Here is a 281,858-nt window from a genome sequence, read left to right on the forward strand (position 1 = left end):
GTTCAAATGAACTGCACTAACAGAGCAATCGCACCAGAGTTCGTTTTAATCGAACCAAACCTGCCAAGTGTGAACACACCCTTAGTTTTAATTTATAAAGTATTTAGTTCATTGACTGCATTTTCCAAAAATAGGCATTACAATATTGTAAGTAATTTAATATATTAACCTATTTTTTTTCATTTTCCAGAACAAATTACTATTTCGTGATGTAAATCAGTGTTTCCCATTAATTACCTAGGCTGCGGCGGCCAGCCAGTCTAATTTGTCCCGCCACAGTTTCATAATGAACCAAAAATATTTTTACACTTCTCATAATAACATAAAAGATCTCTAACGTTGTGTTTTGCGCTGTTGTTTCGGCAAAGCATCTCTCACTCCCAGTCAGTCAGCTCATATTCATATTCTTCTGTTGAAAGTAATCAAGAGCACGTAATTTTATAATTCACTAGCGATCTAGTAACAGCTTCGCCCTGTTTGACTGACAGGCGGCGTATGTGTGTGTGCTGAACATGCTCGTGCTAACGCATGCCTGAACGGTCAAATACATTTCAAAATTCCGCCAAAATGCCCATCTTGGTGAGGTATTCATGTAAACACAGAGAGTGATGTCTAAAGTGAATGTAAACAGCAGATAAAAAAGCGGATTTGTATTAAAATGTCAGACTTGTAAGTATAAATGTAAGCTAATAGACCTGCTGCTGTCTAGTGTGTCATTATAATAATCAAACAACCATAACAAGAAAATGAGAAAACACTCGCTGCTCTTGACTGGGTAACTTTAGTATCTTTAAAAAGTATTAATGTATTATAATCTTACAGTGAAGACCAGTAGTAATTTTATGTTGCATTTCATTCTGAATGTTTCCTTGAATACATGATAGCATAAAGCTGTTAAAAAAAGCACCAAATTTTCTTAATTTGTATTTTTTTGTTCTATAATTTTTCATCTATTTCCATTCATTGCTGTTTTTTTATTGTTATTTTGTTACTGTTTGTTTAATAGTCTTGAATAATTAAGAACTTGAAACCATTCTTTCATAATTAACATATTATTTAGTGTTATTATTTGTTGTAGTTTTGAAGCTGGTATTGAGGATCATCAAATTTCACTACCGACTACTGAAATTTTGGTATTGTGATAATGTATAGCCTTTATTGTTCATGGTAGATCTTGCTGCAATAACAATGAAAAAGTAGAGCTCATTCCATAGAACTATGAGCATTCCTGCAGTAAATGATGGCGATGGAGGCTTATCTTTATTTGACTACCATGCGTAACATAAAATAATTATCATATGACAAAAGCTTCCTCCCCTATCCAGTGCAGTTTACATGTCTGTCGCAAAGAATTGAGTTGATTGCATAGGTACACTATTAGGTTGGGCATTGGTCATAATTTTAGACATGTTACTTTAGCATGTAACTTAAATGTCCTTTTTTTCTCTCCAGACAAGTAACTTTTTTTTACACGTTAATGACCAATTTACTTGTCCAGAGGACAAGCACATGACAGTGTTTAATGTCGAGCACTGGCTTAAATGTATGCTCTAGTCAATTTTGTGTTTTGACCATTTGTGAACTGTGTTAAACTCTGTCTCGTTTATGCTTTGTGGGTGTGACTTTTTTGACGTGTTATCACCATTCATATCTATATAAGCAATGTGTTTATGATTAAATTATTACTAGAGCACAAATTTGTTCACAAGAGCACAAAGTACTTCACAGATCTTGCTCTCAAAATGCACCAGATTGATGTATTTAACTTTAAAATGTTCACAATTTTCTTCCGAGGGCACATGCCACCAGACCCCCTGGAGGGTCCGAGGTCCACCCACCACAGTCTCGCAAAGTCCTGTGGGAAACACTGTATATCGTTATCATGATATAAAATTACTCATATCTTTATGTAAGATTTTGGTCATTTCACCCACCTCTAGAAACTTGTATTTATGATAATTCTGATAGCACATGAAGGTAGCTTAAAAAGCAGTGCCAGCAAGCATATTTCACTCTGAACCAAACAGCGCAAAAACTGAAGTGAGCAAAGCGATCCATAAAACATCAGCCTATCCTAATGTGGAACCCTTTAGGGCCACCAGCACAGGGAAGAGCACATTCCCTCCAACTATACAGGATGCTCATACCTGGTTGGCATCAGGTGGTTGTAGTTGAACACTTTGACAAAGGACTTGATCTTGGACCTCTTGGCAATCTTCTTCTTGCCCATGGTTGTTGTGACTTTACGAGGATAACGGTCAATGCCTGCAACCAGAGCGTGGCTGTAAGGACGGTCTGCGGTGCCATCGTCAATGTTCTGAAATGAATAGAAGAGTTCAAATATATATGACTATCATGCTGTAAAAGCTAAACAAGATGTTGGAATTCTAAGAAGTGTTTAATCTTACTGTACATACCTTGACAATCACCGCCTTGCGTCCGGCATAACGTCCAGCCAGAACCATCACCACCTTACCAGGTTTCATAAACTTGCCCATCTCTATATAAAAAAACAAAAAAACATACGTTTACATGTTACAATACTGGCTAGAGAACAAAACCAGTTAGTGAGGACACAGAATAAATTACATCAAGAAGCAATACACAAGCAATGTGGCTAGGTAATAGCAAAACAACCATAGTAATCAGCAATGCAATAACGAAACAACTAGCTAAAACTGTAGCAAAAATATTACAGTCTTAAGTGTAACGAGTAACTGGCAGAACTTTGTAAGACTATACGCATTATGCTAACTGGGAAACATACTGCAGTATGCCTGATGAATAATTTCCAACGTCTTAATCATTTCACATTGCAACTTTATTTTATAATATTCACACATTCATTAATATTTCATAGTAATAAATGCATACTGCAGTTAATTCTTAAGCTATCGTGGAGGGAAATGCTATCGTCAGAGACGGAGTGACAAATAACCTTATTGTCTCCTAGTGTTAATAGTTATATTCAGGCAATAAACATCTTATAAAATCAATAGGGACATTCTCTTTGTAGATGATATGCAAAAAGGATCGACAGTGCTTATTTCTTAGTCGATGGACATGGATTCTTTTCTCGTGTATGAAACTTACTGATGGTGCTCTATGGCCGATGATAACAGGAAAGGAAGTGGAAAGGGCGAGCGTGACCCTTGACACCAGTGGAGGATGACGTATTTCCGCCGACATGTTCTATGGCGTGCCCATGCGGGTTTCACTTCGGCGTATCACCCTCTACTGTCGTATCATGAAATATCACCTAAAGTTTCAAAAATACTTTTACGAATTTAATTGAACAAAAACAACAGGTTTTAATTTGCCTGTAAGTTTTATTTGGCTTTTCACATCCATTCAGAAATGTAATATAAATATGTTAAGAGAACAGATACTTGATTGTTGGAAATCATATATTAATTTTAATTAGATTTTCTAGAAAAAATTGACATGAATAGGAAAGAGAAAGGTAATGGAAGTGACTAATGAATGGCATACTACCATACCACTATTTTTGCAGTGAGAAAACTTAACTGCAGCCGATTCAAATAGCAACCAGGACATTTAATACATGTATTTACTGAAAAGTCACTATCATTACATCCAAAAAATTATGCCATATTATAAATGGAATATAACTGACACTGTTTTTTTTGTTTGTTTTTTTCAATCAAATTTGATATAGTGTCTGCCATGGAACTAAGAAATACAGTAAGTCGTATATCTGTCTACATAAAGATACAAAAGAGATACAGTAGGACAATATAACTAAAAGGACAAAAATAGGCCAATCTTCTATCCAAACAAAGAAAAGACCAAATGGGCTAATTGAGACCATTCATTCATCCAAACCATCCATACATATCCTAACGATGTTGGAAAAAAATACATTGAATACTGAATCCATTTACTGGATAAGGTAACAACCAGCTCCCTCTTACTCCATACATTTGGTAAATCAGTATTCAGGGCAGTTTAATAAGGAATGTGGAATCAGGTAGCAGGATACAATTTCAAGGATTGTACATTCAATATTTTTAGAGCAGTAAACAAGGACTGACAACACAGAGAATAGCAGGCATTCAAGTAGCGCCTCTGAATAGTGGCAGAGCATAATACAACATAAATAATTCAGTCACCATCAATGCACAGCAAATAGGTCTCATTTTCATTATGGTTGTCTGATGAACTCTTCTAAACTCATATGCACTCACTAACATAGTATTCTGATAATCTCATCAGTTTTCTACAGTCACGTTCAAGTGAAAACTGGCTGAAATGGGCCAGATAGGGGAATTAAAGCATTTGAGAGAATCCAGTGATTTACCAACACAGATGAGCATTTCTATGTTAATGTTTTGCTCACTTTGTTTTTACTAAATGACCTGAGTGTATTATTTGACCTAGGTGAGGTCTCACCAGCAAGCATGGTCTTCTCAGACAGTGATCAGGACACACAAAGAGCAGCATAGCTGAAATGACCCAAACCTGATATGCACAATTCCAGTGTTTGAAATGTAAAGGCATGCAAACCACTATTAAATAATTTTGTATATATACATATATAAAATTTGTTTAGAGTGAACCACTGTCCCATAATTTCATTTCTTTGATTGTAACCACCTTATTGGAAATAAGTGGACTTGGTCTCATAAGGTTTATAACAAAACAAATAGCATTGAAATAGTCAGTTAAATGAATAGTTCACCTAAAAATGAAAATTCTCTCATCATTTACTCACCCTTATGCCATACCAGATGTGTATGACTTTCCTTCTGCTGCAGAACACAAACGATGATTTTTTAGAAGACTATCTCAGATCTGTATGTCCATACAATGCAAGTGAATGGTGACCAGAACTTTGAAGCTCCATGAAGCATATAAAGGCAGCATAAAAGTAATCCATAAGACTCCAGTGGTTTAATCCATGTCTTCAGAAGCAATGGGATAGGTGTGGGTGAGAAACAGATAAATATTTAAGTCTTATTTTTACTGTTAATATCAACTTTCACATTCTTCTTTTGTTTTTGGCGATTCACATTCTTTGTACATATCGCCACCTACTGGTTAGGGAGGATAATAATAGTAAAAAAGGACTTAAACATTGATCTGTTTCTCACCCACACCTGTCATTTTGCTTCTGAAGATATTGATTTAACAACTGGAGGACAACTTTTATGCTGCTTTTGTGTGCTTTTTGGAGCTTCAAAAGGTCTGGTCACCATTCACTTGCATTGTAAGGACCAACAGAGCTGAGAGATTCTTCAAAAATCTCTGTGTTCAGCAGAAGAAAGTCAAACACATCTGGAATGGCATGAGGGTGAGTAAATGAGAGAATTTTCCTTTTTGGGTGAACTATCTCTTTAATACTTCCCTTTAGATCATGTTTACCTTATGTAGATACAGTAGATGATCTCCAACATACACAACGACCTTCAACATGGTCCTTGAGAAGTGTTCAAGTAATAAATCTACATTCAGTAGTTATTGATTTTGGTAAAAGCTGGACATAACAAATCCGCTCAATGCTTACATGTTTATGCATAAGCATAACAAAGTGTGTCAAAGGTGGAGGCAGTGACATGCTCAGGGTCACTGAACTGAGCAAAAATCCTGAGGTGTGACTAATGCAGCATTTGCCTTCATCATCCTCTTCAGTTATTAAAAATGGGAGACATGTGGGCCAGTATCAACATAGAACCTCAAAAAAAGTGCATGAGTTGCATTATTTCGAAATTACTTCCATATTAATTGTTCTTATTCCAGAGTACTTATTTATCTCAGAGTACCTCTTATTGAACATACTTTGCTGTATACCCTTATTATATTACACAAACTTCCTACATGTCATTTTAGTTTACTTAAAAAGCATCTTTAATATTTTTCAGCTGCCTGACAGCCAAGTCAACAGGAAGGCTGAATTTAAGATGGCTGAGGCAGCCCAGTATGCGCAGGGCACCCTCAAAGCCCGTCTGCGCCATGTAGCTCCATGGCTGGTAATGCGAGTGCATTAGTGTTCCAGACTTGCACAGCAGGTTGAGCCAGGACACAAGCCTCTGCTCATTGAGTGCCATGCACACTAAGGCCTTAAACTCTGAGTCTGCACTACGTTTATATCGTCCATGCTCTTTAAGCACTGTATGAATGGCCCATAACAGAGACTGCTTGGGTGTGACCGTCACAGGACCATCCCCTACAGGCAAACTATAGGATTGTGAGAGTTGGCGGGCGGGGGACTCGACAAAAGCCTGGCCATTTTTGGAGTGGTAGAACTTGACAAAGAGTTCCCATGGATGCAATGTCTGTGGAGAAGCACTGAAGGGCAACAGGCAGGAAATGGGGGCCAGCACCAGGCTCATGCCCTGAGAAGGAGCGTACAGGCCGTGGGCCAGCAGGTCCCGCAGTGCCATTGCCAACTCTTTGCGCACCGAAGCGGTGAGTTCGTCCCGATGTCCTCCCGGTGACAGGCAGGTGTAGTAACTGACCACGTGTTCCTCCTGAGAGGCCGGCTGGTTGCGAGAGGCTTGGAGACGTACACGCTCCACAGCTCCTTCCAGTTTCTGCAACAGAGGGCTGAAATCTTGAGGCTCACCCCCATGAGACCACACATTTTGGGGCACATGGCCCGCAGCACATCCAAACTGGCTCAAAGCAAAGATCTGCAGCACAGCTAAGGCTTTCTGGATCAGCTGAAGACCAGTTTCTCGCATCCTCTGAGCCTGTTCAGGGTCCACTTGAAAGAAAGAATTTAAAGTTACAATTCAATTCTTAGATGCTTTAATGTAAATCTTAGCATTTAAAACCCTTAACTGTCTCTCTTACCTCCCTAGTGTTTATGCTGTCAATGTAAATTCTGTTTATACTGATTGTTGCAGTGGTCATGTAGTGTGGTAATCTTTTATTTTAAAGGAATGTTTCAGGTTCAATTCAAGTTAACCTCAACTGACAGCATTTGTGGCACAATGCATACTGCCACAAATACTGTTGATTGAGCTTAACTTGTTTTAAGCCCAGAATATTCCTTTAAGATGCTGTAAGTGATTTCAGTAATTTTACTGAATTTAACTTTTCTCCTTGTGCTAACTTTAACCACACGCCCTCCAAATACACATCAGTCAATCTGATATCAGCAATCCCAAATGAGCAAAATTATATAATAGGGCTGGGCGATATGGCCCAAAAATCATATCTCGGTATTTTTAGGCTGAATGGTGATACACTATATAAATCTCTGTATTTTCTATGAAGTGGACTAAATGTTCAGTTGTAAGCCAAAGCCACATGTGAGATGGTACATGAAGCTTGAAACGTGCTTTGTTTCAGGGCAGAAGACTTTTCGCGCTGCGAAGGCTTTGCGGCCGGTGTTGCAGCAGCAGTACGAAGTTTAACACATATTGCAGTTTATGGCGCTGTTGTAAATGGTGGAAGAGATTTGAAGTGCTTCCACTTTTGGAAGCAACCTGTTTATGGCATTCTCTACAGAGGACATGCAGGGCTCGACATTAAGCATTGTGATGTGCTTGTCCTTTGGACAAGTAAATTGGTCATTCACTTGTCCAAGTAAAAAAGTTACTTGTCCTGAGAGAAAAAAGTATGCTCAAGTAACATGTCAGAGTTTCTGTTGTATGTTTTCTAAAATTACGACATGGCCAACCTAATAGTACTATACCTATGCAATCAACTAGATTCTCTGGGACAGAAATGTAAACTGCGCTGGGTAGGGGAGGTTATTTTATGTTACATGTATGCACGGTAGTCAAACAAAGGAAAGCATCCATCACCATCATTTCCAGCAGGGTTGCTCACACTTCTGTGGAAAGAGATCTACTTTTCCATCATGTTATTGCATCAAGATCTACCATACACAATAGTAGTCTTTAGTGAAATGTGATGATTTTTGATACCAGCTTCAATACCACAAGTAATAGGCCTAACACTAATTTGTTAATTATAAAAGAATTAAGTTCTCAAGTTATTATTCAAGAGAAGTAAACAGTCAGTAATAAAATAATAAAAGCAATGAATAGAAAGAAATTTAAAAACACTATAGATACAAATTAAGAAAACAGTGCTTAACAGCTTTTTAAAAAATTAACAGTATCAAGAATTCAACTAAACATTCAGAATTAATTTGACATAAAACTACTACTGGTATTCCCTGTATAAATAATACTTTAATACTTGTAAACTAGAGTTATACAAGTAAAGTTATCCAGTCAAGATCAGTGAGTGGTTTTGTCATTCCCTTACGACTCAGTACACTTGACAATGCGTCAGGAAGCTGACGCTATGAGGAGTGTCCTTCTATATGACCTAGTTGAAACCTTTCTACAATAACAGCAATTCTAAAATTGGCTATGGTGTTTAAGCCCCACCCTTTTAGGCGAGAAGCTGTCCGATATAAAAACGGGCATGCAAATACCATTCCTCAGAATTTTCTTCCTTTAAGACAGCAATTCATCTCTTGTCTAGAAGCTTTCAACTACTTCGCTGTCAACATCCACGAGTCAGCAGGCGGGATCTTCACGGCAACGAGAAGACTCTACCGTCCCCTGCAGTGTTCCGGCTAACATTTACTCCGCCTCACCGTTTGACGTTTTGCTGGTGAATGGGCCTCTTCAGCATCCTGATTCCCTGCAGCACTTTGGCAGGAGTTTTGTATCCTTATAAGCAATTGTACATTGTTATTTTGTGTGTAATATATATATATATATATATATATATATAAATAAAGAGTCGCTTACGTGTTCGTGCCTTTTTAAAGATGTCATTCCGTAAGTGTTCCTTGTGTGAGGGACACATCCCGCAGAGTCAGCTCTCATGGAGACAGACTGCCCTCAATGTGAGGGCATGAGTCTCAAGACGCTTCGCTCGTGAATCGCCCTAGTTCTGAGGGATGATTCAGCCTCCCGCGCCCTCCCACCCACCTCTTCTGTGACACACGAGGAGGCACGGTGGGGCCGCAAGGTCGAGCAGGATGAATTTGAGGTGGTCCTCGTGCCGGCACATGCCCTGAGAGCCCCTCAATCTCCATGTAACATATCTATGCCGATACATTACGTGCGTGATGAGCTCCGGCCCTTTGCAGGAGCGCACGGCCTCGTGTCGTTCGGTGGTTCTGATGCTAGTGATGATGACTAAGTCACGTCTCTCACTGCATCAGGCAAGTGGTTAGTGGATGATGCTACCGCCCATTCCCCCAGCGAGGGTGAGGAGCATGTATGCGCCACTGACAAGCGATGCTTTGCGTCCTTTCAGGGGTGCTCGAATAGCTCGATATCGAGTGATCTCCTTCAGAGGAACCTACACAATCTCGCCTTGAAGAATGGTTCCTGCAGTCCGACCGCGTCCCAAAGATCTGCCCCGTTCTTCCCTGAAGTTCATAACGAACTGTCAAAATCCTGACGCACGCCCTATTCAGCTCGCCCGCACAGCGATTACCTCCTCTCTAATGTGGATCATGGGGATGAAAACGGTTATGTGTGGAACTCACGCCCCATTCATCTTTCTAAGCAATGTCGACTAACGTCCGCACCGACTGAAAGAGCATACTCAGCAGTGGGCCAAACTGGTTCAGCACTCCACGCGATGATGGTGCTCCAAGTTTTCCAAGCCCCTCAAACAAATGGACGAGCAAGGCTACGATCCAGAGACATTCAAAGAACTCCGCACATAGAGCTGCGGGCCACGAAAGTCACTGCACAGGCCATTGGCAAATCAATGAGCAACCTGGTGTTTTTGGTTCGTCACATCTGGCTGACCCTCATAGAAATGCGTGATGTGGGAAAAGCTGCTCTATTTGATGCTCCGGTGTCTCCAGCCAGCCTTTTCAGAGGCTCTGTGAATAGAATTACTGAGCAACAATCACAGGCTATGAGACATTTTATGCCAAAACAGAGCAGTACTTCAACACCAAACGAAGGCAGCTGCCTCAGTACAAGTCCCACGCCGACAGGAACCCCCGCAGCAAAGAGCTCCTGACACACAATACTGTTCCCCTCTTCCTCACTGCTGTTTGTTGGGAAAGGAATATTGTTGTTCAAAATGTTGTTTTCTGTGTCTCACATTAATCACATGAAATAAAGTTTGCACATTATGCACTACTGCTTCCCAATGGTGAGCGGCACAATATATCATGTATGAACATAGAAAGGTTGCAAAAAGAGTACAGTGCTTGCACAAGACGCTCACACTTTTTCAATAAAGGACTTTCCCACTTCAAAGCCCACATGAGCGGCGCATTATATCTTGTAATAAATTACAAAGATTGCAAAAAGATTACAGCACTCGTTGCACATGCAAGAGACACTCACAATTTTTCAATAAAGAGCCTTCCCTCTTCAAAGCCTCACATTATGCGCAACTTCTCCCCAACGGTGAGCGGCACATTATATCATGTTATGAACATACCAGATTGCCCTCTGTCCCGATATGTGGACGCGTGACGAGCTCTTACTGGCATTCCGACTGGGTGCCAAAAAACGATCGGACATGATTATACGATACAATTTGCACATCGGCTGCCCCGTTTCAACAGTGTTCGGTCTTCCACGGTTCTGTCCAAAGACGCACTGGTGTTACGAGCCAAAATACACAATCTTCTCGCAAAGATCACGATAGAAGTTGTTTCATATGAATTAATAAGCCTGCTGTCGCGCTGCGTGAATGCGTGGCAAGTCCTCACGGGCGTGTCAGAGCTGGTGTTTACAATGATTGAGCACAATCTGTAGTCCGACCACACGATATGCCGATGTTGCGTGCACAGACTTGCTGCTTTGCCATATGGAAAATCTGGTCTAATGTCAACTGGGTGAAAAGCACACTTTTCCCCAGCCAGTAAATCTCCTTTTAAGGAGTTCATGCATGCGCACCTCATGAACGAGCGCGTACAGATCATTCTTTGGTGTCTGTTTCAGTTCAAACTGAAAAAACATTACCACTGAAGTCATTTCATTTTCATGTGCATCGCAGTAACTCGCCACTGTCTGGCTGCTCTAGCACCATGGACAGCGCCAGCCTTCTTCCAACAGGGTGTTATGCAGGGTCAAGTTTTCAGAAAGAAAGTGCTGACCACAAATGCATCCAACACAGGTTGGGGAACGATATTTAATGGACGCCCGACTTTTGACACCTGGAAACGGGTGAAATGGCTGTGACATGTCAACCGCCTAGAGCTACTGACTTTCTAGCTTTGAGAGCTTTTCATTCCGATATTGTGAATCACCACATTCTGATTCATTCAGACAACACAACAGTAGTGGCGTATATATGTCGCAATGTCGCGCTGGCCCACGTATGTCCAGCGAAACGCAAGTATGCGCTTCCCCCGGTGTGCCTCCTTCATTCTGTCATCAGCAAAGTCCCAGTGGACATGGAAACAGTTCTGTTAATTGCACTGAAATGACCCAATCAGTCCTGGTTTCTGGAGATGGTAGAAATACTGGATGGGCCTCCATGGGAAATACCGCTGAAGAAAGATCTTCTCTCTCTCAAACACAAGGCACAGTTTGGCATCCTCAGCCAGAGCTGCAAAGCCTACATATGTGGCCTTTGAACGGAGAGCGCTAAATGCGCCAGAACTGACATTTCAGTCATGAACACCATTTTACAGGCCAGAGCGCCGTCCACGAGATGCCTCAATGCGCTAAAATGGAACGTGTTCAATGATTGGTGTCTTTCACATGGCAAAGACCCAGTAAACTGCCCCATACATGAAATTCTCATATTTCTTCAAGAGCGATTAGACGTAATACCCCGTCAAAGCTCAAAGTTTATGTGGCGACTATATCTGCGTATCACGCACCTGAAGCCGGCACCACTATAGGCAAACATGATTTAATCATAAAGTTCCTTAGACGATTAAATCCACCTTGGCCGGCTACAGTCCTGACTTGGGACCTAACTTTGCTCCTAAAAGCGCTCGCAAGGCCCCACTTCAAGCCTTTGGACTCTGTGGATTTGCGCACGCTCTCCATTAAGACCGCACTACTGCTGGCTCTGGCCTCAGTAAAACAGGTCAGTGACTTACATACACTATCAATTGCAAGCATATGTTAAGCACCTGCCAGTTCAGGCTGTCTGATCAGCTCTTTGTGTGCTATGGAGAATGCACAAAAGGAATGTCAGTCTCCAAACAAAGACTTTCTCACTGGATCGTTGATGCGATTGCCCTGGCTTATGAGTCGCAGGGTAAGATTTGCCCAATTGGTGTTAAAGCATGCTCAACTAGAGGCATGGCCTCCTCATGGACATGGACGAACGAGGTGTCTTTACAAGACATATGTTTTGCAGAAGGATGGTCTTCTCAAAACACATTTGCAAGGTTTACAACCTAGACATAACATCTCTCTCATAGCAAGTCATCTCTGTTTAGAGCGCTTGCTATTTTGTTTGCCAAACATATACTTATGCCCCTCCCTTTAAGTACGGGCACCCCATCATTTTACACAACCACCTGGATTCAGGCCGTTGAAATTTACCATAAAGTCACAAGCACTTTCATAACAAATAAACTCCCTTCCCGACTGGGTTTGCGAAGGGGTTAATTCATACTATATGACTCTTGTTCAAATATTTATTCTGAATGCTCCCCTCCTGGCCCAACATGAGGGTCACTCACTTGCGGAATACTTATGTCGGTCACCGTCCCGCAGGACTGCAGCATCATGTTTCCTCTCTGGAAGGTTATGTCGTGTATTAGCAACCGCAATGTCAAGTGTACGGAGTCGTAAGGGAACGTCTCGGTTACGTACGTAACGTCGGTTCCCTGAGATGAAGGGAACGAGAAATTGCGAACGCTGGTCGCACTACAAGACTCAGAGTTCTTTTCAGGTGCAAGCGATGCACTCCTTGTCTCTCAGTCAGAAAATTCTGAGGAATGGTGCTTGTGCGCCTACTTTTATAGCGGACAGCTTCGCGCCTAAAAGGGTGAGGCTCAAACACCATAGCCAATATTAGAATATTGGCGTAGAGAGGTTTCAACTAGGTCGTGTGGAAGGACACTCTTCATATGTGTTAACAAATGCAATGTCTCATTCCCTTTGTCTCAGGGAACCGAGGTTATGTACGTAACCAAGACGTTTTCCATGCAAATTTTGGATATTTTATTCGAAATTTTGCAGATTTTATGTGATATGCTAAAATGCACATAAAAAAGCATTGATGGAAACATAACTATTGACGGCTTTTCTTTTGTCTTTTGTTCTTAAAAATATTAGGGATGCACCGAACCGATACCTGGATCGGTATCGGCTCCGATATGACATTTTCAGACAGATCGGGTATCGGTCCGATGAGCCCGATCCAAATCTGATACTTTGTTAGTCATATTCATTACTGTCAAGCTCCAAAATGACATAAAAGAACAAAAAAATAAAAATAAATAACACCATCAAAGTAGTTCTTATGACTCATGCATTTTATTCAAAGCCACTTGAAGACATGCGATAGCTCTGTGAATCGCAAAAGGCTGTGTTTAACAAGTAAATATATAGTTTCCACGTGCAGCGCCAGCGCACTAGTGAATGGTGCTGCTCTGTTGACACACACACACACACACACACACACACAAGCACGACACACAGGCTGGTGAGGCACTCACAGCTATTTTCAGCCTTCAGACGGTGCGCAATATTTGAGTGCTACTCACGAACAACATCTCAGATGTAGATGCTCAATAGTTCGGTTCACTTATAATATGCATTTAGAACGGCACCGGAGTAGCATTTTACAAGAATTTGAATAAGAAGCTAATTAAACTACTGTGAACTTGCCTACAAACAGAGACAGGACTTACTGGAGAGTTTAGAATGTCAGAATAAAAGCCTGAGGGTTTTAAAGTTAAAGGTTGAAATATATTACTGTTGTATTTAAAATTCTAAAAGGCAATAATAATAATATAAATAATAATAATGTATTATTATAAATTATCATTATTATATGTTTACAAATTATAACAATATTTAAGTTGAATGGGTTCCAATAAATAACTGTGTGAATTTAAAGTGAACTGATATCTTACAACTAAATTGAACAAAAATTATTTAAAGTCCAGATACAAGTTGAATATTTGGGGTTTGTGTTTCTTTACATATTAAAGAGTACCCATAATTAGTTCCACACAATAATATAAAGATATTCTAAACTGATTATGCAAAAAACAACACTGGTATCGGATCGGGATCGGCCGATACTGAGATTTCAGATATCAGAAGAGAACAAATGGTATCGGTGCATCCCTAAAGAATATAATAAAGTGTGTTTCTTCAAGCGCATGTCTTTGTGACTAACAGCATTTCTTGTCATGTGTCACTCCGAGACGTATTGCAGCAGGTTGCCCGCCTGTTGCATTTAGATAATTTAGAAAAATTACCCGTGCACTAAATACTTTTGGACAAGGAGCTTGTGAACTGGATTCACCCTTGTCGTATTTTGCAGGTGTCGGGTGCTAGTTTCACACCCTGGCCACTGTTTAATATATTTGCCAACTTCCCAGATCCATGGTTTTGCCATTTCCCAATATTGTCGATCATCGTCTGTTCGCAATCGGCATTGGGATCTTTTGTAAGACACTGTGGATATCCGATTACATTGTCCTATCGCCCAGCCCTAGAGTGAAAACATAATTTTTAAATGTTGGTAACCGGTTATAACCGGTTAATTCGATTCCAATAATTTTTTCATGAAACTAAAAGGCTAAAGGGTTTATCACAGAAATATTTTGGAACTACACCACTACCTGTTGCCCGAAAAAATTAAACATCCAGAAGGAAAACGTTGCATTACACATTTCTTTGCCTAATTGCGCGTTGTGGATGTCCCATTCTGTGAGTGTGTCTGTGGCTCAGCTGTTAGAGCACGGCACTAGCAATGCCAAGATCGTGGGTTCAATTCCCAAGGGAAAAAAAATGATAAAATGTAATGCACTGTATGTCGCTTTGGATAAAAGCGTCTGCACAAATGCATATGTAAATGTAAATGAATGAAGACCTTTTTTAACAACCATGTTTAATTAACACATATACAGTACATACACGGCTAATACAGATAAAAGGAAAAAATTATTTCTCAGTTGTTTCTAAGTCTTCACTGAATTATTTTTAGATATGATGAATTAATACAGATTTGATGCTGCAGGGTTTTGACTGAGAAGCAGATCTGTAATTAAAATTATACTTAAAGGTGGAGTAAGCGATTCCTGAGAAAGACTACTGATATTTGAACTCAACAGCTAAACAAACACTTCAGTGCTCCTTCAGAAGCTCCGCCCCTCAAATTCATGCACACGCAATAGTGTTGTGTGGATCGGTCCGATCCACTTTGTTTATTTTCCTATTTACAGAGCCAGGGCTGTGTACAAACACCAGATTTTTTTTCAGCGCACACACAGATCAGACAGCTAGCAGACCGTGAGGAGATATTCAAGGAATTTGACAAAAAGTGTATTGGATTAAAATTACTTACTCCACCTTTAAATATTAATTACCTATATTTTAATGTTTTCACACAGTAAAAAAATTAAGTGCTTATTTTCACTTAATTTGGTGAGGCAAGTGGCTTATTTCGGGCTTGATTTTCCAGACCAGGTTGCTTGTTTCTTTTGGGAAATCTGGCAACCCTGCAACTGGTATTTCACCCACCCCTTAGCGCAGAGTACTGTCATTTTAAAAAGAACGTTATTTAACATTCCTTTATTTGTTCTAACCAGTTACCATTTAAAAGGGAGGCTGTGGAACTTCTGAACCAGAACAAAAAATACAGTTTTTGCTCAAAAATGAACCGAAATAAAAAACATTTTGTTTTTAGTCCCTGGTTTAGACTAGGGCTGTCACAAGGTATGTTTACATGCACAGTAATATTCAAGCTTCAGTTTTCATCAGTCTCTCAAAGTACACATGACACAATGCATAATGGAATATTTAAAAGAAGGACGTCATTCTTCACACTTTTTGGTAGATGATACATTGCATGTCATTGAAGAGACATGAGTTTATCCCTCACAGCCTCGTTTTCATTCCCATCAAAAATCAAAGATGGCGCTACTGTGAATAAGGTCTATTGTGGTCTGATTAACATGTATACATGCTGGATGAAGCTAAGCTACAATGCCATTATCTGGGTCTGTTAGTCCGACTTCACAAACATCAGACTTTCAGTCAGACTAAAGCATTTACATGACGAATTCTTGTTTTAGTCTGACTGAAATCTAATTTTCAAAGTGCATGTAAACATAATGACAGGCACAGGTGTGATTTCAGTTTTATTCCAGTGATATCTGTCTGGTCGAATGGGTATTTTAAATGTATTCTTCCAGTAAAAACAGACAGCACCTTTAATAAAGTATATGAAACTATAATTACCTCGTTTCATCCCTCTAGTGGCTCCAGTGTTTGGTCCAGCTGCTCGGGGCTGTTGGCTGTTTGCACCATCATTTAAAAGAGGGTTCCCCACCTCATCTGAAAATGGCAAGATCAGGACAGCGAATGTAACCATTTACTTTACGTGGGCACACCAAACTCAAAGGCAACTAATGACAATATATTTTACATAGGCCAGAACTAAATGTACTGGAAACTAGCAGAAATATAAAATATAGTAGCATCGGCAGAACTCCTCACCCTGTATGAAGTTAATGAACATCTCCAAGTCTCTAATCTGGGTCTTGAGCTGCTCAACTAGCTGCTCTTTGACTCTGGCCGGGTTGACTATCTGAGCTATGGCAGCGTCCACTCTCTGTCGAAGCTCCTCTGGAGTAAGGTTCCCAATGTCTTCATTCAGGTTCACGTCCAGCTTCTTAATCAGCTCATCAATGATTACCTATTTAAGATGAGCAAATACTTCATTAACATCATCCACCTTCCCAAACAATGGCTTTGAGGGTGATGTTTTTATTCCAAACAAAATGGGATCCAAAGAAAAACATTGTGAGAGGGTATTATCAGACAATGTGTACCCTCTGTCTCTCCATGACGACAGACTGAGGCAATGAGTCATAGCTGCCCTCCTGGTAGGCGAAGCGTTCCAGATCGTCGAGTTGGGTCTTTAGCTGGAAAATCAGTTCCTTCTGCTTCTGTCTCTGAGCTTCCAAACGCTCCCTCTTCTCCCTTTCACTCTGCATATTATAAAAGCATGAATACACAGTCTTAGCCCAAAGTCAACCTTAAAATAGCCACATTGTTTACATTGTAGCTGATCATATTTGCATATTCTCTGGAGAAAGATAATAGGGTTTTAATTGCTTTGCTTCATATGGTTTGGCATTGCTTATCCAGTCTTGCAATTCATAATCAACCTTGATATATACACAACACATTCACACAAAATGGCCTTCGTATAACCAATCTAATTGTATCTTTGCTAAAATAATATTTGTCTTGTTCATTAATCATGTATGGAGATATTACAATGTAACTGCCAAATATAATAAAGAGTTCATCCTCTCTAATTGAGGGAACTAAACCAAACCAAGTTTGGGCTGCACAAGGTTTAGGTTTATAGTACTCACCAGTTCATCCTGCAAAATGTGTGCAAAGGAGGAAATAAGAGAAATGAAAGCATTTTAATATGTCTCTCTTAGGAGTAACATGATATTCTGGCACATGAGAAATAACAGGAATACAGAGAAAGAGTGCCTTATAAATGTTTCTTCTACAGTATTTTCATAATCAAAGGAACAATCATATACGCTGAAGCAACATAATGACACAGGTGTATCACAGGTGAATATTGTAACAAAAGCTATTGAGAAGCTTTGAAGCAGGCCAATTTGGAACAAAACAAGATTGATGACATTGTAGATTACGGTACACTGAGACCGTTTTATGCCACTCAGCAACAAAGTACTTGTTTTGACCCCTATTTGAGATCTGCTCAAATGTGTTTTCAGCACTGCTGATGTTCACCCTTGCTGGAGAAACAGGTTAAACCAGATGAATAAGGTTTGCTGGTCTTAGCTGGTCTCCCAGCATGACCAGCTAAAAAGTCAGGATGTGCAAAACTACCAAATTTTATAATCGATTAGTCGTTCAGTTGTTTGAACGACTAGTTGACCAGTCGGTGTTAAGGATAATGTATAAATAGGCTCCATTATGGTCACGTGACACTGATCAGACGTGTTTCAGAGGGATATACAGCTGCTAAGCGCAGCACTTCAACATGTTAACGAACGGATATTGAACAAATAAACAGGCTAAATAACTAAAACACCATACTGCACAAAACTATCAAAGAAAGAAAAGTAAGAAACAAGTATGCACATCCTGAACGCAGAATGACGCGCTTCAATGTAACCGAAGTGCTTCAGGGCGATCCTCGCTGCACATTCAAAAGTGCAGAACTGTAAGGTTATATTGTACAAATCTAGTTCATGACATCAAGCCGTTTTAACCTTTTTTTTTCTACAACTATTTATTTAAGAAGTGTCAGGCACAATAAGCACAAGACTTAAATCTCTCCACATCACCTCACAAATATGTCCACCAGTGACCGTCTTGAAATGTATTGTTGATTTGGCACTTTGATTGATGTAACAGCAGCACATAAAAAGACTAAACATAAAACATTACGACAAAATTTCTGGTAGAGGGTTTTACTGTGTGTTTATTATTTACTGTTAAGCACAGCAAGCTATCATCACGCAAAAAGGCTCTCCAAGAAGTTGTGTCTCTTAATTAATTTGAGAAATGTGTCTCCCATTAAAACCACCACCACCACTAAAAATATTAATGCTAATAGTCGACCCCACTAATCGACTAGTCGATTTGTCAACCACCCTGGCATATCCCTACTGAAAAGTGCCCAAAATCCCTCTAAAACAAGCTAACAGACCAGCCTGAACAGGCTGGGAGATCTTATGTTGGTTTCTGCTGGGTTCTTCAGCAGGGACCTGTAAAAACATTGAAGTGAGAATGGATGAGACACAAAAACATTGGGCATCATAAGGGTGTTCTAATGGCCAAAAATGCAGTCAACTCTGCTGGGGGGGAAAAAAACCCAGAGCTAGTTTGCTGGCATTAGTTGGTCCGAGGGCTGGTTTTAGAAGGCTTTTGGGCACTTTTCAGATGGTCAGGTTGGGAGACAAGCTAAAACAGCTGAGCACCAGCATGGCCAGGCCAAAGCAACCCAACTCACAGATTTCTCCAACATCTGGGCGTCCTGTGCCCTGCACCCGATGACATGAGGGCATCCTTTAAATGCGAACTCCTCCAGCTCCAGCAGCATCCTCTCTTTCTCCTCGCTTTGAGCATGGACAATCTGTTTGAGTCGAAACTGCACTTGAGCAAAGTGTGAGGTTAGGGCGAGGAGCGACGAGTTCAGCTGCTCCTGCTCTCCCTCTAGCTTTCGCAGCTTCGCTACCATGTCTGTCTCGCTGGACGACACTGCTCCAGCCTGCGTGTCGCGCTTCCACTGCTCATCCTCCGGACTGGCCACCGCTCCTACGGGCGCCCATCGCACCCCGGCTCCAGCGAAGGCAGCCTCGCTGTCAGAAGTGGACAAATCCTCCGTCGACATGCTACTAAAAAAACGTCGACAAATTTAATTTAATCGCGAGTTTCAATGTTAATCAAAAATATGCGCAACGACTACCTTCTAGCAGGTGCACCACCGTGGTACAGAAAACATTGCAACGTAATCGCTAACACCAAGATCGTGCAATAACATGGAACCACCTTACCAGAGTTCAGAGGGGCTGTTCACACCGAACTTGTTCTTGCATTTAAAAAAAAAAACAACCGCGACGCAGCGCAACGATTATAATAGAACTCATGTGTCTTGAGACGCGTTTTTAAAAGTTGCCGTTCTTTTTAACTTGACAACGGTCAAAGACCATTTAAAAACAAATTAACAAACAAACGTTCGGTGTGAACGGCATCTAACGCAGGAATCAGTCTATCAATATGTTCTATTTATCAATGAATGTGTGGGCAGGATGTTTACGTCCGTGCGTAATGACGTCAGCCAAACGCACAGTTAAATGCTAAACCATGGTAGGCAGCGCATGCGTTTCAGTTTACTTTTGCCATTATATGTCTGTTTATTTTAATGCAACGCCCTAATGTCTGTAGGTGGGACTGCGTGCCACACACAGCCCTTTTACTGTACTGAAACGCACAGATTTTTATTACTGCATGGCAATGGGAGATTGGAAGTTTTTGATACAGTTAGCCATCCTATACGTAGTAGACTATGTTTAAATAGTCAAAAATTTCATGAAACTAAATTCAGTTATATATATTTGAAAAGTTGACATACAAAATAAAACAAAAAGGGTTTTTTAACTCTTGTATGCTTTTCATTTGTGAGTCGCACTCGTGGTGTTCGTGGGTCAATAATGACTCGAACGTATGTTTATTTTTGAAGTTATTAAAAAAAAATAAATAAAGATATGTATATTACTAATTTCACAAAAGTAAAGGCACTAAAATTGTGAATTTTGTGTGTGGTGGTGGTGGTTTAATTTGCACAATTTAGTAATTGTGCAAATTACTAAATTGCACAATTTATTCATATAAATACCATTCATATAAAACAACAAATGTTGTGTTACATTTACTTCTTCAAGTTCATACCTGAAGGAAATATCAAATGTGTCATGCATTGGGGGAAAATTTCTGTCCTCTAGTGGGGGATAAAGAAAAATCACCTCAAATTAAGTTTAACAGTAAATGAATGCAGAGATCCACTTTTTGGTGCCTGGTTGTAGAGAAGAGGATTTCTAGACATAATCACAAGTTATGCATTTGGATATGTTTACACATTATCAAATACTATTTTTTGTGAAAGTTTAGCATTTATTTGTTTGAATTATTGTTCCGAAGTGTCAGTTTTTGCAATGATGCCACATTATGATTACTGTCAAACCTGACTATGGTGTTGCAAAGGAAAGACATAGAGACATAGAGTGCTGTCATCTGTTGCATGAAATGACCAGTAAATGGCTGCATATATCCACTAAATCAAGCCTGGCTGTAATATATGAATTTGTGTGTGTGTTTGTGTGTGTGCATGCATGTGAGCACAAATGTTCTACATTGTGGATGTGCTATAGTCTCACCCCTTCATAACTATGTGTGTGTGTTCTGCATTGTGGCTGATTTATGTATTTTATATGACACATTTAAAAAAAAAAATTGCTCTGTGTTTTAGTCTTTCCCATTCATTTCCTATGATGTGTCAAAAATGACCTGGAACACCACAAGTGTTATTTTTATTTTTTCACATGACCTAAACTCATTGAATCCAGTCCAATATATATATATATATTTTGTGCATAAACATAAACACATAATGGTCATGTTATTTGTCAACCACCCCATATTTATTCTGTAGTTAATTTAAATTATTTTACAATGTAGAACATTTGCGTGCGCACGCATTCACTCACACACACACACACACAAATTCATATATTACAGTATATTCTATATTCCATATCTATATTTTTTTTGATTGTTTAAACAGATTTATTTAAAACAATCAAACATGGGTGAATTCAAAAGTAAAAAGAAAACATGAAAAGGAGATACAAAAGAGAATAAATATAGACAGAGACAATTCTCTTTTATTTTTAATTTCTCTTTCAGAACTGACAAGATTTTGTATGGGCCATATTTTTATTTGAGAATTATATTTCAATCATCTCTCACACAACCCAAACATTGGAACTGTTAAAAACCAGCAAGCATCTAGATCGATAAAGAAGAAAATTACAGAAATCAGTTGTAGGGTTATTTACTTCGATTGTGAAATAGGAATAAGGAAGATTGAGACCTGACCTGCAAATATGGAAGTTACACAGAAAACATGATGCCTTATCTGAAGAGGTTAATTTAAAACATTTCCTTATACAAAGCATCTTAGCCATAATCATAAGATTGCATAATGTCAAGTCTCAAAAATGTAACCTGCAAACCTGGAAACAGATCTAAACCATCTTTTGTTCAGCCCTCATGAAACTTTTCCCTGTAAATAAAAGAATACATTTCTCCCTTTGCAGTAAAATAACTGTCTGATTTTCTCTGATTAGTAATCTGATAAATGTAGCATTAAAAAAATTGACACGGTTAGGAATGTGGGGTGCATCTGAGAGGGACAGACCCAGGTGTTTTCATATAAAAATAGCTTGTTTCTTTTTGGAGAAGAACACCCTCCAGTGTCTCCAGTTGTTCCAGCTGAAGCCTGTGGCTTGGGTACAAACTCCACCTTCACCACATTTGTAGCCGGCAGGGCAGCAGTGTTTCTTATCATCACAGCACACCGCCTAGAGAGAGATAAAAAGGAACGATTAGAGGAAGGCAAAATAGAAGGGTAGGAATAAGAACTGCAGAAAGATAAATATTTCAAAATTTGGCTGCCATTTAAATTTACTAGTCGATAAAGTCAATAAAGCTGAGGTATGACATTGTGCTAATTTCCTCCTTTGATGGTAGAGAACTTCTTTCATTGATTCCCTTCTTTAAAATAAATATATGTCTTCTTAGCACCAGGTGCTAAATGCTAAATAAGAAAACTGGCTTTATTTCTCACTTCTAGGTTTAATTGTTTACCTTGGCAGATGGGCAACAGCCCCAGGATGTTTCAGAGGTTGGACAACATGTCTCACCATCAAGGCAACTATAACTCCCACCACACTGAATGTCCTTTTTTGAGATGGGAGGCTGTGGCTTTGGGCCACCAATGTGGGTGAGTGGGACTGTGTCCATCTGCAGCCAGACGGATTTTACACAGGAGTGACCATGCAAGTCACATTGGTAGCCTTTGGGACAGCAGTGGTCCTGGTCTGGACAACAAATAGCCTATGGCGTACCAGAGGTGTATAATGTATTAGATACAGTATTTGTACAGTTTTGGTCACTAAAAAAATGTCAGAAATTCATTGCAAAGATACAAAATATCAAACCAAGTTGAATCTGCACACAAATGGTGCAAGACATTGTCTTAAAACTAACTTAACTTTTCTGAGCGATTTTTGTAATGACTTTTAACCACCTGGTGTCAAGGTGATTTTTAGTGGATGTATGAATCAGTTCCCCTCAAGTTTACACAGGTTGTCCTAGGGTGTGTCTCAATCAGCTCCCTAGTTCAGTAGTCAGGGCACTAATCAGGGAGTCATTTCTAGGAATGTCCCAATCGCAAAATCGTTCCTGTGCACTGAAACGGGGTTGGACAACAGATCTCCCTAAAAATTCCCAAAATACAATGTAAAAACCAGGAAGCATCATTGCCAACTATGTTCCCTTACCGGAAATGACGTCAGGCCTTCTGAAGTCTCTCAAGTCATTAAAGGTCAAATGCACTTGTAAATATACTATATCAAAAGCTTATTTTCTTTTAAAAAGAGAATGATCTTTCATCCATAATGTTCTTTTAAATATTAGAGTTGTTAGAAAAAGTTTAAAAATATACACTCCTTTTTATATTTATTTATTCATTTGTCATTTATCTGTCATAACAACACGCGTCTTAATATTTACACTGAAAATGCACAATAGTGTAATTTATACAGCAGTGTTGCAGATGAATACCAGTTGCGTTTAAAAGCACAACCTCGTAATCGTGTCGCAGGTCATTGAGTCATTAATGTCCCAGTGTTTAGTGGATCAGTACCCTTGCCAGTGCTCGAATTCGTGTTCGCAATATACTGATTCATGAGATAGGGAGCTGATTGAGACACACTGGTAGCTAGGGTTGGGTACCGGTTCTTGTCCAAAACCAGTTCCATTTAAAAAAAATAACAGAACCATATAATTTCATGATTTTCGGTTCCGTTAACAGTTCCTGTACGTGCAATTTTGCAGCATGAAACACACTGTGCTACCAGTGTTTTTTGATTCCCAAACGAATAACTCTTTTGAGCTGACTCTGTTGAATCTATAAATTGTGAAACATATACATTTACATTTATTCACTTAGCAGATGCTTTATTGCAAAGCGACTTACAAAATGAGGAAGGATACAACATAAGCAATTCATCTTAAGGAGAGCGTAACATGAAAACTGCTGCATTACAAAAGTTAAATTGCATTAGAAAAGTACTAGCCTAGACTGAGATTAAAGTGCAACAAGATTTTTTATTATTATTAATTTGAGTGTATGGTCAAGCGCTCATGAAAAAGTTTAAAACAGAGAGGGAGTCTGCTTCACGGATGGAATTGGAAAGGTCATTCCAAAACATACGGCACTTCTGGTATACTCCGATTCTCAAACTAATGACTCTTATGAGCCAGTTCTTTTTAGTGAATCAAAAACACTTGTGCATCAGTCGGAGTGGTTACTGAATTATTTTTATACTAACGCACAAGTTATGAATATCCAACTCAAAATTAAATAATAAAAGAATAAATGCATGGAATTTTTTATTTAAAATGTAGTTGGGATCAAGTATTGTATTGCATTCATGCCTCTAAAAAGTCTGCAAACACACCTTTAAGAAGAATTGTTTTAAATGTATTTCTGATTTTTAACAGTATTTCAGCTCTGTAGAAACTTAAAATCATCTCATTCCTTGGCATGCAAACTGCAGAGGGCAGTAAATGCAATAAGCATTGCATATTATATTTCCAAAAATTCAATAATTCTTCCTCAAAAGTAGTAAAAGAATCGTTTCTGGAATCGTTTCTGGAACCGTTAAGGAACCGGAATCGTTGAGAGGAATCGGAATTGTTAAATTCCTTATGATTCCCATCCTTAGTCTAAGCAGAGTAACCACTGGAGTAGTTCATCACAGTAACTATTGACACATTTCACTAATGTCTGACAACCAGAAATTGTCAGAATACTTTTGTCTTCCTTTTTTATCTTCTATTTTTATCATTTGGAACCTATCAAACACTTTCTCGAAAAGTGTGCCTATGCTTTCTTTTTTCTCTTCCTTTCTGTTTAAAAGTAATGCAACTTGGTTTGAGATTTTGTTATATAATGCAAAGACATGCATTTTTAAGTGTGGCTTAAGTGTCCAGGGGCCGGCTGCACCAGCTATACGTACGTTACAACTTAGCCTAGTTGTGGTGTAAATGGGCACTAAGTCACAATTTACGCTCTACTAAATATTTGAGCGTTGCACCATTAAATTTAGTTAGAATGTAACCCTACGTATAAACTAAATATTTATGTCAGACTCCGACCAGGAGTAACTGATGGAATGAAAAAGCAGAATGATATTTAATGACATCAATGAGCTCATGTTTTGCCTGACAGGCATCAATCATACATTATGATGTTGACATTTACACTCGTTTACATTTACGAGAAAGAATTTTTTTTTAAGCGGCTCTTCAGCATGAAACCGATCTAACGGGGCAGTTTTCAGAGTGCTTCGCCCGGTGTCAAGTTTCAACACATTCAAAATATATATAGGATATTAAAATTAATAAATGTCTATTTTTCCAGCCTGTTGTATTAGTATTTATTACCCATCATTTATTTTAGATACAGTTCCTATATATTGTTATTTACACAGGGCAAATATACGACTGATCAAATTTACTTTTATTATGTATCGTATTTTAATGTGGATATAATTTATTACAGCTGACAGTTACGTGAGCAAACAAGGTTTGAACATCAACCGTAACAAGATCAAACTGAAGTTCACGGCTTTTTAACACTTCTGTGTACAAATATGAAGACTGCTTATTGGATCAATACAGGTAAACATCATATTATGTGACTACGATTACTTTACGGAGAGCTTACGACCTACTAGTTAAGTCTTACATTAAGAACAGTTGGTGCAGCCAAATTAAGCACTGAATTAGTTACAAACTAACTAGTAGTTACTAAGCCCTTAGTGTGAACTTTATGTCTTAACTTAAGTGAGAACTTACGCACAGCTGGTGCAACCCTACCCAGATATTTTGTGGCCATTTTGTGGTGCATTAAATGTGAATATGCAAATCTTCTGATTAGTAGCCGAAGCTAGTCCACACACGCACATGCAAGCACGCACACACACACACACACACACACATACACTGACAAATACAGTACTCTTACCTCAGGAAGAGGGCAGCAACCCCATTCTCCCGTGGACAGACGGCAACAGGTTGAGCCTGCAAGGCAGCTTGACTGTGCATCACACCTAACAGAACTGAGATCAGAGCTTGGAGCTGGAGTGCTCTGGGCATTAATCTTATTGTACCAAGGAATCACCACTTCTCCCTTTTTGCAGGACACCTGGCTCTCATCACACTCATAGTCAGCTGGACAACAGTGTTCCCCATCCTTGCAACATACAGCCTGAAATGGAGTGAGCAATAGACTTGAATAGATTTGAAGATAGGATATATGGCCAATATGACAATGACAACATGCTCTTTTAACACTGTATTTGTTTAAAAATGGCAACACAACTTGTATATTTAGTGCATATTGTCTAGTCAGTAAGGGCTGTGCTATTCTGTTGCACACACACAAGGAAGTATTTAATCTAGAAATACAGTATATATACACTTATCAAAACAAAGAGCCCACTTAATAGTCAAGCTACAGTTGTGAAACCAGCAAACCCGGCTTGATAAAACTAGTAAAACAGCCGGCAAAATTAGTGTTTACTGTACACTGGTGGATGACAGAGTTAAGGTGATGTTTATCAGGATGAACCATCTTTATTTTCGACATAACTGACAGTCACACTCACTTTAGGCAGTGGGCAGCAGCCCCATTTCTTGGTTTGTGCATTAAGACAGCAAGTAGTATGATCTGGACAGGAAGTATGAGTATCACATGGAACCCTGCCATTGTACTTCCCCTTTTCACCCACTCCATTTTTCACTTCCTTTTGCTGTTCTTGTCTGTGGTCAGGGATTATGTCTGACATAGGCACAGATGTGCTGCTGTTATTACAGTTGATCGTTATAAGGTCACAAGTGGTGCCTTTGGGACAGCAGTGGAATTTATCCTTACAACACACAGCCTGCAGACATAACAATCTGACTGTCAGTTACAGATTGATTTTAATGATGATTTAGCCATACATAGTAAAATGGCTTGATTTTCCAGCCAAATCTATATGCACAGATTAGGTTTTTTATGTTTTTGTAACTAAAAACTTTGACCAGTGATTTCAAACATGGCCCCAAAAATGCAGATCCTTCAGTCTGCCTGTGTATTACTTCAAACAACTGTAAGAAATGTGGTTTACTTTGCTTTTAGAGGGGATTTTTTTTAGTTACTGCAGCTTTCACGCTTTGTTTTCTCTAATCTGAGTATAGTTTAGCCTGGCCAAACCCATCTGTTACAGGACAGAATATAACATTCCAATTCTGCACTATTCTACACCATTTTGCAGTGTATGTTAGTATGTCCACACTGAAAATGCAACAAAAAATAAGTGTATTACGGGTATCCGGATGATGTACTTCTTCAACTGAAATAACGGAATGTGGAATGTCAGACACTTCATGCACTTAGTGCTCACACTTGCCCTACGTAGCTCAAGGAGTGGTTACCTGGCCGCAATGCTGCACTCCAAAAAATATTTTAGCCTATTTTTTAAGATTTACACATTTCAATTTCATAACAAATTTCCATCAAACTTTTATCTTTATATAAAAACAAAAACTTAAAAAATATGTATTTTTTTTATTTTGTTAAATGTTACTCAGTTCAATTTGATGGAAATTAGTTATGAAACTGAAATGCTTAAATGGTAAAAAGTGTGGTCTGACAAAACAATCATAATTAATGGTGAATATGGCAACTACCATAACTTCTGTGAAGACAGCACCTTGCAAATGGGAGTTGAATGTTTTTGCATCATCCCATGCTGTGTGCATACGTACGTTATTTGAGATGTAAAGGCCTATTCACACCAAGACTGAATTTTCTGTGCAAATGTTTGTTCCGGACGAATGCAAATATGCAGTTAAATAAATAATATAGAAGCTATACACACATTCTTTCTTTTTTTAGAATATTTATGTAATGTGCTGATACCTCATATTATATAACATACCTTGTATTTTTTTTCTTAAAGGTGCTGTAAGCGATTTTAGCCATTCTACTTCCAGGAGTTGGATTAGCCACGCCCCCTCTTTCCAAACCCACGGCACTCCAAAGATACCAAAAGTGACGTGCAGAAATGGTTGTTAAAAACAACAGCAGCAAAATAGCACCCTCAACTGACAACTGTTAATAACAACAAGGCTTAAAAATGGCATTAACTCTCAATAATTCGCTGCAACTACACCACTCTAAGAACATGCAAAATGATTGAGAGGTCGAAAGCGTCATTGTCCATGGACACATTTTTGTTTGCTGTTTAAAGAGTCTAGAGCTGTCACAGAGACAGGTGAGATATCTTACAACACTTATGTCAGTAATGTCTCTCAGGGTGTAGGACATTTTTTTGATACCTTTCCATGAAAAAAATGCTTACATCACCTTTAATGTACATTAATGATTATTTATATTACTGTGCCTGTGATATTATCCAGGTATTAAAAATAGCAGTGAGGTTTGGCAACACTCGTAGTTTGGACTAAGCTTGTAGTAAAATATTGCATAAAAAGACTCTTTACATACAATGGCGTAGATTTGGCTTGAATATTTGGGGGGGGGGGGGGTTACAGTGTGAAGGATTTTCATGTTTCCATTGATCATCGTATAAATATGGGGGGGTTGTACTTGCTTGTTTTGATTATTGGGGGGGTTACCTAACACTCCCCCCCCACCCCATCCCACCTGGAATCTATGCCCCTGTTTACATACTACGAGTGTAGACAAACAAATTGCCAAACCTCACTGCTATTTGTATTGCAAGTATAAAATAACATATAAATTATTCCTGTAACGGTGCTCTTTTTCTCACCACGCACAAGAAACTCTGAATTCAATACAAATATGTAATAATCAAATAAAGAAAAAACCATGAGGCAGTGTCTTCTTTTATATTATTTGAAATGTTATGTGTCATATTTTATACTATACCTGTTTTACTTTATGTACATTACTTCACATGTATGTATACAACTGTACTTTGTGTTATATTAGACATGCATTAAAAAAAGAAAAGCTAGGTTTGGGAGTTTGTTTGGAATATACTCGTTGCAAAATACATGCATAAATATAAAGACAAAAGACATTGGACATATGCAACCGTGCTCTTTACTCCTCTCACTCACACAAAAAACAAAAATTCTATATTCCTATAAATGCATCAAAAACATTTATAGTAATAATAAAACATAATAAAACAGTTAAATATATTAATCTCATGCACTGACATCTGAATGCTTAAAGATCAATGCACCAGAATAAATGTCTGTAGAACAGTGTGCCTACTGTACAGGGGTAAAATTGTTTTTCATTGTGTTTGTTTCGGGCATGGTGTGAATAGACCTTTCGTCGGCAGTTCCTCTCACAAAATTTGTCACGAAATTGGTGTGAATAGGCCTTAAGTGTTGGAGGTTGGTTAACGCACTAAAGGTAGCGGTAACACATCGAGTGCATTTGTAATGTCACTTCTGTCAGCTGTAAAACCGTAAATGTTACCATGTAGTAAAAAAAACATTAATATCCAATTTGGGACAATTCTACACATCAAAAATTCATACACTAGATGGCCCAGTTACAACATTTTGCATTGCAGCTATGTGGCTGCCTTTTAGTTGTAAAAACTTGCCTGTGTGCAGAGTAAAAAAACAACAACTTTTTTTTGAGTTTCTATTTAACATTAAAAAAAGAAAGGGTGCTTTCGAGTGTAAATTCCCATTGCCTTTAGGCTGAGCACTTGAAGAACATATTTTTAAATAGTGAAGGAGGGATATCACCATGAGTGACAATAAAATTCAAAATTGAAAACGGAGTGTGTATTTTCTCATTTGGTTACTCGTACACGATTAGATACAGTCATAGGTATACTGTACCTTGGGCATAAGACAGCAGCCCCAATCTTCATCTATGTTCTTACAACAGTTGGATTCAGGACAAAAATGACTAGAGTCACAGTTCACATTCTCAGGTGACCTTTGACCTGCTTTTGAACTAGCAGGCACTTTCTCTGACCAGGGCACAGAGCCTGAATGGTTATCAAATATGCCAGCAGTAAGGTTACATTTCTTACCACGAGGGCAGCATTGGGTGAATAATTAAAAACACAGAGCCGACAGAGAAAATGAACACACATATCATTAGTGTTGCTTTCTAAGACAAGCATCACTTTTATGGCTCATACTTCTGCCAAAAACTTTTGTCCCGCACCCATTGAAAAGCGTATACATATCTAGGAACCAGAATATCATAGAGACTTGATATTCTGGTGAGCACATTCGGCTTGGACCAGTAAGCCAACACCTAGCAACCACACAGAACACCCTAGCAACTTCATATCAATGCACTAGCAATTTACTAGAACACCTCAGCGAGTTTTGCACAGGCAAGTCAAGCACCACTCACATTTTCTTCGGAAAATTGAAAAATGTAGTTAAACTAAATATGCTAATACACTACGGAGGAGGTGATTGCAAGTAGCATATTAGAGCAGAAAGAAGTGCAATTTCCAACTCAAGCTGTTAGATACTGACAACCTCAGTTTCTATTCACTTTCACTGTATGGAAAAAAGAGCAGAATCAACATTCTATAAAACTTCTCCTCCTGTGTTCACAGAATAAAGAAAGTCATAGGGGTTTGGAACGACACAAGGGTGAGTAAATCACAGAATTGTAATTTTTGGGCACCAAAAGCGAGTGTAATGGTGTAATAATCAGACAAGGTTTTTAAGGTGAATGTTAGATGGAGGTTTTAATAAGTAAAACGTACCTCCCTTACCTAAAACTTTAACCTAAACCTAACCAATAGTGTCCTAAAAGCAAATGTGACATGATAAGCACATTTTCTGAAGCAACCACGTCATCTTGTGTCACTTCTATGAAACTCTGGTCTCACGTGTCAGCTTGTGTGCTTGGCTGGGCTTGAGCACTTTATCAGGTGAGCTAGCGTGGAAGCTAATCACTTTAAAATAAGTGTGTAAATGTAGAAGGGTCTGTAATGCAAGTGGTAAAATATATACAGTACTGTGCAAATTTTAGGCACTTGTGAAAAATGTTGCATAGTGAGGATGTCTTCAAAAATAATGCCATAAATAGTTTTATTTATCAATTAACATCATACAAAGTCCAATAAACATAAAAAGCTAAATCAATATTTGGTGTGACCACCTTTGCCTTTAAAACAGCACCAATTCTCCTACGTACACCTGGACACAGTTTTTCTTGGTTGTTGGCAGATAGGATGTTCCAAGATTCTTGGAGAATTCAGCACAGTTCTTCTAACCATTTAGTCTGTCTCAGTTGCTTCTGTCGCTTCATATAATCCCAGACTGACTTGATGTTCAGTGTGGGGCTTTGTGGGGGCAACGCCATCTCTTGTAGAGTGCCCTGTTCTTCTATTATAATCTTTTCTATTTGCAAAAGTAATGTTTGGGAGTCTAAAATGTATTTCTCCTATTGACACACTAAAGCTGAAGATATAAAAAAACATTTTAAGACAAATGTTTTTGTGAAACCTCTTAAGTACCTAAAAAACTTTTGCACAGTATTGTAGTATTGTAAAAATCGTTACACAACAGTGTGTGAGAAATAGAGCAAAGAATAAGTGTTTCTAAAGTCATACTCAGCTGTTGTACTTGTGATTTGTGTGAAAGTTAATAAAACACACAGTTGTTGTAGCGCCTCTAGTGTTAATTTCACCAGGAAACTGCGGCAGAAAACAAGACGCGGTTCGGCGTGTAAAACTCAGTTTGCAAAAATGTAATTATAGTAATGTTCATTCTATGAGACCAGGTAGAAGAGATGTAATGGCTGAGCGAAGTGTCTACTAAAGAGTGAAGTTCCAAGTGAGGAGACATACCTCTGGAAAAGGACAACAGCTCCATTTTCCATCTTTAGTCTTACAGCATGTGGTTTCATCTGGACAGGCCACAATGCCATCACAGGGAACATTAGATTCTGAATCTATAGAAGGTACTGGAAATGATAGAAACAATTAAATAAGTAAAAATTTACTGTTATGTTCTGTGTGTGTGTGTGTGTGTGTGTGTGTGTGTGTGTGTGTGTGTGTGTGTGTGTTTGCGTGTGCGTGTACAGGTTTTACAATCCTTAGTAAAACCTGAGATCACCTACGTTGTGAGGACCAGCCAGCGGTCCTCACAAGGGAAATGGCATATTAAATGTTTTTTTGAAAATGTAAAAATGCAAAAATGTTTCCATGAGGGTTAGGCTCAGGGGTAGAGTTAGGGTTAGGTGATAGAATCTATAGTTTGTACAGTATAAAAATCATTATGTCTATGGGGGGGTCCTCATAAGGATAGCTAAACCAACATGTGTGTGTTTGTGTGTGTAAAAGTAGATTTTTTTGTGTTTGTGCATGCTGGTTTCACCTACCTTGTGTGTCAGCTACTTTCTGACTGCTGATTGGTCGTACTGGCACTTTCTCAAACCAGGGCACAGAGCCTGAAGGGTCGTCACATGTGTCAGCGGTATCGTTACATTTCGTACCATGAGGACAGCAGTGGATGAAATCATCACAACACACAGCCTACAGAAAAAGATAACACACTCATTTACATGATAATGATTGGAGAACACAGCTCTATTGTATATCCTACTGTGAATTAACTAGTGGCCCTGGCAACTCAATTTTAAAATGTATTGCAGTGAACTTCAAGCCAGTGATAGTCAATGTTATGGCACTAAATCTAACCAAATATTGACTTCTAAAGCCACTTTTTGCTGCTCATGCTTTACTCATCTGCCACAATAATGTAATGTGTTGAATTTCTTTATTTGGGGACTTTTCTCAGCAAATACTAATGTATGCAGTCATCATTAATTTGATTGATTAATTAATCAGTGTACCATGAAATGAATTCAATTCAAATTTAGAATCGACTGACATTCCTACTTTATACCAAAACATAACGTTCTACCAGTATTGTTTATCCTTTAAGCGACAATGTCATAGAGAGATGTTATGGCCATGGTACTTAAATGTCATAGAGAGATGTTATGGCCATGGTACTTAACTATGGGGTACAGTGCATTGATCCTGCTGAAGGGTTCATTAGATCCAGGTGTGATAATTTACCTCTGGCAGAGGGCAGCAGGCCCATCCTCCATCTTTAGTCTTACAGCATGTGGCATTATCTGGACAGGCCACAGTGTCATCACAAGGAACATTAGAGTTTGAATCCATAGAAGGCCCTGGAAGTAATCGAATCCATTTAAGAACAACTCAAAGGGTACTAAATTGTTCTGCATGTTTACTTATACAAGTTTACATGTTTGTGCTTGCTGGATTCACCAACCTTGTGTGGCAGCCACTTTCTGACTGCTGATTGGTCTTGCAGACATCTTCTGAAACCAGGGAACAGAGCCCGAGGGGTCCTCACATGTACCAGCAGCAACATTACATTTCTTGCCTTTAGGACAGCAGTGGATGAAATCATCACAACAGACAGCCTATTGAGACAATGAACACACACCTATAACTAAAATCCTTAAACATACTGTATCTGTCCACCGGTAATGTTTATCCTTAAGAGTTCAAACAACAATTTCAATAGCATATTTGCTATTATTTTGCCTTATAACTAAGTTCTCGTAACACAGTGGTTTAAAAGGTGCAAACTTTTTTTATTAGTCAATACAAGTGCTCAAATTAACTTTTTTATTTATATTTTCTTTTTGGATTTTCCCCCTTTTTCCCCCTATTTGGAATGCCCAATTCCCAGTGTGCTTTTTAAGTCCTTGTGGTCGCGTAGTGATTCGCCTCAATCTGGGTGGCGGAGGATGAATCTCAGTTGCCTCCGCTTCTGAGAATGTCAACCTGCGCATCTTATCACATGGCTTGTTGAGCGTGTTGCCTCGGAGACATAGCGCGTGTGGAGGCTTCACGCCATCCACCGCGGCATCCGTGCTCAACTCACCACGCGCCCCACCGAGAACGAACCACATTATAGCGACCATGAGGAGGTTACCCCATGTGACTCTACCCTCCCTAGCAACCGGGCCAATTTGGTTGCTTAGGAGACCAGGCTGGAGTCACTCAGCACACCCTGGGATTCGAACTAGCGAACTCCAGGGGTGGTAGCCAGTGTATTTTACCACTGTGCTACCCAGGCCCCCTTCAAATTAACTTATATTCATTGAGTAATATATTGAATTGGATAACTTTCCTATATCTGCCACTGTCAGTTCCGCAAGAACAAGTAGGTGTACAGGTGTTCCTAATAAAGTGCTCAGTGAGTGTAAGCATGACATTTGGGTTGAGCTATTTTATTCTAGTGGTGGGGACAAAAAAATCAGCCATGGTAAAAGGTGATGGAGACATGTCAACACCCATGTCAGTAACAGAGCCAGTTGTGATGATTTACCTCTGGCATAGGGCAGCAGGCCCATCCTCCATCTTTAGTCTTACAGCATGTGGCATTATCTGGACAGGCCACAGTGTCATCACAAGGAACATTTGAGTTTGAATCCATAGAAGGCACTGGAAATAATCAAATCCATTTTAAGAACAACTCAAAGGGTACTAAATTGGTCTGCATGTTTGTTTATACAAGTTCGTGTGTTTGTGCTTCCTGGATTCACCAACCTTGTGTGGCAGCCACTTTCTGACTGCTGACTGGTCTCGCAGACACCTTCTCAAACCAGGGAACAGAGCCTGAGGGGTCCTCACATGTACTAGCAGCAATGTTACATTTCTTGCCATTAGGACAGCAGTGGATGAAATCATCACAACAGACAGCCTATTGAGACAATGAACACACACCTATAACTAAAAACCTTTAACATATCTGTCCACCAGTAATGTTGATCCTTAAGTGTTCAAACAACAATTTCAAATGCACATTTTTGCTATTTGCTATTCTTTGCATTAAAACTAAGTTCTCATTACACAGTGATTTAAGGGAACAATCTTTTTATATTAATAAATCCAAGTGCTCAAATGAACTTTAAATATATATTTAATTGGATAACTTTCCTATATCTGCCACTGTCAGTCCCAGGATTTAGTAGTTTAGTGTAAAGATGCATGAATCTAAAATCTAAAATATAAGCATGACATATGGGTCAAGCTATTTTATACAAGTGGTGGCGACAAAATCAGCCATGTCAAAAGGTGGTGGAGACATGTCCACACCTATATCAGTAACAGATCCATTTGTGATGATTTACCTCTGGCAGAGGGCAGCAGGCCCATCCTCCATCTTTAGTCTTACAGCATGTGGCATTATCTGGACAGGCCACAGTGTCATCACAAGGAACATTAGAGTTTGAATCCATAGAAGGCACTGGAAATAATCGAATCCATTTTAAGAACAACTCAAAGGGTACTAAATTGTTCTGCATGTTTGTTTATACAAGTTCGTGTGTTTGTGCTTCCTGGATTCACCAACCTTGTGTGGCAGCCACTTTCTGACTGCTGACTGGTCTCGCAGACACCTTCTCAAACCAGGGAACAGAGCCTGAGGGGTCCTCACATGTACCAGCAGCAACGTTACATTTCTTGCCATTAGGACAGCAGTGGATGAAATCATCACAACAGACAGCCTATTGAGACAATGAACACACACCTATAACTAAAAACCTTTAACATATCTGTCCACAAGTAATGTTGATCCTTAAGTGTTCAAACAACAATTTCAAATGCACATTTTTGCTATTTGGTATTCTTTGCATTAAAACTAAGTTCTCATTACACAGTGATTTAAGGGAACAATCTTTTTATATTAATAAATCCAAGTGCTCAAATGAACTTTAAATATATATTTAATTGGATAACTTTCCTATATCTGCCACTGTCAGTCCCAGAATTTAATAGTTTAGTGTAAAGCTGCATGAATCTAAAATCTAAAATATAAGCATGACATATGGGTCAAGCTATTTTATTCAAGTGGTGGGGACAAAATCAGCCATGTCAAAAGGTGGTGGAGACATGTCCACACCTATATCAGTAACAGATCCATTTGTGATGATTTACCTCTAGCAGAGGGCAGCAGGCCCATCCTCCATCTTTAGTCTTACAGCATGTGGTATTATCTGGACAGGCCGCAGTGTCATCACAGGGAACATCAGAGTTGGAATCCATAGAAGGCACTGGAAATGATAGAAACAGTTTAAGTACAAGTCAAAGTAAAAGGGTGCTAATTTGTTCTGCATGTGTTTGTACAAGTTTATGTGTTTGTGCATGCTGGATTCAACATGACCACAGAGAAAATTGACATGCTGCTGCCAAAAGTTAATATACTCTGAAATTGACCCTATTCTACAGAAATACAAAAATAAATAAGTAAATACTTACATTTTTTTAATCAAACTGATTACATGATGTGCTGATGAATTCAATTGAATTTATCACATACAGTATATCAATAATTACTGTAAAAGCTCTCAAATAAATTAAATTTAGCGGCCTCTTTAATAATTAAAAAACATTATATATACAATAATACATTGCATTATTATGGGAGCACAAAAGTAATGCATTGATTAGACAATACAAAAAAGCTTTTTAAAGTCAATTTATTGTTGTTGTTTTTTTTATTTCCATATTTTTGCACATAAGTGTATTATTGGCCTACTCTAGATAGCAATCCATTTTGCAATTTAATTCTTAAATCTCTCACAGGACATGTTCTGTTTGTGCTATTTAAAATGTTTGACTAAATAAAATAAATGCCTTAAGAGCAGTTTAAGATGAAAGTATTTTTAAACTTTGGAAAAACATGTCTTAAGATCCCTGTATTCTGTTGTGCTTTATCCAGCTGCATTTGAATGCAAAAGCATCATCTGTGAAAGGCTGTACTGCCTGCTCTTCAGAGCCACATCTTTGCTGCTGCTCTTGAAGAAGTGCATTGCCAGTCCAGCCCCAGGCTGAGGCTGACTGCCCATTACTGCCCTTGATTTGCCAAAACATCAAGGTGATACTTCAAGCTTGAATTGCTCCAATAGTAGTGGAATTCCTTGATACGGAATATACGCATGGTTAAGTGGCATGATTAAGCTGTATTTTTTTAAAACATTATTTTTTTTACATTATCGCACTAAATTAAGGCGCTAAATCAACAGCCTTATTGCTAATTAATACTACAACTTGCTCTTGGTGCCACCCTGTGGACATTTCTCCCAGAAACTTCCAACACTTCCACCTTCGGTGATTTGGGGGCAGTGTTTCAAATTTTGGGAAGCACAGACCGATTTCAGTAGCAGAACTTTTGACTTACTGTCACAGAATTCACAGTGTTATCAGTCTGGCTGGATTCACCTACCTTGTGTGTCAACCACTTTCTGACTGCTGATTAGTCGCACAGACACCTTCTCAAACCAGGGCACAGAGCCTGAAGGGTCGTCACATGACCCAGCAGCAACATTACATGTCTTACCATGAGGACAGCAGTGGATGAAATCATCACAACAGACAGCCTACAGAGAAAATGAACACACACCTATAACTAAAATCCTTAAAAATACTGTATCTGTCCACCGGTAATGTTTATCCTTAAGAGTTCAAACAACAATTTCAATAGCACATTTTTGTTATTTGCTATTATTTTGCCTTAAAACTAAGTTCTTGTTACATAGTAATTTAAAGGGAGCAGTCTTTTTTTTATTAATTAATACAAGTGCTCAAATGAACTTATTAACTTCATTGATTGAGTAATATATAATTAATTGGATAATATTCCTATATCTGTCACTGTCAGTCCAGGGATTTAGTAGTTCTGTGTAAAAATGCATGAATGAGCATATCAAATATACACTCACTGAGCACTTTATTAGGAACACTATAGTCCTAATAATGTGCCCGATGTGGTCTTCTGCTGTTGTAGCCCATCCACCTCAAGGTTTGACGTGTTGTGCATTCTGAGATGCTCTTCTGCTCTCTGCAATTGTACAGAGTGGTTAGCTGAGTTACTGTAGCCTTGCTGTCAGCTCAAACCAGTTTGGCCATTCTCTGTTGACCTCTCTTGTTTTTGGCACCATTCTGAGTAAACTCTAGAGACTGTTGTGCGTGAAAATCCCAGGAGATCAGCAGTAACAGAAATACTCAAACCAGCCACCAAAAATCATTTCATGGTCGAAATCACTGAAATCACATTTTTTACCCATTCTGATGTTTGATGTGAACATTAACTGAAGCTCCTGATCCGTATCTGTATGATTTTATGCACTGCACTGCTGCCACACGATTGACTGATTAGATAATCGCAAGAATATGTAGGTATACAGGTGTTCCTAATAAAGTGCCCAGTGAGTGTAAGCATGACATTTGGGTCGAGCTATTTTATTCTAGTGGTGGGGACAAAATCAGCCATGGCAAAAGGTGGTGGAGACATGTCCACACCTATGTCAGTAACAGATCCAGATGAGATGATTTACCTCTGGCAGAGGGCAGCAGGCCCATCCTCCATCTTTAGTCTTACAGCATGTGGTATTATCTGGACAGGCCACAGTGTCATCACAAGGAACATTATAGTTTGAATCCATAGAAGGCACTGGAAATTATAGAAACGGTTTAAGAACAAGTGCAAGGACAGTTTTATGTTGTATGTGTATATGTGCATGTGTAAAAAAGTAAAAATGTTTGATTGGATTCTGTTCTTTGTAAATGGTATGTCTGTTGACCTACTCTGTGTGTCAGTCACATTCTGACTGCTGATTGGCCGCACAGGCATCTGCTCCAACCAGGGCACAGAACATGAAGGGTCCTCGCATGTCCCAGCAGCAACATTACATTTCTTACCATTAGGACAGCAGTGGATGAAATCATCGCAACATACAGCCTGCAGAAAAATATTATAACATTTGTGTAATAATCCAAGGTACTTTAAAGAATACATTTGTAACATCTCGATACCATGTCCAAAATTTCTAGAATACCATGGCGTTTTTTGGTACTTTTTTGTTAGTAAACTTTCCCAAAAATAACATAAATTGATTCTGCTGAAGTAATAAATCCAGATGTGATGATTTACCTCTGGCAGAGGACAGCAGGCCCATCCTCCTTCTTTAGTTTTACAGCATGTGGTATTATCTGGACAGGCCGTAGTGTCATTACAGGGAATATCATTGTTGGAATATACAGAAGGCACTGGAAATGATAGAAACAAAAAGTTGTGTTATATTGTGTGGAATTGTAAATACAAGTATTTATGTGTGTGGATTCATGAGTCTTGTGTGCACTTGATGCACTGCTTTGCATATGGAGTATCTGTTTAAATACCTTGTGTGGCAGCTACTTTCTGATTGCTGATTGGTCGCACAGACACTTTCTCAAACCAGGGCACAGAGCCTGAAGGGTCGTCACATGTGTCAGCGGTAATGTTACATTTCGTACCATGAGGACAGCAGTGGATAAAATCATCACAACACACAGCCTATAGAGACAATTAACACACACTTGAACTTAAACTTAAAACCAAAACATAAGGATTAGTTATTTGGGAATCGGGATAATGGTCAGATGGGCTACTTGTTGTCAATGGGGTACAGTGCAATGATCCTGCTTAAGAGATTTACCTCTGGCAGAGGACAGCAGGCCCATCCTCCATCTTTAGTCTTACAGCATGTGGTATTATCTGGACAGGCCACAGTGTCATCACAAGGAACATTAAAGTTTGAATCTATAGAAGCACAGAAGATAATAGAAACTGTTTAAGAACATATGTTGTAGGCCCTATTCAATATTTTATATATTATCTATATTAAAGTACTACACAATGGTACAGCACAGTGAAAGAGCTCAATGCAATTAGGGCCACATTATGGTACCACTTGACTTGCACATTTTTTGTCATGTGTTGCCGTATTTCCTTTTGAAACAGGAAGTTTGGGCAGGACATAAATCAACATGATCATCCCTTTTTTTAAATAGCCAATAGGCTTTAGTTACATTATAGCCATGAATCATAATTTGATACTTGCTAGTTGGTTACAGGTGTTAAAGGAATAGTTCACCCAAAAAGGAAAATTCTCTCATCATTTACTCACCCTCATGCCATCCCTTGTGAGTATGAATTTATTTCTTCTGTAGAACACAAACAAAGATTTTTAGAAGAATATTTCAGCTCTATAGGTCTATACAATGCAAGTCAATGGTGACCAGATCTTGAAAGGTCCAAAAAGCATAAAGGCAATATAAAAGTAATCCATAAGAATCCAGTGGTTTAATCCATATCTTCAGAAGTGATATGATAGGTGTGGATGAGAAACAGATTAATATTTAAAGGTGCTGTAAGCAATTTTTTCATGGAAAGGTATAAAATAAATGTCCTACTCCCTGAAAGATATTACTGAAATAGGTTTCATGCATTATCTCACCATTCTCTGTGACAGCTCTAGACTTTGTAAACAGCAAACAAAAATGTGTCCACGTCCTGTCAATAATTTTGTGTGTTCTCATATTTTTGTAGTTGCAGAAAATTATTGAGGCTTAAAGTCATATTCTGATTTATAATTTATCAGTTGGGGGTGCTATTTCGCTACTGTTGTGTTTGACAAGAATATGCTTTGTGGTGGTCTAAAAAGTATCGCTGCTGTGTTTTGGAAAGAGAGGGCATGGCTAAATCATGGTTTTAGAATGGCCAAAATCACTTACAGCACCTTTAAGTCCTTTTTTACTGTAAATCTCCACTTTCACTGAGTTAAAGTGAAAGTAGAGATTTATAGTAAAAAAGGATTTAAATATTGATCTGTTTCTCATCCAAAGCGACTCCACTGGAGTTGAATGGATTACTTTTGTCTTAATGTGATTTTTGGAGCTTCAAAGTCTAGTCAACATTCACTTGCATTGAAAGGACCTAAAGAGCTGAAATATTTTTCTAAAAATCTTCGTTTGTGTTCAGCTGAAGAAAGAAAGCCATATTCACCTGGGATGGCATGAGGGTGAGCAAATGATGAAAAAATTTTCATTTTTGGTTGAACTATCCCTTTAACAGGGGGAGGGACATTCTCATTTGAATGGACAACATTTTATCTAGTGCAGGAGTCATCCATATTTTGGTCTGTTTTTCCTGGAAGTGAAAGACGGTAAATTTTAAATGCATTATATGCAGGGGTGGATTATGACTAGCAAGGGCCCCGGAGCCAGTTTTCTTTTAGGGCCCCAATGGTCCAATTATCTAGCTGAGATCCACACAAAATCAATTGATTTAATTCCCTTTGAATACCTGTTCTTTCATTTACAATCAGATTTATTCAAACACATCATGGATGTGGTAAAGTTCGCTGAACTGTTCTTAAAGAGACAGTACCATTTTAACGTTTGTTATACATAATGCAAACTCAATGCAAATACTTGTAAATAATACAGATTACAAAAAACAAGAATGTGTATTAAATGTGTACGTGTGCATATATTTAAAGGGGCAATAATACATTATGAAATATTTTAACTTAATAAAACACTTTAAATATTGAAGAATTTAACAAACAGGCACCTATAGTATCTATGCATGGCTTTGGTGAAACATGGCAAAGAGTTCAGGCAATTCTGGCTCGCACTGCCATATCTTTTCTAACTCATCTGAATTATGGTGGGTTCCATTTAGAAGTGATCATCCCTAAACCCTATTTCCTTCAAATACTTTACCCTCCATTGTGAGAGCTTCGAAGTGCTGAAAGGTTTGGGGCTCAAAAATAGTGGACATTTGATCATTTTATTGTAAATTCCTGTTGGAAAGACCTTACAGCTTGGCTACCATTATTATTCTCCTATCAAAAAAGCCCTGTGAAGTCATCATTTAAGCTAAAATCCCCTAGACTACATTACATTGACAGAATGTTCAAATAAGCTAAAAGTCTGTTTTTGAATGTTTGTTATTTAAAACTTCAGCTGTCAAAACTTACACACAAGCCCTTTAATCTGCTGTAAGACTCTTCTTTCTTTCTTTCTTTCGCTTACTGTAACACCTGTAAACATTTCTAACTTGAAGCATTTAAAAGTTTTTGTCAAACCAACATTATAGTCTGTATCAACAAACTGTACGTGTCTAGTTTAATCAGACTTTTGTACCACACAAAATAAAAGAATCAATGTCTACTTTTTCCCCAACCACCTAAGCCAAGTTATTTTTTTTAATAAATGTTTTTGTCCAACAGCACTTTTCAAACAAAGCATAAAGCTGAACCATATAAAGCCTAACATATTAAATAATAGTCAGAATTGTTTTTTTTAAAACCTAATTAGAATGATTTTTCTATAAAATAATGAAACTGTAAGCAAGCAAATATTGCTTTAATTCAATAAATACTAATTTTGAAATATCAATAACAATATAAATGTTATTGTTAATTTTACTTGATCAAAATCAGCTAAATTTTCACATCAAAAAGACGAGTGCATCACAACATGAAGGTTGCCATTTTGGAAATTATATTACAAGGTCTTCTACTTCCAGAAAAGCATGGAAACTTTCACCAGGAGGCCATAGACATCTAGTGCATTGCATACAACCAGGTTTTCTGCAAAGTTTTGATCATGTTGATGGTGTAGCAAAGTCGTGTATCAAATATGATACGCGCTGCATTATAGGTTTAAAGAGGGCTCAAAAATGTAATTAGAAAAAAGAAGGCAAAAGGGTCCTATAAGAGGACTAGGGACCCTCATATTCACAGGGCCCTATTAATGGGGCCTTTTGTAAGCTGTGGGGCTCACATATTCAAGTGAATATAAACATTTGTTTTCAAAGTTGATGGGCCGCAAGACCTTGCAGCTCAGGGCCCCTCCGGGCCCCTGGGATAAACCTATGGTTATATGTTAAAAGAGAGGACCCTTGCACATAGATGACCTTAAAGTTATTAGACATGGACTAAAAGTCACAAAACGACAAAAGTAAGTCACTAACTATTTACAAATATCCACATACTCTCTGAGAATGCATTGGATGGTGTAGTCATTTGGTTGAGGGCAGTAGTGATTTGTCCATTTGTAGTGGGTTCACCTTCAGTGGTCCTTTCTGGAGTAACAGCTACAGCTGATGAGAATGAGAGACAGAGGTTTGATGAGCATATATCTTGGTGGCAGCCATCAGATAATTGATACATTTTTGAAAAAATAGCCTACACTTGTGATCTTCCCATTTAGCCCTAAGGCGAGCAGGGAACTTGGCCCACATTGGCAGCTCCTGATTGGTTGAGGACAAGCATTTGGAGCTTCTGACATCACAGACACTGTTTTCTGGACAACAGTGGACTTTGTCATCACAACATACAGCCTAAATTAAAAAACACACACATATAAGGGAAGCGAATCTGAGTGAAAACATCAATTAATAGTACATAATATATATATATATATATATATATATATATATATATATATATATATATATATATATATATCCCTGTTCACTGTACAACAGGGAAAAAAAATAGAAAAGGATGAGAAGAGGTTTTATAAGGTTTTTGAAGTTCCATGAATGATGGATTTGAGTACTTCAGGAGTAGAACAGTAAAAGATTTAATGTTTTGTGGGTTTATGATCACTACCTCTTGTCATGAAAAACTGTCAAATGACACTGATCTAGGCCTTATTGTCAACATGTCTCTGCAGATTTTATTTTGACCATGTATATACCCTTGGCATGGGGCAGCATGCCCATTGATCATCCACCTCTGTCTTGCAACATGTGCTGTCCATGGGACACTCTGACTTCCCATCTCCGCAAAGAACAGTCTCAACTGGTTCTAAAAGCAATCACAGGACACCACCATTGCAGCAGTACGCAAAAGTGCATTACATTAAATTGTTCATGTTTATTTCATTATTTTATTTTCTCTTTATACTTTGTAGACAACAGCAGAATCATAACAGACATATAATAAATTCAGTGTGCATATGAATAATATATGTTTTTATCATTGTCTTTATATCTCTTTAGTTGGACTTCATTCCTTCACTCTCTTTCATACCTTTGTGTTTGACACAGGAACTGCTGTCTGCACTGCACTCATAGCCTTTAGGACAGCAGTGTTTCCCATCGGTGCACACAATGCCCTGAAACCAGTAAGAACAACCTCAGTACTACAGTCAACAAATATTCAAACCAAATAATAACTCCAACTGGACAGTATATCCAATTATACTAAATTTAATTGACTTGAAAATTTGTATCTATTTGATTGTTCATTTTGGTCTATGGTTTACTAACAGCACCTTATTCTCAAAGACATGTCATTGTAAAGCTGATCTGTTTTGTCCCAAGTTCCAGCAATAATGTACCTGTGCCACTGGACAGCACCCGTATGATGAAGCCAACAGCAGACAGGAGAACTCAGCAGGACAGCAGGAACCATCAGGGCAGATGATGTCATTTTCACTTGCAGGTAACGAGGGGATCATTCTGAACGACTGAGGGACAAGGATTATTAAAACATCAATTCATCCAATAACATCTATGATCACACAAAAAGGTTATTCTTTTTCAATCAGATGAACAAAAGCTTAAACTAATATTTAGGCTCTGTTAAAAGTGTCTTATATACTCAAATATAATTTCTCACTTTGGGAAGGCCTTTCTGTTTAGTAGGTGTCCTCTCTGCCCATGGCAGTGAATGTGAGGCATTCAAACAAGTGGACTCCATAACTTGGCACAACATGCCCTCAGGACAGCAGTGCAGGTGATCCTCACAACACTCTCCCTAGATACACACACACACATACTATTGTAAACGTTCATGAGCTGATGATAGTACATAATGAAAAACCTTTATTGAGCACTACAACACCGAAGCTAGGCTTTGGACTGACAATCTCCTGAATATAGTTTCATTTCTTTGAACTCTTTGAATAACAAAGCAAGTCAATGAGTTACATAGTGAAGCAATTTGCATATTGACTCCATGGAGTACCTTATCATAACTCTCTTATTCTGAGCTGACAGAGTAGATGTGTGTAGTTAGGGGTGCTATTCAAGAATATCTGACTGAGCATATAAAACAAGAACACAGAACACTTTGTCTTCCATATCAACGCAACTGCAGGTGCAATTTAGGAACATACCACCTCTTGTCTGATCTCATTTAAACCCATTTACAACTTTCTTTAGATTACTTTCTGTAGATTCCTAGGAGAGTATTCTACAATAAAACTCTGAAATTCCTACAACATTCTCCCTATAAACTTGGAAGAGAAATGAGGGTGGTACAAATTGTATATATGAACATATACTGTATATAATAGTATATACAGTACTGTGCAAAATACTTAGACACTTGTGCCTAAAAGGCAAATGTTGCATAGTGAGGATGTCCTCAAAAATAATGCCATATATAGTTTTCATCATACTAAGGCCAGTAAACATAAAAAAAGCTAAATCAATATTTGGTGTGACCAACTCTGCCTTCAAAACAGCACCAGTTCTCCTAGGGACACCTGGACACAGTTTTTATTTGTTGTTGGCAGATCGGATGTTCCAAGCTTCTTGGAGAATTCCCCACAGTTCTTCTATCTATTTCTCAATTGCTTCTATCTCTTCATGTAATCCCAGACTGACTCAACGTTCAGTGGGGGGCTCTGTGGGGGCCATGCCATCTGTTGCAGGGCTCCCTGTTCTTCTATTCTAGTCTATTTACTGGGATGTATGGGAGTCTAAAATTTATATTTCCTAATGAGACACTAAATCTGAAGACATAACCATCTTAAGACAAATGTTTTTGTGAAACATCTTATGTGCCTAAGACTTCTGCACAGTACTGTATATATATCTATTACTAGTTCTTTTTCTCACATGATGGAAAGTGCAGCAGCTGAACTCTCCGGTGGGAGCATGGCAGCATGACTGGCCTGCCTCACAGACTTCACTGTTGGGGCACTGCGAGCAAGCAACCAGGGTCACCAGTGCTAAGCCTACTGTCAGTTTCAACATCTTGATGGAAAAGGAGAGAGACAGAGAGAAAATGTTAAAATGATTAAGACTCTATCATAGAATCTGATGGATTTTGAAAACTGAATATTATTAGCTTTTTTATTTTTTTTAATTGTTAAAGTGACCTCTGAGAAATTTGTAACATTAAAAATGTGCTTCATATGGTAACATCTAAATTAGCTGGTTTAATTCAAGTCCAAAATATTATTTAACATGTCTTAATAAACTTAACTACATTAGGTTACAGCAATAAAACTAATTTTAAGGGTTAGATCAAATAGAAATCACTGCTAAAAAGAAAATTCCAGGTTCAGTTCAAGTTACTGTAAGCTCAGTTGACACCATTTGTGGCATAATGTTGAATACCATAAAAACGAAATTTTTATGGGATTTTGGGTATGCTCTCTCAGTTATAACAGTACTTTATTTTCTGTTTTCTCCCATGATCTTTAGCTATGTATTTAGTTTTGTTCCTTATTTATCACTTCCTCTTTCACATTCAGAAAAGTGAACCAGATGGACACAGATAGAACCTACTCTGACCTCAGAAACAATAACTGATAGGCTTCCCAGCGTATAAATGTTTAAGAGGAAATGTTTAAGTTTAAGAGCCAGCATCTTATTGACTGACAATTACTGAGAGAACACCAAGGACAAAAGCCAAATAAATGTTTACAAGTTACCTTTTATTTTTGTCCTAACAAATGGAAATTCCCTCTTTGGTTTGCCAACCCACCTTGTGGCTGATACATTGGTTTCAGCCGATTATTTTGTTATAAACTCTTGAAACATCAGACAAAAACGAGGAACTGGAATTGGGGTTTTTTTTTTTTGTTTTTACATGCACTGATGCACTGATTAATTTTTAGGTGCTATTTCCTCCTAAACACAATGCTCAAAATAATAATACAGTTTATTTCAGAAATCAAGTCATTTAAGTTTATGCTCAATAAAACCCTTCTAAAACTAAATGAAAGAAAAGGGACACTTTCATTCAACTTCCATTTAAAGTAGCCTATACGACAGTTGGTTTGTAAACACGGAACAGCAGAAGGTGAATTGACCAATCCGTGGATCTGCGGACTCCAAATTACCTATCTTGTTAAATGTTGGATGTTAAAGGAGTTACAATAAAAACAAACACAGGACCAGTTGCATTCTTTTTTTTTTTTTTTTTTTTTTTTTTACTCAGTTCATATATTTATATATATTTATTTATAAAATAAAAAATTACTTTCCTCTAAAATAACTCTATGTGATCGTGTTAAGGTGAGCTGTTAATTTATTACTATTGTTAGTGGTCGTGAGTTAATTCACTGTAGATGAAAAAAATCTCGCACAGCAACAATTGACGCATTGTGCTGCATAAACATGTTTAATACAAAACACACTGTTTGAACTTTTTCAATGAAGAATGGAAATGTAACGACAAACATGAGACGAACAAAGAAATACTTGACCTACCGTTCTTCTCGCAACGTTCCTGAGTGCAGGTGAGAAATTAATAACTTTGCGCACGTATTAAATGTACAGTAGTTGTTTAAACTCCGCCTACATTGACAGCGCTTTCAGCGGTAAATGTAGCTGTCAATCAATGGAAGAGGCGTGTCATCTGAGTACTTGGAATTTTAGAGCTCCTGCCAAAGGCGGGTACTCATACACCGTAAAGTAAAATAAATAAATAAATAAAATTAAATAAAAAAAATAAAGCAGCTGAACCACAGTTTCACCGAACTGCTTCAGGGACACGAGCGTTTTGGATTTGTTAGAGCAAGTTGTAAAAATTAAAAATACAAAAATGCCATGATTCGTTAGACACGTACCCTGGAATATATTAAAACGAAGTATGCTAACATGGTATTATCTACTATTTTTTTTTATCGATTTGATCTGCTCTTGAGTGTAAACCTATGCCTAGTCAGAGATTGTTTTATTTATTGTTAACACAACCTCCGCGTTTTTAACCATAGGAGAGAGCGTAACGGTCAACTAGCGTGTTACGGCAGTAAGTCACCATTTGCGGATACCATACAAATGAAAGGGGAGAGCCGCAAACTGATACCTATCTGTCGCAAACTTGCCCGTACCATAGTAGTCAACTCCACACATAGTTAATTCCAGAAGGATTGTTTAGTGTAAAACATGATGAAGATTAGAGAACAGGCGGTCAATTCATTAAGTAATGAGCTGTTTCCTCACAAAATAATTTTATTCAACACACTGAAGCATTCTCTCCATAGACATCCATTCAAAAAATGGCCTTATGTCTCCTCGCCAGTGTACCCCCTAGAATGTCTATGGGACTGCCGCGTTATACTAATTTATACTAAACTTGTGGTATCCTTATGTAGAAGGGCTCTGGTCTAGACCTATGAGCACGGAGTGTGGGCAGTCCGTGGGCGTGGCGTCTTAGGCTGAGACCTAATAATGCATATCATCGAAACGCCCCTCATGCTTTTCTGAGAAAACGAAACCGAATCTGCTATCCAGCTTGTTCGCAGTAAGTGTTCGTTTGATCGTTATTTAATTTATAATTATATACACAATAAATTCTCGTGACACACAATGGCGAGAGATAGAGGATACAACGGTATTAACGAAAAGTCAATCTAATTGTTGTTTTGTCGTGAAAAACAACAGTCGTAATAGACGCAGTATCATAAAGATCACAAGTGAAAGTGTTTAATGTCAACATTTTCTTAATATAAAAAAGTCGAAATGTACTAAACTAAACAAAGAATTTACTATGTGTCAGAACAGAATAAAGTGTTGAAATAATGGCGAAAAATAATGAGTGAAAAAAAACTTTGTTATATTACGCAGTTTTATAATGCTCAGTTTTGCTCTGAAGACAAGTTTCCTGTTTTGAACTTTGCTTCGTGTTCTTATGTTAAACTTAAACAACTTAATTCAGGCATATGTTAAATACATCTACATCAAGATTGAATGAAAACAGTGCTTTCAGGTGTTTACTTGTCATAGATTGTAAATAAATGTTTTTATGCTACCTTAAGCATCTTAACGGTTGTCCCCGTCTCCACCCACGCACACAGGTTATCGTGCTTTCAAAGATGTCTACGGACGAGGTACAGGAAATGAAGTCTACTTGGTAAAGACTTTTGTATTCAGTTCAGTATTCAATAGATTCACTTTATTTGTCAAATATGTCAACTCAGGATTTCTCCCTTATAATTAACGGTGAGCCGTCGGAACGCCTCGAGGACATAATAAAGGAGATCAACAAATGCAAGGTGTGTGAGGTGTAAAGCAGGTATATTCCTGTCAACCTGAATACAGGCACATTTCTGCTGTCCATTAATGAGTATGTCCTCTCATCTGTCCACAGACTCAGCATGAAGCTTTATTGAAGGAACAAAAAATCATCAAAGATGCCATAGATAACAACAAAAACTTTGCTAAGGAATTTAAACAACGCACAATGGAGAGGAAAATGTCTTTTGAGGAAGATAACAAGAGACATACTGAGACACTGAATAAAGAAAAGGTCTGTCCAAGTAAACAGACTTTGATCATATTTGCACATTTAAAGAATATTTTTAAACAGAAAAAATAACTGACAATTCTGTGTTGATGGGCTACCCGGTGTGCAGGTAAAACTGAAAACTGCACAGAAGGAACAAAATAGACTGAGGACGGAGATCTTGAAAATGAAGGAGGAGTTGGGAAGCCTGGAGAGAAAAAACGACTGTCTGAGACAGCAAACTGAGGTTTGCATTTGCCATTCAAAACAATGATCACGTAGATCTTATCAACACTTATCATACTGTAGCTGCATTCACGGGACTGAGTGAGCTCTGTGGCTCAATGACCCTGTTCCACCCAGTATTAAGATGCGTTTTGGGTAAACCAATCACATGCGGTTAGCCCTAAATACAGGTTGAAACGGGGTCTAAAATAGTTTGTGATCGGATCACAAAAATCATATACAAATGTGGTCAAAATCTCATGTGACCACATCGCATTTGTGGTGTAAACACTAATCCGTCCTGTATGCGTCCCGGCAGCAGTGAAGTACCACCCCTCACCTGTCAATCAACCGCTGCGCTAAAACAAGAGTTTAAAGTTTGCCGATAACCTACCACCCCTGGAGTTCACGAGTTTGAATTCAGGGCATGCTGAGTGACTCCAGCCAGGTCTCCTAAGTAGGGATGCACCGATCCGATACCTGGATCGGCATCGGCTACGATACTGACGTTTTTAGATGGATCGGGTATCAGTCCGACGAGCCCAACCCAAATCCGATACTGTGTGTTAGTCATGTTCGTTCCTGTCAAGCTCCAAAAATGACATAAAAGAACCATAAAAACACCACTGAAGTAGTTCATATGACTCGTGCATTTTATTCAAAGCTACATGAAGACGTACGATAGCTCTATGAATCACAAAAGGCTGTGTTTAATAAGTAAATATATAATATGCACGTGCAGCGCCAGTGTGTTATTGAATGGCTCTGCTCTGTTTACACACACACACACACACTGTTTTTAGCCTTCACGTGTTGCGCAACATTTGAGTGCTACTCACGAACAACATCTCAGATGTAGATGCTCAATAGTTCGGTTCACTTATAATATGCATTTAGAATGGCGCCGGAGGTGCATTTTACCAGAATTTGAATAAGAAGTGAATTAAACTACTGTGAACTTGCTTACAAACAGACACATACAGGACTTACTGGAGAGTTTAGAATGTCAAAATAAAAGCCAGAGGGTTTTAAAGTTAAAGGTGCACGATTGAGATATATTACTGTTGTATTTAAAATTCTAAAAGTCAATAATAATAATAATAATGTATTATTTGTTTACAAATTATAACAATATTTAAGTTTAATGGGCTCCAAAAAATAACTGTGAATGAAAAGTGAACTGATATCTTACAACTAAATTGGACAAAAAAAAGAGAACTGAATCCTTTAAAGTCCAGATACAAGTTGAATGTTTTTTGCAATGAACACTTAGACTGGAATTACTGTTAATTTTATCCAGTAGACTAGTTAACAATAAAGTTTTTCTTAATAGCTTGTACATTTATATTGAAATAATGTGTAGTTAAAGGTTTGTGTTTCTTTACATATAATTAGCATCACTCAGTGAGGTATAGATATTCTAAACTGATTATGAAAAAACAACACTGGTATCGGATCGACATCGGCTGATACTGAGATTTCAGATATCGGAATCGGATCGGAAGAGAAAAAGTGGTATCGGTGCATCCCTACTCCTAAGCAACCAAATTGGCCCGGTTGCTAGGGAGGGTAGAGTCACATGGGGTAACCTACTCGTGGTCGCTATAATGAGGTTCGCTCTTGGTGGGGCGCATGGTGAGTTGTGCGTGGATGCCACGGATAATGGCATAAAGCCTCCACACACGATAAGATGCGCGGATTGACGGTCTCAGACGCGGAGGTAACTGAGATTTGTCCTCTGCCACCCGGATTGTGGTGAGCCACTACGCCACCACGAGGACTTAGAATGCATTGGGAATTGGGCATTCCAAATTGGGGAGAAAATAAAAATAAAATGTTGCCAATTGTTGCTTGTCAGACTGTATATGATTCCAGTGAGCTCTTCGGTAAAAGCCATGGCACACTAAGCAACATTCATCAGAATGTTTGATACATATGATAGCCAAGATTTTGGTCCCAATCGTCCCGCAGCAATTGACAGCACTGACTAGGCGAGGGGGAAAAAAATCGACACACAACTTCGCTTTGTCGAATGCTCGCTCCCAGTGTAAAAGGCTCCATAGGAATCGATTGTTATATTGGCTTGACAAAGCCAACATACTGTTATTCAATAGACATGGTTTGTGGTCTTTCCAAAATCCCTAAACCAAGATAAAAATGATCAATTGTAACTCCCGCAGCTTTCACGCTACATCCACCAAACTTGGCACAGACCTTCAGACTGTTCTGATTTAGTTTGCCATGTCTTTTAGAACTGATCTGACTTTATAAGTGGATTTTCCTATAGCAGACGGAAAAAATCCCATTGACTTACTGAGGTGGTGGAAAAGGCAGATAACTGATTAGTCAGCAGATACAACCCCAATTCTGAAAAAGTTGGGACAGTATGAAAAATGCTAATAAAAACAAAAATGAGTGATTTGTAAATTATATTCACCCTTTGCTATATTGAAAGCACTACAACTACACATTATATGATGTTTTATCCTGTGAATAAATTGTTATAATTTTTTTAATGTACAGTCATTTCAAATCAGATGATTGCAACACGCTCCAAATAAGTTGGGACAGTCAAGTGTTTTCCACTGTGAAACATCACCATTTGTTCTAATAACACTTATTAAGCATTTGTGCACTGAAGACACAAGTTTGTTAAGTTTAAAAAGTGGAATTTTTCCCCATCCATCCATTATGTATGTCTTTAACTGCACAATTGTATGGGGTCTTCGTTTCTGTATGGTATGCTTCATAATGCGCAACACATTCTCAGAGACAGGTCAGGACTGCAGGCAGGCCAATCTAGCACCCGCACTCTCTGCTTATTTGGCCAGTATGTGGTTTGAGGTTGTCCTGCTGAAAATACAGGGACATCCCTAGAAAAGACGGTGCTGGATGGTATGGCAGTATATGTTGCTCCAAAATTTGTACATATCTGTCTGCATTCATGGTGTTCCCACAGATGTGCGAGTTACCCATATCATGGGCACTGACATACCCCTGGCCCATACAGACATTGGCTTTTGGACCTGATGCTAATAACAGCTTGAATGGTCCTTTTCCTCTTTGGCCCGGATAACAAGACGGCTGTTTTTCAAAAACTTTTTTAAATATGGACTCTTTGGTCCAAAAAACAGTTCCACTGTGCAACTTTCCATCTAAGATGAGACAGAGACCAGAGAAGTTGGCAGTGCTTCTGGACAGTGTTGATGTAGGACTTCTGCTTTGCATAGTAAAGTCTTAACTTGCATCTATGGATGCAGCAGCGAATGGTGTTGACTAACAAAGGTTTATTAAAGTAATCCCAAGCCCATGTTCATGATTAGGGTTGCAAAGGGGCGGAAAATTTCCGGTAAATTTCCGGAAACATTCCATGGGAAGTTAAGCTGGGGAATTTTGGAAATATTGGAAAAATCTTTGGGCATTCTTAACATAGGTCGTTGCACAGTATTTGCAAATGTACACAACCTTCCCTTCTACGTTGGCTGAGGTGAAATGTATCCACACATCAGATGGAGCATGTGGCATTGTTCTGTAGAATAAGATTAGAGAAAAGCTTGTAAAAAAACCTAATGCAACGCCAAGCACAGATATAAAAATACTTAGCTAAACAATTGGAATATTCTGGAATGGTAAAAATATTTTACAATTGATGCTGGACAAATGAATAGAATTAGGCTGGATGAATAGATGAACACTCCTCTATCAGCATGCTAAATCAAACTATAACCTACGTTCTTGTATGATAACAGAAAACTGGCTAGCAGAAGGCAGAAGAAACAGCATCACAATTGAGCTAGCTAACACCATGATAGCTAGCCTCTTAAATTGTCAATGAAATGATGTTAGCTAGATTACATTTAGCTTATCTGATTTACTGGCTAGCTAGCTACTGTATAAACACATTTTGATTTAGTATTTGCTAGTTAAACTATAATACCATAGATCAAATATATTTACCCTAGTAATATCATCAAAACTTACTTGACTGGATGTAGTCCTTGGGCTCAAATGCAGTAGTCTGGCTTCAGTAGTCCTGCTGTAGTAAGTAGCCTGCAGTAAGTAGTGTACTGTGTGCATGTGAGGAATGCACGGGGTAAAAATTCAACTGAATTTGCATTAAATCTGGTTGTTTTAACCAAGATTATGCTGCAAGATGTATTTTTTTTCAACTACATTTAAATTCCTTGTTATAGGCTAACTTGCAATTTTGCAAATTTCCATTAATTCCCATGGAAAGTTTCCAACTTTGAAAATTCCTGGAATTTTGCAACCCTATTCATGATATCCATTACAGATTATGTTTTGCAAGACAGTGATGTCTGAGGGTTCAGAGATCATGCGCATTCAGAAGTGGTTTTCGTCTTGCCCTTTACGCACCAAGATTTGACCAGATTCCTTGAATCTTTTAACTATATTGTGCACTGTAGAGGGTGAAATGCCCAAAATCCTTCCAATTTGTCTTTGGGGAACATTGTTCTCATAGTGCAGGATTATTTGCTGAAGCATCTCTTGGCAAATTGACAAGTCTTGAATGATCCTTGCTCTTAAAGGACTAGGCTGTTTTTGGAGGCTCCATGTACAGTATACAGTACTATGACACAATTGCCTCACCTGTTTAACATCTCCTGTTTCACATTGTCTTATTTCAATTCATCAAATTGTTATTAGTCTTAAATTGCCCCTGTATCAAGTTTTTTTGGAGCGTGTTGCAATCAACTGATTGGAAATGACTGTACATTTTCAAAAAAACTATGAAATTCACAAGGTAAAACATCATATAATGTGTAGTTGTAGTGTTTTCAATTTAGCAAAGGGTGAATATAATTTACAAATCACTCCTTTTTGTTTTTATTAGCATTTTTCATACTGTCCCAACTTTTTGGGAATTGAGGTTGTAGTTTTTAAAATCAATTTATAGAATGTTCAAATATTTTCGTAGTCTTTTCTTTTTCTTACAATGAAAAAAATGAAGATTTGTTGCATAATGCGCAATTTTCACTGTAAACAAGCCCGATATTCACCGGGGACTCCTATGTTCAAATGGAGATTTGGCTATGTTACAGTGTGCGATATTTAAGTATTTACCATATTAAGCTTATATATTCAATAGATGAAGGAATTTGTATGCATATACTGTATATTTCACTAGATTTATGCATTGAAAATTGGCATTTGATGTGAAATGTCCTTTAGCCTCCGACAAAGTTCTGGCAGTGTCAGAAATGTTGTGTTGCAAGTTGTGCAGTGTGACTGCTCTTACTATGGCCAGATGAGATAAAACTCCCAGTCAGCGCTGTCAGTTGCTGCGGGACGATTGGGACCAAAATCTTGGCTATCATGTGTATCGAACAATCTGATGAATGTTGCACAGTGTGCCGTGGCTTTTCCCAAAGAGCTCACTGGAATCATATACAGTCTGACAAGCAACAATTGGCAAGCTACATTTGCACTGTATTGTTCACTCTTGCACTGTGTATTCTTGTGTTGCACGTATGAATATACAAACTGTTGTCTAATTTATGTTTTTATAGTATGTACCACTGTGGTCCTGTGACACACAAAATATAGTTATCTTTTATGTCTCTATATACTAATGAAATTACAATAAAACTATACCTACAAAAACTGTAGTAATCATACAAACAATTAGTACAGTGTGCACCCGGCTTAAGATCTTCATCTGTGCTCCATAGATCTCTACTGCAGTGCCTGAGAAGAAAGTTGTCTTTCAAGGAGTGACAGCTCAAGGTGCACATGCTCTGAGCTTTGATGTGAATCCACATATAGTTTATCCGATGGAGGGGGGAACAGCACTGATTACATTTGAGGAAGAGGAAGGTATGTTAAGATCAGTAAAACACAACCTCATTACCATGTGATACGGCATGTCAGAGATATAGCACATGTTGGCTTTTTTTCTCTCCTGTAAACTTCTGATTCACCCATCTTACCTTGTTAGTGGCTCAGAAGATCTTGAGCATGAAGGAGCATCGGGTGGAGCTTGGGGAGTGTGCCATTAATGTGGAGGCTAAACCAGTTCAGTTCCTGGTACCCAGATATGTTGAGGTAGTCAAAGTGATCTCCATTTACATGAATTGTACTTTTTGGATTGATATAAAAAATTGCAGGCTGCCTACATCTTTGTCTTTCCATCTCTTAGATGAACACGAAGGTTTGCCAGCGCAGAATCTTAATCTCTAACCTCCCAAATAAAATATCTGAGGATCGACTATTAGACAAGCTGGACATCCATTTCTCTAAGAAAAGGAATGGAGGAGGCGAGGTGGAGGACAAAGACATGCTGCACGACTCTAGCACTGTGGTCATTACCTTCGTAGATGATGATAGTACGTTATCCAGAATTGTTCAGATTGACACATGTTAAGACATGCTTCTTGAGTTTTTTTTAATTCTCTTTCTTTTTCATTCGTCTCCAGTTGCAAAAGGTCTCACAGACAAACAGGATCACGAGGTAGAGATTGAGAAAAACAGGAAGCACAAGGTGAAGGTCACACCATTCCTCAATGGTGAGATTTCGCAGCTCCAGGTAAAGGGAATTGAGAATGTCAAGATTAACTGTCAATACTGTTAATCTTAGTAATAGTGCTATGGCTGTGTCAGAATATGCATACTTCCCTACTACATTGTGTTCCAGAAACATTGTCAACAAAGTAGTGTGTCCAAATCCTTGGCATTCATAAAACAGTAGTTGATAAATACTGGGATAACATATACTATTCGATAAGGGCACATGAGCTGCGGAGATGTCTCACTTAAATAGCTGAATTAAAAAAATTAACAATTAAAAACGCAGGAGAACTGCAAGTTAGGCGCCTCTTTTCAACTGTTAGTGCTATACAGTATATACCAAGAAAGTTGTTCCTTGGGGTTAAATTGTACTTGTTTTACGAAACTAGATTAGATTGTTTTTTGCGTTTGTTGTTGTTAATATGCCATATATTTGGGTCTGTTTGAAGTATATCTGGGAATGTATTCATACTACTCACCTGCACACCTGAAGAACAAAAAATTTTATTGGACGTGAAGTATGTTCTTCACCAAATGCAGGGCATACTCTGACGGTACGGGAATTCGGATGCAGCCTGTGTCTGCTGATTTTTTATTTATAATAAAAATGTATAATGTTATTATTGCTGTAAACTAACTGTTGCTCACTTCCAGACCTGTGACTCAGTGTGCCTGCGCACAGTGCAGCTTACAGGCATCCCTGCCATTATGGACCTAGAGAGCTTGCAGGACCACCTAGAAATCCACTTTCAGAAGACGGCCAATGGTGGTGGAGAGGTGGACAGCATCATCTACAACCCTCTGGGCCACACCACCCTAGCTCTGTTTGAGGAAGACTCTCCTGAAGACGGCCAGAGTGTGTGAGAAAGAATAGCTCGACAGATACCTCCATTTATAAACCCCTAAATATCAGCGATCTAATGCTACCCTTGGACCACAAACAAGATGCGTTATTCATAATGGAATTTATAGTGCTCTTTATAAACTCTTTATTTGGGCTTATATTGCAGAAGAACAATATTATATGGATCATTTCTACTTCATACTTTCATACTTTATTTGCCTTTTACATTTATGTTTATGTATTTGGCAGACACTTTTATCCAAAGCGACCAAAGTGCATTCAAGGTATACATTTTATTAGTTTTTTTAAACATGCTTCATGGATAAAATTAATCTTATGTTGTTTAGTTTAAAAATATTGTAATGTCTTTTCAAGGTAAAGTTTAACGTGGGGCTGTAAGGCTATAAGATTGGTGATTATAAGTTATTATATGATTAAATGAAATATATAAAAAAAAGGACAATTTCTCAAAACCATCATGTTATCTGTGAAATAACAAAATCAGTCTAATAAATAAAGGTGGCAAACTGCCATTGTGGTGTTGGTATGTGTGATAATGTTTTCTTTGAAAGTGAGACATACTAAGGTTAGGGCTAGTTGATATATCGGATATTCATGATATCATCGCGATGCCGACGATATAAACTTAAGCAATATTGGAATCTCGCGATGATTGTACTGTGCTAAAGAGTTCCCTAAAGAGTGCGTCATTAGACTAATTGCATGATCCTTAAGAGCTATGTTAACAGGTGACGCATGCGGGGTTCATAATGCGGTCTCAGGGCCGTTGCGCGCATTGTGAATGCAAAGCGTTGCATGTATACACATTCACGTAATTCCAAACATTTGTTGGCTTACTGCTAAGTTATTATGAAATCCTTAAAAAAGGGGTTAAAAGTATAACATAAAAGAAGGTGACAGCGCTTTACCAGATTTGTAGTGAGCAACATTGCAAATTGTTAAATACACACTGCACTTGCGCGTTCTAAAGTTGACTCCCCATCTCTGGCTAGTCTCTGTAAATACAACAGCACTTTCAGCTTTCCACCAAAATAAAAGCTCCAGGTGACGTACAGCAAAAATATATTACTATTGTACAAAATAAATATCATCTTTATACTAATAACAATAAAAAAATATCAGTATTATATTGTATCATATTACAATTAAACTGGGCTCCAAAAAGTGAGTGAACGTAGCTGAACGTAGAGTGTTTTCATCTGGTTCTTTGAAGCTGAGACGGTATCAGCAGATCGTGTGGATGTTGGAAGCTCATTCCACCACAGTGGAACAGAGAAAGTGAAAGATTGTGAAATAAATAATAATCATGGTTTTAGTTTGATAAAATCTCTGTTCTATATGACTTTAGTGGGATAATATCACTCATGGGGTTTTCCAGCGTCACGTTGTGGCAACAAAGTTGCAATATTGGATAACTTTACACAAAGTTAAGCAATTTTATCACACCCAAATCATGTTAATACGTATAATGTTTACACCTTGTGGCTATACTTTAAAAACAATTTGTATTTTAACATTTATGGACTGGCCAAATTCACTTCTATTGTAAGTGCCTCCGTGTAACCAGGCTTTGTTTGTTGAAATAAATGAGGGACCAGTCAAAAATATAAATTGTGGTAAAAACATTAGGCCACAAATTCTGTCAATTGAGCTCAACTTATATTGGACCAGGAACATTCCTTTAATAGTCCTAAAAATATGCTTCATTTTTCCTTTTGATTTTGGGGTAAAACATGTCCTAGACATGTTCTTGACAGGTTTTGTGAGATTCTCCCAATAATATCCGAGAAGCTGTTCAAAAGTAAATAACTACACAAGGGGGCAAACTAGAACCCCCAAAACAAATGTGAAATAGCCATTATGTAGTAAAACTGTAAGGCCTACATTTATTTGGACGCAAATTGAATTTATTTGTAAAAATACAGAAACAGAAAAAGTAATGACTCCAATAACCTTTTGAAAAAAAAAAAAAATCAATTGTGAATACAACAGCAGCCCCCTCAGTACAATAAAGACAAATGCAAATGGTACTGAACTCAAACAGAAAGTAACAGCCATCTCCATTAGGCACTTAGAAGAGGAGAGATGTGCAGCATACAGATTACAATGTAGGATTAAAATAAGGGGGGGGTAAAGAAATGAGGGGTGTTCACAAGTAAAATAAGAAAAAAAAAAAAAAAAAAGAGAACAGAAAAAAAAAAAAAGAGGAGAACAGAACTCGAACTGTATCACCATAAATCAACACTAGAAATAAGTTAAAACCGAAACATTCCGAATTTTCATCGATTTCATATTTTACACACACATGTACATAACATGTCACATTGTTCTTCCAAATATTGTTATAGATAATGTACAGCCTAGTGCACTAAGATTCTCTCATCCTGACTTCTCTAGTGGTTTCTAGAGCTGCTAAAGTAACTCTGGGCCTCCGTCCAACCTCAGCCCTTCATTTGTGCGTGCATTACCTCAGCTCAAGCTCCATGGTTTTGATCTAAATCTGGTGAAAATACATTGTCCTAGAAAATGCATCCTGCTCCAGAGAGACATATACTGTATAACAATCATTTACACTGTTTACCATTTTTGACTTTTAACAGATTCAGATTAGTCTCACTGCTCCTGTCTTTCGTAAAATAATAATAATAAAAAAAAACAGAGCTGTATAAATTGATGCAACATGTAGACATTTCTGTCCTCTTGGTAGGAAAAGACAATGTGTACTCTCATATTACACAAATGAAAAAGCAACTCAGTGAACATACATTTACATTAAAATGATTATGTGCAGAATTCTGCTTCTTTTCAGCTGTCTGATTTCTTAGCACCATTCCCTCAGTCTAAAAGCTGTAATGTTAATACAGTTATACACTCAGCCACTTTATTAGGTACACCTACATATTCATGTGGTTAGCTAATCATGTGGCAGCAGTGCAATGTATAAAATCTTGCAGATATGGGTCAAGAGCTTCAGTTAATGTTCACATCAAACATCAGAATGGTGAAAAAATTTGATCTCAGTGATTTTGACCATGGCATGATTGCTGGTGCCAGACAGACTGGTTTGAGTATTTCTGTACCTGCTGATATCCTGGGATTTTCAGGCATAATAGTCTCTAGAGCAGTGGTCCTCAACCCTGTCCCTGGTGGTCCCCCAACAATACACATTTTGGATATTTCCCTAATCAAACACACCTGATTCGACTCATCAGCTCAACAGTGGAGACTCCAAGACCTGAATTGGGTGTGTCAGAAAAAGGAGATATAAATAATGTGCAGTGTTGGGGGGCCTACAGGAACAGGTTTGAGAACCACTGCTCTAGAGTATATAGAGAATGGTGCGAAACACAAAATTACATCCAGTGAGCGACAGTTCTGTGGACAGAAATGCCTTGTTGATGAGAGAGGTCAACGGAGAATGGCCTGATTGGTTCGAGCTGACAGAAAGGCTATGGTAACTCAGATAACCACTCTGTACAATTGTAGTGAGCAGAATAGCATCTCAGAATGCCCAACATGTTGAACCTTGAGGCGGATGAGCTACAACAGCAGAAGACCATGTTGGGTTTCACTTCTGTCAGCTAAGAACAGAAAACTTAGGCTGCAGTGGGCCTACCATTTGTGTACATCAGCAGAAATCCAGATTTGTCAGACCAGGCGACGTTTTTCCAATCGTCTACTGTCCAGTTTTGGTGAGCCTGTGCCCACTGCAGCCTCAGTTTCCTGTTCTAAACTGACAGTAGTGGTACCCGGAAGGGTTTTCTGCTGCTGTAGCCCATCCACCTCAATGTTCGACGTGTTGTATGATCAGAAATGCTTTTCTGCATAGCACTGTTGCAATGCGTGTTTATTTGGGGTACTGTGACTTTCCTGTCAACTTGGACCAGTCTGGCCATTCTCCTCTGACCTCTGTCATCAACAAGGCTTTTCCACCCACAGAACTGCCGCTCTCTGGATGTTTTTTTGAACCATTCTCTTTACACTCTAGAGACTGTTGTGTGTGAAATTTCCAGGAGATCAGCTGTTATAGAAATACTCAAACCAGCCCGTCTGGCACCAACAATCATGCCACAGTCGAAATCACTGAGATCACATTTTTTTCCTCCATTCTGATGGTTGATGTGAACATTAACTGAAGCTCCTGACCCGTATCTGGATGATTTTATACATTACACTGCTGTCATACAATTGGCTGATTAGATAATCACATGAATAGGTATGTACCGGTGTACCTAATAAAGTGGCTGGTGAGTATGTTGAAGAAAAATGTTCAGCCGTTTTAGAAGACAATAAGGAAACTGATTCAAACAAAAACCTCCATACTACTAAGATCTATCAACAAGCTCATTCACTACTGCAAGGAGAATATATTTACTTATAGTGCCTTTAAGATTAGTTGCATACACATGGTTTATGATGCTTGTGCTCAAATGGTTTAAGGATAATCTCTAGTACTACAAACTGTGCCATATGGCTCTCTAAGCAAGGAGGATGTAAGGTTGTTTAGACTGCATATTTAATAGGTGAATTTTCATTTAAAAAGTTTGTTACTGTAGAATAACATCTCTCTCTCTAAATCCACAAACAAAAACACACGTAATGAAAGGTTTTAGACATGAGACCTGACAATCTTCCAGACTGATATTATCTAGACAACCAGTGGTGCCCAGTCCCTCTGCTTGATTCCATACTGTGCAGGAGAGATTTAGACAAAGCAAGGACAGACTGTAAGAAAACATGTATTTTTTAGAGCATTTTCAACAGTAATGAGATTGTAGAAGTTCTATACCTGTATGTCAGTGAGTTCCTTATGGAATCTTTTTGCAAGATCTGGACCATTCTGCATTGTAGGAATTTGGTAGGTCTAAAAAAAAATACAAATAAATTAAGAATGGTTTTCAATAAATGTGCAAATATTTGTTATAAACTCAAAGCAGGCAAGAAGTTGAAATGGACATTTGTATAAGACAAATGAAGTGTGCATTTCCACTACTAGTTACCTGTCCTCTGTAGAGTAGACTGCCAACCGGGCACACCACACATGCAGTGCCAGAACCAAAGACTTCCAGAATTCGGCCCTCATTTAAAGCATTTATCAGCTCCTTCATTACTACTTTGCGCTCTGTCACTTTGAAGTCCCCCTGAAAAAGACACACAACCCTCTCAAAAAAAAATAAAAAAATGTGGTAACAGATGGTAATACCCTGGTACTTTGACATATACCATGGTACTGAATGGTTACCAAATTCATATACCGTGGTATTCCATGGTACCTCATACTTTTCCAAAAAACATGGTAGCAGGGTAATACCATATTTTTTTTGGATACACCATTATAATACCATGTCCAATGAAATCATACCATAAAAATGCAGCATAGGAATAAGTCTGTAGTCATTAGCGTTAATATTTTTTTACATACTTCACATTTAGGTTTTGTAAAATCAAGCAAAACTTTTTTTATTTTTTTAGATAATTTACTTCAGAACCCATGAATGCCATACATAATCACTTAAAGGAATAGTTCTCCCAAAAATGAAAATTCTCTCATCATTTACTCACCCTCATGCCATCCCAGATGTATATGACTGTCTTTCTTCAGCAGAACACAAATTAAGATTTTTAGAAGAAAATCTCAGCTCTGTAGGTCCATACAATGCAAGTGAATGGTGGCCAGAACTTTCAAGCTCCAAAAATCACAAAGGAAACATAAAAGTAATCCATAAGATTCCAGTGGTTAAATCCATATATTTAGAAGTGATATGATAGGTGTGGGTGAGAAACAGATCAAAATGTAAATCCTATTTTTTACTCTAAATCTCCACTTTCACTTCTACCTCTGAAAGTCACATTTGGTGCCTGCTTAGTTTCACTTTCAAATCTGAAAGTGAAAGTGGAGATTTATAGTAAAAAAATGACTTAAATATTGATCTGTTTCTCATCCACACCCATCATATCACTTTAGAAGATATGGATTTAAAAATGGAGTCTTATGAATTACTTTTATGCTGCTTTTATATGCTTGTTGGAGCTTGAAAGGTCTGGTCACCATTCACTTGCATTGTATAGACCTATAGAGCTGAAATATTTTTCAAAAAATCTTCACTTGAGTTCAGCAGAAGAAAATAAGTCATACATATCTGGGATGGTGTGAGGGTGAGTAAATTATAAGAGAATTTTCATTTTTGGGTGAACTATCCCTTTATATTATTAAAACTAGTCAATATATCAAATGACACAAAATACAATAACACAATATATGAAGCAAAGAATGCACAGTACTTGCATGAAACTCAACTTTAGTTGACAGCAAAATATTTAACTTAAAAGGGCTGATGAATACATGGCCACATTAATTCCTAATCGATTTTAAGATTATGAACTTCGCTTGAAGAAAACACCACACATCAAATCAAGAATTACCATGCTGCACGGAGACGCACACAAATTCATAGTTCTCACCCATTCTCTGGCAAGGTCCAGCAGAGATTGTCTGGTGACTCCTGGAAGAATGATGCCATCTAGTGGAGGGGTTACAAGCTCTCTCTCTACAGAGACACAAAGACACAGGTATTCAAAGAAGTGCATTCATTTTCAAAACAGTTTGGACCAGGATGGAGGGGCAAATATATCATTAGTCAAGCATAAACATGCATAGAAGAGCACTTTCCAGGGTTCTCACTTTTTGACTAATAAATTTCCATTACTTTTCCAGAACGCACAGAAAAGAGCAATTTGCAGACAAAGCAGACATCACTATGGATTGTGTGCAAGTTTTGCTCTACACAAGAGCAATATGAAGCTCATTACATATTTTACAGCAGAGAAAAAATAGAAAAATATATATGATCACTATATAAATTTACATGATTGTTTCCATGCTTGCAAAACACGATTAAAAACAAATCTGATATTTCAAAGTTTTCTATCACTTTTTCATGCCAGCAATTACGCTCCAGCAGAGGGAGACAAACATCAACAAAGTTGTGAATAAAAAAATTAAAGAAAGGTGGAGGAGAGCTAGGAAGTATTCATAATAGCAGTAAACAATTCTACTCAACCCAGAAGCAATATTTACTGCAGTTTTTTAAAACTCTTCCTTCGATCATTATTTAATTGGACAGCCAAAAGTTAAGATATGTTTTAACCAAAAATTTATTAAAAATGCAAAATAACATTTATTACCGAGATAACATCTGCACGATAAAAAAAATACAACGAGTAATATCCTCTTGCGACCCCACATCAACATGCGTGGATACTGTATTTTGGCTTCACTATACACAATGCATAACTTGAATAAAAATGAACTGAATACTGTTCACAAGACTCCAGACTGTCATTTAAGTTAACTTCTGCCGCACCGAGTCACGTGACACAACAGGATACCGTAGATTTCCTTGAAGCACTCCTACGGACGCAGGGCCAACATAAGTGCCTCTGGTAAGAAATATCTTTATGTTTTTTCATTGAAACTGGTTTGGTTGTAAAGAGTAGAGTCTCTAGTTTCATTTGATATGCCACTTTAAAAAAATCTGTACATTTTTCACACGTCAGCACACCGATAAACATGATGTCTACATATGTGGACACTGGCACCTCATTTCCTCAAAAGTAGAAAAAATTATGATTAAAAAATTATGATGTCAATGTTCACATCAACAATCAGAATGGGGAAAAAATGTGATCTCAGTGATTTAGACCATGGCATGATTGTTGGTGCCAGACGGGCTGGTTTGTGTATTTCTGTAACAGCTGATCTCCTGGGATTTTCACACACAACAGTCTCTAGAGTGTAAAGAGACTGGTGCGAAAAACAAAAAACATCCAGCGAGCAACAGTTCTGTGGGCGGAAACGCCTTGTTGATAAGAGAGGTCAACGGAGAATGGCCAGACTGGTCCAAGCTGGCAGGAAGGTGACAGTAACCCAAATAAACACGCGTTGCAACAGTGCTATGCAGAAAAGCATTTCTGATCATACAACACGTCGAACATTGAGGCGGATTGGCTACAGCAGCAGAAGACCCTTCCGGGTACCACTACTGTCAGTTTAGAACAGGAAACTGAGGCTGCAGTGGGCACAGGCTCACCAAAACTGGACAGTAGACGATTGGAAAAACGTCGCCTGGTCTGACAAATCTGGATTTCTGCTGAGGCACAAAAATGGTAGGCCCACTGCAGCCTCAGATTTCTGATCTTGGCTGACAGAAGTGGTACCCAACGTGGTCTTCTGCTGTTGTAGCTCATCCGCCTCAACATTCAACATGTTGTGCATTCTGAGATGCTATTCTGCTCACTACAATTGTACAGAGTGGTTACCTGAGTTACTGTAGCCTTTCCATCAGCTCCAACCAGACTGGCCATTCTCCGTTGACCTCTCTCATCAACATTGCGTTTCCGTCCACAGAAATGCAACTCACTGGATTTTTTTGGTGTTTCAAACCATTCTCTATATACTCTAGACTAACACATCTGTGGGTCATTTAGCTTCAATTTAATTTACATGTTGTTATGTTTAATTTTGTTATCTCTGTGCAATATGATTCTATTCATTAACATTAGTTAATGCATTCCTATATATTTTACTAAAATTTTGCTTTCAGAGGCTTTATATGGAGTAAGGATTTACATTTGCATTTTGAACTGTTTTGAGACCAGTGCAGACAGACAGCACACTGGTGGTTAAGTCGTTCACTAAAGAGTGAACTAGGGAGCAAGGGAGCATCCTATAGCTTTCTATGCAGCTAAGTGCATTCAATCCTAAAATCCAACCAAAAGTTCAGTTTCAGGCTGCAGATGATGTTTGGACCACTCAGCATGTTTGGCAGATGTGGGACAATGGTAATCAGTACATAGATTCAGAATTTTATAATGCTACATTTAATTTTAACATGGTTGGCAGTGATTGAATGATGATGGACATTACTTTGAATCAGAATTAATTATTCAGCTTTACAGAAAATCAGCTGTAAAGTCTGTAACGTCTCAAAAACATGAATAACCAACACTCCTGGAAACAAACAATTTGATGAAAAAAATACTTTCTATAACTTAGTGTTATTTAAAATTTCACAACGTTGTCCCGCTGTCTACATATGTGGACATTCATTTTTAGGAAAAAAATGTTTTTGCTTGTTTATTAGGTGCTACTAGTTACAAATCAAAAAGGAAATGGAAAATGAACAGTATACATAGTAGTATACTACTGAGCCCCTAAAGTGTCATGGTGGTGTGGAAAAAATTTGTTGGGTGGGGGAGAAAAAAAAAAAAATGCAAATGCTTTCTCTCACAAAACTCTGCTTTCCTCCGAAAAGTTTGAGTGATCTTGCAAATTTTTGCGTTCTCTCGCTAATTATTTTGCATGCTCTTGCAAAATGTGCGTCATAATGAAAGCCTTCTGCTAGCTCTCCTAAGTGTATTCCAGCATTATTCCAGCTTTTGAGTTCAACAAGAGAAAGCCAGTGCAATGAAAGAGTGAAGCCCAAAAGACAATACTTAGGCAATACACAAATCATAATCTTTTTTTGCTTTGTTTTTTTTATCCCCTTTTTCTCCAAATTTGGAATGCCCAATTCCCACTACTTAGTAGGTCCTCGTGGTGGCACGGTTACTCACCTCAATCCGGGTGGTGGAGGACAAGTCTCAGTTGCCTCTGCTTCTGAAACAGTCAATCCACCTCTTATCAAGTGGCTCGTTGTGCATGACACCGCGGAGACTCCCAGCATGTGGAGGCTCATGATACTCCCCGCGATCCAAGCACAACTCAGCACGCGCTCCATTGAGAGCGAGAACCACTAATCGCGACCACGAGGAGGTTACCCCATGTGACTCTACCGTCCCTAGCAACCGGGCCAATTTGGTTGCATAGGAGACCTGGCTGAAGTCACTCAGCACACCCTGGATTCAAACTCGTAACTCCAGGGGTGGTAGTCAGCATAAATACTCGCAGAGCTACCCAGGCCCACAAATCATAATCTTTAATTTATGAATGTGTGAAAATACCTTAGTTAAAATTAAATTAAATATGAGTGATCTAATTTAAATGGAATGCCGTTGCACACATTTGAATCGCATATTATTATTGTTTTTTGTTGTGATGATGTTTCCCTCTCCATTAATAAAGCAATAAAAAATGCTTCATTATGTGTGGTGGCTGAAGGTTTTGGGCTTTAAAATAACTGCAATTCGGAACTTACTTTTAAATCATTCAGATTTGTGTTTGGAACAACCCTTTAGTTTGGCCGCCATGATTGCTCTCCCTTCGGAGTGCCCTGTGGAGGCATCATTTATGCTGTTTGGTATGTGTCAGTGTTGAAAGACTGACTCAGTCACTCATAACACAATTGTCACCATCTGCTGGTGCATGATAAATGGCCACATAAACATAATAGTTGATATTTGAGCATATGATATTCCAATTCCACTAGGCCTGTAGTTTGGGAAAACATGCTACATATATAAAATGGTCGTTCTTGTAACATTTTTAAATATGTTGCATTTCAAATTGCATTAAAATCATATTTTCTGTTTTGTTTTGTTTTGTTTTTTGCATATACCATATTTCAGATTACGTATGATGTAATGATGCAATACAAAAAGGAGTCACTGTATCTTCTCACTCTTTACATGTTTACAAGATACAGTTTTCCACAAAAAGTAGGCACCGGCACCTGTCATCTAGACTTGCAACAGCCTGCAGAGCATTCAGGTGCGGGAATGCATATACGAGCAGGGTTGGGAGGGTTACTTTTGAAATGTATTCCACTAAAGATTACAGATTACATGCTGTAAAATGTAATTTGTAACGTATTCCATTAGATTACTCAAGGTCAGTAACATATTCTAAATACTTTGGATTACTTCTTCAGCACTGGTAGATTTTTCACTTGTTTTGACTATAAAAACTCTGTCAGTACAGTAAGACAAAATACACATGTTAAAAATACATTCTCTGAAAAACCTAAATATCATATGCAGTGTTGTTTCTAAAAAAAGATAAATCAAACTGATCTTGTTTTAAGGATTTTTGATATTTTTACAGGAAAACAATACAAAAATTACTAACAAGAATACGATTTTTGCCCTAATATCAAAGGTCTTACTAGAAAAAAAGAAATTATGATCCAACGTGAATTTACTTGATAAACAAATATGATTGTGCCTGGTAACATGTGCATGTAAAATGACTAGAAATAGCATTTTATCTTAGCGTAAAGCTGAGAATTTACACAAGGTTTATTTCTATTTCTTCTGCTCCAAACTTACTTTCAAACTCTGTCTGCTCGTATGAATGTAACACATCATAAGAAAGTGTTTCACCGCTGTTCAAATGCACTTTGGATCGCATCATTTATATGGATAAATGTTTTCCACCTGAAAGGACTAAATATTAAATGAAAAATGACAATAAAATGCAAAGTAATCTCTTCAGTAATCAAAATACTTTCTGAATGTAACTGTATTCTAATTACCAATTATTTAAATTGTAACTGTAGTGGAATACAGTTAATTATATTTTGTATTTTAGATACGTAATCCCGTTACATGTATTCCATTGCTCCCCAACCCTGTATAAGAGAGCACAAGTTTTGCGAGAGAAAGCAACATCATTTGCAAGAGAATGCATCGTTTCTCGGGGGAACGCAAAGCTTTGTGAGATAACGCAAAAGCATTTGCTTATTTTTTCCCACGCTACTATTTTTCCCACCACCTTGGCCCTTTAGGGGCTCCGTAGTATGCTACCCCGAGCCCTAAGAATGTATCCAATGAAACAAAAGCCACCACTTTTCCATTATATGTGCCTACAAGAGCAGTTAAACAGGCAAACTTTAGGGGCTAAAAACACACTTTCGCTCCAAAAAACACACATCTCAGTTCAGCAAAAGCTAGTATTGCAGCGTTCTATAATTTACAGTTTCTACCAGCTACTCTTCTGTTCCCACACTCCTCACCTCCTTTCTCTGTGGTCCAGTAGATGAAGAGATTCATGGTTCCAACCTCAGTGATCTCCTCATTCTCTCCATACAGCCAGAGAACCTGCTGACAGCCCTTCTTCGCCGCCTCACTCTGAACAGCGATTGTTGGTCCATAATTCCTAGAAAAATAAAGCAATTATTACAGAGGTACATTCAAGCCACAAAACAATGATTTGCTGTTCGCACAGGTTTCTAACAAACAGTGCAAAACAATTGTGAATTCATAATATAACCAGTGTTGAGTAAGTTACTCTAAAAAAAGTAATGAATTATTACCTACTAATTACATCTTCTACAGTGTAATTAGATTACTGTACTAATTACTCTGTCTGAAAAGTAACTGCTTTACTTATTACTAATTACTTTCTAAAAACCTTATCAACCTCGACCAGATGAAAAAGATACAAAGACAGACATGAAATTGTTCTTTTAATTCTTTCAAATAAATCATATAAAATCAAATATATAATTCATGAATTGGCCAAATAATTTAAGGGGGCTGCATTAAATCAGAAAACAAATTTTAACATTAGATGTTAAATTTCGATTTTAAATTCACTCTTGTTTTATACAGAATTGTTCTATAGTCTATACAGTATTTAACACAATTACATCAGAAGTAACTGTAATTAAATTACTAAAAAAACTGAGAGTAATTTTAATTTTTTCCAATGAAAAATTACAGTAATTAATTAGTAATGCATTACACCCAACACTGAATATAACACACCAGCTGTCAAGGCATTATCAGGACAAGCTTTGCTAAAATGGACCTAAGGGAATAATGGGAAAGTAAGATTATGAGCCACAAAACGGCAGCGACAGCACATAAACAGAAGCCAGTGCCACATTAGTGTGAAGGGTCAGCCTGCTGAGGATTTAAAACAAATCTCTACAAATCCAAGTTGCATATGACTAGTATATTGGTGCCTTAGCAAGCAACTGAATTTCTCTGACATAATGTGTGTAGGCTACTCCTAAGAATTGGCATAACAATGGTGCCAATAAAAGACACTAATGTTTGTCTTGAGTCATTCAAATGGCAATGAATGTATGTGCAAACTAACAAGCTCCATCAAAATTGCTATTCTGCCATTAATGATCTCTTAAAACAAACAAACAAACAAACAAACTTTACAGCACTTTAACCACTATCCTGCATCAGGACATTTTGTGTTATGATGAAATATTAGGGTTTGGAATCCACAGCACGAAACACGCACGAGCAGTGAAGATGATTCCCAAATGGATGACTCTTATGATTTGGTTCTTTTGAATCTACAGCACGAAAAATGCATGACCAGTGTAGTCAAATTCCCAAATGAATGACTCACCCTCCCATCTTGTATTCTCCAACACCTCCCCTCCAGGCCCTGACAAAACTAGGATCTGCCAGCAAGGACACTGGACTAAATCCTCCAGTGGCAAAATAAGGTCCAACAGGTCCAACAATGACAAACAGCAAAGCTTGGCCTGCTCGAGACACACCTAGAGAAGGCTGAAATGACAAGAGTGTCAAGAAAGCATGTGCACATCATATAGAAATGTAAAACCAAAACCAGCAGATGCTCCGCTTTTGAAGAAAGGTTTCAGATGCATGATATTACCTCAATTCCTATAAATGTGGGTCTGATATATAGACTGGCATCTGTGGAGTAAGGAACCCATTCTTGGTCAATCTCAACCAGCTTCTTAATACATTTCAGCAGCTCACCCTTTTCAAACAACTAAGACAGAGAAAGGAAGAGAATACACTAAAGGAGATGGGAGAAGATACAGCCCAGAGATTGACTTTGTGGAAATGTGATAATCTCACAGAGCATCGGTCAATAAGCTTAAGTAGGTCTTTAAGCACTCAACGGGGTAAAATTAAGACTAACAGGCAGACAGCTCCTTTCAGAACTGCGGTACATGCGCTCCATATTCAACATGGGCCTGAAGAGACGGATGTGATTATCTACTCCCCGGAATGCCTTCATGCCCTCGAAGAGCTGAAATAAAACAGAAGAGACAAGATCAGACAAAAAAAACAAAAAACTGCCAAGAATACCAACATTTTGGATATTTATCTTTACATCATCACTAAGCACTACAGTTCCAACAGGGCTTATAAATAAACAGATACTGAGCCAAGGTCAAATAACTGTTAAGAGCATCCAGGGCACAGAACTACCAGGAGAACAACAACAGCAGGCTACTAATGTAAAAAAACAAAAAAAAACAAAAAACTGAACTATCAAAACCCCTGAGCTATAAAATAAATACTTCATTACAAGGCTGCACAATTATTCATACATTTATCAATAAACTAATCATGAAAAGTGCCAATTATTGCATTCCATTCCAGGCTACACCTGTTGCATCAAAATGTTGTCTTTGTGCAGCAGTTGTACACTAACTAAATCACAGTCCGTGTGCACATGAAAGCAGTAGTCTGAGGCTTTAGAATCAGTCTATTGGGCTATCACTAACGACAACCGATCGTAATAAGTAGTGGTCGACAGGTATGGGTTTTTCCAATGGTCGATAGCTGGATGGCCGATATTAATGCCAATATACAGTACTGTGCATAAACTTTAGGCAGTTGTGAAAAATGTTGAGGATGTGAGAATATTTTCCAAAAATAATGCCATGAATAATTTTTATCTATCAATTAACAAAGTGCAGTAAACAAAAAACAAACAAAACAAAAACAAAACAAATCTACATTTGGTGTGACCACCCTATGGCTTTAAAGAGCCCATATTATGCTCATTTACAGGTTCATAATTTAATTTTGGGGTCTACTAGAATATTAATATTACACATTATTTTTCTCATACTGTACATTGCTGCAGCACCTCTTTTCACCCTCTTTAGCTCCTGTCTCTTTAAAGCCCCACTTTCCGAAAAGCCCAGTCTGCTCTGATTGGCCAGCTGGCCCAATCTGTTGTGATTGGTCAACCGCTTAACGTCCCTTACCATTACCGAAGTAGCCCTTATGCAAATGTGTTACATAGTGACATAGCTAAGTCACGGAAGTAATGGCTGGACTGCAAACCAGGCGTTTCAGGCAGTTCAGGAGCAGTGTTTTCTGTGGGAGAGAGTAACTCCCTTTGGCATGGACTTTGTGCTTTGTAACTTTGCAGACCTTTTACATAAAAACATAAAACTTCCCAAAAAGCATAATAGGGCGTTTTTAAAACTGAACCAGTTCTCCCTAGTACACTTTAAGGTTGTTGGCAGATAGATTGTTCCAAGACTCTTGAAGAACTTGCCACAGTTCTATGTATTTGGTCTGTCTCAATTGCTTCTGTCTCTTCATGTAATCCCAGACTGACTCTTTGATGTTGAGATCCGGGCTCTATGAGGGCCATACCATCTGTTGCAGGACTCCTTTTTCTACTTCTATTCTATTTGCAAAAGGAATGTTTGGAAATCTAAAATGTATCCTATTGATACACTAAAGCAGAAGATATAAAATAACCATCTTAAGACAAATGCTTTTGTGAAACATCTAATGTGCCAAAGACTTTTGCACAGTACTGCACAAAATACAAAATTAACAACAGCAAATCAGATGTAATCTACCCAATTTCCAAAGTGAAACAAACACTTTTTGAAATTTTCGAAACAAAAATTGCTGAAACTTAAACTTGAAAGAAAAAAACTTGTAAACCATTTCTGTTATCTATCCACTGACAGATCTACTGGCAGATTTTGGAACTGTCAAAATGGAAAGTTAACACTTCTGTTAATCAGCCAAGCCAACATATTTATCATCTGATGGTGGCAAAATGGACAGATATTGGTCTGGGCAATGTATCGGTCTAGTAAAACCAGCACCACACTAGCAGTCAAAACAACTAGATTTTGGCTGAAGGCATCACACCTGCCGATTGTTTTGCTGCGATCTCACTCTCTTCCAGCGGAGGTATGACACACATACCAACTCACAGCAATTATCTCTCTCCCTGATTCCCTGTCATGTGAAGCTTGCCAAAATAACAGGTGTACCGCGTTAGCAAAAACAATTGTAAAAAAGTGTTTTAGAAAGCGATTCATGGAGTTTATCTTGTGAAAATGTGTGATTGTGTATATAATCCTGTAGCAACTCCTAATGTAATAACTGCACATAATGTAATATGCATTACATTATTGATGTAATAAAATGTTCATAATGTAATAATTCTCAAAACGTAATAAAATCTTGAGCTCATAATGTAATAACAGTTTTTACATTGAGAAATGTATTACATTATGAACTCACCAAAAACATTTGAATTAAAATGTAATAATTTTGTCATATTGTAATAATTTCCAAACAAACAATAATAAAAAAAAATGGCATTCCTTTACAGTACATTTTTAAAATCTAAATCTAGTCTTAAACTACCCACGATATGCACCAGATTTAAATATTCATGTAAATATTATTAATATTATTGTTTTGTCGATGTTGTGAATGTTATTAGGGGCCAAGCACCGAAGGTGCTATGGCACCTATTGTATATGTTAGTATTATTATTATTCTGGCTGGGAATCTGCGGCAGCCCTATGAACCGTACTCAGGGAAATGATGAAATCTGGCACACTGACAGGGGTGGTCATGACTAGCCCCATACCAAATTTGGGGTCTCTAGGACGTACTCTATAGCGCCACCACCATGTCAAAAATGCACTTTTCTTTTGTATCTTTTGAACAATTCTTGTTTTGTCTGATTACCCTCCTCCTGATGGACCCAAACTCCGCCCATTACAGTGGCTGCCATCTTGGATTATGTCATTCATCGTTTTTTCACTTCTGCTCCTTCAAACCTTGCCTGATTTGCACACAAAATGGCTCAAAATAATCTCCAGACTGAGCTGCACAGAATGAATACAGAATTTTTATATTTGACTTTGTTGAAAAGTTATGCAAACACATAATTAACTAGATGGCTGTGAAAAAGGATTTGAGGCTGTATTTTGGCAACGCTATGTCCTATCGAAACAAAACTTGGCATGCCTCATGAGGATCATGGTCTGAGGTCACATGCAGAGTTTCATGACAGCGCCACTCATGGGTCAAGAATTGGGGTTGGTGTCTGTGGATTCCTTAGGTCATATGGATTTCAATGATACCAGTTTTTCCCATATCGGCCATACTGCCTCTCCACCATATTGACATTTAATAAAAAATTATATATTTTTGAAATACAGTACTGTGCAAAAGTTTTAGGCACTTGTGAAAAACTTTCAAAGTGAGGATTTCTTAAAAAAAATAATGACATAAATAGTTTTCATTAATCAATTAATGTCCAGTAAACAGAAGAAGAGCTAAATCAAAATTTGTTGTGAACACCTTTGCCTGCAAAACAGCACCAATTCTCCTAGGTACTCCTGGACACAATTTTTCTTGGTTGTTGGTAGATAGGATGTTCCAAGCTTCTTGGTGAATTCACCACAGTTCTTTTATTTATTTAGGCTGTCTCAATTACTTCTGTCTCTTCATGTAATCCCAGACTGACACGATGTTCAGTGGGGGGCTCTGTGAGGGCAATGCCACCTGTTGCAGGGCTCCCTGTTCTTCTATTCTATTCGCAAAAGGAACGTTTGGGAGTATAAAATGTATATTTCCTAATGACACACAAAAGTAGCAGATAGAAATAACCATCTTAAGACAAATGTTTTTGTGAAACATCTTATGTGCCTAAGACTTTTGCACAGTACTGTATATTGTCGGATTTCAAAGAAAATTGGTGTGCATATCGACATCTTGTCCTGATTATAATTGAGCAGTCTGGAGACAGCACCACCTATTGTTCAAAAGATAACCCATACTTGTGTGCTGACTCTAAACTCAGCAAGTCTCTTTGCCACTCAATGAGAATGTCAACTGTGTGTCCAACCTTATTTTCTAATAAAAAGAGCAGCATGGAGCACTAGTGAACCGATAATTTTCTTCACTTTAATACAAGTTATTATAACACGAAACAAAACATGAATGTACATCTGATACAGTACAACTTACATTCACGTATCGTCTCACGTGTATGCGCCTAAAGCTCGCTCTACACTAGTTGATTTTTTCAATGATTTTCAGGTGTTAGCTTCATTAACATAATCACTGGTCAGGGAGAGACAGAGCGGCCATTAGCACCTCTTAGCGGGAGGTGTTAATCACTTGGACGGGAGGTGTTAATCAATCGGGACTCCTTGCTAAGTTAATGGCTGAAGCACTGAAAAAACAAATGTTTTGTTTGAAAAAATCATTCTGTCACTAAGATGAACTGACAAGATGACAAGTTGATCGGAACTCACACTCAGCTGCATATCATCATAAACGCTGATTCTGTCATTCTGCAAAAATAATGCAAAAGCAACTAATGACAGATAAAAAGCAACTAATGAAGGATAAAAATAACCTTGACTGACATTTTACAGTTTTAATGCATTTCAAAATATAACCTTGCGAAAGCCAATCAAATCATGAAGAAAATGCAACATTGTAATTATTTTAGGCTGTGTTTTGGAACAATAAAGCAAGCTACAGGTCGAAAACACCCCAAATCACTATTGCAATTGCAATTTTACTCATGTTGCTAATTTGGCGAGCTCCACGTGACAGGGATCAGAGAGAGATAGTTGCAGTGAGTCGTTATGTGTGTCACCCCTCCACCATTTTTAATCGGCATGTGTGTCATACCTCTGACTGAAGAGAGCGAGATCTCAGCAAATGTTTTGAGTCTGCTAGTGTAGAGCCAGCTTTAGCTGTTTCAACCGCAGGAAGACATCAGTATAACTTGTAACCTAACGTTACCTCGGGAAGATTTAGCCAATAATGTCCTTAGCTCATTAGTTAGCTAGAAAAATGTAAAAAACTTCTCTATATCATAATATTGCTAAAATTATAAATGCATTACACATTTTTGCAGAATATAAACTTAAATATACAGTTTTTATGACAGCCATTTAAATGATTATATCTCAACAATGATCAGAAACGTAAATATTACATAATTAGCATTTGTTTTAATTAATTACATAATTCATTTTTGTAAATCACACCTTAACCAATAGGTGGCAACAAATGGATAAAGCACAGAGTCGTTCACAACCGAAACAATTCTAATGATATTTTATAAAAATCTGCGTAAATACAAATCTACTGATAGCTATCATTTTCTCCTTATTGAACAAGATTTCCAAAGTAACCAAACAACATTCCTCCTCCTCTCCTTCAGTCGGTCAACAGATCCTAATCTTCCCACATTCAGGGGCGTATTCATTTATGTGGGTCAAACAAATTATATGCTCCATCACAGCCCGCACTGGAATGCTATTGGCTCACGCTATAGTCATGTCTTTACAGGCATGAAAAGCCAACAAAGCAGTTTCATGCTTCAAACTAGAGCTCATTGGCTTTGAAGGGGAGAGATGTCAGTAAACAAGAAATATGAGTCAGTGTATGGAGGTAAACATGAACGATTCGTTCACTTAAAAGATTAGTTCGAAAAGACTGATTTGTTCATGAATGAAACAACCATTTTAAATTTCAGCAGCAGCGCTGATAAATTTAGCAGCAACGATGCACTGCTGCTGTATGCATATAGGGGAAACACTGCTACTCATTGCCGTTTTTATTTTTTTATGCTTCAGTGCAGAACGTCAAAATAGCTCAACTTCAACATATTTCCTCATTTTTTAAATACTTGTTCATTGAATTGCCATAAAAGGAGAATAAAGTCCATCTGCTTTTGGCTAAATGAGACAAAGATGTTGCATCCATGTGGATAGCATGCTCCCTCACCTCTATGGAGTAATGCAGGGCTGAGGAAGCAGGGTGAAGAGACAGATTCTGGAAAGGCTTAATCTGAGGTGCCTCCCATCCTCCAGTCGCAGACCAATAGATGGTCAGCATGTGATCCGAAAACTGCTTGCCAAACACAAGGGTAGAAGGATCTGGCTTTGGCTTCGGTACAGAGTTCCTCTCTATGGTAAGATCTGCAGCCTGACACAAATAACAGGGGAAGAGAGAACGGAAAGAGAGAGGGACGGGGAGTACAGCGGGTATGTGGAGAGGTTTTTATTCATTATCATTGATTGCACATGCATTTGAAAAATTAATCTGGATTCATCATGCCAGTCAAGCTCTTTATAAAACTGAATTAAATTAAATTGCGATGAGTAGCAGGGAGATGGGGTTGTTGGAAGAAAGAAGGCAAGCAAGAGAGCAAAGGTACAAACAAAGAAAGAGAAGTCAGAACTCACAATGAACTTCACAAGGAAATCCAACTCAGGATAAGTTATAAAACTTTATAGGTCTGAAAAAGATTTGCTCAAACAGCATTCCATTGCCCCATAAAACATGGCAGTACCATTTCTGAGGCAAAAGTGAAAAAATTACACGAGCTGGGCCACACGCACACAGTCACAAGACCTATCTGAGGCACAGGTTGAATTGTGGTGACATGGAAAAAAGGAATGGTGTAAAGAACTAGCTCTACAAGTTTGCTGAATACCTTGAAGGAGGAACTGGCAAACCGTAATGACCCAAAGGACAGAGGGAGAGGCTGAAGAAAGCGTCCATACAGTGTCTTAAAAGAAAAAACAAATCATATGAAAGAAGCATGTACTAGTTGACAGATATGACAAATACAGTACATAATATAAATAGTGCATGACTTCTACAGTTTCCTTTCATCATTGCCCACGTGAGACAGTATGTTGTTTTTGACAGCTGTTGTTTGGCCCTCACGAGATGTTAAGGTTTTGAAGCATGGCCCATTCCAGCTCTGAGTATGTACCAGCTGTAAATAACTACATTTTGTTTGTTTGGGCACAAGGGGACAACTGAGTCATACACTGACGGTGCTTTTAATAGCTATAAACAATGAGTGAATCAACAAACACCAGTAGCATTTTCCATTAACGAACCCATAAGTAGTTGTTCACACCGAACACGTTTTTGCCTCCCTCTGTGCTGTTTTTCAAATGTTTTGCTACGTAAACAAACACTACTTTGGCTAGATGAACATCTTTGACCATTGCACAGGTTCTTTTAGACACCATTAGAGATCATCTATACCGAGATAACAACCTCGTAAAATACCATAGGAGAGATTTTAATTCTATTTTATAAAAAACTATTTTATAGAATTGTTTTGTTCTATATTTTATAGACTTGTTTAGAATTTTCTGTAAAATACATTTATAATTATTTTAATTCTATTTTTATTGTTACTGTTATTATTATTATTATTATTTATTTCTTGTCATTATCTGTTTTGTGTATTAATGCTTTGGCAATATTGTACGTAAACACAATCAGGCCAATAAATACTTTTTAAATTGAAATTAAAAACTGAGAGCATAACGGAAGAAAATTGTGGAGAGCCGTAAACTGATACCTACCGTGACCTCCACACATAGTTCATCCCAAAAGGATTGTTTCGTGTAAAACATCTTGAAGATTAATGGACAGGTGGTCAATTCATTAAGTGATGAGCCGTTTCCCCACAAAAGCAGTATATTCAGTGTAAAAAAAGCATCTCTTCCATAGACATCAATTCTAAAAGAATGGCCTCTTGTCTCCTTGCCAGTGCACCACCCATAGAATGTCTATGGAACCGCTGTGTTATGCTATTTTATTCTAACCTTGTAGTTTCCCCTTGGAAGAAGGGCTCTGACACTGCATCAGGTTAACCCTGCATGGGAATTTCACCAAACACTCTTACATATTCGGGTTTTTAGAGACCCGGCACTTATATCTATCACAAATGGATCTACAAATAGTAGATCAGCCCAGATAGTGTCAAATTTTCTAATTATTTTCAAGACAATTAGATAATAATAAAATAAAATATACTTTGATGTTTAATTTTTCATGTATCAAAGAGATAATGCAACAAATCAGGACAAATCTAGAACAGGATTAATTACTTTCACACTGAAATTTCCTAAGACGCAACTGTCTGTCAAAAAAATATTGAGCTACACATAACACATTAAACAGACATAGACTACACATAAGTTACACAAGTATTTTCACAGGCACTTATCAAGTCTAAATAGATGCACAACATAATTTCAGTAGTACACACAAATGACAATAGTCGCATCATAATGTTCATGTGTTGAACTTGCTATAGTTTACTTCCATGATGTTTCTTCATCAAATAGCAATGTCAAATGTAAATCAAGTCAATCACCGAAGCAACAGTGTCTTCTTGAGTAAGAAATAACATGTATAATATGCATGTTTATGCATATGGAATACTGATAAATCACCATTGTAGTTAATTCATTGTTGCACAAAAAATCAACATGATATAGTATTTATTTGTATGAATATAGTACTTATTTCTCTTGTAATACAGAAATAGATATCCTGTTATAGTAAACTTATATAGATATGAAATAATCATCAAAATATAATTTATGGAAGTGCAAAAAAAACGAAAAAGTGCTATCCACATGGATATTTTTTTTCTTTTGTTGCAATTTTGTGTTACACAAATGATAAGAGAGAGGTTGAGGAACACTAAAGAGGTGTGGGCACAACTCAAAAAATAACAAAATTATGAGGTACAGGAGGTGGAATGAGGTCCTGGGTCACTAAAGAGCCGAGGTGTGCGTTTAAGGGTTAAAAAGAACGTCAACGTCAACTTCAAAACGCGTCTCGCGACACCCGCGCTCTGTTGTTTTCGGTGTTTGTTAAATCAGCTGCATTTGTAATCGATTTATTAAGTATTTGTTTGCATGATTAATAATATAAAACAATAAAAATAATTAATGTCCTGTAAAACATGACAGAGCTGGAGGGTGACCTTGCTTGTCAAACTTTATGCATATTTTTGGCAAATAAAACGCGTCTACGTTCATGGGTAACTATGCAGAAAGCGCAATGACTTCTCTCATTCACAGCACAAGCGTTTCATTCACACAGTTTACAGGCCATTTTTATTGCAATCAGCAATTCAGACTGAGATTTAACAAATAAATCGCTGATGTTTAATCCAGAGAAACACGTGAAGAATGTGCATCCTCAGGAAGCTTGCTCCGTTGAATGATTGATACCACGTAACACGTCAAGGATCCGCAGTTTAAAGTCCCTGATTGTCGCTCTGTGAAATATACTCTAGATGAGACGAGTGCGTTTAGACAGATCCATTAATTATTAATAGAAGGATTAGGCGATGTGTTGCGAGAGATAAGTGAAATGCTCTTTGAACTCACCATCCTAAGCGCTGCCATTGTTGCAGAGAGATGAATGGAAAACTAGTCCGACTAGAATCAACTGCCCCAGACTGTCTGATCTCTGCGTTCCGGATTGGACGCCTGGGGCGATGGCGGCAATGTTATAGGGATTTTGAATGGGGTAAAGATCGTGCAATGTCCTTTTACTGTTCCTTGGGGCTCATTCAGATCAATTTCTTGGTGATATTTGCATCAGTATAATATTTGCACCAATGGCTTTGAAATATTTTTATTGTCTTTAAAAGTCTTAGTCTGGATCGTCTTAAACCTAAAAACGTTTGATAGGTCATTGGTGTTATTTTTATATGTCTACTGATTGTATAAATTTTTTTAGTATGATCTAAGTCGTAAGAAGAAATTATATAATGAAGACAACTTTATCAAGGATTTTAGAAATATTGCATCAGCTTCACCAACTATATTTATCCACCTAGGGAGGGGTTAATAACAACCCGCAGGTAGGCGTGACAGATCTCTTGCATCTGATTGGATAAAGGAGGCGGGGTCAACTCAACGCAGTCAGGCGGGGTTAAACAAGGTCATGTTAGAAACAGTACGCCATTCATTAGTCAGTATGAGGCGTTGGTCTAATCCAGTTAAATTATTGGTTTGTTTCGAAATTTGGAGAAGTATGATATAACCTGATCAAAATATAATAGGCATATATAAAATATAACATTTCTGTAAAAAAAAAAAAAAAAAAAAAAAGCCACGTGGCTTTAAATAGCATAAAACACTGATGAAGCTAACGTAAGGGGAAAATAAAACATTTTATTTGCCATTTGTTTATTTGATAAAAAAAAAATAAATAAATAAAAATGTAAGGAGAGACATTCATTTCTAATTTCAACTAATACTATATATAAAGAATTTCAGAATTAATGGTAAAATGAAAGCTTGGTTTTTAATTAGTACAAAAGTATTTCGCATAACCGTAATACAGAAATAAATGTGCAAAACACTGGCAAAATACAAGCCTTCAAAAGTCAGTTAAAACTGAAAAATGTACTGCATCACAACAGAGTTAAAATTTTATTATTGTGTAACAAACTGGCCTGCATGTCTGTAGCCATGCAAAAGGGTGTGATTACATGTAAACAACAGAACAGTCATGGCACAGTAATTCACAGTGCAAATTGTTCAGGTCCCTTTTATACTGTAAAATGTCTTAAGTATTATCTCACTTTATCTTCAAAAATGCAAAAGACAGAATTTTAAATCAGATTTCATGGATACCTCACAAACTTCCTATTGACTATCTACTGTAAATCATAGGCAATGTCTTTCACTTCCATTGTCAAAACATTGTAGTCAGCTTTACATTCATCAACCAATACACTATTTAACATGGGTCAGTGTAAAAGTGCTACAAGTAACATAAAAAAAATTAAAAAAAACTTTTTTTAACCTAAATTCTCATACTTTCTTCAGTAAAATTGTAATAATGGATGCCTTGATATAACACAGGTATAAATCAATAGGAATTTGAGGATAGCAAGCTATGTGCTTTTTACTGATTCGTAACTGATTAACTGAGTTTTTGGCCTATGTGTTTGTTTCAAAGTGTGCAACTTTTGATGGACTCGTTTATTTACTCCTGTTTTCTATGATTTGAAATTGTGCAATTATTTAGAAAAAAGTTTGGTTCTACAGACCAGTTAACACTTCTTAATTTGTGCAGAGACTGCAAATATCAGCATTTAATTGCAGCACTGTAAGGTAAGCATTAAAGGAACATTCCAGGTTCACTACAAGTTAAGCTCAATCAACAGCATTAGTCGCATAACACTGATTACCACTTGGCCCTCCTTTCACATTTCTGCCTTTAAACCCTCCAAAAATTGGCCCCATTCACTTTCATTTTAGCTTTTTTTTTTTTTTATAGAAAAGGAGAGACAGGTCAGAATAATTTTTTGTGGTAATCAACATTATGTCACAAATGCTGTCGATTAGCTTGTATTAAACTGGGAATATTCCTTTAAAAAAGCTTAAGAGCAGGAATGAAACCATATTTTATCATTTCAAAAACTTTTTCATCATTGTTCAGTTATTGAATCTGGCTTTTGAAGCCGTAGTTAAGTTCGGCCCCTCCACTCAGAAACAAATCAATCCCTGTACAGAAAGTGGCATCAGCTGCCAGGAAGAGGGCAGCCAATCCACATTCAGCCTCTGTGCCCATTCGACCAATCAGCTGTTGAGTAGAAGAGAGAAACATGTTACTGTAACATATCGATGGACCATAATCGTCCAGTAGTTTTCAAACTCACCCACCTTCTTTTCTGCTCTTTATGAACACTTACCTGTGCATTTTCTCCCTCCTTAATAGTGACAGAAGAGTTTTCAGTTTTGCTAGCAAGCTCTTCCCAAAGAGGTGTCATCACATTGCCTGGAGAGATGCTATAAAAAAAGATTAGAATTAAAAGGATAGTTCACCAAAAAAATGAGAAATATGTCATCTTTCACAATTATTCTCCTGTTATTCATAACTCTTATGGGTTGTTTCTTCTTCCATGGAATGCAAAAGGAGACATTAGGCAGGAAGTTAGCCTCAGTCACCATTTTTATTGCATTTTTTTCAATACAATGAAAGTGAATAGTGATCAAGACTGATGTTCTGCCTAACATCTCCTTTTGTGTTCCACGGAAGAAAGAGAGCCATTCAGATTTGGAATGCATTTAAAGCCTGATAATAAAAAAAGTGAAATATGAATAAAAGTTTATATTAAAAATATGGCACAGTTCAAATGACAGGGCAATTGAGTTTAATGTCACTCACCAGTTGACTCGCACTTGATACCGACTCTCATCCACAGCCATTGCTTTAGTTATGGCAATGATCGCCCCCTTGTGGATATATGCGAGTCTTACAGTTACTTCTAACTCATGAAATAACCATGCTGTAAAGCCTCATCATTGTTCACAATGCTGAAACTCACCTTGGTTGCCACATAGGGAGCAGCATCTTTCTGACCTATAGAAGCGACCAGACTGGACAAATTGATGATGTTTCCTTGCGTTTTGCGCAAGTAGGGTAGGGCATACTGTCCAGAAGTAGAGAAAAGATTAAATGTTTTTCAGTCGTTCCCTTAGTAAACACTTAAACATTTCTAATAATTAGATGACTGTTTTTAAGTGGTTGACAGATGAGAAAAGCTAAAGAATTTAGAGAAGGAGACCAGATTAGGGAACTACATCATTATAGATATTACCTTAGATGCAAGGAAGTAACTTATGAGGTTCAGATTAAGCAGATCTCTGAACTCTTCTGCAGTGGTTTCATCTGTGGACTTGTGAGGGGGGTCTGATGTATCATTTGAGGATTAAAATAGGAAAATAAATCCATAAATGTGATGATCAAATGAATAGTTCACCCAAAAATAAAAATATGCCATTATTTACTTACCCTCGTGTTGCTCCAAACTTGCACAACTTTCTTTCATCCATTGCAAAAGGTGTTGTTTTTAGGCTAAATGTTATCCTAAATCACCATACTTTCATTGTATGGAAAAAAGATGCAATGAAAGTTAATGGCGACTGAGGCTAACATTGACACTAACATCCAATTTTGTGTTTAATGTAAGAAAGAAAGTAAGATTTGGAACAACATAAAGGTGAGTAGCTTAAATCAGTGGTTCTTAACCAGGAAGCCAGTGCCCCCTGTAGGGAGCCTAAGCAAACTTCCAAGGGGGTCTTACAATATCTTAAAGGGGTCATGATATGCCTTTTTTCTTATTTTAATATGTTCCTTGAGTTTGTTGCACAAAAAAAAAAAAAAAAGTCATATGTTTTTAAAACATGGACATTTTCCACCCTAATTCTGACCCTCTGTCAGAAACACTCAGTTTTGGTGCTGCTTCTCCTTTAAGACTTTAGAGGAAACGCCCACTGTTATTATTGGCTCTTGACTGACCTGCACTCTCTACTTGCCATCTCACTGCTCACCACTGCTGGGCGGCTACGGAAGTGATTAAAGGTAAAGTAGGCATTGATGTGTTGTTGTGGAGGTGGACAGATGCAAATGTCTACCATAGTGTGACATCACAATGTGGAGGAAGTAGAGAATGAGTCATTTTCAACAAATTCTCTTTTTACAGTAAGGAGGAAGTTTTGAGTTCTGAAACTTACAGTTTGTTTTTATAGTACAATGACCAATATGTCAAAAGGTCAAGCAAAATTAGATTCCTCATGGCATGACCCCTTTAAAATGACAAGTTAAGAAGCGATAATGTAATAATATAACTTGCTATAATAATTATTTTGCCCAGGCCAAAGAACTATCACAAAAATAAGAAAAGGACTGCATTCCGAAAATGTCTGTGGAAAAAAGTTTAATAGGGCCCTTAAGCCCCTGCTACAGGAGGGCTTTTTATCCCAAAAACCATCCTTTCACTTATTAGACAGTTAATGATTAAAAAAAAAACATAATAATAATAATAATAATATATATCACTTTGTACAAAATGAAAAATGAAAAATAAGTATTTTATTTCAAAATAAATTTCCATGATATTCATTAGCTACATTACTACATTTAAAAAAATGTTAAATATTAGATCAAATTGCCTCAAAATCAACCTTTAGACATTACACGCAATGACCTCATGGAAGAGGAAAATGTTGCAGTTCATAGTGACAAAGAGGTGTTTAGGAAAGTACTGCGGTAGTTTTTGTTGCTATTTAGTGTTCTGGATGAAAATCACATCAAAAGGAGCCTTTTGCCCCATTGTACCCCACCATCATAGGCCTCTGAATATTATCTTGGCCAATGGGGGTCTTGGAGTCAAAAAAAGGTTGAGAAGCACTGGCCTAAATGATGACAGAATTTTCATTTATGGGTAAATTTACCCCTTTACCGTTGAAAATGTAATGCATTTATTTATTTGAAAATAACGTTAACAAATACATTTAAAAGCCCCCAAAAATGACTATCCAAAGAATGTAGAAAATATAACCATAGACCTTTTTCACAGACTGTGATGATGCATTTCGCCTTATTGAGCAGCGTAAATCTAGCAAACTTATATATATACATATATACAGGTGCATCTCAATAAATTAGAATGTCGTGGAAAAGTTCATTTATTTCAGTAATTCAACTCAAATTGTGAAACTCGTGTATTAAATAAATTCAATGCACACAGACTGAAGTAGTTTAAGTCTTTGGTTCTTTTAATTGGCTCACATTTAACAAAAACCCACCAATTCACTATCTAAAAAAATTAGAATATTTTGACATGCCAATCAGCTAATCAACTCAAAACACCTGCAAAGGTTTCCTGAGCCTTCAAAATGGTCTCTCAGTTTGGTTCACTAGGCTACAAAATCATGGGGAAGACTGCTGATCTGACAGTTGTCCAGAAGACAATCACTGACACCCTTCACAAGGAGGGTAAGCCACAAACATTCATTGCCAAAGAAGCTGGCTGTTCACAGAGTGCTGTATCCAAGCATGTTAACAGAAAGTTGAGTGGAAGGAAATAGTGTTGAAGAAAAAGATGCACAACCAACCGAGAGAACCGCAGCCTTATGATTGTCCAGCAAAATCGATTCAAGAATTTGGGTGAACTTCACAAGGAATGGACTGAGGCTGGGGTCAAGGCATCAAGAGCCACCACACACAGACATGTCAAGGAATTTGGCTACAGTTGTCGTATTCCTCTTGTTAAGCCACACCTGAACCACAGACAACGTCAGAGGCGTCTTACCTGGGCTAAGGACAAGAAGAACTGGACTGTTGCCCAGTGGTCCAAAGTCCTCTTTTCAGATGAGAGCAAGTTTTGTATTTAATTTGGAAACCAAGGTCCTAGAGTCTGGAGGAAGGGTGGAGAAGCTCATAGCCCAAGTTGCTTGAAGTCCAGTGTTAAGTTTCCACTGTCTGTGATGATTTGGGGTGCAATGTCATCTGCTGGCGTTGGTCCATGGTTTTCAAAAAACACAAAAGTCACTGCACCCATTTACCAAGAAATTTTGGAGCACTTCATGCTTCCTTCTGCTGACCAGCTTTTCAAAGATGCTGATTTCATTTTCCAGCAGGATTTGGCACCTGCCCACACTGCCAAAAGCACCAAAAGTTGGTTAAATGACCATGGTGTTGGTGTGCTTGACTGGCCAGCAAACTCACCAGACCTGAACCCCATAGAGAATCTATGGGGTATTGTCAAGAGGAAAATGAGAAACAAGAGACCAAAAAATGCAGATGAGATGAAGGCCACTGTCAAAGAAACCTGGGCTTTCATACCACCTCAGCAGTGCCACAAACTGATCACCTCCATGCCACGCCCAATTGAGGCAGTAATTAAAGCAAAAGGAGCCCCTACCAAGTATTGAGTACATATACAGTAAATGAACATACTTTCCAGAAGGCCAACAATTCACTAAAAATGTTTTTTTTATTGGTCTTATGATGTATTCTAATTTTTTGAGATAGTGAATTGGTGGGTTTTTGTTAAATGTGAGCCAAAATCATCACAATTAAAAGAACCAAAGACTTAAACTACTTCAGTCTGTGTGCATTGAATTTATTTAATACACGAGTTTCACAATTTGAGTTGAATTACTGAAATAAATGAACTTTTCCACGACATTCTAATTTATTGAGATGCACCTGTATATTTATTGAGTGTAAGTTTTTAACATTACGTTTTGTGTTATATTACCCTGGAATCAGTTTTAAAAAATTAATTCCCACAGCTGGGGGTGGTTCAATTACAGCTGCTGAGAGATTGACAGTTAATTTGGCCTCTTCTTCCATTTTAATGTCTTAATCCAACGCTCTCTATTTTCTTCTTCTGGAAAGTCATTCAAATGTAATAGTGGGTTATTTATTTTGCTCTTGGAGCAAATGGGTAAGTGAAAATAATATTTGTAGTGATCTCCCATTCACCGCTGTCGGAGTTTACCCTGCAATCGTTTACTGCCGCGTTCCAAAACGAAGAGTGTGAAAAAGGTCTATTTGATATAGAAAAGGTAATAAAAAAATAAAAGAAACATTTAAAAGTCGACTTACGCCACCCAGCGTTGTTCACCAAACAGTCTATTTGTCCAAACCTCTCAACTGTTACATTGATTAATCGCTAATAAGGGAAGACAGACAGATAGAGAGGTGAGACAGGTGAGTGACACAAACGTGTCGTAAAGGTACATGCGAGACTGTGCTTACTCTGATGTCATCATCTTTAGACATGTCACAAGATACAAACAAGCATGATCCCGGCCCTTCCTTATTCAGCGTAGACTCGAGAGACTGACCAGCTTCCGCTTAAAATTGTTGAACAAATGGGGAAATGTTAGCTTCGAAGCACTTTTCTATGAAACAAACGTCAAGTATTTAACATTATATTTGCGTGATACATCAAAACGCAGCTCACATACCACCTCGCGCGCAGAACACAACTTTGGCCCCGTTCTCCACTGCAAAGCGGACATGAAAGGAGTTTTATTTGCTCACTTTATACTTTCATTATCATAATTTCACGAAAAGACAGCCAATAAATCCTTACCAAATACTTTCACGATGCCTCTTCCAATGCCTTTAGAGCCACCAGTGACGATGACAACTTTGTTTAGATAGCGCATAGTACAAGCCATTGTAGTTCTGCTATGCTTTCACGTATAAACATATGTTAATGTCAGTTTGAAATAATTCCCTGTTTCTGCAAAGGACTGAGCGCGTCTGCTCGAGTAAGAGTTTTCTATCAAGATGAAATCACAAGACAGAGAAGTGGCATCGAAAATCACGGGTCTGCCAATAGATACATCACGTGGGTAATGGGCTTGTAGTTTTGGGTTCATCCAGTAAACCTTTATCATTTAATGTGCACGAGTGCGGCCACGCAGTTTGTAAAAAAAATAAATAATAATAATCTTTCTGGAAGTTTGCATACTGCACACCCCTTTCAGGAACATATAGGACCAATAAATAAGTTAATTGCTACTTGTTACCGAGATTACAATCTAACTGTATCATCAATGGGCACTTGAGTGAGGCAGTTAACTGATTGCTCTGGGATGACTGTCAGGCAATTTGTACATTGTAAATTACTTTAATGAAAGAAGCCTGCTAAACAGTCAAAAAACAAAACGTGCACCACTGAGCAAAGTCCAGTCTATACCCTATTCCTCATTCACTTTTAGACATCAGGCAATGTTTTACTGAATGTTTTTGATTAGTAGGCCTATATATAGTAGGATACAATGGGGGCTAAAGGCACTTTAGATTTTATTTTCTCCCAAAAACACTAAACAGCAACAAAAACTACCACAGTACTTTCCTTAACCCTCCTATGACAGTGAAAAAGGGTACCTCCCTTTGGTATTCACAGTCATATTTGACCAGAAGGGTCAGATGTGTAACCCCATTTTTATGATGATAATGATACCATTTCTTCTTCCCTGAAGTAAAAACTATAAATGTATCTTATAAAAAAAAAATAAAAAAAAAATTCAGAACCTTCACTTCTACAAGTTGAAACCTGAAGAAAATATGAGAATGTGAAATAAATCGGAGGCAAATTGCTGCCATCTGGTGAACAAAATATAAATAACATCACTTGAAAAAAATGTCATGCCAGTAACAGACAATAGATGGCTGTAACCACCCAGTGTATAGTCTGATGACTGGCCCTAATTTTATATTTTATCACAAGACATGCATTTGGATATATATTTAGACATGATCAAACTATTATTTGTCAAATTTTAGCATTTCAAATTGACTTGAAGTGTCAGTTTTTGCTGTTAATGTCATTATGCTTGCAATCAAACATGACCATGGCATTACAAAGACAAGACAATAATTTATTTCAAACATAAAAATGTAATAACTCAAATTAAATGCATAATAATGTCAAAGAAAATGAACATCAAGAAACAGAAATGAACAAAATTCTGAAAATTCAATGAAAGTATAAAACAGAAGAATCAGAGTAAATATTTTGCGATTTCAAACTTTCTAAAGTAAAAATGTATTTTGCAAACCAAACATGTTTGTGTGTGTGTGTGTGTGTGTGTGGTGTGTCAGATTGCTGGAAAACAACAGATAACTTGTAATGCGAACAAAAAACAAAAGATCGCTGTAGAGCTCTACTCATTGATGCCCTGGTTCTGTGTGTGTTCTGCATTGTGTGTTATTGTCTCACCTCTTCATTTCTGAGTGTGTTGCATTATGACTGTTTTTTTTTTTTTTTTTTTTTGTACAAATGTAAAAATTGTCTCACCAGTTCATTCTTGTGTGTGTGTAAGTGTGTGTGTGTGTGTGTGTGGGCAGGTTTGGGTGGCTTACGAGGACATTTTTAGAATCTATAGTTTGTACAGTATAAAAATAATTATGTCTATGGAGAGTCCTCATAAGGATAGCCGCACCAACGTGTGTGTGTTTGTGTGTGTATGAGTGGGTGTGTATGTTTTGCACAGTTTTTACAGTCTCACCCTGTAATTTCTGTCTGTTTCTTTTTTTTTTTTTTTTGTTCAGATGGCAAATGGAGGAAAATTCAATAAGTCTTGTACTGTTCAGATAAAGGAATCCATTTTTATTAAATAAGGAACATTTATTTAGGTAAAAAATGACAGAATACCATAGGAGGGTTAACACCTCTTTGTCACTGTGCAACATTTTCTTGATCCATGAGGTCGTTGCGTGCAATGTCTAAAAGTTGATTTTGAGGTAATTTTATCTAATATTATTTATTCATTTTTTAAAATTGTGCAAATGTATGTTGCTAATGAGAATCTCTGAAATAATCACATTTATTTTGAGACAAAATATGTGTAATTTTCAGTTTTGTTCAAGGTGATTCAATCAAAGTTTTTTTTAGTATCTGTCCAATAAGTGAAAAGATAGTATTTGGGGTAAAAAGCCCCCTGTTGCAGGGGCTAATGGTCCATATAAAACACATTGTTTTTCTTAAGTGGGAGGAATAGATTTTATATGAAAAATTTTCAAAGTGGGTTTACATTGACAGATCCAATTACAATGGAGATTAATTTGTTTATACCATCTATCTATCTATCTATCTATCTATCTATCTATCTATCTATCTATCTATCTATCTATCTATCTAACAAACTATCTATATACTATATATATATATATATATATATATATATATATATATATATATATATATTTATTTATTTTATTTTTTTTTAAACAGTCACTCCATAGGACTTGCAAAAATCTGCAAGTTTATTAAAACAGTGACCAGTCACAGCACTTAAATTATACAATTTCTCTTGTAGTAATACATGTAGTACTGCATATATATGTATAAGGGATAGGGGAAAGTGTTCATGTTAACATAAAATCCCATAGGGCATTATTCTTGTGGACCGAATTATTTGAATTTTACTGAATTGAAAATACCTGGCACAAAACTTGAGGTATGACAGAACTGTATTAGTGTTAAAGTGGTGCTGGTGTAAAATGTTTGGGGCAGTGAGCTGGTGAGGGGACGAGGGGGTCTGGATTGAATTTCAACATGACAGCATTACCCAGAACCACAGTGAGCGTGAGAGGAGAGAGTGAAGAGGACAGTGACCTACAAACAGGTTTAAGTATCGTTAACGCACTGTCGGAGTATACGATTCTGGGTACAGGAGAAAGCACCCCCTGTTGGATACATACCCTTTTCATAGGTTAGCCAGATTGGCAGAAGAGGGGACAGCAGATACACAACTCATGGTGTTGTGGAGGTAGTGAAGGAACACGGACAGCGTGGGGTAATTATTCTGGATCTACGATTGTTAGTGGCAAAGGGTAAGTAGATGGACTCAAAACAATATTTCATTGCGTCTGCATCAATTTAGGGGAGATTTTTACAAACAATGTCCTTGATAGAGATAAACCACTGTGTCCTTTACAATATACCTACAGAGTACTATGACACTAAACAATCTTTTCCTGAACTCTAATTAAGGTTTGTTTCATACTTTAAGTCCAAGCTCAAGGTGTATTTTCACTCACTAACATGTAAATTGGCTCAATTAATTGACATTTTTCAGTGAGAGTAGTAAAAAATAAAATGGTTTAATGTGTTATAGTCCAATGTTTTATTTATTTCTAGCTCAGATGATTTTGATATTTTGGTGATGGTGTCAGAATATCATGTAGTCTTATTTTTGAAGTGAGAATCTAAGCTGTAATGGATCTGTCTCCTGGACCCAACATAGGGTGAGCAGAGAGTACATAAAATGTTTATAGTATATGTTTTCATGGGATGGCTTGAGAGGTTCCTGCAGAAGAATTTACGTATTGATAGTACCTTCAGTTATGTAACGGGAACTGGACCGCATACATTTTCAAATGGTGGAGGAGTTTATTTATCTATTACCTTCTAAAACACCACTTGGGTAGATCATTTCCACCGGTAAAGTATGCTTTTTGTCCTTGTCCTCTTCTCCTTCTTATCCATTAAAATTTCTACAAACCTTGGATGGCTGAGTTTATACTAAACTGAAATGATTGTGTTTCTCCCCAATATAACAGAGGGTAAAAGAGCAAGTGAGAGGTCCCACCTGCAGATAAAAATATACAGAGAAAGAAGACGAGATGGACAACCTTGGCAAGGGAGGAGGAGGATCAGATAGTGGATTGGAGGACAAAAAACAAGTAGAGGAAGAGGTCAGCGAGAGTGATAAGAAGCTCAAGGACCAGCGCAACAAAGCTGAAAAGGGCGACAAAGAGAAGGGTGAAACAAAGAGGGAGAATCGAAAATCTGGTTCATTGTGGAGAGAAGGTTGGGCACTTTCTGAACGTTTGGCCATCAATGTGTCAGGCATGCGCTATGAGACTCAGATTCGCACTCTGGCCCAGTTCCCCGATTCTCTGCTTGGAGACCCACAACGTCGGCTACGCTACTTTGACCCCCTCCGCAACGAGATTTTCCTAGACCGCAATCGATTCTGCTTCGATGCCATCCTCTACTTCTACCAGTCTGGAGGTCGGCTACGGCGGCCTGCTAATGTGCCTCTGGATGTCTTCATGGATGAATTGCGTTTTTATGAGCTGGGAGAAGATATCATGACTCGATTCAAAGAGGACGAGGGCTTCCCAAAGGAGGAACCTCGGCCCCTTCCAAAAAATGAGATCCAACGCAAGCTGTGGATTCTCTTTGAACACCCGGAATCCTCTGGAGGTGCCCGTATCATCGCTATCATTAGTGTGATGGTGATTGTGGTCTCCATCCTCATCTTCTGTTTGGAGACACTGCCTGACTTCAGAGCAGAAAAGGAGCTGAGAGAGGTGAGAGAATGAGAACAAGATGAGTAGATTGATCAAATACGTGACTGAACAGTATATGGCTAACAAAGTTTATGAAATTTAGCTTTTCTAGTGAGTGTCACATATAGGATGAGGATGGAGGAAAGACAGATGAAGGCTGAGTGTAGAGTGTAGGACAGAATCGCGGAATCCAGTCATAAAAATGTAATTAACTATAAAACGTTGAAGTCATGCAATTTGACATATTTGAAAAGAAAGTCACATATAAATGCACAATTAATCAAATTAAACTCGTGATATGTCCTAGTGTGATTAAACCACATATGGCTGAAATTTAATGAAACAAAAAGCCTACATGAGCTGTGTGCTTCAAGAGTAAGTGAATGTGAGAGGCCACTGCTTATACGCTAACTGCATCATTAACATCCCGTGAACCCGTGAAAATACTGTGTGTGCATTAATGACAAAAAGCAGATCACTTTATTCACTGTGAAGTGCGTAGCACATGCAGACTATACTGTATATTTATTTAATTAAATCATAGCCTTTTGCAGTTTAATAGGCACATTAGCTCATATAGTGAACTGCTTTTCTGGACGTGAGAAGTGAAGCCCTCAGAAACATCTGGTTTTCCATCAAAACGCCAAAATAAAAGCTCCATTTAACTAGATGTGTGAAACTGAAAAAAATGAGACAGAAATATATTACTGCTGTATAGTAAAATGTAATATTCATTGTAGTAGTAGTAGCAGAAGTAGTAGTAATGATAATAATAATAATATATTGATAATTATTACAATATATTTAAGCAATATCTCAAGCAAGAGTTTCATCACTGCTTTCATTAATACTGTGATGCTCTACTGTGCAGCACTGTATTTGACAATAATAATAATAATAAACAAAAAACTCCCAATTTTGGGTTTTGGATTGTGATGTGAAGATCAGTATAGAAGCTCTTCATTTAATAAAAAATATTGCAATGGTATGTTGAAAAGTTATTGTTCTGATGTTTTCATTTAATTATAATTCTATGAATTAATTTTATAAGACAATTTTTTTTAATGATAAAATGTAATTAAACTTTAAAACCCGGAATTCAGAGAAAATATATCAGAATTTGGGGAAAAAAATAAACTGGAATTTTGAAAAAAATAAAATAAAACAGATTTCATTGGGTCTAATAAATTTTGAAGTCTAGATGTGAGAGCAGAGTGAATAGAAAGGTGAACACATTAGGATGACAGTTGGTCACAGTTGTCTCCCTGTGGAACACTAGCTATTTGATATTACTATTCAAAAACATGACAAACATGCACTGTGGTCTAAATAACAAAATTGTTCTGCATACTGCCACAACATCAGCATATACTGTATTCTGCATGACTTTTTAAATATTATAGTAAACACTTTGCAACTACAATTATTAGACAGTTTAGTGAAGTACATCATTTAAAGGGATGGTTCACCCAACAATGAAAATTCTGTCATCATTTACTCACCCTCATGGTATTCCAAACGTGTATGACTTGATAGAATGTTATGCTGCCTTGACTTGCTATCGGAATTATCCCATTTCTCACGTTTGAATTCGTAATTACGAGCACATCACATTCATTTGCTTTGTTGTCTGAAGTATGGACGATGCCAGATTCATTCTTGCATATGTTTTGGGGAACTCATATTTTGACACCGTAATTCATATGGAATTGTGGTCATGCACAAACATGCACAAAAATATTACTGATATAAATAACATAACATTCATTTTTGCAACAAAACTTCACCAGCGGCAAACAGATATTTAAATGTTTAAAAGTTGATATGTAGGCATGTAGATAGTTCTAGTATAATGAATGTGATAGTATAATTAGTAAAATGTAAGTTTTGGTGAATTTAGCAAACTCACCCAGGTATCACATGTGTGAAATGTGTATGTACACTGCATACTGAATTTCTATCAAATGTAGGCTAAACAGTTTTGAAAACAAAAACATTCTTACTGTCTGTACATTCAAACACACAATAACATTTCAAATCAACCAAACAAATGATAATATAAGAAACTTAACTCCCTGTCTTTCAAGCTCATATACATGTATGGACAAGTGCAAATAGTCAAAAGAGAGCAGGATAAAATGCTCAGAGATAGTTGAAGGCTAGATTTAGCTTAGAGTCTGAGAAGTCACAAAAAAAAAAAAAAAAAAAAAAAAAAAAAGAGTAAGAAAGAAATCACATTTAATTGGTCAGGGAGAAGGAGAGAGTGTTAGAGAGGAGTGGTATTGCTGAAATTATTTTAGACATGTCGTTAAATCTGATACACAGATTGCGAGTAGAGGCTCTGGGGGAGGTGCAACTAAAAAACAGACACGTGAGACGTCTGTGGAGGGATACACCTGACTTACACAGCTAGAAAAAAAATGAAGGGAGATGAGAAATGACAAGATGACAGGTGACAGTATGAAAGAACGTCTGTGCCTGATCAAGTAAGAGAAAAAAGAGAGACACAGGGTGGGTCGGTGGGCATGGAAGGAACATCAGTAAAGAGTATCAAATTCGTTTCCCAGCAGCCGTCCAACTCCATCGTCACAAGCCTGTAACCCCAATACGCTGCCAAAGCAGCCCAGTTATTCTGTATGGATCAGAGCGGGTGAGGCAGAGAGACAGAGAGAAAGAGAGAGATAGGGATGGCCGAAGGGTACACTCTCAAGTTTCACCTTAGAGGTCTAAAGTGTTATTTTTAGAGTAAGGACACCCCCAGAGTACATTAACACAGAAATGGGAGCTTGTATCAATAAACAGAACGACTTAAGTGCTGAAATGGCATGGAAACACACACTTCCACACTTTTTTTGCTGACTTAGGGGCTGTTCACACCGAACACGTCCTTGCACTAAAAAGCTAGACACAGCGCAACAAGTGGATCCGAGCGCAGGTCTCCCAATATGCGTTTTTAAAAGTTGAAGTTATTTTAACTTGACATGCCGTCTTAAAGGGATAGTTCACCCAAAAATGAAAATTCTCTTATCATTTACTCACCCTCATGCCCTGATGTGTATGAAATTCTTTCTTCTGCTGGACACAAACAAAGATTTTTAGAAGAATATCTCAGCTCTGTAGGTCCATTCATTGCAAGTGAAAGGTGACCAGACCTTTCAAGCTCCAAAAAGTAGATAATAGCAGATTAAAAATAATCCATCAGACTCCAGTGGTTAAATCCATGTCTTCAGAAGCGATATAATAGGTGTGACTGAGAAACAGATACATTTTTAAGTACTTTTTTACTATAAATCTCCACTTTTACTTTCACATTCTGAAAGTGAAAGTGGAGATTTATGGTAAAAATTGACTTAAATATTGATCTGTTTCACACCCAAAGTGATTGCATCGCTTCAGAAGAAATATATTAAACCACTGGAGTACTTCTATGCTGCCTTTATGTGATTTTTGGAGCCTCAAAGTTCTGGTCACCATTCACTTGCATTGAAAGGACCTACAGAGTTGAGATTTTCTTCTAAAAATCTTAATTTGTGTTGAGCAGAATAAAGAAAGTCATACACATCTGGGATGGCATGAGGGTGAGTAAATGATGAGATTTTTCATTTCGGGTGAACTATCCCTTTAATTTGCAAAACACTGAGAAAACATCGAGACGTGGCGCAACGGTCAAAGATGTCCATCCAGTGCATGTTCACATAAAAAACAATTAAAAAACAGCACAAACAGACACAAAAACACTGTGTGAACGGCCCTTTATGTAAAATCAGAACAAGCACATACAGCACTTCGATAGGGAACTTTTAACAGCCAGCTAGCCAGAAATATAAGATCACTCACGTGCTTACACACTCACATCTCAAATGTCAATGCTAATCTTCTGTCTTACTCTTCTTAAGTCTGTTTTCCAAGCAAACACAAACGCAGAGTGTTATGCTAAGTTTAGTTTGTGTTATTAGGCTGGAAAAGTTCAAAGTAAGGTTGTACAATTTCATGGATACATACTGTTTTTCAATGTAAAAATGTCGCTACTCTTGTTACATTTATGCTCCCACGTGTGTTATATCATTGTGTTTTACACTTGTTGGAGGTAATTTCTTGAGGAGTGACAATGAGTGATAATGGCCATTGAGTAGAAGCCATGCTCTGTTACTCTGACAACAGAATGGCCCCTTACTTAGAAGAGGCCAAGTGGGTGTCAAATGAGCAACCAAACTGTTTCAGTTGGACACTTGTTAGGCAAAGCATGTTGGGCCTCAACATGGAAATAAATCAACTCAAAAAAATGTGTATGCGTAGGCATTCCCACTGACACTGATACACAGCAAATGAAAGTATTAAAGGGATAGTTCACCCAAAATGACAATTCTCTTGAATTGTCCATCCCAGATGTGTGACTTTCTTTCTTCTATTGAATACAAATGAAGATTTTTAGAAGAATATTTCAGCTCTGTAGGTCCATACAATGCAAGTGAATGGTGGCCAGAAATTTGAAGGTCCAAAAAGCACATAAAGGCAGCATAAAAGTAATCCATATGACTCCAGTGGTTTAATTTATTAGAATTTTCATTATTGGGTGAACTCTCCCTTTAAGTTGTAAACATAAACAAAATGTCTCAAATATAGCAAAAACACACAAAGCTGACAATATATGAACATATTCTTTGAAGTGTTTGGGATTAGTACAATGCCTCTAATTCAGTGGAGGTCTATGGCAAAATATGGAGTACTTTCAGAAAGACATTCACTGTATTCGTATTACAGTCAACATTTTTTAACTAGTCAAAATTATTTTCTGTGGTAATTGACAGCATACCACAGACGATGTCAGTAGAGCTTAACATGCTTGTATTGAACCCGCACTTTAAATTGTATTTTTTTTTTTACAGAAAAAGAGTATACAAATGCTATGTACAGTGAAAAAATATTTTATTTAACAATAAAATACATGTAATTTTACCAAAAAAAAAAAAAATTTGTTTGCAAGAAAAAATTTATGGCCAATTATTATTAAAATTAAGAAGAACAGTAAGTTTATTGAATTATTTTAATGTCACAGGTGCTACCCTGATGGTGTTTTGTGTTTGTGTGAGTGACACTATTCACTGTCAATACATTTTTTGACTGTTGCTTGTGGAATGGCCCCTCTTGATGAACTTCAAGTTATCCTGTAGCCGTTTGCTATACCACCTGTGTTACTATGGTGATTAACAGTACATTTAAATGTGCAAAGCAGATTTGTGTAATTACTTAACGTAAGTTGGTATAGTAACATTATATCATTTAATAATATATATGATAGTGAACTGTAAAATATTACATTTGTACACTGTACTTTTTTACAGTGGATTTCTGGCAATCACAGCTGCCAGTTTTTTTTTTTTTTTTTTTTTTTTACCTTGAATTCAACAGCATGTTTTTTTTAAGTGTTTCTTTAAATTATGTGTAATATTCTATTAGTAAATAAGTCATATAATGTAGTCCAATGCAATGCCCTTTCCCCCAGTCTCATCCCTTGTTCTCTTCTCTCCATTCTTCCCTTGACTTCCTCTCTTCCCCATCTGTCTCTTTCTTTTCCAGCAATATTCATACCAGCCTCATCCCAATATTGCAAACAGCACAATACTCGTCCCACCCCTGTCCTCTCCCTTCCAAGATCCATTCTTCCTAGTAGAGACCGTGTGCATCTGCTGGTTTTCATTTGAACTAATGATGCGTTTCACCTGCTCTCCCAGTAAAATGATTTTCTTTAAGGATGTGATGAACATCATAGACTTCTTTGCCATCATTCCCTACTTTGTCACACTCGGCACCGAGCTGGCCAAGTCTAAGGGAGCCACGCCGAGCATGTCCCTGGCCATCATCAGGGTTATCCGTCTGGTCCGAGTGTTCAGGATCTTCAAGCTGTCCCGCCACTCCAAAGGCCTTCAAATCTTGGGCCAGACACTAAAAGCCAGCTTGAGAGAGCTGGCCCTTCTCATCTTCTTTCTTTTCATTGGAGTCATTCTGTTCTCCAGTGCCGTGTACTTCGCAGAGGTGGACAACCCGGGCACGGCCTTCACCAGTATCCCAGAGGCCTTCTGGTGGGCTGTGGTCTCCATGACAACAGTGGGGTACGGCGACATGTATCCAGAGACGGTGGGCGGAAAGCTGGTGGGCTCTATGTGTGCTATCGCTGGTGTGCTCACCATCTCACTCCCTGTTCCTGTCATCGTTTCTAACTTCAGCTACTTCTACCACCGTGAGATGGAGTGTGAGGATAACCAGGAGTACACTCACGTAAACACCGACCTTTGGGAGGAGGAAGAGGGTGAAGGAGAGGGAGAAGAGGGTGAGGAAGGGCCAGGGGAACATGGAAACTATGTCCCTCTTGAGGGAGGCACAGCCTACAGGGGGATCTGTGCTCCTCTTAATGGAACTCTTCTTGCTGGATTTTGTGCTGGGCAAGCTGGAGAGCAAAGAGGAGGGACCATTTACCTACGGGAGCCACTGGTCACCCAAGTCTGAGACACTGGAGTTCAGAGAGTGACATAAGAGAGAGAGATGGCCCATGTTCACTGGACACTGTCTCGCTGTGAATCTGAATATATGGGGATTGAAAGGAAAGTAGGAATGCAGGAAAGAACGCATGAGAGAGAAACTGATACAGAGGCTTGCACGCAAAAGGTACATTAAAGCCAGAGGAGGACATATTACAGGATAAAGAGTATGCAGTAAAGACGTTACAAAAATCACTGACCAGCAATAAAACAGATTTAACATCCATAAGCCATTTTCCTAATGCTGTGCTTACAAAACTTTATGGTAACACTTAACAATACGTTTTTACATGTTAATACTAGTTAACGCAAAGAAATAACAATGAACAATACTTTTACAGCATTTATTAATCTTTGTTAATGTTATTATCTAAATACAGTGGCAAGAAAAGGTATGTAAACCCTTTGGAATTACCTGCATTTATGTATAAATTTGTCTTAAAATCTGGTTTTAGTTAATCTAAGTTACAATAAAGAATAAACACAATCTGTTTTAACTAATAACACACACATTATTGTATTGTTCTTGTACATATTGAATACATCATTCAGACATTCACAGTGTAGGTTGGAAAATGTATGTGAACCCCTAGGCTAATGACATCAACAAAAGCTAATTAGGGTCAGGAGTTGGCACACCTGGCATCCAACTAATGAAACTAGATTGGAGATGTGGGTTAGAGCTACTTTGACGAATCAAAGGCACTCAAACATTTTGAGTTTGCTATTCACAAGAAGCATCTGCTGATGTGAATGAATGAATGAATATTATATTTATGTAGTGCTTTTCTGACACTACACTCAAAGCGCTAAACATACTGAACAGGGGACTCTCCTCACCCACCACCAGTGTGCAGCATCCAACTGGATGATGCAACGGCAGCCATAGTACACCAGTACACTCACCACAAACCAGCTGTTGGTGGAGAGGAGAGAGTACAGTTATATAGCCAATTCAGGGATAGGGATTATTAGGAAGCCATAGGCCAGGACACAGGGGTTACACCCCTACTCTTTGCAAGAAGTGCCCTGGGATTTTAAGTGACCACAGAGAGTCAGGACCTCGGTTTTATGTCTCATCCGAAGGACGTGGAACGTGCCTCATTAATAAGAGATCTCAGAAGACATATGATCAAGAATTGTTGCTTTGCATAAAGCTAGAAAGGGTTACAAAGTTATCTCCAAGAGCTTAGATATCTGTCCACAGTTAGACAAATTGTCTATAAATGGAGACAATTTAGTACTGTGGCTACTCTCCCTAGAAGTGTCCGTCTAGCCAAGATGACTCAAAGGGCATACCGCAGGATGCTCAATGAGATAAAAAAGAACCCTAGAGTGACAGCTGAAGACTTGAAGGAATAACTGGAACTGGTTAACATCTCTGTTCATGAGTCTACTAGACAAAAAACATTAAACATGCATGGTGTTCATGGCAGGACATGACAAAGGAAGTCGCTGCTTTCCAACTAAACATTGCTGCGTGCTTGAAGTTTGCCAAAGATCATCTTGACACTCTACAACGCCACTGGGAAAATGTTTTGTGGACTGATGAAACTAAGGTTGTGTTGTTTGGGAAGAACAGGGAGCACTACATATGGCGTAAAAAGGGCACCGCATACCAACATGAAAACATCATCCCAACGGTGAGGTACGGTGGAGGGAGAGTCATGATTTGGGGCTGCTTTGCTGCCTGAACCGCTTGCCATCATCAAGGGAAAAATTAATTACCAAGTTTATTAAGATATCTACAGCAGTGGTTCCCAACCCTGTCTCTGGAGGCCCCTCAACACAGCAAATTTTTTATATCTCCCTTATCTGACACACCCAATTCAGGTCATAGAGTCTCTGCTAACGAGCTAATGAGTTGAATCAGGTGTGTTTGATTAGGGAGATATCCAAAATGTGTAGTGTTGGGGGGCCTCCAGGAATAGGGTTGGGAACCACTGTCCTACAGGATAATGTCAGGGTGGCTGTGCGCCAGCTGAAGCTCAGTAGAAGTCGGGTGATGCAGCAGGACTATGACCCTAAACATCAAAATAAATCCACTACAGAATGGCTTAATTTTTTTTTTTTTTTTTAAATCCACCTTTTGGAGTGGCCCAGTCAGAGCCCAGACCTTAACCCAATAGAGCTGATGTAGAATGACCTCAGGAGAGCTGTTCACACCAGACATCCTAAGAATATGGCTGAGCTGAAGCAGTTCTGTTAGGAAGAATGGTCCAAAATTCCTTCTGAACAATGTGCAAGTCAAATCCGCAGCTACAGGAAACACTTGGTTGAGGTTACTGCTGCCAAAGGATAGACCAGTTATTAAATCCAGGGGTTCACTTACTTTTTCCACAGCACTGTGAAAGTTTAATGGGAAGTGTTCAATAAAGACATGAAAGATTATAATTGTTTGTGTGTTGTTAGCATCAGCACATTGGGTTTGTCTATACTTGTGACTTTGATGAAGATGAGATCACATTTTATGACCAATTACTGCAGAAAACCAGCTAATTCCAAAGAGTTCACATACTTTTTCTTGCTACTGTATTAAGCTCAATCAACAACATTTGTGGCATAATGCTGATTACCACAAAATGTTTTAATTTCGATGCACCCCTTCTTTTCTTTAAAAAAACTGCAAAAATCAAGTTTACAGTGAGGCACTTACAAGGGAAGTGAATGGGGCCATATTTTGGAGGGTTTAAAGGCAGAAATATGAAGCTTATAATTCTATAACAGCACTTACATTAATTACATTAACTCTTATGGTAAAACTTGTGTATTATCTGAGCTGTAAAGTTTTTTAAATCATAGTTTTAGAGTCATTTTAGGGTTTACAGCATTATGTCGTCATCGCAACAAAGTTGTACATTTGGAAATAATTTTACACAGATAAGATTAGAAAGCTATTTTATCACACTACAATCATGTTAACATGCATATTGTTTACATCTTGTGGCTATACCTTTAAAAAAGGGAGTATTTTAACATTTACAGACTGGCCCCATTCACTTCCATTGTAAGTGCCTCACAGTAATGCAGATTTTTGCTTTTTTTTTTTTTTTTTGAAAGAAAAGGAGGGACATCCCCATTATGCCACAAATGCTGTCGATTGAGCTTAACTTAGTTCATAATACCTAAAGCATTAAGTAATGTTAACGTACTGTATACCCAGCTAACAATTTTTGTTTACCAGAACATTCCAGGAATGTTAGTTTATAATAAAACCTAAAAAGAACATACCTAGGACATAGGAATTTGTTCACAAAAAATAACCAAACGGAATCCATACGCTAACGCTAGCAGAACGTTCTATGCTTGCAAGGTAAAACCTTATTGTAAAGTGTTACCACTTTGATTTTGATATCACCACATTAAATCATTGAATGTATTTATTTATGAAACTATTTTTATCTGTTCAGAGAGTGGCATTTGTTGTCTTAATGCTAGAATGTGTTTGGAAAAATATAGCTGAGCCGAACGATTACCTGACTTACTTAAAGATCTTACTGGATTTCTCGATATACACTACCGGTCAAAAGTTTTGAAACACTCATTCTTTATTATAATTTTTTTTTTCACATTTTAGAATAATAGTAAAGTCATTAAAACTATGGAATAACATAAATGAAACTATGGGAATTATGTTGTGACTAAACAAAATCCAAAATAAATCAAAACTGTGTTATATTTTAGCATCTTCAAAGTAGTCACCCTTTATCAAATTTGGCAGACATGTACTCTTGACATTTTCTCAACCAACTTCTTGAGGTATCACCCTGGGATGCTTTTTAAACAGTATTGAAAGAGTTCCCATCTATGTTGGGCATTTATTGGCTGCTTTTCTTTATTATTTGGTCCAAATCATCAATTTCAAAACCTTTATTTATTTTATTTTTTTTTATTAAATTTTAGTTTTATAATGAAATAAATGAATATGGTGGCACAATTATATTTTTGTCTACAAAACTATTTTCAAACATTTAAGCATACGCCTTCAGATCAAAAGATTTTTAAGATCATGAGAAACATTTCAGTCAAGAGTTTCAAAACTTTTGACCGGTAGTGTATATAAAGGAATTATTCATAGTAGGAAACACTGTGTGGTGTCATTTAAATGTCACGTATTTTGTCACCCAGTTGCCGCCATGAATGTGCCAGGGATTTGTGTGTCAGACGGATAGATTAAGCATCATTTATCTGGAATTGTTTAGTACTGAGTTTCGATTACCTGCTGCTGCACTGTAATTAATATTTTAAAGGGATAGTTGAATGAAAATTCTCTCATTATTCATTTACCCTGATGCCATCCCAGATGTGTATGATTGTCTTTCTTCAGCAGAACACAAATGAAGATTTTTAGAAGATAGAGTTCTGTCAGGTCCTTATAATGGAAGTACACAGGTGCCAGCACTTTGACAGTCCAAAAGTCACATTGAGGCAGCTAAAAGTAATCCACATGATTCCAGTCGATCAATGAATGTCTTCTGAAGCAAATCGATACGTTTGTGTAAAAAAATAAATTGATAATTAAAAGGTTATAAACTTTTAGAAAGTGCTTCCTGCCAGCAGCTGATGTGAAGCGTGGCGTAAGCGCGTCGCTGAGTTCACGCAAGAATTCGGAAGCGGCACTTATTTACAACAGAAGAACGAACATCACGCGAGAGTTTGGCCATTTCAGCATTAAAGCCCTGGATGGAAGCGCCAATTTAAAGTTAAAAACGACTTTTCTTACAAAAACCTCTTGATATGCTTCAGAAGACATTCATTGATCAACTGGAGTCATGTGGATTACTTTTAGCTGCCTCAATGTGACTTTTGGACTGTCAAAGTGCTGGCACCTGTGTACTTCCATTATAAGGACCTGACAGAACTCTATCTTCTAAAAATCTTCATTTGTGTTCTGCTGAAGAAAGACAGTCATACACATCTGGGATGGCATCAGGGTAAGTGAATAATGAAAGAAATTTCATTTTTGGGTAAACTATTCCTTTAAGTAAAACTGTTCAAATACTGTGAATGAGATATATGTGTGTTTGTCTGTGTGTGCTTGTGTGTATTCAAATGGGTTGAATGTGTGGGTGTGTGCATGCTTTTGATGGTAATATGGAATATCTGATGTGATGGCGCTCTATGAAATGTAACTGTGAGACATATTTGTGTACTTTTATTTATAAAAAATGTTCATCACTCAAAAATCACCCTGAAGTGACCCTAGTAAACAATGAGAAAAAATAACAAAATAAACTTCCAACAAAAGTATGAAGGTGGAATCTTCACCTGCAGATATCCGTCATTTAATTTTTCCGAGCAATAATTACATTAAATAATCTTAAGACAATAGTAAATAAATAAATATGTTCAAATAAATACATTCTCAGGAAACAAAAAACACAGTAACAATAGTTTGTCAATCTTGCTATCCAGTGATGTTGTAAAGTGTGTCTCCATAACTAATGTTCTCCAGTCCTCATTTCTCAGTATGCAGACTAGGGCTGAAAACAGTCTGTATGTGTGACTGATGTCCCATTCCAAGTGGGTCATCAGAGTCCAAGTTTATGTCTTGAATATACTGTTTCACCTCGTGTATCTGGCTCTCCACTCCACTCCTGGACACTATAAACTGAGTATTCATAATAGGGAGGAACCGAGAAAATGGGGTGCTATGTCTCTGTCCCAACTGCTTTGAGAGGAGTGACACAGGAAGTCCATTGTGTGGAGAAAGGAAAAGAGAATATCCATCTGCCAGGAGCAGTTCCTGAAAGGTGCAGTCCTCTTCAGTGTAATCCCGCTAGAAGAGAAAAGACAACTCAGTATCAAATGTGTCTTCAGTGCATATTATATTAGGCTCATTCACTATATGTATACAAGTGATTTGAATAATATCTGCTTATTAGTGTTAATATAATGGCTAAATAACTGTAGTGCATTGTTTGTATCTTGAGACCAGATTTTATGTGGTTTTTAAGGGTGTATGCACACTAGGCGATCTGTACCGTGCCCGAGCACATTTGACCCCCAAAGTCCAGTTCATTTGACTAGTGTGATTGCTCCGTACCATGGTACGATGCTGTCTACAATTAAGCATGTGAGAGGGCCATGTGTCACCGCACCCCAAACGACTCCAAATAAGCCATAAAGTAAGTAACGTTAGAACGATGGACTCCATTGTGCTGTGCGAGAGCGCTTTTCTTCCTGTTTTCTTCAAAACAAAGTCACATCGTAATGACATAAGCATGCTCAGGCCCGGAACGTTAAGTGCAATGTGAGTGCAGGCCAGTGGGGGAGTGGGGAGGGGGAACAATCATGCTTGGGCACGGTACAAAGCAATCAGGCCTAGTGTGAGAACGCCCTAAGTGGTTTAAGTGGTGCTGCAAACCCTGTCCGAGCAATTTCACATTTCATAAATAAAAATATAATATAAAAAAATTATCAAAACACCCATGGAGATGCATTTCATTACTTCTTTTAAGACTACGAAATAGAAAAAAGGAATAATACAGTAGGCAACACTTTACAATAAGGTCCTATTCTTTAACATTAGTTAATGCATTAGATAACATGAACTAACCATGAACAATTATTCTTTTTTATTTTTTTACAGCATTTATTAATCTTGCTTCATTTATCAAAATACTTGTTCATTGTGTGTTCATGTTAGTTATAGTTATTGCATTAACTAATGTTAACATAAAACTTTTAATTGAAATAAAATATCAGTATACTGTATGTAGAAATTAACAAAAACCAAGATTAATAAATGCAGTAGAAGAACTGTTCACTGTTAGTTCATGTTAACTATTGCATTAACTTATGTTAACTAATACAACCTTATTTTAAAGTGTTACAGAATAATAAAAATGTTTTTTATTTTATAAAACTTTCAGTGTTAACAAATCATGAAAAACTGTATATATATTTATATATATATATATATATATATATATATATATATATATATATATATATTTATTTATTTATTTATTTTTTTCCAGTGTTGTGTGTTATACAATAGAGCATGTCTTTATTAGGAAGAGCTATTTATTGTTTGTTTGAAGAGGTTATACAGTGCAAATTGCCTGGAACCTTGAAAGCGTGAAATTTTGAAAACATACGATGTCAGTTTTATGGTATCTGTAGTTTTTCATTTACAATACAAATTGTACTGGTGAATGTTAGTTTATAGACTATTAGATGTTTACACTTCTCTCTACTCTCTAACAAGTTAATCAAGCTAAAATGGCCACTGTATTTGGTCTGTAAGATTAGTTTGTAAAATGTACAGGGTTGGGGAGTAACAGAATACATGTAATGGGATTACGTATTTAAAATACAAAATATAATTAACTGTATTCCACTACAGTTACAATTTAAATCATTGGTATTTAGAATACAGTTACATTCAAAAAGTATTTTGATTACTGAAGAGATTACTTTGCATTTTATTGTCATTTGTTTCATTTCATATTTAGTTCTTTCAGATGGAAAACATTTATACATATAAATGATGCGATCCAAAGTGCATTTGAACAGCGGTGAAACACTTTCTTATGATGGGTTACATTCATACGAGCAGACAGAGAAGTACACTTGAAGTAAGTTTGGAGCAGAAGAAATAGAAATAAACCTTGTGTAAATTGTCAGTTTTACACTAAGATAAAATGCTATTTCTAGTCATTTTACATGCACATGTTACCAGGCACGATCATATTTTTTTATCAAGAAAATTTATGTTGGATCATAATTTCTTTTTTCTAGTAAGACCTTTGATATTAGGGCAAAAATCTAATTCTTGATAATAATTTTTGTATTGTTTTCCTGTAAAAATATCTAAAAATCCTTAAAACAAGATCAATTTTATTTATCTTGTTTTAGAAACAACACTGCACAAGATATTTAGGTTTTTCAGAGAATGTATTTTTAACATGTATTTTGTCTTATTGTACAGACAGAGTTTTTATAGTCAAAACAAGTGAAAAAATCTACCGGTGCTGAAGAAGTAATCCAAAGTATTTAGAATACGTTACTGACCTTGAGTAATCTAACGGAATATGTTACAAATTACATTTTACAGCTTGTATTCTGTAATCTGTAGTGGAATACATTTCAAAAGTAACCCTCTCAACCCTGAAAATGTAAAATAGTAATTTGTGTATGCTGAAGTCACAGTAACACTATAAATATGTGGAGCAATGATTAAAAAAATTAATCACAATCTGAAATTATGTAACATTAATAATGAATAATTATAGGCAAAAGCTGCCAAATGTAGTACCATTACATTACCAAAAAACTCTTTAAAGGGATAGTTCACCCAAAAATGAAAATTCTCTCATCATTTAATCGCTCTCACGCCACCCCAGATGTGTATGACTTTCTGTCTTCTGCAGAACACAAACAAAATTTTTTAGAAGAATATTTCCGCTCTGTTGGTCCTTACAATGCAAATGAATGGTGACCAGACCTTTGAAGCTCCAAAAATCACATAAAAGCAACATAAAAGTAATCCATATTACTCTGTCTTCAGAAGCGTTTTAAGTCCTTTTTTTCGATAAATCTCCACTTTCATATTCTTTCACATTTTGAAAGTGAAAGTGAAAGCGGAGATTTATGATAAAAAAAAAGCACTTAAATATTGATCTGTTTCACACCCATACCTATCGTATCGCTTCTGAGGATATGGAGTTAACCACTGAAATAATATGTATTAATTATATATAATATGCTGCCTTTATATGCATTTTGGATCTTCAAAGTTCTGGTCACCATTCATTGCATTGTATGGACCTACATAGCTGAGATATTCTTCTAAAAATCTTCATTTGTGTTCAGCAGAAGAAAGAAAGTCATACACATCTGGGTTGGCATGAGGGTGAGTGAATGATGAGAGAATTTTCATTTTTGGGTGAACTATCCCATTAAGACACTGGTTTGTAACAGTTGGTGTATCACACATATAGCGATATATACACTACTGTATGTTACATATTTGTGATGATGTAATGAGAGAGAGTGTTCAGACCTGTCCTCTCAGGTTGCCTGCATTGTTTACGCAGAGGAAGAGCGATGTAGCCACACCTTTGATTACTGTCTTGCCCGCTTTCACTGAGCGCAGTTCCTGCACACCTGCATCACAGCAAACAATGCCACACCTCACTTATATTTCCAGAGATGCATGATTACACATTTAATTATAATCACCTTTGGACCCCAACCATTAACAACCACCGCCACCTTAATTACATCTTTAGAAAAATCACTACAAATTACACGAGTAACCTAACAGAAACTGTCATTAACATTTATTAGGCAACAGTGATATATAGATATCAGAGGATTATCAATATGCTATGAACTTATTATCACATCTGTTAGATAAGGCTTTTTTCCTTAAAAGCCCCTGCAGATAGCAGGTCATTCTGAGAAGTAAAGCTATTATGATAGTCACTTAGTGACTACTGTAGTACTCATATAGTAAAATACAGGTGTGCTCTGTAATGTGTTTGCAGCAGTAGGCAGTTGCTTACAGTTTGAGTTCTGTACTGGAGAACCCCTGACTGAGCCATCAGCATTGATTTCAAGAAACAGCCCATGTCTTCTGTTCTCTACAACAAACAAAAACAAACACATAGACACATAAACACACTTATTGCCATTAACTTCATCTCTATTTCCACAGTATACTTTATTGTAGTACCATTACCAAGCAACACTGTAATTCCTAATAAGTTCAATTTACTCAAATAAGGAAACTTTTCATTCCCCCCACAATAAATTAAGTAATGGTGTGTAATGAAAGAGTGAGCCTATTAATTAAGTAAAGTGGACTAGCAGCAAGTAGACTAAATTCAGGTTTGTGATTAAAATAACATTGTTTTCACGTAATAATAATAATAATAATAATAATAATAATTTCAATTGAATTAGCTCAAAATTATAGCATGTGGTATAGAAAGAATTCTTCTTAGTGCACATAAGTCCACACTTGGAATGGAAAGAAGTACTGCAGCTAAAATTAAACAGGGCCCAAGTTTACCAGAGGGGACATTAATCACCCTAACAGGGACTTCACGCAAAATATGACTAGCAACTACATAAAAACAACAACAAAAGTCAAAAGAGCTAAAACATATGTTCATTGTGGAAATAACTATTGCATGTACCCATAAGTTCCCATAAGGGTCAGACATATAGAAGGGTCTTCTGGGCTAAAATGACACCAAAAGTGACAAAAATGCCCCATTTTTTTTCTTCTTCTGTATTTGTAATTTGACATAGTTCTTAATATTAACTTCCTAGTTAATATTCTTATTCTATTAATATTCTTAATACTCTTTTCTAGACTGAATGAGTTTGATTAGGTTACAATTGTATGGGTGAGAGAGGTAATAAATTCTCAATATCATTTTTCAGGTTTGTTAATTTGTTAATGAATTGATTAAATCAAGGATGGCACAGTATATCTTTATGGTTAGCAAAAAAAAAAAAAAATGGCCCTCTTAAAATGTAAAGAAATGCCTCTAAAAATCAAATCAAGATAGCAAATATTGCCCCTTAAAGGAAAAGTTCATTTCTGACACTGGTTCCCATGCAAGGGTTATCCTCCATGCAGCTTCAGTTTTGTCTTTAAACATTTCGAAACACTTCAAATCTTAATTTGATGTATTTTGAATCCAAAGATGTTTAAGAGACTTGGATATTTGAGGTATGATTCCAAATCGTGACATTTCAGGCAATGTTTAATTTGGACCATTTGATTGTTTTACATTAAGTTTTTACATGAAGCTGAAAAGATTTGAAAAACTGGTGAGGTAGCGCTGGAAGGAAAGAGTGCTGACAGGTGAAAGTAGCACAAGTGAGAGATACCCACATTAAAACGAATGCGGATCATAAAATCTAAATTTTAACATTGAAGTTATAAAAAGTAAAAGAAACCAATCTGTGACAACACACTGTAAAAATGTGTTGTGAGGTGACTGATAAATGTGCTTCATGAGATAACATGTAAATAACTGGTTTGAATTCAAAAAGATAATTTAATCTGACAAATTAGGTTGCACCAATGAAAATATTTTTTGATGGGTTACATCACGTAAAAATATATTCTCGAGGCAACAGTTGCAAGCTACCACTTTTTAGTGCAGGAAAAAGCACTGTAGAATCAATAAGCAGGGTAAACACAGCATTAAGCACATTGCAATGGTTAAAGTTTGAATGACATTAAAAAGAGTTCATTACCTGTGTAGAGCAGCCGTTCCCTGACCTGAGTGCTGAAAGGCACAAGTACACTCTGTGCACGAACATAGATACACCAATGGACAGGGGGAAACAGCACAAGAAAAATGTAAAAAAAGGCTAAATGCATGATAGACTGAGCTGACCGTGCGGGCATCATTACAAATGACGGCTTCCAAAGGTATACCCCCCCCCCAAAAAAAACAACGAAAAAAATCCTTGCTCTGGTGCTAATAACTGCACTACACTGTAATAAAAAATGTACACCTGGTATAAATACTGAATACAATGGACAGTATCCAAAGGTTTAAAAATAAACCCTCAAATATAAGAGGATCCAAATGTATATGAAAAACCCTCTCAAAAACAAGAGGAAAAAAAACTTTGCTCTGATGCTAATATCTGCACTACACTATGCTAATAAACCTTAAACCAGGCAGAAATATTGAATACTAATTCAAACTGAGAAGCTGAGCTGCAGACTGTGCAAGGACTTAAGCATGAATTGATGTCTCTACGACCTCTACATATGATTGTCTAAACAAGACACATGTACTGTAGCTGAAAACTCATATTTATATGGTATCAATGAGAGAGAGGGAGAGAGAGAATCCATGAGTCACTCAAGTACGAAAAGGAAAAATGATAACAAACTTATTTTCAGGAAACAAACAAGGATAAACTGATGGTAAAACTCATACGCTGCTCAGTTATGCCAGTCATGCCATTGATCTCAGAGAACAAGAGGCCCGCGACTTTGGGTTTTTCAGATTACACAGCGTGATGCTTTGATCACTGTTTATTCAATATTAAGTGTGTTTGTTATATCCCTAACATTGAGAGGAAATGAGAGTGGAGGTGGCAGTTTAAATATGGAACAGATGAGAGGTCATAAAATGAGCTCATGGGATTTAAGTGCTCATCTGTGGAGTCTCACCAAGCGGTTAACAGTGCTTGCGTACGCTGCACTACAACCTCCTCACCTATAGAGGGCAGTGTGAGATCAAGTTAAAATAGTTTTTTGTTTTTACAAACAAGTAAAGGTGTGTATGACCACTCCAACTAAACAAGACACACTTGCTAACACACATACAGACACAGACACAAACACTTTTATGCATGGAATGAGCAGGTGAGTTTGTTTGGTCTGTCGGTAATTGTTACAGCTCTGTGAATTATTAATGACAGTAAACTTTGAGCTATACAGTAATTGGCCTTCACAGGTGGGTTCAAGTCAGAATCCAAGCCTTTGAAGACACTCATTATTCCTGCAATTGCCCTTCGTCCCTATTTTCATTCCACATCTTACACTGCCCTTAAGCTTTTCCTTCTATATCTCTCTGACGTCTAGGGTCCCCACAATAACGTCAGTGTCCTTTGTAATCATCTCCCTCCTGCCTCACTGTTGTGCTGGGAAGAATGAGGATTGACGTCTTTCTGGCCATCTGCTGCTCTATCCCATCTTTCCCTATCCCTCTCTCTTCTTTGAGCGGATTAAGTGTTTTGATGTCTTTGTCACATTATTGTGCAAGTGAAAATTTCTGCATCCAGTGATTTCATTTGTCCACCACTGTCTTAAAATATCCCACTTTAATGTCAAAGTACACAGGGTTAGAATAACAGGATTTAAACATACCTTGAATCAAAATCCACTCAAAAAACTGACAAATGCAAAGAGATACGGTAGTTACCTCTTAAACAAGAGACATTAAAACCACTCACATGATTACATAAATTGTTAAGATTTTATTACATACGCCTCAAACAGTAGCTAATGTGGTAATTTGAATTCAGAGGGACAAAGAGAGACTGTAAGTTGGAATCAAAAGGTGTTTCAGAGACACAATTAAAAGGAAAACCCAATTAAAATCCATCATACCATAATAACGCGATAAATACATAAGTCAGACAAAAGACATTGCAAACTCCAACCTAAAAATGAAATAGTTTTGCGTACAACATTGCAAACACTTGACAATAAAGATAATCCTTAGCAAATAACAACAATATTCACAGCAAAGTAATTTTTTAAACTGTAAAGAAACCAAAGGAAATATTTATTGCTCAGTGATTGCTCTTTTATGGCTCCAGAGACTTCAATCCAGATATCTCAATTGTGTTATAATATCAACTTGGTCTTAGAAGTTTCCAATAAAATTTGGAGAAATACAAATCGAAACTAATAAGACATGTTGACGTACAGTAAGATATACACTCACTGAGCACTTTATTAGGAACACCTGCACACCTACTTATTCATGCAATTATCTAATCAGCCAATCATGTGGCAGCAGTGCAATGCATAAAATCATGCAGATACGGGTCAGGAGCTTCATTTAATTTTTATATCAGCCATCAGAATGGGGAAAGAATTGTGATCTCAGTGATTTCGACCGTGGCATGACTATTGGTGCCAGATGGGCTGATTTGAGTATTTCTGTAACTGCTGATCTCCTGGGATTTTCACACTAGTTTACTCAGAATGGTGCCAAAAACAAAAAACATCCAGTGAGTGGCAGTTCTGTGGATGGAAACACGGAGGTCAACAGAGAATGGCCAGACTGGTTTGAGCTGACAGAAAGGCTACGGTAACTCAGATAAACACTCACAATTGTAGAGAGCAGAATAACACGTCGAACCTTGATGCGGATGAGCTACAACAGCAGAAGACCACGTCGGGCACTTTATTAGGACCATAATGTTCCTAATAAAGTGCTCAGTGAGTGTATAGAGTATATATAACTATAAAATTACTATTGATAGCATAGATCAGACAATTTGTTCTTGGAAGAGTTTGAGGAGAAATGTTTGAGTTCAAAGTGAAATATCATATTAAGCATGTGGTCGACTTTTTGGAAATTCTGAATAATCTTTCAATTGTTCAGATCTCTTCTGCAACTCCAAAGGAGACACATATAAGATTACTAGGGTCTTTATCAGAAGGTGGAAAAAAATATGAAAAGCAGAAGACTTACTCAAAAGTCAGGGGAACAAATTAAGATAAGTGATTTTCTTCTACCACAGAAAGCTTTATAATAGACTGGATCTCAGATACAAACCTGTAAAACTATAGCCCCATATGTATATATATATATATATTATATATATATATATATATATATATATATATATATATATATATATATACACACTTATTCTGTATTATAATATTTTTGTTTCACATTTTAGAATAATAGTAAAGTCATCATAAGTATGGAATAACATAAATGAAACTATGGGAATTATGTTGTGACTAAACAAAATCCAAAATAAATCAAATCCTTTGCCCAGAATTTGCAGACATGTACTCTTGACATTTTCTCAACCAACTTCTTGAGGTATCACCCTGGGATGCTTTTTAAACAGTATTGAAGGAGTTCCCATCTATGTTGGGCACTTATTGGCTGCTTTCTTTATTATTTGGTCCAAGTCATCATTTCAAAAACTTTTTTTTTTTTAAATAAAATTTTAGTTTTATAATGAAATAAATTAATATGGTGGCACAATTATATTTTTGTCTACAAAACAAATTTCAAACATTTAAGCAAACGCCTTCAGATCAAAAGATTTTTAAGATCATGAGAAACATTTCAGTCAAGTGTTTCAAAACTTTTGACCGGTAGTGTATATACATATATATACACACTACCGGTCAAAAGTTTTTTGCTGTGTAAGCAAAAGTTTTTTACACTACCACATGCCATGAAAATGGACAACTTGTGAGAAGACAGACTGTATAAAAATAATTTACTATGTACGGTCTGTGCACTTGGCATGGTAACATTAAAGTGATAAGCCTGTCTAAACATCACACCCACTAATCTAAACAGTCTATTGATAAATCTGTACTTACAGGTAATTTCATATACAGTACTGTGGAAAAGTCTTATATAATAATATGTAGGCAAATAATATGTTTCACAAAAACATTTGTCTTAAGATGGTTATTTATATCTGCTACTTTAGTGTGTCAGCAGGAAATATACATTTTATACTCCCAAATATTCCTTTTGCAAATAGAATAGAATAGAATAGAAGAACAGGGAGCACTGCAACAGATGGCATGGCCCTCACAGAGCCCCCCACTGGACATCGGGTCAATCTGGGATTACATGAAAAGACGTAATTGAGACCAAGATGTCTGGTACATCCTGTCTACCAACAACCAAGAAAAACTGTGTCCAGGTGTAAGTAGGAGAATTGGTGCTGTTTTGAAGGCAAAGGTGTTCACACCAAATATTAATTTAGCTCTTTTTCTGTTTACTGGACTTTGTATGACATTAATTGATTAATGAAAACTATTTATGTCATTTTTTTTTTTTTTTAAGAAATCCTTACTTTGTTAGTTTTTCACAAGTGCCTAAAACTTTTGCACAGTACTGTATATGACTCGCATTTTTAAGATATGCAAACTGGAAAGAACATGTAGGTTAAGAGAAGTAACTTCCTCATGTTACTCACAATAGCTTGTGACGTCCTCATCAACAGAAAAACCCAACATGGAAAACCCAATCCAAAGAATGATACAACATGAGATTTGAAACTTTAAGTTGTTTATAGAAACCAGTTGCCTTGACTCACTTGAACTGCCTCTTGTAATTTCTTTGTTTATGTTGCACTGGCAGTGAACATTTACACAAACTAAGTAAACTAAGCTAAAATGAGTCAAGGCTATTGCTTTTATTAAGCGAATAAATACGTTTCAGTTTTACAGTCTTGAGTCTGGTAGAATCCAGTGTTACAACTTGTAGCCCAGTAACCCACATAAATTATATGAGAGAAAAGTGCAATAAACGATCAAAGCTACTTTTTTTACTCAAATCCTGTGAAAGCAAATCATACGACTATAAATGAAAGCAAATCAGCTAGCTGGAAAGAAGTCTTTCATTCAGAAAGGTGAATACTGAAATTCGGAAGGAGTATTATGAAAATGCGATAAAGCTTCGTCAGTTCTTGTTTAGGGCAGATCACAAGGTGGGATGGTGTGGCGTCTGTCATACGCTGTGTCATCGCTATCCTCTCCATCGCTCCCCTCATCCACCATTCTTTCTCTCTCTTCATCCTCCTCTGTCTCACTACCTTTATCATGTTCTCGTTCACGCAGTCTCTCCCTTTCTCTGCCTCTTTCCCGTTCTTTGTCTCTCTCTCGTAAGCCTCTCGGGAGTGTGGAAATCTGCAGGATTATAAGATTATGAGTGTCAGGGAGTTTTGACTTATATATTAAATATACTGTAACAGGATCTATGGAGAAGCAATGGCTATGACACTCTGTTCAAATCAAAAACATCATTAAAATCAAAATGTAAGCTTTGTGGCTTTTAGTCCATGTGTGCTTGCTTTGAGGCCACCTATATGCTAGTGTACTCCTAAACATTGACAAAATTAACTTTTAACAGATATATGCATTTAATTTACAGTATTTCTCTTCCAGGAACATGGAAAAAACATACTGATTACTCATGTGGAACTTCACAGATTTTGTCCAATCAAATGCTCTCAAGAATGAAAATATCTCTACCTCTAATACCACGACTAGCAAGTAACAAATCATGCTTCATGGCTGCAATTATTTTAAACCAACATGATCACAAAGAAAATCGACATGAAAGTTCATGTACCCTGAAATCAGCCCCATACTGCCGAATTACGGCCAATAGCCTTCCCCCATCATTTTTGCATAATTTCAACCATGATCACAGAGACTCGGTTTCTGATCCCAAGGGAACTTGGAAATAATCTTTTTCACATGAACAATGGTAAGCGTGATTCGAAAGTTGCATTTTTGCTCTATAATTAAATTTTTACTCCACTTGCAGTTAGGTTTAGGTTTGGGTTAGGGGGTAGATTTAATAAAATATAGATTCCTGTATTACATCACTTAAAACTAAAAATACAACTTGCTTTTCACAACACGTTGGGAGCCATCAATGAGTCTGTGTCATGTCCTTGGCGCCATCTCCTGGTGGCCATATATGTAATTAGAGAGAACAATCGCCTCTGCCCATATTTGGATGACTTCCACCTCTGGTTGCAGCAATCCGAATCCTAATACACATTTAGCATTCCATGACGCTGGACAACGTACTACATCATTTCTGATGAAGTTATCTGATCCAGGAAAGCTAATCTGTTTTTTGCCAGATAGCATATTATAGCGCATTATGTAGACATTTCACCCAGAAACGGACTGTAATGAGGTAAAGGACTGGCAAGGAGGAGGCAGGAACTGGCAAAACAGTCAACATAAATTTTAATGGGATAAATAAACATAAAACATAGAACATAAAACATAAGACGACCACACATGCAGTGCGGCCACGTGTGTCACTCTCTCTCTCTCTCGAACTGGTGCCTCCAGCTAGTCTTTGTCCCCCTCCTGGCTGATTAGGCCGATTCAGGGCCGGCCGTATGTCCTGCCGGCCTGACCCCACCCTCCTCCTCATCATACGGATGCTCACACATGCACACGTTCAACAATATCTCCAGTTTCGGCCACTGGGGGATATGATTTGATTTTTGGTAAACACAGGTAAACATGATTTCAGCAGACAAAACTTTCAACCTGCTGTTGCCGAATTCACTGTGTAATTAGTCTGTTTATACAAAAGTGAAGAGCCCGTTGATATGTCCCTTCCAAAGTTCCTGCTTCAATAGCAAATACGTCAACACATGAAAGAGAACTGTGCTTGTCAAGCAATTTCATGGGATCTTTAAGACAACCCAGAAAAACCGACAGACAGTAAAAACAAGTGTGTGGTCATATTCATTTGAGGATCTCATAGAATATAAAACATGTCAGATAAAGGAAATCATCAATATGAATTTTAAAATCTACGTACCTACTTAAAATAATTAAAATTAACCCTTATAATGGTAGCAATAACATGAAACCTCACCTGGTTGTCGTGAGTTGGCAGGGCACAGTATCCAGGCTCCGTCCTGCATAAAAGACGAGGGGAGTGTGTTCGGAAAGGCCTTGGGGAGTGAGAGCACACAGAACGAGGGGAGGGGGAACGGACTGAGTGAGGTGACGGAGAGCGGACGGAACGGGGCGAGTGCGGGATGGAGTACGACTGAGACTGCAAGGGGGTTAGAGATGGAGCGTGATGGTTGAGTTTGGGAGGACGTGGGGAGCGAGGGGGCAGTTCGGGCGGTTTGAGAGGGTCTATAAAGTCATTGTCAGTAAGGAGAGGTGGAGGGGGCATGAACTCCTCGTCTGGTAGGGGAATTTCCCCATCAATCACAGCTAGCTCTGCCCGTGATAAGTGGTCCACAATGCCCGCCCCGAAGGAGTCGCCCACCACATTAATGGAAGTGCGCATTCTGTCACTGAAGGTACACAAAGCACAGCTCTAAATGCTGAGAAATAACAGCCCAGAAAAGCAGTTTATGTTTATGCGGACAGTTTGGAAGATATTTCTCAGAATACAGGATCTCAATAGTCAGGACTGCTGCAGTCTCATATCAAGATACATGTAAGCAATACCACATAAGCAAGACTGTTGTTGGACTGACTATTAGCCCAGCTGTGATTTTGGCAGGTAATTACTCTCGCTTGTGTAATATTGCTTTTATACAACAGTTCTATAAACAAGAAGTTAATTTCGAGTAACATTAACAGTGTTACTTGCCATTTTAGACACAAAATGTTCAGTTATTTTGTCTATATTGATCCTTCCAACAAAGCCAAAGCATGATCAATTGTTGCATGATGTTGAGCAAACAACTGACAGTGTGCTCTTAGAATGCTGATTATCCAATCAGATTTGAGGACCGGAATAGTCAAATGAGCTTGCACAACAAAAACAGAATAAGAACTCACAGAAGCCAATCAACAGCAACAAGCAGGCTGATGTCTTGAGTTGGAAGGCCCACAGCAGTCAGGATTAGCAACATGGTGACCAGACCTGCACTGGGAATACTGGCTGCTCCCACACTGGCCAAGGTTGCTGTCATACTGCAGAGAAAGAGAGGAAGCGGGATATTACCCTATTATAGAAAGAGACAAAGAAGAATACTGAGACAGTATGGTGGGCAGTGACACAGACACGATCAAGTGTACACTGTAAAAATTGAAAACGTGTAGTTCTAGGATCCTAGGAGCAATCCACCTGGTGTGGTGGAGGGTGTTTTAAAGACTTCCTGTTTTGCTGGCATACCCAAAATTAAAGGCTTATAACTTGACCAAAAAAACCCCCCAAAAAATCAAAAAACCAAGGAGGGTCAAGTGTTTGGTATCATTTTAAAGAAAACGTTTCAACATTTTTAATGATATAAATTATGATAAATTCTCAGTCTAAGTAGCTGCTGAAAAACCACAAAAAATTGAGCCAAAAATTACCTTTTTTTCTTATTTTTCTGATTTGACATTACAGTATATATCTCAGGGAGTAAACAAGTTAGCTCCGAAAAACTGCTCTTGTTTTGTTCCCAGTCATGTCAACTGTAACTTGATATGACAAAGCAATCAAAAGTTATAGCATTATAAAAATTCAGTAAAATTTCATGAAAATTATTTATCCTGCTGTCCAAAATCCTCTCCAAACAAATAAAACATAACAATTGTACATAAGAACTAATTACACATGCAAATACAAAAATGAATAATGGTATATTTTCTCTCCAAAGCATGCATGCATGAGTAACGAGATCTCATTCAGTTCCATTCTGTGTCATTTAAGCTATCACTGAGTCTGTGTCATGTATTTGACACCATCTCCTGGTGGCCTTGTAATTAGAGTGAACAATCCTCTCTGCCCATATTTGCATAACTTCCACCTCTGGTTGCAGCAATCTGAATCCTAATACGACTGGATTAACATTCCATGACGCTGGACAATGTACAACATCATTTCTGATGAAGTCATCTGATCCAGGAAAGCTAATGTGTTTTTAGCCAGATAGCACATTATGTGCTGTGTGCACATTGTGCTTTGTGTGGATTATATAATGATCTATGCATCCGACATCATTGTGTGTGGGCTCATTTTAAAGATAATCACCTTCTCTAAGAGTGGTATGTGACCTTTTGTTATTTAAGTTATAAGCGTAAAAGCAGCATATAAGCAACACCTGTTTACATGTAAAATATTCTGTGAGTAAAACAAATAGACTGGTTGTATTCTATTCTTTTTGAGCTTTCCATCTACATATGACACATGGCTATTTGATCAGTTTGATGTTTTTACTGAATGAAGTGCAAAATTATTAAAAAATTATTAAAATGGAACACTTCTGATTTATCTGCAAATTTCAAAGCACTTGTTCAGTTTTGGTCATAATGCCTACATGCACTGTCTTAATTTTGTCAGGTCGATTCAGTCATATTGAATTTTATTTTTGATTAGTTAATTTTGATGTTACAACATTAAGCACATTTTAGGTTACCTGACAAAACATTTTTACAGTGTGAAACTAGGGTGGAATAGAAAAAGAAATAAAAAGAAGGGGAAAGTTGGGCAACAAATAGAAAAAAGAAGGACAGCAATGACAAAAGGAGAAATAAGATGGAAAATATAGCGTTTAGTAATTATTATAATGGTAATAACCAGATTGCAATGGCATGAAAAAAGGATAGTAAAATACAGTAAAGCATGTGACTCATATATCGCAACTTCTAGACTGTGTGTGACAAGTTCCTCACAAATCTCAGCTGTGGTTTACTATTTTCAATGGTTTCGCTTTGAACATCACACACAGCAGAAAATCAAAACCAACTCCATGTCCAACTCTTGTTTCCAATTAAAGTACTCTGTAGTAGAGAACATGGAGCCAAAAAGTGGCATTATCTTATAAAATTGATTAAAAAGGAATTAAAAATTCTTACCTAAAAGAAATAATATCAAGCACCCGGCAAGCACTACAAATTTGCAGTCATTAAATATGGATAAGCTTATGTCCCTGCATTGTAAAGCTATCAAATAAAAATTCGGAATTTGAATATTCGTCGAATTTAAGATAAAAATGCAGATTCGAATGCTAAAATGAGCATTTGAATTTTGGATGTGTGCAAAGAACTGAGGATGACTTTATGGGTCTTTCAGACTAATCACATTCTTGGGCTAAAACAGACGCAGTTGTCTCGAGATGTGTTTTAAAAACTGAATTTCCTTCACGAAGATGCTAGTGCATGCTTACACTTAAAAAGATGGATGCTTTCGAAGTGAACTGCCCCTTAGGTGGAGTTCTTTGGCAGTCGTGTCTTTGACTTTGCCATGGCTTTCTCTTATGAGCATCTCGCTGCATACACATTAGAATAGAATAGAAGCCTTTATTTTGGTCACACATTATACATACATTTTTTGCATATATACAGTGAAATGTATTTGTTTTTCACATATCAAAACAGGTCAGAGTGCAGGGTCAGCTATGATACAGCACCACTGGAGCAGATAGGGTCAAGGGTCTTGCTCAAGGGCCCAACAGTGGCATCTTGGCAGTGCTGGGGCTTGAACACCTGACCTTCTGGTCAGTAACCCAGAGCCTTAACTGCTAAGCCACCACTGCCCTTGTTGTATGTACATACAACTGTATTTAATGAAAAACACTGTAGTACTGCCGGTAGTATGAAGCTTGAATCCATGGTAGCACTATGGCACTGGTATAGGTAACTGTGCAACACTAAGTTAACATAGAACCATCTATTGAAGCGTTTCTTTACTTGTTTTACTTTTATGAACTAAATCGTTTGACTTTATCACTTTACGCACTTTTCTGAACAGCCAGATACAGTATATTCTTTGCAGAAACATTAGCTATAACACGGTGCTGATAAGTTTATATTGATTTGTTGCTCCCTCTTGTGGACATTGGAGACAACGTCGATTTAAAAATAAAATGTATTGTTGATTTTTTTCCCTACCTGAAATAATGTCTTCACAATTTGAATATAATTTAAATTTTGGCGATATTTCAGTGAAAAATTCAAATTTTGTTTCTCAGCCTGTTGACAGCTCTACTTTGTTAGGTTTGTCTGGAAGTTTAACCAAAAAAGCCATGTTTTGATAGTGCCACAGAGCCACAGCTCCTCACCTAACAGTGACAATTTGTCCTCCATCCAGGTAAATGTCGTTCATCTGGGCGATGAAAATGGCTGCCACAGCCTCATAGAGTGCAGTGCCATCCATATTTATAGTGGCCCCTATGGGTAGCACAAAGCGCGTCACACGCTTATCAATCTTTAGATTCTCCTCCAGACAACGAAACGTCACAGGTAATGTCCCAGCACTGAGAAAATAAAAACAGACAGTGAATAATGCTGAGAGAAATCATGAGGGAGAAAATAACAAACAGTACAGAGAGTAAATTTGCCAGTGAAAAGGAGGTTAAGTGTGTTTAATTGAGTATAAAATTTTAAATAGGAATCTAATTGTTAATCTGTTGATGAGGAAGGAAAAAAATGCCCTGTCTCAAGTTGAGTCCAAAATAAACGCACAAAAAGAGTTGATTCTGTGCTAAAGTGACAGTAGGTTTAACATTCCAGAAAACGGTTTGGCACATAAAATGTAATCCCACAAAACCAGACATATGTGGCAAAACAGACTGACCAATGAAAATGAGGAAACAGTCAGAAAAAAGGAGATAAAAGCATAAATACACATAAAGGATAGAACAAGAGGGCACTAAAAGAACACTTTCCAAAACACTGCCAAAGACAGGACAGGGTAAACATTCAGTCTTTATTTATCCGAGAGCCAGATTTATTCACAAACACCCCAATATAATATTTTTTTCATAATTTCCCAACCATTTAGATAGATGAATTCTTCTGGAGATAGTCAGAAGGGTTTCATGTTTGCCAGATTAAGTAATGTTGATGATTTGTGTGATGTCCTAAATATACAAAATTCCTCCATCTTCATCTATCTATCTATCTATCTATCTATCTATCTATCTATCTATCTATCTATATATATATATATATATATATTAAAGAATCTGTTTAATATATCATTTCTACATAACAGTATAAAATATAATTTTCAACAAGACAAAGTGGTTGAGATGTGCTATATCTAAAACTGAAAGAAATAGAGATTACAGAGTAGATTTATCTCCCTATTCAAGCCAACAATAACATTCCTTTTATTCCAAATGTGACCTTTACCTCTTAAATCTGAGATGCCAGATCTTTTGAAACACATAGAGGATGCTGAGTGCAGGGCATGTATAAGGAAGTTCTTTACCTGCTGGCTGTTCCCAGAGCTGTGATCCAAGCCTGGAAAATTCCAGAATAAAATGTAAAGGGGTTTTTCCGGGTCACTGCAAAGAATATGATGGGTAGGATAATCCCGCCATGAATGATGAGTCCGACTATGACTGTGACCATATACATGCCCAGCTGCCTCGCCATCACTTCCAGGTCACCAATGGCTGCAATCTTCCCACAGATGAGAGATGCAATGCCTACTGGAGAGTACCTGAGGAGAGATCAGAGGGGTTACTTTTGTTTTGTTTTTAGCTGCTATATTTAAAACGTCATTTGTATAATATTTCTGGGCTATAACTCAGAGTGCAATCAGGATGTTATGTCACTGTTTGAGAACAAAATTCTAGTTCTATCTTAAAGGTGAAGTGTGCAATTTCAGCTTAAAAAGCAGAAACATTTACTGTATAGGTAAACCATTTGTATGTTAATTCCCTAGAAAAGTGTAAACACTGTGGCTCTGTGGTGTTTTCAAAACTTGCTCTGTTTGTTTTGAGCATCCGAACCAGCCTCACATAGCAACATTGGTTTGAGGTGGCACTACCAATGGCCAGTTTGAACATGTTAATTATGTAGGCTTGACAAAGCCAACATACTGTTATTCTACAGACTTAGTTTAGGGTGTTTTCAAAATTCCTAAACCAAGACCAAAATTTCTGACAGTAACTCATTCTACCTAGAGCTTTCAAACTACATCCACCAAACTCTGCACAGATCTTCATGTTGTTCTGACTTTGGTTGCTATGACTTTTCTAACTGATCGGAATTATGGTTATTGCACAGAGAATGTTAAAAAAAAAACCCAAATCCCATAAATTTACTTTGATGGAATGTTCAAACAGGCCAAGACTATTCAAAATCCAAATTGACAAAAAATTCAAACACAAACAAACCCACAACTTAACCGTCTCACTCTTTCACTCTCTTTTTGCCAATCCTTCTTTCTTTCTTGTTCTTTTTATCTATCTATCCTTCAAACTTAAATTTTTTTAAACAAACTTTCAGATAAGGCTTTGTCAAGCCAACATCAAAGTTTGTCTTGAAAAACTTTACCTATCTAGTTATTTTTGGAATTCCATTTGGTGACACTAGTGATAGAGAAAATTCCACATTTCACCTTTAAATGTCATGCTATAGCTCCGTCCATTGTTTTACAATACATTTTGTTTGTTTTGACATGCATTCTGACATGTTAGCTCATGAAATTATCTGGTTTTGGAGTCTGAGTACCATATGAGAGGATAAATGTTGCTTCTTATGTGGTCTAAATTTAATTAATCTAAAATGCCATGTATAAATATTTCACTGTGAGTTAAGGTGAATGACAGATGTTGTTTATTGTATCATTTGAACAGTTTACATAATGTGAAGGCAGAGCACAGAACACAGTTACAGTCGGAATGGCCTCAGGTTAGAGCGGAGTCTTCTTACTTGGTCATATGCTTTTGTTTTCTCTATATATGTGCCATTCTCCATGAGCATGGCATGTCTAATCCATGAGCCTGACTTTAAAAACTGTTTTTTTAAAGTCTGGTTGATAACTTCCTGTTAGTTTCTATTGCACTACTACAGTTTTTTTATGCTGCAGCAATGTGTTTGTACAGCAATCCCAGGTTCATTCCAACTATCTTTTTCCTTTTTTTTTACTGTAAAATCGTCTGCAAGCTTCTAATATCAAGTGTTTCATCATTTTCTGCAGACACGATACATAAATTCAGTTCTCTCTGTCTTATTTCAGCTCTGTCTATCCTTGCCAACACATGGGTATCTGTCTGCGGTCTGGGTGTTGGAGGATGTATTGCATCCTGAACCAAGTTCCCACATTTACCCATGTGAACACAACAACGATTACGCTTTCTCACGGATTCCTGCGCTGCTCTCTCAGTCCTCTCCCTGACAGATTCCTTTCTCTCTCATTCCTCTCTCACTTTGGGAGACATCTTGCAGTGCTTGTTTTGCTGACCACTTCTTTTCATTTTAAGTTATCATCACACTCCAAATCGGTATTATTATTTTTATTATTAATTTTTTGTCTAAGTGTGCATGGTGATCTCAACAGAGAAGCAGGGGTTGGCAACTTTTTTTTTTTGGACAAAGTACCATTTTTATTAATTTTATTATTTTATATTTATTTATATTTTGTACTCACTGTGCAGTCCGATAAACTTAGAGATGGTAAATATTCCACTTAGGTAAAATGGTTAGAAGATGTGAGTCATGACAGATGTTGTCTTTAGCTGTTTGTGTACATTTTATTTGAATCGTGCATGTCACTTAAATCAGCGGGGGTCAGATTATATTTCTTACAATTTGACATCATGTAATGTTTTATTTACTTGCCAAAGCCTATTTTTTTTTTGCATTTGCCGAATGTTAATTTCGGATCCTGACTGCAACATTTCTAAAATAAATAATTAAAATTACAATCATATAACATTCCTCTCTCTCTCTCTCTCTGTTTTCATTTGTAAGATTGTAAGACCCCTGCCTTTACTTAGTTATTTGTTTTTATTCATATGTCTGTATTTGTAATACATTTAGAAATATCCAGTCTAAAAAAGAACAAATGAAAAGCAGACTTAAAAATACAAAATCACTCTCTCTTTTCCTTAGTAATTGTCTCCATCTATTGCTTTACAGAGCAAGTGTAAAAATAAATGCCTGAAACAGCTTCATTTTTGGATTTGAACTTGATTACAATTTTGTATACACTCCTAAAATAAAGGCAGAATACTGACCACATGATCATGGACACCATCTTCATGATGATCTCATTAAGGATGTTGAAAAAATCAGACATGAGTTTCCCCCTCTCCCCCATTTTCCCCATGCAGATTCCAAATGTGATGAAGAACCCAATCAAACCTGAGAACACAGAAACGTGATAATTTATAATATGTATTGTATTCAAATAATATGTATTTTTTGTTTAAAATATAGATAGAAAACAGTATATCCTCTAACCTAGAACATTCATTCCCCACTTCATTTCCAGTTTCTTTCTATTTACAAGGATTGGTTCAGTTTGGTTCTGGACCGGCACTGCTTCTTTTTTCAGCACTGTTTGAACCTGAAATAAGAAGCAGAAGGCAGATGATAATTGTGTAAAACTGTAAATATTACAGCAACTCTTATAGAAAGAAAACAAAAAGAACAGAGATCCTTAAGTCTGACCTTTACACTGTCAGACACACACATTTCTAACATTACATGTATGTAACTGAAAGAAAGAGAAGATTATGTGATTTTGACTATGGTGAGCAACAGGGACATGATTCAGTTGCATTGAACAGCCTGTTTAAACAGAACATGAACTTGATTTACATGCAACCTTGACATGGTCATTATAATACAAATTTCTGATCTATTTCCATAATAAATATACAAAAATATTATGGTGTGGTTTTGCTCAAGGTAGTGTGAAGTGCGCAAAGCAAATATCAAGTATTAGGAAAAGAGTTCATGATCCAGTTGGATCCATTGCACCCCAGCACCCCCTAGATCCTGCCCCACCTTCAGGGCTCCATGTGGTGTGACATTCCTGCTGTTGAGCCACCCAGACAAAAATATGAGGAACAAAATCGTAATGGGTTTTTACGACAGATGTTTCAGGAACGACAGGACACTACTACAAGGTAGGGATGGGTGGATCCATCCTAAAGAATCAATACTTCTGATACTGATGTTGTGTTGAGAATATCAATCCTCACATAAAAATATTGATACCTTTTTTTTATTTTTTTATCCCCTTTTCTCCCAATTTGGAATGCCCAATTCCCACTACTTAGTACGTCGTGGTGGCGTGGTTACTCACCTCAATTCGGGTGGCGGAGGACAAATCTCAGTTGCCTCTGCTTCTGAGACCATCAATCTGCGCATCTTATCACATGGCTCGTTGTGCATGACACCACGGAGACTCCCAACATGTGGAGGCTCATGCTTCTCTCCACGATCCATCCACAACTTACCACGCGCCCCACTGAGAGCGAGAACCACTAAGGAGGTTATCCCCTGTGACTCTACCCTCCCTAGCAACCGGGCCAATCTGGTTGCTTAGGAGACCTGGCTGGAGTCACTCAGCACACCCTGGATTCAAACTCGTGACTCCAGGGGGGGTAGTCAGTGTCAATACTTGCTGAGCTACACAGACCCCCTAAAATATTGATTCTAAAGTTTTGTTTTTAAACGTCTTGGTTACTGATGTAACCTCTGTTCCCTGATGGAGGGAACGAGACGTTGTGTCAATGTAGTGACACTAGGGGTTCAATCTTGAGAGCCCCAATCACCTTTGCTTAAAATAGAAAAGGCCAATGAAAATTGGCGAGTGGAATTTGCATGCCACTCTCCGCCCCGGACATATTGGTATAAAAGGAGATGGCATGCACCACTCATTCAGATTTATGCTGAGGAGCCGATAGAGAGTCCCGGCCATGTCAGCGGCCAGTTCAGTGCCGCAACAGGAGGGACACAACGTCTCGTTCCCTCCATCAGGTAACAGAGGTTACATCAGTAACCAAGACGTTCCCTGTCTGTCACTCACTCGACGTTGTGTTGATGTAGTGACATTAGGGTTTCCTATAGGAAATGCCACAGGTGCTGAACCGTGTCACGAGGTATGGAAAAGTGGACACGGGCAAGCTGCTGCATGCCTCGCAGCGAGCGCTCAACCATGTCATGACCTTCCAGCGAGTTAGGTAAGGCATCTCCCTAGTCCCGTTAAGGAGGCTACCGGTGGAGCCTTACCTGATAGCTGTTAAGCAATTTCCTGCCGAGCACTTTCTAGAATAATGCTGGGAAGTGCTCTTCCCTCTCCAGGAGGGGGAGCACTACAGAGACCACATCCTACCGGAGGGAGGATAACGTGGAGAATATCTCACATGGACTTACCAACGGGGAAGTTCACATATGGAATGATACCACCGGAGGACCCTATCTACAGAGAGGGTACGCAGCAACAGTGGCTGAGGCAGAGAAGGCTCTGGCAAGGGGAAACCTGAACAGTGGAAACTCATCATATGGGATTACCAAGGGGGAATCACCATGCATATAGCACTGAGCCCGAGCACACAGGCTCACCTGAAAAGGGGCATACCATGAGTACAGGGCCTGGTGCCGTTACTCCTCCGTCGAGTTTGTCACCAAACAGTGCTTAAGAATTAAAGAGGCATCCGGGGTTCACCAGAAAAGGCGCACATTATCACCTTTGAAAAAGGGGAAAGGCGCAATGCAAGCGATACAACCAACCTACCTGCTGTTACCACGTAACACTCGGGTCAAAACTGGGTCTATGCGTGGGTTGTAAAACCTCACAAAGGTATTAGGTGTAGCCCAACCCTCAGCTCTGCATATGTCCGCTAGAGTGGCCCCCCCTTGCCAGTGCCCAGGAGGACGCAACACCTCTAGTGGAGTGCGCCTGGACTCCCAAGGGGCACGGCAAGTCCTGAGATTGGTATGCGAGAGAAATGGCATCCACAATCCAATGGGCTAGCCTCTGCTTGGAGATAGCTTTCCCCTTCTGCTGTCCTCCAAAACAGACAAAGAGCTGCTCTGAGCATCTAAAGCTCTGCGTGCGGTCCAGATAGATGCGCAGGGCGAGAAGTGGACACAGCAACGACAAGGCCGGGTCTTCTTCCTCTGAAGGGAGCGCTTGCAGGTTCACCACTTGGTCCTGAAAAGGAGTGGTGGGAACTCTGGGCACATAACTGGGCCGGAGTCTCAAGATCACATGAGAGTGTGCCGGCCCGAACTCCAGGCATTCGCTGGTAACACAGAGAGCCTGCGGGTCCCCCACCCTCTTGATTAAAATAGCACCACCAGGAGGGCCGTCTTCAGAGACAAAGTGCTGAGCTCAGCCTGCTCCATGGGCTCAAAGGGGGCTCTCTGTAAGGCAGGTAGGACCACAGAGAGAACCCAAGAGGGAATCAGGCACGGTCTAGGAGGATTCAACCTCCTTGTGCCCTTGAGGAACCTGTTGATCAGGTCACGCTGTTGTGAGGGTCTCCCATCCAGTGTGTCATGATAAGCTGCTATGGCAGCCCCGTACACTTTCAGGGTAGAGGGAGACTGCCATGTCCCCAGCCCTTCCTGAAGCAAAGACAGCACAGACCTGATGGCGCATCTCTGTAGGTCTTCCCCACAGTTCACGAAGAGACGCCACTTCAAGGCATACAGACCTGCTAGGTCTTCCATGTCCCGTCCAGCAGCAAGACGTGGAGATTCCAGAGGTCTGGCCGTGGGTGCTGGACTTGCTGCTTGTCCTCCCTGACTTTGCACAGAGTCTGTGCAATAAGGCTCACTGGAGGAGACGCATATTTGCGCAGCCCCCGAGGCCAGCTGTGTGCCAAGGCATCCGCGCTGAGAGGGGCCTCGGACAGGGAGTACCAAAGGAGGCAGTGAGAGCACTCTTGGGAGGCAAACTGGTCTACCTGCGCTGAATCAACGGCTGAAGCCTCCTCAGGGCCAGCAACACTGCCAGCAACTCTAAGCAGTTGATGCCTGCCCGTTGCACATGGCACCCCAGCCTGAGTTCGAGGCATCTGTTGTGACCACGATGCACCTTGAGACCTGCTCTAGGGGAACACCTGCCTGTAGAAATGCCAGGTCCGACCAAGGGCTGAAAGTCTGACGGCACTGTGGTGTGATGGTCACACGCTGGGTGCCGTGGTGCCATGCCCACCTCGGGACTCGAGTCTGTAGCCAGTGCTGAAGCGGTCTCATATGCATCAACCCGAGGGGGAGAACCGCCTCAGGCAGGTCCGCTTCAGGCAGGTCAGCACTGACTGAGCACGTTCGGTTGAAAGACGTGCCTTGAGAGTGACAGAGTCCAACTCCATACCGAGAAAATTGATGCTCCGCACAGGGGAGAGCTTGCTCTTCTCCCAGTTGACCTGCAGCCCGAGTTGGTCAAGGTGCTGAAACACAAGGTCCCTGTATGCACACAATAGGTGTCGTGAGTGAGCTAGGATTAGCCAGTTGAGAATCCTTATGCCCTTCTCCCTCAGCAGGGCCAGGGCAGCCTCTGCGACCTTGGTGAAGATGCAAGGGGACAGGGATAGACCGAAGGGGAGGACCTTGTACTGGTATGCTCGTCCCTTGAAGGCAAACTGAAGAAAGGGTTTGTGTCAAGGAAGGATCGATACGTGAAAGTACATGTCCTTCAGGTCAATGGCCATGAACCAATCCTGACGTCGTACTGACGCCAGGATGCGCTTCTGCGTTAACATCCTGTAAGGCTTTGTTCAAGGCAGCTGATCAAAGATTGGGCACAATCCTCCCCCTCTCTTGGGTACGATAAAATAAGGGCTGTAAAAGCCCTCGTGCAACTCCGCTATGGGGACGGGCTCTATTGCTCCCTTTGCCAGGCGGACAGAGGCACCCTCGCCCTGCACCGTAGCGGAGAGGATACCACTGAACCTGGGTGGGCGTCTGGGAAACTGGAAGGTGTAGCCGAGGCGAATCATCCTAATGAGCCACCGCAAGGGGCTGGAGAGCGCTAACCAGGCCTCCAGCCCCCACGACAGTAGCACCAAGGGGACAACTGGACTTACTGTACCCGGGTAGGGAGGTTCGCAGCAAGGCAGAGCAGGTGCCCCACCTGGAAGACAGCCCACATGGGATGTGCTGCTCCGCAAGCCTGCAACGGTGGCCGGGCGGGCGATCGACCCCAGAGACCAGCATACTTACCTGCCTGCCAGCTGTCTCTCGATGGAGAACGAGGGAACGGGTGATTGACCGGTAAGACTTCCAGCTCCTGGACATTGCGAGTGCGCTGGCCCAGGAAATGAGGGGACTGCCCTTTTACTTACCATGTGGGTGCCAAGGCCCAGTGGGCACTCGGGGATAGAATACTCACTATGCACTGGAGAGGGCAGTCACCTTATCCCTGGGCTTCCTATGTCAGGGCTGCCTCGAAGCCCATCTGGGGTTCTTGGGGCTGACTGATGGGCAGGTGGAGCCGACTTCCTGTGGGAGGATCTCTTTCTGGCATACGTACTCAAATGGTTTGGGAGCCGGGCCAGCACCACAGGAGGACGGCCCTGGTGAGAGGCAGATGGGGTGCGGGACTTCGGAGGCCTATAGGCCGCACCACGACAGGATGTGTTTGATGGCCTCCATCTGCTTCTTCACTGTTGAGAACTGGTGGGCAGAATCCTCAACAGTGTCGCCAAAGAGCCCCCCTTGGGAAATGGGCGCATCGAGAAAGTGGACTTTCTCGGCGTCACGCATCTCTGCAAGGTTGAGCCACAGGTGCCGCTCTTGGACCACCAAGGTGGACATCGTTTGGCCCAGGGCGCACACCCATAGAGTGAGGTCGGTCATGGTATGCAGTTCCTGGATAAGCCCTGGGTCAGTCCTACCCTTGTGCAGATCTCTGAGCGCCTTGACCTGGTGGACCTGCAGGATGGCCATGGCGTGCAGGGTGGAAACTTACACGCCTTGGAAGGGAGCCTTGGCCTTGGTCGGTTCCTCCAGGTGGCTGCGCCCTGCGGGCATAAATGCACCGCAACGGCGCGCTCTACCTGGGGAAGCTCGACATATCCCTTAGCCGCTCCGCTGTCGAGGGTGGACGAGTCAGGGTGGATGAGCCGGCAAAGCATGTACGGGCAGAGAAGGGTGCCTTCCACGACTTCGCGAGCTCCTCATGCACTTCCAGCACAGAAACCAATCATCTAGCCGCAAACGCTCAGGGCAGGGCGGAGGGTTCCACTCCAGCCCGATGTTTGCAGCTGCCCGGGCAAGCACGGCTGCAAACTCAGTGTCTGCCTCATCCTGAGCTCTACCGCCCGAAAGCAGGAGCTCAGAAAGCAGAAGCCCACCCTCCGATGCTGCAACCGATAACTCATCCTCGTTGTAAGCCCCGAACGAATATTAAATCCGCCCTGAGGCATACCGCCTACCTCGCTCGTGAACTCTACCGGGCAGAACGAGCGTGCTGGGGGCTGGAAGGCCCGCGGGGATTGAGTTGGTGGAAACGCTCCCATATCCACATCAAGATTGCCTGTGGCGCTCGCTCACACAGCTGCCTGAGTTTCAATGCAGGATGGACCGGGTCGTGAAGCAGCCACGGTGGCTCTCTGCTTCACAAAGAAGGAAGAGAGCCGCGACCGCAAAGTTCTCATGGGCATGTTTTCACAGTGAGAACATGACCCCTCCACGAAAGCTGCCTCGGCGTGCTGGCGACCCAAGCAGATCTCATGGCCATCCGGTGGGGTGAGATAACGGCCGCACCCAGTAGCACAAAGGCGAAAGGACATCTTTAAAAAGACACTAATCATTTGTGTGAGCTCTTTTAGAGAAAATATACTCTCTTGGAATACACTCTTTTAACACCTGTGGAGTGTGGCCCCGAAGCGCCCAGGGGAAGCACAACACTCGACCATGCGAGGGCGACCGCTGATATGCGCCGTAAATTCCAGAAGCAAGGAATAAGGTGACGGGACGAACACACACACACACGCGCTCGGCTCCGAAGAACAAGTCTGAATGAGTGGTGCACGCCATCTCCTTTTATACCCGTATGTCCGGGGCGGAGTGTGGCATGCAAATTCTACTCAACAATTTTCATTGGCCTTTTCTGAATAAAGCAAAGGTGATTGGGGCTCTCAAGAGCGAACCCCTAGTGTCACTACATTGACACAACGTCGAGTGAGTGACAGACAGGGAACTAATAACTTTCCATTTTAGGCCTACAAATGTAAAAAAAAAAAAAAACATGTTTTTGAAAAATATTTTTAATCAGCCATTTTATCCCAAGAATTTGAAGAAAAAGAAAAGAAAATAATTCACTGAATAGAAGAATCGGTTTTGGTATCGGTATCGGTGATATTGGCCTTGATAGTACTTGGTATTGGATCGAAAAGAAAATAAGTGGTATCACCCATCCCTACTACCAAGTTAGTATAAATCTTTGTTAGTATCAGTGGTGGGGATTTCTTGTCATCTCAGTGACTCGAGTCTTTTGAATCCATTCATTCACGAATTCTGTCTGTGACCATTTTTTTTAATACATCGCCAGTAGATGGTGACAAATTAGCATCTTTTTTATGTGTTATGATTTAATCGGTTCGCACTGAGTCGTTCACAACCAAAACAAGTAAATACTCTGCACACAGAGGAAGCCCTACACAATGGTATAGCAGTGCTCGGCCATTCTTCAAGCTTCAGATCGTATGTATTTACACTTTTGGAGCTCATTACTGAGATTATTTTTATACTTTTACTAAACAAAATCACATTTGTTGTGATAAATCGTTTTATTTTAGAAATAGTATAGTAGTTTGCTACAACTCTTGACACTTTCGCGTTGGATACGATACCGGAAGATTGTTAGTCCCTTGAGATTTGACTATAAATACATTGGCTACGTTCCGTGCATAGAGTCCATTGGGACATCCCTATTCAGAAGCGATATGATAGGTGTGGATGAGAAACAAATCAATATTTAAATGTTTTTTTACTATCTGCTTCCACTTTCACTTCCACATTCTTCGTTTTTTTTTTTTTTGGTGATTCGCATTCTTTCGCAACATACTGGGCAGGAAGGAGAATTTATAATAAAAAAAGAATTAATATTGATCTGTTTCTCACCTACATCTATCACATTGCTTCTGAAGATGTATTTAACCACTGGAATCATATGGATTACATTTATGCTGATATTATGTGCTCTTTGGAGCTTCAAAGTTCTGGCCACCATTATCTTACATTCAGTAGCGGTTCTAGCTTGTATGGCGCCCTGGGTGAAAACCGCTTTAACACGGGGGGTGGGGGGGGGTAGATGCCACTCTGGCCAACTGCCCATTTCGCCCATGCCTAAATCCGCACTACTTGCATTGTAAGCACCTACAGCTGAGTTATTCTTCCCAAAAATTTTTTGGATTGTGTTCAGCAGAAGAAAGAAAATCTTATACATCTGGGATGGCATGAGGCTGAGTAAATGGTGAGAGAAATTTAATTTTTTGGTGAATTATCCCTTTAATTTTCATTCCTGTGTAACAACATAAATTAATCTACATACTAGATCATTCAACCAGATTGTTTTGTGTGATGTCAAATCATATAGCGTCTTTCTGAAGTAACACACATGACTTTCAATTTACCCCAATAATCAAAACAAGCAAGGACTGTACAACCCACCAATTATTTATGTCCAATGTTCAAGCCAAATTGACATCCTTGGTGTAAAGTGTTAAGGCCCACGCGTGTCTCCTTGACAAGCTTAAGTCTAGATATTATAGCGGGATCAGATGTTAGTCTCTGATCATAAACTGGCCTTTTTTTTACCATCAAATGGCAGGTTATTTTGCCTCTGACACTGGGATGACCATAACTACATTGATGGTTATCAATAATATCAAATTATAATATAAGTAATTGGACTTCTATATTCAGTTTGAATTAAATTAGAAGTTGATTGAACATAGAAATTCAAGTTTACTTAAAAAGACATTTAGCTCATTTAACAAGTTATACTGATTTAAGTCAGCTCTATGTTCTATTTGATCAACTTTGCCTCTTAAGTTGACACAAGTCAAAACTTTAGGGATGCACGAACATTTACTTTTTTAAATTGAACAATATTTTTTTTTGTGTATGTTCTTGCAACATGTGTAAGAACAAAGAAAGCACTCCGTGTAACATCATAAAGAAATATGTGTACACTTCCCGTAACTGTTGAGGCCGTTGCCATTTGGGTTCTTTACACATGAAGTCATGACCGCAAGGTGGAACTTTTATAACATTCTGGGTTTCAAACTTGGATGTTTTTAGAAATCTTGTAATAATGATAATTCTGACATGACTTAATGCATAACTCCATTCTAGATTTTTTTTGACACAGAATCACTTACATCGATGTCAAATGTTTATCATTTTCAGAAATGGAAATCTCCAGTACTACCACACTCAAGACTTGCTACAGCCTTCCAGATTTGCACTTTCTAAATGACAGAAATGCAGTAAAATGAAATTTAAAAATTTCAGCAGTGCAGAAAAAAGTTTCATTGCCTAAAAAGTCATATACAAATTGTCATGATGATCTCTCTTGTGGACGGGGCCCCAAAACTTTTACATTTTACATTAATTCATTTGGTAGATGTTTTTATCCAAAGCGCCTTACAGTGCATTCAAGTTATACATTTGATCAGTTTGTGTGTTCCCGGGGAATAGAACCCATGTGATGCTAGGGTCATGCTCTACCAGTTGAGCTACAGGAACCTCTGGTACATCACTGACCCAAAGTTCATAATGCTTGACACAGACACTATTTAGCAGTAAATATTTACCTGTTGAAAACAGGCCTGGACCAGGTTATCTGGAAAAAGGTTTCGGATAAGGTCTAGAAAGGCATCCATACTGCTGACTTCCTGGTTCTTGGGGGTAGAGCTGACCTGACCAGACCTGAGTTTTGGATTTCCAGGGTGAATTCCAAGAACTAAGATAACACCTAGAATTGCAGCAATTATTGTGGTGGACATGTAGTACACCATTGCTCTGGAGCCCATTCTTCCACTGGAGCGAGCATCCAGACCAGCTAGGCCTGCAAGCCAGAGAGAAAAAAGAGAGATCTTGGATATTGCATCAGCAGAGATACATAGTTCCTTCCTTGTGCTGTAGACACTTTGCAACATCAGAATCAGAATCAGAATGAGCTTTTTGGTGATAGGAGAAACAAGTGCACACAAAACATTACAGTGAGACACAGAATATAAAACAAGGTAGGAGTATAAATAGACATACAAATAATAGGACATATAACATAGAATGGCATATGTACATATGCAAGTGGTAGTATATGTGCAAGGTAGGGGTATGTACAGTTATTGAATTAAACATGATTGAATTTACATATGTACATGAAATATTTATTTACATGATTGCACTATTTGGGAGTCCTGAAGGCAGATTAACTGTTCGTGTGGAAAATGGCCTGAGGGTAAACTGTGTCAGCAGCTCCTGTGGCAGGTGGAACTTCCTCAGCTGGTGAAGGAAGTACAACCTCTGCTGAGCCTTCTTCACAATGAAGTCTATGTGGGTGTCCCTTTTCAGCTCCTGAGAGATGGTAGAGCCCAGGAACCTGAATGACTCCATTGCTGCCACAGTGTTGTTCAGGATGGTGGGGGGGCGGGGGGGCAGGGGATTTCTCCTGAAGTCCACTATCATCTCCACTGTTTTTAGCATGTTCAGCTCAAGGTTGTTGTGAATGCACCAGACAGCCAGCTGTTAAACCTTAGGCTGATGACCTTGGTGTTGTCTGCAAACTTCAGGAGCTTGACAAAGGGGTCCTTTGCAGTGCAGTCATTCGTAAACAGGGATAAGAGCAGTGGAGAGAGAACGCCTCCCTGAGGAGCACCAGTGTGGGTCCCGGATGTGCGTTTTCCTAGTCTCACTAGCTGCTGCCTATCTTTCAGAAAGCTGATGATCCATCGACAGATCGGGGTAGGCACGGAGAGCTGGGTCAGTTTGGTTAAGAGTAGATCAGGCATGATGGTATTGAAGGCTGAACTGAAGTCCACAAATATGATCCTTGCATAAGTCCCAGACCTGTTAAGGTGTTTCAGGATATAATGCAGTCCCATATTGACAGCATCATCCACAGACCTGTTTGCTCAGTAAGCAAACTGAGGGGGTCTAGCAGGGGTCTAGTGATGTCCTTCAGGTAGGCCAAAACCAGTCTCTCAAACGACTTCATGACCACAGACGTGAGAGAGACAGGTCTGTAGTCAATAAGTCCTATGATTTGGGGGTTTTTGGGGACCGGAATGATGGTGGAGTATTTGAAGCAGCAGGGAACTTCACACTGCTCCAGTGATCTATTGAAAATCTGTGTGAAGATGGGGGCCAGTTGGTCAGTGCAGACTTTCAGACAGGCAGGTTAAACACCACCTGGGCCTGAAGCTTTCCTAGTCTTCTGTTTCTTGAAGACCCGGCACACATCATCCTCACGGACCATAAGTGCAGGTTGGGTAGCAGGAGGGGGGAGGAGAGGGGTTGCAGGAGGTGTAAGTGGGTGTGTAATGAAGATCAGATAGGGGGAGGGGTGTGAGAGGGGTGTGAGACTGGGCTCAAACCTGCAGTAAAACACATTCAGGTCACCAGCCATTTGTTGATTGTCTACAGAGCGAGGGGGTTGGTGTCTTGTACTGGGGTGTTTCCTTCAGGCCTCTCCACACAGATGCAGGATCGTTGGCTGAAAACGTCTTGGTTACTGGTGTAACCTCTGTTCCCTGATGGAGGGAACGCGACGTTGTGTTGATGTAGTGACACAAGGGGTTCGATCTTGAGAGCCCTAATCACCTTTGCTTAAAATAGAAAAGGCCAATGAAAATTGGCGATTGGAATTTGCATGCCACTCTCCGCCCGGACATACGGGTTTAAAAGGAGATGGCGTGCATCACTCATTCAGATTTATGCTGAGGAGCCGATAGAGAGTCCCGGCCATGTCAGCGGCCGGTTCAGTGCCGCAGCAGGAGGGACACAACGTCTCGTTCCCTCAATCAGGGAACAGAGGTTACACCAGTAACCAAGACGTTCCCTGTCTGTCACTCACTCGACGTTGTGTCCATGTAGTGACATTAGGGGTTCCTATAGGAAACGCCTCAGGCGCTGAAACGTGTCACGAGGCATGGAAGAGTGGATACGGGCAAGCTGCTGGGTGCCTCGCAGCGAGCGCTCAAACACGTCGTGACCTTCCAGCGAGTTAGGTAAGGCATCTCCCTAGTCCCGTTATGGGGGGAGGAGGCACTTACCCAAGTAGGCTACCGGCGGTGCCTTTCTTAATTTGCTGTAAAGCAATCTCCCGCCAAGCACTTTCTAGAATAGCGCTGGGAAGTGCTCTTCCCTCTCCAGGAAGGAAAGCACTACGGAGAACACATCCTACCGGAGGGAGGTTAACATGTGGAGCATACCTCACATGGATTTACCAACAGGGAAGTACACATGTGGAATTATACTACAGGAGGACCCTATCTACAGAAAGCTCTGATGAGGGGAAACAGGCTTCACCTAAGGGGGAAACCGAACAGTGGAAACTCATCATATGGGATTACCAAGGGGGAATCACCACACATGGAGCACTGAGCCTGAGCACACAGGCTCACCTGAAAAGGGGAATACCATCAGTACTGGGCCTAGTGGCATTACTCCTCCGCCGTGTTCATCACCAAACAGTGCTAAGGAATTAAAGAGGTGTCCGAAGTTCACCAGCATGGGGAACTGTTGTGGACAAAAAAGAGCACATTATAACCTTTGAAAAAAGGGGAAAGGCGCAATGCAAGCGGTATACCCAACTGGCCGCCCGGTCTACCTGCTGTTACCGCATAACACTCGGGTCGAAACCAGGTCTATGCGTAGGTTATAAAACCTTGCAAAGGTATTGGGTGTAGCCCAACCCGCAGCTCTGCATATGTCTGCTAGAAAGGCCCACCTTGCCAGTGCCCAGGAGGATGCAACACCTCTAGTGGAGTGCACCCAGACTCCCAAGGGGCACAGCAAGTCCTGAGATTGGTATGCGAGGAAAATGGCATCCACAATTCAATGGGATAATCTTTGCTTGGAGACAGCTTTCCCCTTCTGCTGTCCTCCAAAACAGACAAAGAGCTGCTCCGAGCATCTAAAGCTCTATGTGCGGTCCAGATATATGCACAGGGCGCAAACTGGACACAGCAACAACAAGGCCTGGTCTTCCTCCTCTGAAGGGAGCGCTTGCAGGTTCACCACCTGGTCCCAAAAAGGAGTGGTGGGAACCTTGGGCACCTAAGCAGGCCGGGGTCTCAAGATCTGGTAACAGAGAGCGCCTGCAGGTCCCCCACCCTCTTGATGGAAGTGAGCGCCACCAGAAGGGCCATCTTCAGGGACAGAGTGCTGAGCTCGGCCTGCTCCAGGGGCTCAAAGAGGGCTCTCTGTAAGGCAGGTAGGACCACAGAGAGATCCCAAGAGGGGATCAGGCGCGGTCTAGGAGGATTCAACCTCCTCGCACCTTTGAGGAACCTGTTGATCAGGTCGCACTGTCGTGAGGGTCTCCCATCCAGTGTATCGTGGTGAGCTGCTATGGCAGCCACATACACTTTCAGGGTAGAGGGAGACTGCCATGTCCCCAGCCCTTCCTGAAGGAAAGACAGCACAGACCCGACAGCGCATCTCTGTGGGTCTTCCCCACGGGAAGAACACCAGTTAGCGAAAAGACGCCACTTCAAGGCATACAGCCGCCTCGTAGAGGGGGCCCTGTCCTGAGTGATCATGTCTACCACCACTGGCGGAAGACCTGCTAGGTCCCGTCCAGGAGCCAGATGTGGAGATTCCAGAGGTCTGACCGCAGGTGCTGGAGCATGCCTTGCCCCTGAGTGAGAAAGTCCTGCCTCAGGGGAATGCGCCAGGGAGGTGCTACTATCAGGAGCATCAGATCTGAGAACCAAGTCCGGTTGGGCCAGTATGGCGCAACGAACAGGACTTGCTGCTCGTCCTCCCTGACTTTACACAGAGTTTGTGCAATGAGGCTCACAGGAGGAAACGCATACTTGCGTAGCCCCCGAGGCCAGCTGTGCGCCAAGGCATCCGTGTCGAGGGGGGCCTCGGACAGGGAGTACCACAGGGGGCAGTGAGAGGAGTCTTGGGAGGCGAACAGGTCTACCTGTGTCTCCCCAAATCTCTCCCAAATTAGCTGGACTACGTGGGGGTGGAGACTTCACTCCCCGTGGAGCGTTACCTGCTGTGAGAGCACGTCCGCTGGACGGTTGAGGACGCCCGGAAGGTGAGTGGCTTGCAGAGACTTCAATGTCTGCTGACTCCAAAGGAGGAGGCAGCCGGCGAGTTGCAACATGCGACGCGAGCGTACGCTGCCTTGGGAGTTTATGTATGCTGCAGTCGCTGTGATGTCAGTTCAGACCAACACATGCTTGCTCTGAATCAACGGCCGGAGCCTCCTCAGGGCAAGCAATACCGCTAGCAACTCTAAGCAGTTGAATTGCCACTGGATGTGCCCTGTCCAGAGCCCCGACACTGCCTGCCCGTTGCACACGGTGCCCCAGCCTGAGTTCGAGGCGTCCGTCATGACCACAACGCACCTTGAGACCTGCTCTAGGGGAACACCTGCCTGTAGAAACGCAAGGTCCAACCAAGGGCTGAAAATCTGACGGCACGCCGCCATGCCAACCGTGCCAGCCTGCAGACTCAGGCTGCCAAAGCGCCCAGGGGAAGCACCACACTCGACCATGTGAGGGTGACCACTGATATGTGCCGTAAAAAATCCAGCAGCGTAGCATGAGGTGAGAGGACGAACACACAAGCATTCGGCTCCGAAGGAAAAATCTGAATGAGTGGTGCATGACATCTCCTTTTATACCCGTATGTCCGGGGCGGAGAGTGGCATGCAAATTCCACTCACCAGTTTTCACTGGCCTTTTCTATTTTAAGCAAAGGTGATTGGGGCTCTCAAGATCGAACCCCTAGTGTCACTACATCAACACAACGTCGAGTGAGTGACAGACAAGGAACTGTTTTTTCAGCTTTTCAGAGTAGCTTCTTTTAGCCACTCTAATCTCTGTGTGTTTCTGGCCTGGCTGTACAAGATTTTATCCCCACTTCTGTAAGCATCCTATTTGGCATGACGAATCAGTCTGAGTTTTGCTGAAAACCATGGTTTATCATTATTGAATGATAAAAAAAGCCCTTGTAGGATGCACATATCCTCACAGAAACTGATATATGATGTCACAGTATCTGGTATCAGGTATCAGCATTAGGTCTGTGGCTGCAGCTTCAAAAACACTCCAATCAGTGCATTCAAAGCAGGCTTGTAGTTCGAGCTCTGCTTCATTGGTCGATCTCTTTACAGTTCTTACTACAGGCTTAGCTGATTTTAGTTTCTGTTTGTAGGTCAGGAGAAGTTGAAACAGAGAGTCAGAGAGTCCTAAATCTGCATGTCGGACAGAGCGATATGCATCCTTTACAGTGGTGTAGCAGTGGTCCAGTATATTTCTGTCTCTGGTGGGGCATGTGATGTGTTGTTTGTATTTTGACAGTTCACGGGTGAGGTTAGCTTTATTTAAATTTCCCAGAATAATGACAAGAGAGTCCGGGTATTATTGCTCCATGTCTGTGATGTGATCAGCCAGCTGTTGCAGCGCTGCATTAACGCATGCTTGTGGCAGGATGTAAACACTCACCAGAATGAACGAGGAAAACTCCTGCAGCGATTAGAAAGGCTTACAGTTGACGAAGAGTGCTTCTAAATTAGGACAATTTCTTCAATGCTGTTACATCTGTACACCAACTTTCGTTGATGTAAAAGCATGTCCCACCACCTCTCGTTTTCCACTGATGATTCCGCAACACGATCCGCTCTGAACAGCTGGAAGCCTGGCAGATATAACACGCTGTCTGGGATGGCTTCATTCAGTCAGGTTGTTGTGAAACACAGAGCAGTTTTGTTAGAACAGTACTTATTTGTTTGAGTGAGCAGAAGCAATTCGTCCGTTTTGTGGGAGCGGACATTCGCTAGATGAATACTCTGCAGTGGAGTACTAAAGCCATGTTGACGGAGCTTCACAATCACGCCAGCGCGTTTCCCTCGCTTGCGTCTCTTGGATTGCTTGTAGAGCTGCGCCTCCAACTAAGACGTCTAACAAAACGTTCTAATAATCAAACACCGGCAATATTCTGCAGTTCTTCCCTGGTGAAACTGGTCGGGAAAGAGTGACAAAAAACATGACAAACAAACAAAAGTAACTAAAAAGCTAGAGAGCTCCACACTGAAGCAGCCATCCGCAGCGCCATCTTGCTCAACATGAATAATTAGTGTTAAAAATTCTTGTTAAATGGCAACAGAGCCACACAAAGGAACTGAAAACGGACCTGTAATGAGGCTGGAGATGATGAGGGGCAGGATGAGCATCTTCAACATTCTCATCAGGATGTCTCCAGGGAAGGAGATCAGCGTAAGGCTGTTTGTGCCCATATCAGGAACATACCGTAGCAACATCCCCAGCACTGTGCCTGCTATTACACCTGTGAGAATAAGAGTGTGTATGTTAATTACATCAGTTATGATTCCCTTGCTAATAAAAAGATGCGAATTGCAGCATTTTTGGAGTCTGGGCATTTCACATTTCTGAGCACCAATGCATAACTGTCCTGCATCTGCAACATTTAAAAAAATCACTGTTTTATAAACAGTGGCAGTATAATGGGGCTAACAAAAGAAGAATTGCTGGGAATTTGCTTGCTTGGTATATGTTTGCAGTTTGAAAGAGGATCATCGGTTGCAGTGTACTTTCACAGCTATCAAATCATGAACAAGGTTATTCTGAAAATGGTGAGAAGAGGAGAGATTAAAGAGTGGAGTATAAGGAAAGAGTGGATAAGCACTAGAGAGCAAGAAAGACATGGTAAACGGGGGATGGAGAGATTCAATTGGTTCAAGGTATAGTGCACACAAACCTGAAGTTGTACACAACAACAACAACACACTTATGCACACACAAACAGGGGCGCACCTAGCACAGTGAGGGCAAGGAGCAGGTTGCGTCCAAACCAGCCACATTGTTGGTGTGTAGTGTCTTTTAATCCGAGTTCCACTCCTTCATCCCCCTGCAATGCTCCACTTGTCTGGTTTCCCAAATGTTTATTTGTCATTCTATCTGCAAGAGTAAAATGAAGAGAAAAATGGAGAAAAAAATTAAGATCACTAAAAAGGAACATTTCACCCAGAAATGATATGGTCTGTTTCTAAACCAAAACCGATTGTATTGCTTCAGAAGACATGGATTAAACCATTCGAGTTTTATGAATTACTTTTATGCTGCACTTATGACATTTTTTGGAGCTTGAAAGTGTTGGACTACATTGACTTGCATTGTATGGACAAAAACACCTCATATCTCCATTGAAATATCTTTGTTTTGTTCCGCAGAAGAAAGTCATCTGAGTTTGATACGCCTTCTTTCTATATACACTACCATTCAAAAGTTTAGGGTCACTTACTCATTCTATATATATATATTTTTTTTTCACATTTTAGAATAATAGTAAAGTCATCACTGATATGGAATACTAGAAATGGAAATATGGGAATTATGTTGTGACTAAAAAAATCCAAAATAAATCAAAACTATGTTATATTTTAGCATCTTCAGAGTGGCCATACTTTGCCTAGATTTTGCAGAAATGTACTCTTGGCATTTTCTCAACCAACTTCTTGAGGTATCACCCTGGGATGCTTTTTATACAGTATTGAAGGAGTTCCCATCTATATGCTGGGCACTTAGTAGCTGCTTTTCTCAATTATTCGGTCCAAGCCATCCATTTCAAAAACATTTATTTTTTTTATTTTTTAAATAACATTTTAGTTTTGTAATTAAATAAATTAATATTTTGGCACAATTATATTTTTGTCAACAAAACTAATTTCAAACATTTAAGCATACGCCTTCAGATCAAAAGGTTTTTAAGATCATGAGAAACATTTCAGGCAAGTGACCCCAAACTTTTGAACAGAAGTGTATATTAGTATCATTATAGATTGCGGTTTATTCACAAAGCTCTGTGTGCCTGGCAAAATTTACCTTGCGCTATAACCACCCGAGGAAAGCAGGTGGTAAACTGAATTTTATTTGGCATGGCAGCAATAATTCATTAAATAATTATCAAATGATTGAGAAGAATGTCAAAACCTGGCATGTATATACACTATAAGCACACTGTTGTCAAACACACTTTCAGCATGTTAAGGAGATGATCACTGTGGAGAAGCGATGCGGTACTGTCCTGGCAGAGTGAGCCAGAGCACGTTGGTCTGATCAGGGCAGTCTCACCGTACCAACTTTTTGTAACCCAACCACATCCCTAAACCCAGCCACTAATATAACAAGAGTATAACCAACCACCAATATAAAAGACATAAAGCAGATATAAGTACAGTCACAATAACTTACCAAACAACTCATGTTGCATTTAAAGTCTTCTGAAACCACAAGATAGTTCAGTGTGAGGAACAGAGTGAAACTGAAGTGAACATTCAGTCATGAGAGTGTGTAGGTCTGCTGCATCCTCCACAATGTAACACTCAGATCCGTCCCACAAGATGGATTGCGACACACAAATTGCGTCCAGCACAGATTTTATTTTGTATTTTTTTTGGCGCGGTTGGCTTATATACATAATTAATTTAATGATCGGCCTTTATACCAGTGCAGATAATATGTGCAAATAAATATACTACTATCGATTAACAACCACAGAGCTCATGGTATCTCTTTTAAGCTTTATCAGATATCGTTGAAAATGAATTAGTCTATAGAGAAAATGAATGGGATTTCAATCTCCAGAACTAGACTGTTGCACTCTATTGGTTGAGCATATGTTGCTATTTCAGGCTGTTGGGTATATACTCAAACAAACAGTTTAATGTTTAGTTCATGAGTTTGAATGTCCACATAGCCCCTGAAGTGGAAATGGTAAACAGATTGTTAAGGGTAAACAAATTTGGCCTGCTGTCTGTAAAGAAGGGGCTCGAGCATGAGGGGCTTGAGCATGCGGCTCGTCTCAAGCTCTGAGTCCCCCCCCGCCCCCTAATTGCACATAGCAAAAAATCAGAAACATAGCCAGTTTATATCCACATATAAAAGTAGCCCAGATCAGAATTGAAAGTGTCACATTCAGTGTAATTTTTGCTTTTCACACTGTCATCCAAAAATCAGTTATGTCACATGTGAGATAAGACATGAGATTTGAACCACATTCAGTTGCAACATACAGTACATACTGTATAGCCATTTTTGCCTTTTTTCATCTGCATCAATCTGTTGGTGCTTTTGTGATCCGCATGATTGCTGCAAGTATGAAACAAGAGTCTAGTAAGAGATTTACCCATTCAACTCCTGTGAGTCACGTGCATCTCAGAATACAACACACAGCTTAAAGATGTTTTTCTCCAAGGCTCCGCCTCTTTTATGGAGTCAAATCAACATATACTAAAATGGAGCCCTGGATCAGTCGTCAGTGCATATATTGTGCTGAGATCACCCAACACAAAGAAACAACAGAACCAGAAAGGCTGACAGAAAACATTGTAACCCCTTTTCAATCTTTTAATCTTTTAAACTGCTACTTTTTAAGCTTTCACTGACACGCACACACACAGATGCACCCTTGTACACACAGCGTCAAACCTCCATATGGCAATAATACACAACTCCTGTTCCTTTATAATAATATAAGAACTGACTGCCAAGTAGAACCAATGAGCATTTCATCAAGCCCACTCCATTACAAACATCTGCATGAAGTGGATCACTGATTGAAGTTGGAGAAAAATCATTGCAGCAGTTAACAGTGAGTTATGAGACGTATAAACACACATGTTCAGCAAAAAGCATATTCAAAGTGCTCAAAGGCATTATGACATTTATGTTTACTAACAAACTCTTGCCATTTGAGTGAAGAATAATTCTCAGTCTGAAATAAGAATATTAAACTACATGATTCCCAGGGTATTTTGGAATTTTAAAATGATGATTTCCAGGCCTGGAAAAGTCATGGAAATTAATTAAATCTTTGTAAATTTATACAGAAAATATACTTTTTCCAGTTTTACTAGATATTACTTGCTAATAACTTTTTCTTGAGAGAAATAAAGTAGTCTTCCTCCCAAAAGGTGAGTCCACCATTGGGCTGCATTTAAATCTTCATTTTTGTGCCTTATAATGGAGACATTTCTGCACTAATAAGTTAACTAATGTTAACATATACAACCTTTAAAGGAATATTCAAGGGTTCAGTACAAGTTAAGCTTAATCGACAGCATTTGTGGCATAATGTTGATTACTAACTATAAAAGTCGAGGTAAAAATCAAGGTGACTGATTCACTTACAATAAGTGTGTGGAGCCAATTTTTGATGGTTTAAAGGCAGAAATGTGAAGCTTAAAATTTAATAAAAGCACTTTCATTAATCAGCCTGTTAAAATTGTGCATTATTTGAACTGTAAAGTTGTTTAAATTGTTTTATGGTCATTTTAGGGTTTATGGCATTATGTCGTCATTGCTACGAAGTCATAATATTCAATATAACTTTACACAGAAAGGTTATTAAGCAATATTATCACACTAAAATCATGTTAACACACATATTGTTTATGTCTTGTGGCTATACTTTTGAAACAGTGAGTATTTTAACATTTACAGATTAGCCCCATTCACTTCCATTGTAAGTGCTTCACTGGAACCTCGATTTTTGCTTTTTTTTAAAGAAAAGGAGGGACCAGTCGAAATACATTTTTATGGTAATCAACATTATGCCACAAATTCTGTTGATTGAGCTTAACTTTTATTGAACTCAGAATATAACTTTAATGTAAAAATGTACAGTATATGCACAAGTACAGTATTGTTCATTGATAGTTTGTTAATTAATATAGTTAACTAATGTTAACAAATACAACCTTAGTGTAAAGTGTTACTATTTAAATCTATTAATTGTAAAGGGTTGATACCTGACATACAATTGGAAATCCATCTTAGCATCTTTAAAAAAAAAATTTTTTTTTAAATCTATCCAATAATCCCGAATGCCTGGAAAGGTAATGAAATTTCACTGGTCAAAAGTTTTGGAAACCCTGAAACTAGACAAGAAAAAATACTTACCCAAGTTTGTTTTGACGTGGTGTGATGTTGTCTTGGCCTTTTTCCCCATTCTGTTTTTACCATTTTCATGCGGTGTGTCATTCTGACCCTTTGGCACATCTGCCATCCATCTCTCTTTCTTTCTCGGGATGTTCCCTGTCCTACTCATCTGCTTGTTCTTCATCTCAGATTTAAACTAAAACAACAGTTGCCGCTTAGACATAAAGACGGATTGGCAGTGTGTGTGCTGAAATGTTATTTTTTAGGGGGAGGGTGGGAAATCATTTGCCAAGTTTCAACTGCATATACTTAATCCTCTGTGAACTCAGCCTCATGAGGGGAGAGATGGTGAGAAAGAGAAAGAGAGAAAAGGCTTATGACCCTGCATGATTCTGCATCGTTTTACAATACTTCACAATTTCCCCTGAAGTCATAAGCTTAAACCTGTTTTCACAAATTTCTCCAAATTCAAACACAGGTAACAACATGCAAGAACTGTGCCTGTAAAACATGAATTCTACAAAATTGTTCTAATCCTTGATTTTGTGTTTTGTTTTTGTTTTTTCAGAGAGAAGGTACCAGGTATAATGGACTCCGTCAGTGCAGGTACACAGCAACAGCTGGAGGTTACAGCTTCCAAGAACGGTCACGATATTCGTGATTGAAATAAATTAATAATCTGCTACATTGAGAAAAAACTACTCAAACTGTGAGTCAACAATCAACAAATTAATTTACAATGACCTCAGAGGAATTAAAGTAGGATTTACATGAGGACAGGCCATGCAGGACAAACAGAGATGATAGTGAAATGTAGACAGAGTTAGTTTATCTAGCGACAATGAAACAAACAATTTCTCAAGATCTTTAAGCCTTGATGTAATTCTTTAAGATCAGCCATTATGTCACAATGCATCTCTCCCCCTATAGAGTTTATGACTCTGTCTTCTCCACCAATCCAGACTGATTTATGGAAAAGAACTTAAACAGGATTGGCAAACTAATATTAAAGCTTTGGCTGTCAGCCTATGCCAAGTGGGCAATTTGATTGGATGGCCAAGGTATCTCAGATAGTGGTGATCTGGGATTGGCTGAACAGTGGTGATGTGGATCACCGAAACATGCCATTCCATGCTCAATCTGTCTGTTCATATGCCGAGATTATAATGATCCTAGATAAGCACAGACTCCTGATGAACATGCCAGCAAATGTGCATACAGAATCAGAAGGGAAAATTGTTGTGTGTGTTGTTCTAGAGCAGAGGTGCCCAAACTTTTTTCTATGAAGGGCCAAAAATCAAACTTGATTGAGGGCAGTGGGCCAAAAGTAAATGTTAAATATATCAAACTGTATTATTTTTAAATGAAAAATTAATACTGCAAAACACACAGAACTCTATACTCCTATAGAGTACTCCTATAGTGTCCTATACTTGCACAATGCACATAATGGATTTCAACATAATTTTTATTTATGTTCTGTTTCTTTCTCATTTGTGAGTCACTTTGGATAAAATGTCTGCTAAACGACTAAATGTAAGCGTATCTTAAAATATGGTTACTGTCTCTTTAAAGGTGCAATAAGTAACAATTTTCATGTAATATTCGCACCTTTTTTGCCAATGTGTGAACGGCTTGTAATGCAACTTAAAAAATTAGCCCTTCCTGGACTTCCAAGGTTGCCTATTAAAGTCTGTAGACTGATTTTCATGCGAAGGGAGTGGGTCGCTTTTGCCGGGAAAATCCAAAGGATGTGATGTTTATGCACGCTCCCGAGAGCCTTGCCTCAGTAATAGCTTCTCTTCCGCTATTCAACAGCGACAGCAAACTACAACACTTGGTAACGTTGTCTTAGAGATGGAATCCAGCAAATGTCCAGCTCCCAGCACAACACCGACTCCTACACAAACTCAGAGTAAGGCTAAGCATGATCGTGTTCGAGCAAAAACTAGAGTGATCAACGACAGGGCATTTGATTCCTGGAGGGAACTTCGTTCGGTTTTGGGGATCAAAACCGACCCTGAATTGGCGTTCGTCTTATTGGACAGGTAAGCTTAAATAACTGCAAAGCATGTGAAATATAGTGCCATAAGGACTGATCTGTGTAATTTTAGCTAAACTACAATAATACATGAAATGAATGCTAGACAATGTTCAAGATAATGCAAAAAGCTCTATTCATTAGTGTAACGTAACTTGGTTATACAGACATTATATATAATCTATTATTATAAAATTATAGCGCATTGATATATCAAAATGACAGTTGTGATGGAATCACATCAATACTGAATTGTGTCAACATATTTATAATGTACAGTCTATTTTATAAACAGCTACTGTCATCATCCACCAGATTTAGCTAACAGCTATTGATGAAGCTGGCTAGCTAGCTAACGCTGACATAGGCTATCGTATAAATGCAGTCAATGTATCATGCAAAGAAAAGCGATTACTTCAAACTACAGTCTCGCATAGTCAGACCTATATCCACACTTTGTTTTAGCCCTGTTCCAGCACTGGAGAGTCAAATATAATATACAGTCTCAAAGTTTGTAGTAAAACAATCATAACTGTGTAATTTTAATTATGCTACCTCATCTGTCAGCATGATGCCAGTGAATCACGTTGTCTCTTTGTACATTACATCATTGTTTTGGTCGAAGTTCATTAATGCTGACTGATGAGGTAGCATAATTAAAATTACACAGTTATGATTGTTTTACTACAAACTTTGAGTCCCTATGGTGTGTGTGCTCGAGCACGAGCAACAGGTAGCTGGCTGCAGTTCACTTAACGGCCACAGGTGTCATTAATAACAAGGGTTTCTGAATCTTACATACTGCACCTTTAAGAACAGCGCATCTCCTCACATTGAACACACGGTAGTTCTGTGCAGTTTTAGAGAGATGAAGATACAATGGCGTGACGTAATACTATCAAGTAGGATATAGTTTTGTTTTGTGACAAATAAGATATTAAAGATATTTCTTATCATAGACCTAGTCTACACCTTGTCCTGGATTTCACTCAGTATTACCATTTATTGGGACTGCTAAATGTAATAGGATTATTTAATTAAACAATGCTGTAAAAAGTTTTTGCATAGTTAATGCATTTAGCCTATACTTACGTTTCCTGTTGTGATATCAAAAACGTGAATTGTACTTTTGCTTCTTTTCTTAAGAGAGGATGATTAAGGCTGAATGCATTACATTATGAAAGGAAATAAAAGCTACGAAGCACATTTCTGCAAATTAAAAAAATGGAGATGCCTAGTAATTTCGTTGACTCAAAAATATGATTATGATTAAGAACCTCCCGAAATATGGCATTGTATCTTATGGTTATTAAAAAACTTTCAGCTATCTGTTTTTAAATGAGACATCCTCACGTTTGACAAACGAATTACAGTATGATGCACACAGATGTTATAAACACCCCAAAACGGGGTTTAGTCAGAATAAGATGAAATATGAAGAATTAATTTACTGCATTAACGTTTTTGTCTAGCTGGCAGGGCAGAAAAAGGATTTTTGAGAGTCCTGGTCTGTTAATTTATAGTGCTTGTCGTAATGTAATGCAGTGTTTGGAGTGAATGGAACTGTTGTCTATATTGAAATGCTCCCTCACCTGACTTTATCAAATCCGCTTCACGGATATGAAATACTGCACAACATATAGTGCGCATTCAAGACATATTTCATTTCGGATGACTGTACGCACTGTTCCGCGAGTCCACCTAATTACCTGTCATTTCTTGACACTGCTTCAGTTCCCGCTCCTTTTTAAACCAACGGTTCTGTCTGGAGGTATTGAAGGCACACCTCCGACTTTGGAGCTGGCCAATCATAGTGAAGATTTTGGGGTGGCACCTGGGATGGCCAATGGAGCGAACTTTCAGACAGCACTTATTTAAAGGCCACTGAAGTACGCATATACATTTAAAAAAATTAAATCACTTATACTCTCTACTTTTCAAATAAGCTATAGTTTTTGTAATGCAAAAATAAAACAAAAAATGTTTAAACAAAAAGATTCATTAAAAACGAAGAGCTGCATCAATGCCATATATATATTCTATTTTTTCCCATTTTGTCATCTATGGCAAGGCAGGCCAAATCAAAGGTCATCACGGGCCAACTTTGGCCCGCGGGCCCTAGTTTGGGCACCTCTGTTCTAGAGAGTATGAATGGTGCTCCAAGAGGAATCTGATGTTTAGTTTACACTGAACAGTTCTACATTTCAGGTGATGTTTTATCACAAAAACCCATCATCAATGTACTGCTATTTTTTATTTTTATTTTTATTTTTATTTTTTTTTATCCCCTTTTCTCCCCAATTTGGAATGCTCAATTCCCACTACTTAATTTTTTCTGCTCTATTTATTTCATCACAAAATAATTTTATTCAGGGAATACATACTGTACGTATGTATACATACATTTGCTTATGTTTGCATAGACACCATACCAAAACATACAATATTTACGTATTGACAGTATCTAAAACATAATCATTTTTCATATTACTTTAACAACTTTAGATACGTACAGCTGTACACGTATCCTTATTGGATTCATGAATATTTAATTAATGGAATTAATAGGCTAATTTTATTACATTTATAATCAATGAGATTAATTAAATATTTAATGCCATCACATTAATTTAACACACTTACTAAATTTGTCATTATAATGGTTTCACTCTGTTCTGTCCCAGAGAGCACACACAGATGTCTGTTTTAGAACTTTTCATCTGGAAAGCGTCACTTAATAATTAACATCTGCTAAACAGCTTAAAAAGACCATAATTACAAACATTCTAAACATCTGCTGAATGTCTTATTGAAATTCAAGATGTACTTATTGACATACGTCTACTGCAGATGAGCAAACAAAGTAAAATAATACGTCTTTCAGATATAAACACACACACATTAATAAATAGAAGTCTGGGTTATGTATGTGTGCAATCAGGGGTGTCATTTCTGGTGCCGTTAAACATGTAATTTTTATTTTGTTTGATGCAAATTGACTTTGCAGAGTAAGTAAAAATAAATAAATAAATAAAATAAGCCACAAAAGCACAAAAAACAAAACAATAATAAAAGTAATCCATTTTATTGTGTATTCCGTATGTATTCCGGATTCGTCAATATTTTACATTTCTAAAGCTGTAAATACGATTTCTTTAAATTTCTGTAAATACGAATACATTCTTTCTCTCCCAATCCGATTCTGATACATTTATTCTCAGTATCAGCCTAGACCGATCACGATCTGATACCAGTGTTGTATTTTCCTTAATCAGTTTAGAATATCTATTCTTTACTGGGTGGAAGCGATTGGGGGTACACTTTTATGTGTAAAGTAACACAAACTTCTAACTACACATTATTTCTTTATAATATATATATATATATATATATATATATATATATATATAAAAGAAATAAGATACAAATGTGTACCCTATTAAGAAAAAACTTTATTATTAACTTGTCTACTGGATAATGCAGCAGCAAATATAACAATAATTCTAGTGAAAATCTTTTAAAATCAGTTGAAAAGATGCCAGTTCTCTTTGCACATTTTTTTTTTCAGCTTGTATCTGGTCTTAAATTAAATCAAATCTCTTTTTGTTCACTTTAAATGTAATTGCATTTCGCTTTCCAATCACCCTTTTTTTTTTTTTTTTTTTGGAAACCAGCCAACTTAAATATTACTGTAATTTGTAAAATAATAATAATAAATAATAATTATTCTTCTTATTATTAAATCTGAAAAATTTATTAAAAACAATTTAAATTTCAGTCGTAATTTCTTAACTTTAAAAACCTCTGGTTTTTATTTTGGTAGAACACTCCAGGAAGACTTTTGAGTGTTTGTAGTTCACAATAGTTTAATTCACTTTTCATTGAAAAATTGTTCTAATGCTCCTCCTATCGAGCATCTACATCTGAGATGGAGTTCGGTTTAGCACTAGCATATTGAACACCGCTCTTATAAGAGCCTTGTGTCCAATCAGTGAGTTAAACTAGTATATATATATATATATATATATATATATATATATATATATATATACTACCAGTGAAAAGTTTTGAAACTCTTGACTGAGATGTTTCTCATGATCTTAAAAATCTTTTGATCTGAAGGTGTATGCTTAAATGTTTGAAATTAATTTTGTAGACAAAAATATAATTGTGCCACCATATTCATTTATTTAATTACAAAACTAACAAATTATAAAAAAATAAAAATAAAAAAAACATTTTTGAAATGGATGACTTGGACCAAATAATAAAGAAAGCAGCCAATAAGTGCCCAACATAGATGGGAACTCCTTCAATACTGTTTAAAAATCATCCCAGGGTGATTCCTCAAGAAGTTGGTTCGAGAAAATGTCAAGAGTACATGTCTGCAAATTCTAGGCAAAGGGTGACTACTTTGAAGATGCTAAAATATAACACAGTTTTGATTTATTTTGGATTTTGTTTAGACACAACATAATTCCCATAGTTTCATTTATGTTATTCCATACTTATGATGACTTTATTTTTATTCTACAATGTGAAGAAAAAAAAAATAATAATAAAGAATAAGTATGTTTCAAAACTTTTGACCGGTAATATAATATATATATATATATATATATATATATATATATATATATATATATATATATATATATATTTTTTTTTTTTTTTTTTTTTTTAATAAGCTGCCTATTTGATTATGTGTTTGATGATGTTAATTTGTATAACAAGGTTTTATGTGTAGACACTGAATGTGTGGTCTGTCTCTCTGTGTGTATGTGTGTGTGGGGGATTATTTTCTGGTGCTGATTGTTTGGCTTTGCAAAGGGATAGAGTTATAATCCCATAACTCTGCCTCAATGAGAGAAAGCAGCACAGTGACTGACTGCACAAAACGCACACACACACACACACACACACACACACACACACACACACACGCACGCATGCACGCACGCATGCACACACACACTCACACATACACACACACACACACACACACACATGTAGGTGCAGCTATCCTTATGAGGACTCTCCATAGACATAATGATTTTTATACTGTATGAACTATAGATTATATCCCCTAACCCTAACCCTACCCCTAAACCTAACCCTCACAAAAAACTTTCTGCATTTTTACATTTTCAAAAAAACATCGTTTAGTATGTTTTTTAAGAGATTTGAATTATGGGGACATTATAAATGTCCTCATAAACCACATTTATAGCATAATACCCTTGTAATTACCAGTTTGTAACCTAAAAAATTGTCCTCATAAACCACCCAAACCCGCCACACACACACACATACACACACACACACACACACACACACACACACACACACACACACACACACACACATTTACTTGTCTAACTGAGGATGTACCATAGTCTTTAACTGCTTTTATACAAAGCTAATTACATTTACTACACCCTTACCCTTATAAGACATTTATTTTTAGTTTTATTATGTTTATTACGTTTTCCTTGTGGGGTCCCAGGGCTGGTCCCCACAATGTAGTTGATATTGAAGGTTTTACTATCCTTGTGAGCAACTTTGGTCCCCACAATTTAGGCAACATCTGACCCTATGAACTAAGGCACAAATCTCATTAACCTCATTAACAAATCTAAGTATACCTCATAGACTGTACACATTTCAATTGTATAGGGCTCCACAATCATTTACACATCAATCAATCAATCAGTCAATCAATCAATCAATCAATCAACCGATCGATCGATCTTTCTGTCGTTCTGTCCGTCTGTCTCTTTAGTGAGCATACACATTTATAGAGTTTTGGGTTCCTTGCCATGGCTTTGGCATGCTCTCTGGGGGCCTAAAGAAAATCATTTTTAAAGCATAATTTTCAATTACATTTTTATTTAAACGGCTGAAGGACCTTAAGACATTACAGCATTGTTTTCTGTTACAGCATCATTTTCTGTAAAGCTGTCTTGAAACGATGTGTGTTGTGAAAAGCGCTATACAAATAAAATGACTTGACATTTGAACATGCAGGTAGTAGTCCATCTGAGGGGCTTATTCTTTTGCATGTGTAGATGTGCAGATGTGCATGGGGTCATCTTGACAGTACTTAACCACACATGCACATACACACATACGTGCATACACCCTCCCTCCCCTTTTCGCCTCTATCTCTGACTATAATCTGAGTGTATTAATCTGTTGTTTGAACTCCTTAAGCACAGACTGTCTATCACATTTGCTCGTCTCACCCTACTAAAGCTTTGCTATTTATAAATCCCCAATTCCCCATCTCTCTGTCTTTCTCTGTCTCTCTCCTGCAAGTTCTTCCTGAACTGTGCCCCATAGGAACTTTCATTTTACCATCCTAAATCCCTGTCAATCTGTCTTTAAGATCTCTCACTCTGTCTGCGGAACCAACTCTTTCAGTAGTTCATTGCTGAATCTGCAGGATTCTACTCACAGTGACAAACCTTCTTCCACATATCTGACCTGTATGTGAGCCAATGTCTAGCCAACCATCTATCCATGACTGAATCACTCCTCTTTGAGTAATGCCCCTAACGAGTCATTCCTCATTCATAATCCGCATTCTTAAAACCATCCATCATCTCTCTGACATTTTACACTTGCCGGCTGATTGGAGCTATTTGTGAAGTGATATATGCTGTTAACAGCGACTGCATACACAAAAACAACACTTACTCTGTGAAATAATAGAGCACACTCCAGCAATCATGGATGGTTAAAGCTAGCCACCATATAAGAATTTCATAAGAATTTATGAAGATGACTTTATGTCTACTGTGTACTGTTGTGTCATGTCATAATAAAACAACCCAAAAACAACTGTTTGAGATTTTGATTTAAGCAGTTCGCAGTAGAGTAAGTTTTATGAAATATTGATAAAGGACGAGTTTAAACAGATGAAAAGAGGCAAGAACAGAATGGAAGACTGCAGTCGTTCATATCCTGTTCATATTCTTACCTGTGCTGTTGTGCCGTCTCCCATCCAACCAGACTGAGGCATTAGGAAAGAGACATTTGGAAAGAATGGACAGAGGGTGAGAAAGAGAGAGATGGAGTGAGACAGAGAGAGTGAGAAAGAGAGGAGGCAACTCACAGTCTTTGCGTCATCTGAGAAAATACTCAGATTAATAAACAGTTTGATTCTTTGAGCCTGGCTCACTCACTCAGTCTATCGTTCTCTCTCTCTCTCTCTCTCTCTCTCTCACTCTGTCTTTCCCATTTTCTCTCTGACATGTTCACACCCTCTCAATCCTCAATGTCCTCTCTAACACAGTTTATTTTATTCATCCTTTAGTATCCTGGCTGTTACTTTGTCATCTGTATGTTTTCACATATCCATACATAATCAGTTGATATATGCATACATTTTATTCAGAGTCATGAAAAATAAAAAAGGGTCATTGAACGGAAACAGAATTCAAGCAGATATACAGTATAAATACAGAACAGAAAGAGATAAACGGAGAATTGTGGCATTTGAATATTTCAAGGTATATTTTATAGAGATATTTAAACTCCTTTTTTTCACTTTCCTTTACCTCAGTGGTTCTCAACTGTTGAGTCTGTTCTGATAGGGAGAAAAACACTGTTAAATGACAGTGATATAATACAACTAGCCATATAATCATGCATAATCAGGATAGCAAAATAAATATGCTTATAAACGTTTAAAAGTGAGAAGGAAACACTTCCCATGTCTTTTGGCATGTGTCCAATGAAGCTCTATGTTATTCTGTCACTTGGTAATTTGGCTGATACCAATGCAATATTTGGAGCAGTGTTTGTTCCATGTGCTAGGCTGGTAGATTTACAAAATTTTATATTGTCCTATTCAGTTGTCATGTTAATCATTCGGCATATTGTTGGGCCTCTGTTGTTTGAACATTAATACATTTCTAAGTTTGATTTTTGTTGACAGTTTGGAACTGTGTATTACAGTAGGTCACCACATAATGTCTAATCTGGGATGAGAAGCAAAACCTGTTGAGAACCAATGTTTACCAGGTCTACCCACTGGATGGTGATGTGGCTCCATTTCCCCCCCTGTATATGAAGCAGAGGCAGGGCTTAGGACAGGTATTTACATTTATCAGAATCAGAATCAGAATGAGCTTTATTGCCAAGTGTTCTCACGTATACATGGAATTTTTTTAATATATTTTTTTTGGTAATAGGAGAAACAGGTGCACACAGAACATTACATTGAGACAGAATATAAAACAAGGTAAGAGTATAAATAGACATACAAATAAAAGGACATATAACAGAACGGCAGTATGTACATGTGCTAGTGGTAATGTATGTGCAAGGTAGGGGTATTTACAGTTATTGAATTAAACATGAAATTACATATGTACATGCGATATGTATTTACATTATTGCACTACGGGGGAGTTCTGAGGCAGTTTAATTATTTAATTGTAGTTTAATTAATTGTAGTTTCCTTCTGTCTGATTTGGTGGCTGAACCAAACCAGACAGTTATAGATGTACACAGGACAGACTCAATGACCGCCGAGTAGAACTGTCATCAGCTCTTGTGGCAGGTTGAACTTCCTCAGCTGGTGAAGGAAGTATAATCTCTGCTGAGCCTTCTTCACATTGGAGTCTATGTGGGTGTCCCACTTCAGGTCCTGAGAGATGGTACAGCCCAGGAACCTGACTGACTCCACTGCTGCCGGAGTGCTGTTCAGGATGGTGAGGGGGGAGGAGTGCGGGGGGATTTCTCCTGAAGTCCTCTATTATCTCCGCTGTTTTGAGTGTGTTCAGTTCAAGGTTGTTGTGACCGCACCAGACAGCCAGCTGATCATTTATGATCATAATGATTTATGTAACCACATCAAATTCCTTACAAATTAGTCGTAGAGCAGCAAGAGAGAGAGAGAGAGAGAGAGAGAGAGAGAGAGAGAGAGAGAGATAGAGAGAGAGTAACTCTGTAAGTCATCTCTTGTCATCTGAAATTTTGAATTATCACTGCACTTGACTGCCAGGAACATCATAAAAATATCTGACGATTGATTCATCATTTAACTTCATTACGATGGCATGATAATAGTACGTATTCACTCATTAGATCTCTTGGATAAAATGGTTTTCACACTTTCAGATGATTGGTAATGCTTATGGAATGTGTTCAGTGATTACTAAACACAAAATTTTGGACAAGTGCTCTACTAAATGATTACTTTACTGATGACTTAATCTGCCTAAAATGCTTCATTCAGTAGCAACCATTTTAAGGCTTCAACCACTCTCTGAAGTATATAATTTATGAGCACTTGAATGGATGTGCCAAACTGTGTCAACATGTAAGGATCACATTGCCTCAAGTTGATTAAGATTTTCTCCATATGCCATTATCTGCATGGAAACTATTATCATATTGAGTAATTGACACCAATTATTCATTATACAACAGTTAGTTTTGGTCCTCTAATCTGATTGGACAAGCAGCATTATATGAGTGCTGATATTTAGTTACTAAATTTCCATTAGCCCAGTTAAAATAGACAGAATAACTGACCATATTGTGTCTAAAATGTAAGTTACTCAATTTTAGAGGAATAGTTCACTCAAAAATGTAAATGTTGTCATTATTTACTCACCCTCATGTCGTTCCAAACCAGTATGACTTTCTTGTGCAGAACCCAAAAGAAAGTTATTTAATGAATGTCTTGTTGGCTGAATTCATTACAATGCCAGTACATAGGGACCAGTGTTGGGTAACGTTACTTTTAAAAGCAACTCGTTAGAATATTGCATTACTCTGGTAACTTAAAATGTTAATTTTTATGGAAATAATGTTACTTTTGCGTTAGTTTTTTTCTCACAGCCACTTTCTCTTCTGCTATGCATTCCGTTCAAATAAGCCATGCATTGCATACGGTGCCCATCGACAATGTCAGAGTCAACTTAATATGTTTTTCAAAAGTCAGGAAAAAATTCAGTGGGGAATGCCAGCCTAACATGTTCAAGGAATGTGTCTGATAATAAAAGAATATTTTTCACTTAAGTCATCTCAGTGCACGCTTGTTTTGAACTGATCCACGGTGCGTACATTTGCTACTGGTTGATCGCATACAACTTCAAAGGCCGATGTTGATACAACTTGAATCAAATTTTTTAATGCTACCAAAATGTCATAAAAAAGGTTTGTTTCATGAATCAAACTTCTTGCTTATTATAAAACAAAAATGTAGAATGTTTTTAGAAACAAAGACATTTTCTCTGCATACACAAGCGATGTAGAACGTTGCTCGGAGCCACTGATCCAGAGTCAGCTTTTCTCATCCTATTCTCCCAGTTACAGGGAGCTGTAACACGGAGCAGTTCGGCTGCATAAGTGAGTGAATTGAGCGAGTATTTTACCCTGTGTATCATGTCATGGCCAGTGTTTTTTTAATTTAATTTTTTTTAATGGAGTGTGTATTAACATATGAATCAATCGCGTTTCACTCAACCAAATGTTGACCTCATATTACGCTAAAACACGGAATTTTCCCGGCTTGTATAGCTAATCTGCATACACGTTAGCGAGTTGATTGACAGGTGATGTCTGTATCTAAAAGGTGATTGGCTCTTTTACCTGCAAGGCAGGACTTCCTTTCTACATCCATTGGGTGCTAGAGCTTCTTGGCTGGGTGTTCCAATTTCTCTTATTCATTTAAATAGAAGTGACTCGTCTCTGCTAAATAGACTCTGGCCTCACACTCATTAGAACTACAATGCCCATCATGCACTACGTCTCCACATCGAAGTTTGCACACTTTTACTCCTGATTTCTCGCAATACAGGGAAAGCAGAGGTGTATAAATGCAACGCGTTACTTATTTAAAAAGTAACTCTGATATTATGCTCTAAAATAAAAAAATATTGCGTTACTTTACTCGTTACTCAAAAAAAGAAATCTGATTGCGTAACGTGCGTTACTTGTAACGCGTTACCCCCAAAACTGATAGGGACACACTTGTGCATCATATACCAAGTCTCCTACAGGCATACGATCACTTTGTTCAATAAACAAATTAAAATTCGAGTCGTAGTCACTCTCAAATCAAATAATTAATAAAGTCTATTAACAGTTCTGAAATACAAAAAATTGCATCTTCATTGATAACATCAAACTTTACTGGTTTTGGTGCGTCTTGTGACTAAATGTCATGTTGTAACCTCTTTGTAACCTCCTTGTGATATGACGTCATGACATTTGGTCACAGTTGCACAGACATGACATTCAGTACAACATCACTCTTGCTCATGTATTACAGTATTGCTTTAATATTATACTTGTTTCTATGCAGATAATGTCGATATTATCGGAAGCCTCAGTGATCCTGTGGTAAAAACAAGAATTTTGGACTTTCCAAGACAATGATTGTTAGATCTGTCTTGTACTAGAGTGAAAGTGACCACAGCTGAATGCAAAGGTAATTGAATACTAAAGATGTTAAATGACCCATCATTGCGTCAGCTGGTTTTGTGTGTCCTTAGAGTGAGATAATGTTATAATACTACGGTGATGGTAGTTTTTCTAGACACGGTTCCTTAAAGTAAGTGACCTTAAGCTTTGTAATACACTTCTGGATTTTAAAGTTACACACACATTTGCCACACACATGCTCACAAAATGACCACAGAACCATAAATACATCCAAGTAAAGGCACACATTGCAGATAAATAGATATGACATTATGAGAAGAGAATCTCTACCCGTACATAAATAAATGCAAATAAACATGTACACACATTCCAGTGGCTATCACACACCCTCTCTCTCAGGACTGACAGATGGTGAGGGGCAGAGGAGAGCTACAGAACTGGGGCGGCCTCTCTGTTCATTTCTCTCTCTCCGGCTGTCTTTTGTGTTGCAGATGGGCTGTAAGTCTATCTCCTGCTAATAGCCACAGTGGTGCAAACACAAAGTCTGCCGCTGAAACAGGACCCAACAGGGTGTTGTATAGTGAGTCAAGTTTACAGTGTGTTACATTTCTCTTTCAGCATACATCAGGAAGTGGGGTCGGGGGTGATGCCTACCACATCAGATGGAATTTCAATGTTTAAAGACACACTCATATTTCTAACAGGGCCGGTACTAGGATGTGATGCGATTGTGTAAGCAGACCCATCATGATTTCTACTCCACATTTACAATTTTTCATTAGAATTTACATCCCTTTAGAATTTTGTATTCTGAACACAAATGTACTGTGCTACAAAGGCAAATAGCAGTAACTACACCAACATTAAACCTGAGAAGAATGGCTTCAAAGCAACTTGGTTTTAGTGTGGATTTTGTATTTTCATACTCCATTTCTCAAAATCTGGGCATAATTGAGCCAAACCAGTATGTCACAGGATGGATCATAGTCTTAAGAGACCAGATTTTGGTCATAATTCAATAGAGTGCAACAGTGCCCGTCTAATATTTTGCCGTCTTTGTTCCGAAAGTAATTTTCCCATTCATTTTCTCCATGAGGATTTTATAAAAGTCTTCAAAGAGTTCTAAGCCATGAACCAAATCAACCAGCTCCAAGGTAAGTCACAAGATCACAAGCTTTGATTTGAAGAAAAAAAAATTGAAAATCAGACAAAAAGACTGTGTACTTACCATCTTTTATGAGAGAATGAATTACAATCACAAGAAGCAAATGGCATAATCAAATGAAAATGACAGAAAAATATCAAACTATTGATTTAAAAGTTGTTGATTATAAGTATACAGTCTATATAATTTAAGCTGATTGCTAAATTGTAAGATATATACAAATATATAAGTAGTTCACCAGAAATCACCAGAAATTCCGCTATTAAACAGGTTCCTTTTTTTTTTTTTTTTTTTTTACGTTGAATTAATGCAGACTGATGGCTTCAGTAGGAGCATATACTATCAATTAACAACCTCAGAGTTTACAGTAGGCCTGGCTTTAAAGGTTTATAAGTTATCGTTATTAATTAATTCCCCTTTGGATTTTTTTTTTTTGGGGGGGGGATATTTCTTTTGGAACCACACTGTAGCGCTCTATTAGTTCAAAATGTGTAGTTACTGCATCTTGCCTTTGCATAGCAGTGTACTTACTGTGATTTCACTCTCAGCGCTTACAATTAAAATATATGGATTAATGAGTATGTTAAAATGCACACCAATACCCTAAAAACTACCAAAAATCAGCTCATTCAAAAAATCTGACAATGCAAGAAAACCTTACCTTACCCCAATAAAGGAAAACCATTTCAAGTCCCCGTGAAGTGCCTTGACGAGCGCAGTTCGATTTGGTGTTTTGATGTATTTCCTACAAAAACAGGAAATGGGGGCAGGACATGCCGAACGACTCGTCAAATTAAAAAAAAATAGCCAACAGGCTTTAGTTGACAGCCACACATACTGTACACATACCCCTTTCCACCATGCTGTTCATGCCAGAGCAGCTTACTGGGGAGACTTGAGAAGCGAAAATTCTAAGACAATTACCCTCCACTGTGAGAGCTTTAGATGGCTGAAAGGTGCTAATGGTCTGTCAGAAGTTACTTTTTAGGCAATTCTTATTGGAAATTGTTTGGAGCGACCCTATACAGCATGGATTGTGCTCCCTTCCAAGTGTCCTGCGAAGGCATGATCAGTGGCCGTTAGATCCAGCCAGACATGCTGAACAGTTGTAGTGTGAGGGGGCATTCTTGTTCTAGGAAGCATTTGATTGGACAAGGTTTCTTAACCTCTGTGTGACATCATGGATGAATCTTTTTAGCCAGAAGAGAGAGACTGCAGATTTTAAATGCTTATACCTTCTGAAAACTGAAAAGATGATAGATATGGACTAAAAGCAGCAAAACTTTAATTTTTATTTCACAGGGTCATTAAGGCGTTTGCATGACCCTTACATTTCAGCTTATTAGGCATAATAGATGTGTAAACCTGCATGTAAAGGCGCTCAGTGACTGTATCTACTTTTACAGGGCCTAACTCAGTGTTGGCTTCAAAAGAGTTTCTTTTCTGACATTAGTGACTTCCATTCTTATCATCAGCATCAATAATTATTTGCTGAGTGAAATATGGTTCAAACCGCATCTGCAGAGGAGGAGTCACATAATTATAAAAGTTACAGTATATTTGATACAACTTCTAAAGGAGTCACAGGAACTGTTATGAATGGTTTGAATGGACAAAGACAATGGTGTGAAAGCTTTTTCGAGGCTGCACAGGTACAATGAGATAAATGTATTCTACTTCTTGTGCAACATGACAATTTTGTTGTTCAAAAGAACTTGTGCCAATTGTTCTTCATGAAACCGTCCTCTGAGAAATAGACCATCATTGTGTTAAATGAGCTAAATTCATGCAAATCCTAAACCAACTACTCTCACAAGTGGAACCCATTGTAACTGTATACTGCTTTTTGTTTCATTTTTCCATAACAATTAGACTGACACAATAATATGGAACAGATTCTGTGACCACAGGAGTGCAGCTAAAATGGTGCTCAGCAAAAAACATCTTCACACAACCTTTATAATTCCATGGCGTTTGACATTTAAATAACTTTCTTCTCCCCATCTCCAGATGCAGTGTAATTATGGGAACTTGCATCAAAACTTCCTCTTCCTCTTAATTCAGATTCGACAAACTGTCATGCTTTTAATCAAAGATTTTATTAGGAAAACAAGATGGAGGAAAACTACTTGGTGGCATGGGCCAATTTAATTTAATGTCTATTAAGGAACAGACAGAACATAATTAGTTTGGTCTCGTGGAACATGTTAATGCTATTTTGCCTTAATAATTATCATCTGTGTAATAATGAGTAAATTGCTTGCATTTAATAATAGTTGCATTTATGCCGCTCCTGTCCATACAGATTAGTAGAGAGTAACTGCAATGAAGCATATGTATACAGCAACAAAACCTACTCAATTTTACTAGACTAGATTCAACATCTTAGATAGCTCCTAATTTAAGGTGACCTCTGAATTTTGCAATTCATAGTCATGAATCTCAATTACTTGCACCTGAGGTTGCCATACAAGCCCAAACTGACCAAAGAAATTGTCCAATGGCAGATGGAGAATGTTAACAGGCAAACATTCAACAGCGTACAGCCTTGAATGAAATGCTGTAGAATGCAGAGTCTTATTTGAAACAATTCTTTTATAAAGAAGTAAATGCAAAGTAAAAACAGACCACTAAAAAGAGTATTACAAAAGTGACAAATTCTATTCTTAAATTCTGTTTGAATGAAACAGCCAAAAACATGTTGAGAGTTTTACAGTTCATGTACTTTTAAACGACTTTCAATTAATTTCAAGACCTAATTATTGGCTTGTATTGACTAACAAAGAAAAGCAAAAAAATTAAAAAAATAAAATAATAATAATAATAATTATGTGGTGTGGTTTGTATAGCACTATAAATTGTTTTCCGTATTTTTTATTTGGATGAATTACAGTACATGACCATTTTTTGTATGGATTTATCATGTTACTCAAAAATACACAAAAAATGCAATTCACACAAAACAATTACTTGAATACACCACCTTTTTTTAGATACTGAGTTTTAAGTCATTTTGACATTTTCTGGGGGATATTTTTTCTTAAAGTAAAAAAATGTCATGTAGTGTAACTGTCCAGAGACAGTAAAAAAGGCTTATTAAAAGCAGAAGATCTTGAAAAACTACAGTAATTGTTGGCATTAATATTTTATTATTATTTTTTACAAAATAAGCTGTGAAGCAATATAATTTTAATATTCATTAAAAGTTATATTTAAATTGTAATATTAACTTTTGCCCACTAAATCAAAATCAGGCGGTGTTACCAACATGCAGATAGCCATTTTGTTGGCATGACAACAACAAAGGCAGCAAAAAACAAAAATAAAACAAAAAAAAAACATCTCGGTTACTGTTGTAACCTCCGTTCCCTGATGGAGGGAACGAGACGTTGTGTCGACACCTCAGATCTTTGAGAAAAGGCCAATGAGAATTGGCGAGTGGAATTTGCATGCCACTCCCCCAGACATATGGGTATAAAAGGAGCTGGCTCGCAACCACTCATTCAGGTTTTGTGCTGAGAAGCTGAGACAGAATCCTGGCCATTTCAACGGGTAGTACAGCATTGTGGCAGGTGGGACACAACGTCACGTTCCCTCCATCAGGGAACGGAGGTTACGACAGTAACCGAGACATTCCCCTTCTGTCACTCACTCGACGTTGTGTCGATGTAGTGACACTAGGGGTCCCTATACGAAACGCCACAACTAGCTGAACCGTATTACGTGGACTGCCGGTGCAGGTGCAAGCAAGCTGCTGCGTGCGTAGTAGCAGGTGCACCGGTCTGCACATAGCATCCCCCAACGCCCCAAAAAATGTTGTCTATTTCCCCACATCCCTGGGGAGGGAGGAGACATTTCTAATACGGGAGTAGCCGCGGCCTTTTCTCTCTATGTTTTCTCTCCACAGAGTATTCAGTTATTATATACTGGGGCCATTTTAATGCTCAATATATGTGCCGGGGAAGGTGTTCTTTTTCTGTCCTACACTTTCAGGGGGAAAAGACCCTGCGGAGACCACATCCTGCCCGGAGGGGAGGTAACATGTGGCAAGCACGTCATGTGGGCTCAGAGCCGCACATGGAAGAGGTGCGGTGGTAGGTCCTGCCTGAAAGGGGAGGAGCTCTACAAACATGGCAATCGGGACAGAGAGGGCTCTGTCGAAGGGAGATGCAGGTCTGCTGACAGTGAGACCGTACTGCAGAAAATACATCACAGGGGGTTACCAGAGTAACCGGCACCTGTGGAGCACCTACCTCAGTAAGGGCATATTAGCAAGCATACTGGTTCCGGCTGTGAATTCCTCCAATGAATTCACGAGCCACAGGGCAAGGGAGGAAGGACATCCAGGGTTCATGGGTTCATGGGAAAAGAAGCGCATATCTTCGCCTCTTTGGAGGGGAAAGGCGCTCTACGCAAGCGATACACCTGGCCAGCTGTCCGTATTCCCGAACTTACTTGTTCGTACCTGACAGAACACAGGACGAAACCGGCTGAACCCGGAGATTGTAAAATCTCGCAAAGGTATTGGGTGTCACCCAGCCTGCTGCCCTGCAGATGTCTCTTAGAGAGGTGCCATGGGCCAGTGCCCATGAGGATGCCAGACTCCTTGTGGAGTGTGCTCGTATTCCCGGGCGAGCATGGCCTGGGCCTGGTATGCCATAGCGATGGCATCCACGATCCAGTGGGCAAGCCTCTGTTTGGAGACAGCGTTCCCTTTCCACTGTCCACCAAATCAGACAAAGAGCTGCTCAGAGCGTCTAAAGCTCTGCGTGCGATCCAAGTAGATGCGCAAAGTACGCACTGGACAGCAATGACAGGGCTGCGTCTGCCTCCTCCTGGGTCAGCGCTTGCAGGTTCACCACCTGATCCCTGAAGGGGGCTGTGGGAACCTTGGGCACATAGCCCGGCCGGGGTCTCAGGATTACCTGAGAGTCACCCGGACCAAACTCCAGGCAGGTATCCCTGACAGAGAACACTTGCAGGTTCCCGACCCTCTTGATGGAGGAGAGAGTAATCAGGAGGGCCATCTTCAAGGAGAGGGCTTTCAACTCGACTAACTCTAGCGGCTCAAAGGGGGCTCCGCGAAGGCCCAGGAGGACCACGGAGAAATCCCATGAGGGGAACAGACATGGCCTAGGAGGATTCAGCCTCCGGGTGCCTCTCAGGAACCTGATGATCAAGTTGTACTTCTCTAAGGACTTACCATCCACTGTATCATGGTGTGCCGTTATGGCGGCCACGTACACCATCAAGGTGGAGGGGGACAGCCGTTCCTCCAACCTCTCCTGCAGGAAGGAAAGAACTGACCCAACTGCACATCTCTGAGGGTCTTCAGCTCGGGAAGAACACCAATTCGCGAACCAACGCCACTTCAGGAAATAAAGCTGCCCGTGGAGGGAGCTCTGGCCTGAGTAATCGTGTCTACCACTGCTAGTGGTAGGCCACTTAGGTCTTCCGCATCCCATCCAAGGGCCAGACGTGGAGGTTCCAGAGGTCTGGGCGCGGGTGCCAGATGGTGCCCCGTCCCTGAGAAAGAAGGTCCTTCCTCATGGGAATTTGCCAGGGAGGGGCTGTTGCGAGGAGCATGAGGTCTGAGAACCAAGTCTGTGTGGGCCAATAAGGGGCCACGAGGGTTACCTGCTCCTCATCCGCCCTGACCTTGCACAGGGTCTGTGCAAGTAGGCTTACTGGGGGGAACGTATACTTGCGCAGCCCCCGGGGCCAACTGTGTGCCACCGCATCTGGGCCGAGGGGGGCCCCTGTCAGAGAATACCAGAGCGGGCAGTGGGAGGTTTCTTGGGAGGCAGATAGGTCTACTTGTGCTTTGCCGAACCGAATCTAAATCAGCTGGACCACCTGGGGGTGGAGTCTCCACTCTCCCCTGAGCGTCACCTGCCACGACAGCGCGTCCGCTGTGGCGTTGAGGTTGCCCAGGATATGAGTGGCCCGCAGGGGGCCCCCATCGGAGAATACCAGAGCGGGCAGTGGGAGGTTTCTCGGGAGGTAAATAGGTCTACTTGTGCTTTGCCGAACCGACTCTAAATCAGCTGGACCACCTGGGGGTGGAGTCTCCACTCTCCCCTGAGCGTCACCTGCTGTCCGCTGTGGTGTTGAGGTTGCCCAGGATGTGAGTGGCCCGCAGCAACCTCAGTCGCCGCTGACTCCATAGGAGGAGACGGCGGGCGAGTTGCGACATGCGACATGAGCGTAAGCTGCCTTGGCGATTTATATACACTACTGTCCCTGTGTTGTCGTAGGTGCTCAGCGCCCGGTTGCCGTGATAACGGCGGTCATAAACACTGGCTATGTGACCCAGGGAGTGAGGAAACTGCTCTTTTATTGAGAATGTGGGTACCGCAGCCCGTTCAGGGAACATAAAAGGAAAGGAAACCAAGGATTTACCTCCCGGCCCTCCACCGGGTATGGAGTGGTCTGGATACCAGCTCCGGGTTTGCAGCAGACATCTCCCTCCCTGGGACATCCATCTCAGTGGCGCTTGGGAGCCTTCCGGATCCTTGTGCCGGCCCGTGAGGTGGGGGCGTCAGCTTCCTGTGGGGGGCTCTACGCTCGAGAACTGGGCTCAGGCTGAGGTGGAGCCTCTTGGGCTTTCGCCACTGCAGGGGGACGCCCTCGGCGAGCAGACGGGATACGGGATCTTGAGCCACGCTGGGGCAAGATGTGTTGTATAGCCTCCGTCTGCTTCCTCACCGCCGAGAACTGCTGGGCGAAGTCCTCAACGGTGTCGCCGAATATGCCGATCTGGGAGATGGGGGCACTGAGAAAGCGAACCTTGTCCGCATCCCTCATCTCGACCAGATTCAGCCACAGGTGGCGTTCCTGGACTATGAGGGTGGACATTGCCTGCCCGAGTGCTCGCGCCGTGACCTTTGTCACCCAGAGGGTGAGGTCCATTGCCGAGCGCAGCTCCTGCATCACATCAGGATCAGGACTACCCACGTGCAGTTCCTTTAGTGCCTTGGCCTGGTGTACTTGCAGGAGAAACCACCTTATCCACCCGAGGGACCTTCATATACCCGTGGGCCGCCCCGCCATCGAGGGTAGTGAGAGCGGACGAGCTGGGAAGTCGGTTTTGGGCAGAAAAAGGTGCCCTCCATGACCTCGTCAGCTCGTCGTGCACTTCCGGGAAGAAAGGGACCGGGGGGGGGGGGGGAGGCGTGGCTGTGAGCAGCGCCCCGAACCCAGGAACCAATCACCTAGCCAACACACGCAGCGGCCCAGGCAAGCATGGCGGTCATCTCGCCGTCAGCCTGAGACTGGGTGGGCCGACCCGAAGGTGGCAGCTGAAAAGTTACATACCTCAGCTTTAAGTCATATTTTTTGGTTGTTGTAGAAAATTCTATAAAGATATTTAAAAATATACAGTATAAAACCAACATGGACACAACTTGATGCATGTGTTTTAAACAAGATTTTTTTTTTTTTCTCTTTTCTCCCCAATTTGGAATGCCCAATTCCCAATGCGCTCTAAGTCCTCGTGGTGGTGTAGTGACTCGCCTCAATCTGGGTGGCAGAGGACGAATCTTAGTTGCCTCCGCGTCTGAGACTGTCAATCCACGCATCTTTTCATGTGGCTTGTTGAGCGCGTTACCGCTGAGACGTAGCGTGTGTGGAGGCCCACGCTATTCTCCACAGCATCCACGCACAACTCACCACACGGTCCATCACGCTGAGCTTAACCGAGACCCAGCAGGACTGATAGCATGTTTCCATATTCAAACCCATAGTGGAATATTTCATGCAGTTTCATGCATAATGGCATTTCCTCAATTGGTGTTATGAGAATTGTAAAGTGAGGCTGAGGTAAGACTATAAAAAGGGGCTGAGTATGAGTTGTAATGATATCAGTTTACAGAAAACACACACAGCATGGAGCCACACATTTACGTGCTTTATAAAGGCTGATGAGGCTTTTTCTTTTGCGCCATCATTCCTTTAAAATTTAATTCTTCTGCCTCACTCTATTCCATATGAGGCTATTTTTCATTAGGGATTAAACAGAGAGTTAGGCACTCGGTTCCCATAATTAAGGCATTCCTAAAATCAATCTCTCCTCTTAAATCCCTTGGTCTAGCCCTCAGTAGCAAGCATTTCACCAATCTGACAAACAGTACCTAGTTCCTAATCTCGAGGTTTTTGAGATTGTGGAGGTTCTTCTGCGCTACCAGGATTAAGTACCTTAGACTGTTTGCTTTTACATGTATATTGGCTCAAAACGTTTTTGGACACTTAAACCACATTTAAAAATGTCTGAATGTCATTGCAAGTGGCATTTATTTTAAAGAAATATAGCACAAAGTACACTTTTCAAGTAAAACATTTTCTAAAAATAAATTAGGTTTCAAATTATGGCACCAAAGATATATGATGCTCAAAGTAAAAAAAAAACAAAAAAAAAAACATGTATTAGGACTGTTTCTGATTGTCTAACTTTGTGGAAAATGAGGGGAACTTTAGACATCAGTATAAATCATTTTGGGACCAGTTGGTTAAAAGTAATTGAAAAAAAAAATGTCTGAGAAAAGTAAAGTTAGTTCTGAGAAAACCTTCAGCATCATTTATTTGTAGCTGCCACTTGGTTTGCTATTTTGTTCAACATATTTTTAAATGTAAATGTTTATGGACTGGTCCCATTCACTTCCATTGTAAGTGCCTTACTGTATCTTTTTTTTAATTTTTTTATAAACGAGGGACGATTTGAAATAATTTTTTTGTGGTAATCAAAATTATGCTATAAATTCTGCGGATTGATCTTAACTGTTTTTGAACCTGGAACATTCCTTTAAATGTCCAAATACTTTTTGGGCCACTTATTCAGCCGTCTGTGTTCTGTAAGTATTTTCCCCATTCATTTTTTCCCATAGACTTTTTTATAAAATCCTTCATAAAAGAGTTGTAAGACATGAACCAAACTAACCAGGTCCGAGGTAAATCACAGTATCACAAACTTTGTTTTGAGGCAAAAACACAAAGGTACAAGACTGTGTATTTACCGTCTTTCATGAGGGCATGGACTACAATCCCATGAAACACTGTGAAAGAATTGAATAAAAACCAATGTGAATATATAATACTATTGATTTTAGGTTGTTGATATTAAGTATAGAAACAATTCAATTTGCATCATGTAACTGGGCGGTCACACTGAGGCACGTTTCGTGGGCTTGGTTGGCCGCGGTTCTCTGGTTGGTGGATCAGAGAGTAATGGGTAATGTAGCTGTTTACCAGGAATTCCGCAAATGTATCAAACATTATTTTTAAACAATGAAGTTGAAATAACGCAGACTGATGGCTTCAACGAAAGCACATACCATTGATGAACAACCTTGGAGCTCAAGATGAATCTGAAAATCAGTCCGTCTATGGAAAAAATGTATGCAACCAGACTGTTGTGTTCTCTATGTATATACCTGATGTTTTCAAGAAAATTCAAGTAAGTATTCTTGTAATAATGTGCATTTGTATGTGCTACTGGGTGTATATGACAACCTCTGTTCTTGACCTCCAATTTTTGACCCTTTTGTCTTACTGCAAAATCCAATTTCAGGCATCAGTGACCTCCTTTCATCCCAAATACTGTTGAAATTACAGCAGTCACACTTTTAAGTTGGTCACCAAGGAGCACACCACCAATGCTGCGGGACAGAGGGACCTGGCACATCAATCACCCCCGTATCCCCGTTCCCATCACCGACCCTTGGCTTCCGACCTCTACCCTGTCTGCCATGGTGGGTGCTGTTGAGGGCAGATCTATGAGACAGGGGGCTAATTAGGTCAGATTGTGGTGAGCTGTGTATTACAGCTGAAACTGAAAACACATGCTGCACCCCACTCTCACTAATAACACCAGGAGAGAGGTAATGGTGGTACTGGGGGTGAGGAAAATAGCGGTAATGCAAGGTAGGGTGGTGGGGTTCCTGAAAAGCGAGGAGAAATAAAGGAGAAGGAGATCTGAGGAGCTTTAGAGTAAAAGAGAGACAGAAATGGATTTAATGAATAAATGGCATTGCTTTGAAAATTAAAAAAAAGAGAGGATTGTAATTAACAATAAGTCTAACCTCAGGCACAGGAGAGCCCTGTGTGTGTTTGGTGAATCTGTGGACAGTGTACTGGTCTCTTTGACAGCTCTGCTATTTTCAGTAATTGCTATAATGGCTTGTGCCAGATTGTAATTGCTTTGATTTTTGAGGTTTGAGGTGGGATATCCATTGCCATGGAAATATAACTGATGTGGGGATTTGCTATGAGCAGGGGACGCAAAGAAAACAAAACACGTACTGCAAGTATAATGACCAATAACAAGCAAAAAATGCAGTTTTTAAGATTACGGTAATTTTGTATTATGTGAGAAGGATCCTCTGTTATCACTGGTATGGTTTTGGCATCTAAAAGATGTTATTTAGTCAGAAATGCTATTTTATGACTCAGTGACGTGTGGTGTGGTCCTTGTGTGAGGACTTGCCCTGGATTGGTGTTTAGGGTGTAGAGTGGTAAAAGGTCTTTGTCAAAAAAACAAGTAATGCTGGTTCACACTAATTCACAACACAACTTTTTGCTTCTGTGTAGACAGAGATAACTCTTTACCTTCAATGACAAGGTGTGTAGGGGTATGTGTGTGTGTGTGTGTGTGTGTGTGTGTGTGTGTGTGTGTGTGTGTGTGTGTGTGCGTTTTGCCATTTGAGTGCGAGTGTGTGAAAAGAACTTTTGTACCTCAGTTTGAGTTTGTCCCTTCATTCCCTCTCTACCTTTGTTAATCTGTCATCTCTCACAATACCTCAGTGACTCGTCTTTCTCTCTCTCTCAATCATTCCCTCTCTCAAACTCGAATTCCTTCAATCTCACCAATATGCCCTGGAGTTGAAATATCTAAGTGCTTACGAGACAAGTTCTGACAAAACCATAGAGACAAAATAGTGTTAAGGAGGCAGAGAATGGGAGTGAATGACACTAAATGCCAAGAGGGAGTAACAGCGTCAGGAGAGTATAGGAGCAAAGATATGAGGGGGCCGGACCACATTTTAGACCTCATTGAGCACTGTATATGTGTGTGTGTGTGTGTTTGGGAGTTGGGTTTGAGTGGTTTACAAAGACATTGTTTTAGGTTACGAACTGGTAATTACAAGGGTATTATGCTATAAATGTGGTTTATAAGGACATTTCTAGTGTCCCCATGATTCAAATCGCTTAAAAAACATACTAAACTATGTTTTTTTGGAAATGTAAAAATGCAGAAAGTTTTTTGTGAGGGTTAGGGTTTGGTGTAGGGTTAGGAGATAGAATCTATAGTTCGTACAGTATAAAAATCATTATGTCTATGGAGAGTCCTCATAATGTGTGTGTGTGTGCGCGTGCATGCGTGCGTGCGTGTGTGTGCGTGCGTGCGCACGCTCACCTGCGTTAGTGTGTGTTAAATATGAAGTTCCACAACGGCTCCCCATTCCTCATTTGAAAACCTCTTTTCTTGTACCCCTCTCTTTCTCTTATTATTTCCCCCATCTCTCTCATCCCCTAACTCTTTCACAGACAGTCTCACAGGGGCAGGGTTGTAACTCAACACGTCTCTATTTTGTTTCCTTTCTTTTCCTTATCCTTTCATCTTTTTTAACTTTCTGGGGAAATGGGTTTTGGTGGGATGGAAATTTTGGCTAGGTAAAAGGAGGAAAGAGGATGGGAGAATGAGAGAGATGGATAGAGAATGAGAGATATAGGGGTCTCCTGCTATAAAAACTAAAGTGTTGGATGGCGGTAGATGCTGTAAAAAAATCTCCAGAGGAAATTGCTTGAACAAATTGCCCCCTAATTCAAGAGTTGGTCCAAAAAAAAAAAAAAAACCCTTGAGACCTACACCCTCATACTGAAAGAACTGTTTTAAACAGTTTTGAAATTCTGCTTTCCTCGTCGAGTCATTAGCAGCTAAAAGGTCGAAAGGTGTGTGATGTACTTGCTCAAGGTGATTAGTATGAGCTTAAGTCCAATCAACAGACAACAAATCATATCCTGAGACACCCTATCCATTACATTTCACCATTTTATTTATTTATTTTTTGCTTTCCACTTGTGTTTTGTCATTAGTTGAGAACTCTCTACACCCACAACCAGCAGATGGTCCTCGTCCTTTTTTTTTCATCGACCATAATGTTTTCTTTCACTCTGTCCATTCCTTTTCTTCTAAACCAGCCCTTTTTCACTCCCACTGGCTCTTGTCCCCTCACCGCCTTTCATGAAGATACCTTACTGCACAACTTAAGCACTCTGACCTTCTCGTCGCTAAACGAACCATTTAAACTTTTGTTTGAGATTTAAAGTCTCTACAACTGTCAATTATAGCTCAAGTAGGCGATTTGAGCTTCTGGAAAAGTTGGACTCATGCTCATACACGCGCTGACTGAGGTGTATTATTGCTCGGAGAACGGTAATTAACCGCTCGCTTGTCAGTCCTTCAGAAACGCACTTGAAGACAGCGCTGAGAGTAAAAGGTGCATTTAAAACAACCGATAACTTCTCATTCATGTGGATATAGAGCTCGGACCTTCCCGTTTTGGATTCTGGAGATGATACTGTTGACTATTTGAACTAGGCTATGTGAAGCGAGCGTCGTTGTGGAGCACGTCATTTTCGGTCATTTTTGCGTGAGATTCGCGGACTGTGGAATCAATGTGGTGTTCGCCGGAAATACGTGTGGCCCGAAACTCACCTAAACGGTAGGTGTATTTCAAGTGTCGTGGTAAAAAGGTCACATTAAGTTTGAAATGTCAGCGAAACATAGGTGTGCCATTATATATTCAAACACTTATGCTGATAGCATCTGAAGTGTCGTATTGACAGATGCAGTTGATTTTTTGTTCGGTTAATTTAACGCGAGACAGGTGTTGATCGCACACCTTGCACACAGGCTGTCAAGCGTCGTAATTCAAATGATCTCGAGAAGAGGAATTCCTTCTGGACATACGGGTTGTAAACTTTTTGGCGAAAGAGCAAAATACTTGATCTCAAACATTTTTCAAAGACCATGCCAACAAATCACACTCGTTATCTGCCGGTGTGGCAACTGAAGAACCCCAAATGCTGCCTCAAGCAGTGGCATAGGTAAATTAGCCCCCGCCCCCCAGTCAATAATCAATCAAAACAAGCAAGGTTTATACATACACCATGATCAATGGAAACATGTAAATGCTTCATGAGGATACTTTCTGTAATTGCATTTTACTAGTAAAATTTTAATTTGAGCTCTACAATAAATTTTCTACTAGTAAAATTTCCAATTACAGAGCTATACAATTTATTTTTTACTACTAAGAATTCATAGGCGTACTTTAACTTTAAACTAAGTTTTTATTTTCTATTAAATGTCCTTAGTATAACTATTAATGTGTAAATTATTGTCCTACCTCTTCTAAAGCAGCGCATAGCAGCGTGTTGTCATTTGGCACCTGTAACTTTTCTCAGCGCTGTTAGGATGCACCAATCACAGTCGTTTGTAAGATTTTTAAAATTATTTTCTGGAGATTACATGGACGGATTTCCATTGGTATCTTATGCCCAATGAATTACAGAGCACAGCAATAGCATTTTTACTAGTAAAAACTCCAGTTAAAGAGATCTACAATTATTTTTTTACTAGTATGTATTATACTTATTTTGTGTATGTGTGTGTGTGTGTGTGTGTGTGTGTGTGTGTGTGTGTGTGTGTGTGTGAACAATTGTTTTATTGAATAATCAATTAAATACAAAAAGTATAAGTGCAGATAAGATTATTCATAACAAACCCGCCAAACCCCTGGTAGACTTCACAATGGTAGTAGCAGACAATGCTGGAAAAATAAAATACATAAATAAACAGAAAATAAATAACAACAGTAATAATAATAATAATAATAATAACAACAATAATAGTAATATTAATAATAATCACATAAAAAAAACAAAACATAAGAAATTAGGTAAGGATTTTACATTATCAAAAGCAATACTCCATGCTTCTAATGTCTTGGTTCTCACTCCATGTATACAAGCAGCTGATAGCTCCAATAAAATAATATCCAGAAGTGATAGGGCCCATGTACATCTGCACATTATGTGCGGAGGATTCCAACGATTAACTAGTTGTTGTTTTTTTACAGATATGAAGGAGGATAAGAGTAAATTTCTTTGCTGTGAAGACAGTGTGAGTTCAGAGAAATAATTTAGAAAGAATAGCTCTGGAGTCAAAAATATATCCCCTGTCCAACAAGTGTGATATGTCCTGAGCAAGCTGGGTCCAGAATGAGGACAATGTCAATCAAACTCTTCAATTGAAATACAGAGCTCTGCGATTACATTCTTACTTCTAAGTATTACAATTAAAGAGTTCTTTGATTGTAATTCAGTTATAGAGCTCTGCAATTAAACATCTTTAATGTGCTTTTTTTTTTTTTTTACTAGTAAATATACAATTGTAGAGCTCTGTAATTGGAATTCTTACTTGTAAAATGCAGTTAGATTTCTAATTGGAATTCTTACTAGTAGTAATTTAATTGTAGAGCTCTCTAATTTAAATCCTTACTAGTAAAAATTCAATTCAAGAGCTCCGTAATTAAAAATGAATGGGAGTCAATGGAAACAAGACAAGTTCATATTCAATTCTAGAGCTCTACAATTGGAGTTCTTACTAGTAAAAAGTGTATTATAGAGCTCTGTAACTGGAATTCTAACTAGTAGAAATGCAATTATGACGAGTAACTCTGGGAACATTCAAATATTTTTTGGCCTTCCGTAAGCAAGTGCTTGTTTCAGTGACAAAGAGGTGTGTATTGTTTGTGTTGTTGTATAAACTCTGATTATTTCATACTTCAGAATGACAAATTAAGGAAACTTGTTGAATCATACATATAATATTTTAGGGGTTAGTCTATGGAGAAAGTATGGCAATACAGAGTTATTTAGAGACCTGCATATGAGAGTAGTAGGTCAGTGTTAATGTGTTTACAGAATGAAGGAGCATGGGCAGAAGGCAGTCATTAAAGCAATAAATAACACATGTACACATCCTGTCATTCACATGCCCAGTTTACCTATAAAAACAGAAAATAAAACAAGCCCAAAACCGTTGTTTATAAAATTACAAAACACAAAAAAACAATATTTCCTCTCTCTTAAAATACAGTGTGTGGAAAGTAAGGTATTAAAGGGATGGTTCACCCAAAAATGAAAACTCTGGCATAATTTACTCCTCATGTTATTCCAAACCATTTCTTTCTTCCTTTGAACACAGAAGGATGTTAGGATGTATGTTAGTCTCAATCACTATTCACTTTCACTGCATCTTTTTCCATACAATGAAAGTGAATGGTGACTGAGGCTATCATGATGCCTAACATCTCATTTTGTGTTCCATGAAAGAAAGGAAAGTCATACTGGTTAGGTAAAACATGAGAGTGAGTAAATTATGACAGAATTTTCCCTTTAAGAACATAAAGAAACAAATGAGAATGCTGAGTTGTGAAATTAGTTGTGAACTCTTCATCCTTATTTGTTGCAACAAGGATATTAACCAGACAGGATCTTAAGCAGACGAAAGTTCTTTCTCAGACAGAAAGAAGAAAAATGCGGATGGAGCCAATCAGAAAGTGTTGGGGATAAGTGGAATGTGGAGCTCAGTGTGTGGTAGCTATTTTCAGATGTGGTTGGATAGGCTACAGATTTATCATCATTGGTACAGCATACTTATCCTTCATCAGAAACACCTGTACACATAAGCGTAGATTGTACCCCTCAGTCTTTGGAAGGGAGTTCAGATTGTTCAAATTAAACTCACAACACTGCCTGTACAGTATGCTGAATTTTTCCAGAAATTAGGAAGAGGCAAAAAGGATTTTATGAGAAAGAGAAGGGTCAGTGATTATAAATGGGTAAAAATGACCTCTGTCTGTCAAGGAAATGCATTTCAGAAGGAATTTAAGCAGCATCCTTTTATGAAAAATAGCTTTTCTGTTTTCAGTTTTTCTCTATTAAAGGGATCATATCAACATTTTCGTAATAAACAAATTTGTTCAGATTGGAGAGGATATATACTTAAGGCCATACATCTGCAATAATTGATTTGACTGGCATGTTTTGTGACAGCGTGAAACAGTAATAGATCCAGAGGCTGATTTTAAGCACTAAATAGAAAATCTTATAAAGATGTTATTTATAAAACAGGCTTAAGGTTTTTGCTAGCGTGGAGCTAAGAATCGCGGTGGGAGAGCCTGGAGTGTTTGTCTAAGGTGGCTTTTGTCTGAAAGATCATAGATTACGCTTGTCATGGGGGTGGTAGTAGAGGGTTCAGATCAAAGATATGTGTGTATGCGTGTATGCGTGGGTTCCCGTGAGGTAGGACTGTAGAGTTAGATTGTATAAGATCAGGTGAAAACATACGGGTTCATTGTGTTTGTGTTGAGGAGCTTGAAGTTTGTTGGCGTGAGGTTGGAGATAGAGAGCTCATTTTTTGAGTGTGTGCCATGGCGAGTGTATAAGGTGAGGAGAGAAAGTGTAGGGCCACTCGATGGGTCTGGATGGCAGTTTTTGTGAAGCATGTCATTGCTGCAAATGGAGCGTGCTGATGAAGTGCTTCTGCATGTCGGCCAGCGACTACCGATATGTCTTCTGCGCGTGTGTGTGCCTGCCCCACTGTTTGTGTTCGAGCTCCAAAGCAAACATGCACATTAACCGACAAGACTTCCTCTCAAAGAGCACACGTTCACATGTACTGCACCCTTTTCAATTAAGTGCACACACACACACACACACACACATACTGCCTTCAACCACAAAAATGTATAGGCTTAGGCTGTTTTAAGATGTTTTGGGGTCAAAGATGTGACGCCTTCTTATTCTGACCATCTTTATTTTTGTCTTTTTTTAAAAATGGTTAAAATGTTTTTGAAAGTAGCATGTGTATGTAGTACCTTTAAAATAAGTGTAACTACTTCCATGCTTTTTAGGTAGGTAATTTTTACACATTTAAAGTGTTAAAATAAAGGCTGTGAATCTATTATTTTTAAAAAAAAAATGAATTAAGTTTTCTGTGATTAATCGTGATTAATCATAGTACATGGTACATTAAAACAAACATTTAAATATAAAATATAAACATAAATATAATTACTTTATACTTTGTCTCAAAGAAATTTGTTAGTCATCATTTATTGTAATTATTTAATTTTGTACATGATAATTAGTTGATTAGACTAATTTCTATTGGTTTATCTTTGATACAAGTATATGTATACATGCCTTAAAATCAGTGGACATGCTGTAATTAAAAGTTGGGCAAAATCTTGCGTTGTTCTGTAGACTTTTTTTTTTATCAAGTGGGCAAATTCAATTAATATCAAACTTTATTGGCATGAGAAACTTAAGTGTACATTGCCAACACATTATTAGACACTATGAATTCAGATACAAACCAATTTAATGCTCAAGTTAAATTTGCTGAAGTTTAAAATAACTATTATTTTCTCAAGTTGCCATTCAGTCTCTATCATGCACATGCTGGGTCTCTCTCACATGGTTTCGCTTTTGACTGTGGTTTAGATAACATGAGCATTTTTGGGCAATGCAGAGATATAGCAGCTTGCCCGTATCTCTCCCATACCTGGCTCACCACTTGCGGGTGAAGACTCCATTCTCTGCTCAGTAAATCTACTCCTATGTTTATTATACCGGGGTCATGAGTCGTATGTAAAGAATAAGCATGCACTGCTCCACACAATCAGTTTCTGTGCTAGGATGTGCAGTTGAGTCAAGCATGTACCTCCTGGAAATGTATATATGTCAACAGAAAGTGGAGAAAAGCATTAGTGAAGTTTAAGGAAGTGAAAAAACGGATACTGCATTAATTGCGTTAATTTTTTTAACACGTTAAACAGTCAACTATTAATTGTGGAAAATAACATGTTAGCCTAAATTCCCAGTGCTAGTTAAAATATAATGTGGTGCAACCATCCAGCCATAGCTTCTCTTTTCAAAATCTATTTAACTTCACTCAAAAAGTTTTTCAACTTTAATGTTATCATATTTAGCATAATTTCATAACTGTTCTTTATTAATGAACAAAACTCCAATGCATTTTCATTGTTATTTCCATCATGAAGTTCGTTTCATGATAAATCATGTAGTGTAACCGACAATGTTGTACCAAACACAAAAGTGTTCAAGGACCAGAAGTGATATTATATAGCAGCATGAAAAAGACCCCTGGATACACTTTGAAGATCATTACCACTCAAAATAATTACCTTTTAAACTGCTGGTGTGTTGTTGTTGCCAAAATCGACCATCATGTGGATATGACATCAAAAAGACACTTAAAAGTGTGTTTTATTAACAAACAAAAAAAATGTGTGGGAAGAATGCATTTTAAGCTTACGTGGCCTATTCTTTTGCCTGTAAATTTGACCGAATAAAAAATAATAATAATAATAATTATGCGGTGCGTCCAAATGTCAAGTGGTGTGACCATTGCTGAACATTGTTCAAGATGAATATATGCCCTGGTTTTCAACTCTCTATATTTTCACTCCTTCATCCGTCAACAACATGCATAGATTTAGTGCTGCATGTTTTTATATCTTGACATTTTGCAGTTTATGAGACAGTAGGACTGTCAAGTGCATAAAATACAATTCTACCTACATCATGCGTGTGTGAAAGAACACCTGATGACACATCTGTCTTCGAACATACCTGAATGTATCATCATGAGACACGCACTTTCTACACCCAAGCCCCTTTAAACAAGTAAATTTGCATATATCAGAACAAACAGCCACGATAAAGCCTCATTTTCACATAGCACACCTGCTTTGATGTTCAACGTAAACAGGAAGTTTGTACTTATACACTGAGTTCTCCATGTTCTGGCATGCATACGTATGGACTTGGTGGCATTCTTTTCCTGTGTGTGCCTGCAGGCTCAATTGCGCATTATGTGTATGTCAGTGAACGTGTTCGCCTGGCTTAAGTGTTGTTAGAAAACAGTGTCCGGGGCGGGGCAATGTTATTACGAGTGTCACAAGTAGTAATTTTTCACTTCACGTCAGCCTTCCTGTCCACCCACTCTAACCCTATGAGCCTAATGATTATACCCCCCAAACGAACAATCATTTATTCTGTGTACAGTTTACGGTGTATCCCCCCCCCCCCCCCATCACTGACATTCTAAGAATTCTTCTTTTCTTTAACTCTCCTGCTCTGTAGGTGCCTCTCCCACCCCCATCACACAGCACAATAACAACAGGACTGACGAGGGATTTGCACCTTGCCTTAACATTGGACAGTTTGACCATGTCCACTTCTTTGCAGTACTGTTGACTATAAGACTACAAACCAAAACTCTCTTGTCAGATACAGTACTAGCTCCAGAACATATTCTTTTTATTTTTGGCTTTTTGCCACTTTTTATTTTGGAGGACAGTATTGATCATGTTGACATAGGACAGGAAATGAGGTTGGAGAGAGGGGGAACGTAATAAGGAAATGTCACAACTTCAAACAATAAGTCACCCTTTAGGGCATCAGAGCTCCATGTGTTGGAGCTTCCTGAAGTTTGCACCCATTTTTCTATAAATTTGTTCACTGTCTTTTGTTTGTTTCTTACTTTATAGTGGCCCCAAAAAGTATTTGGACACTTTTGGAAAGCCATACTTAAAGGAATAGTTCACCCAAAAATGAAAGTTCTCTCATTATTTACTCACTCTCATGCCATTCCAGATGTGTATGACTTTCTGTCTTCTGCAGAATACAAATAACGATTTAAGGAGAATATTTCAGCTCTGTAGGTCCTTACAATGCAAGCGAATGGTGGCCAGAACTTTAAAGGTCCAAAAAGCATATAAAGGCAAAATAAAAGTAATCCATAAAACCCCAGTGGTTTATTCCACCCAGTGGTGTGAGTAAATGATGAGAGAATTTTCATTTGTGGGTGAACTATTCCTTTAAAAGTATGAATTTCATTGCATTAGGTTAAAAAAATAAATAAATAAAAATCAATCAAACCAAATCATCATCTGCAAATAAGTAGATATTTTCTCAGAACTACACTCCATTCTCAAAACCCAAGCAGATTTAAAATAGGTGTACTGTAGTTCATCACTAATATGGACATGTTCCACTAAGTTACTAAAACTGAGACTACCAGAAAGCTTTCAAAAACTATTTTGTCTTAATATATATATATATATATATATATATATATATATATATATATATATATATATATATATATATATATATATATATATATATATATATATATAAATTAAGATTTTTTTTAATTCATTTTTTTTTTCACATTTTAGAACAATAGTAAAGTCATCAAAACTATGGAATAACATAAATGGAACTATGGAAATTATGTTGTGACTAAACAAAATCCAAAATAAATCAAAACTGTGTTATATTTTAGCATCTTCAAAGTAGTCACCCTTTGCCCAGAATTTGCAGACATGTACTCTTGACATTTTCTCAACCAACTTCTTGAGGAATCACCCTGGGATGCTTTTTAAACAGTATTGAATTCCCATCTATGTTGGGCACTTATTGGCTGCTTTTCTTTATTATTTGGTCCAAGTTATCAATTTCAAAAACTTTTTTTTTTAATTAAATTTTAGTTTTATAATGAAATAAATTAATATGGTGGCACAATTATATTTTTGTCTACAAAACTAATTTCAAACATTTAAGCATACGCCTTCAGATCAAAAGATTTTTAAGATCATGAGAAACATTTCAGTCAAGTGTTTCAAAACTTTTGACCAGTAGTGTGTGTATATATTTATATATATATATACAAGATGTATTCATTCAATTATTTACATGCTAACAAAATTGTGCTTTTGCTATCTTTATAATAAATGTCACTTGGTTTGATATTTGGTTATATAATGCAAAAATATGTATACATTTTTAGTGTGTCTAAAGTGCGTCAGGAAGGGCATCCGGCGTAAAACCTGTGACAAGTCAAATATGCGGATCACAGATGGTCTGCTGTGGCGACCCCTAACGGGTGCAGCCGAAAGAAGAAGAAGTGTGTCTAAAGTGTCCAAATACTTTCTTGGGCCACTGTATGTATATTACTCAAATTTTACATTTTGACAAAAATCTAAAATACCATGCAAGTGCCAATATTGAGACAAAGCTCACATTGGTTAGTTTGGTTGTGTGATGTTTTTGCTTCCACCTGGTGGTTAACAGTACTGTGCGAGTGCTTGCTGAAATGTTTATCATACATCGGTGTGGTTTTACTCTAGCCCCCACTAAATAAACACATAACTCACTACCACTGGGCTAGTAACCACCCAGATGCTTGTCTTACAGAGAAAACTGCTGAACTTTGCTGTTCCTGTCAGTAAATTAACCAAATCTCTGAGGTATTCCCATTACCATTCCCAAGTGTGTGAATGTGGGACCATCAGGTCAAACATATGGAAAAAGGATGCAGGAAAGCATGACAGAAAAACTAACAAACAAAAAAAGATGTGCTTTTGGAGCAATTAAAGTATTAGTTTACCCAAAAATGAAAATGCTGTAATCATTTACTCAGCCTCATGTTGTACCAAACCATATGACTTTCTTTTTTCTGTGGAACAAAAGGAGTTATTTAGCAGAATTTCCCAGCTGCTTTTTACATGAAAGTGAAGCAACCAGTCTACTTTCATGGTACTTTAATTGTGCTTTTTGTCCTTTCTTGGAGCTTGACAGCTATTCACTTTCATGGTATGGAAAAAAATCAGCTTGGAAATAAATCCTTTTGTGATCCGAGGAAGAAAGAAAGTCATATAGGTTTGGAAAAACATGAGGATGGGTAAGTTATGAATTTTAATTTATGGGTGAACTATCCTTTAAACAATCAGAGCATTATTTTGAAGCCTAATGCAGCATTGTCCTCTGAATGTCAATTTATTCTTTAGCTCTCCACAAACAATAAAGCTGCATATTTCTGTTTCCCTCAGTCATGCTCATGGTGTTTTAACTTGTAAGTGGTGAAATTTACAACCTTTTCTACATATACAAGAGTTATTTGTGGCTTCATGTTAAACTAGGCCAGAACCAGACCAACATTGTTAATGGCTTTATTTCAAACTAAGCTTTGCCAGACATGGGCTAGCCAGTGACCTCATGTCTGTGCTGACCAACCAGCAGGCGATATTGAAGCATGTTTGCAGTCGCACACTTCCTGTACACAGAGACATGATTGCTGCTTAAAATGTTGCATCTTTTTGCACTGGCATATGCTGAAGCAGTAAAGCCATAGTTTTACAGTTTTTGGCTTATTTTACCTTATTTTAATGAGACGGCATTCAGCCCATTCTAAATGCAGTTTGTGGTGTAATCTTAAAGGGTTAGGTTACCTAGAAATTAAAATTCTTTAAAAATTCACTCACCATCATGTTGTTCCAAACCTTGGATGACATTCTTCCGTGGAACATAAAAGACGTTTGTTAGCCTAAGCGACAATTAACTTTTGTTGTATAGAAAATAAATGCATAGAAAGTGAATGGTGATGAGTCAGAAATTAATGGAGGCTTAGAGCAAAAATGCCACTTAATTTGACAACGTGCCTTTGGAATTCAAAATGTGGGGGCAAAATTAATAAATTTTCGAATGGACTTTTAGGGTCCTATTTTAAGAACGCTAGAGCTAAGTGCAGCGCAATGCCATAAGTCATACACGCAAAGTCAATGGGCATGGCCAGGAAGTTTTTTTTTGTGTGTGCGTGCAAGCATGTGCGAAGTCTAGGCGCATGTGTGTTTGGCGAAATATCTTGCGCAAAGCGCTTATAGACTGGGTCAAGAGCAATTTAATTCTGAGGTTCTTCTCCAGTTATTCCACCATCTGCGTCCTATTATATAATCCATTGCCTGTCAAGCACCAGAGATATAAATAAAGACAGCACAAGCATAAGAAGTTGGTAGTGTAAATGGACTGTATGCAATCAATTAGAAGAATAGAAATATGGACTCACATTCTTTTGTGCATTAAATGCAACCTTGTTGTATGTCAGGTATATTTCTATGACAGTGACACGCTCCTTTTAAACACATGGAGACTGTGATTCTCCTCAGGATTTGAATTTACACTTCGTTAAATTATAGAGAATGTAAGTATTATTAATAATAACAAATCATAGCTAGTATTAATAGCGATTGTATCGGAATGCGCTTCACTTCTACATCGATTTTGATTTGAAAAATGTAATTCATTTATTGAAACACAAAATTAAATCAAAAATATTTTAAAATTCAAATCACTCTTCAAACAATACAAAAATATAATCAAAATAGTGAAGTAGTAAAAAAATCATACCAAATCCAAACCTTTGGTATGATTACAACAGAAGGAAAAATACCAATACAAATTAGATCATAAATACAATTGTAAACATAAACATAATAATAGTAATAATAATAAATAACAAATAAACCATGACCTAAAGATAGTTTAACAGAAATCTCATAAATATTTGTTTCATATGGCTACAACAATGATCGTCATTGACATAATTTGAAAATCCACTGTATTTTCAGAGTTTGGACATGGACTTTATTACCAACTGCTGGTGAAATCTCCAAACTGCAAATGCAGGAACTGAGTTTGGACTTTGCACTGAGATAAGACCTGCTTTTGAAACATCTTAGCGCAATGACCTATTTCTCAGGTAAATAATAAACTGTGCTTTGCGCCACTTCAGTTACATACAATACACCCACAGTTTGTGTGGATACACGCAAGATAGCGCAAACACTCCCGCCCACACCCTTTTGTGCTTTGCGCTGGCACAAAAATTGCACTTAGAATTAACGCTCTCATGATAATTGGATAAGGCGTTGCGCACGAGCTTAGGGCAGTATTATTAGTATTTCTTAATATTGTATTGTAGGCCTGGTTATTATAGTTAAAATTCTACCTAATTATTTAGATTTCAATAAATTTATTAAATGTAATTATTTGAAATAAAAAGTCGACACATTGTGTGTTTAATATGGTTAGAAAAAATGCCTGTAAAATAGTAAAACATGTCCCTGAAAATCAACCATAAATATAACCATTTATTAAAAAACATAATTTCTGACACTGATGGTGACTGAGGCTAACTTACTGCCTAACATCTCCTTTTGTGTTCACTGACCAAAATAAATTTTATATATATATATATATATATATATATATATATATATATATATATATATATCTATGAGAGCGAGTAAATGTTGACAGAATTTTCATTTTTGGATGAACTATCCATTGAACTCTTCTTCCTCTTTTCCTCATTCTTCTTCGAACGCTTTCTAATTGAACTCTTTTTTATATCAATTTCTTTGTAGTTGACACGTCTTGGGAGTGATGCACTGGCTTCCCCTGGTTGCCATGGTGATCGCCTCGGCCCTGCCTTTCCCTCAAAGTCCTGTGCCCAGGCTTGTTGCCGCGACGATAGAGCCTGGCAGAAACAACAGCAACAGCAGCATGCTGGTCAACTCATCAATGTACAACAACTCCCATGATGTTACTCCTCACAACAACAGTAGCAATTTGAACTACAGCAGACATGACAAAGCTCCTCATAGAACATTTGATACACATGAACAGAGTGAAGTAATGAACAGCACATTTACATATGAGGAGAACCATATATCCAACAGTAGAGCAAACCAAGAAAACCTTTTAACAGAACACATTTTTTTCAACACCACAAAAAAACAGGACCACACCGGTGGAGGTAGGACTACCAGAGTAGATGCCTCCAGGTCATATGAACACAGGGAATATGAATCGCAAAAAAATTCGGCTGAAAAAGCCAGTCCAGATGGTTTCCAAAGCAACAACATTCTCAAAGACTATAAACTTAGCCATGAAGAAAGCACTATTGGAGCAGAGGACTCTCTTAAAGATGACAGGAACACAGGAAGTAAGCTGAAAGATGAGGTTCTTGATGGTTCTAAGAAGACAAAAATCTCTCTGGAGATGATTCCAATCCAGGAAGATTCACAATCGGATGGTAGCAGCAATGGAGGAACACTGGGGGAGCAAGATGGAGGTAGCGCTGAGGTGATGGCAATGAACACACTAGAGGAAGTAAAACTTGGAGCTAAACTTGGCATAGGGTTAGATGACGTAGGCGTACGGGAAGAAGATCAGATGCTTTTACTGGACGCCCATCCCCGGGTTCTCTTCTCCCCTGCCCTTTCCCCACCCAAACACCCACCTTTGCTCTTAATGCTGGAGTTAGGCTTGCTGGCTGATGATTTAGAGGAAAACCACTTTATGGACTTAACCCCATCCAGAGAGGGAGGTGACCGAGAGTCATACAGAAACTTACTGTTGGGTCTCTCTGACTCTGATGGCCCCTCTTCATCATTCACATCCTCCCACGACCCAAACACACTAGTCCGCCGCAAGCGGTATATCAGCCACAGCACACAAGGCCGTGAACGCTCAGTATGTGAGGCCGAAAACAAGTGGGTGACGGATAAGAAGACTGCAATAGACCAGCTGAGAAAAACAGTCTCGGTGCTGCCAGAGATACAGACCCAGACAGGCCCACTAAAGCAGTACTTTTTTGAAACGAGGTGCCGCAAGCCGTCTCAGCAGGGTACAGGAGAAGGGCAAGGGGTGGAGGGGGCCGGCTGCTTGGGGGTGGATAAGAGACACTGGATGAGCAAGTGTGAAACCAAGCAGTCGTATGTGCGCGCGCTTACCTCAGATGAGAATAAGAGAGTAGGCTGGAGGTGGATCCGTATTGACTCGTCCTGTGTGTGTGTGCTGCTCACTAGAGGAACATACAACACCGAGAGGGGAAGGGAGCGAGAAGGGAGAAGGTACAGATAATTTGGACTGTCTGTCTCTTTTCATCCAGCGCACACATTCCTCACAGTCTGCCCACAGTTTGTGAGGGGAATTTATTTTCTAGATGTCCCTGCATATCACTCAAAATCTCATCACTGTACCCCAGTGTCCCGCTGAGGGATAGTTCACACAAAAATTTAAATTCTGTCATGTTTACTAGCCCTTATGTTGCTTGAATGCCAATGATTTCTTTTCTTCAGTGGTTCACAAAAGGAGACGTTTAGGAAGATGGGAGGTGGAATGGTGATCCACACTGTCAAGCTCTAAAAAGGACAAAACAATACCATAAAATTAAGCCAAACTTGTTTGCTATATTCCAAATCTTCTAAAGTCTTATGCTAATTTAGGTTGTAATTCATGTAACATTTTGCCTTGTGTCTTTAGCTCTCACCATAGCTCATTTTAAGTCCAAAAGAAAAAAGAAATCATATGGGTTTGAAGTGACAAAAGGAGCCTGATCTCATGAAAATAATGATTGTTGTGACATTTTTGCAATATGATATTATGTGTTTTATTACATGTATAACCAAATAGGTATAGTTGCAGCCCAGAGACTTCCAAATAGGGGTGGGATCTCCAAAGAGGGTGGAGTTACTCCATATGGGGGCGAGGTTAATCCAAAAAGGGATAGTGCCAACTCCAAAAGGGGGCATCACTTCCAGTCACGGTTAGATTTAGGGAAAGGGTTAGGTTAGGGTCTCCCTAACCTCCCGGTTTGAAGCTCCCGCCCCTTTTTGGAGCTCTATCGCCAGCTATTTCCTTCTCCGTATAATGGCAGTTCTGAGGTGAAATGCCCACTGTGTGGTGCTAAAAGAGAGCAAAGGTTAATGCTCTATCGGTTGCTGAATCAAGAAAACCTACCTCCCTACCCTCAACCTTAAACCTAAAACTAACCAATAAAAAGCAAATGATACATGAAAAACGCAACTGCTAAATCAACCACATGATTTTGTGGTGCTTCTACTACATTGTTGACTCGCATGCTCTTCAAGTGTAACAGGTGAGCTACCACGCAACTTCATCGCATTTGAACAAGTTTGTAAATGTACTGTAGTTGGTTATGTAAAGCAAATATTATAATGGATCACAAGTCATGCACTAAAGTGATTTGATGTCATAAGATAGCATTGTGTAAGGAACAGTGCGAAAAGGACGTGTTTATGAAATGATATTCTGACATTTTCCTCTTGATTTGTGTGAGACTAAAAGTAATTGTTTTAGTGCCTTAAGTGTTCATTACACAATAAGCCATGTAAAAGTAATTTTGCTAGAATGTTGGCATAATAATATGAGACCAGGTAACATTTTTGTGTGAACTATACCTTTAAAATTACCTTTCCACTCTGCTGTCATCCATCTGGTCTACTGTATCCCTCCTTAGGCCAGTTTGTTAACTATATACTCACCCAAACAAGAAAACCTCAATGATTTTGGTCAGATTGAATTTTTGTTTTCTCAACATTCTTTTCTGATACTGTTTTACAGTACATTTGTTTTATTGTATCTATAGTATATAAACAATAAGTTATTACTTTTTAAGTAGTATGTAAGCATAAGTACTTGATATTAATATATTTCTTTATAAATGCACAATATGTGAAACATATACATCAATGCAAGTACGCATACCTGTATATGTGTATTTATAACAACAAAAAGTTAAGGACTTGTTATTGGCCAGCATAATTTTTTATTTGAGATGAAGGCTTTCTCAGGATGTGTGACCTTCAGTTGCCTGCCACAAAACATGTGCCTCATGGATTTCAGAATCGTTTAATCTTGGAATTATTGTTCACCCATGTACCATTCACACTGACAACTGACATTACAGAAATATACAAAATGGGTGTTGGATGAAAAGAATGTCAGAAGACCTGTTTACTGACTGGATTAAAAAAAGCATGGAATTCAGCTGTACGTGGGTTTGATGTCATTTTTCACATTGAGTCCTTGTAATAAAGTATTACTTGTTATCTTTGTAAGGTAGATAGTTTTGTATATGAAAATAAATTTTTTATTGTAGATGGAAAAGACGAAAATAAATGATTGTAGTTCTATTTTGTTAATATAATAAACAACAGAGGATGAACACTCACCTAACACTTTATTAGGAACACCTGTACACCTACTTATTCATGTGATTATCTAATCATCCAATCGTGTGGCAGTAGTGCAGTGTATAAAATCATGCAGATACGGGTCAGGGGCTTCGGTTAATGTTCACAGCAACCATCAGAATGGGGAAAAAATGTGATCTCAGTGATTTTGACCGTGGCATAATTGCTGGTGCCAGACGGGCTGGTTTGAGTATTTCTGTAACGGATGATCTCCTGGGATTTTCACACACAACAGACTCTAGAGTTTACACAGAACAGTGCCAAAAACAAAAAACATCCAGTGGCAGTCAGCAGTTCTGCGGATGGAAATGCCTTGTTGATGAGAGAGGTCAACGGAGAATGGCCAGATTGGTTTGAGCTGACAGAAAGGCTACGGTAACTCAGATAACCACTCTGTACATTTGCAGAGAGCAGAATAGCATCTCAGAATGCACAACATGTCGAACCTTGAGGTGAATGGGCTACAACAGCAGAAGACCTTGTCGGGCACTTTATTAGGACCATAGTGTTCCTAATAAAGTGCACAGTGAGTGTATATACACTAAAAAAAAAAAAAAGGGTTGTTCACTTTACTTAATTAAAATTAACTAAAGCAACACAATTCTAGGACATTTTGACTTAAAAACTCATTACATTAAATTCAATTAAATTTGTAAAATTAAAGTTTACTTAATCCATTTGAGTAAGGTCCACATGAATATTTTTTGTAGCATTAATGAAACTGGCCAGGGAATGTCTCGATTACTGTTGTAACCTCTGTTCAATGATGGAGGGAACAAGACGTTATGTCGATGTAGTGACACTAGGGGTTGCCCTTGGGAGCCCCAAACACCTCTAATCTTTGAGAAAAGGCCAATGAGAATTGGCGAGTGGAATTTGCATGCCACTCCCCCGGACATACGGGTATAAAAGGAGCTGGCTCGCAACCACTCATTCACAGCCACCGCGATGGGTTGGAAAGCGCTAAGGGGCACTATGGGGACAATCGTGTCTAACGTACCTGTGGGTGGGGCCTCATGGCTGGGGGGAGCAGGGGATGCCACGTTAAGGAGCCTTGCTTCGTCTCAAACTTGTGGCGGCACTGAGGGGACAGGGGAGGAGGGACTTTTTGCCCGTCCTCGTAACTCGTCACAACTGCCTGGCCGTGGGTGTGAGTGTGAGTGTGGTGCGGTCGGGTGCGCGAAGGCGGGGGGTCGCTGTGATAACGGCAGTCGTAAACACCAACCGTGTGTCCCAAAGAGTGAGGAAACCTCTCTTTTTTTGAAAATGTGAACACAAACCAAAAGGGAACACAAGATTTACCTCCCGGCGCTCCACCGGGGGACGGAGTGGTCTGGATACCAGCTCCATTGTAGCAGCGAACATCTCCCTCCCTGGGTCGTCCGTCTCAGGGGCGCTTAGGAGCCTTCTGGGTCCTTGCACCTGGTCGTGAGGTGGGGGGCATCGGCTTCCTGCGGGGGGCTCTACGCTGGGGCTGAGAACTGGGCTCGGGCTGTGGCGGAGCTGCCTGGGCTTTCGCCGCCACAGGGGGACGCCCTCGGTGAGCAGACGGGGTACGGGATCATGAGCCGCGCCGGGGAAAGATGTGCTGTATCGCCTCAGTCTGCTTCTTCACCGCCTAAGTCTAGGAGATCTGGGAGATGGGAGCGTTGAGAAAGCGAGCCTTGTCGGTGTCCCTCATCTCGACCAGATTCAGCCTCAGGTGGCGCTCCTGGACCACCAAGGTGGACATCGCCTGCCCGAGTGCTCGCGCCGTGACCTTCATCGCCCGGAGGGCGAGGTCGGTCACCGAGCGCAGCTCCTGATCGGGATCAGGACTACCCATGTGCAGCTCTTTCAGTGCCTTGGCCTGGTGTACTTGCAGGAGGCCCATGGCATGCAGGGCGGAGGCGGCCTGCCCCACGGCACTGTAGGTAAATTAATAAAATTAAGTTGGACCAACATAAAAATATTAAGTTAGAGGAATCTAATAAAGTTGAGTTGAAGCAACTATACTGCACTGATTTGACCTAATCCAACTAAATTATGTTGGTTTAATGAAACTGAATTAAATTGCTTAAATTAAATTAAGTAAAGGTAATGAATTCGTTTTTTGAGTGTAGTTCCAATGGAGATAAATGTTACAGTATAAATATTTTACAGTCACATTTTCACATTTCTGGCCTCCTCATAGACACACACACACACACACACACACACACATACACTTTCATTATGCTCTAGATGGCAAAAAAAAAAATAATTAAATTATTGCCCAAATACAAGTTATCTCAAAATCATGCACAGACTGAAATCTTTAGTACCATTAGGAACACTTTATTTTATTTGATTTTCATCATCATTATTGTTTATTTTGCAGACATTATTTTCAATTTGAATCACTGTCATCCTCATCAACAGTAATGGTTTCTTTTAAATCATAACACAAGTGTTTTTGTTGTCAAAATGTACACATACAAGTAGCATATTTTAATGATCATGTTTTTAATATTTCATATTTACGCTTTAAACTAATCAAATTAAATTACAGTCAGAATTAAGTATTAAATGAACATGTACATACAGTTATTCAATACATACATAAAGAAAATAAATATAATTATCATAAAAATAAAAAATAAAAATGAAAATACACACATTTTACAAATTGTTCCCCAAGCTCTTAACCTCATATGTTAAATGTACACATAGTTTTAATTTTTTCGTCATATTGTCATATTCCCCGAAAGTTTTAGTTTGTTGTCATCTTGGTTGTTTGACATGCATCGCAACACAGAAGCTAAACAATTTCTTTCACTTGTTTTTCCCCGCCCCTCCCTCCCCCCCTGCGTTTCCTCCTTGGTACATCACTTGTTTTCTTTTATGGCTTGCGTTGTTAGAATTATTCTGTCCCTCAGGACACTTCAGGATGCTCATTTCTGCTGGTCACTTGCTTTGTCCGCAAGCATCTTGGCTCTCTCTTTATCTCCTAGTGTTTCTAGTCTATCTGCCACCAGCTTACCTTCAATGCCAGACATTTTTGCTGACTCTCTCCCCACACATTTTGTCTTTGATCTAAAGTTTTGAAATAAAAAACACCTAGCATTAATTGAGAAAGAATTGTGCCCTTTTGCTCTTTGCCTTACAGGTAGCTTTCACTGCAGTCTTTCTCAGGAGTTTCCTCTTGTGCTCGCGCTCTTGAAACTACAGTGAACTCTTCCAATCTTTCTTCAGCACACTTCACGCAGCCTGGCCCTTCAACTGTGCTATTCAGTACACTTCCTGTGCACCCTTAGACACTGCTTTCCTGTATGTAAACATCCCTGAATTTTCCAGGTTTGAGTGCGAATGACACTGCCACAAACATCTGTTTCTACTTAAAGACACAAGAGACCAATTCTAGGCAGTCAACGAAACCCATTCTGAGGAACTAGGGCTGTAGGCATCTCCACTGAAACAAAAGATGGAAAGACGAGAGAGTCCATCTACAAATGTCCCATCAGCACAGACACAGGAAGTGAGAAGAGAGAACGACAGAAAGAAAGATTAAACAGTCCGATTCCTCCAACCATCCCATTTCTTACCACACTCTCCGTGTCACACATTCTTCATGTCTTTTTTCTCTTTCTTCTCCATCCCTCTTTTCTTCTCCTCTTCTGTTATTGCAGAATGGTCAGACCAGTAGAGTTATATTTATAAATGTATATATTCATTGCTTTTTTTTTCTGCTTATCCCCCCTCCTCCCCTTGAATGAAATGTAAAGCCGGTTCCAGCTCTCTGATGACAGCGCCTCCTGTGGATGAGAGAAAGAATTGCAGCGCAGTGTGAGGGATTGCGTGACCTGAAGTTAACCCAAGGCAAAGTAGCTGAAGCAATGACTCACACAAAAACGGCAACAAAAACCCAAAGCAAATCAGGAATCACAATAAAAACATGAAAAACAACATCCTTCCAAATCAAGGTTAACGACAAACATTTGAAGGAGTGGTCTACTGCAGTACGGCGCAGTATGAAAACCCAACATTACATTTAAAGTGCTTCCGCTGAGCTTGTAAATGGGCGGAAGGAAGACTGAGACAAGTTTGGTTATTTCCATGTGTAGCTACAGGTAGCTAGTCATTCCCAGACTAACATGGAAAATACACCTGCAGAACTTTGTAGCTTTCCACAGGACTGGAACGCATGTAATTTTAAACGCATCAACTTACAATGCCCTATTAGTAGTACTCCCACATCCGTTTAACACATTACCATGTTTAAATCCATTTCACAAAATCTTTACAGATTTTCCCCTAAAAATAATTGCAGAAAAAACAAAGGAGTATGCAGATTCCATCTGAGCTTATAGTCATTCCTCACCTTTGCAGTCCCTCAACAGGAGTAGGTCCTCACTGAGCCAGATTCTGCCCTTGGAGATGCTACAGAGATACAGAGAGAGAGACAAGTGAGATATTTACTTGTAAAATTGGTTTCTCATCAGAAATAGCAAGGTCAACAGGGCCTATGTTTCAGCTTTCACTACTAAACCACTTTTGGCAACACATTCTCATAAGGAATTGTTGTTATAATAAAGTTTATTCGCCCACCACCAACATGCCACTTTGTCAAGGTTTTAACCTCCTTTTGGAGGATTCCTTGAAGGAATATTCTGGGTTCAATACAAGTTAAGCTCAGTCGACAGCATTTGTGGCAAAATGTTGATTACCAAAAAATATAATTTCGACTCGTCCCTTCTTTTCTTTAAAAAAAAAAAAGCACAAATCTGGGTTACAATGAGGCACTTACAATGGAAGTGAATGGGGCCAACCTGTAAACATTAAAATGCTCACTGTTTTAAAAGTATAGCCAAAAGACACATGCAATATGTGTGTTAACATGATTTTAGTGTGACAAAATCACTTACAAGCCTACAAATTTACAACTTTGTTCACAAAACAACGTAACGGCGTAAACCACGGCTCTTCAACTATACTTGCTTGCGTGGGACAGAATGTCCAGATGAAAACTCGAAGGGGGCCAAACATTTTTCTGTATTTTTCTTGGCTAGCACTTCATTGTAAGAAACATGTTAAAAAAAACTAAACACCCTTAATAATATGCACTTATTTAGATTAAAATAGCCAGGAATACATTACTTTGAAAATAAAAACATAGTGATCATTTTAACATTTTAGGGCTATTGTTTACAAACGATGAAAACTGAGGGAACACATTTAGATCTGCTACAGCACATATCTTTAACATTATCAAGCTTATCTTATATAGAACCATCAATTTACATAAAAATACATTTAAATTTAATACATTTCATATTCTTTTTGAAAAAGCAGAAAATGTCTATTCCCTTGCCTTTTCTCTATTATATCCTCTCATTCAGTGAGGGGAAAATATAGTTAATTAGTTAACACAGGAGCCAGATATTTGTGCAAACAATCATTGGTAATCGAAGAATAAACTGATTTGATGATGTTCAGGATGGAGAACGCTGATACAAAGCTGTATATAAAACCAAACAAACATATTCAGGATCGGCCTATAAGCGTGTATGCAGGTTCACGTTATCACTTTTTACGAGCACTAAAGACCCTAAAGAAATGAGACACGCCTGTTAACACGTGAAGCAGGGAGAATAAAAGCATTATTTTTTATTTTTTTTACGTTCGGATTTCATCATCAATTGCTCTTTTAATAAGGTTGTGCATATGAGCTGACACTATTTCTGTTACACCTGCAGTTATATTAGAATATTTTTTCAGTCTGTAGATTTGCACATTCTGCAGCTAGCATATACAGTATATATTTGCATTAATACATTTGATTGAATAAGATGCAATCAAGTGCTCACTTAAAATGTGCTGGTTCATGTTTTGCAAAGCAGTAAACTATGGCCAGAAAAGCTTAAACATGCGCTTTCCTTGCACACGCCAAGTGTTGTTAAACTCACTGCTGAATGCTATTTCGCATCTCTACTGAGCATTGTTAAACTCACCGATGAGTTTTGCGCAGAGAGCGCTCATTTGTTTCAGACTGCGAGCCGATTTTATTCAAATCAGTTGGAGGGCCAGATAAAAATTACTGGGGGGCCAGATGTGACCCTAGGGCCGCCAGTTGACTAGCCCTGCCTTAAACCCTAAAACGACTGTAAAAACAATGATTTAAACCACTTTACAGCTCAAATAATATACTCGTTTTAACAGAAGAATTCATGTAACTGCTTTTATAAAATTATAAGCTACACATTTCTGCCTTTCGATATTTGGCCTGATTCACTTCCATTGTAAGTGCCTCACAGTTACCTCGATTTTTGATTTTTTTCAAAGAAAAGGAGAGATGGTGTGCTGAGTGACTCCAGCCAGGTCTCCTAAGCAACCAAAGTGGCCCAGTTGCTAGGAAGGGTAGAGTAAAATGGGGTAACCTCCTCGTGGTCACGATTAGTGGTTCTCGCTCTTAATGGAGCGCGTGGTAAGTTGTGCATGGATCGCGGAGAGTAGCATGAGCCTCCACATGCTGGGAGTCTCCGCGGTGTCATGCACAAGGAGCCACGTGATAAGATGCGCGGACTGACTGTCTCAGAAGCGGAGGCAACTGAGACTTGTCCTTCGCCACCCGGATTGAGGTGAGTAACAGCACCACCACGAGGACCTACTAAGTAGTGGGAATTGGGCATTCCAAATTGGGGAGAAAAGGGGATAAAAAAAATTTTATAAAAAAAGAAGAAAAAAAAAGGAATGACGAGTCGAAATTAATTTTAGTGGTAATCAACTTTATGCCACAAATGCTGTCGATTGAGCTTAACTTGTATTGAACAAGGAATATTTATTTTAAGCTTTCACTATCCTCTGGTCTCTTGCTGTGACTTTTCACATTATTTGGATGTATTTTGTGAAATTAAAATAATTAAATTATTGTGACTATAAATGTATTTGCTAGTTACCCTCATATAAAGATATATAAATTGTTGTGTAGTGGATTAATGTACACATGCTTACTGCTTACATGCTACTGTGTGTTGCATTATCTATGTTATAATGCTATATTTCATATACACAGTGATAAAACAGTAACAATTGTAACTAAATTTTAATAAAAAATATCTCAACATACTGCAGTTGTATCTACTTCCGTATTCTGCATCAATCAACGTCATAATTCATTAAAATGTGATAACATCCGAGGATCACACACTTGATGGAATCCTCCAAAACTAGATATCAGACAGCAACATTTTGGTGGTGCCTGGATAAATATCATTTTCAATTTAGCATCCAACAAAAAACATCCAACCAGCATCCATTTACCAAAAGCATCCAACCCATCAACTCATATAGCTTAAAGGGATAGTTCACCCAAAAATGAAAATTCTCCCATCATTAACTCACCCTAATTCCATCCCAGAAGTCTGACTTTTTTTTCCCTGCTAAACACAAACTAAATTTTTTTGAAAAATACTCAGCTCTATAGGTCCATATAATGCAAGTGAATGGTGGCCAGAACTTTGAAGCTTCAAAAAGCACATAAAGGTAGCATAAAAGTAATCAATACAACTCTAGTGGTTAAATCTTCAGAATTGATATGATAGGTGTGGGTGAGAACCAGATCAATATTTAAGTCCTTTTTACTATCAATCTCCACTTTCACTTTCATATTCTTCTTTTGTTTTTGGCAATTCAAATTCTTTGTGCATATCACCACTTACTGGGCAGGAAGGAGAATTTATATTAAAAAAGGACTTAAATATTGATCTATTTCTCACCCACACCTATCATATCGCTTCTGAAGACATATATAAAACCACTATAGTTTAATCTATTTGAGATTACATTTATGCTGCCTTTATGTGCTTTTTGGACCTTCAAAGTTCTGGCCACCATTCACTTGCATTATATGGACCTATAGTGCTGAGATGTGTTCAGCATTAAAAAGAAAGTCATACACATCTGGGATGGCATGAGTGTGAGTAAATGATGAGAGAATTTTTATTTTTGGGTGAACTATTCCTTTAATACAAAATCTGCAACATATAACATAAATACAGGTGATATCTAAGATAAAAGTGAGACAGTCCGGTTATATATCTGTTTGGTGAGTTGGGCAGCATGTCTATGACTGTGTGTACTCTTAAGGGAGTATGTTAAGCGGTGAAAGCTCACCATCGCTCTGGACCTTCCTCAGGGTAACTGAGGGTGTAGAGATGGCTGAGGCACGGAAATTAGCAGGCAGGGTCTCTGAGGAATCAGAGGTCACCCCCCTCAGATCCTTCTCGCGGAACATCTTCCTCCAGGACGGAGAGCGGGTGAATGTCTTAGTGCCATCCTAGAGGGCGTGACAACAAGAAAGAAAGGTAGGAGTGGAACTTAGGTGAGTTACTACATCAGATGGGTTCATCTGTGTCAAGTAAGGTACCTCAGAAGGGAATTATTATGTAATTAATGTATTATGTAAATTAAGTAATTTATATCCCATGTCCTTTTAGTACAAAATACTATTAAACTTAAGTATCTTATTCTATACGTGCTCTAACTGGCATTGAGGCTACACAATGTAAAGGTAGAAAGAAGAATAACCCCTCTAAGGACATTAGCAGAAAAGAATGGTTTATTTCAGTCATGGGAGGCAAGGGATGATTATTTAACATCCAGCTGTGTTCATGTCCCAAGATGCTCACCTCGTCTGGCCTCCTCTCTGTTCCCATGGTGATAAGAGAGTTATATTCTTTCTCCAGAAGTTGTCGTGCCTGGATGTGGAATATAAACATACCTCAGATGTTATCAACCCCAACCGGTCATGAGTAGTAAGTAGTTGGTGCATTTAATATATCAAGCAGTCATTGCTTTGAGATTAGATGTATATTCAAATAGATCTATGAGTTTATATATAAATATTAAGGCTGTCAAAATACTAAAATAATTAATTGTGTTTAATATATACATTTTTTCCTTTGCAAAATATTCAGATTATCATAAGGACAGAAAACAAATATGTAAGAAATATGTTGATGCCACAGCTTGACAGTGTGTTTAACTTGTAGGTGATATGTCAGACAGGTGGAGTTCTGATAATTACCAAAATCCACCATAATAAGACTGCAAATGACTTTTGCTAAAAGTCCTGTATTAGATGGGATTTTGGATTGATATGATTTATTTGTATGAATATTTTTATTATATTACTTTCTTCATCATTTACTGAAAACAAGGCCTGTGTTTAGAACAGAACAGAATTTATTATAATGTCATATAAGGTAAATGTGTTAACTGCATTAAATAAATGTAATGGCATTAAACTAATTTAATTAACCTCAAAAGTTAATGTTAACTTTGGAAGCCCTTAAAATATATAGGTTATGTGTGAACTTGTAAAACATAAATATAAAGTATATTTGTAAGTTGTCCTCTCATTGTTACTAGACGTATGTTTCTATTAATATGCTCTATACCTGTGTGTTCTGGTTGGGTATTTGCAGGAGCAGTGCGAGATCAGTATAATCAAAGGTGTCATCCAGTGCGAGCAGGGCTCCATGCACTCCACTCTCTGTCAAATTATCTGCATACTCCTTCAGGCCGATAGACTGCACCCAGCACATCACACGCTCGTTTGACCACACCATCACATCTAGAGAGGAAGCAAACCCAGAACACAGTTCAAACACAAGGGCTGGACATTATGAATAGAATTCCTCTGATCATTATCATCACAGGATGATGAGATACGATGCCTCTGGATATCATTTTCTCTTGTAGTTGCACTCGATCTTTGATTGCCAGTGTGCATATGAACATGTGTTTTTGTTTCAAAGTTTTTGTCTCTGCTTTGCAATTCCAGTGGATTTCAGGGGCTTTGCATTTCTTATTTGTTGACTCAGTTTCTCAAAACCCAAGTTCAACAGAAAAGCAGGCATGCAATCACAGCCAACTGAATAAAATATGCCATTCAATTGGCCGCTAATACAAACAATACATCTGAATGTTCATGACTAGAGCAGATTTTACTTTGCTTATTGTATTATTACAAGCAAAAAAAAAAAACAAATTAGTAAGTAAATTCAGTCTGACTGTTCCCTATCTGTCACTCACTCGATGTTGTGTCAATGTAGTGACACTAGGGGTCACTCTTGGGAGCCCCAAACACCTCTGATTTAGAAAAAATGGGAATTGGCGAGTGGAATTTACATGCCGCTCCCCCGGACATATGGGTATAAAAGGAGCTGGCTCGCAACCACTCATTCAGATTTTCTCTTCGGAGCCGAGCGGTTGCGTTCAGTGCACTGAAATCAATCTCGCTACTATTCACCTCAAACTGCTGGATCTATGGAGCATTTTAGCGGCTTCTCCCCCTCTGCACTCGTGGAGTGCAGAGAACGCCCCTTGGCACTTCGGCAGAACAAAAAGAGTATATTCTAAAAGAGTATATTTTCTAACTAAAAGAGTGGCACTCATGGAACGTATTTTTAAAGATGCCTTTCCATTTGTGTATTATTCCTGGTTGCGGTCGTTATCCAAGCTGGTTAGTGTTATCGCTTCTGATGGCCACGATCGCTGTCTTACGTGTCTGGGTGCTACCCACGTGGAGACATCGTTCGTGGATGGGTCATGTCCTCATTGCGAGAACATGACTATGGCAACGTTGCGGTCGTGGCTTTCCTTCATAAGCGGGCAAGCCACCCCAGTGGCTCCCCGCCTCGGTCCTTCTACCTACGGGTATGAGGCTGCATCGGTTAGCGCTGGGAACGATTTGGGGACTTCAATGGGAGCACCTCCCACGGACCTCCCATTCCTCAGCACGCTCGCTTGCCCCGATCGGGCACTCGGATGAGACCACCGGCTAGTCTCAGGGTGAGTTTGAGCTCTTATTCGGAGCCCGGAAGACGATGAGCTCTCGATCACAGCATCGGAGAGCGGGTTCGTCCAGTCTGATGTGGAGGCTTCGGCTGGGCTTTCTCCTTCAGGTATGGTCGCCCAGTCTCAGTCCGACGCAGAGCTGATGGACATGCTTTCCCGGACGGCCGCGAGCGTCGGGCTAGAGTGGAAACCTCCACTCTCCCCTGAACCCTTGAGGCTCGACGATTGGTTCCTGGGCCCAGAGTGCCGCTCACGGCCGCGCGCCGCGTGGTAGACACAGTGGTAGACACGATCACTCAGGCTAGGGCTCCCTCTACAATGCGCCTGTATGCCTTGAAGTGGCGTCTGTTCGCCAAGTGGTGTTCTTCCCGACGCAAAGACCCCCAGAGATGCGCAGTCGGATTGGTGCTTTCCTTCCTGCAGGAGAGGCTGGAGGGGCGGCTGTCCCCCTCCACCTTGAAGGTGTATGTAGATGCCATTTCGGCACATCACGATGCAGTAGATGGTAAGTATTTGGGGAAGCATGACTTGATCATCAGGTACCTGAGAGGCGCTAGGAGGTTGAATCCCTCCAGACCGCGCCTTATCCCCTCGTGGGACCTCTCTGTAATCCTTCGGGGTCTACGGGGAGCTCCCTTCGAGCCCCTAGAGTCAGTTGAGCTTAAGGCACTCTCTTAGAAGACTGCCCTCCTGACTGCGCTCACTTCCATCAAGAGGGTAGGGGAACTGCAGGCGTTCTCTGTCAGTGAAACTTGCCTGGAGTTCAGTCCTGGCTACTCTCACGTGATCCTGAGACCCCGATCGGACTATGTGCCCAAGGTTCCCACGACCCCGTTTAGGGATCAGGTGGTGAACCTGCAAGCGCTGCCCTGGGAGGAGACAGACCCAGCCTTGGCGTTGCTGTGTCCGGTGCGTGCTTTACGCATCTATTTGGACCGCACGCAGAGCTTTAGAAGTTCCGAGCAGCTCTTTGTCTGCTTTGGCGGACAGCAGAAAGGGAGCGCTGTCTTCAAACAGAGGATCGCCCATTGGGTCATTGACGCCATCTTGATGGCATATCACGCTCAGGATGTGCCGCCCCCTGTGGGGCTACGAGCCCACTCTACTAGGAGTGTGGCGGCCTCCTGGGCCCTGACCAATGGCGCCTCTTTGGCAGACATCTGCAGAGTAGCGGGCTGGGCAACACCCAACACCTTTGTGAGGTTCTACAATCTCCGGGTTGAGCAGGTACGAGCAGGTAAGTTCTGGGACAGCTGGCCGGGTGTACCGCTTGCACATAGCGCCTTTCCCCTCCCCTGAGTTAAAGACGTGCGCTTTTGACTCCCAGTCGTGTTCACAAGTTTTGATCCCTGGATGACTTTCCTTCTTAGCCCTGTGGCAGACGAGTTTGCTGAGAAACTCGCTGCCGGCCCAGTACATGTGCTAACTAAGCCCTGTACTGGGGTAGGTGCTTCACATGCGCTGGTTCCCCATAGGTGACCCCATGTGATATATCTTCCGCTAAATCGTTTCCCTGTCGGTAAACTGTGTCATCCTTGGGCAGAGGTTCCTCTTCCCCCGGTCACTGTGTTTGTAGAGCTCCTCCCGCTTTGGGTAGGACCTACCATGGGGCTTCTCCACATGACATACGTCCGACAAGACTTGGTAAGACCATGTGATGTATTTCCACTCAAAATACCCCCCCCCCCCCCCACCCCCGGACGGGGTGTGGTCTCCGTGGTGTCTTCCCCTTGGGAGTGACACTTATGGCCCCTAGCCGGTAAACAAAATTCCACTCTTTTTGGGGAGAAAAAAGAGGAAAAGAGGCCACGGCTGTGCTAGCCTGGCTACAAGGCACACAGCGGTCTGCCCGTCTCGCACCGCCAGTCCACATAACACAGTTCAGCTTATTGTGGCGTTTCGTATTGGGACCCCTAGTGTCACTACATCGACACAGCGTCGAGTGAGTGACAGATAGGGAACGCCCTGGTTACTTTCATAACCTCCGTTCCCTGATGGAGGGAACGAGACGTTGTGTCCCTCTTGCCACAATACTGAACTACCCACTGAAATGGCCGGGACCTTGTCTCGGCTCCTCAGCACAAAACCTGAATGAGTGGTTGCGAGCCAGCTCCTTTTATACCCATATGTCCAGGGGAGTGGCATGCAAATTCCACTCGCCAATTACCACTGGCCTTTTTTCAAAATCAGAGGTGTTTGGGGCTCCCAAGAGTGACCCCTAGTGTCACTACATCGACACAATGTCTCGTTCCCTCCATCAGGGAACAGAAGTTATGAAAGTAACCAGGACGTTTTCCCCCACAAAGGATTCCCACACCTTTTGACCAACGAATATACATGACTTTTCCAGTCATTTATGCTTTCTGAATAAGGACCTTAACTACACTCAAAAGAAGCCATTTCTAGCTGACAAAATGTTTTACAGCTGAGCATAACTAGAAAAATGTATAGTCACTATAGAAATTTCCATGACTTTTGTAGGATTCACAGATTTTTATTACTTTTCTATGGAGCCCTTTAGAGGACAGGGTGGAATTTTTTTTTCTGAAATAGTTTTTTTTTTTTTTTACATTTTACATTAATGCATTTGCCAGATGCTTTTATACAAAGTGACTTACAGTGCACTTATTACAGGGACAATCCCCCCGGAGCAACCTGGAGTTAAGTGCCTTGCTCAAGGACACAATGGTGGTGGATGTGGGGATCGAACCGGCAACCTTGTGCTTACCAGTTCCGTGATTTAGCTGACTATGCCACCACTCCAGTTTTGCGTGCCCACGCAATAAGTTAGGTGTGCCCTTGCAATAAGTTTTGCATTCCCTTGCTATAGTTTGCTTTCCCTCGCAATAAGTTTTGCATTCCCTTGCAATAGTTTGCGTTCTCTCGCAATAAGTTTTGTGTTCCCTCGCAATATTTTGCGTTCCCTCGCAATAAATTTTGCGTTCCCTTGCAATAAGTTTTGCATACCTTTGCAATAGTCTGCGTTCCCTCGCATTACATTTTGTGTTCCCTCACAATAGTTTGCGTTTCCTCGCAATACATTTTGTGTTCCATTGCAATAAGTTTTGTTTTCCCTCGCAATAGTTTGCGTTTCCTCGCAATAAGTTTTGCATTCCCTCGCAATAAATTTTGCATGTCCTCGCAATAGTTCTGCGTTCCCTCGTAATAAATACCATGGTTTTACTACAGTAACCATATTTTAACCATGATATTCATAGTGAAACCATTGAGATAAAACTATATTGTAGACTGTAGTAACCATAGTTTTTGGTAGAAATCACAGTTTTTCTATAGTACTATTTAAGTAACCTTGACTGTTGTATGCTAACCATGGGTCTCATTCATACAACAGTCATCATTTTCATAAATATATGAGTCAATTTGGAGTAATTTGCATGTGAAATGGACCTTCCTGAAAACTCATAGTGGGGATCGAACCGGCAACCTTCTGCTTACCAGTTCCATACTTTAGCCGACTATGCCACCACCACTCAAGTTTGCCCTTGCGATACGTTTTGCATTTCCTCGCTATAGTTTGCTTTCCCTCGCAATAAGTTTTTAATTCCCTCGCAATAAGTTTTGCGTTCCCTCGCAATATTTTGTGTTCCCTCGCAATACGTTTTGCATTTCCTCGCAATAAGTTTTGCATTGCCTTGCTATGGTTTGCATTCCCTCGCAATAAGTTTGCATTCCCTTGCAATAGTTTGCGTTCCCTCGCAATACGTTTTCTATTCCCTCGCAATAAGTTTTGCTTTCCCTCGCAATGGTTTGCATTCCCTCGCAAAAACTTTTGCTTTCCCTCGCAATAGTTTGTGTTTCCTCGCAATACGTTTTTCATTCCCTAGCAATAAGTTTTGCATTCCATCGTAATAGTTTTGCTTTCCCTTGCAATAGTTTGCGTTCCCTCGCAATAAGTTTTGCATTCCCTCGCAATAAGTTTTGCGTTCCATCGCAATAAGTTTTGCATTCCCTCGCAATACGTTTTGCTTTCCCTCACAATACATTTTGTATTCCTTCGCAATACGTTTTGCTTTCCCTCACAATAGTTTGCATTTCCTCGCAACAAGTTTTACGTTCCATCGTAATAAGTTTTGCGTTCCATCGTTATAAGTTTTGCATTCCCTTGCAATATGTTTTGCATTCCATCGCAATAAGTTTTGTATTCCCTCACAATACATTTTGCATTCCTTCGCAATACGTTTTGCGTTCCCTCGCAATAATTTGCGTTTCCTCGCAATACGTTTTGCATTCCTTCGCAATACGTTTTGTGTTCTATCACAATAAGTTTTGCTTTCCCTCGCAATAGTTTGCGTTCCATCGCAATAAGTTTTGCATTCCCTCGCAATAGTTTGAGTTCCCTCGCAATACGTTTTCTATTCCCTCACGATAAGTTTTGCATTCCCTCACAATAGTTTGCGTTCCCTCGCAATAGTTTGCATTCCCTCGCAAAAAGATTTGCTTTCCCTCGCAAAAGTTTGCGTTTCCTCGCAATACATTTTTCATTCCCTCGCAATAAGTTTTGCGTTCCATCGTAATAAGTTTTGCTTTCCCTCACAATAGTTTGCATTACTAAGTAAATACTTTACTTAGTAATGCACACAAAAGTGTCACTGAACTACAGTGCAGAGAGCTGTGAGCAGGAAAAGCTATTCACTCATGCTTAATATAGTCTCAAACGGCATGAAAACATCTGTGTTGCTAAGTGATGATTAATTCTACATCAGTGAAAACATCTGTTTTTAATTAAGGTACTGAATCAGCACCTTTAAAACAACTCACTCGACTGCATGATTAAGAATGTGATCTGTGCATTATGGCCACTTTGATCAGTTCCTCTGCAAATGTGAAATCTCTATTGTTCCATTGAATCCTGTGCATAATGGAAGGCTGGGCCATACAACAGTTTCCAAACGTCATTGCTGGTAATGTGCTGTATGTTATTATTAACAAATGCACTCTGTGTAAACACCCTTCCTTTCTCTCTGACATATTCTCATTCACTGTCCAGTGTTTTGATGTACTGTACATTCCATTTGTGACTGTTGTTTTTTGTTCTCCTTTTACACAGTGTGCTCATGATTGATAGTCTGAAGCAAAAGATCCAGATGATATAATTAAAATAGAACTTGGAAAGTCATCAGAAAAGGAATACGTCCTGAAATCGCTGATAAAAACACCAGCTTAGACCAAAATGAATTTCCATGCAGTTCCAAGCTGGTTAGTGTTGGTTGTAGTTGCTGTAGCTCAACTTGTAGGGCACTGCACTAACAAAGTATACCTTGAATGCACTGTAAGCATGGTGAAGCTTTTTAATTTTATTTTATTCTGATCAAGAAAGTCTTGCTTTTTAAAAAAAGTTACAAGAAGTCTGTTGGTGACACCATCCCTCCATGCATCCAAAACACAACATCTACTGGTGACCAGTCACTCTGGACTTTTCAGCAGGGATAACACTTTTGAAAGGACATTTTTGAGAGCCAGTGTTGGGCATCTAGTTAGCTGAGAGAAGTACAACAGTGAGGAATAGCATCCTTATCTCAGGAAGAAGGATAAGAGAAAGATGAAGTAACAGATAGAAGAACCTTTATTCTGGTGCTGGCTCTCATCTCTCCTCCTCTCCAGCTCCTTGCGGTCATAGTTGAGGCGCTTCAGGCACATGATGCCATAATGCAGGCTCACCCTGGGGGGGTCAAAAGGTCATAAGGATCAAGAAAAAGGTTATCTAAATTCATTAGGACACAAAGTGTTACAAGAACTGACCCCAGGCACATTAGGAAAGGCCCTGAGACACACACTTGCACAATGAGAATACTTATTGATTATTGATTGATTAGCATTGGATAGAATGAGCAGGAATGTGGGGAAACACAGGAAAGAGGTTAAAATGATAATCAGATTTAGACACTGTTGTCAGAATAAGACTGTATACACATTGAACAGTTTAAACATGCCAGAAGCATACATTTCATGAATCGATTCATTTAAATGGTTCAGAAACAGATTCATCGATTCGAGATTTAACGCAAAGTAGGGTTGGGAAAACGGTTCAGTTTTTTAGTGAATCAAAAACACGTATACATCTGTCAGAATGGATACTGAATTAATCTTATATTGATGTGCAAGTTATGAATGTCCAACTCGAAATGAAATAAGAACTATTAAAGTCTCACAAGCCTGAAGCACAACATTATGCTACATAGCTGTATCTGGAACAGTTATTGTTATATATTGTCGTACTTCAGACCTGTTTGACTTCAATCAGGCAGTACAGTTACTCACTGGTTGTTCATTTGACAATGTGTAGTACACATGAGTTGATGTAATCAGGGAAATTTAAAAAAAGAACAAATTAATGAATGAAATATGTTATCACAATTCTTGTTTGTTAAGATTTTATATTTAATATATAGTTAGGATCAATTATTGGATTGCATTTATGCCTCTAAAAAGACTACAGACATGCCTTTTACAAGAATTGTATGTAATTTATTTCTGATTTCTTATAATGGCTCTGTAGAAACCTAAAATGATCTCATAATTTGGAAACAGGCTGCTGAGGGCTGTAAATCTAAAGCATTGCATTTCTTATTACCAAATAATTCATCCTCAAAAATACTGAAAGAATCGTTAAGAAGAATCGGAACTGGAATTGTTAAGAGGAATCGGAACCAGGACAGCCCATTACCTGGGAGTGGTGGTAGATGACCAGCTTAACTTCACTGCCCACATCTCATCAACCACATGGTCCTGCAGGTTCGTGCTTTAAAACATCAGGAAAATCAAACCCTTCCTGTCTGAATATGCTGCAGAGCTCCTGGTCCAAGCTCTGGTCATCTCAAGACTAAACTACTGTAATGCCCTGTAGGCTGGCCTCCCAGCTAGCACGATTAAGCCACTGCAGATGGTCCAGAACACAGCAGCTCTTCCTTCTAAGCTAGCTTACTGCAGCCACTTTGAGATCTTCGGAGTGCGATACTGCAGATATTGTTGACTTTTGTATGACAAATTGCTTGCTACGTTCCTCATTTGTAAGTTGTTTTGGATAAAAGCATCCGCTAAATGACTAAATGCAAATGTTAAGGGGAATCTGAAACCGGAATCGCTAAATTCCTTACGAGTCCCATCCCTACTGGAAAGATTTAACAGAAGTGCATAGCTACATGTTTTTTTTTTTTTTTTTTTTTTTTTTGGTAGAAAAATTAATGTTTAGTTAAATACAGCAGTTTATCACTATATTTTCAAATAAATTAAACAGATTGTGTCAACTATTCTCCCTTACAGTAGAGTGATTTACAAATGCTTTGCAAATTTCAACCGAATCATTAAAAAGAACCATTTGAAAGAACAATTAGTACACAAAATGGACATAATTAAAACATTTATCCTTACAATCCTTGTGATGTAAAAGACAATACCTGTGGAAACTGTCCACCATTTTGAGCTGCCCACGTAGCTCTTTCTTGGTCAGATGGTCCAACATACGAGCGTCCACCAGTGACTCCATGAAGTAGCTCCTGTACTGGGGCAAACCCAGACTCGGCAGCCAATCGTTGCCCACCCACTCATGGTTCATATCTCCATAGGCCAGGATCTAGCACAGGGGAAAACCACAAAACATTTCAAATATACAGTACTTTACATCACAGTTGTATACCAGTTCACTCCTGGCAATGTGCTTTTGATGCCTACAAATCCAAATGACTTCCCGTTTATACTATAAACAGCAATTAAAGGTGAAGTGTGTAATTTCTTCAATATTAAAATACCTATCCCAACTAAAATTGCAGAGACAACTATAAGTAAGTCACTTATAGTTAACTTTGGGACAATATTGCTCTGTTTGTCTGAGCATCCCAACAAGCCTGACACAGCAACATTGGCTCAAATGAGTTTAGGGCGGGACTATTTATTGTCTGACCAATGGCAAAACAGTCCTTATTTTTCTGTTTGGTGACACTGTTGGCACAGAAATTCCACACTTCACTTTTAAGTGGTTTTTTTCAGTGTTACATATTATGTTCATTCAATACATACAATTAGATTCTTATCAGTTTATTATACATGCAATGTTCAATGATAATTGTATGTGATTTTGATACTAATACACACCTACTTTAAGCTTTACTATAAGATCATATTGCCTCAACTATCTGATGGCACAATCAGCTCTGAAAGTGTTTGATGGAGGTATTGACATTACCCACCTGATCCCAGCTAATCTCTTTCAGCTCCTTGCGTGCGGAGGCGACAGCATGATAGGGGGAGAGAGGTGAGGAAGAGGAGATAAAGAATGAAGCAGAAGGGCAGCAGGAAAGACACATCGATGGACAGGAAGAGGAAAGAAGGATGAAGAGGGAAAGCAGGAAGAGAGGTACAAAGGGAGGAACAGTTTGTTAGTGACCGGGTCATTAGTTGGAAGCAGTTCACACTGAAACAGAAAAAAGAGGGAAAGTTGAGGATGTTCAATGCTACAGCCTAGCCAGACACACAGAGGGGGAGAGAGAAAGAGAGAGACACATCAACACATGTCCAGTCACTCCACTCTCTCCTCATGTCGCCTCTCAAATTGTCCTCTAGGGGGCAGAGCATTCTACAATCCACAAATCATGTAATATTTTTAATCAATGAGTTTTACACTTCAAACCTACAACTAAAAAGGCAAGAACAGTCTAATAATAATAAAATAATATAATATCGTTTTTAAATAATAAAAACGGAATATTAGTTCTGTGCTGGAAGTGTAATCAGTAATGGGTATTTTGCATCATGTTTTCTTAAAGACCCCATGAAATAAAAACTGGAGTTTAGTGGCTTTGTCTGTTAGCTTTAAAGTAATCTACTGTATATGCAGGTGTACACCTAAAAGCTGACAAAAGTCACTTTTAGCAGAGCAAATATATTGATGACTCATCTTGCACTACACAGATCATCCAATCAAATATATAGAATGAGAATGTCCCTCCTCAAAACACCATCTGCTCCTGACTAGGAAGTAGCAAACAAATGTTAATGGCTGTAAATAGGGCTGTCACGATTAGGAAATTTGGCTGACAATTAATTGTCTCTTTTAGGGCTTTAACGATTAATTGTCATCTAAATTTTCATATTTCTTAAGGTGCAAGTGTGCTTCATAAACCTTTTACATATTTAACTTCAAATATATAAATAAAATAATAAAATAGGGATGTATGATTTCCTTTTAAGGATTTAAAACTATATGAATGACATGAAAAATAAATGTTTAAATATCAAAACATTTCTAAATACTTAAAATATGTCTCTCTTTTTGGTCAACTTTAGTTTTGGTCAATTTTACATTTATACTGTTGTTTTTTTAAATATATATATATATATATATAATATAAAGTATATGTTTTTATTGTATTTATATAATAAAATATAATATAATTTTATATTAATATTATGCAATAGTAAAATATTTCTTTTGTAATTAATTCCCTTTCACACGTTATTTTAATGCTCTTTGATTAAACCCACAAGCCCTTATTTTTCATGAAGCAAAAGCTTTGAGATTTTGTTTCATCATTTTATCACTCCACAGAAATAGAGTAAGCATGTTTCTCATCCTAGTTAAGCGTGTCATTAACTCTGCATATATGAACCCGTTATGACCAGGGACATTTGCCATTACACGATCGTTTAAAGTGAAGCTGGAGCACTTTGCGTTCACTATCAAATTTATATTTGTCTATATTTTTGTGGGAGTTCGGCGCGAGCCTCTGCTGACGGTGCGTGCATCACAGCGCTTGAGAACCTTCACGCTGACATCCGCAGTGCAGCTCAGTAAGTCTTGGCCGTTTATATATTCGCTTAAAATTCCCTTATTTGGGCATTAAAATATGATTGGAATTTGAAGTGAACAATAAGAGCAAATAACCACGATCAGACAGTTATTTAATAATCACGAGCTGTGAGGTAAGTAAAGGCTATTTGCTAATTAAAAAGAAGGGACACACCCTTTAATTTGTCCTGTTTCATCACAGTGATAACCAAGCGATTTCATGGGGTCTTTAAATGTATTGTAGTTGTTGACTTGATGGACTTCTACTTCTCTCAAACTAGTAACCTGTCAGAACAGCATTAATGTGAAGAGTCAAAATATTGAAAGTGCAGCTACTAACTGGTTTGGTAGCTGCAGTCAGGGATTCCATCTCAGCATGGGTCATCCACACGTTACTGGTTGACTGTGGTAAGACAGCATAGACAGCACAAAAGAGATACATATGGTTATCAGTATTTTTATACAAAAGAAAAGTTAGTACAATTTTTAGCAACATAAGTATTTGTCCTTTCGTTTAACAAACTACATTCATTAAACATTGTTTTCTTTCCAATTCAATCATTTGTTTTTAATTTGCGATAATAGCTGGAAATTTTAAAGCAGTAATGTTACTCTGTGATATCTACAAACTTCATAAACACTTTAACTGGTACATGATGCAAAACAATACTGATTTGTTTACAATTTATAACCCATTTTAACTGATGCTTGCAAGACTATCACAAGTCACTGTATTATTATTTACTACAATTTATGTATTTTAATAAGAAGATCTCCATCATTTCATGTTTTCATGATGCAAATGTGTGTATATGACCATACAGAGCGTGTGCTGGCCGGGGCAGAGGGGCTGGTCAGGGACACCATCTCCTGAATGGCCAGTCTCAGTTTGAGGCGGTGCAGAGGGTTACTGATGCCGATCTCTCTCTGGATCTCTGTGTCTGATAGGTTAGCCATTATAGCTCCACTCTTCACATTAGCACGACATGCTGCCACATACCATGCTGGCATGCCCACCCACAGCTGAGAGAGAGAGAGGTGATCTTTAGTAAATGTACAAGGATATCAAAATAAATACCACTAATATTTCATGGGGCTCTACATATAAGGCTAACTCACAAAAATGCAATTAACAGGGTCATTTTCCATGACCTTTCCAACTTTTTGTGATTACTGAATAAGAATTAAAAAAAAAAAAAGATTCACTGAAAAGCACGGACTCATAAGAAAGATTTGTTTACCAATCAGACATCATTGTGGCTTGCCTGTTTTTCTATACAACAGAAATACAGTACCTAGCCCATGAAATGTTTTAGAGCAGAATGTAACTAGAAACATGTTTATTCACAGTAGTCATTTCCATGAGCTTTAAGATATTATTAATTTCCATGAATTTTCCGTGCCTGGAAAACACTATTTTAAAATTCCCTGGAAAGACCACGGACTACGATTTATAATTATATTGAATTATACTACGATATTACACTACATTAGACCATACGATATTTCCAAACATAATAGCATATAAAGTATATCAATATAGAACTACACAATCTATATTTTTACTCATGCAATGCTCATATATGGAGCCATACTTCCAGCCAGGAGACAACAGTGGGTCCATCCCAGGATGCAAAGGGCAGGCCCTGTCGGCATGCCTCCTCCAACAGTTCATGTCTGAGAGAAAGAAAGAGATGTCCATTTTTATGCAAAGAATGAAAGAATAAGACATTTCCTTCAAAAAAGAAGACTTAATGGATCATGATGAGAGTAAAATTACTTTTTCTTGCTACGACGATCCTTGTCCACTGGACCGGCCATCTTAGTGAGCCCGAGGGGATCCACAGAGCCCAGGTCATCTGAGGGGGTGGAGGCTACAGGAGACACAGAGGTTAAGAGTGACAAAAAAGAACAAAGAAAAGCAACAATAACTTAGAATAAAAGAATAAAATAAACAGGACTGAATAAACTGTTGTTTTTAAACACCTTGCTGTCCATTAAAGGAAAGTCCGGTTTCAATATAAGTTAAGTTCTATTGGCAAAATCTGCAGCATGCTGACGATTACCATATAAATTACTTTCGAAAACACTATTTTAACACTGTTTTTATCCTGGGTTAATGCCTTGCCCTGTAGACTTCCATTGTATATGCATTACTGTAAACATGGTTTTATTTTGTTTATACCTTACAAACTGACGGATGAGTCAAAATTATTGCCTGTGCTAATTGGCAGATGCTGTCAATAGAGCTTGTTTTGAACCCGGAAAATTCCTTTTAGAAATGTTTTTCTGCGATTCTTTGAGGATATTACTCTGCAGGGGCCAGATTCAAGAAAATGTTCTTAAGAAAAAAATTAAGAAAGTTCTTAATTTTTGTTATGTAAAGTGTGTGAGATGTGTTAGTTTAACAACACTACCCACCATAGGAGAATCTACTTGCTGGTAACCATTTGATAACTTTTAATTTTACATGGAGGAAAAAAAAAGAAACAAATACTGCAGTAGACAAGAGGCTGTTGAGGAAATTACTACATGGAAATAGTTCTCCTTGGGAAGTTTTATAATTATATCATGTCGGAAAGTGGGAAAGGATAGTGACGACAGTCTCTGCTGTGGCCAGCTCTGATAGGGATGTAGATAGGAGGTGAAAAAGAAAGTCTCAGCTTTCTAATGTAATAATTATTATGTTTCTATGAACTCTAAAGATCGTGGAGAGAGAGCGCTATATGCAGCGGATCCGTTTGAATTGACCAGCATGTTTGATCACCACATTAAGAAGCTTCAAAACAACATTTATTGTTTGAATTTGGTATTAACATTGACATGGTTTACAAGCTGAAAATAAAAACAGCATAAAACACAAAACAGTCAAAAACATGTTTTGACGCTGACTACCAGCCCTGGAGTCACGAGTTCGAATCCAGGGTGTGCTGAGTGACTCCAGCCAGGTCTCCTAAGCAACCAAATTGGCCCGGTTGCTAGGGAGGGTAGAGTCACATGGGGTAACCTCCTTGTGGTCGTGATTAGTGGTTCTCGCTCTCAATGGAGCGTGTGGTGAGTTGTGCGTGGATCGCGGGGAGTAGCATGAGCCTCCACATGCTGGGACATATGCACAACGAGCCACTTGATAAGATGCGCGGATTGACTGTCTCAGAAGCGGAGGCAACCGAGACTTGTCCTCCGCCACCCGGATTGAGGTGAGTAACCACGCCACCACGAGGACCTACTAAGTAGTGGGAATTGGACATTCCAAATTGGGGAGAAAAAGAGATAAAAAAATAAAATAATGTTTTGGTCTAAAATCCTATTTCTACATAAACAGCCCTTTGCGACTTCTCAGCATGATAGAAAGCATCACATTTGAAAGAACCCAGTAAATTCATTAAACATCTAAACTTTTAGGATTTATGACAACTGTGAGGTTAAGATTTAAGATGATAAAAATCGGAAATTTCAATGCTTCTTAAGTTTTTACTTAAGAACAATCTTAAGAAAAAAGATAAGAACTTAAGAAGTTTTTGTTGGGAATACAAAATATTCTTAACTTTTTCTTAAATTAGAAATTAAGAAGAAAATGGTAGTTAAGAAGAATTTTCTTCTTAAGAACGTTTCGTTAATCTGGCCCCAGGACTCGTATTCACATTTTTCATTAAACACTATTTCTTTCCAAATAAGGAGAAAATATGCAACAAATAATTGTTTTTAATTTGCAATAATAGCTGAAAATTTTACAGCTATAATGTTACTCCATGAATTCATAAACCCTTTCGCTGGAAAATTTTGGCATAAAATGCAAAACATTATTGATTTGTTTATAATTTTCAACCTCACTCTTGCATTTTCAACTAAATTTTGTCAGTCAGTCAGCTACGGTAGATAACGCTATCTTGTTGACATATATGCAGAATTTAGCAGAATAAAAAGGCATAAAAAGATATAGTATGTACATGATCTTTGAATGTAAGATGGTTGAAACATAAGAACATAAACACTAAAAGGCCAAATAATTGTTCCTTGAACTAGACCGAAACCCTCTCACACTCGTCCCTGAGCCATTGGGTCATATTGTTGAGCAATGCTCTGCGCTTTGTTATTTTTAGGTTACACTCACCCAGAGATGTTGACTCACGCCCAGGCTGACCCATTCTGACTTTATCCTTCTTCCCAAAGAGCCGGCCAATGGAAGACTTAATGCTTTTCTTTTTGCTGGCCTTGTGGAGGGAGTCTTGGCTGCTGTTTGAACTGCTGCCATCAGCTGAGAGGCTGGATAGCACAGAGAGAGAGTCAGAAAGGTAAATGATTCTGAAAAGACCTGTGCATGGTCAGAAATTAACCAGGTTTCAGGGACAAAATTCCCCTAAAGTTACCCAAAAAAGCCACCAAAAATGAATAAAATGTGCCAGATATTTAAAATTTGAGGTAGTTTAGTTAACTTTAGTTAACTTAAATGGGCAAGTGTTGTAGAATGCTTCGTTAATTTGAAGAGACTTTTGGTGAAGAAAAATAGGGTTAGGTGTATTTGATGTTGATATGATTGACAGATGGATGGACGGACAGACAGAGAGACAGACAGACAAGACAGATAGATAGATAGAGATTGTTTACATTTATACCAAGATAATCGCTCCTTTTGCTTAAATGGTGCTTGTTTAACAAAACTAGAGCAGATAGTTTTTGTGGTTGTTGTTCTTACATCATATATTTGGGTCACAAGACAATGCTCACATTCCGGGATGAAGTGTGTCCGAAATCTATTCATACTACTTGCATGCATACATAAAAGAATGCACTGTTTTGCAGGCCGAGAAGTGCATCCTTCATCAAATACAGTACTGGTACATACTGTGACAGTACACGGTTTCAAACGAAGTTTATGAGATTTGGGGGATTTTAGATTGTCCACTGTGTGAAAACCGTAATTCTGATCAGTGAGAAAAGTCATAGCAACCCGAGTCAGAACAGCCTGAAGGTTCTGGCTAAGTTTGGTGTAGCTTGAAAGCTGTAGGATGAGTTACCATCAGAAATTTTGGTCTTGGTTTAGTCTGCAGTAAGTCTGTAGGATAACAGTGTGTTGGCTTTTCAAGCCAACATAATAATTGTTCAGATTAAGAATTTCTTTAAATCAATTGATTCAATGGAACTATCTGAAAAAAAAAAAATGGACTGTATGATGTGTTTTTATATGAAAATGCCCTCATAAATGTGAAAAATGCAAATCAATTCCAGAGGGCAAATTTCAAGCTGAGCATAGTGTATATCGAATCGTTAGATGGCTGTTTCATTAACTCACCTGCGGAATTCACGACTGTCGTCCAACATAGCACCAGGGTGAGTGTGTGTCATCCTGTCCAATCGCAGCGCACGAGGAGTGGGAGGAGGGGTGGAGTCCAACAGGGCCAGGGACCTATCGTCTTCTTTGTTGTTCTGATGGGCAGAATGAAATGAAAGAGTTACTTGTTTACACTTCTTTATGCAGTGTATGAGACCAATACTAATACTAAATAATCACACACACATCTCACCTGTCTGTCTGTCTCGCGTGCAGGAGAGTGGGGCAGGCGGGGAGTTGAGTGCCCAGAGCTGGGTGGAGAGGGTGATGCCAGGGTGGAGGATGTGAGGGATGGGGGGATGAAGCCACGCCCAGTGCTGTCCCGCCCAAGAGAGTTAGGGGGGATGGGAGGGCCGTCCAGAGCCACGCTGCTGACCCGACTCTCGATCTCTTCTGCGCGAAGCTCTGTGCTTTCCTTCTCTTCCTGAATCAACCTGAAAAAAAGGGATTGAGAGATAAAAGAAAAATTTAAGAAAGAGAGAATTAAACAAAAAGAAGTAAACCAAGTGCTCACTGCCCTGTCCAGGTCCAAAACTTTTTGTGATCGAACACTCAAACCACCTTCAGAGGTAGTCAGCAATGCATGTGACCACATCAAATTTGTAGTGTAAATGCTAATCCACCCTGATGCATCCCTGACATCAGTAAAGCATCACCAACTAACCTGTCATTCAACTTTTGCCAGTTTGGAAAAGCACATAAAGATACTAATACCATGGTCTGTTTGAATACTCGATTGTGATTGGCTGGAATGCGTGCGGTTCAAACCAATGCACAGGTAGTTCCAGTCAGTTTTATTCACCATTCGATATTAATGCGCTGTTTGTAACCCTAGCAACATAACATTACAGAGCAAGCAGAGTGAACTATAGCAAATGAAAACATTTCCAAACCACTTTCATCAGCATAGCTAATATAATGGAATTCAGTTTGTTTTGCACAGAGGGTGAGAGAGGAAATCAGGATCTATTAAATGTGTCTTTCTCTGTCGTGCAAGACGATGCAAGATGATTTAAACTGTAATACGTTGTGTATGTCATGTGCTGAAGTGCTGCCTGTAGCCACTAGATCTCACACATCTCTGACTCAAACGCTGAAGGAGAAACACTGTTTGTTTATAACATGCACGCAGCATTTTGTGGTGAATCTCTACCATTCAAGGACAAATTGCGATTTCATTCTTAATTCAGTCAATCGTGCAGCCTGGATGGATACCATAACGATGTCCAAGAGGTCAAAATCCAAGGGTTCCAGAGAGTTCTGAATGGGTTTCCCCTTATCATTACAGTAAGTGCTACTTTTACTGTCAATGCCACTTTTATAATGTCGGTTTTTCCACATTTATGTGACAATGACAATGAATAAAAATTAAATAATACATTTTCTCTGGTGTGTGATACCCTCAACGTTCTGTGAATATTATTATTTCTGGATTCTGCATTAAAATTCACAGTTTTGTGGTCGCACTACTTTTTCTCTGTGTCTGAATAGGCATAGCTGTAGATCTAATGACCCTTAGATAAAATTAACCATTATTTTTTGTTCTTCCAGTCAAAATTTGCATTGCAAAAAATGTATGGCAGCTGTAACTAATCAATTCTGGCAAGTGACCATGGTATAAGTGGGATAATCCACCGCTTCATGTCGGGTGGTTCTTCGTCTCCACGTAGTGCATTTAAAATTGTTTAACGCACACCTAGCCGTGGATTATCCCTTACATGCACAAGACTTCAAGCAAAATATCAGTATGCCTGACATCAACATGCAGTGAAGGCTAACAACATTTCATGTGAAGCACGCGCATTCGAAGTTCACTTAAAGGCATAGTTCACCCAAAAATGAAAATTCTCTCAATTACTCAGCCTCATGTCATCTCAGATGTGTATGACTTTATTTCTTCTGCAGAACACAAATGAAGATTTTTAGAAGAATATCTCAGCTCTGTCAGTCCACACAGTGCAAGTGAATGGTGGCCAGAACTTTGAAGCTCCATAAAGTACAGACAGTCAGCATAAAAGTAATCCATATGACTCCAGTGTTCAAATTAATGTCTTTTACGATCGCTTTGGGTAAGAAACAAATCAATATTTAAGGCCTTTTTAACTATAAATATTCACTTCCGGTGAGAGGACCGAGTTCACGCAGCCTCTTGCATAACGCAAGCGCGTTGGTATGTTCAAAAGAAAGCAAAACCAATGAAGCTTGTGAACAGCGTTTTGTTGTAAACAAACCGAGCTGCACTTCCGGTTGTACCGTGCACACGTCGGTTTTACACTGTGGCTTTGTGGCGCAATCAAAACATTCCTTTGTTGGGTTGAGCGGCCTCTAGCTTGCGTCACAGCTAGAGGCGTGTGAACTCGATCCTCTCATGAATGCGCATTGGAGAGTGACTGGAAGTGAACAATTATAGTGAAAAAGGACTTAAATATTGATCTGTTTCTCACCGAATGCGATTGTATTGCTTAAGAAGACATTCATTTCACCACTGGATTCGTATGGACTACTTTTAGGCTGACTGCCTGTACTTTATGGAGCTTGAAAGTTCTGGCCACCATTCACTTGCATTGTATGGACCTACAGAGCTGAGATATTCTTCTATAAACCTTCCTTTGTGTTCTGCAGAAGAAAGAAAGTCATACACATCTGGGATGAGGGTGAGTAAATGATGAGATAATTTTCCTTTTTGGGTGAACTATTCCTTTAATACAGGAACCTCACTAAAATAACAGAATTCTGCTTGAAAAATGATGTTTGTGCTTATATATTTAGAGAAGCAATGCACTGATTTTCTTTCTCTTTTTTTGACACTATTTTGCACTTTATCAACATGCAGTAACACACTGAAATTCGAGACTCTCCCTAAAAATCTGATCACAACTGGTCACAGGAGAAGCATTTAAAGCTGAACTGTTTAATTTCTGCACAGTAGCATCGCCAGATGGAATTGCAAAAATAATCACTTTTTCAAACAGATTCTGGAAAACTTCTCCTTCTTCCATTGGTTGTAAAAACAGACAGGCCCTCCCCAAACTCACACCTTTGGACAAGCCAGTGTTGCTGTTTCAGGCGTGAACAGGCTTGATTGTGCCACAAAGCCACAGTGTAACACTTTCAGGTGAAAGCAACCTACAAATGACTTAGTTGAATTTGCATATTAAGCTGGGATACAAGAGTACATTTAAACACAGAAATACAAACATTAGTATTTAGACTCACTAATTATGTCACTACCACGTGTGCCTCTGCTGACCACTTGTAATCGGATCACCTGAGACAGATCCTAATACCAGGCATGAACAGGGTCATAGATTCTCTTCAGTTCTCCAGCTCTTTACCTATAAGCCTCATGTTCCAAGCACTCACAATTTAAAATGTCTTTCACACTAAATTAAGTTTGTTTTTCGAAGTTGTCTCAAGGCCCATCAGATCCCTAAGTGTAGGGTAAACTCACTTAATCTCTTTGTTGATGGCCTCCAGCTGCTCCTGCAACATGATAGCAAGAGTCTGCACATCTGTCTGCCCGCTTGGAGAGAGCAGCTCTGGGCCGAAAAGCGTCTCACGATCCTCTTCATCATCAGAACACCTGTCCTCCACGCCGCCCTCAAAGCCAGTCCCCAACAGAGCTCCACCGTCCCAGTCACCGTACTGCAGAAGAGAAAGGACAGACATTACTCGATTCATTTCATATTAAACTGCCTTGTTCACCCATTAGCAAGTTTATACAAATACAAGGGATAGTTAATCTAAAAATGGATTTTACTCACTGTCATGACGTTCAAAACCAGTATGACTTTCTTTCGTCAAAGGAACACAAATTGAAATGTTAGGCATTATGTTAGCCTCAGTCACCATTCACTTTCGTTGTATTTTATTTACATACAATTACAGTGAATGATGACTAAGGCTGTCATTCTGGCTTATATCTCCTACTTTTGTGTTCCACAGAAGACATATGGATTTGGAACAACATGAGGGTGAGTAAATGATGACAGAACTTTAATTTTTAAGTGAACTATCCTTTTAATAAAGTTATAGGAACTTACCTTGCTGGTTTCCTCCCTTGCTCCACCCCAGCGCCCGCGATGAGCCCGTCTGACCACGCCTCCTGTGCCTGTGTTTCCATAATGATCTAGGTGGGTGGTGGAGCCGGCAGGAAGTGACCCACTTCCTTGAGAGTACCTCAGCTCCAGGGCACTTCCTGGAAGAGATCTAAAAAAGAAGCAATGGAGTCCATGGTTAAAGTCTACATGAGTTAAAAATGTACGCTTTTTACTTAATACATGTTCCTGGTGTAATTGTGAACGATTCTTTGATGCATGTTATTCAAATGCAAAGAAACGTTTGTCTTCATAATCTTTCATCAAAATGTCATAACTTGCTCCACCTCTGAAACAACTTTCCTTTTCAACGTATGTCACTAAGCCCTCTTGTTTTTTGTAACACCTTCTCATGATCAATTCAATTCCTGATTGGCCAAACCAAGTCTCACCCTACACTTTTTCTTTTTGAATATCCAGTTCCACTCTGACATACAGAACATCATATTATGGAAGTAATTTTTTTTTACTTTAACATGGTGCATCAACTAATGATGCAGAGATCTTTTAATAGTGGACAGATGATGTGAATGTGGCTACCGTGAGTAAGAGGAACCAGGTCTTCCTCTCAGCTGGTCCAGCTCTAGCTGAAGCCTCTCGAGCTCAGCAATTAGTTGATCCTGAGAGGAAAAAGACATTAGCAGCAGATAATGTAGCCATCTGGACATAGGTCAAGTGAACAGAGACATTTTGGTGCATGATATCCGCATTATAATTTAGAGAGGAATGTACCTTGTTTGCTAAGAGATCATCTTGGATCTTCTTCATGTTTGCAAGTTCCTCAGAAAGAGCGTTCTGTAAGACATTATGGCAAACTCTTACATTTACATTTATTCTCTTTGTAGACACTTTTTTCAAAAAGACTTACAATCAATTAAAGGTATATGTTTTATTAGTACATGTGTTCCCTCACTGGGAATCACACCCATGAATCCAAAAAAAAAATAATTCTGTAAGGGATAGTTTACCCACAAATAAAAATTCTCTCATCATTTACTCACCCTCATGCCATCCCAGATGTTTATGACTTTCTTTATTCTGCAGAACACAAACTAAGATTTTTAGAAAATATCTCAGCTCTGTAAGTCCATACAATGCAAGTGCATGGTGACCAGACCTTTGAAGATTTAAAAATGACATAAAGGCAGCATACAAGTAATCCATATGGCTCCAGTGGTTAAATCTATCTCTTCAGAAGCAATATGATACATGTGGGTGAGAAACAGATCAATATGTAAGTATTTTTTACTATAAATCTCCACTTTTACTTTCACATGCTTCTTCTTTTTTTCTGGAGATTCACATTCTTCGTGGATATCACCACCTACTGGGCAGGGAGGAAAATATATTAGTAAAAAAGAACTTAAACATTTATCTGTTTCTCACCCACACCTATCATATCGCTTCTGAAGATATAGATTTAACCACTGGAGTCGCATGGATTACTTTGAAGGTCCAAAAAGCATATAAAGGCTGCATAAAAGTTTTGGCAACCATTCACTTGCATTGTATGAACCTACAGATCTGAGATATTCTTCTTAAAATCTTCGTTTGTGTTCAGCAGAAGAGAGAAAGTCATACACATCTTAGATGGCATGAGGGTGAGTAAATGATGAGAGAATTTTCAGTTTTGGATGAACAATCCTTTTAAGCAGTATTTTTGTCTTATTTTCCAGTGAAAATATCTAAAAGTATTAAAAACAAGTTACATTTACTTGAAATGCAAAATTGTGTGAGATAAAAAGACTTTTATAAATATTTATATATAGTGAATTAAGCTTATTTTTCTCACACCATCTTTTTTAATTTTAAGCATAAACCTCACTAATTTGTAATAGATTTTGCAAATGGATGGAGATTAAACAAATTTGTGTTATATTTAGGCTTAAAAAAAATAAAAAATAAAAAAAAAATTGCCAATGAGGTAAGAAAAATAAACTTAATTCAAGATATATTCTCTGAAAACAAGTCTTATATTCTTAAATGTATCTTGTTTTAGGATTTGTTGAAGATTTGTTTTTAATTGGAAAACAAGACAAAAATACAAATTAAGAAGATGACTTTTTGCAGCGTTGGCGTGACTTTACTAGTTACATTTCTTCTGTTTTTAACCTTTAAAATCAACTGATGTTTTGGCTATTCATCACAGATACTCTGATGAGAAATGCAACGAGCATGAAACACCCGCTTTTGTACTTAAATAATGAGGAAGGATGCATACAGTAGAAAGCCTGGAACTCCAATTAGAGAAGAACATAATTTAAGCAACATCTGGATTTTGAGGAAAACATCAAAGACGTGGTAAAATTTCAAGGCTATTTTTCGGTTTCGAAATGTGTATTCATCATTTTCAAGGAAATCTGTAAATGAGGTTGAACCAGAAGTTAAGTGGAGATCTAGATGATCACACCTTATCCTCCAGTGCAGCCATTCTCTCTTTCAGGTGCAGCTGAAGTCTCTCATTGGACTCTGACAAAAGCTTGTCCACTGAGTCAGAGAGACGCTTGTTGTGTTCGTCGTTCATCCGCTCCCTCTGCCTCGCCTGAGAGAGAGAAAGAGACAGAAATGTGAGGGAGAGAGAGAAAGCAAAAGGGATGATGAATATCAAGTACATGCTTGACTAACAGTGAAGAAGAGGCCCTTAAAGACCTACACACTACAGAGGCACTCTATGTGAATTGACACATGAGCGTAGTCATCTCAGGTATGTGAAAATACCTCGCTACATCTGAGCATGACATGCTGAAAAAAACTCAAAAAAGAAGGAAAAGAGAAATGAAGAGAACAGAAAAAAGAGAGGATGAGTCACCCTCTGTAACTCCTGGTTCTTTTCTTCCAGTTGTGCCTCCAACTGCCTCAGTCGCTCCTCAAAGTTGCCATGGCGTTCCTCAGCCTAAATAATAAAGCCAGAATATGACAAATTATAACTGCAAAACTGAGACATTTAGTCTGTTAATGCACTTGTTATTTTGGCTTGACAAATCCAACATACAGTTTTTTCTATACTGTTATTCTAACTTCTACTAAAGCTTTCAAGCTACATCTGCCAAACTTGGCCCAGACCTTCAGCCAGTTCTAACTTAAGCCTAATTTATCAATAGAAGAAGCTGAACTGTTTTCTCCTGAATGAATTAAAGCACCATAGGAGAATAAAGTCTGTATTTATATTAAGCATTTTTTTTTTTTTTTATTAGTTTGTTGAGGAAAATAAACATCATGTCCAAACCACACCCATGATTAGTTTTAAGCAATCATCAACACTCTTTGACTAGCCAAGTTCTCCTAGGTCAAGAATTTCAAGGGATGTGCATGAACTGGAGAAATTTTATCAAACAAACACCTTGGCAGAACAAAAATGTCAGTACATTTCGTCATAATGTTAAGCGAACTAAAAGAAGCCGGTTCACCCAGAAAGTAGCTATAAATTAGCCTTTAGTGTGCTATTACTTTTAACAAATTGGGTTTATGTTTTTCCTGTAGCAGGCAATCAAATGCACCAAAAGTCTGATTGTAACAACTCAGCAATATCTACTAAATTTGGCACAGTCCCTCAGCCTGTTCTAACTTAGCATTCTTTATTTTTTCATAACTGAGTGGACTTTCCAAAAGCAGACATCACATCTGTCTATCTGTCTGTCAATCTTTCTATTAAATCCGTAATTTTCCCTGCTGAAAGGTCAAGCTTAACCAGCATGCAATTCCCATGCTGGTCTAGGCTTTTTTATGCTGGTTAGCACTGGCTTGGTGTTGGTCTAGCTGGTGGACCAGCATTGCCATGCTTTTTTACCAGCAAAACCTTGCTGGTGAAGCTGGTTGACCAGCATAGTCTTTCTGATGAAGTTGGTTAAGCTAGTTTTAAAGCCTGGCAAAGGCACCAGCACACCAGCATTCAAACCAAAACACAACATAAGCTGGTGACCAGCAATTCTGGTCTTTTCAGTAGGGTTATTGTATAGGCCTAATTGCTAACTGCTACATAACCCACCAGTTTAACTTAAAGGCTTTTAAAAACATTTGAAACTTAAAAGGAAAGGCTTTGTCAAGCCAACAACGTTTGCCTTGATGAACTTTCCTTTTGTAGTTCATTAAATCATAGTTTAGGCCATTTGAATTTTGGGCCTGTCCTTCTGAAAGTACAAGGCAAAACAGAAACAAATAAATCTGAATGTGACAACACACACCTTATTGAGTGCCGCCACCCTCTGGGCGAGTTGGGCCTCGATCTCAGGCAGTGTCTCAGCCCTCTGTAGGGTCTGCTGGAGCTTCTGCTTAGCATCATCCAGACGCTCCTGGAGCTGCCGATTCTTCTCTTCACTCTGTGGGGAACGAGGGATGAAAGGATGAGGGTGAAAGAACAATGAAGCAGGAACACAATGAAGAACATCATAATAAAGAATTGGCTTTGATTTTGTGGAGACCTGGTAAAACCATAACTTAAACTTCAAAGTCTCACAACAAAAGTCACAACTGAAGCCAACAAATAAACTGCAAAAAATAAAACCATTAACAAACATCAAATTTAGCCAGGTGAAATTTTGGAGCCAACTGAACTTTTACAGTCAGGTGAACATGGAGATATGACAGAACAAATGTGGTTACATTTTGTAAATACATGTGAAATTAGCAACACCAACCAATGAAAAACCAACATGTCCAGACAAATCAAGAAGCCTAGAAGCAGATTAAAAATTCTTGTAGCCATAATCACAGAGCATCAACCACAAACCTCAAACACTAAAATAACAGAAACAGATTCCCTTGGATCTAAAAACAAACAGTAATTTAGGTAAATTGACACAGATGTGCATCTAGAGTCAAGTTTGTCCCAATCAACAGCACACCTCTGTTTATTATGAATATATCAGTGTAGAGCCTGACCAATATGGGATTTTTGAGACTGATACCGATTTTAGAGAGGGAGAATTCACCGATTACCGATATGGTGACCGATATAGATAATTTTTGAGCTGGAATGAAAACAGACCTTTTCTATGTGGATTGTGCACCGATTTTGCACTGATATGACTATGCAAAGGTACTCAGAAGGCTGCTTTCTTAAACAAATATTTTTATCAAAGAACATTGACATTATTATTATACATTGTCAACAAATTCTAGAAATGAACACTGAGAAAATAAAGAATTGTATTAAAAATACAATAAATAGCTTAATAAACATCAGTACTATTAGTATAAGTCAATTGCTGACCATTAAAATAAAGAATAAATAAAATTAATAAAATAAATAAAATTAAATAAAAATCAGTACTGTATGTTTAGTATCAGTCAATTGCTGACCATTTAAATAAAGAATAAAAATACAATAAATAGCTAAATAAAAATCAGTACTGTATGTTTAGTATCAGTCAAATGCTGACCATTAAAATAAAGAAAAAATAAAATAAATAGCTTAATTAACATCAGTACTGTTTAGTATCAGTCAGTGGCTGACCATTTAAATAAAGAATAAGTTAAAATAAATTAAATAGCTAAATAAACATCAGGGGCCGGTTGCACCAGCTATATGTATGTTACAACTTAGCCTAGTTGTGGCGTAAATGGGCACTAAGTCACAATTTACGCTCTACTAAATATTTGAGCGTTGCACCATAACATTTATGTAGGACGTAACCCTACGTATAAACAAAATATATACGGCAGCCTCCGACCAGGAGTAACTGATGGAATAAAAAAACAGACTCATTTAATGACATCAATGAGCTCATGTTTTGGTTGACAGGCTTCAGTCCTTTTGACATATATGATGGTGTTGGCATTTACACTCATTTACATTTACGAGAGAGAGGAAAAAAAGTGTTTCCCAACCAGGGAGTGCCATTACGAGAGTTTAATGTAAAAAATGTAATAGAAAAAGGTTTTAATCTGTGCTAAAATAGCCTGTGGCTCATTCTCAGGAAACATACGTGCCATTTATGTGCTGTGTGCAATCATAACTACAGATACAATAAACAGGATACTGACAATTAGTCCTATTATTAGATCGATTTGGTGTGTAATACAAAAGAAATGTAATAATAATAATAATTATTAAAAGAAAATATAAAAATACAAAAATAACAACATACTGTATCAGCCAATTTGCATTTGTATTAGCCTCATCAAGCTTTTTAGTTAATCTATGTTATGGAAATACATTTTTTACATACAAATATTGTTCTTTGCACAAAGCACAAGAATGTTGACTAAAAACAATGGGGTATGGTACAATGAAATTTGCTACTTTAGTTCATTACCAGCTATTTTTGCTCTAAACTTCAACCCTGAAATGTCTTTATTGTAACACAGTTGGCACAAAAACACATTTCTGAAAAACATCATGGGTTATTCATTTTTTTAATTAATGTGCTATATATGTTACATTAAATTGAGTGATTAACCCCAATATATTTCTGTTGCTGGACAAACTGCACAATGGTCCTAAAATAGTCCTTACACCTTTCATGTGTGTTTGTATATGATTTTACTCTTGTACCTGTCTGTATAAAGATTCTTTGCTGGCAAGCTCGTTCTCCAGCTTGTCTTTGATGTCATGGAGAGAGGTTGCCTCCCTCTGGGCACTGAGATACCTACAGACAAAACAAATACATTGAACTTCTGTACAGTACTTGATAAAACAAAACTGTCTCTACTCTCCATCATGTCATTCATGTCGGGAAAATTCCCCTTTAGAACAATGCAAACATTCCCCATGACACAGAGCTTGTGAAAACAGCAGAGAGATCTGATCTTATCATCACCATGTGAGAGAGTTTACCTGCGCTCTAAAGTGGTGATCCTTTCTTCCATGTCCTCTCTTTGACACAGTGCCTGGGGTTGAGGGAGGGGTGAATAAAATGTAGGATGAAAGAGAGAAAAGGTGAAAAAAGAGCTAAAGACAAACAAATATTATAGAGTAAGGCCAATAATACACATATATACAATATTAATATTCTTCAGCCATTAGATCATATTTAATATATATCTTAATATTTATGTTTTTGCTCTGAATGGATTAATAGGGTGTTTTTTTGTTTTGTTTTTTTTAATCAGAGGAACCATCATTTCAATCAAACAGAATTTGTAGTCAATTACATTCAAAATGTTTAATAATGCTGAAGTAATAAATAGTCATAAACAGCTAATTTACCAAAAATGTTATATAGTATGTATTAATATACAGTGTGAAAAAACGGCTCATAGAGGTTTTGATGAACATGTTTGAGTAATGACCCAAACAAATTGTTTTGAATTGATTCACTGAAATAGACACACTTAAAAAAAAATTAACCTAAAAATGTGCTTTATAGTACCAGCAGCCATATCACCCTGTATCTCAAGACCAGTTGTCCACTGAAGCTAAGCAGGGTTCAGCCTGGCCAATACCTGGATGGGAGACCTCATGGGGAAAACTAAGTTTCCTGCTGGAAGAGGTGTTAGGGAGGCCAACAGGGGGTGCTCACCCTGCAGTCTGTGTGGGTCCTAATGCCCCAGTACAGTGATGGGGACACTATACTGTAAAAAGGCACCATCCTTCAGATGAGATGTTAAACTGAGGTCCTGACTCTCTGTGGTCATTAAAAATCCCAAGGCACTTCTTGTAAAAGAGTAGGGGTGTAACCCTGTTGTCCTGGCCAAATTTCCCTAATTGGCCCTTCTTAATCATGGCCTACTATTAATCCCCATCTGTAAATTGGCTCTATAACTCTATTCTCTCCACACCACCATGAGCTAGTGTGTGGTGTGGTGAGTGTACTGGTGTACTATGGCTGCTGTCATATCATCCAGGTGGATGCTGCTGCACACTGGTGGAGGTTGAGGAGTGTCCCTTGTTCACTGTGTAAAGTGCTTTGAGTGCAGTGTCTTAAAAAGTGTTATATAAATGCAACATTCATTCATGTGGTAACATCTAAATTAATGTAAAAAATATTAGTTAACATCATTGATATAACCAGAATACATTAGGTTACACAGACAAACCCATTTTTAGGATTAGAGTAGAAATAGTTCCTTAAGGAAACAATTTCTGTTTACCAATTTTTACAGTGTAATATAATGTGAGAGTTCTAATATACACTCACTGAGCAATTTATTAGGAACACCTGTACACCTACTTTTTCATGCGATTATCTAATCAGCCAATCGTGTGGCAGCAGTGCAATGCATAAAATCATTCAGATGCCTTTTGTTTATACAGTATATGAAAGAAATCCTCTCCAAACTAATGCTGTTAATTATACAGGGGACCTTCTAACTACATTACGAAAATATTAATTTTACAGATTATATTGTATTATATTGTTTTATCATTTTGGTCACATTTCAGCTTTTAAAAATTAACAAATCCATGAATAATAATAAATATGATATTATTTTGCATATATAATTGTTTGTTACATGTTTTTTGTTTAATTGCATAATTTGTACTATTTACAGGTATTACATTGATTTGTTGAACACTTGCTAAGTACCGGTACTGTCTCTTTTACAGAATTTACAGAAATTGGCAAATTGGAAATTGGCATCATGGTGGCACAACACACCGTGAAAGGATCTCGCTGCTGAATACTACAACAATATACTACACAATTCATTCACTGGTGAGTGAAATTGAAACATTTACCAGCCAGTTGCCAAATATATACTGTAAATTTTAGTCGTAAAGCATGAAATTTGGTTGCAAATGCGAGTGATTTCCTCTCATTGTAGTGGAGGGTTGCTCAAAGAGTAAAAGATCGATCATGGGATTTAAGAATTGATATCGATGTGGTAGCTATTTATCAAGCTCCCTCTCTGGAATCGAAACCCTGATTCCCCTTGGTCATCATGGTAGGCGCCTAAAGTACCATCGAAAGTTGAAAGGGGAGACATTCGAATTAGTCGTCACCGCCGTGAAGGGCAGCCAGAGGTTACCAAGAGGCTGGGGTGATTCCACTGGTCCACAACCAGCATTGGGAGTATGTGATTTTTGCACACATGTGGTTTTAGTTGGTTCTAAGTTTTACTGTAAATGTACAATCCATTTTAGTGCAAACTTATCAGTGAATCAAGATTTCGGTGTTTAAAAAGTTCAGCTTTTACACACATATTCGTGCGTATGCACGATTACTGAATGAGACCCACTGTCTTTAGGGAACTTAATTGTCAACTAAAAAGCACATTATTAAAATCATTGCCATCTTCACAAAGTTTCGTATTTTAGACCGGCCGTAATCATTGCAAATAAATCGTAAATTTTTTATATATTGCACCGCTTGGCACTTATACATGTTACAGGCACTAAACTTCTATACAGGCAGAAACCGTTATTGAGGTTAGGCAGTTGTCTAGACAGCAGTAAAAAAAAAAAATACCATACCTGTTTACTTCAGACAGAGCTGATTATAAACAAATATTGCGAAACAAAAGAGAAGCATTGAATATTGTATAATTACTGTGAAAGAGGAGGAAGAGGAGGAAAAACTGATAAAAGAAGTATTCAAAGTTCACACTGAGAAGAAAGACAGGGGCTGTGTTTTCAATCTCCTGTATCGAGTACTTTTTGACAGGCAAAACAGATTATAAGCAAAAAATCTGCTCAAGGCATCTGAGATAAGAAGAACGCCAAGCCATCACAGTAGCTACCGGCAATTTCGGAAATTTCCATAACTAGTGAGTCGGAGACATGAAACAGACGCTGTTGCCAAGTTGGCAAGTTTTTTGTTTCCGCAGGAGAGTACAGCGCCTCTATTATACAGAAAATTTGACTTCTTCCATTGAGGAATGTCAGATAGACAGCTGATTATTTTGTTAGCAGTTTGATAGATCTTGCCTTGGTTGACAGGCACACCCATCAACAACTAGAGTACTTTACTGCCAATTACTCACTGCATCATGGCAGGAAACGCTTCTAAATGAGAAGAGGGGCAGAGACAAGAACAACACCATGATTGCGTGACACAAGACTTTTGACTTTGTTTTCTTTGGAGTGGTTTAGTTGAGAACTAAGTAATAGTTCACCAAAAAACGAAAATATTGTCATCACTTGCTCTAAACCCGTATGACTGTCTTTCGTAGAACACAAATGGTGGATTAAAAAAATCCTGGCCACTCTTTTCTATATAATGAAAGTGAATGATGACTGGGACTGCCAAGCTTAAAGGGATAGTTCACCCAAAAATGAAAATTATCTTATCATTTACTCACCCTTATGCCATGCCAGATGTGTATGACTTTCTTTCTTCTGCAGAAAATAAATTAAGATTTTAAGAAGAATATGTCAGCTTTGTAGGTCCTGTCAATGCAAGTGAATGGTGACCAGACCTTTGAAGCTCCAAAAATCACATAAAGGCAGAATAAAAATAATCCATACGACTCCATATCTTCAGAAGCAATTTGATAGTATAATTTCTGAGTACTTTTTACACCCCTGGAAACGATGCAATGACTTTGGGTGAGAAACAGATAAATATTTACATCCTTTTTTACTATAAATCTCCACTTTCAATTTCACATTCTGAAAGTGAAAATGAAAGTGGAGATTTATAGTAAAAAAGGATTGAAATATTGATCTGTTTCTCACTCAAAGTCATTGCATCGTTTCCAGGGGTGTATAAAGTACTCTGAAATTATACTTAAGTGAAAGTCTGGATACTGAGTGAAAATGTTACTCAATTAAAAGTCAAAGTATCTAGCCAAAAACATACCTGAGTGAAAGTAAAAAAAAGAATTCACATTAAATTGTACTTAAGTATTTAAAAAGTAAAAAGTGACTTTTTCCTATCTAGAATGAAATCAAGAGAGGAGAATGTGTGAGGTAGGATGTTGTTAAATTCGATAGGTTTGTTAAGTCGCCTTTTTACTGTCTTATTTCTACCACAGTGGCATTCGCAACCTGGTCATAGAATCATGTTACAATAACTATGTTTTTGCAAAGGGATTTTTATGTAGCCTGTTGTATGTAACATGGCAATATCCTGGTGGAATGAACACTAGAGGTGCTAAAACAACAATTACTTTTATCCCTTTTCACACAAAGCATGAGTAAAAAGGCAGATTATCAGTTCATAAACACTTTTCGCTCTGTTCCTCAAACAATGCTATCTTATGACATCTAAACAATTTTACCATTGCGGATGACTAATTTTAATGTTTGCATCACATAACCAACTACATTTACAATCTTGTTCAAGTGTGATCAAATTGCGCAGTAGCTCAACTGAGAGTGTTGCATATGCGATACAAGGACTGGGGTATGAATCCTGAAGAGCACGCGAGTCGGCACGTGAGCCGAAAGTGTCATAGAAACACCACAAAATGACTTGGTTGCTTCAGAAATTGTTTTTCATCTCACATTTGCTTTTTCTGACACTATCAGTTAGGTTTAGGTTTAAGGTTTAGAGTAGGGAGGTCGGTTTTGTTGATTTAAATCTCGATAGAACATTAACCTGAAAAACCTCATCTGTTCGGGAGAACATTTCACTCGCTTTTAGTGCCACACAGTGGACATTTCATTCTGGAACTGCCCTGAGATGTGTAATGAACCACATAATTTTGTTTTGCAAAACGTTGCCACAGTCACGCAATGTTCATTGCATGGGAGAAGGCACTCACGAATTGTGACATATAGAAAGATAAAAAAAATTAAAATAAAGTGAGGTCACGTGACGCCATGCAGGAAGCAGACGTGTGAGCGATGAGATCTGCACACTTTGCTCAATTTTTAATTATTTTCATGTTATAATCTGGTGAAATTTTATACACCCAGTTACACATTTGCTCTTTGAGGCAAAACATGGCAAAGAAGTCAAAATCCTCGGGCTCTGGAGACATTAAAAGACACTTATGTGTTCAGGATGAAAGCCCCGACAGGCCTACAGACCTGGGACTCGATTTGGATGGCGCGGCGGGAGAGGTGATCCAGCGTCAGTTGTCCAACATGTCGGTGATGTTGACGAAGGTTCTTGCTGACTTGGAGGATCTCGCTTCGATTACGGCGATGGAAATAAAATTTGTTGAGTTAGTTACAAGAGTGACTGATGTTGAGAGACGAACCGATTGTCTGGAATCTTTGGAGAGGGAATTAACCGCTAATCCGCCCGCGACCAAAGTTGATTTGGAACATCTCCTTGAAAAGCTTGAAGATCTTGAGAATAGAAGCCACAGGAATAACATTCGAATTGTTGGAATTCCTGAGCATGAGGAGGGCAGAGATATGGTGAAATTCCTAGACAAGCTTTTCCCGAGTCTGCTCGACATAATTGGCCACAAGCTGGAAATCGAGTGAGCTCACAGAGTCCCAGCTCACAGATTTGCTGAGGGAGATAGGCCCCGATCGATTCTAGACAGATTTCTGAGATCATCCGATAAAGATCTTGTGTTGCGCCAGGAACAAAGGCAAGTGTTACGCCAGGAACAAAGGCAAGCTTTCTTGGAAGAACCATAATATTTTCTTTTTCCCGGACTTTGCGAGTTTGACAAGAGAGAAACGCGATTGGTTCAAGGAATGTAACTCTTACATCAGCGAAAGGTCACATTTGCTCTGATGTTTCCGGCCAAACTGAGAATAGAAACGAAGGATGGTCGCAAAGTATTTACATGTCCCAATCAGGCAATGTCTTTTATTGAATCAATGGGTGAGTAAACCATTGGGTGTTTCTCATGTGAGTGGGTTGACTCGCTGTACTTACTCTGGCTTTTGAGGAAGCTGGGCGTCATTTTGGCTGGCATCTGCTGTGCTGCTGGAGTTTGTTTTGTGAATAACACTTTTCCTTAAAGAAACTTTTGCATTGACGAAAGATTACATTTGCATTGAAGTTCCCGGCCAGTTTGAGAGTGGACACTACGGATGACCGCAAACTATCTACATGCTCACACAAAGGATGTACGGATTGTGTAAGTCATGGTATATACTTTTATGCAGCCTCCGAGTGAATTGACTCGACCATCCGGGGAACCGGGATGCCGGTTTTGTTTCTTTATGTATTGGTTCTGCCTAGCGGCTGGAGCTTGTTCTATTGAATAACACTCCTTTGGAACAGCTGTGGATTTATCTGTTCGTTCTTCGTGCTTATTCCTCCTGCTGGATGGAGTTTGTTTTGTTGAGTTTTTTACGGGACATTGGAATGATTACGTCATCCGCTGAACTCATAACAGCCAGCTTACTGAACATTCATTTGACTGTCCGAGGAATCTGAATGATTTTATATCAGCTGGAATTTGTTTTGTGGAAGATCACACCTTTGAGACAGTTCTGTGAATGAATCTACATGTTCTTTGTGTTCATTCTTCCTATTGGCTGTAAGTATTTTCTGTTATGTAATTTTGCCTCACAAATTTGTGAGGCAAAATTGAGCAATCCAATGGCAAAGTTGTCGTGGGCGTTCATGGGCCTTTTGAGTTTAGAGGCATTATCGCCGGTTGGCGCTTTCGTGCACGTTTTTCTTTTTTCTGTTTGTTTTGTTCGGGGGGCAGTTCGGGGTTTGATTGTTTCACTAATGGAGAATGTGGTCTGTATAATTTTGTTTTTGACACACAATTTATTTTTTCTACTATATAAAAATGTCAAATGTTAATATGAGTGTACTATCTCTCTCCACATGGAATGTAAATGGGTTGGGGCACCCCATAAAAAGAAGGAAGGTTATTACTTTTCTTAAACTTAAGAAATATGATATAGTGTTTCTTCAAGAAACACATCTCTCCCCGCAGGAAGCTGAAAAATTTGGGAAGATATGGGGTGGACATGTTTTTTTTAGTGCTGGCTCAAGTAAGAGCAAGGGAGTCATTATATTGATTAATAAACATCTACAATTCAAATGTCTCAAACAGACTAAAGATAAATTAGGGAGAGTCATTATTGTTTTAGCTGAAATTCAAGGGCAAAGGTTGATTTTGGCTAATATTTACGCACCTAACGCTGATGATCAGGGCTTTTTTATAGATCTTGAAGGGATGCTGCAAACCGTTGGCACCCCTCATGATTTTAATCTTTTGATGGACTCAGTCCTTGATCACAGTGAAGCAAAAGTGTGTAAACCCCCTAGAGAAACACTGACTCTTCACAGGATGTGTAAAAATCTTGGTCTTACGGATATTTGGAGACTTTTGAACCCATCTGGTAGGGACAATACATTTTTTTCATAAAATTTTGGCTAACCGATTAAGTAAGGTTATGACATCTCTTATACATATAGATCAGGTGGGGTTTATTCGGGGCCGCAGCTCTTCTGATAACATCAGGCATCTCAACAATATCATGTGGTCAGTAGTGAATGATCAATCTCCGGTCGCTGCCATCTCACTTGATGCCGAAAAGGTGTTTGATATGGTAGAATGGGATTATCTTTTTAAGATTTTGGAAATGTATGGGTTCGGGACTACATTTATTGGTTGGATAAAGTTACTTTATAGACACCCTGTAGCAGCAGTACAAACAAATGGATTAATTTCAGATTATTTTACTCTGGATAGGGGCACTCAGCAGGGCTGCCCTCTTTCCCCTTTATTGTTCTCTCTTGCCCTGGAACCATTAACAGCCGCGATAAGGGGGGAGGATGATTTTCCAGGGGTGGTGGCGGGAGGTGTGGTGCATAAGCTTCTGCTTTACGCAGATGATATTTTATAATTTGTCTCTGAACCTACTAGATCTATACCTTGCCTCCACAGAATTATTAATTCCTTTTCCAAGTTCTCAGGATACAAAGTTAATTGGTCTAAATCCGAAGCTTTGGCTCTGACAGCGTACTGTCCAGTAACGGCTTTCCAGCCGGGCGCCTTCCAATGGCTCAAACAGGGCATTAAGTATTTGGGGATTTTATTCCCAGCAAATTTGTCTGATTTAGTTAGTGTTAATATTGACCCTTTAATAAAACGATTTTTGAGCGATGTGGGCAGGTGGTCTTCATTACATTTATCAATAATTGGGAAGGTTAATGTTATTAAAATGAATTGTATTCCAAAATTTAACTACCTGCTACAGTCTCTCCCTGTAGATGTCCCCCTCTCTTATTTCAAGCAATTTGATAGCATAGCGAAGTCCTTCATTTGGAATGGTAAACATCCCAGATTGCATTTTAATAAGTTACATAGGCCGATTGACAAAGGAGGGCTAGGCCTACCCAAGATTTTGTTTTTTTACTATGCATTCAGTCTCAGACATTTGTCTCATTGGTCACTTCCACCTGAGAGAGCCCCTCCCTGGTTTGTTATTGAACAGGCAGTTCTTGCCCCTATTTCGCCATTAAAAAGCATCTCTATCAAACTAATCGGAAAAGTTAAGTTACACCCCGTTATTTCGCATTTACACTCGGTATGGACTAAAGTGTCCAGATTGTTTAAATTGGACACTTATTTAAATGTTGCCTCGAGCATATGGCAGAACCCAAGATTATGTATTGGCAAGTTCCCTTTCTGCTGGCCAGAGTGGATTGTGAGGGGGGTTGCTACACTCAGTGACCTATATGAAAGTGTAGTGTTGAGATCATTTGAAAACTTGGTCCAACATTTTGGGATCCCCAGACCTCAGTTTTATAGGTATTTACAATTGCGCCACCTGCTTTGTACTATTTTTGGGAGTAGCACACACCCCCCTAAGGAGGCAGATGCTTTGGGAAAAGTGATTGCGGCTTTTGGAAAAGGTCATGAGGCATCAGTGTAATACTCCCTGTTAATTCAGAGTATGGGGGATGGAGCTTTAACTTCTATTAAGAGATTATGGGAAAAAGATTTGAATTTGGTATTGCAGGATGGAGTGTGGACTAAGATTCTGAAAAATGTCAAGTCTGCATTTAGAGATGCAAGGGTTCGCCTTATGCAATTAAAGATTTTATTGGACCCCCTCTAGATTATATAGGCTTGGTCTTTAAGACACACCCACCTGCTGGCGATGCCAATCAGAAGTTGGAGACACAACCCATGTTTTTTGGGGATGCGTTAAGATCCAAGATTTTTGGTTAAAGATTCAGAATTATTTGCGTGACATTCTGGGCACTCAAATTTTACTTTGCCCCAGACTTTGCATTTTGGGCGATGGGGAAGTTATAAATTCGTGGGACAAATACATAAAAAATTGGGTTCTGACTGGCACAATGATTGGCAGACAAATTATATTAAGGGGATGGAAGTCAGACGGAGAGCCACCATTTCCAGAGTGGTGTGCGGAGATGGGGAGGGTGGCTTATGAGAAGATGATAGATGGAAGGCTGGGGCTGGAGGACTTATTTTTCAGGAAGTGGGGTAGGTATTTGGCAGTTATGGAGGACTCTAGGGGAAGGGATGAGGAGGGAGATGTTTAGTTTAATTATCCATGTTTACTATATATTTTATATTGTATTTATTTTTATTTATCTATTTTTTATTTTATTGTTTGTGTGTGTGTGTATTATTTTATGTGACCACAGGGGTGTTCTTTGGGGTAGGGTGGGGTTGGTGTTTGGGGAGGGATGTTAATGAGGTATAAAAGTTAAATGTTGATTCGATGTGTATATGTTGTGTTTTTCTCTGTTGTGTTTTTTCTTTGAATCAATAAAAAAATTTAATTACAAATTTTTTTTAAATAAAGCTTTGAAGAAAGTTAGCAATGTGAATTATTATTTTTTACTTCATAACTGTCCAATCTGTATAAGTAGCAGGCATTTAGAATAAAAAACTTCAGTGTTTCTCACTTCATACTCATAGTTTTGAATGAATACATCACATTCAGTCAGGTGGTCATATACAGTCTAGTTGCACAAATACTTCAACATATCTGAAGCTCAAATCAGATCAGAAATTCCACCTCTGCAGATGGTCGTAACTCCACACAGCTGCCATTCGACACTGCATTTGAAATAACTGACCTCTGGTCTGTCATCTGTCATTTGTCAGATGCAGTGAAAAGGTGGCTTTAGTCCAGTAAGATGAAAGAAAATTATCTGCAAAAATGTGATGAGTACTTATCAAGTTTAAATAAAATTGAAAGGAGTAAAAAGCAAAAAAAATTATTTCGAATTGTAATTAAGGAATAGTACAAGTATACCGTTTAAACTGCACTTGAGTAAAGTACAAATCCCCACCCCCCCAAAAGATCCTTAATTATAATACTTTAGTATTTTTACTCAATTACTTAACACCCCTGATCATTTCAGAAGACATATATTAAACCGCTGGAGTCTTATGGATTACTTTTATTCTGCCTTTATGTGATTTTTGGAGCTTAAGGGGTCTGGTCACCATTCACTTGCATTGTATGGAACAACAGAGCTAAATATTCTTCTTAAAATTTTCATTTGTATTTGGCAGAAGACAGAAAGTCATACACATCTGGGATGGCATGAGGGTGAGTAACTGATGAGAGAATTTCCATTTTTCATTTTCCCTTTAAAAATCACAAAAAGCACCATAAAGAGAGCCATACGACTTATGCGCCATATTCTAAGAGATCTGAAGACATTTGATGGTTTTGTGTTAAGTTGTCATTGAACTCGATTCGACTTCTACAAATCGGGTTAAATTTCAGTCTATTCCTCACACAAAGGCATCACATGGCTTCAGAAGACTTGGAAAATAATGCATGTGTCAAAAAAGTTATATGAACAACACTGAAAATAGTTTTATGGCGCACTTCTCATTTGAAGCTTGATATCACCAGTCCTGATTCACCTTAATTATATGCAAAAGGGTGGCCTGAATTTTGTTCAAAAATTCACCTTTTTGTGTTCCACAGATGTAAGTCATACAGGTTTTGAACCACATGAAGGTGAGTAAATTATGACAGAATATTAAATTTTGGGTCAACTATACTTTTAACCTTTGACCCACCTCTTTGACATCCCTTTGAAGCTTCTGATTGGCTTCCTCAGATTTAGCTAATTCCCTCCTGGCGGTTGTGAGCTGTTCCTCGATTTCTCCAACCTGTGCATGGGAAACATAGCTCAGACGTTAACATGTGCACATGATTGCATGCAAACACTCAACCAAGCCAACGAAACTTGGATGCATTCCAATGGTCTTGTCTCCCTCTGTCACTATTTTTTTAAGCTTGCAATGCTGTGTAGATCCACCAGAGGGAAGAAAAATGTGACACTGTTTTTTGCTCAGCATCTCCTCTGGTCCTGTATCTCTATGGCAACCATAGGAATGCCAGTCCTCCTTCTGCCTGGCTAACTGGAACCTTTTCTTCCAAAATGTGTCATTGCTTGGTGTGTGTCATACTGTATACCTTCTTCCACCCCATCTATCCCATATTTCCTCCATGCCCAACATACTAAAGATGGGTCACAATGGTCAACTAGAAGAAATGGGTTTATCTAGATTTTTTATTTATATATATATAAATATATATATATATATATATATATATATATATATATATATATATATATATATATATATATTTAGATGCTTTGCTTTAGAACACTGAAAGCATGCTTTGACTTGCTGTTAAGACAAATTTCATGGTAAAGGTTTGCGCAATTAAATTTATCCCCTTTAAAGTACCGCTGCTACAGCCATGCACATTCAGACAGATGTCTTGGGCCGTTGTGTAGCATCTCATGCTGTTTTTTGAGCATCCTGCCAAACTTTTAAGATGCCGTGTCAAGTTAAAAATAATCCTTTTTATAGTCGCGTCTCTGGACCCCTGCATTGGGTTCCATTCCTTCAAGCTGTTTTTAAACGTAAGAACATGCCTTATGTAAACGCTCCCTAAGAAACCCTTCCGATCGGGGTCAGGTGAACCTGAAACCAACCTAAATGTTGAGGGCTTCCTCAAGACCAACTAGTCCACTAGTTATTCAGGCAACAGGCTAGTTGATTTTAAAAATATTTAGTTTTGCACATCCCTACAACGTACATACATTATTTATGTATCACACACAAACACATATACTTACTTGTCTGCACATAAGAGCCAATCTCTCTTTCAACTGTGAAAGCTCTGCTCTCTGTCTCTCTATCTCTCCCTCTCTCTGTCTGTCAATCTCTCCATCATCCAAGATGGAGGAGGGTCCGTTCGGGAGCCGCTGTGTGAAGCAATGCAAAAACAGAGTGTGAGGAAAAGAACAATAAAAAATTCAAATGAAACAGTCATTATAAACAGTTATGACTCACCTCCTTTCCATTGTCCAAACCCCGTTCTCTCCTTTTAATCTGATCCCGCAAAGACAGGACCTAAGCATAACAGACAAATCTAAACATGCAGGACCATGACAAAGACCAGACTACTACTAGGTGTGGAAAAAATGTATATTTCAAAGTATTGCGATTAGGGCTGTCAATCAATTAAAATTGTTGGTCTAATTAATTACATGACATGCCGATTAATTCATTGAATTAATCGCAATTAATCACATATACTTATACATATTCGCAGAGAAAGCCCCCCAAATAACACTAATTCAATATATAATGATTAAATAATTATATTTCAATAATTATAAATATTATAAATATTACACAAGTAAAGCATTGATAAGACAATCCAAAAAATGGCTTTTAAAAGTACCAATATATTGTTTATTTCCATATTACTGAAAATAAGAATTGGCCTCTTGTCCACAGCAAACCATTTTGCAAATGAATTCGAATCTTTCCATAGTAAGGGTTATTATAAGGGCTTTTCTAAGGATGCATCAATGTACAGTGCACCTGCGTCAAACCAATTCTTTTGAAGCATCCCACTTTGTTTGTGTCGCTTCATAAACACAGTGTTTTAAGGTTGCTGTGTCAAGTTAAAAATAGTTTGAAATAGGGATGCAATGATAAGAATATATTTGGGCGATAGCGATACAGATTTTAACAAAAAATTATATTGTAAAGATATTTTAAGATATAATATTTTTTAAAACAAACAGAGATTGATCACCACTCAGAGTAAGCGTTTGACAACACAAAACATTCTGCGGCATTTGATCAACAAAGACTCAACGTACTGCAACGCAACGCACCAAAACACAACACAAACTCAGAAAAAGCTAAGAAAAGTCTATAACTTGTTTCAGCTAGACTGTGAGCGTTTTCATGTAATAAACACTGGAACCAAGGTACGCTATTCCCTCACATAGTTTTTCCCCGTTGACACTGATTTTTCACAGGCCAATGCTCTGTGCTATTTCTATGGCTCTACGAGGCAATTAAGCAAGAAGTTAAGCACTTGTTGTGCAGAGCATCCGTCTAATGACGAATATAAAAAGAAGTGAGGTAACACTTTATTTTACAATGTTCTTGTTACACATTTTACATGTATCGACTATAGTAATAACAGTCAATTATGCATAATTACAAACAACTAACCCTAAGCCAAACCCTTACCCTAACCCTAAACCTATAGTTAGTACATGTTGTTAATTAGTAATAATCAGTAATTACTTGTGTAATTACACTGTAACAAGGACACTAAGATAAAGTGTAACCAGACGTGATTAAAAGTGTAATTTTTGAGATACACTAATAACGATGATAAGAACGATTATTCGACTATTCGGGCAATTATTGGAACAATTAGCTCTTAACAGATTATTCAGCTTGTGCCCCAACTTAATAGGTTGTATTAAACGTGCTTACTAACAATAAAGAGGACAAAATCATCTTTTAAAAATACCTCTAAATAACATTCACTGAAGTAAACAGGAAAAAAAATAATTTTATTAAGTTTAATTCAGTAAAGAAATTCACTGCAACAAATCCTATTGTTATCAAGTGTTTTTGTCTTGTTTTCCATTTAAAATTGTCTAAAAATCCTTAAAACAAGATACATTTACTTGAGAAGCACCATATAAGATATTTAGACTTGCTTTAAGAGAATGTATCTTAAATATAAGTGCATTTTTTCACTTGGTTATACTGCTGCGAGTGCAGTAAAGACAAAATATACTTCTATTCAAGATTCTCTAAAAGCAAGTCTAAATATCTTATATGCTGCTTCTCAGGTGAATGCATCTTTTTTAAAGGATTTTTAGATATTTTAAAATATTTGTATTTTTAATATTATATTCAACATTCTCAGATAATTTTTTTTTCTTCTGCAGTATAGCCGCTAAAAAAATTTACATTGTTTTAAAGGAGTTTTAGATATTTATATTGTAAAACAAGCCAAAACAAAAACAAATCAAAAATGGACTTTGTTGCAGTGTATAATGGGGAGAAGACCACCCTCTCTCATCATTCTGTTCACTTCAATCCATCTTTAACTCACAAAAAAACAAACTCATTAATAAAGGTGTGTATTGCCAATTTTCTTCACGATAAGAAATGCACAGTGACACATATATTATGATTCAATAAATCGCGAGCCATCACGTTATAATCTAGCTGCATTAAGCACACGCACGAGTGACAAGCGTCCCCAGAGTGTGCATCAGCCTGGTGCAGTTTCAGTCGCTCCCCCTTAGATCAGGACATTCACGCAACTCACAGAAGAGGCACTGACTGCACAGAGAAATGACAGTTTCTGAGTTTGTAGTTATTTACATGACCTGCTTCCATGTTATTTGAACTTTAATAAAGCTATAACGCATTAAATATAACTGCATTAAAGATGTAACGCTGGGGTGTTTCCTTTAAAGACGCTCGACACGCATGTTTTGCTCCAGCTCCACTTATTTAACAACAAGAGTGCTTCTGTATTTACTTATTTTGTATTTTTACATTATAATTCCCTCATACTTTGCGATCTACATCACCTGAAGCTGTGTAATTCTTCCTCTCCTCAATCAGGCGCGAGCTGCAGTGCTGCTCTCGTGCGTCATCATTAGAGTTTAATGTGATCTCATGTTACGTTAAATGAGATCAAATGACTATTCGACAACGAAAATTTTTGTCGACAATTTTTTATTGTCGACGTTGTCGATAACGTCAACTAATAGTTTCAGCCCTATACACTAAACATTAAGAATTACAATATTATGGTTGCATGACCCAGATAAAGATATCATTTCGTATTGCCAGGTCCCTGTTGATTCCCATCCCTAAATGCCACAAACTGAGAGAAAAAGAGGCACAAACATGTATTATGATAGTATGATGCTCACCTCATTTGTGGACGCCTCCAGCTCTTCTTCTAGAACAGCGACTCTCTCTAAAGCCACACGCAATCTCTCACGCACCTGAGGGACAGAGGAACAATAGACAATGAATCAGCAGGGAAAAGCTGTCTAAGAATAATAATAAAGCACTTCTTTGAATAGACACAGGTATTCTTAAGACATGTAGCTGTTTACAGTACATTTGCACACATTAATAATGTTCTTTTAAGTTTTTGACTGAAACTAAAGTGAAAGTCAAAGTCAAATGTATTCTGATTTAGGGGTTTCTAATCTTTTTTTACCCAAAACCCTATGATTTAAAATATTTACTAGTAATAGTAAATAGAAGTGTTAAATTTGAATAAATAGCTGTAATGAATTTCGCCTCATCTTCATTTTGTTTCTATCACATAATGAAAAAAATGAATTCAGCCATTTTTAAAAGATCAAGTAATTGTCTTATTATTTATTCATAGTGATTTATTTCTTCTTTATTATACATGTTTATTTAATCTGATTCAGCTTTAGGATTTGACATCCAAGCATTATCCAAGCCCTGCATTTCCATCACAGTCTCACAAACTCCACTGTAATTTGTGAACCCGCAATTGGGAAATGATGGCTTTGGCTTAATATGTAACCATGGGGACAATTATCAATGGTTGACAATTAAAGGGTTATAATTTTGTGTCTTGAGGATAACACTGTGTCCCAACTAAGTGCAATGAGACTTTCCATTAAAACTTTTAACAAAGTTTCCATTAAGTAATATTTCTGTCCTCACTAAAAGCAAAACTGCTGCACTGATGTGACAAAAACACATCCTATCAGAACATATTTGATGTTTAATATACAGCTACAGCATGCAGTGGAATTCTGAACCAAAGAGATTTCACTCTGGGTGGGACTAAGTAGTGCAACATGACAAAAATAGAAACCAAACGACAAATGACAAAATGTTGCTCTTTGCTTGACATGGTCGATGACAAAAAGCATTAAAATGGAAGAAATAGGATTTATGATGTGGCGTTTTACTACGTCACACAGGATTAAGACAGTGTAGGATAGGTGCATGCAGAGGTGGGTAGTAGTGCACTACATTTACTCCGTTACATTTACTTGAGTACATTTTTGGAGAAAATGTACTTTTAAGAGTAGGTTTAATAGTGGGTACTTATTACTCTTACTCAAGTAAATATCTACTGAAATTTTTTTAACGTTTACTTCGTTACAGTGGGCAATGTTCCTGTCGTTACATTACTGGTTTTAATTAAATAAGTTTTAATAAATGCGTAATTTATTGAGCGAGTTTTGAATGGGACTTTTACGACAGCGGAACTTTACAGTTGCGCTTTGTCACTCTAGTCGAGCTCATCATTGCAGCAGCAGGAAGAGCTCAAAACAAACACTTTTGTCATGCAATGCCTTCATTTTACACCAAGACAAGTGGACATTTCAAGATTAGAATTGCAGCTTCAAATTAAGAAAACTCGTTGCGGTGAGTTTTGGCTTTTGTGATGACGTGAGCTTGTCTGTGTTGTGGTGACAGTCATTTTCAGGGTGATTCTGTAACTATGGGCTTTTATGACCTCCGTTTCTAAGTGTACATTTTTATATCAGTGCTGAAATACATCAGTGTCTACTGTATAAATCCATCTAAATATCCACGTTATGTGAATGCATTTTGCTCTGTCTATCGTGTGCGTGTGTGATTACTGGAGTGCATCTCTGTGCATGCACACTACACAGCAAGTTTGCGTTTGACAGATGCGGCGCATTTTCTCATGGACAACAGAGAACAAGCTCTGAACTTAAATATGCTTAACACGCTTCCAAATACAGAGATAAGGTGCAGTTTACTCTTACTGTACAGAACTAATGATCTAAATACTTTCTACACTGAAAATACTGTAATTAAACTGAACTAAGAATCCATGCAGGACTTTAAAAAGCTGTGAAATAGCGAAGGTAGCCATTAATAAAGCATGATCTTGCTTCATTTTATTCAGCATTATATATGATTGGGCCTGTGGAATATTTTTTACATTTTACACCATAATATTTACTAGAAATTAGTTTACAAACATCTCTTTTAATTTACAGATTCATCCAAATCTGACAAGCATCCTATCAAAGTGATAGTTCAGCCATAAATTAATGTTCTGTCATCATTTCCCCACTCTCATGTTGTTCCAAACCTGTGTGACTTTCTGTTTTTTGTGGAACCCAAAAGATGTTAGACAGAATGTTAGGGACTGACAGTCTCAGTCACCATTCCCATTTAAAATATGGAGGAAAAAAACATGCAGTATTGATGTAAAATAAAAATGTAAATGGTAACTGAGAATAACATTCTGTCTGACATCTCCTTTATTTTGTTGCACTGAAGAAAGTAATTCATACAGGTTTGGAACAACATGAGGGTGAATGATGAAATAATTCTTAAATGATTATTATTATTATTATTATGTAATACATGTTAAATGTATTTTATGTAATGGAATATTGGGGAGTAAATGTCCGTTATGTTACATATGAAAGTAACTAGTTACTACTTGAGTATTCTTTTAATTGGATACTTTTTTACTCTTACTCAAGTAATTGTTTACATCATTACTTTTACTTCTACTTGAGTAACTTTTTTTTTCAAGTAATTGTACTAATTCTACTCTACCCACCTCTGGGTGCATGACAGTGAAGTGTAGGGCTGCTGACCTTTTCATCCAGGGCTTTGTGATGTTCAAAAAGAGACTTGAGGGCCTTGAGCACCTCCACCTCACTGGAGACTCCAGCAGGAGATTGAGCCTGCCTCTTTACCACAGTCATCCTCAGAGAACGCTCGTGTCGAGATACCAGACACTCCAGATGCTCCAGAAGCAGCTAGACACAACCAGGGGAAAACAACGAAAACAAAAAACAGAGAAAGTGAGAATATTGGCCTGTACAGTGGCCCCAAAATGTTTTTGGATACTTGTCACACTTTTAGACCTTTCCTCAGAATTAACTTCACTTTTCTTAGCCATTTATGCAAATACTTTTAAACAAACAGTCTCATTGGTGATTTTTGTGTGGATGTATGGAGTCAGTTCTCCTCAAGTTCACACAAGTCTCCTTGTAGAGTAACCACAGGTTCATCACATTAACTATGGACATGTTCCACAAGTATTCAAATACTTATTTTCTTTATGTTGAACAATAAATCTATTGTTTTATCATTTGAAACAAACTTTTTTTTTTTGTAAAATGTCTTGCTTAAAATGTGTGTTTGTGCTATATTTCTTTAAAATGAATGCCACTTGGTTAGGTATTTTATCTAATGAAAGGAAAATTCATACATTTTTAAGTGAGTCTACATCCATTTGGGGGTCACTGTATATAGGCAAGTTAAGTATGGGATATCACACCCCCAACCAAATCATTTATTAAAAACAAACACTCTAAACACAAAAGCACAAACAGACAGATAATATAAAGAGGATATGATGTTTGAACTCTCTCTCTTGATCACTCTCTCTCTCTCTTTCACACACAAGATTATGGTTATAGAATTACTGACCCGTGTATTGTTCCTCTCCGCCTTGAGCTCAGCAATCTCCTCCTCTCTCTCCAGCAGCTGCTCCCGACATACATTCAGCTCTTTGGTCAAAACAGCAAACTCCTGCTCACACACACAAACACACCCACAACAGAAAATTAGCTCTTGTCTCAACCTTGCAGACTCTTACCTATCAACACAGCAAATAAACCAATAAGTCTAGTGCTGTGGTCAGCCTAAAATATACTACAATCCTTTAAAACCACTTACTCATCAAACCACACACAATTAATGTGCAAATAAACACATGCATGCATTCATTATGTTGTACACTTCATCACACAAACACCATCATACATCCACACGTGACACAAATACAATCACACATCAGCACATTCAACACCAGGACTGCACAATTTGGTTTTATATTGTGACTATTTTGACAAATGTGGCAACTGGGGTTTAAAATAAACATTTAAGATCTTACATTGCTGCTTGCTTAGATATCAAGGCTAAAAGTCTTTTATCCCCCAAATTAAGTCTTGGTTTGCCCACGCTCTTTTCTCTTTAAAAAAACAAAAACAAAATGAGTCCTCTTTCAGTTGACCCAAAAGTGAACTGAGTGGAATAGAACTTTGCATTCACATATACTTAAACTAGTGTTTATTTTTTTTAATAGTGATTAATCGCATTAATTTTTTGTAGTTAATCCCGATCAATCGCAGATTTTAAAAGTGCTGAAATTTGACACTATAAATACTTATTTTCTTGTCAAAATTCATTTATTTCCATTTTAGGAAAGAAAACAAAACAATATGTAGCAATATAATTTTTATTAACATTTTCCAAACAAAGCCTTCCACAATATAAAGACAATGCACTAAAACAGTGCTTTCCAAACTTTTTACAGTGGCGTACCCCTCCAAACATTCAACATCCTTTCGCGTACCCCCTCTCTAACACATAGATAACATTCACACAAGGTATTTTGAAAATATGTATATCTAACACAATTATCTTTGTAAAACAACTCCCTTATATTAAATTATTATTATGATAAATAAAAAGTTATTTTTGTACATGTTTTGTACAAAATTTGTTATATTAATCATATACATCTTGAATAAATGGCTTATGCTAGATATGATATAACTGCATAACTTGAAAACACCCCCCTCATAGCGTCGTGGTACGCAAGAATAGCGTTCGGTTCTGTGCCTGGAATTGCACATCACTGCAGATACGGCATTGCCGGCCGACTTCGAGCATTGCGGGTAAGTATCTGTGCAATTGCGCAGTCAGCTCAAGGTGCTTTTTTATGTCACATTTGACACTGTTAGCAAGGCTGATCTCATCTGCTGAAAAAGCATCATGCAACAATGTAAAAACAGGTCTCTAGCGTGCGAGCAAAATGTGAGTGAAAATTACTGTGTGAATGTGGAAAATTATTTGGCCACACCGGATGTCTGACACCTGTCATCAACGCTTATGAACTTATACCATCAGAATCAAAACTCACTATGCATCTAACCTTAAAAAATAAAATTGTGTTTTAAACTGGAAAAAAAACCAAACAGACAAATTAAAATCGTGGATGAATGACATGTGCGAGTCTGGTAAAACAGTGAAGTATCAATTTTACTTGCTATCACTATGCTACGTCACCTAGCAGTGTGCTGGGCTTGTGAAAAAAGATACAAATATTTATCTGACCTTTATGACACAACCATTTTGGTGTTTCTACACTAGAGGGAACACCCAGGGGTACGTGTACCCCAGTTTGGGAAACACTGCACTAAAATATCACAAATTCAAGTAACATTAAACGTTTCCCAAAATCAAACTTGGAGTTTGACTAATTGAAAGAGCTAGTCCCCAGGTAGGTTGCATATTTATTGCAGTGGGCATTAAATCCCTTAAACTGTCATCCTCCACAATATTAATTTGCCTGTAGACTGTGGCTATCCGCTTTGTTACAGCAATTGTGAAGCTGCGTTCATGATTCGTGTCAGAGCGTCAATGCCAGCGTCATGCACCGCTTTGAACTCACCGTGAAAAACGCTTGCAAACAAAAATGTCATTCTGCGTTTTGGTGATAGTTAGATTTGGTGTGCTTCTCTGGTAATTAAAACGTGCCTTACATAGGCTGAAAAATACTTGATTTCTATTACAAGTCCCATCTATGTTTGTTTTGTACATCAAATAGTGTTAAGAGGTCCTTTCTCCATCATTTTATCACTGACAGGGAAGCGCTGTCAAAGACTCTTTTATTTACTGAGATAACAACCTCAAAGGAGAGAGCGTAACAGTTAACTAACATGTTAAGAAGACAGTTCCGCCCATAGAATATCTATGGAACCTCCGCGTTATGCTACTTTATACTTAGCTTGTAGGCTCTCCTTGGTAGAAGGGCTCTGGTGCTGTGGTGTGTGTATCAGGGTAATGACTCCGGGCGGACACATTACTAAGGTTCTGCCCTTCACACCAGTGTTTATGCTGTATTAACGGTAAATGCGTTAATCGCGATTAAGAAAAATTAACGCGTTAAACTTTTTGAATTAATCACATGCGTTAATGTGTTAAATCTGACAGCTCTGACCTAAACGTAAAAATGGAGAAAACGTAACCACGTCCCAAGATTTAATTTCTTTGCAGCAACCATTTTCAGATGCAGAAAACACTGTACCAGAAACAATGTCGCCCTTGCACTTTAAAGCAACAAGAGCAGACTTTATTTATTTCATTGAATTGCAGGTTTTTGCAGTTGAATCATTGCACAAAGCACATGGAACAACACATAGAGACCATATCACCTAGATATCATATAGTGACTGCGTCTGTTCTCCGAACTACCAAACACAAACCCCTCACTAAATCATTTAGAAAAAATGTGATTAAAGTCAAACTGAAAAAAAGAAAAAAAAAAATTACGATAAACATCATATAAAGGTAGAGTTACTAAACATTAGATCTCGTTCTACCAAAACACTAATTGTAAATTAAATTATTACAGATCATAGTTTGGATGCACTATGTTTGACTGAAACCTGGCTTAAACCATATGAAAATATTAGTTTAAAAGAATCTTCTGCCTCAGTTTATTGTTATAAACATGAGCCTCGTCTGAAGGGTCGAGGAGGAGGTGTTGCTACAATTTACAGTGAAGTTTTTGGTGTTACTCAGAGGACAGGATATAAGTTTAAGTCTTTTGCCTATGCTACAGTACACAGATCACCCAGGCCGTACTCAGATTTCCTTGGTGAATTTGAAAATGTTCTATCAGATCTAGTAGTTAATGTAGATAGAGCTTTAATTGTTGGTGACTTCAACATTCATATAGATAATGAAAATGACACATTGGGATTAGCATTTATCGATATTCTCAACTCTCTTGGAGTCAGACAAAATGTGACAGGACCAACACATCACCATAATCATATGCTAGATTGAATTCTGTCATATGGAGTTGATGTTGATACTATAGAAATTCTACCACAGAGTGATGACATATCAGATCATTACCTCGTCGCTTGTTTGCTGCGATCAGCTAATGTCACTCAATCTACACCACGCTATCATTCAGGTAGATCTATTCTTTTGACCACTAAAGATAGCTTCACTAATAATCTTACAGAATTGTCTCACATACTCAGTAAGCCAAAAAGTCTAGAAGAACTTGATGTAATAACAGAAAATATAAATACAGTCTTCTCTAGCACTCTTGATAGTGTCATCCCCCTTCGATTAAAGAAAATTGAAGAAAAAAGCCCCGCACCATGGTACAATAATCACACTCATGCTCTCAAGAGAGCAGCTCAGAAAATGGAGTGCAAGTGGAAGAATACAAAATTAATGGTATTTCATGGTGCATGGAAGCAAAGTGTCTGTAGCTACAGACAGGCACTAAAGTCAACATATTTTAGCAGACTCATAGAAAATAACCACAACAATCCTAGGTGTTTATTTAGTACTGTGGCTAAATTGGTTAGGAATAAAGCATCGACTGAACATCAACAGATATTCCATCACAGCACAATAATAATGACTTCATGAATTTCTTTACTGATAAAATTGAAATAATCAGAAATAAAATTGGAACTATGCAGTCAACTGTCACAGCACCTCAAAAAACAGTGTCTCATAATTTTCCTCACGAGCAACTTCAATCCTTCGCTGTCATAGGTCATGAAGAGCTAAGAAAACTTAACAAAAAATCAAAAGCCACAACATTTATGTAAGATCCAATACCAACTAAGCTCTTAAAAGAGGTATTCCCTGTAATCTCAGAACCTCTTCTTAATATTATTAACTCCTCGCTATTCTTAGGACATGTCCCAAGAAATGTTAAAATGGCAGTCATCAAATCGCTTATTAAGAAGCTACAGCTTGATCCTGGAGAATTGGTTAATTACAGACTGATTTCAAATCTACCATTTATGTCAAAAATACCAGAAAAGGTAGTGTCCTCCCAACTATGTTCATTTCTACAGAGAATTGGTATATATGAACAATTTCAGTCAGGATTTAGGCCCCATCACAGTACAGAGACTGCACTTATCAGAGTTATAAATTACTTGCTCTTATCATCTAATTGTGGCTGCATTTCTCTTCTAGTGCTTTTAGATCTTAGTGCTGCCTCTGACACGATAGATTACGACATTTTCTTGAATAGGCTGGAGAATTATGTTGGGATTAGTGGACTTGCATTAGCATGGTTTAGATCCTATTTATCAGACCGCTACCACTTTCTATGTGTAAATGAGGAACTCTCAGATCAAATAAAAGTTAAGTATGGAGTGCCATGGGGCCTGGGAAGCTCAGCGAGTAAAGACGCTGACTACCACCCCTGGAGTCGCGAGTTCGAATCCAGGGCATGCTGAGTGACTCCAGCCAGGTCTCCTAAGCAACCAAATTGGCCCGGTTGCTAGGCAGGGTAGACTCACATGGGGTAACCTCCTTGTGGTCGCTATAATGTGGTTCTCACTCTCGGTGGGGCGCATGGTGAGTTGTGCGTAGATGCCACGTAGAATAGCGTGAAGCCTCCTCACGTGCTATGTCTCCGCGGTAACAAGCTCAACAAGCCACGTGATAAGATGCGCGGATTGACAGTCTCAGACAGAGGCAACTGAGATTTGTCCTCCGCCACCCAGATTGAGGCGAGTCACTACGCCACCATGAGGACTTAGAGCGCATTGGGAATTGGGCATTCCAAATTGGGGAGAAAAAAAAAAGTATGGAGTGCCACAGGCATCAGTTTTAGGGCCTCTGATTTTCTCCCTTATACATGCTTCCCCTAGGAGATATTATCAGGAATCATGAAATAAGTTTCCACTGATATTCCAATGATACCTAACTTTATATTTCTTCTAAACCCAACTAAAATTCACAATTCTCCAAATTAGCAGAGTGTATCAATGAAATCAAAGACTGGATGGGCAGAAATTTCTTTCTACTTAATTATGACAAAACAGAGGCATTAATTATTGGACCAAAAACCTCTAAAAATAAGCCGCTAAGATATCATTTGACTCTTGAAGGATGTACTGTTACGTCGACTTCTATAGCGAAGAACTTGGGTGTTATATCTGATACCAATCTGTCCTTTGAAAATCAAATTTCCAGTGTTTGTAGAACAGCATTCTTCCACCTCAGAAATATTGCTAAGTTCTGACATATGCTCTCTGTTGCCAAAAAACTAATTCATGCATTCATGACCTCAAGACTAGATTATTGTACTGCATTACTGGGAGGATGTCCAGCAAGTTCAATAAATAAACTTCAGTTGGTTCAAAATGCAGCTGCCAGAGTGCTGACTAGAACCAAGAAATATGATCATATTAGCCCCATTTTATCATCGTTACATTGGCTACCAGTTCAATTTCGTATTAATTAAAAAATTCCATTAACTAAATACAAAGCTTTGAATGGTCTAGCTCCACAGTACTTAAATGACCTTCTGACATGCTATACTCAATCATGTTCATTACGATCACAAAATTCTGGCTTGTTAATAGTACCTAGAATATCAAGATCCTTTTCCTATTTGGCACCTAAACTATGGAATTGTCTCCCTAACACTGTTCGGGACGCAGACACACTCAGTTTAAGTCTAGACTAAAGACCCATCTATTTAGCCAGGCATACACCTAATTTATTCATCAACTCATAATTAGGCTGCATTAGTTAGGTCTGCCGGAACCAGAAACATCTATCATGATCTATAACTCTGTATAAAACTGAATGACATCTACGCTAATATTATTCTATTTGTTACTAGAGCCGGCCAGATCCAGCTCCGTTCCTGCTTGGTGTCGGACTCCACTGCTATGTGTCTCTTAATGATGACTAAATGCAGCCGGTGCTAGACAGACATCACTTCAGTCTTTAATGATGAATTTAAGCAGATGAACTGATGCCAACTCCAACTGTAAGACATGGGATACTTCATATGCCACTGCCAGAACCTTGGATTTAGGATGGACCCCACTGAACCTCACCGAAATGACCTGCTGGTTAACTGCGATGCACCACATTGATCTCTGCCTGCATCACCTTTGTCTATTGATGGACTACACTCTTGAAATGGAATACACAGACTATCATATAATTGCCAACAAAAGCCTTCATCAGCCAACTAACAAAGGACAATACATCTATGTGAACTTCTGCAGTTAATCCAGGATGGACTTCAAAGACATTAGTTATTAATCTTACAGTTCATAAAAAAAATTTTTTTTTTAAACACTGGACCTTAACACTTATTTAATTTACTAACCTTAAACCATGACCTGCACATAAATAACTTATACTGGCATTATATTCATGCTGGTTAGCCAGAGGGGAACTGGCCTCCACAGTGAGCCTGGTTTCTCCCAAGGTTATTCTTCTCCATTAACCAACATCTTATGGAGTTTTGTGTTCCTTGCCACAGTCGCCTTCAGCTTGCTCACAGGGGTTCTAAATGCAATTATTATTTAATTATTACATTTTTATACACAATTTACAGTCATAATTAATCAAACTATACAATGATCTCTCTAAGACTTTATAGATATTACAGTTATATTTTTTGTTAATGCATGATTTTCTGTAAAGCTGCTTTGAAATGATGTGTGTTGTGAAAAGCGCTATATAAATAAAAATGACTTGACTTGACAAAGCCATGTCGCTATTCCACAGCCATATCAAGGTTTTATTTTGATTAATTGTGCAGCACTACCTCACACAAACACTATCACACATCCACACCATCACACATTCACAGACTCAACACAATTACACATCCACACACTGACACAACACCATCAGACATCCACAAACCATTGCACTAACACTATCATACATCCAGGCACTCAACACCACCACACAAACACTATCACACATCCACACACTCAACACTATCACTCATTACCACACTACACACCTTCACACATTCACACACTTAAAACCATAACACAAACACTATCATATATCCACACACTATCACTCATTCACAAGCTACACACCATCACAGAAACTCTATCACACATTCAGACACTAAACACCATGAGACATCCAGACACTCAACACCATCACGCATCCATACAACATCACACAAAAATCATCACACATCCACTCACTGAACACTATCACACTTCCAAACACTGACTCATCACACAATCACAAACCATCACGTAAAACACTATCATCCATCAAGGCACTCAACACCATCAGAAAAACACTATCACACATCCACACACTCAACACTATCACTCATTCACAGACTAAACATCAGCACACAAACATTATCACACATTCACACATTCAACACCATCACACATCCAAATACTCAACACTATCATAAATTCATACACTCAACACCATCACACATCGACACACTCAACCCCATCACACACCCAACACCATCATAGATCTACACACCATTGCACAAACACTATCACATATTCAAACACTCAACATTATCACACAAACACAATCACATATCCACACACTCCAACACCATTACACACCACTGCACAAACACTATCACACATCCACACACTTAACACACCACACAAACACTATAACACATCCACACACTCAACACATCACACAAACACTATCACATATCCACACACTTAGCACACCACACAAACACTATAACACATCCACAAACTCAACACCATCTCACAAACACTATAACATATCCATAAACTCAAATCCATCAACAGCCACTTTAACACATCAACACACTCAACACATAACACAAATACTATCATACATCCACACACTTTATACCATTACACAAACATTTTCACACATTCACACACTCAACACATCACACAAACACTATCACACATCCACAAACTTAATACTATTACACAAACACTTTCACACATCCACACACTAAACAACCACTACCACACATCCACACACTTAATTTCATTACACAAACACTTCCACATATCCACACACTCAACACCATCACACACCCACACACCATCACACAAACAATATCACACATCCACACACTCAATGCCGTTACACAAACACTATCACATATCACACACACAACACCCTTACATATCCAGACACCATCACATAAACACTATCATACACTGCCAAAAAGTCACCGTTTGGATTTAAATAAGCAGATACTTAAGAGCCTATGACTGGATCCTTATTGCAGTGATTAATATGTTTCAGTTGGAAAAAATTATTGTAACCCTAACTGATGCAGTGTGTAGCTTCTCATTTCTTCAACAACTATGTCGGAAGACGTATCCCGTGGTCATGGAGAAGATGTTACTGTGTTTCAGAAGGGGCAAATTATTGACCTGCATCAAGCAAAGAAAACAACTAAGGAGATTGCTGAAATCACAGGAATTGGGTTAAAAACTGTCCAACGCATTATTAAAACCTTGAAGGATAGTGGTGAACCATCAGTTCCGCGGAAGAAATGTGGTCTAAAAAAAATCTTGAATGATCAATCGCTTGGTGAAGTCACATCGACAGTAGAACTCATGGCTATGTTTAATAGTGAAAGTAAGAGCATTTCCACACGCACAATGCGACGAGAACTTACAGGATTGGGACTAAACAGCTGTGTGGCCACAAGAAAGCCACTTGTTCATGAGGCTAATCGGAAAACTTTACTTAAATTTGCTAGGGAGCATAAAGATTGGACTGTGGAGCAATGAAAAAAGATCATGTGGTCTGATGAGTCCAGATTTACCCTATCCCAAAGCGATGGGCACGTCAGGGTAAGAAGGGAAGCGCATGAAACAATGCACCCATAATGCATAGTGCCCATTGTACAAGCCTCTGGATGCAGTAATATGATCTGGGGTTGCTTCAATTGGTCGGGTCTAGGCTCAGCAACGTTAAGCGGCAATAAAATTAAGTCAGCTGACTACCTGAATGTACTGAATGACCAGGTTATCCCATCAATGGATTTTTTCTTCCCTGATGGCACAGGCATATTCCAGGATGACAATGCCAAGATTCATTGGGCTCAAATTGTGTAAGAGTGGTTCAGGGAGCATGAGGAATCATTTTCACACATGAATCGGCCACCACAGAGTCCTGACGTTAACCCCATAGAAAGTCTTTGGAATGTGCTGGAGAAGACTTTACAGAGTTGTTTGAATTTCCCATCATCAGTACAAGATATCGGCCAAAAATGAATGCAACTCTGGACAGAAATAAATGTTGTGACATTGCATAAGGTTGTCGAAACAATGTCACAACGAATGCGTGCTGTAATCAAAGCTAAAGGCGGTCCAACTAAATATATTTTTTGGCCAGACAGTGTACATACACACACAACACCATCAAACATCATCAAACAAACACTACCACACATCCAGACACTCAACACATCACAAAAACGTTATCACACATCCACACACTTAACAACATCACACATTCACACACCATCACACAAAAACTTTCACATCTAAACACTTAACACCTCCACACAAACACTATTACACACCCACACACTCAACACTAACACAAACATATAGCAAAGTCAAAACAGTAAAACAAACATCCTCAACACAACCACTTGATCATATCACTCATGAACACACTCAACTCTGTCACATTAACACTAACTCACATCCACACACTTAACACTATCAAACAAATATACAACATAGTCAAAACAGTAAAACAAATGTCATCAAAACAACTGCTCATAAGAATACTATAAGCTATCACATGTATTCAACTTGCTCACACACACACACACACACACACACACAAAGACATAGAAACCACTACATAAAAAACAGTTTAAACTAGCTATGATGTTGAGGACAGATACTGGTCAGATGATAAAGATTCACAACCATTCCATTGAGCATCAACCTCACAACAACTGAACCCCACAGTAATGAAACCATAATGATAACTAGATAGGTACATTTCCTGAAGAAAATGTGAGTGGTGCTTGCTGTGGCAAAATTTCTCACCACAATGTACCTCCAACTGCCCCATGTTGAAAGAGGCAACCCCTATGACAGTAGGATGTTCTGGTGCAGAGATATTGGTGTTGTTATATGGTTGCTAGGGTGTTTCATCTGGTTGTTAGGCAGTTACCAGGGTGATACTCAAATTGCTTCTTGCTAGACTGAGTCAAACAAGCCAAACAGTAAGTCTCTACAATGTTCTGGTGCAGAGATATGTGATTTGTTACTTGGTTGCTAGGGTAACCCCATCTAGTTGCTAGGCAGTTACTAAGGTTATACTTAACATGGCTACTTGCCTTCCTGAGTGAAATAAGTCAACCCGGAAATCTCTACGATGTTCTGGTGCAGAGATATATGATTTGTTACTTGGTTGCTAGGGTAACCCCATCTGGTTGCTAGGCAGTTACAGGTTGATACTTAATGAGGCTACTTGCTATCCTGAGTGAAATAAGTCAACACGGAAGTCTCTATGACATTCTGATCCTGAGAAACCCATATTAGTGATTTTGAATGGAAGTCAATGGTGTTTGGTTGCTAGGGTGCTCTAAATGGTTGCTAGGGCGTGGCTAAGTAGTTACCATGTTGATACTTGAAGACTGCTTGCTCACCCAATTAAAACAAGCCAACTCTCATGTCTCTAGGACATTCTGATCCGAAGATACCACACTCTAATTGAAAGCAATAGATTTGGTTGCTAGGGTGCTCTAAATGGTTGCCAGGGCATGGCTAGCCAGTGAACAGAGTAGTTCTTATTGGCTGCTTACTAACCTGACTCAAAAGAGCCAATCCCCAAGTTTCTATGACATTCTGTTCTGAAGATATCCTTCTGAGACATTTTGAATGGAAGTTAATGGGGGGTGGTTGCTAGGGTGTTCTAAATGGTTGCTAGGGCATGGCTAGCCAGTGATCAGAGTGATTCTTATTGGCTGCTTACTAACCTGACTCAAAAGAGCCAATCCCCAAGTGTCTACGACATTCTGTTCTGAAGATATCCTTCTGAGCTATTTTGAATGGAAGTCTATGTGGGTGGTTGTTAGGGTGCCATAAATGGTTGCTAGGGAGTGACTACACCATTTCCAAGATGATACCTAAAGATTGATTGGAAGCCCGAGTGAAATGAACCCGCCCCCATGTCTCTACAACATTCTGATTGGGAGATATGATCTGACAACTTTCTTGCATTGACTGCCATAGCATGTTTTAGCACTTCACTAGGCATTGCAAGCATGTGTTAGCACGATGCTAGCACGTTTTTCGCATGTTTTAACACTTCGCTAGGCGTTGCTAGCACGTGTTAGCATGATGCTAGCACGTTTTTAGCATGTTTTAACACTTCGCTAGGCGTTGCTAGCATGTGTTAGCATGTCGCTAGCAAGTTTTTAGCATGTTTTAGCACTTCGCAAGGCTTTGCTAGCATGTGTTTGCATGACGCTAGCACGTTTTTAGCATGTTTTAACACTTCGCTAGGCGTTGCTAGCATGTGTTAGCATGACGCTAGCACGTTTTTAGCATGTTTTAGCACTTTGCTAGGCGTTGCTAGCATGTGTTAGCATAACGCTAGCATGTTTTTAGCATGTTTTAGCACTTCGCTATGTGTTGCTAGTCAACCCGGAAGTCTCTATGATTTTCTGGTTCAGAGATATGTGATTTGTTACTTGGTTGCTAGGGTAAGCCCATGTGGTTGCTAGGCAGTTACCAGAGTGATACTTAATGAGGCTCCTTGCTCTACTGAGTGAAATAAGTCATCCCAGAAGTGTCTACGATGTTCTGGTGCAGAGATATGTGTTTTGTTACTTGGTTGCTAGGGTAAGCCCATGTGGTTGATAGGCAGTTACCAAGGTGATACTTAACATGGCTCCTTGCTATCCTGAGTGAAATAAGTCAACCCGGAAGTCTCTACGGCATTCTGATCCTGAGATACCCATCTTAGTGATTTTGAATGAAAGTCAATGGTGTTTGGTTGCTAGGGTGCTCTAAATGGTTGCTAGGGCGTGGCTAAGTAGTTCCCATGACTGATTCCTCACCCAATTAAAACAAGCCAACTGTCATGTCTCTAGGACATTCTGATCCGAAGATATCACACTCTAAGTGAAAGCAATAGTGTTGGTTGCTAGGGTGCTCTAAATGGTTGCCAGGGCGTGGCTAGCCAGTGAACAGAGAGATTCTTATTGGCTGCTTACTAACCTGACTCATAAGAGCCAATCCCCAAGTGTTTACGACACTATGTTCTGAAGATATCCTTCTGAGACATTTTGAATGGAAGTTAATGGGGGGTGGTTGCTAGGGTCCCATAAATGGTTGTTAGGTTGCTATGCCATTTCCAAGGTGATACTTAAAGAGTGATTGGTATTCCGATTTAAATGAGCCCGCCCCCATGTATCTATGTCATTCTGATTGGGAGATATGATCTGGCAACTTTCTTGCATTGACTGCCATAGTAGGAACAAAATTCTCTCCCCATAGTACCCTATGGGACTTTTTGGTACGGTTTTTTGCCCCCCTTTTTACTCCCTGGGGTACATTTTACCCTCAAACACAGGGTATGTTCGAACACGGCTTGCTAGCCCGAATCAAATGAGAGCACCCACATGTGTCTAGGACATTCTGATCAGAATATATCACACTCAGCCATTTTGAATGGAAGTCAGTCAGGATGGTTGCTAGGGTGCTCTAAATGGTTGTTAGGGTGTGGCTAAGTAGTTTTTCAAATGGATACATGAAGACTGATTGCTCACCCACGTGAAATAAGCCAACTGCCATGTCTATAGTATGTTCTGATCCAAAGATATCCCTCTCAGACATTTTTAATGGAAGTCAATAGGGCTGGTTGCTAGGGTGCTCTAAATTGTTGCTAGGGTGTGGCTAGCCAGTGACCAGAGAGATTCTTATTGGCTGATTACTAATCTGACTGAAAAGAGCCAATCCCCAAGTGTCTACGACATTCTGTTCTGAAGATATCCTTCTGAGCCATTTTGAATGGAAGTCTATGGGAGCGGTTTCTAGGGTGCCGTAAATGGTTGCTAGGGCGTGGCTACACCATTTCCAAGATGATCCTTAAAGACTGATTGGTAGCCTGATTGAAATGAGCCTGCCCCCATGTCTCTATGTCATTCTGATTGGGAGATATGATTTGACAACTTTCTTGCATTGACTGCCATAGTAGGGGAAAAAAATGGGAATGCCTATGGGAAATTGTTGGGACGTTTTTTGCCCAACAGGGGTGCACCGTACCCCCAATCCCTTAGAAAAGTCGTAGCACAGGTGTCGTCAATAGGCCGGTCATTTCATGGGTCTACTACAAACAGTGCGGGAGGAGTTAGGTGCAGAAATTTTGTACGGAATAAGAAGAATAATACGTTTTAATAATAAGCTAAGCTTTGCTTTGCAAGCACCACTAATAATAGAGCAGAAAATTGGAAGAGAATGAATTAAATTCTATACATTGGCAATCTTCTGCAATTACAAGAAACCTTTCAATGACACCAAACTCTCACGTCAAAGGCAAATAAACACAGCACAACTGTAATGGTATGCTGGTTCCAGAGTGTGTGTTTGTGTGAATGTGAAAAGGAATGAGCATTTGTTTGTTTTATTGTTTCTGTGTGAACAGATGACAAAGTCCACATTCTGACCACTCAATGAGCAACTCTTGGGTGCAAGGTCTTGATAGCATCATGTTGTGTAAAATGACATATGGCCTCTAGGGCTGCAACTAACGATTATTTTGATAATCGAACAATCTAACGATTATTAGAAAGATTATTCGACTATTCAACGATTATTGCAACAATTAATCATTAGCTCTTAACCATTTAATCAGCTTGTGCCCCGACTAAGACCAGACATTCTGCATAACATCTCCTATTATGTTCCACGATAGAAAGTCACATTTTAATTTTTGGGTGAACTATCCCATCCAACCCTGGTTCCTCTCTAGTCAGTGACTCTTTAGACATAAACGAAAGGAGACATTTCCCTATGCAATGCAAACCCTTCTACCAATCAAACAGTCTTTACCAAGCACAGCACATTTCTAGACACGTTGCATGTACCTTATAAATGTATCTTATCAATCAATCATGTTGCCTTTATGTTGAATGTGTTTAGTGGGTCATGTCTCTTGTTGAAAGTGGTCACAGTCCTATGCCACCAATATCCTAAACTACCTCTCTTTCTAGCAACACCCAAAAATAGGGGAAATATGCAGGAGAAAGAATGGAGGAGGAGAAAGGGGAGTGGAGGGGCTAAGCTTAGAAGTGGTATAGTGGTACACAGATGGTTACTCAGTGGGCCTATAGGATTTTGGCATTCTGGAAATGTTCCTTGCTGAGATTGGACTAGAATTATGTTTGGCACAAGTATGCCAAACACAAATGCGTGATAATATCCTGCCTTATTTCTTTTGGTAACACTTTACAATAAGGTTCCATTTGTTAACATTAGTTAACTACATTAGTTAACATGAACTAACAATGAGAACCAGCATTTACTAACTTTTGTAAATGTTAATTTCAACATATACTAACAACTTTTTAAAATGAAAAGTTGAATATGTCAACATTAGTTTATGAACTAACATGAACTAACAATTAACAATTGTTTTTTGTACACTAACATTAACAAAGATTAATAAATGCTGTAAAAACATATTGTAATTATTGTTAGTTCATGATACTAATGCTAACGAATGGAACCTTACTGTAAAGTTTTACCTTTCTCTCATTCAAGCTCCTGCTTTGGTCCAGCTTACACAAAGGGCTTTAATATTGGGTTTAAACTCCTTTTTTACAGTTTGCGCATTTGTCTCCTACAAGAAATGCTCTCTTTCATTATCTATCTGTTTTTCTCCCATACATCCTATGCTGATAGGATTCACAGACTGAAACATGTTTAATGTTTCACGCCTCTGAATCACTGTCTACTTATTTATATGTGTTTAAGTTTATATGTGTGATCTTGATTCTCCTTTCACACAATGGATTCTCTATTAGCTGGTGCTAATGCCCTTAAATATCCAGTCATTCTCCCAGAAAATGGGTCTCTTTAATACTTGTTATTTCAAGCCCAAAGTTGGTGGCCAAAATGTTTCCAGTGTTACAGACATTGATATTTAATTGGCATACAAATATGCAGACAGAATAGTATAAAAATTAATATGTTTCAAATTATGATTTATAAATGCGTAACCTAATTCACATTCACAAAATACAATTTGCAAATGCATAACCAAATTCATATTCACAAACTACAATTCACAAATGCAAAACATAATTCATAAATGCCCAAGTGTTTTGAATATGCATTTGCAAATCGCTAGATATTTGTGAATCACCTTGGACGTTTTGAGATTTTTGTGTCTCTCAAATTAATTTTTTGGAGAGTTAATCCTCTTAAGCCAATCAGATAAGATGTTTTGAATCCAGCCAATAATTGTATGGTTACGTTCAACTTTATGAGTAGTATCATGTTGCATCTCTTCTGCGCAATGTATCTTGACTTTTCATATTCTCAAGGTTAACAAATGAACAGCCTGAATTCAAATAAACAAATATATATATATATATATATATATATATATATATATATATATATATATATATATATATATATATACAGTATACACACACACACACATTATATAGAAAGATTGTCTTATGTCTAATGAAATACTGATAAAACTAAGTAGAGAACCAATGAACAATGAGTCCATCCATATGTGAGATTTTGTCTAAAAGAATGGATGAATGAGTGGAGACCTTTTTCCTTTTTTTCTCAAAAATCAGTTAGCCTTCAAAAAACCCGTAGCCTTCACAACTTATTTAAATACACATATCCAACAGGTTAGCTACCTAATCCCTCTTCGCTATGTTGTTCAAATATTATAAAAATGCCAGAACAAAGCTAACATAAGGTTGAAATTCTAAGATAACAAGAAACCTGGTTCTAAAATAAGAAACCTGTCACCATATTAGTTTGTTTTAGTCTATTGTTCTATTTCCATCATTTGGCTTTATTTTTACACTACATTGACAAGACAACATCAGGTTTTATACAGGTAAATACAGTCGTCACTCTTTTTCTGAGTGTTTACCCCATTACTGTACACACACTATACACTGTGTACTTACACTTAGGGTTGCCAAACATCTCATATAATACGGAATTGTCCCGTATAATACAGAATCGTCCCGTATTTGAGGGTAGAAAAATTCGTTCTGTATGAAATCCATACAGGACGCCCAAACTGCTGAGAATGTTTCACAACCCGAGAGAAATGGGACTGTAACTAACCTTTTCGTGCGAGTTGTATGACATATCGGCTGTTGCAACATTACACAAACACACTTGACAGAAGGGGCCGGGGGAAAGATAAATGACAATCAACGTTTTTTTCTGTCAGAAGCAGGAGAATTTTGTCAAACTTATAGCATTCAAGTGCATGAAAATTGTTTCTTACCATTGTGTTTCCAAAAACACCAGTAATTCATGACATGACATTACATTACATTTCATTGCATATGTCGGTGCTCATTCTGGAAGAGAGCAGCACTTTATGTACTTAAAATGCTTAATGTGATTTTCTTACATTTCCCTTGTGATAAACACTATTACAGCATAGGATGTATGGGAGAAAAACAGATAGAGAATGAAAGAGAGCATTTCAAGAAGGAGACAAGCACGTAAACTGTAAAAAAAGGAGTGTAAACCCAATGTTAACTGCCAAAACAACGACACTGTAATCCAAGGAGAAATACACTTATTTTCATGTGTTTTCTCTCCCATAGAAATCCATTATAATGCATGGTTACTTAAAACAGCACTAAGACATTTTAATAATATTTTTTTTCTTTAATGATATATACTATTTTTTACACATTAGTCAAAACTGATAAGCTCATTTTTAAAAGGGGAGCCGGTTCGTTGAGCTTTAAAAATGGAAAAGGCTTAAGCTTAATTATGAGGAAAAAACGCTTGACAGAATATTGTCTTTCCTCATTGATTGCAGCTTCTTCTTTTGGCAAAAAGTAGTGTTTATTAAAAGTGAAGATTGATCAAAATTTGGTTCTTCTTGGTCATTGTATTAAAGCAGTTTTTATTTTAAGTGTATTGTGGGCCGTTCACACCGAATGCATTTTTGTGTCCATCCGTGCTGTTTTTCAATCGTTTACCTATGTAAACAAGCTCTAGGTGGACCTCTTCAACTGTTTTGCATTGTCTCATACAATCAAGCAATTGCTGGAAAAAAATGTTCCGTATTTAAATCTGGAATGTCCCGTATTTGAATGGTAGAAAGTTGGCAACCCTACTTACACTATACACACTATGATCAACAATCTAGTGTATACATTTTCAAAGGGTAGTATTGTCCCAATTGGAACACCAAATGGAAGCATTCACTTTTTTCCATTTTAAGGAAGAGACAGTTGCAAAAGCATATGATGTGTCGCTGCTAGATTTAGCAAGTTAGCCAACCTCAGTCCAACACTTATATCTGAAACAGTTGACATATTTACACAGTATGGTGTGAAGGTAAAGCATTTGCAAGGTCCTGTCTTCACAGAAGTTTCAGTAGTTGTCACATCATTAATTACAATAGTTTGTCAGGCTAGCATCGTGGACAGGTAACCCCGTCCCTTCCATTACATAGGACGAGCTGCAATCACTTGTCCAACATTCCACACTTTTTCTTAATGGATTTTTCATTGTGAACAAATTACTCACATAACTTACACTAAGAAAATGGCATAGACCAGTACAGAAGTACATGATTCATGTACATACATGTAGCTATAGTTATTTACAAGAGTAAAAACTGCATTTTACAACCGAATTTACTGCCTAAAATTGCAGGTTGTGAAAACCTAATTATCATGAAATCCATGTAGTATGTTCTTTAGAGTTTGCTGTTTAATAGCAGTATCTTAATGAGCATGAACAAAACATAACGCCTTTGCTAAAGCCAGTTTACCAATAATTGTTGGATTATAATACTCTCCAGTCGATAATATTACTTTGATTAAAAATAGGTAACACCAAACTGTTGGCATCCATGTTTTTGTTTACAGCCGTGAGACGCCATACCATTGCAATGGTTACTACCATGTCACCCATCCTAAGTTTGGGGCAGTAGGAGCAACATTTTTATTTGTACACACACATAACATAACAAACAAACCCCAGGCCCTGTGATGAGGGGGATCCACTTGGGGCCTCTATGATTTATCCTACTCATTGTGCCCAGGAGAGAGGAGGCTCAACCATAACATGAGTCCAGTGAATTTAGAGACAGCCTTGCATGAGCATTGCTTTTATTTTTGTTCCTGTGTAATTATTACATTTCAATATGACACAACACCTTTTCCTTCAAAGATAAAGATACTTTGCACAGAAGAGACTCAACATAATACTACTCAAAAATTGCACGCAAGCGTTGATGATTGACTGGATTTAAAATGTAAATCAAAACTGTCAGAAAAGTCTCAAAACATCCACACAAATGCAAGGTGATTTGCTGATTTGCAAATGCAGATTCAACAATACATTTGTAAATGTAAAAACATAATAAAATTGGTGAACACACTTATCATGGTATTGCATTTGTGAATAATATTTTGTGAATTTGGTAATGAATTCTCTCCCATACACAAATGCAATGACCCACATACACTATATTGCCAAAAGTATTCGCTCACCCATCCAAATAATTGAATTCAGGTGTTCCAATCACTTCCATGGCCACAGGTGTATAAAATGAAGCACCTAGGCATGCAGACTGCTTCTACAAACATTTGTGAAAGAATGGGCCGCTCTCAGGAGCTCAGTGAATTCCAGCGTGGTACTGTGATAGGATGCCACCTGTGCAACAAGTCCAGTCGTGAAATTTCCTCGCTACTAAATATTCCACAGTCAACTGTCAGTGGTATTATAACAAAGTGGAAGCGATTGGGAATGACAGCAACTCAGCCACGAAGTGGTAGGCCACGTAAAATGACAGAGCGGGGTCAGCGAATGCTGAGGCGCATAGTACGCAGAGGTCGCCAACTTTCTGCAGAGTCAATCGCTACAGACCTCCAAAGTTCATGTGGCCTCCAGATTAGCTCAAGAACAGTGCGTTGAGAGCTTCATGGAATGGGTTTCCATGGCCGAGCAGCTGCATCCAAGCCATACATCACCAAGTGCAATGCAAAGCGTCGGATGCAGTGGTGTAAAGCACGCCGCCACTGGACTCTAGAGCAGTGGAGACGCGTTCTCTGGAGTGACGAATCACGCTTCTCCATCTGGCAATCTGATGGACGAGTCTGGGTTTGGCGGTTGCCAGGAGAACGGTACTTGTCTGACTGCATTGTGCCAACTGTGAAGTTTAGTGGAGGGGGGATTATGGTGTGGGGTTGTTTTTCAGGAGCTGGGCTTGGCCCCTTAGTTCCAGTGAAAGGAACTCTGAATGCTTCAGCATACCAAGAGATTTTGGACAATTCCATGCTCCCAACTTTGTGGGAACAGTTTGGGGATGGCCCCTTCCTGTTCCAACATGACTGCGCACCAGTGCACAAAGCAAGGTCCATAAAGACATGGATGAGCGAGTTTGGTGTGGAAGAACTTGACTGGCCTGCACAGAGTCCTGACCTCAACCCGATAGAGCACCTTTGGGATGAATTTGAGCGAAGACTGTGAGCCAGGCCTTCTCGTCCAACATCAGTGTCTGACCTCACAAATGCGCTTCTGGAAGAATGGTCAAAAATTCCCATAAACACACTCCTAAATCTTGTGGAAAGCCTTCCCAGAAGAGTTGAAGCTGTTATAGCTGCAAAGGGTGGGCCGACGTCATATTAAACCCTATGGATTAAGAATGGGATGTCACTTAAGTTCATATGCGTCTAAAGGCAGGTGAGCGAATACTTTTGGCAATATAGTGTATTTTGGAGGGCCTGACATGCTGTTTGTGCATCATCCAAGCACATTACATCACCTTAAGTTGCTGTGATGTCATTACAGGTTTCAAACTGATTATTTGACCAAATCTACCAGTGTAAGAGCCAGAACTTTTAAAAGATTATACTGTTCCAACAATCACAAGAAGCGTCCCATTATGTAAAACAGGTCACAGAATTGTAGATAAGCAGATCATGTACGTAGATTACCTTAAACAAAGATCAGATGAGACAAAACAGTTTAAGACCTGATGAAAAATGGACCAGAACAGCCCACAAGTCTGGAAGATTAAGACAGGCTTGAATGTTAGCCCTGACGGTCAGTAACAAATAAAGGCCGCTCAATTCAGACAAACATAATAAAACACCAGACAAGCTTAGATCTGACCAGAACAGGTCAAAACGAGAGAAAAAAAAAAAACATATTAAAGTCTTCTTACTCTCTAACATCTTCACGTTGTTTTGACACACACTTATACCTTATACGGCTCTTTCTAGAGTCTTGGTTCATCTCAATTACCAAACTATTTAATCCAAGACATTCTTTCAACATGTTACTACAAACCTAAACTGACCACTGTAAAGCTTTTATGATGTACAAAAATTAAAATTCAGTCATTATTTGCTCACCCTCATGTCTTTCTAAACTGGTATGGCTTTCTTTTTTGCCGTAGAACATGAAAGGAGATATTTGTAGTAAGTATAGTATGTCCAGGCTGCTCTTTTTCCATCAAATGAAAGTGAAAGGTGTCCACAGCTGTCAAGTGAGATTTTCATGGTAAGACTTTATCAGTGACTCAAATTTCAATCTCAGTTCCTCACACAATGGCTTCAGAAGACTTAGTTCATGAGTCGAAAGGACCACTTTTATGGTCCCCATCCACTTTCATTGTATGGAAGAGAGCACTGTTCATTTTTTTTCACAGTTTTTTTTTAGTCATCTTTTGATGAAAAAGTCCTATGCAATTAGTCAATTCGTTATGTCATATTCATTCATTTTAGTCAGTCTTACTTGGACAAAAATAACATATAACTTAATTTAATATCATTTTAGTTAAGGAAAATAATAACTTTTAGTTGAGGACGTGCAAAATGGACAACAAAGTGTCAAACTGTAAATCTAAAGTTTGTAATTCTTTAATCAATATTCAAACATTTAGCAAAAAACTTTCTAAACATTTTCTAATGTAAACATGTATCAAATATATAAATATACATACAGTCCAATAATAATGAATAAACTGAAGTATTAGCTACTGTTTAGAAGTTAGCCTACTGTATTCGGAATTCTTCATGATTTAGAGACATATACATTTTTCGTGAAAGGATATTACATTGTGTGTAGCATGTTTCTTAAGGAAACAGCGTTTTTACAAAGCAAGTTACGCAGCGCGAATTATGCATATTCTGACTAGCGTGTCATTTAGTTCAAGTTCACCTGTTCATTTTCTTCACTGTACAGATGTAAGTTGTTATATTACATATATGCTGTGGATATAGTGATAAAACTTTTGTATAAATAGGATGCGTTTGAATGAAGTATTTACCGTTTTGAAGCAATTCAACTCACGCAGCTCAAGAGGTTTCTTCTACGGTTTATATCTTGCACAGCTAATATCTTGCAGTATAATTTTTATCTCGTCATATTTTCATCAACAGTATGCTTTAATACAATTGTTTAATTATCATCATGATGTGCCTTTTTTGTCTCATCTCCTTTATTGTTGGCGAAATCAAAAAACCCTTCGTCAACAAACATTTTCGTCAGTGATTTCATTGACGAGATTAACACTGGAAGAGAGCCACTTAGACATATTGCTAAACATCTCATTTGGTGTTCCACAGAAGAAATATGGTCATTCGAGTTTGGAACGACATGAGGGTGAGTACATAATGACAGAATTACATTTTTTCCTATTTTTTTCCTAACTATTCCAACATGAAGACCCTATAAGACATGAAATGGCAGGTGCACAACATATAACATCAGTCAATTGCAATCTAGTACATCTACTGAATATACTAACTAACACATAACTTTTCCTCACATAAAAAGGCTCGGATGCGTACCTGTGGCAGTGCGATGGAGAGTTGCCTCTGTAGCGAGTCCTTCTCATGACCCAGCTCTCGCAGACGTAGCTGTGCTGTGCCGAGACTCTCCTGGGTCTCTCTGAGACTCTCCAGCAGCCGCTCTCTCTCCGTCAGCATGTTCACCATCAGAGACTCCAGATTTCCAGTGCTCCCCCCTTCATCTCCACCACGGGCCTCCCTGCCCCCATACCCACCACCCATGCCCCCTGCGCCGCCCCCCATACCCCCACCTCCTCCAGCAGGAGAGGATGGGCCTCCTCCTCCACCTCCCCGCCCGTCCTCAGAGATGGTGGGCATCACCTCACACATCATCTTGATGCCGTGGAGTGTGTGAACACGTGCAAGAGTTTGTTATCTGATAGCGAGAGGGAGGTTAAGGGGTGACTTTGTGTACGTGTGGTCCCTACAAGAGGAATTTGTGAGAATCAGAGTGTGGGACTGCTTATGCGTTGGATCCGGTGGTGTTTTTGTGCCTGAGAGTGTATGGCAGCTTGTTGTTCATATGCGGGTGTCTATATGAGCATTTGCTTAGTGTAGGATTGTGTAGCGTCTTATGGTGTGTGATAATTGTGTGTGGTCTGTGGTAAGAATGTGTGCCTTAACAGTCTGTAATGTGTATGTGGGAATGTGTGTGGCATGCAGTGGGAGTTTGCTGTCTATATAGTGTTGTGTCGAGTATTGCAGGTTTGTTTTATTTTGTGTGTACTCAGTTTGTGGTGCACATTCAGTTTAAGTGATTGGTGTGTATGTGTTGTGAGTGTGCATGCATGAATGGTACACTTTTCTGTGCCTTTTCAACCTCTATTCAAACTTTTCTGCTTTCTTCTACAGCTTGGTGAAATATCCTAATTGCTGTGCTCTTCTTCAAAGGTAGACACGTACTGCCAGTTTATCAGAATTTTCTCTCGTTTTCGTCCTTGCAAGTTAATTATCCACAGCTTTTTCCTTATTTTTCCTCAGTGTTCAGGTAGATCATGAGTTGTGTTGCTATTTCCTGAATGGCTTCAAGGTTCCTGATTGGCTCTAAGTATGTGCTGTTCAAAATCCTTGGCTTGGGTACATTTGGGTGGAGCAGCAGGGTGTGGTCTCAGGTGGGATAAAAGTAGGAGGGGAAAGCAGTTGGGTTACAGGGACCAGATTGGATAAAAGGAAGGGTGGGCATGGAGGAGAGTCTTCTACCCACTGGGTTCGAACTTCAGGTAAAGGAGAGCTGAAGATTGAGGAAAAGGAGAGTGATATTAGCACAAATGGTCAAAGCTGGGTAAGTAATGAAGAAATGAAGATTTATATTTGTGTATATACAGTACTGCGCAAAAGTCTAAGGCACATAAGATGTTTCACAAAAATAGTGTGTCAATAGGAAATATACATTTTAGACTCCCAAACATTCCTTTTGCAAATAGAATAGAATAGAAGAACAGGGAACACAGCAACAGATGGCATGACCCCCACAAGCCCCCCACTGAACATCGAGTCAGTCTGGGATTATATGACGAGACAGAAGCAATTGAGACAGCCTAAATAGATAGAAGAACTGTGGCGAATTCTCCAAGAAGCTTGGTACATCCTATCTGCCAACAACCAAGAAAAACTGTATCCAGGTGTACCTAGGAGAATTGGTGCTGTTTTAAAGGCAAAGGTGGTCACACAAAATTTTGATAGAGCTTTTTTTTTTTTTTTTTTTATGTTTACAGGACTTAGTATGACGTTAACTGATAAATGAAAACTATTTATGGCATTAATTTGGAAGAAATCCTCACTATGCAACCTTTTTCACAAGTACCTAAAACTTTTGCACAGTACTGTATATACTATGTCAGATGTAGTGGATTCAAAGTCTCTGAGTACATCATAGCCAATGCAGGGTTCCCACACTTTTTGACCCAAAGAATTTCCATGACTTTTCCAGTCATTCATGATTACTGGATAATGATTTATAAAAATCTTTTTATAGAATAAAGAGAAATTTCTAGCTATTGAGATATTTTACAGCTGAACATGACTAAAAAATCTAGAGTTTCTTTAAGATTTGCATGACTTTTTAAGATTTTATCAATTCCCATGACAGGCCTTGAACACAATTTTAAAAATTCACTCATATTTCCAAGTTTTCCTTGACCATGGGAACCCTGCCAATGCTCTGACAATAGATTAAGAAAATAAAACTCTTGATTCCTCTGATTTCAATTCAGCTTCACTGATATTTACAACTGTGCTTTTTATTGGTAATACCATTACAAAATATACAGTTGGGTAAAAATATTACAAATACAAAAGCTACACTTGGACATCTGGCTTTGGATAGCAAAAGGTGATAGAAAATTGGGTTACACATTACAATAAAGTTCCATCGGTTAACATAATTTAATGCATTAGGTATCATGAACTAACAATGAACTATATATATATTTTTTACAGCATTTATTAATCTTTGTTAATGCTAGTTAATAAAAATACAATTGTTCATTATTAGTTCATGGTTAAGGTTAACATATACTCACTGAGCACTTCATTAGAAACACCTATACACCTACTTATTCATGCGATTATCTAATCAGCCAATCGTGTGGCAGCAGTGCAATGCATATAATTCATCCAGATACGGGTCACGAGGTGATGTTCATATCAACCATCAGAATGGTGAAAAAATGTGATCTCAGTGATTTAGACCATGGCATGATTGTTTGTGCCAGACAGGCTGGTTTGAGTATTTCTGTAACTGCTGATCTCCTGGGATTTTCATGCACAACAGTCTCTAGAATTTACTCAGAATGGAATGCCTCAGAATGGAAAGCAGAAACTCCTTGTTGACGAGAGAGGTCAACGGAGAATGGCCAGACTAGTTCAAGTTGACAGAAAAGCTACAGTAACTCCGATAACCACTCAGTACAAGTGTAGTGAGCAGAATAGCATCTCAGAATGCACATCACGTCGAACCTTTATTAGGACCATAGTGTTTCTAATAAAGTGCTCAGTGAGTGTATACAACTTTTTATTTGAAAAATTTGTTACTTTAGGTTGAAATTAAACTTTACCGAGATTAATAAAGGCTGTAAAAGTATTGTTCATTGTTAATGTTAACAAATGGAACCTTATTGTAAAGTGTTAATGAAAATTGTTAAAGTATCTTGCTTTTGCCATTATTAATACGGCATGCTTTTTATGCAGTCGTTTACTGGTTTAAATGTTGTAATACAAGTTGTCAAGAAGCCTTGGGAGTGTAAAGTGGGGCAGCGTCTGTGCTGTTGGGTAACTCTCAGCTGTAATTTTTATTTATTGAAATACATTGCGATCATGGACACCTAATAAAACCTGACACAAGGATATGAGTGGAAAATATTAATGTTTGAAAGTGATGTGTGAATCCTGAGAATGAAAGACATGACCTTAATTTGGTACCAGTCGATTCTTCACATTTGAGTTAGCAATAGACAGCAGCAGACACATTGGGGACTATCAAACTAAAAATAAAGTAACCAAAAAAAACAAAAAAAAAAACAACAAAAAATAAAATTAAAAAAAACAAATGCCCATCAGGGAGTCCCCTTCTCAGAAATCTGGGAATAGCATGAAAGAGCATCCTGTTCCAGTGAATGTCGACACAGAGGAATTGGGAAGAATCAATAGAGCTGAGACACTGAGGCAGAGATTCTTGAATAGGCCACAAATCCTGCTAAATACTCTCTGTCTTGAATGTTAACGACGTCGAAGCGAATGCGCACAATGTATCAGCAAGGAAGCCTCATCTCAGCGACTGTCATGTAGACCATTCAAATCAACACCCGATTTCATTTGTTTTGTCTCTCAGTCTGTCTGTCTGTCTGTCTGTCCGTCCGTCTTTCTGCCTCCCTCCCTCTGTTTCCGACATACACACACACCTATTTCAAATTCTCTTCTAATATAGACACCCAGTGGGTAAAAAGTGAGAAGCTTCCCAAATTCAACATCGCAGCGCTATTATTTTGTGTATTTGTTTATCTAAACAGGCTTTGTACGGGCTATTAGTCATAAGGCTAATGGATGCGCGTGATATACGGAAATGAAATTCTTGGCGTGTAACGATCATGTAGCCGGGCAGTGCTTTTTGTGTGTCCATGGACGTTGTCGAAACGCAGGGATATCATTTAAAGTGAACCAGTGCGTGTAAATACCAGTGATCATTACACTGGGAGTGTACTGGGTGATATTGGTCTATTATAACCTTTAATAACATGATCATAAAACAGTCGTCATGGCGAAATAAGCACCGCTCCGTTTGTGATTTACCGAAATGACGTCCGGTTTTCTAGTGTAAATTGCTGTAGCCTGGCTGTATGTGTTGACGTATTCCTCTGCCGTTCGCTCCACCATGATAAATGTGCCGTTTCTCTTCTGCAGATACGCGACTGGACACGCCGTCTAAATGAAATTATCACATTTTAACTGCTCCTAATGAATAACACGTCGTGTCATTTCTTCAAATGTTTCTATTTTATTCTCTTATTTCCTTCCATCCTTTCGCCTCGCCCCCTCCTCCCAAGTCCTTCCATCCCCCTCCTCATCTCCACAGCTGGGCGAAATCACACCACACACAAACATGCATACAGAACAAAATACATGCGATGCTGATTATATGCACGCCGGCTTTGCCGCCGCTCACCGTTGTCATCGTTGGGAGTAAACGCTAAACATCATCATCAGCATCATTTCATCCCCGTCGACCCCATCGGAGCGCAGCGCTTTCGGGTGCCGATCTCGCCATTAAAGCCCAGTTATCAGCCTCCCCCCTTTCCCTCTTCCTCACACATGTAACAACGGCACCGAGAGAGCAAACGTTACACCTAACCATAGACAACCCCAGCCAGTCTCTCTCTCTCTCTCTCTCTCTCTCTCTCTCTCTCTCTCTCTCTCTCTCTCTCTCTCTCTCTCTCTCTCTCTCTCTCCTCCCTCCTATCTCTCTCGATGTAAAAGGTGCTGCTGGCTCTCAAAGAAACATTCGCGCCGTTCTGCTTAACCACCACAGGGATCGCTAACATGAGCTGTTGCTATGACTCCTGTAACTGAGTGATATCATGTCTGTAAGTGACATGGTCCAAAACCCTTTTTCAGATACGAGTATAAACGCCATATTTTAAAAACGGTGTTTGAGCATGGTCTACAGGTCCAAATAGTCAGCACTGGCTGGGTACCACTGACTGAGAGCTCTCTCTGTGTCGCCACACTCCCTCTAGTAGCGCCATCTTTGATTTTTGACGGAATAAAAACGAGGCTGCAAAGGATATACCGTCTATCCAATGACATCCACTGTATAAAGGCCTCGATATACTTCCGGAGAAGTTCTTATTCGTTCTTCGTTCAGGGGTAAAATGTATTTCTAAACAGCCACGCAACGTAATACTGTTTGCGAACATTCATACATCCGCCACACTGCTGAAGTACATTTAAATATGAGGACGCTACATATAAAACCTTACAAATGTGTTATCAATGACTTTATGCCTCATTATATAAGTAGAATTCACATGAGGTCAGTAAAAGAAGCTGTTTTGACCACTCGATGACGATTTAAAGTAATATACTGTAAATGCAGTAGAAAATGTTTTATTTATCTTGTTTACATTCTCAATTCATGACGCTAATGCGTTAACATGCTATACACGGCCATAAGTGAGAGTATTTGAGTAGATTTGATACCTTTTGTAGACTAAATAAACGGGGGAAAAAATCGCAGGACATAGTCTTGGAAAATGTCTCTACATGAACGATACAACAGATGTAGGTACATTTGCACCAGCTTGCTAAAAATCTCTGCACACCGGTGTTCATGTCATGATCAAAGAACATATTTAAAATCAGCAGTAAAATCTGCCAACACTGGTATCATAAATTGTGCGTCTTTACCTCAGATTACGCAAAAAAACCCCAAAAAACTTTCCGGCTTGTATAGCGAATGCGCATGCGCGTCCTCGAGTTGATCGACAGGCGATATCTGTATCTAAAAGGTGATTGGGTCTTTTACCTGCAAGACGGGACTTCCTTTTCTACATCCATTGACCGTTGGGCATACCGATTTCTCCCACTCATTTGAATAGAAGTGACTGGTCTCTGCTAAATAGACTCTGACGCTACTCAACACACAGGTCATATGCGACTCTTGAGCAATCTTCTGGAAATAAACCACAAAAGGATGTAACGATTGAAATAAACAACAAAGAATATCTGAGCAAAGCTGATGTTACAAAGAGCGGAGGTCATTCTGCACGTGCAGTATGTGCACACACAAGCGGTATGTCATTCAAACAAACAAGAGCTATCTCATTCTCACTTGAGAGTCACTCATCAGCATAAATCTGTGTCAAACCAATCTGAATAGCTTATCAGAGTATTAGGCTCATAAAAAAATTATCATTTATCCAGCAATAACTTTGAGATGCCTCTGCGCAAATGTTAGTGATTTGTGTAATTTCACCGCAAAACGCTAAAGAGGATAAACAAATCTTTATGACTTGTCACTGGAGCAGTTTTGTAGTTAATATGTGATATATCTCTCTTGTTTCTGACATATCTCAGGTGAGTGTGATGTTGAACACTCATGGTGTTTATTAGTTGACAGTGTTTTTGACAGTGATAACAGAACCTATTGTGGTTCTGAGGTTGTTCATCGTTGGTATGCGTCCGTTGAATCCATCGGTCTGCGTTATTTCAACTTCATTTTTTAAAAAACATACAGTTGCAATCAAAATTATTCAACCTCCCTGACCAGCAATACATTCTGGTGATGTGAATTAAAACACAACTAAACACTCAGTAAACAGTCAAAGTAAGTTTTTAATACACATTTGAGTGATTTTGAGAACAAAGAGTTCAGTTTACCCAAATTTTAAAATAAAAAATAACTAATTCTCTCCACAAATGTCATGTCAAAAATATTAAATCCCCAAAGTCAATCATTTGTGGAGCATCCTTTATCTTTAATAACAGCAAATAAATGTTTCAGGTAAGTGTTCTCAGGCTTCGGACACCTCTCTATTAGAATTTTTCATATTTCTCACGAGCAAAAGCTTCCAGCTCACTGACATTCTTTGGTTTCTGTGCTGCCACTGCTTCCTTGAAATCCCAACAAAGGTTTGCAATGGGATTTTAATGATGGACTGAAAGGGCCATTTAAGGACATTCCACGACCTATCCCTGAACCAGATTTTGGACAATTTGGATGTATCCTTGGTGTTACTGTCTTACTGGAAAGTCCAGTGATCGCCGAGCTTCAATTTACACACTGAAGGCATAAAATTTTTTCATGCCAAAATGGCCTGATACCTGAAAGAATCCATGGTGTCAGTCACATAGTCAGGATAGCCGTTTCCTGCAGCCGCAAAACACCCCCATAACAGGACTGACCCACCTCCATGCTTGACTGCGGGGATGGTGTTGTTCTTGTCATCACCTTGTCATCTTACTCCAGACTTACTGCTGACCCATGGGTCTAAAACTCATTTTCAGTTTAGTGTCATACGTCTATAAAACCTTCTTCCAGGACTTCACAGGTCTTTCCTATATCTTTCCTATTACTTCTTGAATATTCAAGTCAACATTTCCCTTGGTGAAGTTTTGCTTTCTTCCACACCCCAAGAAGGTTGCTGTTGTACCATATTTAAAAAATGTATGAATGGTGCTGCCAACTTTGTCTATTGGAAATTGAAGTGCCTTGGAAATGTACTTTTAGCCATGACCTTTCTCGTGTAATGAAATAATCTCCTCTATTGGCTTTTGAGACAGCTTATTTTTCATTGCATTTTTTGCATAGAAATAAAAGTTTGCTTACAATGCTAAACTTACATTTTAAAACTTAAATAAGTGCCATTGCAAATTGATGACTTAATTTTGTTTTAAAACAGTTACTTGTGTAACCTTACATATTTAAGAAACATCTACATGCAATAGGGGTTGAATAATTATGACATGACTGTATTTAAAAAAAATCCTGCTATTTAGAAATATTAGGTTATATATTCACACTATGACTTTGAATGTGTCACTCAACTTAAAAATTCTGGGTCATCAGAAAAGCTTACCTTTGTAAATCCTTACTGTCTTGGGGGGGGGGGGGGTTGAATAATTTCGATTGCAACTGTATTTAATAGCAGAATTCCTGGTGAACAACTCTACCTGTGGTCCGGCAGAGAAAGATCTACCAAGAACCATGGCCAACAAAGCCTGCAAAACAAGCCCAAGAGCAACTGCCCACTCCCATGACGTACTGTGAATGACGCAGTCGAATCTGTCTCCCTTTACTCTTAAATTACTTATATTTGTACATATCAGAATATTTGGCAATACATGTTAAATATGTTGTTTGTATACTTATAATCAACAGCCTTATATTTACATATTCCATTGTTTTTTATTTAATTGCATCATTTGCAATGCTTCATGGGATAGTTGTTCGTGCCCTTGTGAAAGGCGATAAGTTCACAGTCTTGTACATTTGTCTTTTTCTCAGATTTTCAAATACTTTTTTACCTCAAAACAAAGTTTGTAATGTTGTGATTCACCTCAGAGCTGGTTGGTTTAGTTAATGGCTTACAACTCTTTTATGGAGGATTTTATGGAAAGCCAATGCAAAAAATGAATGCGAAAAATACTGAAGTATAGGTTTCTGTGGTACAATAATGGGCGTTTCACAATCTGTGGGCGTTTTCAAATTGGATGGGCATTTTTCCACTATCCAATGAAAGTAAGGAATCTCAATTAAGTAATCAGTAGTCGTTTCCAAACAAGGATCGGCGTTTCTAAACTATCCAATGAAAGCAGGGACTCTCAATGTAGTAGGCAAATTGTGAAAATCGGTTGAGAAAGCCCATCCCGATTTGAAAACACCCACTGACTGGGAAACACCGATTTTTGTTCCGCAGAGACACAAGTCTCGAAATACTTCCGAAAACCAGATGTGAAAAAGTGGGTGGGCACTGTTGCGCTCTATTGCGCCCCACAATTACGCAAACAATCTGCACATCAGCACACTTGTTAGAGCAATTATTATCCAAAAAAAAAACAAAAAAAAAATTCAGTGTTTCATTGCATCATTACTTAAGTGCTGATTTTATTTAGACATAAAAATCTAATTCCACTTTAATTGATTTTCAGTAAAATGTATTTTTTTTGCAGGTCAGTCCACTTGTCTGATATTTCAGTAGCACGCCAGTGGTACCGGTTACCTTTTGAATTACTCTTTCCCCTAATAGCTAATGAAATAGGCTAATTAAACCAATAATTTCTCAAATTCAACAAATCAATTCAACTCAAGTCTCTCCAGTTGATACGTAGTGAATATTGCACGTGTGAAGGGTCGTTTTTGTGTCCATCTGCACTGTTTTTCCAGTGTTTTCCTTTGCAAATATGGGCTAGACCAGAGTTGCCCAAACCAGGGCTGTGGGCCAAAGTTGGCCTGTGATGACCTTTGATTTGGCCTGCCTTGCCATATATGAGAAGAGGGGGGTCTCTGGATGTAGTGCAAAGATTTAATAATTTAATAATTAAACAAAAAAAAACAAAAACAAAAAAAAATGTCATAATTTTTTATATTATGAAATAATAAAGGAGAGGAACCAGGGCAACTTTTATATTTGAATATAATACAGTTTGATATAATGCAACGTTTACTTTCGGCCCACGACCCTCAATCAAATTTGATATTTGGCACTTCGTAGGAAAAAAGTTTGGGCACCTCTGGGCTAGACGGACGTCTTTGTTTCTTTAGCGTGTCGCGCAGGGTCGAAGTGTTTTATAGATCCAGTTTCAACTTTTAAAAGCGCATCTCGAGACACCTGCGTTCTGTTCCATTCGTTGCGCTGTGTCTAGCTTATTCTTTGCGCAAGAACACGTTCGGTCTTAACGGCCCCTGAGAATATGTGCGTTTTCTATAAAAATGCCGCATCTGTGCTGTACTGTATATAATTCTAAATCCAGCTCAAAGAAGTGTCCTCTGGGCTCCTTAACAATTCTCTTCAGCCCCTCCAAATGCAAATGATCATGAAGCTGCCCCTATGACGTAGTGGGAGCGCTTGAGGAAAAACAAAATTACCCGCGACTCGTCTTCTGCTGAGAATCTTCTCTTTCAGTGGTGGAGGCCACAGACACAAATGTTACGGCTGAACCAATTAAAAATAGACACCAGTGACTCCTCCACCAATAAGACGGACGTCGCGGAGTGCTTCAGCATTAATAAGGGCCAATAAAACGGGGGGAGAATAAGGTGGAGCTAGGAGAAGTGTCCCGAAAGGGATGACGTAATGTGTTTTTAGAGGATGATGTCATCGTCGTGAACAAGGAGAGGATTTAAAGACACAGCTGTGCTATGGTAAGACTTGCAGCTGGAGCAAGTGCTGCACAAGAACAAAACGGGTGATGCCGGCTCTCTGTTAAAAGGTGTCAGGCGAATTCAAATTATATTTGTTGAGCAATCTTTTCCCACCACCTCCATTTCTCACATTAAGAACCACACATCAGCTTGACGTTTTTACATGGAGGCTTAGATTGCCAACATGCTTCTTAAATGTGTCACACTGCTCTTAGACATTGCAATCTATCTGTGACTTACATAGCTTGTAGTACTAGCATCTCTACCCATGCACAGCCGGTCACCATGGCAACAGAGGCAACATGGTGTTTATCAGAGTGTCTTTTGGAGCTGCAGCATCAGTGCCTTCCAAACCAGTAAGCATTCAGGAAAGAAGAGAAAGTGAGGAAGCTGTTAAGGAAGACTGGGATACAACCAACACTAGTCCTTAGGATTCAGGTTCAAGATAAGGTCAGGGTCAGAGGTCAGTTTATGTTTTGCTCAAGCACCCTAGTTTCCAAACGTTACACTACATTTACAAAAACATGACAAGTCAGTATGTTTAGTATTTGGACAAATATGCCTTTTTAAATGGGATAGTTTACCCCAAAATAATATTTAAAAAATCTATTATTATTGACTCTTCTGTAAAATAAATAAATAAATAAATAAAAGACAGAATATTAGTGACTGACAACCTCAGTCACCATTCCAATATATTGCATCTTTTGGCAAAACTTTACATTAATGTTCCCTTTGTTAAGGGATTATAAAGGGTTCATTAATGACTAATAAGTCATTTACAAATGCATTATAAATCGTGTGGGTATGTAAAACATGCATAAAAACATGCATAAAAAGTGTGACTTTCATGCAAAACCAGCCAAATAGTTAGCCAGTTTACTTCACATGTTATAAATGCTTAATAACACTTATTTAACATTAGTAACCTATGAAAATGTATACTTAATGTAAAGTGGACAGAGTTTAAGCATTAGTTTAGTTGCCAACATTACAAAACTGTACATAAATATGGTCATCAGGCTTTATTATATAATATATGCTGCAAATGAGTATGAAGACTTGAAAATGTTTTTGCAGAGGATTTCAGGTTACTTGAATTGGGATACCATTCATAGTAGCACTTGACAACCCAAGTATGTCAAGACATTATAGAAATTAATATAAACACAACACAGACTGTATCGCAAAATGACATAATCCCTCCTTTTAATCTCACTTTAGTAGTCTATTTTTGCTACACTGTGACATAAATCATACTGTAAATTAGGGAATTTTAGGTTTTGATTAAAAGAAGCATCAATAAGCGTGTATATTAAGCATTTAAAACATGTAAGTTTAAATGCTCACTATTTGGCAAGTATTGGATGAATTGGATATTGCCCTTTTTATGCATTTATAATACATTTGTAAATTATTTATTAATCATTATTGAACCCCTTTATAAACCATTAATAAAGGGAACATTCATGGAAGAGTTACCCATCTTTTTTCCAGACAATGAAAAAGAACATCAACCTAGGCTGTCATTCTGCCTAACATCTCCTTTTGGAAAAACATGAGGGAGAGTAAAAGAGAGATGAATTATCCCTTTAACTTGAAAACAAAGTAATCCCATCTATTAGAATTTTTGGATGTATCTGATACCCTTAGAGGAATATTTATTCAATGTCTTTACGTCCTATAAATGACTCTAGATATGACAATCACAGTTGGAGATTGTCGTCTGTGCCTGTGTACTCTCAGCATATTTAGTTTTTGTATGTGTGGCAGTGCCAAAAGTGCAGGACAGTTTGGTTCTGTGTCCCACACAAAAGCAAAGTGATGACCCAAAATACTGCACATCAGGCACAAAGTCTTATGCTCAGGCTGCAGTCTAGTGTCCGATTTTTCACAGGTGTCTGACTTTATACAGTTGAACAGAGTAATTACTGTGCATAATGGTGCAGAATCTGCAGGAACAGTTCATATATGGAAATCATGACAAGGCTTTTAGGTATGAGGGTGCAAGTGAGAAAGGTTAGATGCAAGCTCCAGAAATCAATGGAAAATGGCCTGAAATTGTTTATTATTTAGCTAAAGCCTATTTTAAAATAGTATAACTAATATTCCAAGGCCTAGTCTGCTTAATTGGCCGTTGTTGCGCAGCAGAGTTGATTTTTTTAGTATGAAGTTTGTGAGTTGTTAGTGCCCTCTCTTGTTCAACAAGGTTATTGCAATATGGCCCAGATAGACACAGGATGTGCTGTAGTGTTGAATAATAGTGCTTTATGTTGAATGCTTAGTTGTCTCTTATCATCACACAGGCCTCACAGTCTGTGACAAGGACAGGGAGAGGGAAAGATCAAGCGTACAGACAGGAAAGGTGAAAGAGAGAATATAAAGTACTGTGTGTGTGTGTGTGTGTGTGTGTGTGTGTGTGTGTGTGAGAGAGAGAGAGAGAGAGAGAGAGGGTTGTGAGTAACCTGATTGTCTAATAAGGGATTCACCACTGTCAAATTATTGTGATCTTTTTTCAGCCTTAGATACAGTATACTTCCACTGAAACTATAGCACTACATCCAAAGACTCAAAAACCTGTCACCTTTCAACTTCACAATAAACCAGTGAAGCCATTAATGTAGATAGAGAGGGTGAGAGTGCAAGGAAACAGAGAAATCACTGGCAGGGACTGTAATGTGCCTCTCTTTGTATGTATACACTGTTAACAAGAGTGAAAAACAGGATGTGGATACCAGACAGTCAATGCTCCAGAAAAACAGTACAATACCTACTGACTTCATCAGGGTAAGTATCAAAAAGAATATGAGGCACTATGAAAGGTGGATGATTCAGCAACAGCCTGCCCACTCGCTAATGTAAATGACTCGAACAGAAGCCCTCTTTTACACTATTCAAACTGAATACTCGTTTCAGCAGGCTCTTCCTACAGCCTCTGAGTCATCTTTCTCGGCTCTTTATTTTATTCCTCTTGTCTTTTACAGACTACAGTACTCAACAAATAATTATTTCCTCTGTTTGCTGGTAAACACCTTTTCTGTCATTGTGAGAAAACATCAAGCTGACTGTATCACAATAGAAAACTATATGAATTAATTGTGGAAAAACATATCTCAGTTGTTTTGTTGTTGTTGTTGTTTTTTTATGTTTATTTATGGGTAAAATATTATAACTATAATTATAACATTTCTTCTTCCCTGAAGTAAAAACAATAAAATGATGTTCTTAATTTGGGATTTGATGTTTTTGGATCTTTTTTAAATATACATTTATCGATTTCACCATTCATTTGCATATGCAAATATGCCTATTTATTTAACTTCAAAACAGTAAAAACCATCACTTCTATAAGTTGAAACATGAAGAAAATATGCAAATGTGTCATGTATTGGGGCAGATTGCTGCCATCTGGTGAAAAAAGAAAAATAACATGACTTGAAAATCACATTATGACAGTAATAGCCAGTAGATGGCTGCTGTGTTATATGCAGCCACCTATTGTGTTGTAATTCTAAATTTGACCACAAGTAATGCATTTATATACATTACCATTCAAAAGTTTAGAGTCACTTACTCATTTTTATTTGTATTTTTTCACATTTCAGAATAATGGTAAAGTCATCACAACTATGGAATAATAGAAATGGAAATATGGGAATTATGTTGTGACTAAATAAATCCTAAATAAATAAAAACCGTTATATTTTAGCATCTTCAAAGTGGCCACACTTTGCCTAGAATTTTCAGACATGTACTCTTGACATTTTTTCAACCAGCTTCTTGAGGTATCACCCTGGGATGCTTTTTAAACAGTATTGAAGGAGTTCCCATCTATGTCGACCACTTATTGGCTGCTTTTCTTCATTATTTGGTCCAAGTCATCCATTTCAAAAACGTTTTTTTTTTAAAATAAAATTTTTGTTTTGTAATTAAATAAATTAATATGTTGGCACAATTATATTTTTGTCTACAAAACTAATTTCAAACATTTAAGCATACGCCTTCAGATCAAAAGATTTTTTAATATAATGAGAAACATCTCAGTCAAGTGTTTCAAAACTTTTGAACGGTAGTGTGTGTATATATATATATATATATATATATATATATATATATATATAGACATTATCATACTATTATTTGTTAAAGTGTACCAATTTTTTTTTTTTACTGTTATGAAGTTTAAGTTTTTGCCATTTACCATTTTTATTACATCGGAAAAATATTTAGTCAAAAACGACCGCACAGAATAGGAAGGCTAATCAAAATTTACCCTGTAAACTTTCCTACTACTTATGGTCTTACTGTGAACAATTCATCTTTGCATGTTATCCAAAAGAAGAAAAAAAAAAATGTTTGTCTTGATCTTTCATCAAAATGTAATAATTTTTGTTGAATATCTTGTTGCATTTGGAAATTCATTATGGAGGTAAAATTTGTTTATGATCTACTGATTCATGTTGACTCTTGGAGCAAATAGTAGTGGTCCACCGATAAGGGTTTTTAAATGGAAGATGCCAATATACCAACAGGAGTTAGGGGTGAGATCAGGGTGGCCAATAAAATACTGATGGATAAAATAAGTGTTTTAATTTCTACAACTTTTGGTATTTTTCATTTGCAATAATTATATTGTGTATTATATATATATATATATATATATATATATATATATATATATATATATATATATATAAAAATACACACACACACACTGGTGGCCAAAAGTTTGGAATAATGTACAGATTTTGCTCTTATGGAAAGAAATTGGTACTTTTATTCACCAAAGTGGCATTCATCTGATCACAATGTATAGTCAGGACATTAATAATGTGAAAAATTACTATTACAATTTGAAAAAAAAAAAAATAAATTCAGAACTTCTTAAACTACTACTAAAGAGTTCTCATAAAAAAAATCCTCCATGTGCATC

At 38.6% G+C, this 281,858-nt stretch overlaps 11 protein-coding genes across 32 annotated transcripts in view; 3 read left to right on the forward strand and 8 right to left on the reverse strand.

Moving 5' to 3' along the window:
* The window catches only part of rpl27 (ribosomal protein L27), a 7,576-nt gene extending 4,402 nt beyond the window's left edge, over positions 1–3,174 (reverse strand). Inside the window, exons 1-3 of the mRNA XM_051716979.1 lie at positions 3,094–3,174; positions 2,418–2,500; positions 2,148–2,317 (exon numbers count right to left, since the gene is read on the reverse strand). Coding sequence (XP_051572939.1) covers positions 2,148–2,317; positions 2,418–2,498 — 251 coding nt within the window. The 5' untranslated portion in view covers positions 2,499–2,500; positions 3,094–3,174. The remainder of the gene's footprint in view (positions 1–2,147; positions 2,318–2,417; positions 2,501–3,093) is intronic.
* Positions 3,175–5,199: 2,025 nt separating this feature from the next.
* LOC127451904 (RUN domain-containing protein 1-like) lies at positions 5,200–19,874 on the reverse strand. 3 transcript variants are annotated; one of them, XM_051716959.1, is made up of 6 exons: positions 19,667–19,874; positions 19,123–19,504; positions 16,946–17,104; positions 16,611–16,809; positions 16,353–16,448; positions 5,200–6,727 (listed from the first exon to the last, which is right to left on the reverse strand). In XM_051716959.1, exons 2-6 carry the CDS (start codon positions 19,501–19,503, stop codon positions 5,856–5,858), a joined length of 1,707 nt encoding a protein of 568 aa, XP_051572919.1. In that variant the 5' UTR covers position 19,504; positions 19,667–19,874; the 3' UTR covers positions 5,200–5,855. The 3 variants fall into 3 exon arrangements, with proteins under 3 accessions (XP_051572919.1, XP_051572918.1, XP_051572917.1); XM_051716958.1 differs by having other exon boundaries at positions 19,123–19,507; XM_051716957.1 differs by having other exon boundaries at positions 19,123–19,874.
* A 1,659-nt stretch (positions 19,875–21,533) lies between these two features.
* On the reverse strand, positions 21,534–48,946 carry grna (granulin a). Of its 16 annotated transcripts, none has more exons than XM_051716936.1 (27): positions 48,869–48,946; positions 45,723–45,860; positions 44,497–44,634; positions 44,216–44,344; positions 43,906–43,990; positions 43,571–43,680; positions 43,058–43,208; positions 42,861–42,968; positions 39,514–39,617; positions 39,218–39,371; positions 38,970–39,085; positions 38,624–38,777; positions 38,374–38,489; positions 37,263–37,416; positions 35,975–36,090; positions 35,391–35,544; positions 35,170–35,285; positions 34,586–34,739; positions 34,365–34,480; positions 33,297–33,450; positions 33,077–33,192; positions 32,374–32,527; positions 31,841–31,956; positions 26,630–26,905; positions 25,987–26,229; positions 22,539–22,787; positions 21,534–22,252 (listed from the first exon to the last, which is right to left on the reverse strand). In XM_051716936.1, exons 1-27 carry the CDS (start codon positions 48,875–48,877, stop codon positions 22,100–22,102), a joined length of 3,783 nt encoding a protein of 1,260 aa, XP_051572896.1. In that variant the 5' UTR covers positions 48,878–48,946; the 3' UTR covers positions 21,534–22,099. The 16 variants fall into 16 exon arrangements, with proteins under 16 accessions (XP_051572896.1, XP_051572897.1, XP_051572908.1 ...); XM_051716937.1 differs by lacking the exon at positions 48,869–48,946 and adding an exon at positions 47,325–47,452; XM_051716948.1 differs by lacking the exon at positions 26,630–26,905 and having other exon boundaries at positions 48,869–48,937.
* Positions 48,269–57,471, forward strand: ifi35 (interferon-induced protein 35). Its single transcript, XM_051716968.1, has 10 exons — positions 48,269–48,360; positions 48,914–48,946; positions 49,037–49,111; positions 49,207–49,365; positions 49,472–49,588; positions 55,260–55,404; positions 55,526–55,632; positions 55,727–55,913; positions 56,004–56,113; positions 56,749–57,471. Exons 2-10 carry the CDS (start codon positions 48,932–48,934, stop codon positions 56,956–56,958), a joined length of 1,125 nt encoding a protein of 374 aa, XP_051572928.1. The 5' UTR covers positions 48,269–48,360; positions 48,914–48,931; the 3' UTR covers positions 56,959–57,471.
* bcat2 (branched chain amino-acid transaminase 2, mitochondrial) lies at positions 57,327–80,305 on the reverse strand. Its single transcript, XM_051716967.1, has 11 exons — positions 80,134–80,305; positions 77,418–77,492; positions 76,706–76,906; positions 70,815–70,925; positions 70,542–70,661; positions 70,269–70,432; positions 68,911–69,053; positions 63,422–63,507; positions 61,960–62,100; positions 61,749–61,823; positions 57,327–61,649 (listed from the first exon to the last, which is right to left on the reverse strand). Exons 1-11 carry the CDS (start codon positions 80,149–80,151, stop codon positions 61,608–61,610), a joined length of 1,176 nt encoding a protein of 391 aa, XP_051572927.1. The 5' UTR covers positions 80,152–80,305; the 3' UTR covers positions 57,327–61,607.
* Positions 80,306–81,170: 865 nt separating this feature from the next.
* On the reverse strand, positions 81,171–87,918 carry hsd17b14 (hydroxysteroid (17-beta) dehydrogenase 14). Its single transcript, XM_051716978.1, has 9 exons — positions 87,654–87,918; positions 87,526–87,564; positions 87,314–87,411; positions 87,161–87,227; positions 83,364–83,455; positions 83,091–83,195; positions 82,931–82,998; positions 82,455–82,551; positions 81,171–82,345 (listed from the first exon to the last, which is right to left on the reverse strand). Exons 1-9 carry the CDS (start codon positions 87,739–87,741, stop codon positions 82,202–82,204), a joined length of 798 nt encoding a protein of 265 aa, XP_051572938.1. The 5' UTR covers positions 87,742–87,918; the 3' UTR covers positions 81,171–82,201.
* Positions 87,919–90,684: 2,766 nt separating this feature from the next.
* kcna7 (potassium voltage-gated channel, shaker-related subfamily, member 7) lies at positions 90,685–103,247 on the forward strand. 2 transcript variants are annotated; one of them, XM_051717619.1, is made up of 3 exons: positions 90,685–90,907; positions 91,637–92,392; positions 97,949–103,247. In XM_051717619.1, exons 2-3 carry the CDS (start codon positions 91,700–91,702, stop codon positions 98,873–98,875), a joined length of 1,620 nt encoding a protein of 539 aa, XP_051573579.1. In that variant the 5' UTR covers positions 90,685–90,907; positions 91,637–91,699; the 3' UTR covers positions 98,876–103,247. The 2 variants fall into 2 exon arrangements, with proteins under 2 accessions (XP_051573579.1, XP_051573580.1); XM_051717620.1 differs by lacking the exon at positions 90,685–90,907 and adding an exon at positions 91,227–91,517.
* A 569-nt stretch (positions 103,248–103,816) lies between these two features.
* On the reverse strand, positions 103,817–108,580 carry LOC127451628 (fibroblast growth factor 19-like). Its single transcript, XM_051716450.1, has 3 exons — positions 108,423–108,580; positions 107,918–108,021; positions 103,817–104,686 (listed from the first exon to the last, which is right to left on the reverse strand). The coding sequence occupies exons 1-3, from the start codon at positions 108,523–108,525 to the stop codon at positions 104,366–104,368; spliced, it is 528 nt and encodes a 175-aa protein (XP_051572410.1). The 5' UTR covers positions 108,526–108,580; the 3' UTR covers positions 103,817–104,365.
* A 4,713-nt stretch (positions 108,581–113,293) lies between these two features.
* On the reverse strand, positions 113,294–155,102 carry LOC127451497 (excitatory amino acid transporter 2-like). 2 transcript variants are annotated; one of them, XM_051716245.1, is made up of 11 exons: positions 154,974–155,102; positions 141,826–141,969; positions 141,185–141,337; positions 134,620–134,873; positions 125,300–125,405; positions 125,074–125,200; positions 122,316–122,549; positions 121,162–121,356; positions 117,953–118,087; positions 117,027–117,459; positions 113,294–115,303 (listed from the first exon to the last, which is right to left on the reverse strand). In XM_051716245.1, exons 2-11 carry the CDS (start codon positions 141,962–141,964, stop codon positions 115,088–115,090), a joined length of 1,992 nt encoding a protein of 663 aa, XP_051572205.1. In that variant the 5' UTR covers positions 141,965–141,969; positions 154,974–155,102; the 3' UTR covers positions 113,294–115,087. The 2 variants fall into 2 exon arrangements, with proteins under 2 accessions (XP_051572205.1, XP_051572204.1); XM_051716244.1 differs by lacking the exon at positions 154,974–155,102 and adding an exon at positions 145,972–146,074.
* Positions 155,103–172,812: 17,710 nt separating this feature from the next.
* On the forward strand, positions 172,813–188,466 carry LOC127451604 (uncharacterized). Its single transcript, XM_051716402.1, has 2 exons — positions 172,813–173,278; positions 184,922–188,466. The coding sequence occupies exon 2, from the start codon at positions 184,941–184,943 to the stop codon at positions 186,420–186,422; it is 1,482 nt and encodes a 493-aa protein (XP_051572362.1). The 5' UTR covers positions 172,813–173,278; positions 184,922–184,940; the 3' UTR covers positions 186,423–188,466.
* Positions 188,467–190,863: 2,397 nt separating this feature from the next.
* On the reverse strand, positions 190,864–271,511 carry ppfia3 (PTPRF interacting protein alpha 3). Of its 3 annotated transcripts, XM_051716866.1 has the most exons (32): positions 271,229–271,500; positions 266,569–267,799; positions 244,137–244,238; positions 243,296–243,460; positions 240,587–240,661; positions 237,669–237,728; positions 237,452–237,580; positions 236,379–236,471; positions 225,379–225,431; positions 225,097–225,190; positions 222,785–222,919; positions 221,413–221,496; positions 221,014–221,145; positions 219,336–219,398; positions 219,144–219,223; positions 218,550–218,715; positions 217,958–218,151; positions 214,700–214,940; positions 214,468–214,601; positions 213,289–213,440; positions 210,958–211,051; positions 210,773–210,854; positions 210,000–210,200; positions 209,518–209,580; positions 207,580–207,606; positions 206,791–206,966; positions 204,958–205,055; positions 197,974–198,149; positions 197,203–197,271; positions 196,688–196,850; positions 192,897–192,955; positions 190,864–192,330 (listed from the first exon to the last, which is right to left on the reverse strand). In XM_051716866.1, exons 2-31 carry the CDS (start codon positions 266,899–266,901, stop codon positions 192,909–192,911), a joined length of 3,681 nt encoding a protein of 1,226 aa, XP_051572826.1. In that variant the 5' UTR covers positions 266,902–267,799; positions 271,229–271,500; the 3' UTR covers positions 190,864–192,330; positions 192,897–192,908. The 3 variants fall into 3 exon arrangements, with proteins under 3 accessions (XP_051572826.1, XP_051572827.1, XP_051572828.1); XM_051716867.1 differs by lacking the exons at positions 190,864–192,330; positions 192,897–192,955; positions 196,688–196,850; ... (1 more) ...; positions 197,974–198,149; positions 204,958–205,055 and having other exon boundaries at positions 206,824–206,966; positions 207,580–207,850; positions 271,229–271,511; XM_051716868.1 differs by lacking the exons at positions 190,864–192,330; positions 192,897–192,955; positions 196,688–196,850; ... (1 more) ...; positions 197,974–198,149; positions 204,958–205,055 and having other exon boundaries at positions 206,847–206,966; positions 207,580–207,803; positions 271,229–271,511.
* Between the last annotated feature and the right edge of the window lie 10,347 nt (positions 271,512–281,858).

This window comes from Myxocyprinus asiaticus, chromosome 14 (genome assembly GCF_019703515.2).
Source record: "Myxocyprinus asiaticus isolate MX2 ecotype Aquarium Trade chromosome 14, UBuf_Myxa_2, whole genome shotgun sequence".
In the NCBI taxonomy this organism is placed as follows: Eukaryota; Metazoa; Chordata; class Actinopteri; order Cypriniformes; family Catostomidae; genus Myxocyprinus; species Myxocyprinus asiaticus.

Bases quoted from the DNA above. Each gene is read 5' to 3' on its own strand.
- hsd17b14 (XM_051716978.1), bottom strand. From the start codon at position 87,741: ATGGCTTGTACTATGCGCTATCTAAACAAAGTTGTCATCGTCACTGGT. The intron at 87,565-87,653 runs GTAAGGATTTAT...TCCGCTTTGCAG, and splicing joins AGGCATCGTGAAAGTATTTG to TGGAGAACGGGGCCAAAGTT. The intron at 82,999-83,090 runs GTGAGTTTCAGC...TATATCCACAAG, and splicing joins CTCCCTATGTGGCAACCAAG to GGGGCGATCATTGCCATAAC.
- LOC127451497 (XM_051716244.1), bottom strand. From the start codon at position 146,020: ATGGGGAAAAAGGCCAAGACAACATCACACCACGTCAAAACAAACTTG. The intron at 125,201-125,299 runs GTTAGAGGATAT...CTGTGTTCTCAG, and splicing joins GTGGGGAATGAATGTTCTAG to GTTTGATTGGGTTCTTCATC. The intron at 115,304-117,026 runs GTGAGGTTTCAT...ATAATCCTGCAG, and splicing joins TGCCAACTCACGACAACCAG to ATTTCCACACTCCCGAGAGG.
- bcat2 (XM_051716967.1), bottom strand. The intron at 70,926-76,705 runs GTGAGGGAGCAT...GTTTTATTTCAG, and splicing joins CCCTGCATTACTCCATAGAG to CTCTTCGAGGGCATGAAGGC. The intron at 69,054-70,268 runs GTGAGTCATTCA...TTATTTTTCTAG, and splicing joins GGAGAATACAAGATGGGAGG to GAATTATGGACCAACAATCG.
- LOC127451604 (XM_051716402.1), top strand. From the start codon at position 184,941: ATGCACTGGCTTCCCCTGGTTGCCATGGTGATCGCCTCGGCCCTGCCT.
- LOC127451904 (XM_051716959.1), bottom strand. From the start codon at position 19,503: ATGTCGACGGAGGATTTGTCCACTTCTGACAGCGAGGCTGCCTTCGCT. The intron at 16,449-16,610 runs GTGAGGAGTTCT...TGCCATTTTCAG, and splicing joins GTTCATTAACTTCATACAGG to ATGAGGTGGGGAACCCTCTT. The intron at 6,728-16,352 runs GTAATTATAGTT...CTTTCTTTCAAG, and splicing joins CACTAGAGGGATGAAACGAG to TGGACCCTGAACAGGCTCAG.
- ifi35 (XM_051716968.1), top strand. The intron at 49,112-49,206 runs GTGTGTGAGGTG...ATCTGTCCACAG, and splicing joins AGGAGATCAACAAATGCAAG to ACTCAGCATGAAGCTTTATT. The intron at 55,633-55,726 runs GTAGTCAAAGTG...TCCATCTCTTAG, and splicing joins TGGTACCCAGATATGTTGAG to ATGAACACGAAGGTTTGCCA.
- grna (XM_051716936.1), bottom strand. The intron at 39,086-39,217 runs GTATTTAAACAG...TATCATTTCCAG, and splicing joins GAAAGTAGCTGCCACACAAG to TGCCTTCTGTATATTCCAAC. The intron at 32,528-33,076 runs GTAAATTATCAC...CTTTTTCTGTAG, and splicing joins CCTGCTGCCCTCTGCCAGAG to GCTGTGTGTTGTGATGATTT.
- kcna7 (XM_051717619.1), top strand. From the start codon at position 91,700: ATGGACAACCTTGGCAAGGGAGGAGGAGGATCAGATAGTGGATTGGAG. The intron at 92,393-97,948 runs GTGAGAGAATGA...TTTCTTTTCCAG, and splicing joins CAGAAAAGGAGCTGAGAGAG to CAATATTCATACCAGCCTCA.
- LOC127451628 (XM_051716450.1), bottom strand. From the start codon at position 108,525: ATGTGTTTGTTTTTGTTTGTTGTAGAGAACAGAAGACATGGGCTGTTT. The intron at 108,022-108,422 runs GTAAGCAACTGC...GCTGTGATGCAG, and splicing joins TCCAGTACAGAACTCAAACT to GTGTGCAGGAACTGCGCTCA. The intron at 104,687-107,917 runs GTCTGAACACTC...TTTCTCTTCTAG, and splicing joins CAGGCAACCTGAGAGGACAG to CGGGATTACACTGAAGAGGA.
- ppfia3 (XM_051716866.1), bottom strand. From the start codon at position 266,901: ATGATGTGTGAGGTGATGCCCACCATCTCTGAGGACGGGCGGGGAGGT. The intron at 240,662-243,295 runs GTCAGCAGCCCT...TCTGTCCCTCAG, and splicing joins ACAAAGCCCTGGATGAAAAG to GTGCGTGAGAGATTGCGTGT. The intron at 219,224-219,335 runs GTACATTCCTCT...TTTTCCTCTCAG, and splicing joins ATGATCTCTTAGCAAACAAG to GATCAACTAATTGCTGAGCT.